We start from the raw sequence: 269,592 nt of genomic DNA on the forward strand, positions 1-269,592 counted from the left end.
GAAAGTAGAAGTCTCTGCTTAGTGTGTGTGCTCTTGGCATGTGTTTGGGAATAGGCTGAAATTCTGATGTGGGGAAAATGAAAACAGAAAAAGAGGGATACCTGCTGCTACTTGAGCTAGTGCTTCCTAAAAACAAAACCAAAGCATGCTTTTAATTTTTTTTTACTACACCCATCTTTTTGAAGTGTCTTGTGACTGCATGAGGGGGATGTTGCTCTAGATTTCAAGGAGGAGGGTATTTGCTTTCTTTTTCCTTACAAATCTGGTTTTTTATGGGCTTTCTTCTTTGGGCACGCATTCCAGTGTTACAGATGCACGCTGAAATTACAGGGGTGAGAAGGCAGCCAGGAATGAGTAACATGCAGCCATACACACAAAACAGAAAACATCCTCTTTGACTAGGTGATAATTAGAAAGGCTGCTGTATTGCCGTGTACACAAACAAAGCATGTCCCCATTGGGAATGTATTTTGCTTCCTCTGATGTGAAAAGAGTAATTTATTTATTTATTTATTTGTTTGTTTATTGTGGAGGACAGACTTTTTAACTGCTCACTGACCTATTTTTAAACAAAACTTCTGCCTGCGCCAACAGCTGCTTCCAGCTAGAGGCATATGACCACTGTCCAAATGGGTCTTGCTGGGATGTTGGAAGGCCGAACTAGTGTCTGATTAGAAATGGTTGATAACTTATCAGTGCTCCGTGTTACTTGACTAAAGCCAATTAAACATTGCTTGGAAATGAGCTGCTATCTCCTCATCTTCAGGAGAAACAGACATACTGATAACCCCATGGCCACAGCTGGTGACTGACAAACTAAGTCAACCTATAAACCACTGACTTTTTCTCCCATTGGAAGGATCATCTTCCCCTAACACATTTCTATTGTGTGAATCCAGAATGCAAGGTTTTGTCTCTGTATCTGACCAAATCTTTGCTTTTTCTTTCCACAGACTGACCATAACTCCATCAGTGTAGAATGATCTACCCAGAAAAGACATATGTCACAACAAAGACGGTAAAAGCATATTTTGAGAGCAATTGTGGTTACACAGTTAACAGATATGAATATGAAACTTTTGGATTAAACACATGGCAGGCTGAAACAGTTTGTTGTTGGATGCCTTGCAATAACAAATATGACACATCCATGTGTTTTTATAAGGGAAAGGAAGGAATACACTCTGAAAAGCAAGAAGGAAGGAAGGAAGGAAGGAAGGAAGGAAGGAAGGAAGGAAGGAAGGAAGGAAGGAAGGAAGGGAGGGAGGGAGGGAGGGAGGGAGGGAGGGAAGGGAAGTGCTGGGAAGGGAAGTGCTGGGAAGTGCTGGGAAGTGCTGGGAAGGGAAGGGAAGGGAAGGGAAGGGAAGGGAAGGGAAGGGAAGGGAAGGGAAGGGAAGGGAAGGGAAGGGAAGGGAAGGGAAGGGAAGGGAAGGGAAGGGAAGGGAAGGGAAGGGAAGGGAAGGGAAGGGAAGGGAAGGGAAGGGAAGGGAAAAGATATATTTAGTGTCTTAAGACAGCAAATTAAGTGAATAAGAGCTATAATCAAACTCAGAGCCAAGTCCTCTTGCCAGGACGCTGCACAGTACGGCTGATGGAATTGCCCCTCTCCAGATGACCCTAGTTACTGATCAGGTCTAAATGGTGGCAAAAATACCACAGCAACACTTAATGTGCCAGGGAAATTATATATAAATTAGGCTAAAAACCATGTTAAATAGTTGCCTTTCTTGCTGGTGGATAATTACTTCCAGTTCTGTGTTATATCCAGGAGAAGGGAGCTATGCGAGTTCAAAGTGTTGCTCATTAGGTGATACAAAGGTTAATTTAGTGGGGACAATATAAGGTCAAAGCTGAACCTCAGTTTACGTTATATGTTTTTAGTTTTCCTTGCTAAACATTCTACCTTGCATTTTACAGAGAAAAGGACAGAGCCTCGTAGAAGTCAACATGTCTTTTTAAGGTTGCTGTTACTTGCAGAGGGAAGAAGACGCCAGATAACATTTGTCTGAAAACACATCAGTTTCAGTATTTGGATATGATTTTGTATTCAACTAAACCAAAACAAAACAGATTATTTTATGAAAAGGTTCAACAGAATTTAAATGCAAATTTTATAAGAGCAAAAAATGCTTTCTACCTTCCATATAGAATGGTAGCAGTAAGCTAACATTGATTCATTTATGTGTATTCATAACATGTAATTTGCATTTTCCACCAAAAGTTCTAGATTATATACACACAACTCTCAGAAAGGGGCTTTTAAACTATTTATGTAAGATTCACAAAACATGCTTATGCACATGCCCAGCTTAAGAACTAAAAATTCCTGCACACAAATTCCCAAATGACTAAAACAGTATTCTGTAAAGCTCTAAATTACATTACATTTTAATTACATTGCACGTGAAAACACTCAGATAGGAATTCAGTTGGCCTCTTGCAAGGTTTTCCAAGAAGAGACGCAGGAGTCATCGGTATAATACAGATTCTGTATCTTTTAATGCAAATATATGCTGCAGAATTTAGAATTTCTGCAGTGGGCCACATCCAGCCATGATCAGGTCATGATTCTTCAACAAAACTTTTAATAATCTACCTGAGTGTTATTATTTAGCAGAACTTGTCAGTGCAAGGCTGCCTGCAATGCTGCCAAACTCAGTTCCTACTCCAGTTCCAGGCTGTTTTCAGATTTGTACCATCCCTGGTTGGCACGCAGCTATGCTGGAGAGGAGGGTGGGTTTTTCCATAAATCAACGGGAACAAAGGAAATAAAGCAGACGACTTCATCTTAATTACCACACACAATATAATAACGATATTTTTCATTTTAAAGGTGTGTAACAAATTCTTGGCTAAAACACTTGTGTGAAATAGAACTCCTCCCAGAATAATGCACCGTAGTAGCAATTTTAAGTCATAAAATTCCAAGGTCTTGCTAAAGTTTAAAAAAAAAAAATGTAGGGGCAAAGCGGTGTCAGTGGGCTGAAATTCCTTTGACAGATGTAAAGGTCTTGATGACAGTTATTTTCCAGGTCTGCAGCTCAGCAATCATGCCTCTGAATGGTTTCCCACGTGAAGTGTTTGAAGAAGCGGTCGACGTGTGACTGATCTCCAAGGCCCACCGCCTGGTCTTCTTTAAGGATGAGGCAGAGGCAGAAGGAAAGGTGATGCTGATAAGGGAATCTGAACCAAATGTTGTCACATTCTAGAGATGATTAGATGCCCTTGCTGTGACTTATTACACAACCTGAGACTGGAAAGAGAAAACCTGGGATGAAACGTAGCCGCAAGGGGGGGAAGACGCTTTTTCAGCAAAGAGCAAAAGCCAAGAGAGAAACTGTTATCGATGCCTAAGAGCGGGTTGGGTGTCAGAGCACTCTCTGTGCTGTGGGATGTATGGGAGGCAGCAGTAAATCATCCCCCTGACTCAGACCTACCGTGATCTAAATTTATATCTGCACAAGATGCTGATAATGTAAAAAAGCTTTGCTTTAATAAAGGACTGGACAATACATTTAAAATGCAATTTTGGTAGGTATGGGTTGTTTCAGATTTTGCTTTTTCCTTGTGTACATTAACAAATGAAGCTTTGAAGCCAAATACATATAATAGAATGAATAGACTTAAATTTGAAATCCTCTCTAAACTTCAAGTAATTGTTTCTGTATTTGCTTATAAGCAAAACTATTGCTTCCTATATTTCAGATGTGTAATACACAACTTAAAGAAAGTGCAGCGTTGCTCTTAAATCCTCATTTTCTTTTAAAAAGACAGTTACCTGTAACCATATGCCTAATCTTGGGATTAGATACATTTTCTACATGCTTTGACATCTATAATGAAATATTTAGCTTAACAGAAAAGGCAAAGGAATTTGGGATTCTGGAGGAGCTCTTTGGTCAGAACACTAGTTCACTTGAGAGTATTTTCACATCTGTAAAACACCCTTCTTAAAGCTATCAGAAAAAAAAATAAATACATAAAAATAAAAATAAAAATCTGTTGTTGTGGAAAATACTGATTTGTCACATTAAGCACAGGCTCCAGAGTGCAGTTTATACATGATGTGTTGTACACAACCATTGCTGCATGGCTCAATTTTCAGTACAAATGCAGAAGTTACATTAAGTTACATTTCTCAACACTCTTCCATCTAGTCTCTCATTTTCCTCACTGATTTCAGGACAGGCAGCATCTCCCCTTACATCCACCTCCCTGCAGATCCTAGGAGAGGACAGAGCAGAACCTCTTATTGTGTTACTTACTGTGTAGCTTTGAATAAGTATGAGTCAATTCTGTTTTGGAAAAGTAGTGTCATTCTTAACATTAGTCATGGTTTACACAATAATTAAAGTGTCCGCAAGTTTTTCAAAAACAGTTTTATTAAGTGTGAAGACCTTGAAACAAAGATTTCAGAATTTAATGAGTTATAATTGTGTTTATTGAGGTATGTATAGTTTGTAAATGTGCATTGTTCTATCTGTTGATACAGTGGCTCAGTGTGCAAGTGCAAGGGAAGTTTGCACACAAAACGTGCAACTTGTCCTAGTGCAAGGGAAAAGTTCACAGAATCACAGAATTTCTAGGTTGGAAGAGACCTCAAGGTCATCGAGTCCAACCTCCAACCTAACGCTAACAGCCCTCCACTAAACCATATCCCTAAGCTCTACATCTAAACGTCTTTTGAAGACTTCCAGGGATGGTGACTCCACCACTTCCCTGGGCAGCCTGTTCCAATGTCTAACAACCCTTTCAGTGAAGAAGTTCTTCCTAACATCTAACCTAAAACTCCCCTGGCTCAACTTAAGCCCATTCCCCCTCGTCCTGTCACCAGGCACGTGGGAGAACAGGCCAACCCCCACCTCGCTACAGCCTCCCTTGAGGTACCTAAAAAGAGCGATAAGGTCACCCCTGAGCCTCCTCCTCTCCAGGCTGAACAAGCCCAGCTCCCTCAGCCGCTCCTCGTAGGACTTGTTCTCCAGGCCCCTCACCAGCTTCGTTGCCCTTCTCTGCACCCGCTCAAGCACCTCGATGTCCTTCTTGTAGCGAGGGGCCCAAAACTGAACACAGTACTCGAGGTGCGGCCTCACCAGAGCTGAGTACAGGGGGACGATCACCTCCCTCGCCCTGCTGGTCACGCTGTTCCTGATACAAGCCAGGATGCCGTTGGCCTTCTTGGCCACCTGAGCACACTGCTGGCTCATATTCAGCCGACTATCCACCATCACTCCCAGGTCCTTCTCTGCCTGGCAGCTCTCCAACCATTCCTCTCCCAGTCTGTAGCTCTGCTTGGGGTTATTGCGCCCCAGGTGCAGGACCCGGCACTTGGCCTTGTTGAACTTCATGCAGTTGACCTCAGCCCATCGATGCACCCTATCCAGATCCTCCTGCAGAGCTTTCCTACCCTCGAGCAGATCGACACACGCACCTAACTTGGTGTCATCTGCGAACTTACTGAGGGTGCACTCGATGCCCTCGTCCAGATCATCGATGAAGATATTAAAGAGGAATATCATCGATGAAGATATTAAAGTTGTCAATCTTCTTCTTAAACAAGTGCCACACTTCTCTCCAGCCTCAATGTCTATCACACACAGCCTAGATTTGTTCAGCTTCTGAATGCCCAAGGGCTAGAAACAGTTCTCCAGCTTAATATTTAATTGTTGAACTCCTCACTGGGGATGATAGCTAAGATGCCGTACAGAATGACTGATCACTAATGCTAGCTGGTGGTGACACCCTACCTGTCAAAGGGCCCCTATCAAGCCTTTCAGAATCCTAAAGAAGGATGTGGTTTAAACCTGATTTTATGTCAGATACCCACTGCAACCCTGGGCAAGTCACTCCACCTGCTTTAGTTCCTCGTGTTCAAGACAGGTCTGGTACAACACACATATGCAAATATGTGGTGAGACATCTGGCTGCTGCTGAAGTTAGAGAGAAATCTGAGGAGCAGCCTGGGGCCAGGCAGACCTCACTAGTGACCCCAGTCCACCAGAAGCAGCCTTGGCATCTTTTTGCCCTTCTCTGAGGTGGCTGAATAGAAAATTGAAAGTCTGGCCTTTTATCAGGCCTGTGAATGACTGATAAATCCCAGAATGGTTGTAATGAACAGAAGATCCATAGTCTGGGAAAAATCAGTGTGGGCTCTACCTGCTGCTTCATTTTTATAGCTCTAGAGGAACCTTGATGAGACTGAGGTTTTACCACAATGTAAATTGTTGGTTTGGGTGTCCCAAGAATGCATGTCTCAAGGCAGCCAGGTGGTTAACACTGCTCTGCAAACAGCTGAGGCGAGTGCTGTGCGGAGCTTAGATGATTGGGATCAGCAGGAATTTGGGTCTGGAGCGTGCCTGTGACAGAGGGGATCTCTGGCTCAAAGTTTCCCATCCCTCTGCCTCAGGATCATGACTCACTGTGTCAAGGAAGAGGTCGTAAGACGGAAAAGGGCAATAAAGGGACAAGGAGGGAAAAAAAATCCAAATCCTTTCCCCTTGGTTTCTATCTCTGTCAGTATTTTATCTCAGGACTTTAAGACAAGTATCTTTTTTAAGTCCTTCCTCAAGCCTGAGGAATTTTAAAAACTATCCACATGCTATCTCTGTACCTTCCTTTGCTCTCATATTGCCTTCCTCACAAGGGTTTGCCCTCACCTTGCTCCAGGCAAGTTTGTAGCACAGGCACTGAAGATGAAGACAGATGCCTTCAGCACCCCCTCACTTCACCCCTGTGCTGCCCTTCCCCAGGCCCTCAACCCTACATGACCCCGTCCCTTTGCTGGCAGCCTTGTGGGAGTCTGAGCAGCTCATCCCTGACTTTAAGGCCAAAAGAAGTCAGTGGCAAAGTGAGGGAAACCTTAGGGCACTGCCTTTTATTTTATTTCTGTCCCACAAATAACCAGAAAGCTTTACAATACAGTGTAGCAGCACAGATACTTAGTTTGTAAACTCCTGCCCCATGTTGGTGCAGTGCCTGCCCATCAGGAGGTCCAGCCCATAATAACAACCATACTGAAACCCATATGAACATTGTAAAACATGCTTGCGTGCAGAGTGAGTATACTGGGGCTGTAGAAAATGTTACACTGCTTCAAGAGATGAGTTAGACAGCATCTGTAGCTCCTTGTAGGATGAGCAGAGTGGAGCTCCTGCCCAGACACCAGGAAGGTCTGCCTGAAGCCTGAGTTCAGCCAGCAGCAGCCAAGAAGGACACAGCAACACATGACAGCAGGACACTGCGAAAGCATGCTTTATAAATACACACAACAAATACTTTTTACCCTCTTCTTCACCACTGCCAGCTCTTCTTGGCATATTGCTTCTCTTTTAAATCAAGGCTTCAGCTTTTCTTTTGCAGGAAAGATGAGTTCAGCATTATTTTTCCCAAACATGCTATCCAGCTGTCTTTTTGTTATCCTTACACAGTCTTATTTCCACAGTCACTGCATTTATACAATCATAGGACACCCTGAGTTAGAAAGGACTCAAGAGGACCATCAACCCGAACTGGAGGTGATGCCTTACTGAAGGAGATATCACCCCCATTTTACAGGTGTGTATGTGAGGCACAGAGTACACTGAGTGACACAACCATGCCAAGAGTTTTCCTCAGTTTCACCATCAATCTGCTAGAAAGGTCTTCCTAAAAGGAAGCGGGATGCTAAACTTCAGAAGCAGTGGGTTCAGTGGCTTAGGGGGGGAAAGAGATAAGAGGAGAAGAAGAGAAATTGTGGCATAGACTGAATGCTGATTGCTTGCCAGTTTTGCTGTATGTTAGCTTTTATTTAGAGGAAACTACTGAGCTGTCAGCCCAGGCTGTCAGAAACTGAAGGAAAAACACAAATGATTATATACAGGGGGGACAAAAAATCAACCAACCAACCAACCAACCAAAATAAACTAACTCTGTAAATCACTGATGGAATCATCCCACTCTGCATCCTTTATCTTATACCATAAACTGATGCAACACTTATTTTCCCATGCATATCCCTTCAGCAGAGGCCATGGGCAGGGAAAGGGGGAACTTGCTCTCCTCTCTTTGTTTCCTGCAGCATTCCTCTCTTCCTTTCTTCCCCGCCCAGTCTGTGCAACAAGACTGTGCCCTTGCCTTACTAAATGATTAGACCCTGCTCTGCCCTTTCAGCTGCTGGTTCAGCCTTCACTTTTGGGGCACACGCTGTGCTGCAGCCTGGTTATAAACGGCTAGTTACAGACTTGTGGAGGAGAGTATTTTAGCTGCTGGGCATGCACAGTGAGAGTGTCAGCATCTCCTCTGACTGCTGCTGAAAGATGAATCTGAGCTGGTTGGCCCCAGTACATCAGATGCCAAGACTGCAGGGAGGAGCTGGGAAAGATGAAAGAAGATCAAAAGTGGGAGGGAGGACTTGCTGTTTCTGTGGAAACCAGGACGTTAGTCAAACTCAGGTTTTTGCATCACTGACCCCAAGATGACCTGCTGACCTCTCCTCCCAGGCTGGCTCCAGCACAGCTGTTTCTCCTGAAGGAAAGGAGCCAGGCTCACCTCCTGCTCCCTGCCTGACAGCGTGTCCAGGCAGACTCCCTCCTGCCAGCGTAAAGACAATTAAAAGAGCATCACGAACGGGATTCGGGCCACCTAATACTGAAGAGGTCATTGGGATAGGTACCCCAGAAAACCCCAGTGTGACAATGCCATTGCAGCAAGTAAATAACTGCACATGTGCTGCTCTTTCAAGTTTTCTGACTGCATAGATAAGAATCTTTGGATGTTGTTTGTTTCCCACACACGTGTACAAAATTCTGAAATGAAGATCTGAAGCAACCCATGAGGTTATGGAACCATATTCCAAAAGATGTTCACTAATCATTTTCCTATTCAAAAGGCCCTGATAATAATAAAAATAAAAATAAATAAATAAAAAGCTTTGACAGCATGCAGCATGAAGTTTAAACCAGCATGGAATGGCAAAGAAGCAGAAGCTTTATGGCTAGCTCCTGACAGGAGGAATTTATTTGAGAGGAAGAAGCAGTATTTAAAAATCAGTAGAGAAATAATCCAGTGCACAGCCAGGACAAAGCAAGTACAATTATGTGTGCTCACATTAGGAAGAAGCAGCGGTTCCATTGCTAAACTCCTTCCTCAGGCAAGAGATCAAAGCAAATTACACCCATAAGAAGAATTTCTACAATGCCTCACTAATTAAATCGCAGTTGGTTCGTATAATATTGAAATCAAAAAACATGTAAACAAACCTTGAGACAAGATTGAATATTTTCCATGCAGACATGCGCCTGAACAAACTCTATCTTGTGCTGTGCCTGAATTTTGGAGAAGTTTGAATCCAGAGATGGGTCCAATTTTTGTGCTCCAGATACATCTCCACTTACTATTAATGAAAGTCAAGTCCTCAGCAAAGAAAGCACAGAGGCTGGAAGTAACACTCAAAACACAACCAATGACAGATGGAAAAAATGTAAAACAAGTCTAACCTCTCTGATTTTCAAAACTAAAAAGGAGACTGACTGGTGTCCTATATATAAAAGGCAAGTAAGTGTAAGACATTAAGCGAATTTTATGTTCCTGTAGGTAAGGGCAGGAATGAGCGTTACAAATAACAAAACTAATATCAGTATTTTCTGAAATGACTGAGGCTAGTGGCAATGCAGCTGCAGAGAACAGCAGCATCCTTCTTTCACCCTCCTTCCTGAGTGAATTTACCTCCCAAAAAGTGGATGAGTGCTGCAAGGTATGTGGTGCTGGGCTGGTCAGAAAGCAACAATAAAATAGCTAGTGCTTACCACAGCTTTTTACAGCAACACTGATGAAAGCCTGTGTGGTTGCTTGACTCTGAGGGAGCTGGATCACAAAAATGAGCCCTGACTCTGTGACACCTACAAATCTCTCCTGTCTGAGAGAGTCAGAGACTGCGGTTTGAATGGGTTATCCCTGCAGCTGCATGTGCTCACCCAAATCAGAAAATGATACCTAAAAACAGGCAGCTGGCTATAGCTTGGCTCTTTTCCATTGCAAATCTGCAGTTGGAACTTGCATCATCTCTGCTGTCCATTAACTGTTTCTTCTCATTGATTTAGGAATTGTCTGTAATGCCTCCATCCATCAAAGGCACCTTAGGGAACACTGGGAGTGATTCCCCTCTTCTGTGTCAGAGATCTTACTTCTCTCAAATCATCTGCTCTGTGTGTGCCGGTGCTGCTCTGGCTATGCCTGATGCAGTAAACGCAGTGGGGCCAGGGAAGGGGCCTGAGTGCAGCCCCACATCTGCCTCTATCATCTGGCTGTCAGCAGGCTCCCAGGAGCAGCGCCGGCGGCTGCCTCCTGGCCTGCTCCCGGGCATCGCTCAGGCACAGTTTGCAAGTGCCAAGAACCATTTTGTCACACCAGGGGTAGCCCCCTCACCTCCCAACCCTCCCTCTCTGTGTGCCAGAGGACCATCCCACCTCATCCCCTCTACCCTGTTCCCCCAGCTCCCTGCCTGCTAACCCGGTTCTGCACACGCACACACACACACACACACTGCGTGTTACCACATCCCGCTGCTGTTCCTGTTTTTCTCTTTGAATCATAACCCTGGAGCCCTACACCTCCAGAGCGCCAAGTTTCTCTCAGAAAGGAGATTTACAAAATGAAATTTGCTTTCTCAAGAGCTCATCTGCTTAGTCCCCACCTGCATTCTTAATCCCGCTGGTGACATCAGGGGTAATGGGCAGACATTTGGATTTTGAGTAAAAGGCAGAAGTGATTGATCTCATATTCACTTTCCACATCCACTCCCATCTGCTCCCAAAAGAGAAAAATAAAAGAGGTTTTTGGAAAAGACAATAAGCCAGAAAACTCGCACCCCGAGGAATATGATGGAATGGCAGTATTCCTGCAGTGAACACTTCTGAGTTTCCCGTAACGACAAACTGTATCCACAGTTCAAGTACCCTTTGGAAGTACTAACTGTGAGCTGGAACAAGCAGCCAAATGTTCAGCAAGGATGTGGCCTCCTGCCAAGGGCAGCGTGGGGGATTCACAGGGGCGATGCTTTCTCCTTCCCCAGGCAGAGCGCCAGGAGAGCACAGCTCCCTCCCAGGGAGCCAGAGTGGCTGCAGAGCTGGCCCAGCTTCACAGGCAGCCCAAAAAAAATCCTCCTGTCCATTAGGTTTCCCCCCAAAAGACATTCCTTTCCCAGCTCACCTGTGCCAAGTGCTTCCCTCTTGGGGCAGCTCAAAACCCCACTACCTACCACAGACGTTTGCAGATGGCTCTTCTACAGACAGCCACTTCTAAGGGGCTTAACCTGTGCAGACTTCTGCTCTGCTGCAAAAGGGCATCACTCATAATTACACTTTTGCAAAGTCCTTGCACACACTCACACATAAATTGTTACATACGGGGAGGAAGGGAACCAGCTGTAGCCCAAGGACAGGTATATTCAGCACCAGCTTAATGCATATCTCTACTGCATCCCTATTTATCCCATTTATGAATAAATCTTTGCATAAAAAATGTCTTGGGAGGAGAAGCCACAGGGCTGTTATAGCTTTAACAGACCCCGAGTACTTATCTCAAGCTGAGAGAGTGATTTCATGGCAATAATTTGTTTAAAGTGTTGCTGATTGCTTCCTATTTCTTCCTAGCAAATGACTTTTACACCTTTCTACTGTTGCTTTTATATGAGCTGCTATGGCAATTACTCTGCAGGAGGCTGTGTAAACATCGTACAGACCCTTTTATCTGACTACTAAGGGCCTTAGAAGACACTTCGGAGACCTGATAAAAATGTTTTCATTCGTTTTTCCCCTTCCTTGGAAAAAAATATTGTTAGTATGTTTCTTTCAGAGTTTTCTCTGTTCTTACAGAGCACATTCAAGTGTACTTCCAACAGAGCCTGTCTGATCCCCGTAAATAGCCTGTTTGAAGGGAACTTTGAGAAAGTACAAAATGAAATTATTGAGAGCTTCTGTATGCAAGGAACAGCCCCTTCTCAGCTAAAAGAAGAATTTCAATGATAAAATAATTTCAAACCAAATTGAATCTTTCAGAAGAACCAGGGGTGATCACACAGTGATTAGGGCTATTGGGAGGGACCTATTTCTGATTCATCTTTTTATTCTCAAGGTATGAGAAATATCTATTCCTCCTACCCCTGTTAGGAATGGGTTGATGCAACAATGTTTGGAGCACAACCAAAGTTTTTTGGTGTATGACTGAGTCTCCAGCCCAAGGATTTGAGTTCAACCTGTGAAAGTTTTGTGCTTTAGCCCAGCTTCAAAGTGTCTGCGTTCTCCCTTCTTGTGTCTCTCAGAGATCGAAGCCCTGCCAGATCACCCATGAAACCCAAACTTTATCACACATCATCTCTGTCAGATTAACCAGAGCACACACCGTGGAGTCTATGCTGGTTTTGTGCTTTTCTACCAGTCGTATTCTGGCTCTAAGAGGACTTAAAACAGCAGAACCATCACAAACTTTGAACAACACAGGAGGACAATACAAGCTCTGGCATAAATCCTGCTGGTACAAAGTTGGGTTGTCAGTGTATTTTAGCAAATTTAGGCTGATGATATGAGTTCGTTCTTGAGCAGTGTTTTGTGTCATGTGAACACAGTGGGGCTTTTGGTTTGGTTTTGCATGTGGTTTGTTTTTGTTTTTGTTTTCTATGGAGTTCACTCTACTTGGTCAAATCATGATGTTATTCAACGAAGAAAGATACTCTGAGAGTAGAAACAGAATGATAATTAAACCTTATAGAATGATTAACTCATTGATAAATTATTGTAGTTAGGATTGTGATGCAGGTTCCTTTTTAATCCTTGATTTACAGGGGTTTGAGGAATTTGGTAATTTAACTATAACTTAAATAAAAAGAATGATTAAACTTTCACATATTCACCAGCAGATTATCTTCCTTTCCAAAATTTAATGCAACATAGTCTAGTATAAGTAGCATGCTATTTAATTCCCCAGTATTCTGAATGAATAAGACATTTCAAATATCTTATGGATGAAAGCACCAAAATTCAAAAAAGGAATTTGTAAGACTTCTACCTGTAGGCAAAATGGGGAAAACATTCTTTAGTGATGCTATCATAGATTCTTTATCATAATTTTCCATTTTGTGTGTAATTTGTATAATTATCCCATTTCATGAACTCTGAATTAATATTTAGTTTGGGTCAAGGTCAATTTGAAAGTAATCACATCAGTTTACTTCTGAAAGCTGCCATGTCCAATAACCCTGTCCCAGGGATAAAAGCAGATATACCTTGTCATGATACATCCATTTGTTTTCTTCAATTTTGATATGTTCACACAAAGTTTTCTGAATTGTAGATTGTGTTAGTCTTCTGGAACTTTTACTGTCATGCCAGCCCCTCTGCTGTTTACCCACCCCTACTGAAACACCATTAATGATGCACAATGACAACCCTTTATAGGAACCTGCCATGATATACTATGTGCATTTGGCTATGGTTTTTCTTTTTTTCTTTTTTTTTTTTTTTTCCCTCCAATATTTAAAATGTGTTATCAGTATTAGCAGAGAACAGGACTCCAGCAGGTACTGAATCCAATTCATACTCAATAAAGGCAATAGAGGATGTTAGGAGTACCTCTAGTTTCTACTTGCACTTCTGGGCAGTGACGTAGCACCCTGGGTTTAAGAGTAGAGCAGGTACTCATCAATAAACTCTGCTGCATCTGTTGAAAGAAGTGCTGTGTGCAGCATGATGTCAAACAGAGTGAGCATGAGCTTGTTAAGAAGTTATGAAAGGAGCTTCCTTGTTCCTTGGGCTGAAAGCCTGTTTCTGGCTCCAGGTGGCAAAAACATTAGAGAAGAATGGTTGTGAATTATTCTCACTGCTTATTTCACACAAGCACAAACTGGTCTGGTACAAGAACTGTCTGTCAAGTAAGTGAAATGAGATAAGCAGGACTAACACAGCATTATGCACTTAGCATAACAGTTCGCTCCTGTAACTTTATCTAGATGGCTACATAAATTGCTGTTAAGTACTCCAAGTGTTGTTACGTGCATTTTCTTCACAAACAGGCTTGGTAACATTGTTCTTCCCAGCCTTTGCACACCCACATACATGCTCCTTCAGCCCTTAGAAAGAGACAACTGTAACTGTAGGAAACAAAATCTGAAAAGATAATTCACAATAGAACTATCTAGCTGTAGTAAAAGTCTTCTGAGTATGTGCCTACAAAATAAGGTACAGATACATGAAAATGCAATGCAATACCGCCCTCTGCTAAAGGAACATTCATTTGCCCAGCATAAGCTGGGTAGTGGAAAATCCTGCTTCAAGTCCCAGCATTTGTGTGAGAATACTGCTTAGACCAAACAAAGAGGAAACAGTTGTACAGTATCTGATGTTCATCTGCAAGCCAACACAGAGCTAGCAAATTCATCACTGTTCCTTAACATTGTCAAACCGAATCCTAAAGCCTCACTTGGCGTGAGTGGTGGCACAATTCCACCACAAAAGCTTGTTTCAGATAATAATAATAAAAAAACACTCTACACACTGTCAGTGCCTAGTCAAAGCCACTCCCCAAATGCAATCGCCTTCAAACAATTTTAAACAACTGAGACTATTTCTGATTTGTTTAAGTGGAAAATTTATCATGTTCCCAGCTAGCTTTAGCAATTTAACTGTCATTTAGATGGGATTTACCATTCCTAGAAAGAGACCTGACCTTACCCACACCAGGTGCCCCTCAGCCTCTCCTTCCTTTCAAGGGGCTTTATAGAGAAGAAGATCCCCATGAGTGCTTGCCTGCACACAGATATGGAACCCTGCTGGTGCCCTGCAGGATGCTGAAGACACAGAGGGAGGTTGGCAGGTGGGTCCAGCAGCCAGGTGGCTCTCTGGACCAGCAAGAGGAGCACTCCGGATGGAGCTGGATCCCCATTCCCACAAAGGTGGTCATCTGCTCATGGGACCTTCCACCCCTGCACCCACCCTTCCTCAGCTGCTGTCCACCTTGCTGAAGCATTGTCTGAAACACTGCTGGTTTCAGCCAAGGTTAACAGAGCTGGCTGGGAGCAGCTGAAGAGAAGGCATTTCATCTGTCCTGCCATCCTCAAGGGAAGAGAAGTCCCTTCCAGCCTAAGAGTGGCCACAAGGAATTCTCATGGGACTTGGGTTCCTAAATCACCTCCATGAAACTTCATGCCAGATCTGAAGCATCCTGTATAGCCCCTCAGTACAACGTGAGGAGACTTAGTTTTCTTTGTTATTGGTGGTTTGACTTTAGTTCCTTGCTGAAACAAACATTTAACCAATTTGCCTCTAAAAGCATTTGCATTTATTAACTTATTATTGAATTTATTAATTTATTAATTTATAATGTTTGTTCCTAAAATGGCCTGTTGCAAGAAACACTTAATATTCCACATTCCTTTTATATCTGTTCATGCCTATAATTCTATTTTTTTAAGTTTCTTTCTCACTTTCATTTGTCCAGTACTGCTCAGATAGCAATGGCTGTAACCCATGATTTGAAAAACACATTATGAAGTGTAGAAGGCAACCAGTAGAGCCTACCATGTTGCTCTATGCATCCTTCTAGTCCATTCTCCTCTTCCATTTGAAAATAAGAAGCTGTTGTTCTTTTCTTGATAGATTATTTTGTTAGGTCTGCTCAATTGATGCTGTGATTACATATAGTCTATCTGCAAACGTTTTCCACTGAAACTTCAGGGACTATGTGGTCTCTAAATCAGCCATTCCAGGAGATACTTGTCTTATTTTCCATTTCTACAGCAGAGCTACAAACCTTAAAATAAAAAAGGCAATAATAAAGTATTTTCTTGTTTCCTGTTGTATTCAATGTGAGAAATTCTCTGATCTAAAAGCAGCTTCTTTTACATCACTTTCTATTAGGATCCTTTTCAAATTATTTACTGACTCCACTGTTAGACATCACTTTCAGATTAATAACAGAAACTTGCCTTGCCATATTTCTGTGTTTACTCACATTCTCTTGTCCCATTTTTCTCAGGGATGTAAAAATCTTCAATCTTCTGTCTAAATCTTGAACTATTAAGAATATCTGAAGTCATCACATGCTTTTAAACTGGACCACAGGCAAATGAAAGGTACCTGTTGCATAGAATGACCAAATTAGTGGCATTTTTGGGGATAATGATATTTCATTTTGCTTTTGGAAGATAAAATACATCAGTGTTCAATCTGTATATCAATTAAAATGACAGCACGATCCTTACCTGCATGTAAATGAAGAAACTCCCTAATTTTATATTCAGTATTGTTCCTCTACAACTTGGCAGTATGTCTGGCAGCAGACAACATAATACCCATTGTTCTTAAACCTCTTCAAAATATGAATGAAATCCAGTAGAAAATTAGAAACCAGGCTGACTTCACCCATCATTGGTGGTTTCATGTAACCAAGCAGTCAAAAGTATGAATCCCAGTCCTGGAAAGAAATACTGGTTACAAGTATACTACCTCCAGGCAATTCCACTCCTAGTAAAATACAAAGCTGTCCCGACTGCAATGATTGGAAAGGTCGCAGTGAGTAAATTATAGAGAACAGGTGAAGAAACTAACTCTTAACTTAAGGAGATGAGGTGAGAATAAAGAAACAAAGAGCAAGTGAAGATTTCTCTGCTACAAGTAGAAACTATGCAGGTGTGCTACTTTGTTATTTCATTGGAAAGAAGAGGCAGAGGGTGAGCTAGGAGAGTTCAGAATTGTATGTTAATAGTCAATGAGTTTTTGCCTAGACTGTAGAGAGTTTTGGCACACAATGAGCTTTATGTTACTGCTCCAGTCAGCTCAGATCATCTCTTGGGCTGCTCTAAATTATATCAGAAGCTGCAGCCTGTAAGGAAATGCTAAGTTTATGCAAAGCCTCCTAACTCCATGTTTACTCTTGACCTCATCAGCAATTCAGCTCAGTCTATATAAGCTTTTTTGTCTGCACCTACAGTGCCTCTGACATGTTCAAGCAGGAGATGACAGCCATCAGAGCAGCTTGTGCCATTTTGTGATGGAATACATGTTCACAGACCTTGGCAATTATATTATAGGCCCTCATCTGTTCAGTGTTTAATTTGTGAAGCATTGTTCAAATGCATAGACATATTACATGACTCATACCACATGATACAGGAACTTTAGCATCCTGCAGTAAGAGCTCCTCTGAGATGGTCCACAACATGTTGCCCAGAACATTTCCGAACCTGTCAATTCACTTGTAATTCACCGGTTCTGTATTCCATCACTGCCCCAATTTCTTTTGCCACTTTTTCCTTCTGTGTCTTATCTTCTTGGCAACCCAGGCCAGTAACATATAACTGAACCTTATATTCAGAGGAACCTTCAGTGACCTGTCTTTAAATCTGGACAGGCACAGAACTGATTAGCGATACAGTGCCAGTCACCCTGCCCTGCTGTTGTATGACCAGGGAAGAACAGGAAAGTTAACCTCTAACAGGATAACTCTGAGCCTTCTTTGCTGGAGTTTACCGGAGATGTGAGCTTTTGAAGTGTAAGAGTCAGCCTTTCACAGAAATGTGTGTTTTCCAAATTATTTGTATGCTAGGACAACATTTTCAAAAGGGGTTAATGACAAGTTACTTCTTGCAGGACCCTGAGCATAAGCTTTCTCTATGTTTCTGATTGCACAGCTCTGTTAATCAATTTTATGCAACTAATGTTCCTGATCTGCTACCCAAATGTGCCCTAGAAAGTTCATATGATCTGCTGTGAGTCTGATAGTATATTCCTTAAATTAGTTTGCCTTAGGGGGAAAAGATTAGGGCCCTGTATACCCTTGAGTACCTACTTTTAGGTCTTTGCCAGAAGACATCCCTCTTTTATCTCTCTTGCAGAGCAAATTCCTCTCAATTTGTGACACAGGAGGTAAAACTTCAAAGCTCTCCACTATAAAATGAACTACAGAAATTTGAATAGTATTTAGTTAATGGCAGGCCTGTTAGTGGCTCCGGGGAGGAGAACAAATTCTGGTAAAATCATGGTGCAGCTTCTCTTTGCACTAAATTTGGGTCCACCTCGAAGGATGTACTGAATTAGTTATTTCCACTCTTACTACTTTTGGCATGATGTGCAGCAAGTTTTATTTCCCAGAATGCTTAGTGTTTTATCTCTGCAATGAATTTTAAGTTTGCATGGAGAGGCAAAATATGAACGGTCACAGATATTTTCTATGGTCAATAAGTTGGAGAGAGCTAACCAGATAATGTGGTTTGTTCTGGAACTGATTGTCTCCTGCAGGATACCCCAAGCACTTTAAAGAAAAATTTCTCTAAAATTACAATACCAGAAGCAGAAGCAAAAGAGAAATGAACATTTGACTATTTTTGCATAACATTCCTCATTATCTGGTTTATTATCAGCTTAATAGGTAATTCTTCTGCAGAAAATAAAATATTTGTAATGCAATTTATATATTCCTTTACTTATTTTTTTCAAGACTTTTTTTCTAAAAATCTTTGTAGCTATCCTGTTCATGTAAGCCTCTATACAGGCACGTTGGAGAAAACAATGTCCTAAAAACAAAGAAAAAAAAAAAAAAAACTCAGACCAAAAACAGTTTTCTCTGTCTGCATGACTTGAAAAGTAGAAGAATTTATTCCAAATATAAAGCAGTCAAAACCACATCTATAGACTTAATTAACTAGCTGTGTTGTGTTGTTTACAAACTTACCAACTGTAGAATCCATAAACATCTGCTGCAGAAATAAATAAAATGCATGTAAAGCCATATTTATAACTGTTACAGAGTAAGGAAATAAATTAATTTGTGAAGGTTGATACCGAGTCCTGCTGGGGACTGAAGTCCCTGCTTCTAAGCTCTCGAAAAAGGTTGGTGGGAGAGATTTCAGGAGGACAATGAAACCAAAATAATTTTACTCTGTGCTATTGCAGATTATAAAATAACAATAATAATAATAATAATAACAACAACAACAACAACATTGCAAACTACACCAGAATATTTTACCTATTTATCTAATTTCTTCTCAGAAAGAGCGGTCAGGCATCAGAACGGGTTGCCCAGAGACGTGGTGAAGTCACCGTCCCTGGGGGTGTTAAAGGAAAGGCTGGACATGGTGCTTAGGGACATGGTTCAGTGGGTGACATTGGTGGTAGTGGGATGCTTTGACCGGGTGATCTTGGAGGTCTTTTCCAACCCTAATGATTCTATGACTCTATGATTTATGTTTAAAATGTTTCTGTTCACTAGCCATTGTCAAAAGTGGTTATGTCCTTCTATTTCTCATGTTTAGATTATATTATCGTTACAAAATGAAATATGCCTACATTCATTCAAAATGAAATATGCCTTCCAATGCCTATGCTTAATATCAGGAATTTAACAAAAATCAATATGTTTAAGCTCATATGAGATTTGATGCGGCAAAAGAATACTTCCAGGCTTAAAAGTTATTTCTTCTCAGATAATACTTTGTTTCCATCATAGATTTGTCTTATAGGCATACAAGATGGCTTTACTCTTATGTCTTAAACTTCTGTGTTTACTCTTATGTCTTAAACTTCTGTGTTGCTATTTATTTATTTATTTATTTATTTTATCCAGAATTATATGAAGATTTATGGTATGCAGTTGCAAGGTATGTATCCTCATAGATGCAGTTTTGTACATCTGGACCACAGAAAACATGAAAATTAAAGCAGTATTCACAACATGGAGTTTCTCTTAGTCCCAGTCAACAACACTTCATGTACTTATAAAATATAAATATAAATAAATACTTATAAAATAAACATTCCCTTTCAAAACCCCAAACAAAGCCATCAACTCAATACAAAGAAAGAATAAAATGAGATGAAAGAAAGAAAGAAAGAAAGAAAGAAAGAAAGAAAGAAAGAAAGAAAGAAAGAAAGAAAGAAAGAAAGAAAGAAAGAAAGAAAAGAAAGAAAGAAAGAAAGGAAGGAAGGAAGGAAGGAAGGAAGGAAGGAAGGAAGGAAGGAAGGAAGGAAGGAAGGAAGGAAGGAAGGAAGGAAGGAAGGGAGGGAGGGAGGGAGGGAGGGAGGGAGGGAGGGAGGGAGGGAGGGAGGGAGGGAGGGAGGGAGGGAGGGAGGGAGGGAAGATAAAAAAATACCTGTAACTTCGCTTTTTATTCCTTGTCTCCATGTCAAGTCCTCTAACACTGTCAGATCTTGCTTGCATTTCCCCAGTGGAACAGGCTTTGTTGTCTGCATCTATATCTACCCCAAATCCTCCATGTTGTCAATTTACAGATTTGCTAATTTTTTGGCCCCTTAGTCACAAAAGCTCTTTTACTATGGGTCTTGTTAGACTGACCCTTTAGTTCCTTCAGAGTCAGGGCAACCACCAAATAGTGGACATGGGGATGGGATGGATCCTTCTCTCATCCTGTCCAGTGCTGAATGACTTGCTGTTCTTTCTAACTTGGCTTATTACCATGGCATGTTTGGAAACTGCAGACATTTGTCCTGACTGTTCAGTTCTAATGCTGGCACTGGCATCAAACATCCTATTTTCAGTAATCCAAATACTGCGTTTTCTAGTGCCAATATCGCTTTGAAGACTACGTCTTATGGAAATCTTCACTGATAATCTAACCACTTGCACACATGCTGTCTTGCTACTAACTTTCAGGCTCTGCCCTGATGCATTTAATGCACCTTCCAATGAAGGCCCATAAGACTTTCCATGCTTCACCCTCATGTTTTCTTAAGGCTCTCTTCGAAACAAAAAGGTACCGGAACTTACTTCAGAATTTAAGATGACAGCCATGCCTCTTCCAATGTGCCCCAAGCTGGCTTTATTGAGAAGGCACCAGTAGGATATCCTTTCTAGTGAATTGAGAATGTGAAAAATATAAAGCTGGAGTATGATGTTTTATTCATATATGTTCTTATGCCACACTCATTAGTTTTTACTGACATATCTATACCTCAGAACAGTGCGTTTAATGTCAGTCATTCTGGACTGTTTATTTTCTCATCTTCTTCATCACATTCAGTGGCTTCTGAGGAAAAGGACTCAGAACTGGTTAAAAAACAACACTGGAGCTTCAGCCCCAGCTAAATTGCATACAGATCATCAAGGACAAGCTCCTCAGAGCACCAGAATAGTCTAAGGCAATGTGAGAAGAGCTGAGCTGAAGCATGGCAGAAGGCCAGCGTGTATGAGCGTGGTGATCCTGACTGAGCTCAGACATAAAAAGCAGGTGCACAGAAGTGAGAACAGGAACAGGGTACTTGGGAGGATATAGAGACGTTGCTTGTGTGTGTAAGGATGGAGTCAGGAAAGCCAAAACTCGGCTGGAGTTGAACCTAGCAAGGGAGGTGGAGGACAACAATTAAGGTTTCCTCTATGGGCACACTGGCACCAAGGGAAAGGCTAAAGTCTGGGCCCATTGCTTAGGGAGGTTGGGGACCTAGTCACAAGAATAGGTGTCCTGCAGCTTTTACCTTTTTTGCCTGTTATCACTGCTATTTGACCCCAGGCCTCAAAGGTCTCTGAGCCTGCTGGCAGAGTCTGAGAGAATGATCCCTCAGGGATCAGTACTGGTACCAATGCAGTTTAATGTCTTCATTAACAGTCGGGATGGTGGGACTGTGTGCTCTTGCAGTGAGGTTACGTGTGGGATTCAATATGCTGGAGGGCAGGGCTGCTATCTGAAGTGACATGAAGAGGCTGGAAAAATGGGGTGACAGGAACCTCATGAGGTTCAACCAAAGCAAGTGCAGAGCCTTGCATCTGGGATGGAATAACCACCCACACCAGTATGGGCTTGGGGATGACTGGGAGGCAGCTCAGTGAAGGCTTAGGTGTCAGGTCTCATGTTCAGCAAAAGACCCCAAGAGTTTTCTGAGATGTAGGTGGTAGATCAGTCAGGGTAGGAAAGCTGGCTTGAACATTTGAGATCCACCAGGACATTTGAGATCCACCAGGAGAATGTTTTTGGGTAGCATTCTTTATCAGGTATGTGTTCAGTGATCTCTCCCAAACATGTCTCTTTGTTCCCTTCCAGTCAGTGTTGCTAGAACCAGAACAGGACTTTCCCCTATAGAAAAACATGAAAGCTATATACTCTGGTCTTAAAGCTCATCCCACTTACCCAAGCCTACCTAAAATGTTAACAATAATTACAGAGTTTTCAAAAAAAAAAAAAAAAAAAAAAAAAACCAAGAAAGGTGCAGCTGGGACTGGGCCTACACTGTGCATGTGTCCCTCCCTCTGTAGGACCAGAGTGCATCCTCTGCCAGCTGGCACTGGAGTGATGAACACTTTAGTTCTCCTTTACCAAGTCCCTATTTCTAGCTAACCTACTCAGTTCCCCTTCTCAGTACAAAGCAAAGTGGAATGAGAAAAGCCTTTTTCTTGACTTTTTCTCTCATTATTACAAGGCATGTTTAACAGCTGTAATTCTCTGCATCTGTTAGAGTGTTCCCATAACTTTCTGGGTTTTGAGGTGTTTTTAAGATTATTTTAAAGACTTCTGCTGAGTAGAGGGAAGTTCCTTCTCATTGCTGTCCTCTGTGCAGTCTGCTGCCTTCCTTTCCAGAAGCTGTGCTCCGGTGGGAGAAACAAGGGAGAGTGGGAGGGAAATGAAACTGAAAGGAGGAAAAGAGAAATAAACAGTGAGAGGAAAAACAGTAAGGAGAAGAGCCTTGCATAAACTTTAGACTTGTTACAGCCAAAGCATGTTTTTTTTTTGTTGTTTTTTTTGTTTGTTTGTTTGTTTTGTTTTGTTTGTGTTTTTTTTTTTTTTTTTTTTTTTATGGTTGCAGGCTTACATGTCTTACTTGGCCCTATAGAAAATGCTCCCACAAGAAAGAGGTTGTAGCTGCTAAATAAATAAATAAATAAATAGTCTGTTTTTGTTATTGCTATTTATTGTTACATCTTGATTATTTCCAAGATTTCTGACAATATTCCACTTTCCAGAGAACCACAAAAGTACATATAAGAAACTAATAAAACACTTGTTGTTATGCCATTTGTTTCCTTTGATAAAAGAATCCATTAGCATCTTTCAGCTAAACAGCTTCCACCCAGTTCCTGCATATGAGAGCACACAGCAGCAGCACGTCCATGTGAGATTGATGCATTCACCAAAATCCCAAGGCAGGCACAGTGCACCATGGGCTGATAGGGCAGACCTCCAAGCCTACTTAGTAAAAGTTATTTTTCACATCTTGAACAGTAAGCATGCATTACAATACTGTTTATCAGTTAAGGGAAAAGACCTGATCCTATTCCCGTTCTCTCCCCAGATTAAAAATGACAGCTTTAAAATATATTTCTCCAGTGCTTGTGATCTGAAGACCTGTAACCTCCAGAAAGCCACTACATACACTGATACTTGCACAAGAAGTGGTTATAGCTCAACAATTCTATGACACAGTCTCTCGAAATCAACCTCTTTGCCTCTCTTTTTGTTCTGTCCCTCCTCTATGACATTAAATTACATCTATTTTTATAAGTAAAAATAAGAAAAATTTTTATAAGAAAAATTTTTCTATTTTTATAAGAAAAGCTATACTATTTTTCTGTTTTCTCCCTGCATACTTTCACCTTTTCTTTTTTTTTTTTTTTTTTTTTTTTTTGGTGTGGGGAGCAGATTGTGTGCTACAAGATTGAGAATATTTGGTATTTCTTGATCTAGACATTTAAGCTTAAGAGGGTGAAGCAGAAATGAGCTGGAAGACCTGGTGAGCAGAGATCACTTTATGTAGTCCATGTATTTGAAGAATAAAGCCACCACGAAGTTGAAGCTGGAGCGCAAATACAGTATGGCGTGTTCTCCCTGCCTACCCTATAATATCCCAGATTTACTAACAGCACAAAGACAAAGCATTACCGTATTATTTATAATGTCATTTCTCAAGAATGTAATGTCCCACCCTCTCCCGTTCTTAGCTTTAAACTTGTTTGATGAACACCAGTTTTCCAGTAAAGACAACATGATATTTGGCCAGGGTGGTGGAATAAGAAATATGATTCTTTTCATGTTGGACACTTGCATAATATTTTTCAACATCCAACATAAACCAACATAAAGTTGGGTTTATGCAGGATTACAGCAATCCTTATATTATTTATGTAAAATGACAACATGTCGTGTGATAATATTTAGGTTAGTCATCGTGCAACCTATTACAGCCTACATGGAGGGAAATATGAAATTTTAGTTAGCAAAGTGAAACCTTTAATTAATTTCATCTGTCCAACAGTTGCTTTTCTTTTTACCCAAGCAGTAAATATCTTCCAAGAGATGCACAGAACAGAGATTTGTCTTTCAGTGACAGCTTAAAAAAATGCTTATTAATGCTCTGAGCCTGCCATGTATGTCTGACACAGCCAGGTTTGTCACGCTGTTGATCCCAGATCTGCGTGAGAAGAACAGATTGCACACAACCCTTCTTAGCTTCTCCAGGCCTGTGAAGGCTGCGTGGTCTATTCTGGAGAATGACATTCTTTGGGAATGGGAAAGGAGAAAACTCTCCGCCCATCCCCACCATCTCTTCATACGTTCTTGCTGTCTTCTCTTGGATAGACATCCAAGAGAAGGAGGAAACAGCAGGCAAAACCACGCATGAGATCTGTTGAAATTAACATTTCCCAAAAGTCCCCAGCTGACCCTCTGGGTGCTAACAACAATGTGAGTTGTAGATGATTTTCTGAAGACAGCAACATGATTCATAGATGGTCCTTATTACAGTACACCCATAAATACTTAAATACAACAAAATAAATGAGTCTGTCAAAACCACCTGGCATCAAGTTAGGCCTACTAATCTGATCTGACTGCTAAAGTCAGCACACAGAAGCAAATCTCCATCTGTGAGCTTGCTGCCCAAGGTGTTCAGGGGGCATGTTGTGCATGCCCATGTCAGCTATCCAGAACAAAGATGCTGATCAGAAGCCCCCAGAGGACAGAGGAATGTGAAAGTCGGTACTTAATTGCTACCGCACATGCATATGTGCCGTAAGTGTAGCTGAAATGCACACTTTGTTTTTTACTTTTTTTTTTTTTGAGATAGGATAAAACACTTTGGGGAAAGCTAGGTCTCCAGTAAAAGCTTTTTATTGTACATACATACATGACTTTGTACTTACGTTAAATTTATTAATAGAATGTCTCCGGTTGTGTGAAAATTTACTCAGCCAGGAAGTTAAAACTACGGCCTTAACTCAGAGCCCTGAGCATTTATGAAATGTGACTTTCCCCCTCCTTTCATTGTGTTAAAGAAAAAAAAAAGGAAATAATCTGTAGCTGCCCAGAACACAGAAAAATGCTTCATAAAAACCTGGCATTTTTAGAAGATGACTATTGGCCACACATTGGTGATGTTATTAGTGTTTTCCCTTTAAGCCCAAACATTTAATCCAAGCATTATTAACACTTAAATTATTTGCCAAATTTTCTCCTTACTAAGGCTTTTTTTAAGATGAGCATCGGTTTGTTGCCTTCTAAGTTGTGTTCCAAGAGTGATTTTTAATGAAATTTCAATAAAAATCCCTCCTTACAATGTCAAACATATTTTCTGGAAAATATAAAATGGCTCTGAACAGAGACCTTGCAAACTCAAATCAGCCTCAGTGTTTCCTAGGCTGTATTTTCCCATTTTTGTCTCACTCTGTATTTTCATTGGATCTAAAAAAGAAGAAAAAAATGTATTTTTGGTGTGTGTGCACCCATATACACTTGTGTAAAAACACACACACAAATGCACACACACACATACGTACTGTCTGATCATGGGCATTTTGGGGGGAAAAAAAAAAAAAAAAGTGATGAATGTCTGGAGATGGGAAACTAATGGGAATAACTCTGTAGCTATAGTAGGCATCAGTGCTACCTGATTTTCCTCTCTCCAATTGTTTAGTGTTCTGGAGGGTGCAGAGCAGTGGTAGTTGTAAAATGTTAGACTGAGGTGATGACTCCTTGATAGCCTATTTCTGCTGTAAGGGAAAATATTTGCTTTTTTACTACGCAGTTGGATGGATTTTAGAGAGGATCCTCTATCCTGACACTAGTCCAGAGGTCCAGAACTAAAGCAGCTGGCAAGCCTTTCAATGCTAAGAGTTTTGTTGATGTTTACACACCTTTGTCTCCCTCTGTCTCTTCTGCACGAGGACAATGAAGAGAAGGGTTTGCTATCCTCGCACGTACTGATACAACATAAATATTTTGAACTTTATCTTGTAGATAAATGATCCAGTTTCCACCCCATTTTTTACATCCAATTTTGTGAAAAGCTGCTTTATTTGGGTATTTTGGGGCACACTACTTATAAAAAACATGTTTACCATGCTGACTGTTTATGCCTGAGTGGCATTAAAGCAAGACCAAAAACACACAGAGCTCGGAAAGCCGTGAACCTCCCCACCACATCTTTGCACTCATGGTCTTGGCTTCGGGCCCGGCGGCTGCGGGGAGGCCTCCATCCTCGCCTGCCGAGCTGCGGCCAGCAGCCAGCCTCACAGGAGTGCGAGCGGCCTGCGGCAGCTCGGCGGGGACGCCCGGCCGCCACGCAGCGCCGCGCGGAGAATGGCAGGAAGGCCTCTGTTATTGCAGGCCGCTCGCTCTGGAGCCCGTCTGCCCTGAGCTCGCTCCCCGGGATTTCCGAGTCACGGCCACGGCTCCTACTAACAGCCAAATATTTCACTCTCGAGACACGCCGCGCTTCCTGATATAGGATGCACTCGCATGTCTCCCGATGACCTTAAACACTAATAAAGGAGTCATAATATGACCTAGATGGGCCTTGAAAGCCGGTGGCAGCATGAGTGATGGAAGGGGAGGCTGATCGGGTGGGAGCACTTGTCTGCTCTTTGTTCAGCAGCTATCACCCCATGTTCCTTTTTTTGCGATTACGTAGAGGAAGAGAATTTAAAACACTCCTGTTGCCCTTTTGCCAGCAGCAGAAGTTAATCCATTATGCTAGAAGGGAAAATCCAAGTGCACTCTGAGTCAGGCTGATTGCCTTGCTCTTGGCTTCCTCATCTGCTCCCACTGAGGGAAACAGCCACCCCATGCAAGTGCACATCCTCTCAGACAGTCTGCCATTCTGCAGTTGTAAACCCGGAGATACCCAGCTCCTGACAAAACCACAGATTGAAGACATGGTGTGGTTCTTGATGTTGTGGGACCGTATTCTCACCTGGTGACAGCTGACTCACCTGCTCTCAGAGAAGCAGAGGACCTGGTCCCATTGGCATAAGGAAGAACAGGGGCTATCTTCTGCTGCTTCCTGCCCCATATTACGTCTTGAACTAACTTGGCCCTACAAGCAAAGCAAAAGTAAGCAAAAGGAAGGTAATTTGGGATCATGCTGGCAACCCAGCTATCCGCCATGAAGTGTGCTCAGACTTGCTAAGCAATGAGTGAATGATGACTTTGTTACCAGCAAAATGGCCAGCGTTACGGAGATCGAATGCAAGTGGAGGAGAAACAAGAGACCACCAGGAAATGAGACAGACTTTCTCATCAGCAGAGGACTGTTTTAACTGCTTTAGTAGCTCTAAAAATACTTAATTCAACCACAAATCTATGTTATTTAGTGTTATTTATTTGTAAAAGGAAGGATAACAGTCTGTCTTCAGCTCTGTATTACATAAGATCAGCTGACATTTGCTGTGATATCACAGACCAACAAAATGAAATAACTTGCAGAGAAAATATTGACTTTCTTTTTCTGAATTGAAGCCAGCAGACTGAAGGAGATGAATAATATGAAATAAGAGAAAATATTCAAGTAGTCATGCCCCGACTAAATTTAGATACAAGTGAGGAACAACCTAATTCAGGAAAGCTCAAGAAAAAGATCTTGGATATTATTATCATTAATATAAAAGCTTTGAGTTGCAGAAATCAATTCTTAGCAAATGAAACCCTGGAACAATGCAGTGAGGCAATTCTCACAAAAGATGAAAACAAAAAGTGCACCATGATCTCATCATATGCAGATACTTCCACATAATTCCCACTGATTTTGACAGGAGCTATGCACACATTTCAGAGGGAGGCCTTTAGTCACACAGAGAAAAGAGACAGAACCTGTAAGCATGGCAATTCTCAACATTTGTTGCCACTGCACACACCAGCAACTCAAAATGTCATAGATCTGCTCCCAGCTAAGACCCTATTCAAATAACCTTACACCCAACATCCCCTTGGAGTATCAGTTTGCCTTCAAGACTTGTTCCCAGGGTCTGAGTGACAAGGACAATTAATCAGGGCTGCACCCACTGTAGCCAACAATGTGACACCAGTACAAAGTTGGTGGGAAGTCAGCATCAGACCTCTTTCTCCATCAGCTTTATTCTTGACATGATGTTATTGCTCACTTACCACCTCATTTTTTAAAATGAATGTATGCTATTGAGAGTGTTCATAGGATATGTTTCTCAGATTGATTCAACCCAGTAGACTTTAACAGCAATTTCTACAAAATCCTATTCACTCATTCTCTTTCTTAACAAAGAGAATACAGTAACGATACCTCTGAATATTTCTCTCAGTCCCAGAGACCTCTCCGAACTTCCCTCTGTGCATTCAGAGTAGCTCTTCTAGGGTCTGATGTTCCCCCTTTGTTATACTAATTCACCATCATAACTATGGAAAATGGTTGTTCTGACATTTTCCCAAATTCTTAACTTTTAATCAAATATATCTAAATGACAACTCATTACCTCCCTCTGATACAAGAGCTAAAGGGGTTGAAATGCTCTCTCCCATGCAATCTAGGGTTCTAGAGGTTTTGAATGTTAATCTTTCTTTAATATTTATAGAAAACCATGAGTTCCAGTTGGCTCTTTGTGGTACCTCTTATGCATACAGCTCACTGTAGTCAGGTCACCTTGAAGGTTGCTGTGGGATTCATGAAGAATTTGAGCAGGGTAAGATTCAGCTGGTCAAAGATGCCATACCAACACCTGGAGTATTTTTGTGCTTAGACATCTCATTTAAATGACTTTGGAGACCTTGCCACTTCTTAGAACACCTTGGATTTATGCATTCTTTCTCTGTTTTAATATTATGGCATTTTATTAAGCAATATTTCCATCTCTGTTGCCCATTACCACACTTATGCAAGTATACATGCAATTGTCTAACATCCCACTCCAGCGCTACCAACCTCTCAATCTCTTTCCTTCTCCCCAATGGCCTTTTGTCTGTTGTTTCTGCCATATATTTCTGCACAGATGAGTGTACCACTCTTGAAGACTCAGCTGATCTCAATTTGTATGTCATACAAGAAAAAAAAAAGTCTGAAATACCATTTGTTTTTTTTTACTGTCTAAGACACACCATAAGTTCTCCTCACGTCATGTGCGTGCCTCCATTCCTTACATCAAATTTTCCATGGAAACTCACACCAATGTCATATACAATGCTACCTCCCTGCTCCTAGGCTGTCTGTGCGTGAGACAAGAGAGGGAAGGCTGGGAAGGTAAGTGTGACAGACAGACAAACGGCCTGCGGTTCTTCGGCACATGTGTTTCTTGAGCTTCAACCATGAGCTGACATGTTTACATTTCAAACCACTCGCAGACTGCAGTGGGTGCAAACAGGCATCTTCAATTATTTGTGTGGCCTCCTCCCCATAAATAAAATATTAAGAGAGAAAGAAAGCTGCCTTCCAGCCTGCTTACTGTCATCCCGTGTTGTTGTGTTCAAGTGGAGCAGTGATGAGAAACTCCTCGGCTGTTGTGGAAAAGAAAAGTTACAATGAGTATGTCAGGTCACATCACCCCACTCGGGACCAAGGGAAGGAGCCCAGGCAAAGAAATTCCGTTTCAGCAAGGGAAAAGACAGGTCCTGGCTGACACTCAGGCATGTGTCAGTGCATTGCCATCGATCTGCTGTCACCCAAAAAACACAGCCTTACACGCAGCAGGGAGCTGGGGGCTGCTCAGCCCTGCTTACCCTATCAATGAGGTGAGAAGCAGTGCCACAAGGGGTTCAGCACCCCTCAGCCTCCCTTGCTACTGTTGGCACTCCCAGCAGGCTAGGCAGATTGACAGTGCTATCTTTTAAAGCGCTTACTTGAATTATAAGCTAAGTGTCATTTTTCAAAGTGACCTTAGAGCCTACCTCCCTTCATCTCTCAGCCAGGCTGATGGGATGTCTCAGCTGGCTACAGCATTTCACATGAGGTATGGCTTCAAACTTCTTGATTCATAGATGTCATCCCCTCAAATGGTCTTCCTCGCTGGCATGTGGCAACACAGCCACAAACATGCAGTCAGGGGCTCCAAGCAGGGCAAAACATATCTTTGCCCAGTGCACAACTGAAAACAAGTTTTGGATCATTCTAGGCATATTAGCAAAGAGTGCAGGTTTTGCCAGTTTCTTTTAAATGTTTAACTTTTATAAACTACTAAAGAAGAAATTGATAGGAAAATAAACTAATGAAAGCAGAGAAAAGCCATACATTCAGGAAGATCACAGACTCCTGCAATAATCTGTGAACAGAATAGATCAATAATATTTTGATAGTTCTTTTGTTTGTTTGTTTGTTTTGTTTTGTTTTGTAGATACTTCTATAGTTTTTCTTTTCATTCCCCAAGAGCTGTATTCATCCTGCCTCCAGGAACTGGTGCCCCTGTTTAATCAGACTTATAATAAGCCTAATATTTAAGTTCTCAAGAACAATTTGAGATTTCCTTCCAGTGAACATTAGAAAATGATACTGTGATTAGCCATATCTCTCTGACTGGGACTGCTAAACAAAACAAGCAGTTGACACAATCATTTGATCTGGGACGAAAGAGAAGCAAGAGTAATGACAGCCAGTTTCCAGGGGTTTGTTAAAGGAAATGTTCTTGATACACAAGTCCCATCCTAGCTGATTTAATTTCACATACTAAATAACAAAAACTGTTTCTGAAACACAGAGAAGTTCAGAAAAGATTATTAAAAATATTTTTATAGTTGTCTCCTTACCTTTTTCTTTATGTAGCCCAAAATAGCTAAAGGAGTTATGACATAAAATATAACCAAAAAGTCAGTCCTGCCCAAAGACACAGCAGTCAGTTAAGACAATAGCAGATTTTTTCTCAGCTTTATTTTTTGATCATGAGGAGTTTGTTAACACAAAAAAAAAGACAACCCTATTTTTTTCTGAGGGATGAGATGGTCAGTAGTGCTCTTGAAGAATAAATGAAATCTTTTTCCTGAATTGTGCTACATGATCTTAGAAAAATAGAGAACTGACTTTATTCTCACATTTTTATCATAAATGATGTACAAGGCAGAAAAAAAAATGCTGAACAGATTTTGATATTTAAACTGAACTGGTAAAAGTTTAGAAAACTTGCAGATTTAACCACTATGACACTGAAAGAAGCAACAGAAAAAAGCTATGCAACTTTACATTTTTGTTTTCTGTGGTTAAGTTCAATCTCTCAAAAACAGAATAGATTTAGCATTGACTAAAGAGTTTTTTTTCCTTTTGCTTCAAGACACAGAAATACAGATTTCAAAGTGCTTTTGACTCTGGTCTGAAAGTGGTTTAAAAGTAAACATCTGTCTTTCATCTGCTGGATGGCAATTAAAGAAAATCTATCATTAACCCCCCAAGTACCTCTGCAGATTCTGGGTCACTGGGAGCAAGCGATGCTTGGAAGTCTCTCGGGTCCTTAAGGTGGGGAGGAATCCAGTGCAGCTCTACCTCTCCCTGTGAAGAACGTGATAGGCATCGAGTGCCTCTCTGCAGTGAAGTTGTGAGATAGGAAAAAAGGCAGAAATAGGTCCTAAAACAAAACATCCCCTACAGTATATGTCAGTTTCCACATATGTTCTCAATAGTGTCCTGAAAACAGACATATATATTTGTTTAAATAGAGAGAGAGAGAGAGAGAAAGCATAGCATCTACTATAACTGAACAAAAAATGCACTGCAAAAATACATTCAGTCCTTGCTCTCATTTGCCTTCTTTGGCACCCTGGGCTATCTACTGTTCTCTTCTGAAACAGCCTTACGAGTCTACTTTCTAGCAAATACCTAAGCACATTCAAAGCACAAGTACCTGGCATTTCAGGACACGATCCATCTGTTAAGCAGGAAGAAAATGCATTTCATCCTTTCTTTGCTGTGCTACCTAATATATGGGGCATATGAAATACAGAGCAGAGGAGTCAATTTGAAATCCCATGACTCACTCAGAGGCACATTTCTGTGTGTTTGGGATGAGCCAGGACACTGAGCTTTATCCCACCCCAAACTGGTTACCCCAGGACACGGAATATTTGAACTTGACAGCCTCAGGAAATCTAGATTATTACCTGCCAAATGACTGTGGACACCCTAGGACAGGAACGTGGTTCAGGTGTTGGTGTCCTCCATCCATTCTGGTGCTTTCAGATAGGAGACCAAGATCTCTTTGACCAGGGATTAAACCAAAAAGGTTGTTAGGATTGTGGAGGTGCAGGTACTGCAACCCACTGCTAGGGCATTATGTGTGCTCTATCCAGTATTTAATGCCATGTATAGGCATCCAGCATCCAGTGGACAAATATCTGAATATCTTTACTCTATTTTGTTAAATTGGAATTATTGTGCCCTGCATATTTCTGTAGAGTCTGAGTGGCACATTTCTGGTGGTGCACAAAGAGACCTATATCTAGACCTACTTTTAAAAATAAGGATTTCAGTTCCCAAGTAAACTATTTGTTTTTGAAAATGTTACTCTGTCAGACTAAGCCCTGAGGACTTCCCCAGGAGGAGCAGCTGGGATGCCTGGGACCTACCAGCACAGAAGCAGTTAATTTCTATGAAGACTCCGAGAAAGAAAAACAGTCTAAGAACAGCCTTGTGTTGGGAGGAGGGCTAGAAAACGAGGCTGTTGCTGTTGTTTTCATTGTGTGCACTCTAATCAGAGAGAGTAAGAACAATAATGCATGTAATGCTGATTTTGGACCGTTTCCATGCAGCTTTTCCCAGGCTAGGCAGCCTTGGGAACCACTGATAGTGTGGCACACCAGGGGCACAGCCTCAATCACCAAGCACAGGGCAGGGCAGCCTTTTCTGTGGATAAAATATGTGAGGGATGACAAGAATCTTCCCAGCATGGGAAGTGGCAATAACAAAAAAAAATATACAAGGGGCTGAAACCAAGTGTAACATCCACTGCAGAGTGTGCCTGCAGGCGACACTCAGATTTGAAAGGTAGACTGTTATTTTTCATTTCCTCCCCCATTTTGTGTTTGTTTGTTTGTTTGTTTGTTTGTTTTCCCTTCTTTCATTAGATGCCCCCTCCCCCTCTCAGCACCACTTTGAAGCTAAGATGAAAGAAATGCTGTGGCTGCTGGCATGGAGCACACACAGGGAGACTGACTGAAGTGTGCTTTAGTTTAAGATGCCATGGTGTAGGGTTTTTTTAGCTTTTTTTTTTTTTTTTTTTGCTAAGTAGGGGAGGGACAGTGGGAGAAGAGAAGAGGAGAAGAAAGTTATTCAGCTAAACACAATATATTACACTTCATTGAAAAGCATATTGTGCAGCTTGGATTGAAACATGGTCCTAATTTTTCAAAGCTTTCCCTTCAAGGACAGAGGGTTTGGGGTAGCTAAGATGTGGCATCCTCCCAGACAACAACTGCCCATATTTTATTCATAAAACCTGTCACATCAGTATATGATGAGAATTGACACAAGAAGCTGTAGCTTCGTGACCTGTTTTGAATAAGTCGGTCAAATCAATGATGCTTGACTCTTAGTAGCAGAAATTTATATAGCCACTGCAGAGTGGAAAAAAAGTCATTCGCCACCATTTTTGTTCTGAAAACAAAGGGATGTTCTTGAATAGTGACAATAAAAGGATCAACTTGTTTTCTTTTCTTTAGACAATTGATCTCTTTTGACATCTACTTTTATATATATATATATCCGTCAGGGGAAGGGGTAGAATTCACACACCTTTCCCTTGAAGATGTAATTATCTCTGAGTGGCTGAAGAATTCTGATGTTTGGGGAAATTCTGGTGTCAGTGACATCAGAAAGGTACGTGTCAGTGACTTCACCAAATCAAGGAATTCCTGTCCCATGTTCATCATGTGCCATCCATGCTTGCACTTCCACCAATCCAGACTTGCCCATGTGCTGGCAAAGTTGTGCAAAGAAGCTGCAAAATCCAGGGAAAAGGGAAGGTCGCAGTGGATGGTTGCAATACTTTCTCCTGCCTTCAGCTTCCAGCCCTTGCCCCTATAAAAATGTCATTCACCACTAGAATTTCATGCTTATTTAATATCTGTTAGTCACTGTTAAACTGCCAACAGCTAGCTAAATTCACACTAATGTTCTTTTAAATATGCAGCAGTTCTACCATTTACAACCATTATGGAATTAAACTGTAGAATTAAACTCTCAGGTCAAATACCTTCACATATATCTAAAACAGCATTAATTAGCATGTCCAAGGATTTTTGGAAGCCCTTGAAGAGAGCAATTACAGCAATTGGCGAACATCCTTTGAAGGGTGGATTGCATACAGCTTAGCAAGTTAGAACTTCTGACTATTAATTTATTTTGAACTAATTCTGACCCTGCTTCTGTCTGCTAACTGCACGCCAGTTTTCAAAGGCCAAGTATACTGGTGCATGAAGTTAGCCAAGTTTTCTGGAAAATAGAATGCAGTACGCCAGCTCTCAGATGGATGGAGCTGCTTCAGTTTCAGAGATGAGTGGAAAAACAAAAGAATCACAGAGTAGGTGTTATTGGGTCCTGTCACACAAGAAATAGTTTTATAGCAGCGTGTTTTGTCTGTGCAATGACCCAGAGTCCATGTTAGGAAACAGCACAGACACTTTTAGAGTTTCTTGTCACGCCAGTAACAGTATTTGTTTCAAAATAAGCAGTTTCCAAACAAGTAACAAGCAGGGGAACAGACCCAATACAGTTATGGCATCACAGGAGGATCATGAGCAGGCCCTTAAATTATGGAAGGATAACAGGATCTGAAGAGGTCTGACTTGACCTCAGGGAAGGCTTGGTCCTATCTAAACTGTTCCAAGCACATTTATGGAATCTCCTCTTTAAGATCCCGAAAGATGGAGTTCCTCAGTTCCCCAGGTAACATAGCTAAGCACATAGCTGGCTTTGCATTAAAAATAATTGCCCTAAGATCTGTCTCAATCTCTTTTATTCCTGTTTGGCATGCATGTATTACATTCTTTGGAGGGCAAAACATGCTACAGGTTAGTTTTCTCATTCGGGCTGCCTTTGTCCATACTGTTCAGAGGGCTGGTAAAGCCCGACATCCCTTCACATGGTGCTGGGATGGCACAAGGAAGGCTGTGGTGTGTTCCAGCACACAGTTCCCGTGTGTTCCTCACTTTTCTTGGTTTTGTCTAGCCAAATTCTAATTGTAAATCTCCCCCTTATGAGAACCATGACACATCCTATTGCCATTGTTTTAGAAATACAGGCCCTTCCAGAAGCTCAGGTAGGAGGGGATCACAGGAGGAAAGGTCCAACATTTAAATCAATTGCAGTAACTGGGTGCCAAGACATGGGGCGATGAGCTTTACATATCAGATGGCCACGTGGATCTCCCTCCAAGTCAACAGGTGAATACTATTCCAGAACTGACGTAATTTTAAGTGAAAGACAGAAACAAACAGAACAATCCTGCATAAGATTATTCTCCTGGCACTGCACAAAATCCTGTTACAAATCAAAAACAGCAGAGTAAGAAAATGCTAGGATTGATGAAGAGTCATTTTTCAATGTGGTGAGATTAGCAAAGGGTTCTCCAAAACTCGCTCTTCTTAAATCAGTGGGCTTGATGGGTTTTGGAGAATAATTGTTAAGTAGTGACAGAGGTAAGGCATTGCAAGCTGTAAGTTTTAGATAACATCCAAGAAATGCTCCAGTTATTGTAACCACCAGAAAGAAGCCTGGGTTACCTTCTGGAAGATCTCAGTAAAGCAAAAAATCTGCTCAGACTACCTCCAAGCCAGAAAACTCAGCAAATCATTAGAGTTTCTGAGAGAGTTAATGTTTGAAATAGAGGTTGGACAATTACATGAAGAATAAAGATATATGGAGTTATAAAAGATAATGCTGGGGAAAAAAAAAAAAAAAGAGAGAGAGAGAGAGAGAGAGAGAAAACACTAAACCTATTGTTTCAAGTTTCAAGATCTAGATAACTCTACATATTATTGGTAAGGAAGAGATGTCCTGAGAAGGAACAGAAATATGCCTGCCAGTGTAATATAAGGTTTTCTCACCAACTGCCTTGAGCTGACTGTTTTTTAGGGTACATATTGAACTGTATGAACCACGTACTGGTCCAATATGAGAACTACCACATTACTTACAAAAGAGATATTTTTAATTATTATGGAATCAACCTCATTGCAACATCTTTTCCATTTTAACCAGCATGCCTGGCACAGAAACATTTATGAGCTCTGGTCAGGGTTTAACCTTATTCACTAGCATATCCTTTCCACAGGCTGAGCTTGCAGTGTCAGCTGCATTCTAGTCCTGGCTTTAGGTTTGCAGTGACAGCACCCTACTGCCTCACCAGCCATGGGGGGCTTTTCCTGGCTCTTGCCTGACCTCATGAGTTCCTATGCTCAGAACCCCGTAGAAAAAAGCCTACATCACCTTCAGTGTAAGTTCCTGAATTATCCTACAGATACTGCAACCACAATGCCTACGAATCCTTGAGCTTTGCCTAGATGGTATGGCTTAATACACCAGATAACCAAATTCCATCAATTTCCCCTATTAGCCCTGTCAGTGAATACTGTGCTTCATCTGGTGCCCAGCAAACGGTTTTGGAAAGCCAGCCCTTGTCTCTGCAGCATAACAAGCAGTCTGAGGAGTTACACAGGGCCAGATGCAGCCTGCACGCATGTTCAGCACTCCCCTCTGGCTCTGTGAGGATCAGTCTTGCTAATGAATTCATGGGCAAATGTCTAACAACAGAGTATCGGAGATTTATTTATTTTTTTATTGAATACTTGATTTCTTTGTTAAGTAACTCAGAGATGCTAAAATACTAAGTTGATTTTCTATGCTTTATTGAATGCCTTTGACAGGCAGCAAGTTGTTTTGTCTACACGAATCACTGATGGCCTGCAATGCCGGGCAGAAGGCTATTTGGGAAGGTTACAGAAGAATCCTCGTATTGATTGCCAGATTTGTCCTCTCCTGGGTGTGACTGTTATGATTAAGAGGAGATATGTCATGGATTTCTTGTAAGAAGGAGGGAAGGTGTGTTTCAAAGTACAAATAAATCCCCCCCCCCCCCTTTGCAGTCTCTAAGCAGATCACAGCAGGCAGATACGATGTTTGCCTGTCAGCCACTCATGGGCTGCTCATAACAGGCCTAAAAACTTTTCCCCGCGACACTAGTCTAAAGCTAGGCACACTAGCCACAGCAAAAACAGCTGTGTTGCCATGGCCCACATCTTTTAAGGGAACAAAACAATTAGTATAGTTGTTTATAACTACTTTTGAAGAGTCTAAGTCATACAATGCGATTTTTCCTTTGTGTTTCTTATAAACAAAGTATCCCTTAAAATAATTGTGTTAAGAGTAAAGACACATGAGATATATGACTGTAACAAATAATGCTGTCTTGAAAAAAAATATGGGAGTTTGGTGTTTTTTTACATTCCTAGTGTAATAAAGAAGATCACGCCTTTTTTTATAAGAGTGTAATGACATCTGAGAGGAGGACATGAATTGCCACTGACATTTGAAACTCTCGGTCAATTATGTGTAGGCATAATTCACATTAACTGCTGCGCTGCCTCCGCTGACCCTGCCAGGAGCAAAGAGAAGCTGCGGGAGCTGCAGACCCCAATTCTCTGAAGCCAGGGCACGAGGGAAGTGTGGCAGGGGAGCGATGGGGAACAGGAAGAGTGGTGGTGCTGCTGTGCTCACGAGCTCAGATCCCTGCAACCTTGACCAGCTGCTCTCACCCAGTGAAACTTCTCTGCTCTGAGTAGGAGCTTGTGTTTTTCTGGTGTAGTTTGGTTAGACCCACTACACCGGTTGGAGTGCTTATCTAAATGAAGCTATTGTGCTTTCCGTCACACTGCTCTGCTTTATCTGGAGCTCCCACCAAAATCACCGTGTAACTCTGGAACAAATAAGAGGCCTAATAAAGAGAATAAATATCTGAAGGCAACAATATCATATCCGCATGGATGTTTTCAAGAAAGGACTGCAGGTTCAAAACTTAAATGAGAACTGTGTGAGCCCCATCTCTTGCTTCCTTAGGCATCAAGGGGTGGCACAGACATGGGAGTGTTGTGCAAGAGACCAGAGCAAGCTCTTTTCCACCAGCACTTAGAGCAAGGAATTACTGCAGCTGGAAGCAGGGCATTGCTGATATGCACCACAGTGCCCTGAGAAGTGAGGTGAGTATCACCACATCTCTGGCTGATTAAACACTTTGTTTTGGCTGCTTGGCCTTACTGAGGGAACAAGAGACAGGTACAAAGAGGTGGCTGGAGTACTTTCCACCTTGTCCCTCTAACAAAACCACAGATCTTGCCTTGGCTGGAGATGAAGATTCTCCTACGGAAGAGCCCCACCATATTCAAAGCAAGGAGTTTTGATTACTTTTTCCTTTCTTCACTAGGCGACAGCTATAGATGCCATCATGTTGTGAGCCAGAAATGCTTTTGTGGGTTCCAAAAGTTGGCAAATCCATCAGGCAAGGGAAAATGTGTAACATTCCTGCTGCTTGGAAGCCACCAAAGCAGAGATGTTCACTTTAAAAATCTGCCACAGATGTTACAGATTGCTAAACTGGGGACTTGGCTATGAAGTCCATTTTTCAGCTCATGGAAATAATTTAACTAAGTCTAGCACTACCCACCCTGCCTCTCCCCTCTTCTGGGTAAGGGCATAAGAGAGAAGCAGACTTGAGCATAAGGGCAGCAGGGTTTAATTTTCAGCTCTGTCACAGTCTCCTGGCCTGACTTTGGGGGTACCATTTGAGCATGTATCTGAACAGTGAGATGGGCTGCTCTGCTTAGACTACGTCCACAGTCCCTCCCATGCTCTCCTCCAGCCTCTCACGTGGAAGCAGTGGAGACAGCATGGACAGCAACAGGTCCTGCTCAGCTCACTGCTACTCTGAGAGCAAGCAATGCTCATCTATTTCTGTTACACCCTTTGACATAGTAGCCCTTGGACCAAAGATGTGGAGTGAATGCTGGAAACCTTGTTCATCTTTAAGCTGTAATGATTTGTATAAGGCAGTTTTGTTCTTCCTTAACCCTCAGTGTGGACAGTCTCAATTGCAGGGGGCATCCTCCCATGCTGATACACTGGCATGTGTTTAACTCCATCACTTTGGCATTCATTTGGCTTTGCTGCAAGCAAGATGCAGCGTAAGGAGAGACCATGATTGAAAGAAGAGGTTTTCTGATTCGGTGTCTCTGCCCCTTCCTTTGTCTGTGGCTATCACACAAGGATTGAGTTACAGCAGTACAAAGGAGGCTGTGGGAACATCTCTGACCATTTGACACAGAAACAGAGAGGCCCTGGCCAGAGCTGCAGCAGCGAAATAGGGCAGTACAGGAGCCCAGGTAGGCTCTGCAGCAGCTTTTGTACATGACACATCATCTACTCCCAGCATTCCTGCCTTCGTGACACTACTGCATACATTAAGGTTTCACCTTTTCCTCCAAAATCTGTTTTCCTGCATATCTCTTTCATAGGTGGCATGGCTTAAAATGACCCTCTGTTTGCCAGTGTCTCTGTTAAAACATACTAAACCAGCCTGATTTTCAAGGAAAAGGTGCTTGAAACTCTCTTTAAATCACCTTTTTCATTCATCCCTTCATCCCCATACAACAGAAACAAAAAGTCCTTAGCCAATACAAGGATCTTGCTTGGAGACAGCCAGGTGTTCCCACAGTCCTTCTACAAAGCCTATAGATACTGTGCAAAAAAACAGTGATTTTTGAAGTTCAAAAGCATGTGCTGTCTTCAACGAAGAAAGAAAAGCAATTCTCATGAACTGTTCTTTAATTTTTCAGGTGTAACTGGCAAGCTACCTAGTGTGACTTTGATGCTACAAGCTAGTACAGGTAGGGGCTACTACGTGATTCATACAGAGCTTCCTAACGTTAGGGTAATTAACTGGAGAAAATCTCATTACCTATGGTTCAGACACAACAAAAAGAAGTAGCTGAGTTCTGTAGCACTTATTTCAGTAAGCCTTGTTTTGCTGTGTTGATTTTCACCACTAACCAACATAAAGTCATGATTTTCAAATTAATACTTTGAAAACAGCTGTACACGTCCTATAATAATAATAATAATAATAATAATAATAATAATAATAATAATAATAATAATAATAATAATAATAATAATAATAATGATAATGATAATAATATATGTTGGCTTCATATAGCTTTTCCCCAGTCAATGTTGCTGTAATATTTGAATTCCTCACTGCCTCAATATAAGTATCATCACAACTAAAAGAAGAAATAGGTGTTCCATCATGTTAGCTTAGAGTAGCTCCCTCAAGCCTTGCTTGCCATCCTAGTCACCAAAATGATTTTTTTCTGTAAACTACACACACATATTCTGAACAAGTGTGCTGTAGGGATGATTATTTCAGTGCCTGAGACACAGTACATTTCAGCGATGAAAAAGTGGCACTCCTTTGTAACTCTGCATACATACATATGTGCGTGCATAGAAATCTGTGCTAAAACAGAAAACTCAGATACACTTTTTCTAATCTATCTCCAAATAATTTTACACTCCTTCCTCGCATCTGCTTTCTTTCTGATTTGCTGTGGCTCTTCAAGCTGGTGGGAACTTCTGACAGTTTCTGAGATCTTGATCCACAGATGAGCCAGCAGGATGGAGAGGTGCCATAAAGACTTTCAAAGGGCTGGCTGATGAGAACAGATTGGTGACAGACAAAGACGTGAAATTTGTGCAGTGGAAAGATCCCAAAGCTTTTCAAAGAGCTTTTGCTAAGGGATCTGCAGACTAAATACAGGGATTGCTCTTCTAGTTTCAGTCACTATGTCAAGAGTAAGTAAAATCAAGAGTGAATGCTAGCCTGGAACAAATATGTAGTGTAAACATCTAGCAGCAGAGTGTAACCACCCAGATCTGCAATATGGTCACAACACCAGATGCACATCTTCTAGATCTCCAATGGGCAGGCAGCCAAAATAGAATTTCTGTGAGCAAGGGGTGGCACAATGTCCACCAATGCTGAAAGAAATGGAAATCCTTATATCTGACCCAAACTCGGTGCTTCCTCCTGCTTGGTAAACAGTGCTAGAGTGTTGTTACTTTATACAGGGAGACAGCTGCAAGACTCCTAGACTTTATATCTGATATTTCTAGGTTTAAAATACCATTCATTCACTTTTTTTTATAAAACAAGCTAATTGAAAAAAAAAAAAAAAAAGGAAAAAAAAAAGTCAGTATTATAGAAACAAACAGATCTCAGAAACACTGTGATTTTATTTATTTTCCTGTGATGTAATGTCTGTTGGTCTTATCAACCTCCCTTAAGTGCACCAAATACCTCTTAATTCTCCAGTGCACTCTGCATCATCTTCCTTATGTCTTCTTCACCATCCATATCACATCTGAGGCCTGGTCTGAGATCTTCAACTGCAGAACTATGGCTGTACAAACCAGAGGAAAAAAAAAAATCTATTAGTTTAAAACTTTCCTCTCCATGGGAAGGGAAGGGAAGGGAAGGGAAGGGAAGGGAAGGGAAGGGAAGGGAAGGGAAGGGAAGGGAAGGGAAGGGAAGGGAAGGGAAGGGAAGGGAAGGGAAGGGAAGGGAAGGGAAGGGAAGGGAAGGGAAGGGAAGGGAAGGGAAGGGAAGGGAAGGGAAGGGAAGGGAAGGGAAGGGAGACAGTTCTTTAGGTACACCCCAGCAAACATTTTCTGGGATGTGCTTAACACTATCTGTATACATGTTATCAAAGGGAATTTCTCACAATGAACTTTGTACTAAAAAGAGAAAAAAAAATACAATTAAAAAAGAAAACTGTGGCATAATCCCAATGGGAAGACCATATCCAAGAGTGACATTCTTGAGGCTAATCTTCGCATATGTCCTCCCTAACAAGCACGGTAAGATATAATTGCAACCATTCCTGCTCCAGTTGTATATGCTGGCAAAAAAAAAAAAAAAAATCACCAAAAGAGCATTCTTTTGTACAAGTCCCTGAGTGCCTGAGCGAGGCTGTGAGGCAGCACTTACTCGCTCTCCACATTCCTGCTCCTGAGAGCGTGGCATTCAAGTGCAGAGCGGGCTGCGCTTTCTGGTATAGCGAGTAAAGGTGACTCTCACTGTTACTGTAAATTAACCTGTCAACACTAGCCAGGGAGCTGAAGCCAATAAAAATAATGGGCCTGCTAGTGAAGAGCTGTTGACATAGCATTTCAAAAAGACAAGTTCAGCACTTGGGGCTGCAAGAGCACCAAACATTTTTGTTTTGGTTTGTTTTTTTGTCCAAGTTTGCCTGTAAAATGCAGAAAAGCAGGGAACATGCAGCATCATTTCCAGGCTGTTAATGTAAGAGAGGGCGTGCATAGCCTGAGGATTTTCAGCCCCGGAGGCCACCTGAGTTTGTGTACTTAGCTTACATATCTGTATTGCACGTGCAAACCAGAAACCAAGTGGTTATATGTGGTGCTAAATCACCTTCATTCATGATGCTACTTAATGTAGGCAGAGGTCTTTAGATCTGATTATGGAAAATTGAGCCCCCAGAGATCTCAGCTACTGCAACGTTGTCATGTAAATTCATGCACTCTGCTTTGGGTATGGGAGGCACTCATATACTTCCATGTGGAGAGCACTGACATCTTCCTTCTCTCTTAAATGTTCACCTTGCTTGTTTCCTACCCTAAAAGTTTCATCCTCCCCTATGGTATCACAGCTTTTGGCTGCAGGATCAGAAGCACAGGTGGATGGGGAAGTGAAGAAGCATAAGCACTTCTTTTCAGAGTGTTTTTTGACTAGCCACTGGTCTCCAACGCTGTTTGTATTCCAGCCAGTAGCGTTACTGGCTGCTGTGAAGTGATTTTATAAGTATTGTTTCCAGTACTCAGGAACAATTCCCGCTGTGCTCCTCACCATCTCCAATTAAAGCAGTACATGCAGAGCTCATCCCGCCGGCTGGATCAGGGCAGTCCCCTAACCAAGTGGAGCAAGTACAAAGGGGCCAGTAAGCAAGCTGTGTGGCAGGGTGTGGGAGGGAAAGGAGCAATCCTCTCTGTCCACTGGGCTGGGACAGAGGTTGCCTGTGGAGTGATTGGGATTCGATTCAGTCATTCTGGCTCTTTTGATGCTTCCCTGAGCTGTTTGAACACACGGCTGCATGGTGCTTGATGTCCAAGAGTTTTAGGCTCAGTCACTGCCTCTGCTAGACAGTAACTGCAGCATCAGATGAACCAATAAGTCTTAACGTGAAGGAGGTGGCAGCTCTTCTGTCTTCCAAACCTGTATCTTGGCTGTGAGGCCTCAAGCCAGGACTGGCTCTCCCCCCGTGTTTATGCAGTGCCTGTTACACCTGGGCACCAGCACCACCAAGATCCTGTGTGGTAGCCCTGAATGATAAGCAGATAGATGGATGTCCACATACAGCTTCCGTTTTTTATCTTGTAACACCAGCTGCTACCGAGCTCAGCTTTATCACTCTGCACCACCACCCTCTCCAGATAACTTTGCTTAGTCTAAGATAGCAGTCTCCTGTCTCTTTTTCGTGCCTTCAGTTTCCTCCCCCATGTTTTGGCAGACTCTCCTTTACGGGCAGAAGCACTGATTGGTCCATAGGCCAGAAAACTCTTTTATAACAAATTAAGAGTAAGATTTTACAACTGTGTGACTGCAAAGGAGTTGTCTAATATCCCCACAGAGCTGCGGATCAGTGAGGTGTCATCTGTCCCATACAGAAATGCAATAATATGATTCCTCTATCAAAGAACCTGTTATCTAAACAGATAGTTCCTCAAACAGTGCTAATCCTGACCTATGTTAATTAGCAGTGCAGCTTCCAAAAAAAAAAATTTAAATTCAATGTTTGACTCCAAATTATTTTTATTCCAAATTATTTTTATTCCTGAACAGCTATTTAACTATGAAGATCTTTACCAAAAAAAAAAAAAAAATAATCAAAAATAAAGGTTAAAATTACCAGGTGCCTTTAAAACTTTGAGAAGGTGGTGTACCCTGATTCTACAGCCTTAGCCAGGAAAGTTCATTTGTTGCAGCATTTACCCAGAAGGCATAATCCGACCCTCTTTTCATGCTCTCTTCTGCAGAGAACATACTTGAGCTTGGGCCCTTTTCTTCTCAGGAGATTGTCTCAAAACTCAGAAAAATTGCCCTGGAGTGGAGATCTCCCAGTATGTCAAACTGAAGCTCCATCCTAATTTATAGAAAGTAATTAAAGTAATTAATTACCCACTCAGACAAGTGCTGTAGCCACTAAAGTATAAGAATGGGATGCAGGGAAGGGACATACAGCCATCTCTTTCTTCTCTGCATTGTGAAAGCCACAGAGTCGCCTCATGAATCAAACCTTCCAAAATTTGATGCTTCCTTCTGAAAATGTTGAAATGAACCAGTTGGGCATGTCCAGAACTTTATTTATTTGTCAGCTTATGCATCAACCAGAACTAGTTGTCCTGTGTGACCTAGCATCGCTCACAAACCTGAGCTTTATTTTATTTGCTGGATTTACTGGGGTTGAAAGAGAGAAAGAGAACAACTGCAAGGTCCTGGTCTGTGCCCTGTTCTTGTAAGGCAGGTCCCACAGCTGGGAAGCAGAGCCCTTGCTCTGTCCTGCCTGACATAAGGGGCAGCCTCTGACCGACAGCAGGAGGTTAGCTACTTGTGTGGCAGCATGTGGCATTTCTTCTTAATAAAAAAAGAAATCACCAAAGCAGAACCAGATGATAGAGAGTAGCCGTTGCTGAGATACTACAAATAAGTAAACAATCCTTGGGCTTTGTGCTGTTGCTATTTTTCTTTAATGAGGACTGTGGGTGGGAGGCCTTGGCGCCTCTTCAGTGTACCCAGCCTAGAAAAAGAGCTCTTCCCTACCCTGATCAGCTTGACAAAATGACAAGAGTGGTACCTCCTGAGCAACCCAGTTCACAGCTGGGGACTATTCCCCTGCTTTGAAGGTTTCTGCTGCTGACACCAGAATAAAATCTGAAAACCCAGCCTCTTCTCCTGGATCAAATTGTGCTGTGCAGCTCTGCTCCCACGAGAAGAAGCTGCTGTCAGGGACTTGGCAGGCTTCCCAAAGCTCGGTGGCTGAGTGACAAGGAGTAGGGAAGGGCACTATACCAGTGCTAGCAGTGATTTTTAGCCCATTATTAGGTATTAAAACTATAGGGAAGATGTCTTCACAGGCACAAATCATCTCTGTTTTCAGCTGACAGTATAGTGCATAAAAGCTCATTTTGAGGGTAGGCTAAAGTGTACCGCATCAATCATTGTCTTTTTGGGTACTTTTGTGAAATATTTTCCTGCACTCTTCAAACCTCAAATTTGTCTGCTCTGAGACAGCAATGGTGCTATGGTAATGATACCAGTAGGAAGGAGGTACAGGGGTGCCTGCTGAAACACCTTCAGGCTACAGCTTCCATGCCCAAGTATTGTCCTACTTCCAGAAGTCTCATTCTGAGTTTTGCCAACTACAATTGCACGTACACATGGGTTTAACAGTTTTGCAGTCTATGGACTGCCATGTCCACTTTGCAGAAGGCTGTCCTCATTTCTGGAAAGGAAAATCGATATGGTTGTTTCAGATTCCAGCTGGACACCAAAAGGGTTGTTCTCTGTGACACAAACCCACCCTCGTGGGAGCCCACAGAAAAGAGGTCAGCATTGTTTTTTCACTCCTGCTACATGCAGGGTTATTGCTGCTGCTTGCCAGTCTTTCTGCATATACAATGCAGAATACAATCCCTTATGGATTTTTTAAAACTGTCATTCCTGCTGCTTAAGCTTCCGTGGTGGGGAGATGGAGTATTTTGTGTCCAGTTCAGGAAAGGAACTGCACTGGGTAAGGGTTGATTTGCTTCCTAAAGATCAGTCAAAGCATGAAGCTCTGTAGCTGCTCCTTCGGGGTCCTGTATTGCTTGTGTAAATGGTTCCAGATACTTCTGTAAAACCTGTTGCTATTGCTGCCACTATTCCTTTCCTTACAAGTAAATGTGCAAAAAGTGCTAGCTGCAAACGCAGAGCTTTAATGAATGTACCTCTATGTTCAAAGGAAAAGCAAGAACAATGCAGGCTGACCAGACCAGCCGGCGGCTCACCACGAGCTGCTGCCAAACGAGGTGCAAGGGGGGAAAACCGAAGTGCCCGCCAAGTGCGTCACTCCGAGCGCCAGCTCACAGGGCACGTGGTTTCCCACAGACTCATGTTTCAAAGCTGGTGTCCAGAGGGGAGTAAAGTTTCTCCTTTGGAGAGCTCTGTCTCCAGTGGATTCTCAGGTGTCTACTAGGGTTGCGCTCCCTCCATAGCGTTTCTCTCAGCTGGGGTGATACAATAGGCCTGCGTGATTTCATGAACCTTGTGGGGATATCATTAATACCCCAGTGACCCCTACCAACTATAGCTGAAATTGGCCAGGCGGTTCAAAAGATATTGAGAGATGTGAATATGAGCACACTCATGTATACCACACTGGGTGGCCAATGTGGGAGCCATTTTTTCAAGTAAACCTAGCTACCAAACAAAAGAAAACCACAATTAATGCCGTTGGTGGCAGTGTCAGCAGTGCCCTTACCTGTCGTGGTACTAAAGGCACCCACAGGTCTTACTGTCCCTAACCAGCATCCCCTGGGGCCTAGCACGGCCCAGGAGCTAGCTCAGTAAATACCCTCTCCTAGAGGTGTAAAACCACATAAAGCACATTTATATAACCTCTTAGTACGTAATCCAGGGCTTGCAGATGGGGACTAATGTAGCAAGCTTTTGGGAGAGGAGGAAGAGGGCAAAAACGAGCAATGATATCTCTTCTAGTTAAGGATTTATCCTCTCATGTGTATAAAAAATACAAATACTTGAGATGACCTTAGCCAACAAGCAGATTTTCCTGGGGCATCTTCCTTGAGAAGGAATTACTGGAAAAAAAACATTTGATTTGTGGGGCAGGGAGGAGCCTTAACACTAGGAATTATTTCTTATGAAAAAGGCTAAATGGTTCACACGCAAAGTCACAACTCTGTATTTATACAAGTCTTATCAAACTAATTCATGAACAATGGCTTTTTAGCAGAAAAGCTTTAAATAATAAGTACAGCATTGTGGCATGTGTTAGCAAGGAAAATATAATATTAAATAACCCCTACAAGGCTTAAGGCCATGCAATAGTCACTGGAAGCTGAATAAGCTTCTCTGAAATGGAGGCATAACAAATATGTTCCTCCTGCTACAAACAAGGTCACAAATACTGAACTATTCCCAGGAGCTTGTTTATGGTTAGTTATCTACATGTTGCTTTGGCTCGGCTATCCAGAGCCATGGAGAAGTGGAAGAAGAGATGAGGTCTACAGCTAGGAGCAAAGAAAACGAGAAGCTAAAATCACAGAACCAGGCTCCAGGGAGTTTGAGGATGGGAGGCAAAATGCGCTCAAGGGTAGCACAAGGAAGCATCAAGTGCCAGTGGAGGGCTGTTTGTTATCTGAGCCCTGCTATGGGAGAATTTGCAAAGGGAGCTCTGGCAGGGATGTGCCTGAAACTCCCGTAAATACATAAGCTGAGGATGTTACCACCCTGAGAAACAAGCATGAGGGCTTTCACGAGAATAATGCAGTACTCTTTGGATGACCAGAAGCCAAAATGCATTGGGGTCCTGCAGTGCACTCATACTGCAGCACTGAAAGTGGAGAGTTAGCGTTGGGTTTTCTCAGTCTCTGTACAAACATTTGGCTTAACGTACTCTGTAGTGTTCTTGGATGCTTTATAAGCAGATCCTTCAACAGACCCTAGTTTTTGTCCTTTGTCAAATCCTGCATAAGACCTATCAAAGTTACCTGTAGGCCAAGCCCAGAGAATCATATCTTCCTCTGACAGCTTCATTCGTCATGGCAATGGAGCTGTTGAGATCTGCAAGCCCAACCCTTGCGCCTGTCTGGCAGGGGCTCCACACGCCTTCTGCTGCAGCACGTGCTCCTCAAAGGCAGCAGGACAACTCAGACCCAGAGTCTTTGAAAAGAAAATGTGGGAACACAGCGTGCTATTAATCTTCCATTCTCTTAGAGATCAGAATTAAAAACACACAGGAAAATTTCCCTCAATATAAAGTGATGAAGTAAAATGCAGAAATCTGTGTTTTTTGATATTTTTTTCAGAAGTTGTTTATTCAAAAAACATCATGATGAACACAGTAAAAGAAGACAGCAAATAACTGTCAGATTATTTTCAGAAACTCACAGCCAGATCCTGCTTTTCTTTTTGAAAATTTGTTGCTGCTGTCATTAACGATAGATGTTAATGTATAGCTGTTCATTTGTGTTTTTAACTGCAAGCCTAGGAAGAAAGGCAAAAACAAGTTGCTTTTTACTTACCTGACATAATGCAGAAAATAATAAAAGTTGATTAATTTTTATTATAAAGGAAGCAGGCATGCAGCTTGCACTTACAAACATCTGTATGTAACCAGACAGACACTTTGCAGTATAAGGCCTGATGGATCTAGTCTTTCACTCATTTTTTCTTTTAGTGATTTCAAGCTATAAGAGCCCAAATACTTCCTCCATGGAACAGGACTATAACCCAGGGAACAGACAGCCAAAACAGTGCCTGACATGTGAATACACTTCTCTGATCCTTTCTAGTGCTGAGTGGGATGGATAAGCTCAAAGCGCCCATGTTTTACACGCTGCAAAACCTTGATTACCATTGCTCTACTCACATCAACCCTTTCTTGTACATTTTTTTCTCTTTTTTCCAGCCAGAGCAAACTAGTAATGGCTTAAATCAGGCTCTCTATCTTCATTCTGAGCCTGGTATATTCTTCCAAATCAGCCTGCAAGGAAGATTAAATTAATTTGTGTGGCTGGAGCTGTGGCCACCTTCACCTTTAGTGCTTCTTTAAGTTGGTCATGTGTGTGTGTTTGAAAGTTTTCTGTGCAACATACAGACATAGGCACCATGCCTTCCAGCACTGCTTTAAGTAACCTGTAGCCTTGAGGCTGGGACCCTATAGGTATGACTGCAGTTCCCAGCTGAGGCTGGGAACAGCACTTAGGAGGGAGGAAATGTGATGATTGCTTTCAAACGTATGTACTGAAAGAAGCACACAGAGTAGCCAAAAAAGAATGCTTCAGTTTCTGTGCTTTCGCAGGCTTGAAGACCTCTGATCAGGAAAGCATTTATGGATGTGTTTAATTAGAAGCACATGCTGAAAATATGGACTTCAATTATACTAACTTCAATGCAACTTAATTGAAAATGTGCTTAAATATTTCCTGTTTGAGGCCTAAAAGAACAAGAACATAATCCTTCAAAATATAGGATGTTTCATTGTGTGGAATCTTAAAGTACTTTATGTGCTGCATATGCTGCCATTATTTATCCCTTAAAAGCTGTCGCTTCTAAGGTGGAACATTTTGTGTGTTATGAGAACAAACAGCGACACTGCAACAGTTACAGACAATGAGTATATCATGCCCAAATAAAACCACTGTAGGAAAACAGACAACCAGAACATAATTTCTCAGCTTGAAATTTAGAGGAGACACTAACTGCTACAAAGAGACTTACTGGAGCTTTAACAATGAGCATGGAGGTCTGGAGCCCTTAACTTCATGCCGGGACACTGATTCATTCCTTACTCCCAGGGAAAAATGACCGCATCCTTAATGAACATTATTTCTTGTACAGCGTTTGGGTTTCCTGCAAGGTGTCCCATCACAAAACCACGCTTAGCTTGCTAAAGTGTCACAGCTGGGTTGTCATGACTGTTGGGAAAAGGCTGCCTAGCAGTCTAGAAAATATCACATGCAGTTTTTTTATCATTGTCATTGTTGCCTTCCATGTAGGACATTTAATCCTTTGCATTTATTTCTGAAAACCACTTGGTGCCGTCACTTCTTCAACAGCACTTAAAAATTGATAGGGCAATCCGCTCCACAGCTACATGCTCTGCTTCACACATAACATCTGTCCTCTCTCAGCAAGCACACAGCAGCTGCGCACAGTGACAGGTTCACAGGGGCACAAGGGGCACGGAGAGTGCCAGGAGCACGCACTGCCCTTCCCGCACAGGAGCTGCAGTGCTTCAGCTGTTGCAGCACACTAAAACCTCTAGCACCCAGGTACAGCTCTAGCAGCCAGAGACAGATTTTTGGCAGTACAGCTCTCTCCTGCATGGCTAGGATATAACACCATCAGACACCTTTGTATAGTTTAGCTATATTTATGGCAGATCCTGTACAAGGACATTCGTGCTCTTTCTTTAAAATCACTTGGTTAACTACCACCATATTGCAGTCAAAAAAATTACGTGTCTTAAGTCTTTGGCTCAAAACAACCTGTTTGCCTGATTGCAGCAGAAATTTGTTCTGGAACATATATTCCAAACAGTGTCAATCTAGAAATATGAAATATATATATATATATATCAGTTAACACCATTTAAAGTGGAATCTCATTTCTTAGTTTTGCTCAGCTGTTCTTTTTCTTCTTCTAATACTTGATGCCCCCTTTGAGGAGTGATGCAAAAAAGACTTTTTAAATGGACATTTGCAGCAGATTAGTCCATGATGTGAATTAATCCCTGTCTGTAATCCTAAAACATTCAACATGTCAGAATTTAAAAGGCAGCCATACAGTAATCATCCAAGATAGATTACTGTGTAGCTAAAATTGTAATTCTGTTTTGAATGATTACTGTGTGGCTGAAATTGTAATTCTACAATATACACATTCATACCAGTAGATTTAAAGGATAACAAAGAAACATACTCTGATTACGTTAATTATAAGAGGAGGATGAGAGAAGAGCTGGACCACCATGTAATGTAAGAGGAATAACACCACTTGATCACACAGAGGAAGGCAAATATTAAAACTTTGCATCTGCCTTCACTACAAAGATCACCTGCAATGAGACAATGAGTTGCCATCAGAACTCAGCTCTCAGGCTAAGAGGGAAGTACAGAACATTTAGAAAAGCTAGCTTCTGGGTTTTATTTTTTTCTGAATCAGCTTCCTGTCTGATTTTTTTTCTGAATCTGCTTCCTGAAGCAGGAGCGTTTCGAGAGCTACCTGACTGTGTCTGGCTTCCAGCTGAACCCATGGAGGTCTGCAGGACTCAGACACAGAAGGGACATTCGTGCCTCCCAACGTGGATCACCAGAACATCAGGCATCTAGGCTAGTTTAATAACCCACCTTGCACAGTCATTGCAGGAAGACAAGCATCTTCCCCAGTAGATAATTTTCTCATCCTAAAATGGTTCCTAAAATGACTCTCTTGAGGTGCCATTTCTCTCTCATAATTACAGAAGGAGCCTTGATAACTTAAATATATAACTTAATTTAAATTATACATGCAGTGCTCACACATCTCATGTCAAGTAACCTGAATAGCACTCATATCTTCAGAAAACAGAGAAGCTATGGAGTTGTAGGGCAGTCACGTTACCTTTAACAGAGAACAAAGAGTCAAATAAACTCTTTCTGAGCAGCAGCAAGATAGCAAGGAAAGGAGTACAGTTAGCACAGATTTCTCAAGGTCTCTGCATTTCCAAGCTTCCTGGACAGCACCGTGGCTACTGGGTATCGACTGTTGTGGGTTTTCTCAGCCCATCCTGATCATTCATATTCCATAAAGTAAGAGGCTAAAAGCTATACTTCCCACATGCTGTAGCCAGGGAGCAGTTTGTGGAAGGATGGCAATAGCAGTGGGATGCACGGGGAACTGTTTTGGCACCCAGCGGCTCCCAGGGCCTGGTGGCTGCCCATGCAACCTGCCCTGTCACCGCAGTGCCACGCACCAAAGGCGAGGGGCAGTGAGAGCTGCGACCTGCTGGAGGCAGGATGGTGCCTGTCCTGCTAATGCTGCCGCAAAGTATCTGCTCTGGAGAGCAGGCGGCTCTGCTTTTCTCCTGTCATGGACTGTGGCTACAGAAACTTAACTCACTACTCAGCTGCTGTGAGAAACAGCTCTGGCACTGCAGGGGATGGGGCAAGGCCACTGGGGGTTGCAGTGTGATGGGAGATGGAGGCATCACAGGGGGAGAGAAAAGAGCGATGCTCTTGCCAGGGAAGGCTATGAAAGTAGTGTCAGATGGAAAACATTTTATACAGCAAGCACACTGTCTCTTATTCAGGCCTTCCCTGAGCAAGAGCTCTCAGGGAATGCCCGTAATTGTTCTCTTTTTCTCAGTGCTTTGATGTGGTACCGATCAAAGCCACCTCTTGTCGAGCAGCTGTTCCCTGGGCACGGCCCATGACCACGTCTTCCGGCAGGTCGGGTGCGGGAAGTTTGGCCTGCTGGGTGCATCTGCTGGGGAGGCACCACCGGGGCGGCCCACGGCTGTCCTGGCCAGCAGGGCCACGCACAGCTGGCCGTGCCCAGGGGCTGGGCAGAACTGCAGGCATCCGGGGAATGCTGTTGGTGGGAATGCAGATTCCTGGGGAAGGCAGGGGTTTTTTTGGACTTCAGCAGCCTCTGCATAGGAGTTCTGTGCACCTACGTTCCAAGCAGATGTCTTTACTTAGGTATCCCACACACAGTAAAAATGGGTAACTGTATGAGTGTTTCGAAGCCAAGTATAAAATTACCTACAAGCAGATGTGGTTGAAACACAATATGTACCTACAAATACCTGTGTTTTAACATACTGTCACATCGCTGCTCATCCCCTGTAGCATAATGTATTGCCAAAATAAATTTAGAGTCAGATCCTCGCCTGTTTGAGATCAGCTGGTTGCCTGATCCCTGATGCATTTTTGGTATAATTACTGTAATTGACGTTTTCTCAAGCTGCTTGACTTTGATTTCTGTGCCTTTGTGTCCCTGTGCCACAACCCTCACTGTGATGACTGAGGGGCATTTCTCAGCTCTGCAGCAGAGCACAGCACACAACACCCAGCATAGGAGTCCACCCAGCATGGTGTGCCCTCAGAACAGTAAGGCAGTCCCATGCAGTCTCCTCTGAATATGTTTGGAAGCAGTAATCTGTACAATTATATGGTTACTGGAATTGTGAAAATAATTATTTTCAGTTATGTCTTACGGGTACTGAATGACCATATGTGCACAGGTCTGCGCTCTGGGTCTCTGTAACTAAGAAGCTTCAGACCTGGCACTGGCTCTGCAGACCCAGCTTGGGAGTTTTCATTCCCACAAAGTGGATGATCCCTTAGCCTCTGTCTTTAGAAGAGGTATGACTAAAGAATTGAGAGCAGGAGAATATGCTGGCTAGCATACATGCAGCATTAACACAAATAGTAACAGGTAAAGAAGGTAACATGTCTTAGGCATGTCAGGTGGCTGATATGCAGCAGAAGACAATTCACCTTATGAAAGAAAACCGTACGTTTTGTGAAGGTATGCTGGTCCACATGAGGCTCAGACGTACAAGCACAGTGAGAACACTGGATCAGTTACCTCAGATGGGGGAACCATGCTGCCATTTACTGAAGCAAATGTTGTCATCCTCACTGACTCTGCTTGTCTTCCAGAAAGGCAAAATGCAGCTGATCAGATGCTCTTCGGTTAAGCAAGGGTTTCTAGCTCCACCCTCCCTTACGTTCCTTTTCCAGCTCTCTCAGTAACAAACAGGAAAGCAAAACCAAATCAGTAACAGCAATGACAACAAAATATGGAACTGTAATTTGCTTTTAACCAGCATCTCAAGAGTGTTGTGCTGGACATAGGGCTTGCTGGACAAGGTGTGATAGACCAGGAAACCAGGGATTATAGTGCACAGTCTGCAGAGAACACAAGCCTTCCTTCTCTTCATAGCTCTCACATTGGGCAGAAGGAAGTAGTGAGGAGAAAACAGATATTAGTTTTACAGAGATATCTAAATACAACATATACTGAAGTACTGTGTTATATAGGATTCTTGGTGTTTTCCCAGAGGAGGTAAATAAAACAATAACTTACAAGGTCCTGGCCATATTAAAATTACACTGATAGATTAAATCAGTTTCTGACTTTGCTTGAAGCTCTTATTTCCAGCACTAAGTTTGGTCCTGAACTATCTTTTCATTTTTTTTTTTACATCAGCTTTCCAGTTTCTTGTATTTTCAGTCATAAGGCTATACTTTGGCCACTCATGTTGCTCTGCAGTTCACAAAGTGCCAGAAGAAAACTCTCCAAGTACAGCAGAAGTGACCTGCTTCTGGGATGTTGTGCAGTTTCATTCCATGATTTTAGTTTTTCTTTTAGTTTTTCTGTAAACCAAGTAATTTTCCCACAAGGTGAAACAGATGTAATAAATTTTCAGCACTTGCCTTTGTGAAGGGATTTCACTCTCATAAATTCAGTGTAGTGTCAGGTCAAACATTCCCTGGAGAAAACAGGGCATAGATTACAATTAAAGCCATGAACGGCACACGCCGACCTATGGCTATACCTCCAGCATTCATTTTAAATGCGTGACACATTGAACTTCAAAGGACAGATAATTGCAATGGATACAAGAATGAACGGGGAGGGGGCAGTGAAATACAGCACTAACTTCTGCAGTTGTTAGGTACACAGCCAGCAGAGTTTTCCCACGTGATTAGAGAAACAAAGAAGGTTTTGTGAACTTAAAGGTGGCGGGGAAGCATAGTTGCATCTCATTATACACTGAAGAATGGGAAGGATACTTTTTTCCATTAGTGGTGAGTTTTTCATAGCAGAAACTGAACTTTCCTTTTCTTTTCTTCCCCAGAATGTGGACGATCTAAAACAAATATAGATTTGCGTATGTATAATTTTTTATATATCTTATACATAATTTAAGAGAAGCTATGCTTTAGCACCTTGGCATCACTGGGAAGCAGTGTAGTCTTGCATTCCTGACAAACTCTCTCAACATCTTCTCTTGTACTTTGACAGAGAAATCCAGTGCTTATAAAGGTGATGCACATTTGTATCTTGCTCACTGTGTTTCCTGCTCCCCAAACCTCTGGTGAAATCTGCAGTTCTAAAATGATTAGATCTCCAGAGTTCACTAATATCACCCATTCCTGAAGGTACTGCAGAAACTCATGGGTTTAAACAGAGATTAATAAAAGTTTTTAAATGTGTTTTTCCAGCTGTTGCTCAGTCCTCACAGAGAGGCAGTAGCTCAAGTGGATCATTGGCACAAGCCTTCAAAAAGACAACACTGTAAAGGTAGACGAAAAGTGACAACTAAAACTGACATAATGTGACCAGCATCGGGGATACACCAGTCAAACAAAAAGGTCTTTAGAAGTGTATTTTAAGCCTCTAGGGTTGATTTTGCAGAGACAAAGTTTACTGTAGTATGGCAAGCACTCTCAGCCCATGCAGGCACCAGAAAGCAGTCAGCTGGTCCCCTCTGAGATGAGCGGAAAGGCAGAAAGGGAGAGGAAATTTAAAAAAAAAAATAAAATAAAATAAAATAAAATAAAATAAAATAAAATAAAATAAAATAAAATAAAATAAAATAAAATAAAATAAAATAAAAAGAATTAAGTGTATTTTCCAGAATGCCATCTCTTTCCACTTCTGGTCTTTAGATAATTTGTGAAGTTTCCCCCCCACCCACCCACCCCTCCCCGAAGGACAAAAGGCTGCCCTGAGGCTGGTGTTGCCAATGCCTGATAAGCACTGGGAAGCTGTCCTGGAAATGCACTGCAGTGACCAGCCTGCAAAGGGAAAGGGCTGCCTGAACATACCCAAAAAGCCCTGCCACCAGCCAGGGGCTGGCCATCCTCTGCGTCCCATTCCACTTTTAGAAGTTAGAATCTATGTGTTTTGTTGTTGGTGGTGGTTGGTTGGTTTGTTTTTTATGATAAATACCAGAACAGGTTCAAGACTGATATCCTTCCCATTCTTGCTCAGCCTACTGTGGCAGCATCATCTCCTCAATCATTGTCCCAGCCTCTGGAAAACGGTGTGCTTCTGCCCTGTGTGCCACCTCCCCCTGCAGGACCATCCTCCCATTACCTGCACCAGCACTCAGTCCCTTGCAACAGAGGCCCCAGAAATGGGGACTTCTGTAGCTACCTTGAGCAGAAAGTCTTGACCACATGGAGAGATTTTTGCTACAAGGTAACACTTCTGCTGAACTCCCAAAGAGCAAGTGCCCGTATGACAAACTAAATCTTGAATTTCTGCAGGGCAACTGTGGGTAAATGACTTTTTGCAAATGAAGCTCTACACAATAGCACTTTAATGTATTATAAATAGATAAAACTTCTGGGCATGGCATGACAGGTACATTACTGACAAGAACACTACTGCAACCCCTAACACTGCAATCTAAAGAAAGGTGCTGCAGTCCCAATCAAATTGTTTTCTTATGCTGTGCACTGTGGCAATACTCTCATTCCTGGCTTCTTGTGAGCTATAACATTATGGTGATCACAAAGATCACAAAGCCAGAACTGAAACCTGTATCTCTGTGGAGGGAACTCAGTGTTCATAGAAGCAGTCAGATATGCTTAGCCCGTCATAAGCACTTCATGGAGCATGGGCCAATTTCTCCGTTATGGTAGCAGGGATATTTAAAAGCACTGAGCAGCTGAGGGAAAAAGAGAACTTAATTCCTGCCTTTACCCATTAGAAATGTGTGCCATCCTGCATTTAGCCCTAATAAGATGAAGCACTGAAAAAGAAGAAGGGGGAAAGGCTGAATTACATGTTGCTGTTGTACAGCCACACTTACAGCATCACTAAAAGACACTTGGGTATCTTTCACCATGAGTGATATACAAACATCTGTGTTAAACCAATGAGTGGATCCTGAGTCCGGGCAGCCAGGGATCCCTGTCTGTAGATTACCAGAAGCCTTTGTCACCAAGATCCTAATTCAATACCGTATACTGGTGAGATATTTCCGTAGCATAGCTCCAGAAGACAAGTAGTCCACACATGGTTTCTAAATCAGTGGAATAAGAAAATTGTTAGCTTCCTCAGTATTCACAGCTCTCACATTCTTTGTTTCTCAATCCCAGAAGTCTGAAGACAGAAACTCTGTGGGGCTATCCGCATTAAAAACAGTACCAGCAGATCTCCCTGTGCAGCCAGAAGAGTGGAATTCAGAAGAGATTCCACCCTTAATTGCGGCTGACTGCTCTGCACACACTTCGCTGTGAGACAGAGAAACACACCTGCACTCCTGCCAATGAAATGGGTGTTTCATTGCCTTACTGCTCACTTACACACACAACTATAATCTTATGCTTTTATACTTCTTTTTATCTATGTATCTTCCTTAAATTTCTAGGCTCCGACAAGATAATATTTTGGTCACAATTTGTTGTCTGCACTGTGGCCAGATATCATTTGAAATATGAGAGACCTGAAATCCATCCAAACTTCTTCTGACATTGTTTTTCCAAGCATGTCCCAAACTTTGCCATGACTCAATTGAAGTTTAAGGCATAGTGGCGCTGAACAAAAATAAAGTATCATCCAACAGTTTGCATAATGCAATTATATATGATATAGAGATGAAATAAGATATTGCAGGGATGGGTAAGGAAGATACATCCGTAGCCAAAGCTCCAAACAACTGACAAAGACCATCAGGATTTTGCAACAGAGAATAGCCATGTGTTTTTCAGTGATGTCAAAGATGAAAAAGATTATTATAATTTTCAGCTGTTACTAGTGGAAGCCATTTCACAAGCTCATTTCAGCCAAGGAAGGGACCCAAAAATGTACCGAACAATTCCATACAAAGCTTTCCATGTCGCCTGTACATTTACACATCTATCCCAAGCACAGCATCAGATTATCAGACAGACCTTAGCTGCATTTGCCACAGCATAGAAGACTGTGCAAATATGCTGCGTGTTTGGCCCATCCAGCCAAAGACTTTATTCTGAAGATTTTTCCATCACAGACAATAAGCAATTCTGATGACCTACTGCTTGGAGATGGGAATGGGAGGGGTAAACTCACACCAAAAGAAAAGACTGCCTTAAACTTCAAAGTAAAAACTTTCTTTAACTGTAGTAGGGAAAAACACTAAAGTTACAACATGTCAGGTGAAATCCTTGTACACTAATATTGCTGATTCTTTTTAATACTCATTGTTTGTTGTGTGTTTGTTTGTTTTTTTTGTCTTCATTACATGTGTCCTTGTTTTCTCCTACAAAGTCTCAGTAGCACAATCATATTTTGGTGGCTATTATAAAGTTGTCTTTGTCTTGATATTCCCAAGATGACTCCATCTTTGTAGCAAGCTTCTCTCTTGCTTACATTATCCACTGCTAATAGCTATCCAAACATCTCTTAGACTTCAAATATTTCTGAAAAATTGGAAGAGCATCTATGGCTCCATTCTGCAGTGGGAAGAACCACGGCACAGAGAGATAAAATCATCTGTCCTTGGCAGGAAGCCACTTACAGAATACTTGCTTTTTGTTTGTTTGTGTTTTTTTTTTTTTTCTCCCGCCTTTATATTCCAGATACTTCTTAGATATTTTTTTTCTTTCTCATTCTTGCTGGTGTTTGGTTTGATTTTTTTTTTCTCTTTGCCTTGTTTATTGAGGTGCCTGTATTTTTAATTACTCCTCCCTGCAGGCTATTTCATATGAGGAAACCTTCCCCTGCCTGCACAAAGCCCCTGAAGAAACATCCAGCAGGACCAGGATGAAGCGCACCTTCAGGTACTTTTGTATTTTCTATGTCCTTTGGATATGTTTATGCCTAGCTCTACCCATTTTGCGCTCAACTTCCAACCCTTCCCCCATTCCCTGCCGCCGCCTTTCTATTTTCTTTCTGTCTCTCTCTCCTCTTTTCCCACCAGCTGGACATAAAGGGACCAGGATTTGAAATACCAAACAATAGCTTTTCAGATCTTGGTATGTTTCCTAAGGACTTCACAGGACTGGAGTCTATGGGAGGGGGAGTAGCCTTTAAAAAAATAAGTAGATGTTCCTAATCATTGCCAGGAGATGCACTAAGGGGAGCCTAAAAGGACTCAGTCACAAGAAGGGAGTGGTATTTTCCTTGCCATGAGCCCAGTATTGCACTAGCCAACACTCTGAGTCACTGGGGGAAGCTTTGCTGCGAGAAGTCATTCCGGATGTTCAGTCCCAGAAATCAGTCACAGAAAAGTCACTACCCTGTTTTGCGGAGTATCAAGTATCAATCCAGAGCTTCAGGAAGGTTGTTCAAGGTAATATTCTTGCTACAGGGAAAAAGCCTGACCATCTCTCAGTGGCACAGTCCTCCTTGACAGTTTCTCTCCAGTATCTCTTATTACAGGCTCTGAATTGACATGGTCATTGTGACGCAGGGTCATCTGCTGAGCAAACACTGATGGCATATGTTCAAAGTGTCCCTATGTTGTTTTAAATAGTTCAGGAAATATTTCCCTGGCATCTATGCATTTTGGAGGTACAAAATGAGACCATAAGCCAGTCCTTGTCCACATACTCCTTTCCCAGCTTCCTGCAGGTTTTCTTATTCACGACCCCTCCCATCATCATTGCTTATTAATTTTTACAAAAGATTGCCTGAGAAAGATCAGTGCAACTGAAATGCCCAGAGATGTCCCTCCTTGTCCCACAGCCTGTGACATACTTAAAAGCCTGGGAAAAAAATGTTATTCTCAAAATGACCCTTTCAATAAGGATCATTAGATACAAGAGCGTAGGGATCAATAGATATACAGAAAGAAGAGGATAGTACAGAAAATGTTAGGAGGATTCTTAGCAAACTGGCACAGATTAAGAGAGAAATAAAAGATGCACTCTTGTCTCAGATGTCTGTGTGGATCTCAAATCAAGCATTAACTGTGATGTATCTGAATTGGAATTGATGTCCTACAGATATTTGAGACAAGTTCTTCACTGCAAGAAAAGCAGACAAATAAGAGGTAGCTTCCCAAAGACCACTTTGATTTATATTTGTCTATCTTGCATGGAAAATAGGATAATTTTGTGCAGAGGTACCATTTGTCACTTTGTAATTTAAAGTGCAATGTTTAAAGAAAGTCATAAAAGACTGACAAAACCGTGACATAGACCAGCTTGTTACCTATTGCTTAACATATATGCCCTTCTTCAGTCATATTGCTGGAACGTCACATTGACTAATCTTCAGGACATAACAAGAAGCAGCACTCTAATCTAGGGCATTTCTTCCTATGTCTCTGTAGTCATGGTGAGCCTGAAATCCACAAGTTGGTTTTCATCTATGTCATACATAATATGTATATATTAAGAATGAGGAGACCATATGCTTGGTCACATAAAGGGAAAATAACCTTGTATCAAACATGATGTTGATGAGTTTATTGCTTATCTGGCTTTATTTCTATATTATCTGGGGATAAGGTTTTCTAAATGCTGCCACCAGACCTACCACAGCTTTGGGCAAAACAGGTGTTTTCTCCGTGCTTCTGATGCTTCTCCCTTAAAATGAACTTTGCAAGCCTAAACTACCACAAGATGAATTAACGCTGCTCACAGGTGAGAGCCCAGATAGCACCGGGCTATGAGTATGCTGCGGGACCAGCTCCCAGGTCCAGGTCCGTGCCTGAGGCATGTCCAAACTCCTCACTTCACCAGTGGGGAAAGCTGCAACAAGATCCAGACATGGAGCTGTGCTCCCTCCCACCCTCCAGCCCGAGGGAAGGAAAGTCAGATGTGTTTGCCAGAGGCAGCCCCAGGGTTTTTCAACAGGTCCCAGGTCTGATGAACTAGCAGACTAGGGCAGTGAGGGGAGGGTACCTGACTCTGTAGTCAGGCTTCCCTCTCTTCAACAGAAATGTGAAAGAAACCACAAAAACATCCCTACAATAGCATGCAAAAAAGGCCTTGCCAACCCATGCAATGTAAGCTTACTGGGAGCACTGCTTTCCAAGCAGCTAATACTCATCTTCCCAGGTGTGTTTTGTACTACTAGCACGTGAGGTCGACACAGCTTTCTCAGAACTTTAATAGGAGGACCAGAAAGCAATGAAGCCAATATGACAAAATGTAGACTTAACAGATAGTATGGCCCTGGACAGAAAAGAGGAAGGAATTTGAAAACTTTGTGTGTAGAGAATGTTGTGTTCTTTTGAAATATCTCAAAGACAGCCTTGTGTAGGCTTTACAATTAGTGAGGAAAAGGGAGGATTGTGAAAAAAAAAAAAAAAAAGAAATGACGGAAATGGAAGTAGAACACGAAGAGCATTTTAAGAGGTTGGAGGCAAAACCCCCGCCACAGAGAGTGGGGAAAAAAAGGAGCTAAAAATAGGCAGCATGAGACAGAGCTATCCAAAAGAGAGTGGGAAGGACACTGTGTTCTGGAAACTGGTGCAACCAACAGCAGGCAAATGTGCCAAGGCTCTTGTACATTTTGTTGGCAGTTGCTCAAGGTTGGCACGCAATTTGTACCAGGAAAGGTATCACCAAGTAGGCAGTGCCCTTCGTGGGGACATGCATTGCCAGTACAAGCTCCTGAGGGCCAGGGGCAAGTGGCTCATCAGTCAGTGACAGAAAATGAGAAAATGAATATCTTCCTGGACTCTCCCTTATTGCTAGACGAATTGATGGAATCAAAGTTTTATGAACCGATCTAACGCCATCCAAAATGTTTTCTTCTACCTACTCACAGTCAGTTTATAGCCATTTGTTCTCATGCTTACATTGGCATTTAGTTTCTTTTAAAATTAGCTTTAGTTAGCTTATCTTCTCTCCACATGTGTTTATAAAGAGTAATCATATCCCCCCACTAGGTTAACCTGCCAGCCTCTGCTATTTTCCTCTTGTAAAATGCATCTTTGATTCCCCAGTCACTCTCTTTTCCCACCTCTGCACTACTCCGGTCCAAACTAGTTTCTCTTGAAGTGGGGAAAATGAAATTTCAAATGCAAGCTCACCAGCACCTGGCAAAATAGTACCTCTCTGCTCTAAGATGCCAGACCTGATAAAACATCTGAGGGTAAATAAGTCTTTTTCACTTCCAAATCACAGTTTTTTCAAAGTCCCTATTACCTCTTACAGAGCCCCAGTTTATAATAGATGTTCCAATCACCTCCTAAATGTAATTATTTGTACTATTACATCGCATCCCTTTTCAGTTGCGGTCATGTTCAAACTCATCAGCTCTTTATGTGATGGTCTGATCTTCACCTGTATTAACATGTTTTTCTTTCTATTTATCGCTGATCATGGTTTTCATCAGCTTATTCCTGCTTTCTATGCCTAGCTCATGAAACGAACATACAAAGTGGCACTGTTGCCAAGACAGGGTCTCAAGGCATGCCTCCTTCCAGCCTGAGAGGTTTCCTTTCACCAAAGCCTGTTTTTCCTTCCCTTTTGAGAGTAACTCATGTATCTACATATTAATCTCCAGCTTCTCCAACCTGACTGTTTCTCAAGTGGCACAATATCATATACTTCACTAGGAATATCGGACATACTATGCTTTCTTTAGCTAGAAAATCACTTATTTTTCTCAAAGAGATTTCATATGAGTCTGGAATGCCTCCTGCAACCAATGCTGTCCTCTTTTCTATTCACCTCCATTTCTTTATTTGTTTTGTATCTCAACATTGAGCTGAGCTAAAAATGCTTGCTGCTTGAACTACACTTTTCTGACTGGCTTCACAGAGATTGCCCTGTGGAGTGCATGGAGAAGGCACAGAAAGTATATGTTCCCCACTGTCTCTTCCACCCTACAGAGCAGGAGACAAGTTTGAAGACAACAAAAGGAGGTGATTCTTCAATCTAGCTGCAGACAACGTCTGGAATTTCTTTTCCTGAGATGTTGTGGATGGTTGAAGTTAGAAACAGATTGGGGACATGTGGATTAGTCAACAAAAGAAGAAGTGACCAAAGGCTAATAATTACAACGTTCTCCATTCTTACTCTGGTTCTTGAAATCCCCAGTCCACCAGTTGCTGGAGGCTTGGAGAGTACTCCTGCCTGGGAAATATGGTGAGATGAGCTTTCAGTCTCACGCAGTGAATAGACTATCATGTATATATATGTTATCTACCATATCTTATTCAAGCAGCTTATCTGAGTCTTATTTCTACTTCACACATTATAATGTACCTACTATCATTTACTTTTCTTCTTTTTACCTCAGGGCCATCACTATGATTTTCATGATCATCATTAGTGAAAGCTGAGACAAAGTGTTTAGCTTTTACATGATACTCAGATTATCTTTAAACCCTGTAATATCATTATGGCACAGCAGATACACTTCTTTTTCTCTTCTCTTGTATTATTTACTTTACCTGCTAACATTTGATATAATCCCTTTTATTTTTAAGTTAAGATATTGACTTCTGGAAATTCTCACTTTGTCCCTCCATTTCCTGAGATCCAGGATACAGTCTAATTTTTGATAAACACTTTTTCTATTCCTTATAGCCTACAACTTTGATTCATAGGTTCTTGTTCCACATAGCTATTCATTAGGCTATGCCTGGACCCCTTCTTGCAAGTTCTTCCATGACAATAATGAAAAGTCAAGGTAGATTTTGCACCTTTGGTTTGCACCTTCTGTTCTGCTGGTTCTCAGTTCTTGATGATCTCTAAGTAACAGAAGTGAGGTCGAGGGCTCAGAAGTGAATGGAAAGCAGATTCTGTCATCTGAAGCCCCTTCCAGGAGTCTAAGGTACTTACCTTCAACAATTACAGCCCTCTAGTGGGCAAATACCAGAAACAGTCACTAGTCAGTAAAAACGTAGTCTCTTGTTAACTTGCAATTGTTCACTTCCTGAGTGGATTGGTATTTCATGGCCAACCCAATCAATATGAAAAACACATTCACAAGATACCTTTACCATAGGCTTGTATTACAGGGCAGCTGCCCTGGTCACTGCCCAGGACCTTAGGAATGAGTACACCTTGCTACCATCAAACATCACACCACAAGGAATCACTTGGGCATACAAATTTATTCTCTGCACTTCAAATACAACAACAACAACAACAAAAGTAGTGACTTTACTAGTGCTGCCATGAACACATAACCAGAATAGCTCCTGCAGGGGGCGACACAACTGACTCATTTGGTTGCTGGACAAATGAGTGTGGAGTCAGATTTGCATACTTCAGGGATTTCACGTAAAACTATGATTCCCGGCCTGTGTTACACCTAGATTATTGATGCACTGGCCACTCTATGAAGGGAAACACCAGCAGCCGTGAATTACCCCTAGTGTAAATGCTTGTCACCATGGTAGGTGGCTCCATATAGATAATTACTACTTTCGTGCACTCATTTAACTCAAACAGCCAGGTAATGGCAGCACAACAGCAACTGCTTTTTGGTGTATGGGAAGTATGGAAGGAAAATAGACCAGCCGATGTGCATTTGCTAGAGCAGAGAGTGCAAAGTTGTAGGAAAAGGAAGAAATGAACACAAACATCTCTTGACCTATCAAGAGCCAGTGATGGAACCAGAAATTGGTATGGCTGCTATTGCTGCTGTCAGTGACATTTACCTCTTTTAGCATCAGCTGTGGTGGTAACCAGACAATCTGTGGTTGCAAAATGCTTTGCTGAAGGTTTGTTTCTTTTTCTTTTTTTTTTTTTTTTTTTTTTAATTTGTTTTTGTTTTTAATGCAGCCATATCAGTCATAATTTGTACATAATATAAACTAATGTGCTTCCTTTAGAGTGACTTTCATTGTTTTCTTAAATGGCCATGTTACCAGAGTGAACAACAGCCAGAATTCTTGTATGTCAAAAAAGTACACACTTGGCAGCATCAGTATGACAACCTGCTTCTTTGTCTGCCAAAAGTCATCTTTCAAAATGCTTCTACTTGAGTGCAAGGCATGACTTTTCCATTTTGTCAGCTAGGAACTTGCCACAATTTTGTTGCTATACTGCTGAAAAAATGTTTCTAAAATTACTGAAGGAATGACTTGTTGGAAGCATAATCAGTTCAGTTTTGTTTTAAGTAATACCACAAAACTTACCTGAACTCTAGTGGTTATTGCAAAGATAAAAGACATACGCTTATAAAACAGTTTGCTAAAAAATAAGCCCAGAGCAGCTAACTGATTTACTAAGCAGATGCAATGCAAAAGCCTAGCTTTTTCACATTCTGCACCAGCATATTAGATATTACAGGTGCTTTTGGGTGTCTTATCATTGTCGGTGTATGCTTGTATATTTCTGGTCTTTTGTAATTAATCCTTTAAATAACCATTTTCCAGTGATGTTCTGTCCTTGTGCTTCTGTGAGATCTCTGTTATGAAGCCTGTCATGAAAAGAATGGACACGATAGGAGAGGACCAGCTCAACATATATGACAAAGAAGGTCAGAAACACTTATCCACTGCAGCTTCCCTTTCTATGCCCACCATGGTTTCCCTCTGTTTCTCTTCATTCAGCTCCCATTTTCCCTTGTCCAAGTGCCTGAACTGATGCACAGAATTTTGTCCATTCTCTGCTCTTCCATCTCCCATCAAAGTGTCACAGACAGGCACTCACAGGTGCCTCTGCTTTTCCTGGAGCAGCAGGTATCTGTCTCCAGATCACAAAGGCTGACTACTCACAGGGATATCTCCAGCGTTTCACACTTCACGGGCAGGGCAGCTTCTATTAGTAAGCAGAAGCGGGTCCCTTTAGCTGTGAGGATGCTGCAGCATCTGACAGTGCCCAATAAAAGCAGGAAGTGTGAGCCAGAGGATACACCAGGTTCTATACAGATGTCCACTGCATTCAGCACTGCTTCTGCAGCTCCTGGAGCTTGCCACCATTTGGACATTAGGGTAACTGCCTGGCAGATTCAACAGCAGAGTTAAATAGCATGTTTGTAGCCAACAAGATAGCAAACAGAGTCATTTTTCCCATTCATAAAATGTTTTTAAGCAGTGCATTTTACAATTTTGTTTCACTTGTAAGAAATCAACTGTAACTGTTTACTGAACTCTGTGCTTTTCATGTTATACCCAACTCACATGACATTATTTCTATCGCCAGATCAGCTCACTGGAAACTTTTATCAGTAAGCACTGGAAATAAAACTGTCACTTCAAGTTGGATCTTTGAGCAAAGACAGACTTATATATACAAAAAAAAAAAAAAATGAAAAAAGGATCAAATTTTTGCTTGTGTACATGGCTTGGGTCAGCAGTTTTTGGTATTGAAACCCAATGGTTCACAAGAGATAGGAAAGCAGATGTGCTGTGAAGTTGTCAGCACTAGCAGAGCATCCTCATCTACACGTTCCAGTGATCAGCCCACCCCAAGAGGGCTGACATCAAACTGATGTATTTATATCGCGTTGCAGAATAGCATCAATAAATCTAAATTATGAAGGTCTACGCTGGACTTTAGTGCCTTGCAGTTATCCGTCATCCACAGTCTCTCTCGAAACATACTCAGTCCCTGCAATATTTTCGTATATTGCCTTTTGGCAGGATTAGTGGACTGGACATCCCCTGAGAAAGCCATAGGAAACACATATTGGTCTTGTGGTTAATTTAACAAAGCTCTTGATGTCATTATTATTTAGTGGAAATGCAGTCAAACACTTACTGGGCAGCCAAAATTTAAATAAAATCCCATGTTCTTAAGTGGTCATTTTGAATGTTTGACATAAAATGTACATCTCTGTTTAAGACACATGGCATACACAGATGAACTTACACACCACTGTGGGTTTTAACATGCTGAAACAATTTGCAACCCTTCTTTAAAGTTGCTGGCTTCCAAAACCAATGGTGATAAGTAAAGTGAGATCTGGAACAAATTAATATATTTCCCAATAACCTGCGGGTTTTTTTGGGACTGCTCATAGTACTTACAGAGCTTCCCATAACAATAACAAAACGTAAAAGAAGAAAAAACCCTATGAATATTGATACTGTGCAAAGTCACGCACTTAAAATTTAGGAAGTGTAAAAATCAGGTTCCCTGCATGACGTTAATTTGAGACCCTCATATACATTTTTTACAGCACAAACCTGATATTCAGCTTTTTTCATCAGGATTCTCCCGCGGCCGGGCAGACAGGGCAGCAGGAGGCAGAAACATGGAGCTGCTCTCCAAGTAGGACACAGCTGGCTGCCAGCAAATGCCACGGCAATGCCAGCTTCTCTGCCTAGGCGCTAGAGAGGAGCTGGAGGAGTTACCAGGGGTGAGACTGACCGAGGTATTTGTGACCAAACGCTGGATGTGGAAAAAAAAAAAAAAAAAAAAAAAGTTAATTTTTATATTTCCCACCTTTCCCAGGGAGCTCATAAGAGAAGCTGTAATCCAGCTGGGCTGCCATGGAGGGGAAGCCTGACCTGCTGCAGGGAAAGAGAGGGCACTCAGAAACAGGCGTCTGGAGTTGTCATGGGAAGGCACAGGTTTCCTTGGCTGGTATTCTTCAGACCTGGGATCTGTGGGAAGCACTCGGATGCATACCTGGGACGGAAGAGCTCTGCTTCTCCAGGCATAAGGCCACCTTGCCATTCCTTTCCTTCTCTTTGTTATTCTCTATATGGCTGTTATGTATTGGCCCCTTTTATTACAGCAATTTAAATTGAAAAGACTTTACAATTTGCACCCATTTTATTCTTTTCTTTTTTCTTCTTCTTTCAAAAAAAAAAAAAAAAAAAGATAAATACAATGACCAGCTCTGCCATTCAGCTTGTCCAATTTTGGACCCAGGCACTACAATGGTTCACATTAATGGCTGTAATATTTTTTATAGGAGGTAACTGGAAGTTCAGAGACACTGAGTGACCTCTCCAGGCAGGAAGGAACAAAAGCCTTTCTTTCCAGCTTCCTCTTCTAATGACAAAGCTTCTCTCCCTCCCACAGTTTACTGAAAATTATTCCTTCTGTGTAAAATGTTTATTCCAAAACACCACAATTGTGTCTCAGGTTCCCGCAAAGCTCAGTGAGCGCAGTAACTGCAGTTACCTGAGGTGCAGCTCCACAGATCCCAAATCTGCCACTCGTTTCACCTCCTGACTTGTTATGGGAAGGCTTCATAACAGGGTAGCTCCTGGCAGTCTGTTACAGAGGTGGAGAGACACAACAGCTAGTCTCCTTTACACAACCCTTTACCAGTTACCATTTAAAGCAGTAATTTCAGTGATAGCCCCAGGCAAGCTCAGTGGCTTCAGTGGGGACTGGCAATGTCCATGGCATCTGCTGAGCACCTACATGGAGCCCAAGCCCAAGTTTCCAAAAGCCCTTCATGGGTAACTGCGAGTGCATGGTGTTACATCTAGGAGGGACTCAGTGTGGAGGTGTGTGTAACCCCAAACCCAGCAATGGGAATGCTGCAACGTGCATGGTCTGGATGTATGTTGCACTCTTTCCCTTCCTCCCCAGAGGCCTTTTAATCTGCCTGTCTGTGGACAAGGTGGCCAAGAGGGTTGTGATTATGTGTGTTTAGCAAGCCAGGGCAGATGGAAAGGCACATCTACTTTCCCCCTCTGAGTGTTTATACACAGGGACTGCCTGTTTCAAAGACCTCTGGCTACTGGTAAGCAAGCTGCCTGTTTCCTTCTTTCCTTTCTCTGTTCTGCATAGTGTTCAGATTAAACATGTGCTAAGAGCTCTGGGTTGGTTTAGCCACCTCTTTCAGCGAATCTGCAGATGGTATTGTTTCAGCATGTCTCAACTTTCCATAACAATTTAGGATGAAATGAGGAAACACTTCATGAAAACTGCAAACTCAACCAACTTTTCCTTGTTGTGGATGTCACTTGGCTGTCCATCATCCCTCTACGACACACCATCACGTGGGAAAGCAGGAAGGAACGTACTTTCAGGGGTTTCAGATGTTGACCGCTAGTCCCCTCCTTGACACTGGGAGGGAGAACCTGATGCTCCCCAGGGGAATAACAAGCAAAGTTAGTCCATTTCTTTTGTTAAATGTGTGACTGCTCCTGCTGCTGCACCAGGAAACTCAGGTTTCCAGGATCACCAGAAATTATTAGATGAATCATCAGATATGTATGGATCCACAGCTGCTTCTGAACAATAGTGCCCTTCATGTACGGTGTACATGGGGAACTTCTCCTTGAGAGCCTTGTGCAAGACTCCCAGTCATAGGCTCTTAGAATCACAAAATGGTTTGGGTTGGAAGGGACCTTAAAGACCATCCAGTTCCAACCCCCTGCCATGGGCAGGGACACCTCCCAGCAGATCAGGTTGCCCAAAGCCCCATCCAGCCTGGCCTTGGACACCTCCAGGGATGGGGCATCCACAGCTTCTCTGGGCAACCTATGCCAGGGCCTCACCACCCTCTGAGTGAAGAATTTCCTCCTAACCACTAATCTAAATCTCACCTCTTTTAGTTTAAAGCCATTCACCCTTGTCCTGTCATTATCTGCCTGAGCAAAAAAATTCTCTCCATCTTTTTTATAAACATCCTTCAGGTACTGAAAAGCTGCAATAAGACCCCAGAGCCTTCTCTTCTTCAAGCCGAACATCCCCAGCTCTCTCAGCCTTTCTTCAGAGGAGAAGAAAGAAGATATCCTCGTGTCCCTCCTCTGGACCTGCTCTAACAGCCCCACATCCTTCTTGTGCTGGGGGCCCCAGACCTGGATGCAGTACTCCAAGTGGGGCCTCACAAGGGCAGAGCAGAGAGGCACAATCACCTCCCTCGTCATGTTGGCCACTCCTCTGTTGATGCAGCCCAGGATGCAGTTGGCCTTCTGGGCTGCAAGCATGCACTATTTGCTCATGTCAAGCTTTTCACCCACCAGAACCCACAGGTCCTTCTCTGCAGGGCTGCAGTTTGCTTCCCAGTCTGTGCTCATGTCCAGGATTGCCCCAACCCTAGTGCAGCACCTTGCACTTGGACTTGTTGAACCTTATTCCAACCTCAGTCCTTTGCTCCTGTTACAGTTTTCATGATGTTAAAGATTAAGTTATGCATAGCACTAATACAAGAAAATGTTTATTATTCTGAGCTGAACTAATGTTTAACTGTGCTTCCCCCTTATTGACAACAAATTTAATCTGCTGCCTGCTTAAAGCAAGCCATAGGCTGAAGTAGCTTGCTGAATACAAGCCAAAGGGAAGAGACATTGAAAAAAGGTCAGGTGCTTGTAAATGGTTGCCTATAGTTTTCAAACAAACTTTAAAATTATTTTCCTTTTAATTCTGATGCCTTACTGTTCCTTAATAGGTACTGCTTTCCCAGTGCAGCTTATTTTCTTTCCTATTTATATAGGAAAGAAAGATAACTGAGTAGTGGCTTGCAAGGCAAAATCATAGTTTTTCATTTAAATGAGAACCAGTTTTTAATGGTTGGGGTGAGGTCCAATCACAGAGTTTCTCAGACAGACAGCTCTTTATCTGCAACTTTACAAAGCTTTGAGCTGCTCTGCAAACATTTAATCTTACATTAATTAAATGAGAATCAATCATTTCAATATAATTTCAAATGATACACAGAGCACACGGGGGTCTTGTAAACACAGCAAAACATTACAACATCTGTTATTATGAACGCTCTTTACTTTCTGCCAAGTTTATCCATGGTCCTGTCAAGAAAGGAAATCCCTCCTTGCTGGTGCTAGACTCAGATGCTCAGAGCCCGGCTCACCAGGGAAGAGGAGACACAGCGATTCTGATGCATTTCAGGGCAGTGTAAAGTACATGTTCATACTCTTCTCACAGAGAACTGAAGGAGCTTTTGCCTCCAAATATGACTTGAAAGAGTGAGTGCCATAATTATCTCCTTTTTACCAATGTGTTGTGATCTCCAAAGCAATCTAAATTTTGGTGGAATTAACAAGGTGCAGTGAAGATTCATAATTCACTTCCAATGACTTGTAAAGGGCAACACTCCATTACCCATGTTCTGTTTGTCCAACATGCCATGATTACATATACATGTACATGTATTTAGACCAGAGACAGCAGTGTTCAAGCACCTCTGTAGCTATGTTTCAGGCAAGAAAAGTATTTTTAATGCCAAAAATTAGTAAAGACTGACTAATATTAATAGTGTAAAATAATGTGGATGAGATGCGATCAGCACGTTATTTGCATGTCAATATACAGAAAGCTGAGCTGTAGCACGCCGTGCTTACATCTGGAGAAATGAACTGCAAAGTTTGAGCCGCTTGCTTCTGAAGGCTCAAAAATGTTTTCTGTGACATTGATACAGATTAGGGAAAAAAAAATCTCCTCAACTGAAATCTCCAGGAAAAAATACATTCAATATAAATAATGATTTCCCGCAATCTGAATTAGCTGAGACTTATCCCAGAGGGAGCTGCTCATCCTTTCTGCTTATTTCCACCCCATTTCTTTTATGCCATCTCTTTCTAATACAACTGGGGAAACTGATCAAACACATTCTATACATACCACCCAGCCCACAGTCTCAGCATCCCAGCTGTATTCCTAACCTCACGAATTCACAGTGAAACCATCTCTAGGGTTTCAAAAGCATAACAGCTTTCATGAAGGGGGGCAGTGGGAGCTCTCTTAATTAACCCAGCTTCTTTGTGCATTTCTAGACATGTCTCCCTCTTTGTTCACCTTCAAGAGTTCACCAGGGTAGAAAAAGATTTCTCTTCCATGAAGTAGCATCAGAGTATACATTCTCTCAGGTCTTCATTTTTTCCTAGCTAAGTTTTAACCAGTCTGCAGGTTTATTGAATACTAACAGAGGAAAATCTGGAAGCCCAGCCACTTAGGTGAGCATTTCATTACCAGGAAGTCCTTCGCGTGTTGCCCTTGCAACTCTGGCAGGGAAAATTCAGCCGCAAAAGCATCATTAAAGTAACTCAACCCTTTCTGGAATTACAACAAAATGAAATTCAATCTCAATAGCTTCAGTCTTTTAATTTTTCCTCTTGAGACATAACTTACTGACCTGACATCATTTTCTAGAAGATGGATGCAGGGAAGGCAGCAGGACTGTGGACTTTTTCACCAGTTCTTTAAAGAGCAGGTCTATACAGAGAAAAGTGTTGTGAATAAAATCATGGTAGGGTAGATTCCAGCTGTATTGTGCTCCTGATTTCATTATCAAAAGTGTGCTGTTTGCAACAAGAAAATCACATGATCCCCCAACACTTTCAACCTGGCCTCAGAGGTCTCAAGACAACAAACCACGCAAGGATTTGCCTAATCTACGCACAGCAAATTTTTCTAAGGAGATCCCATGCAGATCAAGTTAGAGAATAATTGAAAATGTCATTACAATTTTTCTCTGGCTACTAATAATAAGGCTTGTAAACTGAGATTCAACATTAAAACATGTACGATTTCCAAAATTGAAGTAGTATGTGCCTGGATAAGAGGCAGCAGTCAACTTAAGTTTGTAGCTTTTGAGAGTTGGACTGTCTTATAGGCTGCAATATTTCTATTGGAGAACAGAAATAAAAAGTTTACATCCTGGGTTTTCATTTATTTTTAATATTATGCATTTCCATGATGCTTTAAACGAAAGACGAAAACATGAATGGAGAATTTTAAAGACCTGCAAAAGTGGAACTTTTCCTGAAGGTAAGGCAGCTATGTACACCAACATCCCTAAAAGTTCTTTCATCTCTATGAAGAGGCTGTCTTCCTTATTAAGTAAGCTATGTTTTAAAAATGTCTTGCAAAGGCTCTGCAATATGAAGGAATGTAAACCCATTGTGTTCTCTACCTCAGCTCTACCTCCCTTTGAACACCCTCCTGGACAGGTATTGACAGACTGTTCTGTTCTACCTCATCTATGTCCTCACTTCATCAGTTTTCTCTTTAAAACCCTTGCACAATTCTCTTGATGACACACCTCTCCTGCAAGAAGGAAGGTAATGATTTAATTAAAGGTCATTTGCTTTTCAGTACATTTGCATAAGTCTTACTGCATTTGTATTCCTGTGTATCCCATCTCCTTTCTCAGAAAAAGCATAGTTTAAAGGGGTGGGTGTTACCTAGAAATATATCAACATTGTTTTACAAACCTATAGTAATGAACTAAATCAATGTGTGAAACAGTTGCGCAACTCCCACTGTAAGACTTTTATCTTTTACTTTTCCTGTATACAATCAGGTCTCATTTTTACATAAAGAGATTGAACAAGACTTATATGTGTATTAAATTTGGCATATTGTATACAGTGCTACTGGCTTATAAGGTACTGTTCAAAAAGTGACTTTTTGGCCATTTGGAGTTTTAACATCAGTGAACCAGTACAACTACATCTATATATAGCTAATGTACAAAGTGAAACAGATATAGTATAGTCACACTCATGGAGCTCAAGGGGTAAGGAGTGCAAATCAGCATCTTTACCCACATTTTAAGTTAATTGTAGGTAATATCTAGCTCTTATGCTGTATGCTTCAGGAAAGGGGCTGAGAAAAAGTCCAAAGGAATATCTGAAGTCAAGATCTGACAACAAATTCTTTCTGTTTCTTCTGGACTCTGCTGTTAATGTTAAGTTAACATAGTCCCAAGCCTCATCTCTCAACCATTTTGTTGAGCAAAGGTCATAGATTTTATGTTCACCATGGAAAGAAGAGGTTCAATTGACTATTTTGGCCAGCTATTCATCCTCATTTCTTTTCAATGTAAAATCTAACATGTTGATGCTATTAACGAAAATTGAATTCATTAACACATTAGTCAATGTGATACAAATATTGTTCAATGATTAACTCCTCATTCTGTTTCTCAGGCATAAAGTGATCAAACTAAATCTCAGATGTATTTTTTCTTGTCACTTTACTGTCTCAGCTGTGGGATTTGCTGTTATTGTTTTTAACTATTTTCTGTAGATGATTGTGCAAAAGAAGATGTTTCTGCAATTGTGTTTTTGGAAGGTCTCTTTTACACATTCTTATAAAAGTGTTTTGTTTCTTTGAAGGGACCACGGCAGACCCTTCTATTGAAGGATAATGCTCTAAGAAAACAATGGAAAACACAATCCTACAAACATCATACACAGACTTCTCTTTGTTTGTCTGAATAGGGTTTGGGCTGCAGGATCTTGGAGGATAACTTTTTGGCTTTTTGACACAGCTTCAGTGTCCTGCCTAAGCACAGAAGACTGTGCTTAACAGCTCAGTTACATCTGTGAGGACAAAGGCTCTACTCCTGCTTCTGATGTAGTCACCAAGAATTTTGCCATGAACTCATATTACTGTAATTCAGATGTGCTACTGAAATAAATGTGATGTATATTTTCCATGATATGATTACTGGACTCAGTTCTGGTCAATTAGAGCAGCCTGCCCAGGGCTATCAACAGGGTAGTGATTAATGTCAATAAGCAACCCTTCCTGGCATCTGCTGGCTGCCTGTAAAAATAAAAATTAAAAAAGTAGCAGTCTCATCAGTTTGCTGTCTGCAGCCTCATGTGGACTAAGAATGCTCAACTGCATGGAGCTGAAGCTGTGTATTATGCCCAACAAGAAACTGAAAGAGTGAGCATGTGTTACTAGGAGCATGTGGGACCAGCCATGAATGTGTTCAAGCTGGAGTTGGGCTGTAGCATTGTGCACATCACCTGCAGAAAACCATCCAGCAGCACACTGCAAGTGCCTTACAAGACCCAAGCCCACAGCACAGTGGGAAAAGGCACAAAACACAAGAGTGTTTGTGTGTGTGAGCATTTGAATTGGCACAGTGCAATGTTATAACAAAAGCAGCCCACGTGCCAGGGCTTTGGTGTGTGATGGGCAGCCCATGTGCAAGCCCTGCTGAAGGAATCATGAGAGCAGACTCCAAGCAGCCACCTGGGCCAGGGTCCTGCCATGGAGCAAGAACTTCAGAAGAGCAAAATTCCTCCTGATTAGTTTCTAGTGCACCCACAATGACCCTCAATGTTTCAGCAAGTGAGACATCTGGTTTTCCCCTCTAGCTGGGCCTTCCAAATCAAGCGAAGGGTTGCATCTTCCAAGCAAAGACACTTCCTTGCACTCCAGTGACCCTATTCTACCTCATTCTCCCCAGGTTTTGATACCACCCTAGAGAGACTGTGCTAAACTCATCTCTGCACCATAGGGAGTAAAGATGGGCATCTCTCATTCTTCATTGTTTCAAAGCAGGAAATGGATGCAGAAAAGAGTCTTCTCAAAGTGCCCAGGCTGATGACATGGGACTGGTGGGATCCCTTCTGGTCAGAACATAACCCTCACTGGAACAATCAGCAATTTGGACATCCGAAAATTATTTTATTAAACAGCAGTTGTTAATCAGTAGGAGGTCTTTTTCCACAGCCATTCTTTAAAGCCCAAATATTTCCATGTTTCCTGTAATACTTGTGCTTAGTCACACATTGACAAATACAAGGAAAAAAACTCAGATCTGTATGACAGATTTTTGGAACTACCAAAATAATCGCTTTGAATTTTGCAGTCACTCAACAGCAGGAGACCAGGAGGAGAGTGTTGAAAACAACAACTTGTAGTTTTTCACTGGAGTTTTTACTCTATTTCTCTCCCAGAAAAGGACACGTATATTATTCTGCTACAAATACTTTATCAAGTAAGACCCCATTATGTTTTAAAAGTAGCCCAGTCCACTTTTGCTACCCAGCCTATAAGTCTGTCAAAGAGAAAGGATGATCCTTTGCAATTCAGCCAAAATTTAACATGCTTCAGGTACGGAGACCAAAGGCTCTGTCACAGGACATTGTGTGAAGAGCATCCTGCCATCTCACAACCCACACACCTGTATGAGCAAAAAGTCTGCAGCTGTCTGGCATCCCCTGCTGTAATACATCCCAGGAAAAGACATCCCTAGGTCAGAATACCCAAGTATCTGGGTACTCAAGAAGTATTAAGTATTGTAAATAAAAATTGTTAGTGCCTTTCTCTAAATACTTGAAGAAGAGTAGTTGTGCTGGTTAGGTACAAGGCTGTATGTCATTAGTCCACAAATCTTTCCTCCTCTATGCCAGGCTGTCAGGAGACTGGCAGCAGGTCTTGTTCACGGTACTGTCCATGCAAAAAGCATAATGTTGAGGAACAGCAGGTCCATGCATTTATTTCCTATGGCCATCCCAAAATGCCACGACTTCAACAGAAGTAGTTCATACCCATTCAATCTTTTAGGCATAGAAGAAGCAAGCACTGTACCTCTAGGTAGATTTTGAGAGAAAGAGGTAAGTCTGGCTGTTTTTCAAAGGTCTGGCTTAGCACAGGGCTGGGACTGGAAACAGGCAGCCACGGAGGGCCACAGCCTGCTGAGGACAGCAGCCCTCTGCTCTGCTCTGCTGGTGGCACAAGCCTGAGAAGCTGGGTTTGCTGCTTGGCCTTGCTTGACCATCTCCTGCTAGTGAGATCTTCCTTCCTTTCACCAGGCATGCACCCTCTAGCATGAGCAGCAGGCAGGACTCTCCTCCAACTCTGCCACAGATTTACCATTTCCTTCTCCCCCTTCTCTTCTTTACTGCAACTCCAGTCTCTTTACCCTTCACCTCCGACTAGGCTTAGCCCATCTGAATAAAACAAATAATGTTTTTCATCAGATAAAACATTTCTGCAGCTCAAATGAGTACAGTGAATATAAAACACATTTGAGTCCACAGAGTGCTTAAAGAATTATTTCTTTGTGTCTTTGGGGTCATTTCACTGTGATGGAGCAGTACATGCTGTAAGGAAAGAAGTACTCCTGCTCACCCCCTTCACAACGTACTCTGATGTGGCCTTTGTGAATGAAATGAAAAAATAAGACTCTCCAACAAATATGGATTCAGGATTAATAACATCACAAACAGTCTCTCACAATAAAGACAGCATATATGCTAGAAACTGTTTCTTAAGTTTACTTGACCAGATGAATACAGCAATGACCATTATGGGATAAAGCCACAGGAAGAAGTCTCACAGAGACGAAAACTTGGCAGCTGGGTGTGCACAATGGAGGTATCACCAGGCCTTCATAGACCTCAGCAGAAGTAAGTAGACCCAGCATTTCCATGTAGCAGAGAACATTTTTTTTTTCACTTTGCAGCTTTCTCCTGAGGTTCCCAGGAGAGCAATGCGTCTTTTTTTCCAGACTTTTTTCCATCTGGTGTAGAGATTCCCCCCAAATGCCTGTAACTCCTGCCTTATCAACACAAGAAAGGAAGAAAACATAAAGTGTTCAGAGTGACTGGCTCAACCATTTTTCTTCTTAACTAAAAACATGGGAAACCTATGGTGGTAGGAGAGAGAGAGGTGAAAACACACCAGCACAGCGACGGGCCATGTCTTTGCAAGTTTCCTGCCTCTTTCTCCCCTTCTACAGACACGACCAGTCATGAACAGGAGTGCAACAGGAGTGGCTGTGGCAGACCCCCTGGCTTGCTTCATTATGTCTTCTAGGCTTTGATCAGTGATACAGGGCAGATAACATGTGAGCTGATATGATAGCTGGTTGCAGGACGAAGCCTGTTTGGCTTCTGCCTGCCAGTGCCACATGCCATGTCCGTGGGGCTACTGAAGCTGCATAAGAGCAGCCATGCTGAGCTCTCACGATGCACAACACCCATGTACTGAATTTTCCCTCTTTGCCTCTAGCCATCCCTGTTCTGCTCTTTGCTAAGTCAATTAATATCTACCATACTAGCAGTAAAGGGCCCTTGGGAAAAAGGAAACCAGGGAGTAGGCTGGTTGTTCCCGATCTAGGCTCATCCTGTGCCAATACAGCATATTTTCTAGAGTGTTTTTTACAATTCAGTTTAAATGACTCAACTGAGGGGTTTTGTATAACTTCTGACCACAGCCTAACAGTTCTCACAGGAGGTAATATTTCCTAGTGTTTGGCATGAGCTTTCCTCCTTTTCATCTTAGCACTTGTGCTCCTTCAGCAATCCTTACCCACTTTTTTCCTTTCTTCATGCTTGCAGCCTACAACTTTGTAAGTGGTTACTGGATCCCCTCAGCTTCCACTGAGTCTTTCACCATGCAGCACAATATATCACATTCATTACTGTTATGCAAGCACCTAGACAGACAGGCTTTATCTAGCTGTTTTAATCTTTCCCATAAACCAGTCCTTAAAGTCCAACAACGGTCTGAGTTATTTTATGTGAATTGCCTCCAGTTTGTCAACATCAATCTGCAATACTCTGATCTTTGAATAACTGGATCATCACTGTACTGACAAGGTACAACTATTTTCTTTTCAGTAAGTAACCAACTCCTTATTTGTTGCATTTTACTAATTACACTTAATTCTACCTCTGTTTTTTGTTTTTTGTTTTTTTTTTTTTTTGCAGTTCCATTATACTCCCAGCGTTATACTTTGTGGTAAGCAGCACCAGACACAGTTGGATTCCTTAGTCTATGAGCAACAAAGGTAATCACCATAAATATTTAAAACACTGCAAACTCTGATGTATGAAACAACTAACACCCTTTCAAAAGTATCTTCTCTCTACACCATCCTCCTGGCAAACTGAATAAAAATGGCAACAAAGCAATCAAATCAAAACCTTGTCTTTCATTTCTACTGATGTGAAATATTCCCCCCTCTCTGCTCTACACTCTCGTTCCTCACAGAGTGATTAGATGTTTGATTAGGTACAGATTTAAACACAAAAAGATTTTCCAAGCCTTGGTTCCAAGTTCCAAGCAATTATCCATTTGCTGGGTGTAACTCACTGCAGGGTCGCCCAACTGGAGAGCAGAACAGAGGAGGCCCTTTACAAAGGAAAAAATATTCCAAGTGTTTCACCTCACAAGGAATTCTTGAAAAATGTGCTTCCCCCCAGGAGACCTGGCGTTGTTTGTCTCATTCAAGGGCTGTTTTCCTCTCGCTGGCAGACTGGCAAAGAGGTCGCAGGCTCATGCTGCTGGATGAGTGAAGAGCTGCCCCAAGCTGATGCTGGATTTGCACAGGAGCTCCTGAGGGCTCCTGTTGTGCCACCTAGTAGTGCTGTCTACCACCTACTGGGCCCTTGCATTTGATCTCGGATAGAAGGATCCTTTCTGCCCTCCAGCAGTGCTGGCAGCAAAATAACTTCACAATCAGGGCAAAAAATCTCAAGACTCATGCATGCTTACGTCTGCCCCAAAGCAGCTATTCTACAACAGATTGCAGTTGTTAAGGTTGGTGGTCTTCCAACGTCTCTCCAGTGCTGCCTCTGAGGAGCTCACATTGAGAGAACGAGAGCTAATGGTCTCCAAGGTCTCTGTTAATCAAGATTAAATTTGAGTTTCCTAGCACTAAAACCAAGCCTAGAACAAGAAGCTAGCTAACTAGCTCTGACTAGATGACACCAAGTGGTCATTGCAAAATTTACATTTATTATTACTGGATCACTTTGCAAAAGTTTCACCCTTTGAACTGCAGTTTTGCAGCTTTGCCATTTGAACAAATTTATACTTTTTTTTATGTGGGAGCCACTAAGTCTGAGTATTTGAAGCCTAAGAAGTGTGGTCAAACTGTTAAAAAAAATACAAGCAAAATTTTTCAACATAAATTTCTGCCATACTCAAAAACTGGCCTATTGTATATTAAAAAGATGCAGATTTTAAACACTAGTTATGAATTTAATTAATTAATGGTAAATGGAAATATTAATAACTAGGCTATGCAGGCGTACTTATACAGAAGTCAATGAAAAGAATCCTGTTACTAAAATGTGGATAAGGCATTGCAGGGACTAATCTGACTTCCTGAACTATAAAGTAACATCAGAACAGTTACACCATTTTTTGAGAACAAGTGTTTATCACTCCTTGTGCTCTTAGGGTTATAATGGCTCTTACAAAAGATATTTGAACATCTCTTTACTGGACAATATATTTAATGATTTACAAAAAGAGATGTCAGTGGTATGTTTTCTGTTATGATTTTGTGTACGATGTAGACCAATATGCAGAAATATCAAAACGTATTTTTAAAAGTTAGTCATCTGCTGGAATGTGTTCTGTTAGGATGTTTTCTTTTCTTCCTTAGATGACTCTGTGAAATACTTCCTTGGTCACTTTGCCAGTAACCATGAAACCCCAGCAAAACATCAGAAGTTCAGCCAACCCAAAACTGCAAAACTGACTACACTAAAAATTAACAGGTCCTTCCATTGATTTTGAAGGGCTTAAATTCTCCACCCAGGAGTTTAAATTCTCCACCCACCAAACAGACTGAATCTACATGAACACATGTGAAAGGAAATGCTCTCTATGTCCACAGGGAAAAAACAAGAAGCAGTTAACAAAACGATGTGTGGACTTGTCCTCTTTGCACGACCACTGCTCACAGCAATGAAACTCCACTCTCTACACAGAGTTCCCCTCTCAAAGTGTTTCCCGTTTTGAATCTGATCCCTGAAACAAGCAATAGTTTGAAACAAAAACCTGTGACTTTAAAGAGGAGGAGAGAACAACATGAAACACAATAGAAGGCAATCTGCACTGTTCTCTTTCTTTTTGATGTGACATTGAGTGGATGCACCACGAGGATTTATTCCCCTGGTATCTGCACAGGCCTGCCCCAAGGTGCACAGCCATTTGACCCACTGAGCTGCACCAGCCACTTTATATGTTTGCCACGTGAGTAATATTCCATGGCCCTCTGACTGCCAGAATGTGCCTCCCGCTTCTCATGTCTCACTTTTTACCTCTGTCTGTTTCACCAGGTACTGTTCTGTATTGTCTCACAGTTTAACCTGAGCTTTCCAGGTTCCTTTCTGTCTTGTCCATGTCCTCACTGCTACTGCAAAGGCTTATAAATTATAAATAATCTTATATGCTCTCTTTAGCATCTCTACAGTAGTCTGCTTACTTGCCATTTAAGATCAATGCAGAAGAAATCAATGGCCCAAACACCAGTTCATTCAGGAACTTCTCATTAGACCATAACACATTGCTAACATTTCCTCATTGCATCCAGTTTGTTAGCTGTTTTTCTCTTTATAGCTGTGATTTTATCTGAGATCATTTAAACTCGCAGAAAGTTAAGATTCCTGGAGAGACCCGATTTGGAAGAGTGGTGCTGAAAGTCTAAACACATATTATTTTATGTTATTTTACATTCTGCTGTATGGAACAATTGAAGTACTGGTCTGTTAATAACAAAAGGGCTCCAGGTGGGCTACTCTAGGTGAGTCTGTGGAGTCACGGAGCATGAGAGCTCTGGCATTTATGAAACCACAGCAAAAGCAGCACAGTAGATGGACCTGAGCACTGCTGGGGACCTGGCTTTGGAAGCATGGCATCCAAGTGGTTTGTGCCCATCACATGGGTACTAATTTACTTCAGGTAGGCACAACACTGGCTGCGAGTGACAATCCCATCTCCACAGTGAATACCAGCAAGATATTCCTTTGTCTTCACTACCACCAGGCTGCCTCAGAGCAGGAAGGTCTCCAGCCAAGCTCCTCAGCACAGTCTGTGTAGGAAACTCTGTGTCTGTGTAGTGAAGACTGTGAAGTCTGTGTAGGAAAGCCTCTGCTTGCTCTCCCCTTCCCCACCAGTGGCAGGGAGGTCTCTGGAGCCCATCCTTCTCATCTCTCTCCTCCCTGAGAGACGTGGGGCTGCAGCTGGTGGTTGTAAGCCCCCTATCAAGAGAGAGAAGTCCCCACTGATTGTGTCAACCTAAGTCACCTGCAGAGGTGGACAACTGATCGAGTCCCAGCACTGCTGCTCTGAGGGGTCACCTCACAGGAAAACCATGTGTGATGAAGTATCTTGGTGTGGGGGTCCTGGCCACCAGAATCTCCAAGGCTGAGGGAAAATTTGCCATCTTATGGATACAGACACACCTAATAGCCATGGGAACACCCGGGTTTTGTAGCGGCTATTGTTAGGCACGGAAACAATATGCAGGTAATACAAGAGATAAACTAACAGCGAGGCAGGGAGGGCAGATAGGTCTGGCTTCTGCTGACCAGAGGACTAAGGGAGGCCAGAGTGAGGTAAGGGAAAAGATAGGGGTGAGGAGGCTCCCTGGCTGGGAGGGCCGAGGTGGGGAAGGCAGGGTGTTTGGGGGTAGCAGCAGGAGTGATGTGGCTGGAGCTATTAACCGGAAGGGTGGAACTTCAGCTTTCTGACTGTCCTGAGGCAGATATGGGAGATGTATTTTGGGAGCCAGACAGAAGCCTCGACATAGTTTTGTCTATTTAGCAGAAAAGTCAGATTACTCCCTGCTCTTAAAGGAAGACACGATAGCCGTATTTGGACACAGCATTCCTGTCCAGCCAAACACAAGGACAGAGAGGGCACCTGCATTATAAGCCATTCTCACCAAGACTAGAAGAATGTATGCTGTCAGCCATGTCTGAGGAAGCTAAGGAGAAAAGACATATAAGGAGGAGAAACTCAACACTGGCTGTGTAAAGGCCAAAGATAGGAGAAGGAGAGGGGGAGAGGGAGAGGCTACCAAGTAAAGATGCAGTGCAACATACATGTAGCTGGGGAAAAATTATTACTAGAAAGCAAGTTCTCAGTTGCTGCCCCCAGGATGTCCTCAGGCCTGACCCAAAGATGGATGTGGGGAGAAGGAAGGGACCAAAGCTGAAGGTAGGAGCATGCCCCACGAAGAGCAGTGGAATATTAAGGGATAATCAAAAGCAGAAAAACAAGCTAAGGAGCAGGTCCTACAGACACTCAGTGAGGCCAGCTTTCTACATTGGAGTGATGGCCTGAAAGAAGCAGACAAAAGAGAAAATTTCAGAGACCTGACGTGTTTCAGAAAAAGCAGCTAAAATCTTCAGTAAAAATGCATTCCATGGTGAAAAACAAAGCAACAGCAACTAAAGTGGGTGCTAAGTGGAAGAAACATGGAATATGAGCTTCTATTATACCCCCAACACCAGGAGAAAACCAGCTGTGGGCCTCATGGTGTGGTGGAAGTGCTTGTCTGCGGCGTTTCCAGCACAGCCATGGGGCTGGGGAGGAGGTGGCTCCTGTCACTGAGCCCCAAAACAGGAACACTCTGGGTCCCAGCATGGAGCCTCGGCACGTTTTGAAGGCAGCACCAGCAACCAGGTGAGCACCAAAACCAGCGTGTTCTCTCACAGGAATTTTACGTGTCCCTCGGTTAACATCTGCCACAAAAATAAAACACATGAGGAAACAACTTGCCAAGCAAAAGAAAGCATTTAGCATTTTGGAAAGCCTTCAGTCTGCACAGATTTTTTCATCTCTTGCACCACAAAGAACAGTGAACAGTTTTAAAGTCACCAACAATTAGTCTGATGTGTCCTCAGAGCTTCAGTGAGAGAGAGAGAGCTTTCCACTCAGAGAGAAAGTTTTATCTCTTTTCCTGCAATATAAATTACATGTTTATTTTCAACCCTGAGTATACAACAAAGATATATGGAATAAACTTAATCAGAAAGATGTTAAACTAAAATACTACCAAAGCAACATAAGATTTTGAAGGAGAGAAAAATGCTTGTCTCCATAAATCAAATATACCTTGACAGTATCCTTTTATTTTAGAAGCGAGAAGAAAATTGGAATTAGGCCCAGCACTTACAGAAAGCTCTTCAATTTCTTTATTCAAGCAAAAGCCATATTTGGTCAACACAGGTTTTCCTGATTAAGCTCAGCAGGATCAAACGCAATATTAACTTAAGAATCACAGAAATTCTTGTTTCAGTGCAGGCAGTTGTAAGACACAAGGCTGAGCACAACCAAGGCAGCGGCAATTTCTCTCCCTCAGACAACGTGAGTGATTGACAAGAGGGAACTATCTGCAGCTTAAGATAGCTGTTCTCTTCACAGACACACATTCGTGCCAGCATTTAAAACTTTCAGTTTGTGGAAAAACAGGTTACCTTTTGTTACCTTTTTGGCCTAAGATCCTGATCCAAATTCTTTGGTGGTAGAAGAGTCTGATTCTTTAATGGGTTTATGCCTGCTTATCTGGGGGACAATTTTTACCAGCCGAGGATTTATTTTGTTCTTACACGTTTTAGAGCAGAAATTTAGAAAATGTTTTCATTAAAAATTTTGTTTTGTCAGACATCATAGCTTCTTCCACTGACAAGCAGAAGTTTAGTGTGTCCTTTTATTTGCCTAGCTTTACAGGGATCTGTATTTTCACAGTCACTTCCAGGTGCCAACAATGCCTACTGTTACTGAGGAAGTGAAATAAAATACCGCAGATCTTGCCAGAATATCTAGGGTTGCTTATTTTTATTATATGCCTATTCTATATACAGGAGTATTTTTAGGACATTAGGTGATGTGCTTTATTATTAACAGCTAGATTTGAAGCCTAAAGATGATATACAATTTTCTCTCGTGAAGAAAAGCTCAGCTAAAGCCACTGCTGTTTCCTTAGCACTCTCTGAAAATTGGTTCCTTCCTAACTCTCTGGAAAACATCTTGGTTTTTATTTTAAAAGAACAACCAACAACAAAACTCAAGTAATGACAATTCTTCAGTTTTTGGCAACTGAAAAGCACAAAAGAAGTCCCATTTGGAGTGAAAACATTCAAGAAAGGAAAATGGTGAAGAAAGCGGGGGGCAGGGGGCGGGGGGGTGTTGAATTAAAGAATTTCTTTAGTCCAAAAGCCACCAAGCTTTGATTAAAAAAAAATAGAAGTTCCCCATTTTTGTGCAGGATGTGTTCATCTAGCCTTTCCATAGTTGTGTGTCATGGGCTAATCAAACTATGCCACACCGCTGTGAAAATGTGTTTAGACAGAAATGACTTTCAGTAAGAGTGCTATACTTATGTGCTCATGTTAACAATAAGTATTTTATGTCTGTTATGAATATATAATCTTATCCTTGCTACAGCTATATCAATTTTAGTAGAACTCTCCCTAAAGTAAAGCTCGTAATTCAGGTTGTGCAGAAAACAGTGAGATTAAGCTCTGTATATTTTTGTTAGGTAATTAAGTGACCTGATTTCCATTAATAAAGAAAGTGCCCCAGTTCCCATTAACACCACTGAGGCCGTTCATTAAGATGACAAAAGTTAGAGAGCTCTCAAATCTTGGCCCATAGTGTCTGAAGAAAACACAGAGCCAAAGCCAAGGAGATGTTCGGTGAGTTCGAAACGCAGAGCAAAGCCCTCACTCCCCACTGCTCTATGTCTTGTGTGGCCGTGCACAGCTGTGTACAGAGCCCGTGATATACTGCCAGGCAAGAATTGTGCACATATGTAGAAAATCAAGACCTGGCTTTTGAGGAACGTACACCCTGAGTATAAGGTAAAATGCAGCAGTTGCCCGGAGTTTTCGATACAGTGAGTTTAAAATGTTAGCAGGTGATTGCTATTTCAATTTTACTGATAGGAGACTAAAACAGAGAGAAAAAGCAAGCTAAACAAGATGGAAATGCCCAGGAAAATTAATAGAGTTAATTTTTAAAATGGATTAGTTAAACCACAAACTATTCTATGTAGACATCCATTCAAAATTAAAACTGCTGTTATTCTATTCAATGTTATTTTATTCCGAAAGTGAATTAATTTAAATCAAATTGCAGCCACTTTTGTTGTGAATAAGACCATGCAAATTGAGGTTCAATGCAGTTCACAGCCACTTTTAATTTACACCCTTTGCTAATGGAATTAATTGTTCAGACTGCCTGAGCTCACATAGGAAGCATGCAAAGGTGTGAGGAGTAAAGGGTGATGCTCTCATCTGTAGGCTTTTTAACCTGCCAGCAGCCCAGCCTCCTTGGGGTGCTGCTCCACTGTCCTCATTACCACCAGATGGCACAGCCCTGGGTGCTCGGTTCTGCCTGAGCGGGAGGAGGTGTTCCTGTCTTTCCCCGTCACCTATGAAGCAGTGACAGCTCAAGCATTTCATGCATTTAACGGGAGGACCGCACAGACATGCAGCACATATCGACGAGGGGCCAGGAGGAAGCACTCGACCCAGGAGAGTGCATTCATTGACCTCTGTAGGCACTGACAGCAGGGAAGTGCACATCACAGGGCACACGGACCTGTGTTTTCAGTGGACAGCGTAAAACCTGATAGTCTGCTTCACTGTTTCACCATGATCAGATTGGTGGAGGTGTAACTGAATAAGAACCATTGAAAGATGTCACTGCGAAGGAGCTATAAATAACCGCTGTATTTCCCTTCCTTGATCCTTGATACCTTTTTATTTTATTATTTTTTTTTTTTAACTTATAACAGGCTCTAAATAATAGCTTGTAATTGCAAATCTCCATGCAATTTTTATACCTCCCAGCACTGAAGTGAAATGAAGGGAAGTATGCGGGGCAGTGCACTTCCCTCGTGCTCAGCCCCTTCCCTGACCCATCAGCTGGAGGCCTACAACCTCCAAACACCCCACCAAATCCCCTTCCCTGATGCCAAAACACCTGGAATGCTGCCTGTTGGGCACAGACATGTGCCTGATGGTCTCTTCACCGTTTTTTGAGCATTATTTCCCTTGGATTTATAGCACAGGGTTTCTGCAGTTCTCTGCTCCTTCTGTCGCTACCGCCTTGGTATGAATATGGCTAGAAGTCATCTCAAGCTTTTAGTTACATTCAGATTGGGGAGGGGAGAGAAGAGGGCGAGAAATCTTTTTCTCGTTTTTCAGCATTCTCTGGAAGTCAATGACGAGTCTGTCAAGAAGAAAATACAGCCTTGCTGTCGATCGCAATGCTGTTTTGTCTTTCTTTACTACTCTTAAAGCTTCCTAAAAAGAGAAAGCAAATTAAAAGCAGCATAATTGTTACCCGTAAGGGGCTGCTTACTGGGGGAAGGAAATGGGGTGTAAGTATTTGTTTAAAATTGAGATAGTAAAGTATAAAAACAGCTCTAGGACTAAAAGTTTACGTGCCGTTTGCATCCAGAAAAGCAGCTGGGGAGAGCCTTGGGGCCCCTGGAAAAGAGCAGCTGGGTGAAAGCAGCCACTCAGTCAGGAGCCCACGCTCATTTTTCGGATGTCCTTTAGAGCTGCCGCCTCCGGCACCTCCGGCACCTCCAGCACCCCGCTGCCGCCTGCAAGGGACATCCCCGACACCTCGGGCAGATCCTCCTGGGGGGAGCAGGGGGCCAGAAGAGCGGTCCCCGACGGGGGGCGGCTCAGGGGAGGCAGGGAGAGGTGCCCCGATTTCCTCCTTTCCCAAACCCCCTCCAGCAGCGCCGCAGCGGCTCCCGGCGGGCAGGATGCGACCCCGGCTCACCCGCGGCGGTGAGCCCGCAGCCGCCAACGCACCGCGGTTCTCGAGAGGAAAAACAGCACAAAATGGGGAAAAAAAAAAAATAGAAGAAGCAAAGCAAAAGCCGGAGAGTCGCAGGGCACCGTCCCCCCGACGGCGGCGGGGCCGGGGGTCGCTGTCGGTCCTGTGGTCCTGTAGGGCTGCCTGGCCTGCCGGGGGAGATTCCGGGGACTGGGATCCGGGGCTCCCAGTGGGGGCAGCCCGGCTCTTACCGTCGGGGTACGAGCGCCGGGGAAGGCCGGGGGATGCTCTCGCCCGGCATCTCAGAGCAGCGAGCTGCGGGCTGCGTGCTGCTGGCGGGGCGGGCGGCTCCTCCGCAGCAAGCAGCCCCAGGGCCCCGCTGCGGGGCACCGGGATGGGAAGGGCAGCGCGGCTCTCACCCCGCACAGCAGCAGTCCTAGCGGGGCTTCATATCGCGACGGCGGCTCCCTGGGAGCTGAGATCCCGCAGCTCCTGCCCGGCCCCGCCGCTGCTGCTACTGACCCCGGGGGAGAGGAGCCCCTCAGAGCCCCCTTGGGTGCCACGCACCTGCCGCCGGGAGAGCCCCGGGCCGGGCGGGGGGCTGGCAGGGAGCCCGAGGGCCTGCCTTCCCCGCTGCCTCCCGGAAAAGCCCAGGAGTCCTCCCCCGAGGAGAAGGTAGGGAGAAAAAGCAAAAGAGGAAGAAGAAAAAAAGAGAGAGAGAAAAAGAAAGAGAAAGAAAAAGGAAATGGAAAAATAAAGAGAAACAGAAAAAGAAACAAGGAGAAAGAGAGGGAAGAAGGGGAAAAGGAAAAAAAAATAGAAGAAGAAGAAAAGAAAAAGAAAAGGGGAAAAAAGGAAAGAGAAGAAGAAAAAAAGAAAAAGAAAAAAAAAGAAAAGAAAAAAAGAAAAAGAGAAAGAATGAAAAAGAAAAAAGAAAAGAAAAAAGAAAAGGAAAAGGAAAAGGAAAAGGAAAAAGAAAAAGAAAAAGAAAAAGAAAAAGAAAAAGAAAAAGAAAAAGAAAAAGAAAAAGAAAAAGAAAAAGAAAAAGAAAGGAGGAAACGATGAAAGGATGAAAGGAGAAAAGGAGTAAAGGAGAAAAGAAGAAAAGGAGAAAAGGAGAAAAGGAAAAGAAAGTTAATCTGGTTAAAATGGAAATAGTAGTTGCCTGTTAACATTAGGAGTTTCCCGGAGGAGGGATTTCAGCAAGGTTGTCAGGAGGATTTAGCGGCCGGATCCACGACAACCAAGGCTGACATAAGCCCTGCCTGGGGAAGTAAACACAGGAGAGCTCAGGTTTCTGTAAGACACAGGCACGGGAGGCTTGTGCCCCGGGGGGGAAGAAAAAATAAAAAATCGTAAGGCAGAAGGGAGCTACTTCCAGAGCGAGCAGAAATTACAGATCTAGCGGCACGTTCAAGATTCCCGTGTAAAACCCCGAGAGCTCGGGGTGGCCGCAATATTCTGGGGGGATTCAAGATTGTCCCGTCCCCCGCCGGCCGCAGCCCGTTTCCCCGGCCGCCGTCCCGGCCCGCGCAGGCCCCCCGAGCCTTTAGGAGCAGAAAAAGCAGGCAATTTTTGGTATTTACGTTTTTATTGATTTGTTTCATCCCGGAGAGCTGCCGGCGGCCAGTACACGCTGAGGCTGCTCCCGGGCTGTGCTGCAAGTCGGAGCCGCACGCCGCAGGCTGCTCCTGCTGGAGCAGGACTTTTCCTCCCCAAAGGTCCCCATCCTCTTCTGCTTTGGTTTGCCGTTGGGTTTTGGGGTGGGTTTTTTTGGCCAGATACCGTCAAAAGGGACCAATGCGGGGATGTGCCCTGAGTCCCCGGGAGCTGCCCCTGCCCGTAATGCTCTCGGGGACTGCGAGCACGACGAGGATGTCCCGCAGGGCGACGGGGCACGAAATCCCCTGCTCCTTACAGAGCAGCGACACCCGCCCGAAACACCAAAACAGCCGGCGTGCCACCAAAACGCAACCGCATGCACGGAGGGCGGGAGGGCACGGCAGAGCCGGCCCTGCCTCCTCCTTCAGCATCGCCCCTCGCCGCCCGCAAGCCACCCCAGCCACCTGTACCTCCAGCGGGGGGAGCCGGCCGGGAACACGGCCTCGCCGGCTCCAGCAGAGGCCGAACACGAGCTGCCTTCCAGTTTCCGTCGCCCTCCGGCAGGTGCTCGCCCTCTCCGGGGCCGGGCAGCCTCAGCCTCAGCTTCAGCTTCAGCCTCAGCCTCAAGCCTCAGATCTCAGCCCCAGCCCCAGCTTCAATCTCAGCCCCAGCCTCAGCCCGGCGCCGCCTCGTCCCCGTCCCCCCGCTCCCCCCGGGGTCACCCCCGGCTCCCCCGGTCCGGGACGAGGCTCCCAGGCAGGCGGCGAAGGGCTCGGGGGAGCCGGGGGGGGGCCGGGAGGGAGGCAGTGAACACGGCGCCCCGAGCGGGCTCTGTCAGGGAGCCGGGATTAAGAAAACGCAAGGCAAACAAACAGTGGGGGAAAGAAAATAAATCCCAGAGCGAAGCAGGATAAAAGCCGGCAGCTGCGGATCCTCCGGCGAGCCGAGCATCCCCCGGCCCGCTCCTAGCAGGATTGTTCCCAGGCTCGGCTCCCCCCTCCAGGTGCCCGGGGGGGGCTTCGCAGGACGGGGCGGGCCGGATCCCCCAAATGCCAGTGGGAAAATGCCCCCCCCCCCAACCCCATCTCCCCCGCGCCCCATCCCCGCCTTACCTCTCCCCTCGCCCCCCGCCCTCCGGGGCCGGGGTCCGGTCCCCGCCGTGCCCTCGCCCCCCCGGTGGGCGGCCCCCTCCTTTCGTCCCCGTGCCCCCCGACGGGGCGGGCCTCGCCGGGGGCGGGCCGTCGGGCTTGAGGCTGTGCCGCGGCGTGGGAAAGCGCCTCACAGAGGGTTTGCTCTGCTGGCGGTGCGGAGCCGTGCCGAGCCGTGCCGAGCCGAGCCGGAGCCGTTCTTCCTCCCCCCCCCCCCAAATCCCCCCCTCCACGGCCCGAAGCTCCCGGATTTATTTATCTCTGCCCCCGGCCCGGCTCCGAGCTGCGTCCCCTTCCCGCCATGAAGCGACCTTGCGAGGAAACTACCTCAGACAGCGACATGGACGAGACTATAGACGTGGGGAGCGAGAACAACTACTCCGGGTGAGTGCTCCGGGGGGCAGGGGGCTGAGCCCCCCCGATGGGCTCAACGCGGGGCCGCCCCGTCGGGGCCGCCCCCGAGCCCCCCGTCCCGCTGCCCTGCAGCCGGGAGCTTGGGGTCCGAGGCTGGAAATAAGGCGAGCCCGAGGTGCCCGGGGCCGGGGTGCTCGCTGCCATGGGGCCGGGGGGAGCTGCGCGGGGCTGGGGTTGCTGTGGCCACCTCGGAGGCACCCCACCGGTGCCGTCTTGTCCGCATCGGGGGATGAATGACAGCCAGATGGCCACCGCGCTTGTTGCTCCCTCGTGGAGAAGGAAAAACCTTTCCATACTTGTGGGCAGTGCAGTTTTAAAAGCGGGTTTTGCATCCTGCTCCTGGTGCTGGGCCAGCCGTGGCCTTGGGCAGGGATCCCGGCTTCCTGCGCAGGCACCCATGGACATCGAGGTGATGGACGGGAGCGACAAAACGTGGCTGGCCGGGGGGAGCTGTGACATTGCATGCACCTACTGCTGCCAGCACGGGCGGATAATACCCGTGTTTTCCTTTGGACTCGGTTCTCCAGACTGTATTTTATAGGCATGGCTATATACAGTGAAGACGAAATGGGCTGAGCTGGACAGCGAGCTGTCTTCAGACAGGGACTTTATTTCCAGCGGAGGTTCTGGCAGTGGAGCAAGCAAAACTGCAATGTCTCTTTCTGCAACAGCACCGTGCGGTGCAAAGCCTCTCCTCCCAGCATTTAAAACAGCCGAGAGGGGACTGGGAACGCTTAATGTGGTGACGAAAAGTATCTCCAAAGAGCGGTGGCAAGCCGTGCAGCACCTGACATGCTTTTCTTGTTCTGCAGGCAAAGCAATAGTTCTGTGATCCGATCGAACTCCCCAACAACAACGTCTCAGATCATGGCCCGAAAGAAAAGAAGAGGGGTATGTTTTGCTTCATTCTTTTCCCGTGCGACAATTTGCATGTGTGCTGTGAGATTTTGCCCTTCAACGTATTTATAAACTTAACGTGTTTTGTTTTTGGGACTAGATTATAGAGAAAAGGCGCCGTGATCGTATAAATAACAGTTTATCTGAGCTGAGGCGGCTTGTGCCAACTGCTTTTGAAAAACAAGTAAGCCCTTTTTTTTTTTTTTATTCTGTATCTCATCTGGCAATGTTAGTTCTCTTGTAAAGCTCATTAAAATAATATTGTATGTGTCCTGATCTGGCACAAAGCAGGCATTTCAATAAAATGCTTTGTTGTGGCGAAACTATTAGGAACATAATTCATCATAAAGCTGAAAAACATTTCCATTCTTTGGCTTGTTTTCCCTTAAGGGTAACAGTGTTCGTGTTGCCTCTGTTCTTTCGATGAATTCCAGTAGTGGTTTTGTTAAAAATGCACTTTACTTCATAGTAAAAGAAAAAAAAAGAAAAAAAAAAAAAACAAAACACAACAACAACAACAAGAAGCAAGCCCTCCAAACCTGTATGTTGATTAGCTTTCCTTATAAATCTCTAGCCTCCTTTGTCCCTTCGTTAGGGAGCCTTCATTTTTAATCTGCAATTTCAGTGGCAAACTAATGGGTCTGGTTTCCCAAGAAGTGAACAGGCTGTTTGGATGATTCAGGTTTTAAAACGGCTGGTTAGAACCAGTGCCTTAGGACCAGGCCCAGGCAGTGTGAGCAGGGGAAGTCAGCGGTATTTGCGAGGACTTTTGGTGAGAAAGCGTTCAATGGGACGGCTGGAAGGATGCAGCTGACTTCGGTGAACTTGGGTTCAGCTCCTAGGTTGTGAAGTTGCAGGCCCAAAGCTTAGAATACAATCAGTGCTGCAAAAAGTGAACTTTTATTCTGCCATTCAAATTAAATTATTTAGTTACTTTTTCATATCTTGATTTCTTTATTCTGGGGGGGTCTTGGTTCAGTATTTAACATTGTTCCCGTTTTATGGATTATATCAGATCTGTGGATCTGTGCAAGTGACACTGAGCCTCAGCAAGAGGCACCAGCTGAGAATAACGAGGCTGACTTCCTCGTAATCAAAGATAAAAAACAGAAAGTAAACTTTGAGACCAGGCCCGTAGGGCGCTGAATTTCTGGAGTAGCTAAGAGCAGCTAGCACCCCCCTGTACGAGGCCTGTTACATTTCTTCTTACAAGAACAAAAGACAGCTAGAAAGAAATTTGGAGTATTGCAATGATAGTGAGAGCATCCCTTGTGTCACCTGCAATATGTTTTTAATAACTTGCAGTGGTAGCCGAGCCCTTCTGTAGGCTCTGGCAAAATGGAGCGACAGAGGCATTTCCAGCTAGATAAACAGGGGCAAGAGACAACAGTTGTTTGTCCCATTTTATTGTTTACTTCTTGAAAACCACAAACATTATAAAACAAGTCCTACAGAGCCTTTGGAAATTACCCAGCAACATGCAGTTTTTAGCTATTAGTCACTCTCACTGAGACGGCTTGTACTGTGTCTATGGAAAAGATGAAGTCTGAGAAAAGCACAGGATGTAGCCGCATGTAAAATGCCGAATTCTGGTCAAAAATTCACCAGTGCACCAAAATTTTATAAGGAAATGCCGAAAGCAGGAAGAGAATCTTAAAAAAAAAAACAAACATGGATGGGGGTAAAAATAAGCGTGCGACGCGTTTTGTTCAGAAACCCCTGCCATTCCTCTGCGATATGCCAAGGACAAAGTCATCGGCCCTTTGTCAGCTCCTTGACATTCAGCTCACTGAAGTGTCCGAGCGGGGGCTGCTTCGCTTCCGCCTGCCCTCTCTGCCTGCCTCCTGCCCGGCTCCCGGCCCGCTGCGAGCCCCGCGGCCGAGCTCCCTGCCCGTGCTGCAGGGTCATGCTCCAGATATTCCAGGGAAATGTATTTATTTATTTATTTGGTAGATTAATGTATTAACACTACCTTTGGGTTTGCGTCTTAGACTTTTCCAGCACCCATAGCAGTGCGAGCCATCCCCAGTAACAGGAAAGTTCCACTGACAGAGGAGCTGAGCTCTTTCTTTTTCGTGGCACTCAGCTTCATGTCCCCGCAAATGAGGCCTCTCAATAACTTTAAAAGCCGTGGGCTGTGTGATTGTTTCTTTTTTCAGTAGAGAATGAGAATAGAATATCCAGCAGCCAAATGACATGTCAAAAATTAATAGGCTATTAAGGAAGAGGAATACTTTTCGGTGTGTGTCCACAGGGACACCTACTGGTAAAAGCAGAAAAAAAAAATGCTACAGCAGGGTCCTCATCACTAACTCTGCAGACCTGTTCTAATGGGTTTCCATTCATTTTGGGGGGTTGTTTGGTTAAAGAGAACATGCTGGAAGTAGTGTGCTGCTCTCGTTTCATGAAGATGTTATCTCTGCACCAGCTTCAAGGCCAGTTACACTGAGCTGTAGCTTCAGTAAAGCCAAGTTGTGCTGGTGCTGATGGTTGTATCGCTAGGCAGGAGACAGCATTAGTCCTCAGACCATGTCTGGGATGCAGATGCTCATGAAAGAATTAAGCTGAGAATGTCCTAGTGATAGGGGAAATTGAAACCGTAAGGCTGAGCTCAGTGGAAAGTATATCAAATTCAAGTTTCTAGTGCTCGTAAGCCTTTATTTACACGAGTCTCTTATCTCAAAGGGATCTGCCAAATTAGAAAAAGCGGAAATACTGCAAATGACAGTGGATCATCTGAAGATGCTTCAGGCGACCGGAGGTAAAGGTAAGGAGAGGACAGTTTCTTTTCTGATACTTGGGGAAATCTCAGCAAAAAGCGCTTTGACGAGCTGTGATAGGCGTTTCCAGATTAAAGGAGTGGAAATCAATGCTAATGGCAGGATTGAACTCGTGGGAAAGAACTACTGGGACAAAAGAAGCACTTGACCCTGGGCTTGTGTTTGCTTTCATAACACTGTGGGAGTAAAGGCTTCATTCACAGGCAGCCCAGTCAGAGATTTGTTTGGGGTTTCCAAAGAGCACTGAAATCTGCACAGGGAGACAAAACAAATACACAAACACCAAACATAAACAGGAGGTTTGTGGCAACAATTGTGGAGCGCAAAACCAATGTTAAGGCTCATTATACAGCAGCTATACCAAAGGAAGTGGATGGAGAGGAGCTTTCGTTATTGTTGGTGCATTTGCTTTGTTCTGGAGAGACTTGTAAAATGCGAGGTTAGACAGCCTCATCCCCCAGAACAAAATCCAGCCTCAGGATACGCAGTTCTAGGTATCAGACGGGCCGGCGGGCAGACTGATAGTGGTGCTATCTGCACTCCTATTTACGTGCTCTATTTGTTTGTCAGAGGTCTGGGTAGTTCCTCCTCAGCCAGGGCTGGCGTGACGCAGGGGCCGCACTGGCTGACCCGTTCGATCAGCCGGCTGCCGTGAGCCGAGCGCGCCTCGCTTGTGCAAGCTGACAGTCCCGAGGCTGGAGGCCAAGCGATTTCAGCCACCCACAAGGTACTCTCCGGAGCCGTGATTTTGGAAGTTACTGGGAGCAGAAAACTTGCTTGCCTTCTGCAAGCACCGTCTCACGTGCCATTAGTCGTGGTTATGGTTCAAACTGCTGTGATGCAAACCAGACAATTTTTCATTGACCCATTGTGCCGTGTAGGTACCGGCTACAAAAGAGGCTACCGCTTCTGCTTTCTCCTTTTTTTTTTTTTTCTTTTTAATTAAACTAAAAATTTTTTAGTACGGGATTGGGTTACTGCATCTCTCTGTACCTTCTTGCAGTGATTACAGGAGTCAACTTAAAGTCAGCACGTGCATGACAACAAATGGTTTCCTACAGGAAAGCCTGTTGGAGGCTGGTGTTCTGTTATTTGTTAAAAATTAACACCGAGCTGATATATGTATTTTCTAGGTGTTAAGAGACTTTTGTTAGGAGTTCATCTAAGCTTAAAATTTAAGGATAGCACATTCTGTTAGAGGTGAAAGGGATTTTATTGCCCTTCATATAACAGACACACCCCATGATATTCTAGGCAAATGTGCAAAATAAACCCTAACAAAAATGTTAATTTTATGTCACTGCATGCAGGGAAAAATGTCCTCTAAAGGCCACTATTTAGTTGGCAAAGCGACGCTCTTAAAAGTTACGAAACACCAGAATTTATCGTGCTTATGCAATTTGAATCCAGATCGTCTCGTGTGCCGACGTGGTGGTGCAGCCTTTAATTACATGATTGCACGCTGCTGCTCCACAAGGTCCGTCTCGTTTGGTGCCCAGAGTGAGCAAGGCTCATATGCCGAGGGCAGCGGTTGTTGCTTCGTTGCATCCTCCCCGTGCAACACGGAGCCTGGCTGTTGCAGCCTGACCTGTGCATCATGCTGCACCATTCCTCGTAAAAGCTGCAGCAGTTTCCCCCCTCCAGAATCTGTACCGACAGCGGTAGGGCCAGGAGGTGAACCCCATGGGATTTAACGGGAGCCCTCCTTCGCTGCCTCCCCACCCAAAGCAAGCAGTGTGGGCGGCTGTTTTATAACCAAGTCAGGTTGGGTGGCCCAGATAATATGTCAGGGGTGGAGGTGCTGGGGTGGAGGTGCTGTGGATGGGAGCTGTCAGGCAGAGAGTGAGGGCTGTCAGGGTGCAGGGAGAGGTGCCTGCTTAAGCCCACTGCCACCCATGGGCAACCAAAGCCGCCTCCGAAGCGTGGCGGAGCCTTCCTTGCTGCCCCGGGGCCCATAGTGGGTGGCATGTTGGTCTAACACTTAGCTGTTTCACAAATGCTGTGGCTTTATCTTCTCCTTCTGACCCAGAGATAAGGGTAATCTCACTGCGCAGATTAACAAACTTTAAGAAAAGAGGTCTGCAAGTTAGTACCGGGCAAAGTTTAAGCCTATGTTTCCTGCTCGCTTAATGTTTTACTTTGCACCCTAAGTAACAGCTTTAAATACAATTTCTTGGGGTGTTTTTAAGGCTGACATTTGTTTAATTTGCAAGTGTAGCTATTCCCACTTCATAACTCATCTTCTGAGCCAGAAACTTCCTTGGATCAGAAAAAAACATGAGTTCCATCATTTTGTCTATGGACAAAAGCTGTTATCGGCAGGGGGGGAGAAATGGGTGCTGGTACCCTTACGCTGCCCTGAGTTGAGAGCTGGGGACAGCCTGTTCTCCTCTTCCTGGCACACAAACTGAGGATGCCCGAGGCTGGGTGGTGCTGGCAGCTGCTCAGCATGCTAAATCTGAGGTGGGCACGGCAGCAGAAAGGCTGATGTGGCCTTGGCTTTTTGGAGCCTCTGCAGCAGGCAGGGAGGGAGGCAGGGAGTAAGGCAGGGAGCTGCTGCTTCTGCAGCCCTGCGTGGACTCGGTGTGTTTTGACGCAGGTGCAGGTGATGGTCTCGTGGTCGTGTCGAGTTGTTGCTTGGCCCAGGGCCAGCGCTTTTTGCTGACAGCACAAGCAAGCAAAGGGGAAGAGCAATTAGCCAACAGCAAGTAGCTGGCTGGGACCTTGGTGTCGTTTTATTGCAGCTTCAGTGCAAATTGATCTCAGGTGACTGACACCTGGGTCGGAGCCGTTGGTGGCTGTGCAGGACGGGTGCATGTCTCTGCCCCGTCACTCGAGTGCCTGAAGCCCCGTCCCCTTGTGGGCTGGGGGTGCCGAGTCACTTGGCTGGTGTCCTCCCATTCCCATGTCTTGGCCACCTCGTAGGAGACTGACAAGGAGCTGGCACGGCCAGGGCTCATCACAGAGCCAGCTCAGGCTTGGGGGGAGCTGGGGACAGCCACGTCCCTCATGTCTGCAGTCCAGAGGGAGGGAAGCCTTGGGGCCTGTGGCGCGGAGGCAGTCCCCAAGCCAAGCTGCTGGCCACCAGGCAGGCACCCACTAGCTCACCCACTGCCTGCCTGCCTGTTGTTTTTTTGTCAAAAGTGCACTGAAATCGCTGTGTTTTCAGATTGTTTGGTTGTGACGGAGGAGTCTGTGTCCTGACAAAAATCTCCAACCTGTTGTACTCACCAATCTGCTAGTTGGCGAGGGTTTTTCTGGGGTCTTGTACAGCGTCAGGTGGACAAAGTAGCCTGAGTCAAAAGCACCGCTGAAATTTGGTGGTGTATAGTAGGCTGGGGATTAGGGCTGCCATCTGTAAATGTGCCTGCGTTCGTTCTACGATGTGGATGTGCAGCCACAGAAAGGCTTTTCTCTAGCCTGAAAGTTGGCAAAAGTGAAAGCAGCCATCTAAGTGGCTTGAATTTTTTAGAAATACATAGATTATTTCATGCCAGAGTGTGCGAGGTATTGCTGCCAGTGTCCTCCGTAATAAGGGCATTTGATCTTTCTATACTAACACACATCACAGTCACATATACCTAAAAAGTTTCACTGAAAGCAAGAGGAAAAAAACACCATGGTAGCTTGAGAGTGGATAGGATTTTATTTTCCCAAGGAGAATAACTTTAAACTGAAGCAGAGTTGTTTTCTGTAGTTGAAGGGGTGCAGCTTAACCACTGGATTTGATACTAAACCCTTTAGAAAGGGAGTATCTTCTCATGTGCATTTAATAAAACATTTTTTTTTCAAACGCTTTTTGTCCCAAGCTTGTGGAGCTCCAGTTGCTGTTTGCTGAAATGCCTCATGGGCCATATGACCGTCAGTCTTCCATCTCCAAATTAGCAATGGCATTACATAAAACGTTTTCTCAGTAAAGCTTTTTATTGTGTGTGTGCAGAGTCATGACAAGATGTTTTTAGTTTGTAGTTAAATAACACCGTATGCCACATTGTCCTAATGACTCTGTGAAGTAGATGGGACCCCAGCAGCAGTCACAAGTATCTCACAACATCAAGAAATAGCTCAAGAGCGTTGATGTGAATGTGGGTGTAGGGAAGAAAAGGCAGCACAGTGCTCACGAGCTGTCTGATCGTCTTTGTGCGTAGAAATGTCTCCCTCACTCACATGTGGGGTCAGCACCACACTGCAGAGGCTTCCTGAGGTATTGCAGGAGGGGCATCGTGTATCTTCTCAAGAGCCACGAGTACTTATGGTCTTAATTCTTTCCATTTATACAGAATGCAAAAAAAAAAAAAAAAAAAACAAAAAAAAAACAAGCCGTAGCCTATTGCATTACAGGAATGGTCACACAAATCATTTACAGACCGGAGAACACACTTTTCTCCTTGCTGACCTTAACCCGTTGTGTGGCAAGCCCAGGGGCTGAGGGAAGTTAGGCATGCCGCCCGACGTCGGCTGGGAGCTCGGCTTGGCACTCAGCGCATCTTTTGCCCTCCCCTTGCAGGTTATTTCGATGCTCACTCCCTGGCCATGGATTTCATGAGCATCGGCTTCCGGGAGTGCTTGACCGAAGTCGCCAGGTACCTGACGTCTGTGGAAGGCCTCGACACCTCCGACCCACTGCGCGTCAGGCTGGTGTCCCACCTCAGCACCTGCGCCTCGCAGAGGGAAGCCGCCGCCATGACCTCCTCCATGGCCCACCACCACCACCCCCTGCACCCCCACCACTGGGCAGCCGCCTTCCACCACCTCCCGGCCGCCCTGCTGCAGCCCAATGGACTCCACGCCCCCGAGGCCGCCCCGTGCAGACTCTCCTCGGACGTGCCTCCCCACGGCTCCGCGCTGCTCACCGCCACCTTCGCCCACGCCGACGCCGCCCTCAGGGTCCCCTCCGCGGGAAGCGTGGCTCCCTGCGTCCCCCCGCTCTCTACCTCTCTCCTCTCCCTCTCAGCCACCGTTCACGCCGCCGCCGCCGCTGCCACCGCTGCTGCCCAGAGCTTCCCCCTCTCCTTCACCGGCGCCTTCCCCATGCTGCCCCCGAGCGCGGCCGCCGCCGCCGTGGCGGCAGCTACGGCCATCACCCCGCCATTGGCTGTATCAGCCTCTGCCAGCCCCCAGCAGGCTGGCAGTGCGGGGAGCAGCAAGCCCTACCGGCCCTGGGGGACGGAGGTGGGAGCCTTTTAAGCGCCCCCTCTCCTTTCCGCAGCCTGCTCCCTCCTCTCCCTGCGCACACACACACATGCACACGCGTGCGTGCACACGTGCACACTCATGAGGCTCCTGCGGTGGCCTGTCCTCGCTGAGGGCTGAGGGGATGCCATCACCCCGGGGGCATGGCAGCAGCGCTGCCCTTGCCACAGGTGCTAGAGGGGACATGGGGCGCCCTGCTCCTCCCAGCGGGTCTCGCCAAGGGCACCTCGAGGCAGCGGCTTTTGGAAACGTCGCGACTGCCTCGGCACGCGGATGTTTCCTGGGAGATGCGTAGGCACTAGGACTAAGAATAATCCTGCGGCTATGCCTCCGTGTTTGGCGGAGAGGCGAGGGATCGTACCTATCAGGTCTCCTGGGGCTCGAAAACGAGTTCAACTTTCCTAAGTGCCTGACATTTAAATGATAATAAAAAGAAAATTTTATATATATATATATATGTGTGTTCTGCTAAAACAAATAACATTGCACAGGTATGGGAATGGTCTGGGAGAGAGGGAGAGTCCTGCGTGCGGCTTCAGGACGTTGGTATCTTTCCAGGAAGGAGTGTGCTCTTTTAGCAGCCAGGTTCACTTATCCCAAAGACTGCCAAGAGAGAACGTTCAGTCTGACAGGCCTGGTTTTCGCTTGCTTAGTCTCCTTCCTTTGTACAGACTTGCCAAATTGTGACATCTAGCATAGCGTCGGTAAGAGCGATTATCTTATCAGTGCTTGGATTAATGAACGTTTCAGCACTGCCTGTGAGCCTTGAGGCACCCTTTTTTATGGCTTAAATACGGTGCTAGCTCATATCTGCACAAACAGCGCGTCTGTCATGCACCCAGGAGTAACCACCTACTTACAGCGTGCACACTTCCATATGGCCGGCTCATGTCAATGCGAGAGACTCGGTGCTGTGAGAGTTGAAATTAACTTATTTAGCTGCAATGGGACATTTACTGTCAGCCGACTCTGTGCAAGATCCCTCTTCTTTTCACTATCAACTTCTGGGATAACGATCGCTCTGGGTATGAATGAAGTTACGGTAGGGACAATTCTTAAATTGGCTATTAACATGCCAACATTGTAATGTGGGTTTGATTCCAAACCAAAATGAATGTATTAAAGGGGATGGCAGTAAATTATTTTGTCAATACCCAGACAACTAGTGCTGCATAAAATGTTTTGCTTTCATTTTTTATTACAGTGACTTAAAATAACCTAAGTATTTTAATACATCGAGTCAAAAACTAGAGATTTTATGTAAAAAAAAAAAAGTAAAAATAAAACACAGCATGTATTATTATGCACTTGATTTCTCTGCTGTGTGGAGAAAGCAGTAAGCATTGAGAATGTTAAACATTATGCAAAATATACTTTAAAATATTTGTTTTAAAAATACTGTACCTAGTCGGTCTTTTATGCATTACTTTGTTAACCTTTTTTTCTATGCAAAAGTCTTTACATATCACTAATTAAACGAAGTCCTTTTTGACTGCGTTTTATGGATGATTTGTTGCAGATTTTGTTTGCTCTTCAGGAATACTCGTGAACTCTATTGCTCGAAACGTGTCTGTCAGCTGCTCCCCCCTCTCCTGCTCCTCTCTCATTCAGAAAGCCCATCTCTTATGGGATGTTTTGAAATAGGCAGAAAAACAAACAAGCAAACAGTCAGTAAAACAGCATCGATTTTTAGGCTTGTAAACTGGTTCTGCACTGGTGGGGCACTTAATGAAACGGACACATCTGTCCATCCTGGAGAGCTCCTCAAAGCATTGGGGTTTCTAGATCCAGCTTTCATTCAGATCCTCACTAAAGGCCTGTGTTCAGAAGGGGAAAATGTTAACACAATGACATCCTTTATCATCTAGATGAGAGAGGGCAGTTTTTACCCCCTGTCCAGGTCTTCTAATTTACCAGTTCTCCCTGAGACAAGAGTTTTTGTTTCATTTTAGGTCTGCAAAGAACATCAGTAGAAGGTGTGTAAAGCTCTGGCCATAAGGATAAGCACTACTCAAAGGTGTATTACACCCACACAACAGGTGACAAGACTGAGGCGCAGAAATGGAGTGACAACCCTACAGCCTGCCAGAGACAGCATCTGTTGCCAAAATGCAGCCTCAGCCTCGCCCCCATCATCCCTGTCTCCCAAATATTAAACATGTAGCTGATCCCCGCCTGCATAAACTGGTCTCCAGCGCTTGGGCAAGGAGGAGCTTATATTTGCCTGCCCCGTGAAGAAAACAGACAAAAGATGGGGAGGAAGGGGTCTCTACCCCAGTGCCATAAATCATGCCTGATGAAAACTTACATGAAGTTTTGTTGTTTCTGGGGGAATTTTACATTTTTTGTTTGGGGACATAAATGCTGTGTGGCTCTACTGGCATGTCGAGCAGCATCCAGTTGAGTTATTCTTTTTCTCTATGAGCAGCTTCAAAAAGAAAGATCACATTAATGAACTGGCAAGTAGATAAAAAGTGGGCTTTATTTACATGAAAAAGGGCAGATTGCAACCCTACTTGACTTTAAGCTGTTAACTATTAACCTGCTCTCTAAGAGCCTGGTAGGAGGTCTCCCCTGCTTCATACCACAGAAAAATTGGGCAGCCACTAACTTGGTTCCAGCTAAGAGCTGCAATCTATTTGGTGTGCCCCAAATCATTACAATTTGTTGCCCCAATCACAGGTGGATTTGTGCAGCCTTTTTATCTGGGGTTATCCTGTTCTCACTCCATTTATCCAGTCCAAGTTCTTGTACACTGAGTTGCTGATGTCCCCTTTTTTTTTTTTTTAATCTGATTCATCCAAAAGGACCAGCACTAGGCAATGCAGGAGCTCAGCCTTCACGCCCATTTAGTTCTGAGCCCCTGTTGGGGATGTCACTCCTGTAATGGTGGATGAAGATTTCCCAAGTGAGAAATCAGTGGAGAAAAAGCATATTATACACGTGCTCTTGGAAAGACACCAGAGGGTAATAGCTTTGGATGATTGGGGCTGTAGCTGTTCTAACAGGTCAGAGCTGAAGGACTCCATGTGAGTGTTAAAACAGAGCAAGGGAAAGCTGGTCACTTGGCATACATATAAGTGAGCTCTAAAAGGTACAATATGAGGTTGTGCACACATGCTTACTTCAGCCCTTTTCTATCTTTATTCCATGTTCAGTTGAAGAATGGACCTGGAGAAGGAGGAAGAGAACCTGTAATTTATATAATATAAGGCTAGGTCACAGCACATGGCACAAGAAAGCCAATGAGACTGCTTACTCCACATTATATCTGGCTTTGACTAAATTTTCCATGTGTGGGTTTGCAACCTTAAATTTCAGTTATCAAGAGGTTCAAAGGAGGTTATGCAATTTCCTGGGATGTTTTTCTTAAGAGGAAAAAGCTAAAAAACAATTCTGTCACTCAGCATTAGGAGCCTGGAAACCTTAGCCCTCAGCACCACAAATAAAAGGCACTTTGGGTGCCATAGCGCTGGGGCTCACTATGTCACATGGCACCAGGAGAAAATTATTACCCTGGAGAGGAGATGCTGCCTGCTGTCCCTCTGCTCTAATTGCAAGTGGAGGAAAACCTGCATTAGGTGTTGCCACAGAAGAAAAACTGGCTGCTGTGGCTGAGGGCCGAGCATGTGTCTTCAGAGCAGAATAATCATATCCTGGCTGTGACTACATCTGCCCGAGCAGCAGCCAGGGGTCGTGCTGCTGCCTCCTTGGTGGCATCCTTCAAAATGCTCGTTCGCAGCTGCTCTGAAAAATGGGCCCTCCCTCGGTCAGGCTGTCATGAGGTCAGTAAAGGGCATTGACCAAAGCTCAGGACATACTGGCAAATTCTTAAAGCTACTGTAAATGAGAAATTTCTTCCTCATAACAGCAAAAGGTCAAGAGCATCTTTTCATCAGGAGATACTACATCAGAAATTACTACTGAAGTTTAAAGCGGACAGTTACCAACCAGCTCTGTAGTCACCAGTGTCCTCAGTCATCCAGTTCTGTAGGCACAGATAGCCTGAGATTACACAAATGAGGATGTAAATTACAGGTAACTTACTGTAATAGTTACAGGTACTTTGTCCAACTTCAAGAAAAGGGTTTTCATTCTGCACACTGGAAGCCACGGGTCTCCCTCGTGTCCCATCACCTCCGGCAGCCCCAGGCAGATGCCTGGGAAGCCCCTGGCTGCTCGAGCAGCACTAATTGCATAAGCCAGGCAACCAGTTTCTCCTTTTGTATCTTGCATCACCTGTGAAGAGATAGGATTTGAATCTTAACAGTATTTTCAAATGCAATCTATTTTTTTTCCAAAGATTCAGCTGCCTTGTTGCCTACTGAAGATATAACAGCTTATCAAAACCATTAGATGATAACGTGAGGTTGCTGATCTTGCAATGAGCTCATTCAGTGCAAACTTCTGAACTTCTCCTAGTGCTCTGGCTGCAGCGGTGGCGCTGATTACAAGGTGATCTCAACACGATTTCTTTTAAAGGGATGTTTTTCTGCATTCATGCTGGCAGTGCAATGCTGGGCAACACAAGGTAGTGTGGAACCCTAGAAGATCAAAATCAGAAGGAAAAGGAAATGAATGTGGGAAATAAAAGGAAATGTGCCTGCTTAAATGAGCTTGAAGCTCTGGAGAGGCAGGCTCTTTTTTTTACAGCTACAGCTGCCAATACTGAATTTAAGCAACACTAAATGCTTTAGACTGTGCTTATCTGAACAGTGCTGATACCTATTCTACAGGAAAGTCCTTTTGGGCTGTTTCATTCTGCTTTCCACGTAGTCCATATTCAGCATTTCTCTCTTCTACAAAGGAAAGTCTCCAGGACAGAAAAAATACCTTGATGCAACACTGAAATTGTGGTTGCGATCATCAGCGGTTTGGAAATTTCTAACCCTGCCCACGTCTTCATACAAATTACACTACAAGACCTCCTTCTATTAAATCAGCACCCTGCTCCAGGAAGCAGTAAGTCACTGGTAAGTGTAAAGAAAAGTGTTTTACCTGCAAAGAATACCCATAAATAGCATTCTGTATTACTGTGTGGTATGTGAAAATCTAATAAATGACTACAAGGCAATCCATAAACCTCAGGAGGCAGGGTTACAATTACTGAACACCCTACGCTTTTTTCTTTTTTCTCAGTTTTGATTTAACTCTGAATACTGTTTTCTTTTTCTCTCTCTCTCTCTTTTTTTTTTTTTTTTTTTTTTTTAATATACTGGAGAGCCAAGTAATTTTATTTTGCTTTAGGAGAAGGACTCTCCCTCAGGGATTTTAAAACAAAGAGTTATGCATTCAAGGTATGCTTTTGCAACTGGCTTAACAAGATGACATCTATTGTGTGCGGATAGTTCAAATAGTTTTTAATGACACTTCCCAGCACAACACTTGGGTTTAATATACAAGCCTTAAAATAAAACAACATCGTTCCTCTCCTCACACTATCTCCCTCTTTTGGAGGTATTTTGGTGAGGGAGGAGGGAGTGTATTTTGTTTGGGTTTGCTTGGTTTTGTTGTTCTGCAGAGGCACCATGCAGAGCAACAGCAGTCAGGCCAGCGGCTCTTCGTCTGCACAGGGAGCATCGCTTTCAGCTGGGCAAAGCAAAATCCTTTTCTCTCCTTCTCACCCTCCCCTGACTCCTTTCTGGGCAGCCATCCCACAGGATAGCCCCCTCCCTTCCCTCCCAACAAAAAGGAAAGGCAAATGGGGTGAAACAACAGTAAAATGGCCCTGCCAACCAGCCTTCTAACGAATAGCTGGAGGCAAGCACCTTCAGCACAGCGGCAGCTTCACGGGGCTGCTCCAGGTCTCTACTCACTTTTACTCCACTGATCTCAAAGGCTGGAGTGTGTGCTTTTTATTAATTACCTCGATACTCAGCTGTGATCTGCCATCCTCAGTGCCTGCCTCCTTGCCTCCCCGTGTTACGAAGAGTCTGACACCTGCTCAGCTGTGATTTTCCCCCTTCAGCTCATTGCCCCGTGCAGTTAGCAGATAAAACTGCTTGAAACAGGACTCTGAAAATGCTCTAAACTGGAATCTGAAAATGAAATAAATACACACATTTCTGCCAAATGATACCGCTGAAAAATGACCTTTATGTGCTGCCCTGTCCTCCTCCAAGGCCCGCTAAACCCACAAGAAAGATTCCCATTAGTAAATCACTATTGGATCATTAAACCTTTTTAAGGCACTATGTGCTTTACCGAGAGAATGAGGATTACGACACAGCCGTGCCTGCTGCCCACTGACAATCATGGGAACCGACCTCAGTAATAAATCCATGAATTATCTGGCTCACTTTGACCGGTTCTCACGCCAGAGCAGCTCCTTTGATGTGACCGTCAAAATCCAAGGATGCCCAATAGCGGTAGCCACCAATGAAACAATGGAGAAGCAATAATTCAATATAAATATGTAAAACCTGGTTCCCCATATGCCCAGCTTTTGCAGTGGGGTACTTCTGTGCCTGTGGTTGCAATGGGAGGGAAAAAAAAAAAAAAAAAAAAAAAAGAGAACGAGAAATAAATTCCCCCCCCCCCTTTTTTCTGTATATAACCCTTTAAAGGAAGAAAAGCTGGGTGTTTCACAGAGACAACTTCAGCTACCACAGATGTGCATGACTTTTTTAGCTGAGGGGGGCCCCTGATGCTTTTCAAAAGCAGTCTGATATTCAGAACCAATACACACTTAAGGACTGATCCTGCAGAGGAAATTAGGACGTAAGTAGCCCCACTCAGAGGAACTATTCCACTTCAACGGGACTATTCATATAAATAAAGTTAGTTGTGCTTTTAAGCCCTTGCAGGACCAAAACTTTAGGGGATGCATTCTCATTTGTCTAATTTGCAAAAATATTTAGGTTCCAAGCTCCTTTTGAATGTTTAAACATGTCAGAAATGCAACTGTTTGTCTGCTTCCTGGCTGCCCTGCGGTACAGTAGGGATAATGTTATTTAGTTTCTTGTCCTTGATCTTGTCAAATTAGATGTCAGACTCCAGCGAAGAGATTTCCTTCAAACCCATGTTCATAGCGTCAGCACCCCTAACTGGAGCTTCTGGCCCTCACTGCAAGCCTTCTGTTAACAGAAGACCATAGCTGTCCTAGAGCCAAGCTGCTTGTGAGGGAGGCAAATTTCTGATGATACAAGGGATGACATGGAAGAAAAATCTCCTTGAAATCACAAGACCAGAAGAGAAGCAGAATTTATTAAAAATTTTTAACCATTGATTTATTATTATTATTTTTCAGTCTTAAAGCAAGATCAGCAAACTGTGTTAGACTGTAGGTGCTAAGGAAGTTAAGATACTTGGTTTTCAAAAGTGCAGACTACCCACACCTGCATGCAGCCACCAAGAAAACAGCCAGTGTGCACAGCTGGAGCCAGCAGCAGCTCCATCCATGCTTTGCTCTTCAAAACACGACCTTGGGCAGGTCACGGTGGGGTGCCCATGCATGAGCCCTTCCAAGCTGGGGTTTGCATGCATGCAGGCACTCTGCGACCTCACAGCAGGCGGAGGACTGACGGTGGTATGAGCTTGTTATCAGCACACGTGCTTCACACTCAGCCTCAGCCCGCTTCCTTACCAGGAGATGCACGTGGTATGTCTGGGGGCATGGAAACCACCTGGCAGGATGCAGCAGGATGCTCCACTTCCATTGAGCCAAGACCCTTGTCCAAACAAACTGGGAGCTGGGACTTTCTGCCCAGCTCGGGGCAGAGGACGATCAAATGGAAGATTATGCAAAACTTCACCCTGCTCTAATTTGCCAGGCAGTCTCTTCTCTGAACAGAAGGAAACTCATCCCCATTTCTTTCATTTATTTTGCCAGACCACTTGTGCAGAACCGCAGCTTATGCAGTACAACTCACACAGTTTCTGCAACGCGGAGTTGTCGTCTCTGACAAAAAGTCCCTTGCACAGGACGTGGGGCCAGCCTGGGCGTTCGGCCTCTCGGTGGCGGAGCTGCAGAAGGCTCCCTGCCGTGGCCACGCTCCGCCAGCCCTGCCAGCCTTGCCTGGGTCACTGCTATCCCCTGTCCCACGCAGCAGGCAGCAGCTCAGGGCAGAGCATGTGTTGCAATATCAATTTATAGCCTGTTATTATTTTCCAGCTTTCGGGGGAAGCTGGCACCTCCCAGCTCTGTTTTCCTGCCAGCTAGACAAAGATTAGGCTCAGCACAATACGTTGTCAATACAGTTTACTAAACTGTGATTAATCAAAAGACCACATGGGAAACAAAGCATGGAAAAGCAGAAGGTAATGATTGACTGTAGCCACAAGGCAGTCATAAAACAGGTCTAGAAAGCAGATTTTCAGTGAGCAACTGAAAAAGTTCAGGCATTTAAAAGGGTCAGAGCTTTCATAATTTCATGATCAGAGCACTTCTTAATAGGACATGGCAATTGCTCCTGTGAAAACACTTCTTGGAAAATGGCCCTTGGATAGCATTATCTAGAGCTGCCTGCGGTAATTAAATCTGCATTGGACTTTCATTAACATCACCTTAAATAAGACACCTTCTTTTGGATAAAACCATTTATTTTAAGTTATGATTCAGAGTAGGTTTTCCAACTGTAGTTCTGCAGTGACAATCATAGTAGTATTTGAAATGAGATTGCTGTGCTTTTTTAGTTAATCTTACTGACCAGGAAGTGTTACATATCAGATCTGTATCTAGGAGAGAGATTTACACTTGCAAGTCAGTAGTATATTACAGAAATTATATTGTGAGGGAAAAAAAAAAAAAAAAAGTCTGGAAAAGAGGTTGTGTGCCTGACAACATCTTTTGTGTTTTTCTTTTTTTCTCTTCCTTCCATCTCCAGCAGCTTATCTAATAAGCACTTTGCCTTGTTTGTGTCCGTTGACTGCCATGGTGACAACAGCACTTGTGTCACAGCACAGCCAGCTCCATGGTATCCTGGACTGGTGGATCAGTGCAAAAGGAACCGAACCAGACCCAGACCCTCCTCATCTCCCCAGGCAGCTGATCACGATGCTCACCGACCCAGGATGCAGAAATGCTGGTTCCCTCCTCTGCCTTGGCGCAGACTTTCTGCACACCCTTCTGTTCCAAATCTCCAGGTAGAAAGACGCGATGGAAAGAACCTGGAAGAGGACTGTGTTGCTTAGGATTTCACTTAATGACAGCTTCACCTGCACATGAAGTTGCTTTATCAGCAGATACAAAGCCTTCATTACCTCACAGCTTACTACAATTGAATGGGTGTATCGTTAACTTACGAAATTGTTTGAAATCTGAACTGCAGCTGTGTTGGGAGGCTGGGTGGGAGACGTGGAAGACATGCGACTAGGGTGCCACCTCGTGGCATATTAAAAGGAGGTTTTTATCAATAAGCAGAGGATCGTTTCCCTTAAGAGCGCAGCGTGACATTTTACTTCACCGTTTATTTCCACACGAAAAAAAAAAGGGGATAAGTTGCCACTGAATGTCATGGGAACAGAATAAACCCAATAAGTATATGACCATGAATCCTTCAAACAAAAGTGCAATATGAGGACAAGTAGAAAACACGCCTTTAGAAAAAAACTGGGACCTTTCATTTTCTAAATAGTCAGTTGTGCAAAGTTATATGCTCAACACAGGCAAAATATTTAATGTAAGATTGAAAAAACTTAAGCTGAATTAATATAGTGCTATAACTTAAAATAGGTAGGCAAAAAGAAAAGTTAATGTCAGAGATAAAAGATCAAGTCTGGATCTGAAAACTATTTTTCAAATTTTCTAGTAAGATATAAAAACTAAGAGGTGAGAGTCTTAACTAGGTACTCAACTGTTGGTTAAAATGATCTATACTTAAGGTATTGTTCTCCTTATCTTCCTTATTTCTACTGTCGTGTTGTGCCGGTGACCTTTGCTGCAAGATAGAAAGTAATTGGTCAAGCTTTTGAGGAAGAAAATAAGTGAAAGCTAAAACACTTGAGATCCAGTATCTCAGAATGTATCACAGTTGGGAGCAAATTCAGCTACACTTTGAGAATGTGACAGTTCAAATAATAATAAAACAACAACAACAAAAACACATATTGATCTTGTATTTTGAAACACCAGTTTGTTAGCCTCTGCAGATACATGCCAGATTGCTCCTGTAATGTGTCTTTCATTGCACTGCCTGCCCTCTGCAAAAGAGTCCACTTTCTCTGGGAATTCTGCATTCCAGTGTCATGAATTACCTGTTATTTAGAAAAACAGCAACAAAGAACATAAGAAAGATTCTTCTTCCATCTCTTAAAACGAGTACCCCTCTCCTTCTCTCTATCATGTTAATCTGAAGCACATGAAACAGGGAGACAATCCTAAAACCCCCATAACTGTGTCAAAGAATATCAATAATTCAAGTGTGTAATAACGCAAGTATCAAAGAATATCAATAATCCAAGTGTGTAATAATGCAAGTGCAATTTAAGACAGATCAGACAGAAGCTTTATGAACTATGACCATAGTGAGATCACACCCGGGCAGCATCTCCCCTCTCTACTCCCCTATTCTCTACTCAGGGATTACATAGATCTGATCTCTATTCTTCTTCAGGGAAAAAAAAAAAAAAAAAAAAAAAAAAAAAGACAGAAAGAAAATAAAAGATGATGAAAAACAACTGTTCCAATGTTAGCAAGGCCAAGCACTCATCCCTAGGAGTAGTTAGGACGGGATGAAGCAGTGAAGATGTGGTGGTGTGGCGTACGGCGAGACAGCTCTTGGAGGAAGGAGCCTGTTGGAGTGGCACAGCCAGTGCTAGCTCATCTTAGAAGTGGGGCCTGGAAATGATCACAGGCTTCCAGCTGAAAGGAATATTCTCTTAGTTAGGGCAAACATCTTGGCCAGACCTCTCAAATCTTAAAAATTTATGATTTTACCACCACAACAGTTTGGCCCGTGATGGGGATGAACACTTATCTTGGAGTCTTTTCAATTCAAACCCAAAGCATTAGGAAACCAGAAAGAGGACTGGTTTCCACTTGTTGCAAGGTGGATGTTCATCCTCTGACGTTCAGTGGCAAGTTTCAGGTCTGGCACTGGACTGAAAAGGCTTTGGAAAAGTTATGTTTCCATTTATAGTAAAACACTGGAAACTGTACTCTTTCTTTGTCTGCAAGAGCTATTTTGGTGATTTTTTCCAAGTGTCTAAAATCTTGCATATGATTAACCTTTCTCAAATTACTTTAAAGCAGGGCTCACGCTGCTAAGAGCATTCAAACATACCACTACAAAAACTGAGGTAAAAGCAAATGAATGATTTTTTTGTAATTACTCTGTAAAACCATGCCTATACCTTTTCTGGAAGATAGTCATTACCTGAAATTCACTTTACCTGCTTCTAAAGTGGCCTATAATTTTCTGAAACAGAAAACAGCAACTTCTTCCACCAACTTGGTAACACATTTCACTGAGACCAAAGAGGAAGAAGACTAAGAGCTCCCACATGGATATCTCAGAGCAATTCAAGTAAACTGTTATTTATTGAGGAAAGTCCAAGATGAAATAATAAAACTGAGGCCTCAGGAGACCCACTGAGCCTGTGAAAGACCCTTGATGAGGTGCTCACAGAGCATGCTCTTAACAGCCTCCAGTCATGGGGATGATATAATTCCTTAGTTTATATCCTTCAGTCCCAGTGCTTAACTATTGATGAATGTGTTGATGAATGGCTGAGGTTGGAAGGGCCCTCTGGAGGCCGTCTTGTCCAACCCCCTGCCAAGAAGGGGCACCCAGAGCAGGGTGCCCAGGACCATGTCCAGGCAGCTTTTGAAGATTGCCAAGGAGGGTGGCTCCACAGCCTCTCTGGGCAACCCACGCCAGTGTTCCATCACCCACAAACAGTGCTCCATCACCCACACTATTATTAGACAGCTTTTCTTAACATCAAGAGGGTGAGGATAGCCCTTTTGACTGTTTGCTTTCTTCCTTAAAGCAAAGGAGAGCCCATAACATTGCACCTCCTTGGAGCTCCTCTGTCGTTAAAAATAGAGTGGAAGAGCTCAATGTTCCTCATGAGGTGCTACCATCCGGACTGGAGGGTGGCCCAGCCTGCAGCACTCCTCCAGGACACCTGGGCAAAGGCAGCCAAAGCCATTATTTCCAGGAGTGCCTTCACATCAGAGCAAAGTCCTGCAGCATACAGCACGGGCTGCAAACACAGAGGAGTTATCTGGGTGATGCGAGGCCTGAGGCATGCTCCTGGCAGTGGGGAGGATCCTGCCAGGCGTGCTAGCCTCTGCTCTGCAGCCCAAGATAACATTTAATATCTTACCTGCGACAGGCACTGCCCCAACACAACCGAAGATGTCCTGCCCCTTTTTTACCCTGCATGCCTGTTCTTCAGGCATGAGGCAGCAGGGAGAGGCATGGCCAGCAGAGGAGCAGGGGACAAAGCTCCTCCAAAACACAAGGCCTGTGCACGACGGGGATAGCCATGGGGTCAGCGCCCCATGTTTCAGTTGCCACAGCCCATGATGGCACCAAGTGACCACTCACCTGAGTGGGTGCGGGAGCACCCTTAGGTGCCAGAGCAGGCAAAAATAAAGGAAAATACTGTATTTGTACGTGCTGGCCGACAGCACTGCCCATTGGGTACTAGAAACTCTGCATGTGGGAATATCGTATAGTATCGCAGAGACTTTTTTGTGAAGGCAGGACTAGATGTTCCTTGAACTGTGAAAGCAAAAATAAAGGTATATGGAGAACTTTAAGAATTAATAACATGACATTGAAAAACATCTCTTCCCTGACCGGGAATCGAACCCGGGCCGCGGCGGTGAGAGCGCCGAATCCTAACCACTAGACCACCAGGGAGCTCTGCAAGCAGGTTTCTACTTCTTTACTAAGACCTTACTCGCAAGACTACGCCTGCCTTACTAAGATCTCCCCTGTTCCCCCCCTTCTGGACCGTACCAAGGCCCGGCGGCCGCTGTGCACAAGGCAGGGACGTTCCACTGCACCCTGCGGGAGGGGGTGCGGGGAGGGCGCTCGGCGGGGCGGGGCGGGATGGCGGCGGCCCCAGGGCGCTGTGGGGGGGCCCCGTTCCCCCCCCCTCCCGGCAGCGTTTGAGGGAGGAGGGAGCGGTGGGCAGGGCCTCCTCCTCCTCCTCCTCTTCCTCCTCCTCTTCTTCCTTCTCTTCTTCCTCCTCTGTCTAGGGGAACACGTCACAAGAGTATTTGTTAAAAATATGTTTAACAATAAAAATAAAAAGGCTTCAGCATACCTTGTGCAAAGTGCATCACTGTTCATGTTTCCTTACTTCGTGTTGCCTACTCGTGCCCCTCCCAAAAAGACGAGGGAAGGCATCATCAGCAGAGTGCCCTGGGCCTCAGATCTGGACCCGAGGTGGGGGAGAAAGGAGATGTGCTGTCCTCTGTGCTATTTCAGGACACCCCGATGTGATAGATAAGAACGGGTGACTCCTCTGGTTTTGGTAATATTTCCATGAGATGAGTGAAAACTCGGCCATAGATGCAGACTGCATCTGCTTCTCCCTCAGAAGTGGTGATTTCATAAGCAACGCAGAGCTGTAAGCTATAATAACAAAGTAGTTTCCTCTACGCAAACCGTGTCCATAATACGAGAGGGTTTGCTCTGTACGAGCAAATTGCTAGTTCTCAAACCCTCTGCCTCTGAAATTCATTATACTAGAAACCTTTCCCACATTAAGAGAGATAAGCTTCAGACTTTACGCTTGTGGATTCTGCAAATATGCCTTAGCTTATCTCTAACAGCCTCAGAGTCAGAAAGCAAACGTGGAGGACTCCCGCGTCCTTGGGGTGTGCTCAGGGGCTTGGGGTGTTTGGTTTCTGCCTTACCAAGTCCCAGCAGAGTCGATGGTTCGTTTCAGCCCAAACCAAACCTCTCTCAGTTAGCAGGCTTGAACACAGTGTGCATTTGGATTGAGATGGAGCTTGCTTTTGTCCAAACTGATTGATTTTAGTATGCAATGTTGTAAGTAACTTATAAAACTGTAACGGTAGGATTAGGCCCCGTTGGACAGAGTCAGTTACCTTACACACTGCAAGAACTGCAGTTCACGTGCGTATGTTGATAGCAGCTTCTTTGGTAAGACCAAGGCATTTTCATCCTTGAGGGGACAATGCTGAGGAGTGCTGGAGGCAGAGACCGAGGTGCCACTGTGGCCTGAAATATATATAAAGACAGAGACGTGGCAAGGTGATAAAGTCCCTGGTCCCAGCAGGTCACCAGTGCCCCTTGTTGAAGAGAAAGACCATGTGGGACCTGGTTTCACGCCAGTGTGAGCCAAGGGTAAATGTGCCATTGTAAACACAGTGAGTATTTTGATCCCAGAGCCTGCCAGGAACACCAACTAAATATTAAGGTAGTTCTGAACCACAGGAACCGAGCTGGTTTGAATGCATCTGTGTGCTTAACCAGCTCCATGGTGTCTGTTAGCAGCACAGCCTCCTCCACCCTGAGCACTTACCTTCACCCCAAAAGAGGCTTTTGGAGGGGTATGGGATTCAGAGCTACAGAGTGGCTATGACACTAACAGCACTCAGGGCAGACACTTTAAAACTAGGGTAGGTCCACATGAATGTGCAATAACATGATGAAATTTATATTTACCAGTGAAAGAATCCTTGATTGCAGCTGTAACATTACTGAAAACTCGAATGTACGTACAAGAGAAGCTTCACCGAAATAAGAAGTCTTTTCCAGGGTGTGAACCCAGGCTGTAGTGGTGAGGGGACAGACCCCATGACCACCAGGAAAATAACAAGGAGAGTCACAGGGTACGTGGTTATTTTTAGAAAAAGCTTTCTTTTCCGTACAAGTCATGTGCACTGACAAAAGATTGTGCCTCTCCTCTGGCTCCCTACATGCGATAGAGAAACCCATCGGTGAAGCTGTCAGCGATTCAGCCTCCTGCCCGCACAGCAGCAGCCGCTGCCTGTGCCTGCGTCCCTGTGATGCCAGCTGGAGAAGAATGATCGTCCTGAGAGCCCCAGGGGAGGGATGTCAGAGACCGATGCTCCTCGTCACCTAACACGACGGGATGGCTGTGTGTCTGTAATGCGAAGTGAGTAGCACTGTGGCAGAGGCGCCGTACCCCAGCCTTCAGAGTTGGGTATTTAAAGATGAAAAATCAGAGCCCTTACTGTACCTGCAAGCGGTAAAGCAGCATGCGATTAATTTGTCTGTTCCATATGAATATATTACGCATTGTTATTGCTATAATTTGCCTTGTTAATTGATGCATGACAGCAGGCTTACTAGGTAAAAAATGAGTAAGAATGACATCAAAGTAATGTGTTAATTTACTAAAAGTCTTTTATTTGCATATGCTTCTGCTATACAATGGTAAGTACAAATTGTCTTTAGTACCTGGGGTACCCACTTCAGTAGCAGGGAAAATCCTTGATGTGCACAGGCACTGTAAACATTATTTATAATTATGTGTAATGTGTGTGTTTATCACTCCTCTCTTTCCCCAGCTGTATATTTGATCTGGAAAGTCTTGGCATCAGTTTTTCTTCTTTAAGTTATCCTGGCTTCAAATGTGCAGTTTTAGGGAGATGAAGAGGAGAGTGAAGGAAAAATGCTGTACTGTCTTTTGCTATTTTATGCTTAATTCTATGTATGTTCAGAATGGTTACCTAACTGATAGATCATAAACATATTCTGGGGGAAAAAAATGCCATTGTAGTTTGGGTTTCTTATAGCTATTTTCATCATAATATTTTTTTATGGAATGAATCTAAGGAGAATCTTGAAAGAAGTTTTACAAATTTTACATCAATTCTGATATTCCTAGCTCCAAGATCATTTTAGAAGCTCTAAGGTGACTTGCTCTATCTTCTTGCAGTTTAATTTCAACAGAGGTAGGGGGCAGTATGTGAGAATTTGCAGTGTCATGTCTTAATACTGTGTGGACTAGTTATTTACTATTTACAGAAAACATTTTAAAGACTGAAGAAAAATAGAGAAGTAACTCACCAACAATATTTTTCTAAATATTTTTTCAAGTTCTCCTTCTGCCTCCCTTGATGTTCCATTCTTCCTCTGACACCGTTCTTGATCCAGGGAGATCTGTGTCAGCTTTTCCTCGTAGCCTGTGTTATAATGTATGTGATCCTGGGGTCTGGGATCAGGTATGGCAGTGGGGTGCTTCATCAAGTGTTCTCACTGAGCTCAACAAATTACCTTAGCTGAAACAAATAAGACTTTTATTATCTCTTCGTGTATGTGAACAAATCATTTTTCTTTCTCAGTCTCTTCTGGGGAACATTTTGGAATCATCTGCTGGTTTGCTCTACTAGACAGTAGAAACTGGTGAACAGCATCAGTTACTTGGGGAGAACTTCTCACAGATTTTCAAGCTCTGGTCTTTCTCTGTTTCACTTTTGTGAAAGTTGTAAAAAAAAAAAAAAAAAAAAAAAAAAAGATCAACACCCCTGTCTGTTAAATTGTTTTAAATCTAGGCAACTGGTTCAAAACTACAGGGTTAGCTAGGGAGACTTGCAAAATTCCTCTTTGCATCAACTGAAACCAAGCTAAATATAGCAAGTTGTTGTTACGGAAGTCGGCCCCCAGTGCATGGTAGTATCAAGCAGAACCTCAATTAGGCATAAAAGTTTTCCTGTATGAAACCAATTTTGTGACTATTTCATAGTGAAAGATTATAAGAATTATCAGGAAAGACCAGGATTAATGGGAACAGAAAACATCCGTCTACATTTATTTTTATACCTTTTCAAAACAGAGCTGTTAATGGTATTCAGGCTCATCGGCGTAATTCTTTACTGCAGGTTATCTTCCTTAAACAAATGAGCTAACAGATGCAGATGTTGAAAAAAAGAGGACATGAACCATGCATGAGCAATTGCTTCTTTTTTCTGATACTGGCTAAGCTGATCTGAGAGCAGGCCACAAACTTACTGTTAGTATCTGTGGTGTTTTTATTCTCTGTAGTGTGTGCAGTTCTATCGATATACGCTGCTGTGGGTATTCAGTGGGAGATCGAAATCCATTCAGATATTGTACTGAAATATCCCACATCTATTCTGTCTTCCACGTGTTATTATGCATGTGAGTTTGTGTAAGAAAGCTTTTCCTGGGGTAAAAATTCTCAATTTGGAAGTGATTAAAAAGCAAACTTGCATTTTCATTGCCTTCAGAGTAGCGCAATCAGTGATAAAACAAATTTGTCTGATCCTGAAATGAATGAGCAACCCGAATTTAAGGTTTTCTTGGGGTAAGGATATTCTAAATTTTAATATCACAAAGACCATGAATTAAGCAATATTAGATAATTTTTATTCAAAGTAATTGCCACAGGGACATATTACCATGGGAGAGAGCAAATCATTCAGACTGTCTTCTATCATCTGTGCTATACAGAGATCAAAACTAAATTTTGTTCCAAAGGTGATGTGTATTTGTATTTCTACCTATATCTATGTATCATGTTCATCATTGTAACAGGTAGTCAGACACTACCGCTTACTTCCAGACTCAGTAAAATTAAATGGTGTGTTAGATCCAGTCACGCAGTTTCTTCTAATGACACACACTTTCTGCCTTGAACCCCAGGCGATATCCCACAGTGCTGTAACCAGAACTTGTGACATGCTTCTGTTCCAGCCTCAGCATGCTCATTCTGCTGCTGTGACAGGAGCTTGAGTGATTTCTTCCGAATACCTGTAGCTGAAATATACATTTAAAATGCTTGGGGCAATGTAAATACCGAAAAGAAATGTGTAGTTACTTTGTCTGCTGTATGGAATCTAAGCATCACTCTCACAGAGTCTCCTACACAAGACAATACAGCTGATGTGCTTGGAATGATGATGGACAGGACAGAGACAACTTTTCCTGCAGCTAAAATAAGGTGTTAGTCACTGTCATTGTCATTTAAGTTCAGCTAGGAGATTAAGTAGGCTTTCCCCAACTTTGATGCTTAGGGCTGCGTATCTGCTATTGCTATATTCAGCAAACGCAAAAGAAGTCAGGTTAGTGGTACTATTTTAGGCCTGCAGTTTTATTTCTCTTTTTCTCTCTCTCTTTTTTTTTTTTTTCTCCCAAATTTTGTTATCTACACAGTACCTGAGGGGTACCTGGGAGCACAGGCCCATTCTCCTATGTTGTGTTAGAGAGCACTTTGTGTTCTTAGCTGATGTAACTTTGGGATTGGCCATCTTTTGCCTGGGTAATAATGCAGGTATAAGATGTAGTAAGTTCAGTATGCTATGAAGACATATCCTCTAAGGCAGAGACTGTGTGTTAAAGAAAATCTGTGTCTTGCAAAACGTTTCAGGGAAAAGAAAAGAACACAACAGGTACAAACTTCAATTTTAGCTGAAAATACAGCAGCAAAGTTAGTATTTTTGACCCAGCATTGACACTGAGCAGTAGAAAGCCTATGCTATGAGTAGGGTGGTGGTAGTGGGGGGAGATGGCTGTGTCTCCGTATCAGTGTTGCATTCACACCTGGAATCAACACACATGGTTTTGAGAGGGGTCTTTAAGCAAGTTTGATTAAAAATAGGCCTGTGACAAATTCCTCTCTTATATATCCAACAAGTTTTAATATTAACACCGTAACTACTAAGGACAATGATCTTTCAGATGGGTGCACAGCACAGCAGTTGTTTTCCAGACCCGTGCCCAGCGCTTGCAGTTTTATTGTTGCATGCCTTTTTATTGTCTGTATACCATCAGGGCTGCTTTACATGTTGACGATTGCCTGTCTGGTAGAATTTGGGATTTACCCGTGCTGTAACACTCAGGGCCCTTCCCTGGGCTTCCCAGCCCTTCAGGCTGCTTCCTGACGGAGGGAGGGGAAGGGAAGGGAAGGGCCGGGCCGGGCCGGGCCGAGCCGAGCCGAGCCGCGCCGCCATGCCGCCGCCCTGCAGGTGCTGGGGGCGGCCGGAGGAGGAGACACGGGGCGGGCAGGGCCGGGCCGGGCGGAGCGGAGCGGAGGGGAGGGGAGGGCCGGGCCGGGCCGGGCCGGGCCGGGCAGGGAGCCGGGCCTGCGGCGTGCCCCTGCCGCCAGCCGCGCTGCGAGCCCCGCGCGCCTTGCTGGAAGGTTCCGCGCTCGCCCTCGGTCCCCTCCCGGCCCGGCCGCGGTGCTGCGGGGGGCGGCGGGGGCCGGGGCATGGTGCGGGTGAGCGGGGTGCGGGGTGCTGCCGCCCCGGCCGGGTGATGCTCGGAGCGCCTGTGGGAGAGCCCCTGCAGCCCGTTGTGTCAGCAGGTATTTACGCGGGGTGGGTGCCGCGCCGTGCAGGTGCTGGTTTTTGGGGTGCGTGGGTGCGAGGCTGCGTGCGTGCGCCCGCAGGGTCTGAGAAACCGGTGGGGAAGGCAGTAGGGAAAGCCAAGGAAACGCACGCGCCCCTACGGCTTCCGAATGAAAGCGACTTTATCGGGAGTAGCTGTCTGTAAGCCGAAGTCGTGGCTAAAATTATGCGTGTTTCGTGGGGTGTAGGCTGTGCTCCCTTTCATCCTTTTACCCGGGCGATGGCCGTAAATATAAACCAACGGCTGTGAGGATCTGAGCCCCTAAGTGGCTTGGGTCCTGTGGAGAGCTGCACTGAAGCTGGTGGGACTGCCTGCAGACACAAAATGCTTCCTAATGGCTTTCCTTAGTTATTTACTTATTTATTTTAAGTGAAGCGAAATCTTGAGTTTGAAGGAAATTCTGTACTTCAGTTAAATTCAGTACTGTTGTTGTTGCATGTTATGCTATAAAAAGGCACGCTTCCAGAAAAGCCTGATTTATCCAAGTTGTAGAGTCAGGCCTGCGAGGCTCAGGCCTTGCCTTTGCCCAGTGGGCTGCTCTCTCCTGCTTTCACTGTATCCGCAGCCATGTCCTGGCTTTTATTTACCACATCTACTGCCGAAATGATAAATGATTCCCTTTGGAGCTGAAGTGACTCAGGATTGATTGGACCGGTCCGTGTCCTCTTGGGTAGGAGCACTGCTTTGTTGTTCTGTGTATCTGGGATTTTAGAAGGGAAGACTCAGGTTGGCTGGGGATTGCTTCTGTAAATATTTGCCTAGCTCAGGATCCTGGCTTCTCTTCAGTGGACGACTTGCAAATGTTTTACAGTATTAGGGAATACGTCTCTCTGCTCGCTTAAATAAAGTTGAAATCTTTGGAAAGTAGTTTGTCTTGGAGAATAACGCTTCTTTAAAAAGGTTACGAATAAAGCTGTGAGCATCCTATAGATAGGTATGGCAGCTGCAGGGGCTCTGTGCAGTCACCAATCTGGGTGAGCGTGCCAAAGGTAGAAATTAGCGTAATCCTCTGGAGCACAATCTGATGCAAGGAACTGCTGCTCCAGGCAGCTGGAGATTTTTACAGAAGGCAGCTATGATTTAGGTGGAAGATGAAGGGTCTCGTTTGCCCTGTGTTTTCTAGGAGGCAGCGCAGGAAAGTTGGAATATAACCACCACCAGCAACAGAAGTGGTAAAACTCCTTATCCCGCACCTGGCTTGTGCCCTTCACATCGAGGGGCTGTTCAGCAGTCGGTTGTGTTGCCTCGGCTCTGCAGGCTGAGTGAATCTGCTGTGGCTGTCCAAGGAGTGACAGAGGGGCAAATCTCTTCCTCCCCACAGTCAATAACCCAAACACGTCTGAGGCTTTACCGGCTCAGCTCTTATTTTGACGGAGCATCTGCCTGCTGGTACAATGCTAAGGGTGCCAGCCGACCTCTGAGCTCCTTGTTTCTTGCTCCCTGCTGTGTGGGAGCTCAGCCTCGGGGTCAGCTCTGTCGTGGAAGAGGAAAACACACAAATCCTGCTGCTGCTTCAGGGACTCCGTGTGGGTTAGTATTATTCTTCTTAAAAGAGGAAACAACTCTACAGCTGAGGAGTGAAGTCAGCACTGAGAGAACTCACTTAGGAGATCCATTGACAAGGAAGAAAATATAAGGGTAGGAGAACCAAGTTTTCAGATTTTTCATGCTTTGAAATCTGACTTGTTTACTTATCCCCGAGTCATTTCTCCCTAGCCTGATTCATGAAACAATGAGGCAGTGACGAGGTTCACAGCAGACCAGAGGGATTATATTCCCGCTACAAACACATTGTATCAGATAGATACATTAAACACATCTATGGAGGTATTTTTCCCCCTTGTCTTTGCAAACTCTTCTGATTGTGGGTGGAAAGCCATACTTCTTTGTTCTTGATCAAAGTACCAAGCAGGTGTAAGCAGCAGAGCTGCAGCCGAAAGATGCTGATGAGGAACTGTTTGTTCTGTTGTGAAGTCGGCAGCACTCTGCGGCGGTCCAGGGGCCCTTAGTTATGAATCTGCAATTTCTGTTCTTGACTGTAGGACGGTGTGCAGGCAGGCTTTGTAGGGTGTGCCAGGGCTTCGTGATGGGCCGCAGTACAGAAGCTGGTAGAAGGGTGCTGGGAAGGGTGAGTTACTTGAGCGGTGCTCTGCTCTCACACCTGTGCTGCTCCCAGTCTCTGACCAAGCTTGCAGAGCTCGTACCAGTGTTTCAGCTCGGTACCACATTGTGAGCTAGCAACGAGCTTATGCTCACTCACGACTTAAGCTAAGATTTCTTGACAAGTTTTTATCTTCTAGGAAGAATTTTGGCTTGGACTTTTGGACTTGGGCTTTTAATGGATGCAGTATACATCACAATCCTAACGAACCTTTCTGATCATCACTTATCTTGCTTTTAAAACATGTGCTGAGCTTTCAGTTGCATGCCTCAGACTCTGTGTCTTGTGTAGTCCTGTGACCTTGTCAGCTGGATGAAGCTGTTCCCAGCTTTCCGTTGTTCTGTTTCCTGTAGCACGTGTTGTGATTGAGCATCAGGCCTCCTGTTTGATAAGCTAAACGTAGTTCCTTCTGAGAACCAACCAAGTTCACAAGAACAGAAAGCATCAGAATATATCTCTATGCAGGCAAGATTTGTGTTTACCTTCCTCTTTACAGGATCAAATTCGGATTGTTTGTTTGATTCCCTCTCTATTTAGCAGGTTTTAAAAGCCTTTTATTAATAGGAATTATACATTTCTAGAAAGCAAGTTTTCTTACAGTAGTTTCACCTATTAGTGACTGATTTGGGGAATCTCCCTTCAGTGTTTCTGTAGATACCTGAGAGCAGTTTCCCCAAAATCTAAGACTTAGGGCAGACAAGGAGCTGTCCCAGTGCACCAGTTAGAGGAAATCACAGCTTTGTTTTACAGAAATTCACAGTGACAGCAACTACTACCTTGAACTCACATGTGTCTTAAGAAAAGGTAATTTATTCCCTGAGTCATTTTTCAAGTAATTTAACCTTTCTAACAGTGCTCCTTCTCTGCAGCTACACTTGTCTGTTGTTTTTTCTCTCCTTTTTTTTCTGTTTTCTGTCCCACATGCCATCTGTCTGGTTTTCTGTTTTGTTTTCTTTGTAACACCACAAATAGAAAAGAAATATGCATGTTTGTGAACCATCACTTTTGCGGGGAAGAGGTGTGGATGGCCTCCTGCCAGCTCAGGTGATTCTGTGATTTCAGAAACTAGTTGGGATCTGCCTGGATTGTGGCTTGTATGGGATGTTACATGGGATGATTCAGTATCAGCAGCTCAGCAGTGCTTGCATGTTGTGTCAGCTGTCAGTGTGCAAAATGTAAGTTAAAGAACATAGTAGGTAGTATTAGTGTATTGTAATTGAGAGTCTCTTGGTCAAGTAATGCCCCAATTTGATGGCAGGGGCTTTATTTTACCATCAGCTTAAAAAGTGGCATTTCTATAATGCTTTTCAATAGCTGTAGCAATTCCAAATAAATTCAGAGTTATTCTGGTAAAGCTGAGTGTGATACTGCATGCAGGTTTTGGTAGCTGCACCAAACACGGTGAAGCTTGGTAGGCTGGAAAATGGCTTGAGTTTCTCTTGATAGTTCCTCACGATAGTTTGTATGTTATTTAGAATATATTTATATTCTAAAATATATTCTAAAAGTTATAAATATAACTTTTCTTGTAATCTACAAGCAATGTTTGACTTTCCATACTCCCTTTTTTTCCATCCTGGTTTCTTACCAAGCCTTTTGTTTTTTTGGTTTGGTGAAGCTGCTGAAGACTGATGGCTAAAGGTAGCAGCTCTGATAACGCATGCCATAAAATCCAGCCAGTCCCATCTGTCCCAGCTCGTAGGGCTTCCAGCCTGCAGGAGTTGTCCAGTAGGCGTGTGGTGCGAGTGGTGACATCCTGGTGACAGTGGGTGGCAAACCAAGTGGACAAATCTTGGACTTCTACTTTGTTATGGGGCAGCGTGTCCTGTGTGCTGAAGCACATCCAGGTGCGTGGTGAAAGATTGACTTTGCCTGCAGTAAGCCAGTCACTTGTGCAGATACGGGTCGAATGTTTAACAGCTGTGTGACAGCTGACGGGCACGGGAGGCCCCCGTGCTGCCCAAGTACCAGGGGTCAAGTAGCACGCAGCCCGAGCAGTCATCTGAGAGGCTAAGAGATGAGCTGTGAGTTGCAAAGGAACTACAAGGGTGGCTTTCTCTGTTCTCCAGCCCTTGTGCTTAGGGATCAGCTGAGGAAATTCTGTTTGATTTACCATTATTTTTTTTTTTTAAGGATATGATGCTGAGCTCTGTTGGGTAGGCATAGCTTCTTATTGCTAGGGGTGAATAAATGGTGAGAGGGGGCTGCCATCATTATATCATTGTGCAGGAGCCTGCGGTGTCATCTGTGTTTGTGTCCTGCTGCAGTCACACAGGACTGAAAACGAAATCTCTCATGTGGAGCTAATGCCGTGTGGTTGTTTGCTGGGGCATATTTGTTTCCTTAAACACAAGCATTCTGTGTTCCTTCAAATGGAGCCCTGCTGCGAACTGATCAGTCAGTGGATACATTTAAAAGTGGGTTATTTGTTTTGAAAATCGCAGTGTATCGCGTGGTTTCTCTTGGTACAAGTAGCACATTGTCATGAAAAGAGATTAAGGAGCCAGAGATTAGTTTACTTGTGAGTTTCCCACTCAGATGACACTGTGTCAAGTGGCAAGTTTCAGTGTTTTGTCAACTGGTAGTGTCCTTTCCTGAATACAGTTGTGGTAGCTCTCAGTCCCTGGCAGATAACATCAGCTTTTACAACTTAGATGCTCTCAGTGGGTGCTCTCTCCTGGAAATCTACTGGGATAATAAATACAAGAAATCCAGATACTTCTACGAAGGGTATGGGTAGCAAGGAAACTACCAGACTGATGCAGTGATGGATGTTGGTGAGCTGCTTTTAGGCAGTGAATAGTGAGTTATGGAGAAAATATGTTGCCCAGGAGAATTGGTCCTAGTCCTTATAGTCTGTGAAGCACGTTTCAGATTATGAGAAAAGAAAGAAAGGTGCATCATGTTCCTTGTTCTCACTTCTGGGAAGGAAATGCCCAGACTCTGTTGAGCAGGAGTGCTCTGCTCCTTGCAGAATCCAGCCCAGCTCCATCAGGAGCGAGGCTCAGAAGTGCTGTGGGCAATCTGTGTAAATGGTATCAGAAAGCCAATGAGGTTTGCAGGCTGTCAGAGCTGAAGAGGCCACCTATAGCAATAAATGTGATTTCAGGGTGCTTCTGATGAAGAGGGTTTTTCTCTGTGCTTGTTAACTGTAATGTGGTTGTTTTGTTATGTGGACCAGGATAGGATTTCTGGATGCTATTTTTCATTTCCCTTCTGTGAGGGTTTCAATTTAGAAAATATGTTTCATAGGCAAAATGTTTGTCATCCCTTCATAAAAGGTAATTGGCTTTGAAAAGTGTCTCTTCTGCCTGTGAGCATCTTTCTGTCTCTGTCCACCCAAATTTCCGTGGATGTCATTGAAATCTGGACTTTACCTTCAGTGCTGAGCACAGTATTCAACCCTTAACTGCTTTGCAGTAAACATTTTATTGCACTTAGAACACTGTACCATGTGAAACTTTTATAACTGATGTTTAAGTTTTGTTTTTTTTTTTCTTCATCCCACATGCTGTTTGTTTGGCATTCGGTGATGAAAGAGCTGCAGATGATTATCATCTCACTGGAAGGCTTTAGGATGACAGCATACTGTGTTATAAATTGAAATTTACTTTATCTGGCCCTGAAATGTATCTTTCTTCCTGTTTCTCTTCACTTTTTATCTTTCTGCTTCACTGAATTCAGCAAGCAGATAGCTCAGAAAAGCTGTGTTGACCTGTGGAAAGCTCGTGGCACGTACCGCCTGCTCATTAGGTTAACCCAGCAGTGCTCTCTAGGCTTGGAGTGTACGTTTTAATCCCAAGTCTTGTAGTGGTTATTGATAAGAACACGTATCTAGCTCTGGGATAATGGGCTTCCTACGGGTAATGTGTCAGTGCTTTTCAACTACAGATTACTCACATACCCAGATGGGGTAGGTGTAAGCTGCATTTTCCTTTTTTTTTTTTTTTTTTTTTTTTTTTAAAGGTGTATGTTTCTACCCAGTTTGGACAGATTTCCAGAGGGCCCGCCGTGAAAACGTCTGAATTGTGGTTTGCCAAATCTTATGTTTTTGACACCAAAACTGAATGGATTATAGATCCTCAAAAAAAAAAAAATAAATGTCTTTAACACGGAGAAAAAAAATGTTACCTGTTCTGGCTGACTTCTACTAGAGCTAGGCCAAGCAATTACTTCGATGTCGCTGTAAACAAGTGAAGAAGCAAGTAGCTAATCAGAGAGGCTGTCTAATTAATTAGGTGGGTAAATGTGAGCGTGTTGTTAAATACCAAGGTGAATTTGGTTTCATATAGAAGTTTTTGTCTTGTATGTGAGTGCAAGCTGGCTCTCAGTACAAGGCCAGAAGCTAAGTCTCTGCAGTGTTGTGTAGGAGCTGGAGGAAGGGAAAACAGAAAGATGATAAAGGTTTTGAGGATATTTCAGAAGAGCAAGAGAACTAAATCGTTCTTTGTTATGCAATACCTGAAGGAATTCAGCAAGAAATAAGGAAATAATTAGAAACAGTGCTGCGTTTAACCGTGTGGCAGTAGGGGTGTGAGGGGCTGTGGGAGCGCTGTGACAGGAACGCGCCCTGGGCCGCGGCCTGCGTGCCGGCATGCTTGGCCGCACTCACAGCCCTATAGTGCAGTAAATGTTGGGGGCTGAGCAGCTCAGAAATAACCAATCAAGGTTTTCAGCCTTAATCTTGTGTGTTACAAACACACAGGATTTTCTGTCACAATTAAATCCTTCAGTATGTTACTTAATATACAGCGTATGCGGTGTGACAGAGTTGGGGTTGCTATGGAGACCTGGCTTTTTGGTTCTGTTATCCGTGTTTCAGATCGGAAAACATTTCCATTGCACTAGGCTGAGACTCCCTTTTCCCTCCAGCTCCTCCTCTCAGCCCCGTCTGCTTCTTGGCTGGGAGGTAGGTGAGGTAGGAACGGCCGTGACCTAGGATGTGCACGGGTCCTTGGAGCAGGCTTGACTGGAAAAGGGATGCTGAGGGGGAGCTTGGAAATGAGCCTTTCCCTTTTGAGTACCTCTTCTGTCTTGTTTTGTAAGTGTTTGAATATTTAAATGCTGATCTTTAATATTGTAGTGTCACTAGGCTGTTAAAATTTGATATTTTTTTTCCTGAAAACTTGAAAATAACAGGGACTTTCTAAATAAAAGTTTATAGTATTTTTCACAGCACAATTATTAATTTTGTGGGAAATGTACCTGGCTGATTGCAACACTTCCCATTAACCTGATGGATTTCTGCATATTTTTATACTTTCTTGTTTCTTGGCCTTGTTCTGCAGAGCACCGAGAACATGCTAACCAAGTCTCACTGAATACAGCAGGGCTATTTGTAAATAGAAACCTAATGTTATGCTTAAGCGTTTTGGGACCTGAAGTAATTAGAAGGGAATTTACAGTACGTGTATTTGTGCCAAGTATTGAGCTGCATCTTTGTTTTTCTTGATGTGACTCTTCAAAGTAAGAACATTGGTCGCTTTCAAACCTACCTCTACTTGATTTATCTTCGGTATAATCCTTTATTGGGTTGGTGGGGCAGGAACTGAGAAGAGAGTAAATTTGTGAAACTGTGAGTATGTGTTTATCTCTTGTAGGCTGTGCCTCTCACCTTGAGCTTGCTGGCTGTAGGCTTCATCAGCAGCACTCCTCTTCCCAGGTGTCAAACAGTACGTTCACCATGCTGGGTGACTGCACCAGAGTTACATCTACAGACATCTGTCCCAGCTTTCTGCTGCAGTTCTGTCTTTTATGGCAGAGTCGGCAGAAAAAAAACACGTCCATGTGTGCAGTTTATCTGTGTGGTGCAAAGCCTGGTTCTGCTTTCCGTAGGTCAGCCCGTGGAAATAGGTGTGAGCTGGTATGGCAGGAGATAACTGAGCTGCAGATACAGTCTCTTCCGATGACTGTTACACACAGGTAATTGGTCTGGTAACTTCTGGAGTAAGAGTGATAAAGAGTTGCAGTAGGTGAAAGGGAGAAAGGCGAAGGGCAGCAGTACTTCAAGTCGTGGGAACTGCTTGCTGCAGGGTGTGTTTTAATGGCTTCAGAAAGCCCAATTTCTTTGGCTCGGCACTTTTGCTGGCCGAGGTCCACTCAATTGGTAAAGGACATTTGCTGTACTTCTCAGCAGTGGTGCTGCTGTGTCAGGAACTCTGCATTTTTTGCCAATGCAAATCCCACTTGAGTGCTACAGGAGCAGCTGTGAGCTGTGGCCAGGCCTAGGGTATGTGATGCTGTGATCCAGTGTCCCTTAACAGCATCCTGCATATGGGACTGTTCTGATGGCTCAGCTGGCTCAGAGGTGGCACCAGGCAGCTGGATGATTTTCAGAGAATCACAGAATGGGTTGGGTTAGAAGGGACCTTAAAGATTATCTAGTTCAACCTCCCTGCCAAGCTAGATTAGATTGTTCAAAGCCCCTTTGCAACCTCATGCTGGCTTGTAACACTGCGCTGCTTAGGGGCTCCTTCTGTCCCTTTGCTTGGTTCACTGCAGGGCATTGAGGGAGGACTTGGTCACATCTGTTTGTTTGTTTGTTTGTTTGTTTTTAAAAAAAAAGAGCAGAGAACCTGTAAGTCATCTGCTCTGGGAGTGGCATTGATTTGTGTATGCGTGTGTCAAAACCTTGTCAAAACATACCTGTGCAGGCTTTCCTTTAAATGTTTATAAACAGGTCATAAATCTAGCAGTTGTTACAAGCAAGGAACCTGCTGGTGTCAACTGTCAAATAGCAAAGTAATCCCAAGGGAGTTTTCTGAATGTGGGGTGATGTGTCTATAGTGTTCGTGAATTTTTGTTTTTTATAAAACTAGAAGCACTTAGTTTTTTAGTTGTATGCTGCTGTGTACATACCTACAAGCCCTTTGTGTATGTGCCCTGCATGCTCTAGGGAAAGGTAAGAAACAAGTACATCTGTCTTCTCATCTCTGGATATGGTATACCGCATCCTCCTATTGTTCAGAAGTGGTGGAACTGTTGCCATACATCAGGCATCTAGGATCTGACTCAGAAATGCCATATAAACAGTGGTAGAAATACCTCAGTACGTGGTGTAAGCACAGGCTTCGTTTCATTCAAAAGGCGTCCTGGGAAAGAAAGGCACAATGGACAAGGCATTTTGTTTGCAGTTAAAGGAGCTGTGGTTTTGTAATAACTTTGCAGAATGACCACAACATCCTTCTGGATCTCAGCCTCTTGCCTGTGAACTGAAAGCAATGTTTTTGACAAAGAATGTTGAGAGGCTTAGTTTATTTCATAAGGTTTCTAAAAATTACTGGACTCTTACAAATAACTGGAACCAGTACCCTGCAAATTCTTGGGTGCTTCTATTCTTCATGTGTATGAGGTTGTCTGTGCTTTAGTGGCTATGGAGTTAATTCTCCTTATCCAAATGCTGATGTTTTTCCTGCTGCCTTTTATCTTTTGTTACAGTATTTGGTGGGAAGACACCAGTGTTTTCTGTCAACACTCCATAAAGTATGCAGGACTTGCGGTGTTGTCTCAGTGTACCGTGTATGCCTGTACAATGTGAGCGTGAAAGGTGGCTGGGTTCAGAGGGCTTGGCCTTGATGTTTACTTGAACAGGGGTGAGTTAATACAGGGGATACAAGAAAAGGAAGGGGTTAATTCTTTTAAAACTCCAGTGGGCAATGAATTCTGTAGGAACTTTATTGGTGATTTAAAAATGAAAGAAGTGGCTCTATTTCAAACAGTGCTGCACTTTTACGTTCAGTGTGGCATAGCAGTCTGCTTGTCACTGGCTTACATTGTGTTTTGTTTCATTTCACAGCTAAAGTGTGTAGTAGAATGCGTTGGTCCTTACAGAAAATGCATCTGGTGATGTTCAGCTGCCAGTCAGGGAAGATAACATCTGGATGATTTTCTCTCGACAGCTCTCACTCATGGGCTGGGCTTTCTGGCAACTCCTTTGCTTCCCTTATTCTGTGTGAAATGTGATAGCCTGAGTTAGTGGTAAAATTCTCCTCCCAAGTAGGCTAGGAATGATTCAGCTGGAAAGTCCATTGGAACTGAATCAAGTCTTTGTTATCGTTCTGCTTCTGCATCAGACGTGTCTGTTGTATTGACCTGTTGAGTTTATTTTATTTGAACTCTTTGTTTGGACGGGCTCTTGAAGACCCAGTTGGCAAGTTGAAGGTGATCTAAGCATAGCCTGCTTCTATTGCATTAGTACGGAATGAAAATGGTCAGCTTATTTTAGCTTGTTACTCCTCTGCCGTGGGGATAACCACCTCCTAAGCCACTGCAGCCAGTTCCTTATGAGCAGGTGTGTTTTTGTTTTGTGTATCTCATCTCCAGATCTCATCTTTACTGTCCTGGGCTTCTGAATGTGCTGTTATGGGTCTATGGGGTACAACAACCACATCAAATCACTGTCGGGCTCTCCATTTGGAGAAATCATGATACCGGTCTGTGTTCAACCTGAGCAGGGACTATAGAAATTGTTTCTGCGTACGAATTCATTTTCAGTCTTTTAATTCTTGCATTTGGGGCTTCTGAGAGTGCAGCCTCGTTCCAAGGAACATGACAGGCTGAACACTTTTAAAGGTCAGTGGAGTTGCATACATAAATAAGGCTTTTACTCCTTAGCAGGAGTTGTGTGATCAGCCCTAACTTCACTGAAGCGAGGAAGCTCTCCTAGTTTAGTTTGGTACCCTTCAATTAAATATAATGGACTGGTGGTACTTCATGAGGATAGAGTTTATTAATGTTTTAGAAGTAACATTATATTTTACATGGTAATTGTAGTAAAACTTGTATTTATTTTAAGATAGTTTTAAAATTAACTTCCTTTTTTTTTTTGTTTGCTCTGCTGAATCTTAATTAACGTAACTAGTCTCTGCTGTGTTTTGCTGGTGTGTGCTAGCACTTTCCTGAAAACTTCCAGTCTCGTTTTAGCAAAGTCATTCTGCCTGAAGCAAAGACTAAAAAAACTGTGGCTACTTTCATCTTTGTTGGCTGTGCATTTCTGTTATTCTTTCATCTTAAGATGTGGTAGTGTTTATTCTGAAGCCTTTATCTTTATGATAACACCAAGTGAAATGCCTTAGCAGAATATAAAAGCAGTAAAACTCAACCTGGTTAGTTCAATCAGTGAGACGTTAATGAAATACTGCGAAGTTTAGCACGTCTTCTAAGGTGCTAATGTGCTTTCCCCTTCCTGCGTATGAAAATGCGATGTATGCTGGAATTAATGTTGATACTAGTTGATATTGGATTATTAGATTGAGCTGACGTTAGTGCTTTGGCTGGTGAATCTTAATCGTGTGCATTATATATGGCCTGGTAGCAAATGGGGATGTCGCCTGTCCTGTGATACCCTGTTTCCACTGCCATATACTCCAGTGGGTTGTGTGTGACCCTATGCTGTAGCTGTGTTAGCATGCATCTGCAGAGTGCCCTGGTAACTGCTTTGGGCTGACCAGAGGTGCAAACAGCAACCCCAGGCATTCAGTTTGAAAGCTAACACTAAAATACTTCCCTCTACCTGTGGTTTGTTGTACAATATTTTACTCTGTCAGCTTGATGGAAGTTTTTAATATTGCACTTAAAGTACTTCATATATATCTTTCATTTTTTTGGTCTTAAAACTGACCTGTTGGTGTAATCCTCATCACCTCTCATGGTGCACTCTTTTAGGGGCCAGAAGGGCCACCTGTACCCAGAAGTGATAAGAAGATGCTGTGCTGTGGGGCTGGGCAGAGTTGTCAGTGATGGTTCGTGCCCCAGACTGACGGGAGGCAGCGCTGGGATGTTTGTGTGGCAGCAGACCACAGTAAGGAAACGTGTAGTTGCCTGAGTGGCTGCGTGCTGTTTGCCTGTAGTCTCAGGGTCAGAGGTAAAGCAAGAAAGCAGAAATAAGAAGCAGGTTCTGCGAGGGACGCAGCAGCAGAGAGCAGGTGTGGGCTGCGGTGCGTGCCCGTGGGACACGTGCTGCTCCTCTGCACAGCGGGCTGTCCTTGCTATGTCCTCAGCCTGACGGGAGCTTTCTGCCATATCAGCTCTGCTTTTCTGGTGATGGAAAACCTGTGCTTAGGCCTCTCGCCGCCTCTGTCATCTTTTCACGGTGTGATTGCTGCCATCACTCTTGCCGTGTGGAGCCCCTGCTAAGGTACAGGACGCTACCTGCCTTTGATTTGGTTTTTGTAAATTCGGTTCAATTCTACCTGAAGGAGTTAGGAGAACCATTTGAACCTAGATCCACAGAGGAACTTGGGCTTTTTACTTCCTCCTGTGGACCTGAGCTGTAGTTGCCACAGAGCCAAATAAAGATGAGACTGTGCTATGGGTTTCTGTAGTTTGTCAGTTCAATTTTTATGGTGACAATAATAGCTGATTCCTTGTCAGGTTGGTCTCCTCCTTTGTGCTCGTTGCTGTTTGTTACCGGGGCTGCTCAGATTAAAGGTGCTGGGAGGATACTTGTGCACATTGCTCTTCTGGGCTCGTGTGAGTGTGTAGAGGGTACTTCTTGTATCTCAGTTCTCCATTTGCAGAATAGGGAACTGCTGCGTTTTGTCACCTGGTAAAAGGTTGAGAGAGACTGGCACAGCAGGGTCAGAGAGAGAGACAGAAAGAGACTTGCATGATCTTACAGTACAGAATATCCTGAGTTGGAAGGGACCACAAGGATCCCAACTCCTGGCACTCAGGACCACCCAAAAATCAGACCATGTGTCTGAGTGTTGTCCAAACACCTGTGAACTCCAGTGGGCTTGGTGCTGTGACTGCTGCCCTGGGGAGCCTGTCCCAGTGCCCAACCCCCCTCTGGGTGCAGACCCTTTCCCTAACCCCCAGCCTGACCCTCCCCTGTCCCAGCTCCATGCCATTCCCTCAGGTCCTGTCGCTGTCCCCAGAGAGCAGAGCTCAGCGCCTGCCCCTCCGCTCCCCTCGTGAGGGAGCTGCAGGCCACCATGAGGCCTCCCCTCAGCCTGCTCTGCTCTGGGCTGAACAAACCAAGGGACCTCAGCTGCTCCTCATACATCTTGCTCTCTAGAGCCTTCACCATCTTCATAGCCCTCCTTTGGGCACTCTCTAATAGTTTTATGCTTTCCTTTTTTTCCTCTGTGCATCTTTCCAGGACTTGCAGTCGACACAGATGGCCAACAATGTGCTATCAGGTCCATTGAATGTTCTCAAATTAATCAGATACTTCATTGGCTCCTGCGTTGCTGGTGCTGCGGAATGTGCTGTGGTTCATGTGCGTGGTTTTGGAAAATAATGCTCACAATTGCAGGACTGGCGATTGCTGCTTCAGAGCCAGCAAACAGGAGTTCTGGGCTCTTAACCCCTGAGCAGAGCAAGCGGCATCCTCAGCAGAGCCCTAGCAGCATGCCTAAACAGGCAAAGGAGCAAGGATCCAAAAATACGCTAATTTAAACGAGAAAGTCCAAAGCACTAGAACTAATGGCAAAACATAGTGTATTTTTAAGTGTTTTGTTCTTTTCTTCCTGTAATTGTTAGGTGAGATGTTACCTGACTGCTGAATTTGGAGAGCAGTAGATTTCTAACAGGATACTTACATAAATACATTGTGCTTCAGGAATATCTTTCCTTTTGAAGTTATCTAGTAAAAGAATTAGTATTGCTGTAGACACATAAAATAAAGTAGTCACTACCTATTTCTGCTTCAGTGTAGAAAGGGTTAAAGGGAGCCTGAAATTTCCATAAAATCAGCTTTGTCATCATTTGGGCTTGGACTGTACTCACGATCTATGAGTAACATGGCTGTCTCCCAGCGTAGAAACATTCCCCAAATATATACATGTTTAATAGTCTGCCCAATTCCATCTTCATCTCTAACACAGAACAGCTACTAGGAAGCCAAGATTCATTTTAATCGTGTATCCATAATAACATTTTAAGCAGTTAATATCAATAAAGAATACCCGTGTTGTGTTTTTTTTTTTTTTTCTTTTTTAATTGGGAGATTATGAAGGACAGGTAGGGGTGAAGCATGGAATTGGTTTGCTTTTTCTGATTAACTTTAAAATACCACTGAAAACCTACAAAGTAGATGCTGCTTTTGTACTCCTACTTAACTAAAAATTGAAAAGGGCATTTCAAAAACACTGCTTTTAGTAGCAATCACTGCATGCTACTCTGTGGTCCTCCTTGCTTTCATTTTTTTTTTTTCCTTGAAGCTAACTAGTACATGAAAGGTTACAAAGAACAAAAATAAGCTCAGAGGTCATGAAGGCTGTACAAATCGTTTTGCTTTTCCTGGTACTGAAAGAAAACATTTCCAAAGTATAATTTTCAACTTTAAATAGATCTTCCTAGAATAATTCCTTTGTTTCTTTTAAGAAGGTAAGCTAAATAAGTTTTAAGTCAACGGAGTGGGACTGATGTTAAATTATTTTATTGTGAGAATTTCTAGTAACTGATTACAGGATACAAGATCCCTGTGTATTTTTATTTCCAAAGGAAATAAATAAGTCCCAAAATAAGCCATTTTCCCCTGAATTCCTTTGTTCCCTCAGGTCCATGGACAAGGCTCCTGTTTGCTGAGCGCCCTGCTCTGATCTGTTCTGAGTTCAGCAGACCTCACGGTGGGCAGGTTGCTTTGTGCTGGCACCTGCTGCAGCTCCAGGCAGAAACCCTCCCAGCAACTGCCCCTCTCCTCGCCCCACCTTGCAGCAGGGGGTGCTGCTCCTGCACTGGCAGGGCAGGGCTGGGGGCAGGCAGGGTTTTCTCCTCCTGGCAGCCTGGTCAGTGATGCTCCCTTCATCTGGAAGCGACATGTTGGAGCAGATATTCTGCGGGGTGGGATCAGTAAACCATGGGAGAGGAAGAGAAGGGATGGATGGAGTGTGCCTCCACCTCTTGCACAGGGTGAGGCCCCAGGGAGAGATCTGGCATCCCGCCATTCATGCGGTGCTTTCCAGCTGTCCTGTTTGAGGGACCCTTGACACTTCCCTGTTCCCATCCCCATGGGTCCCTCTGTGCTCCTTCTGTTTGTGGTATCAGTCCTGTCTCACTGCTCTGGTCATTTGGTAGTTCTTGATAACAACGTGAGACTCTGACATGACCACTCAGTGCTCCTGTGCACACACAGCGTGTCGTAGAGGGAGGGTAGGAGAAAGGGAAAATCTGTTGCTTTCTTTGAGCTTCATGTAGTTTGCCATGGAGGTGGCAATTGTGTGCTTTTGGAAGATTTTTGTAACTCACCATGCAGTGCTAACAGAAATGGTTTTTGACGCTCTGAAGGCCTGAGAGCCTACCTCTCTCTCACCAGGGAGGGTGGGGATGTGCCTAAATTCTGGGGAGGTGTGCGATGCCCTTACGTAGGCTGGCCAGCGGAGCAGGCTGCTGTCTGCTAGACGTCTGCATTCTGCTGGAGCCCGCACCATGCATTAACTTGTGGAGATAAAGGAATCTTCTATTTATAAACCAAAGATGTCATAGGCAAATTTGCCATGCAAAGAGTGCTGTCACATACTGACCATTAGAATAAGGCCCTGCCTGATGCACAGAGATCAGAGAAATCAGATTCCTTATGGTCTCCTGGCTGTGTGCAAAATTAATGAGTGAGGGATGCGCGTTTTGAAGCAATGGACTTTAATTGCCGTGGTCTGAGGCTCCATAAATGTGGAGAAAATGTTGTGGCAAGTATTTCTGAAAGAATGTAGCACGATATGCTCTTTGGGTTTTCAAATAGATTAATCCACTGTTACTATGTGATCTCTGTTGTTGACATCTGGTAGCTTGTAGCTTGTGGTCTTCTAATGCAGGGAAAAAAATAATGGGAGCTGATTAGGTCTGGAGGAATTGTTCTTCTGTGAATCATCAGTTATGTGATCTCCATTTCTTTGTTATACAGTCCATTAGACTCAAATGTTCAGTAGTAACTTCTGGTTTAAACTTTAATCTGGGGTACTGATTAAAAAAATAATAACTTTGAAGAAGTTAACTTAAGGTGTGCATGTGTACAAGCCATCAGGGTGGCCTGAATGTATATTGGGGAGGGGAAGGGGATGAACCTTGCTGGCAGGACTGTCTGAAAGCAGTTGCTGTGGCATGTCACTAACTGCAGGCAGCGCCGAGCCGTTCTACAACTCCCACCTCCTGGTGCACAGGTCTGACAGCGCTTCTGCAATTTCTCTGCAGAGCAGGAGGTCGGTCCCTTGCCTTCTCCCTGTATGCCTGTTTGAACGTGTGTCTTGTTGCCAACAATAAAACCAGTGTAAAGAAGCTCGGTTACTTTTTTCTTTTCTCCTCTCCTTTGTTCTTAAACCTGATCTTTTGCCGTTTTAAAGAACTATTACAAAGTCTGGTTTTACTGTTTCTATGGGATGTTTTTGAGCAGTCTCAGTCTTCCTACACAGAAGATGTTTTGGTGTAAACTTGCAGAAGACTTGTATCGTTCCAGGGTTTTACAACTTGCTGCGGCTCTTTGGATTACCTGCTTTGTAGTATGCCTCCTTCTGTGCTGGGGAAACTGGCCTGAGTGCATTTATTGTATTTTGTCTTACTGTGTACTGAATTGATGCTGCATGACAAGCATTGACTAGTTAAAGTTTTACTTTACTTTGTCGCTGTGTCAGGTGTTGTTGACGTGGTGATTTATGAACTTCCTGTTTGTAAATGTTATATACAGGGAGCTCTACCGGGATATGAGGTACTGAGGGGAAGAAGAGCATCACGCCCGGCCGCTCACCTTGCCCATTTGAGTGCACATAATGGAGACCAAGGAAGAGAAGAAGGAACGAAGACAAGGCTATTTCGCTCGGTAAGGTTATGGGTTTTATTTCAGTGCTGATTAAAATATTAAACTCCACGCTCTGCCTTTTTCACAAGGCTTTACAATTTTAAAATCATACATAAAAATAAACCCCGAGCTGCGTTATGTGTCCAAAGAGCGCTTTCTTGCCCTGTCCCTACTGTTGGAGTGGTGATTTGTTCTCTTTGGGTAGTGAAGACAAACTTGAATTATAATTGTTATTTATAACAGAAAACTGTCCCTGGGTACTCAGTTGCACAGTGCACAGAAGTTGAGCTTCCAGCATTGCATTCTGGAGAGTGTTTGTAAAAATAAACACATCTAAAACAAAAATGTCTAAACCTAAAGCTTATCTGACTCAAATAAAGCACAGATTAAGTAGTATTATCTTGTAGGTTAAGGTGAGCTAAGAAAAGGTAGCTATATGCTGATGGGTTAAGCTGCCTGGACTTTATCATCTATATGAATACAAGCTACATTTTTTCAGTCATTCCTTTTTTATCATTTGGAATTGATTGTTCAAACAAAGTGACATAAATTTCCTGATAACTTTTACTTGATAATTTAGTATGTCTGTAGTAATCTCTGAGCTCTGATGTAAAAGAAGAACCAAAGCTCATTTACTTCTGTAGGGATAGGAGGAGGGATAAAATCAGTATAAAAAACATCTTTGATTCTGAGGAACCTCCTGCACCACTGAAATGGAAAAGCCTGTACTCTTTCTACTCTGTGTTAAACAACTGTTACTGAAACTGTGCTAAAACACCAGCCTAAGTATGTTACAGACACCTAGAGACATCTCTGTCACACCACCTTGAAGAAGTAGTGTGAAGAAAAGTTGCAGTATTGATTAAATTGCTCTTCGTGTGGCATGTAATCATAACTAAAGACTTTAGAAGGTTTTGTGGTGAAGGATACCTGTTAAGGTCAGGTAGCTTGCTTTTCATTTGGAGAAATGCAATTATGTCGATATTGTCAGAAAGGAATGTTGTGATTTATGATTCTGAGAAGTGGAAATAAACAGTGGCAGCTGTAGGCAGAAGATATATCAAATAGGGGAAAACATATCTGAAGAGATTTCATAAAGGAAAAAGTAACTTGTTAAGGAAGACATGATCTTCAAGAGGTGTCTGAGTAGGGAGCTGTAGCATTGAAGAGAATGTTCTGAGTCCTTTCTGAATGCTGTCTGCTAAACAAATTGCAACTGCCATGAGAAGCTTTCAGCCAAGTCCTCCTTGACATTTTATTTAATTTGTTTTGCAGCTTTTCTATGTCACCTGTGGCTATTCTCTTACAAGTGCTCACGGGGGCAGCGTTTCCTAAATGGGCACAGGACATTAAGTAAGGGTCAAAAAGACCTGAAATCAGTTTGGAGCTGTAGCACTTACCTGCTGTGTAGCAATGGGGAGGTCATCTATCTTTTTGCCTCCTGGCTTGCATCCTTTTCCTTTGTGTAGGTCTTAGGTCCTTAAGTGGAAGTTCCACTCTAAGCAAACCACGTATCGTTTCTACGCGGATGCTATCACAGACCCTTTGGTCATGTTTAATAGACACTGACACAGGTCAGAAGGTGTTGTGCCCAGCTCACATTCACATGCATCGTCTGGGTGAGCAGTCAGGGACAGAAGCAGAACAGAATTTACATGCCCACAGTTTTAGTCTGGCGTGCTTCCTCCAGCAAGCAGCTGCCAGAGTATCTCGCAGATAAATACTCTGACATTTATGACATGATACACGATGGCCCATGGAAGTGTCACAGAAGTACCTGAACAGTTAGCTGGTTTGTATTGCCTTTAGTGCAGAGGCAGTCCTAGCAAGGCCAGTAACTGTTTGTTGGTTTGTTTTTGGTTTTGTTTGTTTGATTTTTAAAGTGTTAGTTTTAACTTAAGTTGGAAACTTTTGTCTACATTATGTGCCCAGTATTTGCACGCCTAGATAATTTACTCAGGCGGGTACTTTGTTGCTCTCAGTTTTGGTTTAGTACAATAGACTGCAGACACCTGCTCTGTCCTTGTATTTGAGCACCTAAGTTTAATAGTTTTGGCCCTAGATTCAGATTGGTTTGTGTTCTACGTGAAATATCCTGCTTTTCCTGCTAGCTTGAGCTCATGCTTATTAGGCCAAGAGCAACTTCGGGTGATACCCCAACACATGCATCCCTCTACTTCTGTTACTACTACTTCCATTACTGTGTTTTGTTTTTTTTCCTTGCCTCTTTTGTTTTGTGAGCCTAGGGTAATAATAGTATTTGCAAAAAGTAATTATATGTACGGTGGGTATATGTACAGTAAACATTCTTATGGGGCAAGGACTGCCCTCCCCCCATTTACTGTAATCTTGTTATGTCTGCATGAGATCAAATATTCAAGGGAGAGGACTCTACCACTTGCCAAAGCAGAGAATGGAAAACACATTAGACCCTCTGCCATCTAAAGGAAAAACTGTGCTCCATGCCTGGAGGGTGGGGGAAAGGGCTTTGCTCTACTGTGGGCTGAGGAGAAGGGTTCTGCTTAGAAAGGAAAGAACTTATATATGCGGTGCTGCTGAAATAAAATGTTTCACAGCAGGCTTGTGGGCTCTATGCATGAAAATATATGGATTTAAACAGAAAAGTTCACTTGCTAATACAAGGGGAAAGGTTGTTATGGTATTAACAAGGACAAAAGCACTAGCTAAAAAGGGGAGATGTTTGCATCTTAGGGAATTTTACTTTAAACCAGTATCAGTCTTAAATGCCTGCTACCTGAAACCTGGGCTCTGTGTTGGCAGCGCGAGGCAGCGTGAGGCAACGTGTGGGCATGAGCAGCAGAGCAAGCACTTGCCTCATGGCCCTGCCAGCACCCCAAAGGGTCTGACTTCCCACCAGGAGGCAGCTTCTTGTCTACATGCTCGTGTAGTCCTGGCCCCTCCTGGAAGTGTGCTGGCAAACCAGCTCCTGCATTGCTAGGGGGATGTGAGGTTAACAAGAACCAACTGTCTGCATCTCTCTGCCCCACATCGGTGTTTCAAGTAAGCTGGTTTCAACATAAATCCTATAAAATATGTAAACTTCATGTACTGAAGAGATGTACTCAGCCATTGCATCTTTGTTCAGCAGGTCTTCATGCTCATCAGTGCTGCAGTTTTTCCCTGCTGACAAACTGCACTTATAATAGGTTCCTACCCCTTCTCATGTGAAGTGAAGCTAATACAAAGCTCTCCCCATCCATTGCTTCTGCTTACCAAGTGCTCCTTTCACCCAGCATGTGTTGTGGTAAAGGACTTGGTTGTCAAGAACTGTAACAAGTCACTTTTTCAAGTGAAATAGAAATCGCTAGGAAACTTCTCAAAGATCAATTTAGATTCCTTATGCAGATAAGATGTTACAGCTCGTGGGAGTTTAACAGGCAAGAAGTAGAAGAGTAACATGCATGCATAGATTTCTCTTAAGCAATGGGTCCTTATTTAACACTGCTACTCCTACTTAAAGACTGTCCTGCATAGTTAGGTTTCCTTGCCTTTTTTTTTAACTGTGTTTCCAGGCTTTTCTGTTTACTTCTGTGCCGATAGCTCCCAAATGGACCAATGTCACTTCAGCTCTTGAACAGAGCTCTGTCTCCTCTTGCCTTGAAGGCTCTCCTGGTATCCAGCCAGTCAGAAATAAATGGTACAATGTGATATGGATGAACAATGGTACATCTGTGTGTATTGGGTCTGTGCTCTGCTGTTGCTTGCCTGTGACATTTGGTTCTTTTTACTGTGGTTATGGGCTCTTGAGTCCTGATACAACGTGCAGTTTTCCTCTGTGCTGTGCTTCCTTTGCCTTCCCTCTGCTCTTGCAGAAAGCCTCTCAGTTTTCCTCTGCCAGCTGCATATGATCGAGTACAGAGTTATTTCACTCACTTATGGTATTTGCATGTGATACAAATGCATAAACTTCAGATAATCCAAATTTTGTTGTGCTGAGATGCAGTCTGAAAGCAGTAAGTTAACAAAGTAGCTGTTACAGTACCAAGACTATTCTCTCATGCCCCCAGGAAGGGAATATTTCCATTAGTACAAAGAGCAGATACCCCCACCCTGGCTAACTTGGTGTCTCTTGGTATATTCATTATCATTGTTGCTTGTAGAAACCTAGTTCCATTTCTCTCAAGAATAGTTTTTAAGACAATTATAAAATGAATAGCTATTACAAATTTCACTAAATTTCACAAAGAAACTATTGAAATGAGTGACACATGTCATGAAAAGAATTGAGTATAAGTTGATAATCTGGAAGACTGAATGTGCAGCTCGAAGCTGGAGTTGCTTTGCAAAGTGCCGTGTTACTGGATATATTTGGACAAGAAGTTCTAGGAGATGGCAAATCACAAGGGAAGAATTTGAGCAGCTCTCTGAACAAGTGACAAAATAGGCTTTTTAGTTTTAAGTTTTCTGTATTTCTTAGCTCTCGTTGCTGTGAACTAGCCTTTTCCATGCCTTACATGATCTGTCATTGCTACGTGAAGAAACTTTCAACTATTTCCTTAGCAGAGAACAACAAATACATCCTTTATTTGGGGAGAAAAAAAAAAAAAGAAAGGTGTTTTTCAACAACTAGAACGAGTTGCTTACGTTAATCTTATTAATAGTTGTCTCTAATCTGTAATGATCCTAATCTGAAGAATGCTTTATAAAGATGTACCTTAAGACTGATATTTACTTTGAATGATTTTATTTTATTTTTTGTATAGTTTCCAAGGGACCCATGAATTTTATTTCCCAATTTCTTGGTCACTACTGAGAGTTTTCTGAAGTCAAAGATGAAGTACTTCTATTAGGGAAAACGTCCTCATGGGGAATTGGGTGCCTTTGTGTTTGTTGAGTTTACAGTTGTCTTGTTAGCATCATTCTTCTGGAAAAAAAAAAACCCTATGTAAATGTCTGGGACATGCTCCAAAGCCCATCTGAGTAGGCAGAGGCTCCGTTTAGCTCCAGATTGCTAATACGCAGTCAGAGGCTGAAGCCAGTTGTACAGCCTGATACTCACCTCATGTTGCCTTGTGATGTGAATATTTAAGGAAAGTGATGAAATTCACAACTTGTTTTAATTTTGTTTAGATTCTTGGTTTAGATAGCTAAATTTGCATCCATGCAGATTGAGATTTGCACATTCAAACCAAGGCTTACAAAGATTATGTGTGTGAGTGTTAAGTACAGTTATCGTTTACTTGTTACTTGGCTCTAATTTGCAGCTCTTCTCTTTGATAAATTATTTTTAATAGCTAAAAAGAAGTAATACAGTAAATCATACACTGCGTTGCAGTAACGTTAGCTGTTTACAACCTAACTTTACCCTAACCTGTAAACATTTGCAGTTGGTTGCAGTAGGAGTCAGCAGTACCTAGCTGAGGAGCTCTCAACAGCTGGAGTCTGAAGAGGAGTGGGCGAAGGAGCCGCCCGCAGCCATCTCGCTGCTGTGCTCCTTCCCTGCCCCTGACACACGGCTGCTGCTGGAGGCAGGGGGCTGGCTCACGCAGACCCTTGCTCTGGGGCAGCACCATCACTCCTTGGGTCAGCTTGCTGCATGTTACAAACCAGTAAGGCTGTAAGCGGACCCATTTGGAATCTTTCTGGGTTTATTCTCTCTTATTGCCTCGTTCGGTACTTGTATGCTTCATATTTTTCATTCCTGTGGCTATTAAGACATAGGAGAATGGTGAAATGAGAAAAATGTGATGAGCACAGAGGGAATGCGTGGAATGAGAGGGTATCAGTGGTGGCTAGGAAGGAGGGAATCCCAGATAAGTAATAAATACACCAACATACTTCCCTGGGAGCATCTCCTATACATGAGACTTGATCATAAATCTTTATTTCAGGTGCTTTTCTTGTTGGCCAGGCTCATTACATCCACACGGCATCTTCAGACGTTGAGTGCTCCTTGCATTACAGTTTCGCCAGCAGTTGTCTCTTCGCAATTGTTCTTGCTCTGCTGAGCCAAAGTGCTGATGTTTATGCAGGTTTCCTGTAGCACCCATGGTTTATTTTTTGCTTTCAGAAGGAAAAGTTTCCACACATTGTTTTTAAAACAAACCGTCGTGGAGGTTTATCTTGGGTGTGAAGAATATTCAAGCCAAGGTCCTGGAGATGCATAATTTTTTTTTTAAATGACTTGAGGAAATAATACTTCATTTCAGCTCATCTGTATAATGGAAGTTCCTTAGCTCTGCTTCCAGACGCATAAACATTACCTCATAGTGCTGTTATTGGAACTGAAAATGGTTTTGCAGTTTATTCCCATTGTTTTGACCAACAATGTGTATGCCTGAGGCGTTCTATTTTCTAAGAAAAGGCTGCAGATATCAGTCTGTCAGATTTATAGGTGCAAGCACATTATTTGCTCTGTTATTTAGGTGTGTATGCACGGGATCAATTTGATACATTGGCTGCTGAGAGAAGCCATAAAAACGACTTTCTGAAGCATGCAGCGTTGCTATTTGGCTTCCACTTACTTAAAATGGAAGGGTTTCAATGTTTTTAGCAGACTTTCTGCCTGCTGCTGTGTAGGTTAGTATTTCAGCTGTCTTCTGCAGCTGCTCTAGTTTTCAGGCATTAAAAACTATCTAGAATTTCACAGACAGCAGCATAGGAAGATTTTGAATAGAGCTTTTTTGGGAGGGTGGTGAGATCCCTTCAATGCTTGAGAGACATTTGCTGTACGTTGCTCATATAATTACTGTTGTGTATGTATATAAAAAATGAGAGCTTTCTTTTTATGATAGATGTAAAACCTGAAAAAGGAGGGTTGGGGGGAAATTGCACCTGCTGTTTCTGAAGCGTGTTGTAGATGTGATGTTTTGCAGCAGAATGTTAGATTGCTGCTTAGGAACTGTTTCCTCATCTCACACTGCTGCTGTTGTTTTGTATTAGCAGTCTTGTAATCCTGTGATGCCAGGTGAGAGCGGAAGAGCAGCCTGAATTATCACCCTCTACTTAGCCCGTGAATTATTCTCGATTTCAATGCTTCCTCTGGGAAATACAAACAAGACAGTGGCTTGTGCAGTGCCGGTCCTGGGCAGTGCTTTGTCCTCAAGAGTAGTGGAATCACCTATGGTTGAAGGAGAATGCTGTTACTGGGTAACAGAGTTCAGTGAAAGGATGGAATAGGGCCCTGAGACGGGGTTTTCTGAAATTTTCTAATACCATAAATGGTATTTATGGAAATTCAGAGCTGCGTAAGGCTGGTTACATGGTTAATCTCCTCACCCGTTCTTTTCTTCCTCTCTGCATGTGATGGGACTCGGTAACAGTGTGGGTTCTGTATAAAGGGGTGTGGTAGTGTGTGGGTTTTTGTTTCCTTATTTTTAGGAAGGAGAAGAAAGGGAGAGTTCCATTATGCTCCTGATTTCCTTGAGGGCCATATCACAGAACATGCAGAGAAAAGAGATCCGCTTTTTTCAGTCTTAAAGCGTGCTGTCTTACACCAGCAATTTCAGAATCTTCACTGGTTAACTTGCAAGATCGGTGCCCAGCGGGTTTGTTAGGCAGCAAGTGTACGGTGACCTTATATCTGCTTTTCCCAGAGGGACCTTCGGGTGTCTCTTATCAGCTTTTAAAAAGAAACTGTAAGAAAAGAAACCGATTTAGCCTCCTCTTTTCTCGAACATAAATAGTTACACCATAGGCCTTTTGATGTAGGAGTCTGTGCGGTGTCGATAAGACTTGCTGCTCACGTAGCCAAATGTATTTTGTCTTCCTCTCCTCTTCTCCCCACGCTGCCTGCAGCCAGGTCTGCTTCAGGCACAGCCTGCAACTTCTCTCTGTGCTCTCAGAGAGATTTAAAGACATTGCATCTCAAAGACTGTAAAAACGTGGGAGCTTCAAAGGATGGCCTTCTGCATAGGTGAGACTTACAGTTACCTTTATGGACGGCGCTGCGTTGCTGTAGTGCCCACGGGTCAGCCTCCCAGCAGTTTTCTCTTCTGCTCTTAGGACTATGTACAGTTCTCCCTGTTCCCAGCAACTAAGCCTGCTTAAATTAAAGCTGGTGGAGATCTAGCACTAATGCCTGGCAGATCTGTGCTGTATGCTGATGCTGAGAGAATGCAGCTAACACAAGAAGTGGTCCCACACAGACTTAGTTTTGCCAGGTCTCCTGTGGGCAGCAGTGCTGCTGGCTGGGAGCTGCTGGGAGCAGGGGCCCCTTTCAGGAGCAGCCACGCTGATGCTCGCACCTAAGGAGACGCCTGGCAGGGCTGATTTCTGCCATGGTGCTGTTGATCATCCCTTGTTTGTGCTCCAGGAAATCCTGGCTGTCCCAACACCTTGTGACAGCAGCCCCGCTGAGCTCTCATGTGCCTTGTGCCTCGTGGCTGGTGGGGCACAGAGTATTTTGAGAAGGAGCAGAGTCAGCGTCTGGAGGTCTGTCACAATTTGCTTGGGAGAATCCCTGGTTCGATAAGGCGCTAAGCATCCACCTTCAGGAAAAGTTGCTGGCATTTTTGGCCCGCAGATGAAGTCTGCTCCTGTGACTGAGGGCTCCTGCCCTTTTGTTTCTGCTGTGTGCCATGTTGTCTGTGCTGGCTTGGCTGGTGAGAGGGTCTGCTTCTGATAATGGTGCTGCACGTCTGGAGTGGAAGGTGGTGTACCCAGTGAATGATGCCTGCAGGAGTGTGCTTTTGGAGAGAGGCAGGCTTTTTATTTTTCCTCTTCTATGGGGCTTTGGAGGAATTGGAGCAGCGTAGGAGCCTGTGCTGCAATTCTTCATGGCATTAGGCTCTCTGTGGTGCCAGGCTGGTGTGTTCCCATGCCCTCAGCATTAACCCAGCCTCCAGATTGGATTTGGGAGCAATTCCTCCAAGCCCTGTCTTGCTCCTGCCAATCCGGTTACAAGGAGTGTGTTCTAAGTGTAGGTTTGTAGTTTTTTTCTGCCTTACGCTGTAGTTTGGGCAGGGCCTGTTGCCTAGGATCAGCTGAAATTTGAGGACGTATGTTAACTGTGCTCTGAGTCTGTGATGCTCCACTACTGAGGTCTGTGGGATTTTTCTTGTTGATTTGTGTGGGAGGAAATCCCAGGGAGAGCAGCAAAATTGGTTAGGAATTCAGGGGGTAGGAAGAGAATTGCCCTTTGTCATGCAAATGAGCCATAAATCAGGCAGCTGGCTCTGAGTGTCTTAATGCACTGAGCACTTTCCTGTCGGGCAGCAGTCTCTTTGGCATGGAGAATGTGACTTGTGTAGCACTTCATCTACTGGTAATAAATTCAGGCTTTTACCTATTTTTTTTTTTTTTTTTTTTTTTCTGGAGTGCCTGTATTTAATTCAGTAGGCTTAGACTTAGCATCTAGCCAATCGCATAGGCACTGAACTTAGCTTGTATTTGATGGTTTTGATTTAACATCATGTTTCTGTGTTGTCAGCTGCTGGATTTTTGCTTTTGGTAATGCTTCTATAAATACATGGCTTCAAGGTGTCTGTCGCATGTTTAAATCAGATGATCTCTCACACTTAAATCTTCTGAAGCCGAGGTTTGTGGGAGCCACGTGTAGGAACAGAGCTGTGACCAGGGCGGTGGATCATGTCCAGCCAAGACATGCAGAGGAGCAGTTAAATTCAGGAGCACTTTAACCTTCTCTTTTCCCCAAGCTGTTACTCTGGCCCTCTGGGCTCCTGGAGTCCAGAGAACATGGAGGAGGAGCAGAACCACTCGTGTCCCCTTTTCCTTCGTGCTGCCAGTGGTCAGGATCTGCTTTCTGCTGTTGCTTTCCCCCTGTGGTAAATCCCAACCATTTTTCACTTAAAAGTGAAAGCACAGTAATTTATTATTGTGATAGAAGAACCACAGAGAAATTGTAAACGTAACGGAGCACCTGCCCCACTGGCATAGTGCTGTGGCTACTGAGCAGCGGCAGGCCATGCCACATCCCTTCACAATAAGGTATGTCCATACAACAAGCTGCACTGACACGCATGCTGTGTACATGTAACTGCCCTGTGTAGGCAAGCCCTGCCCTGTCCTCTCATCTTAGTACTTATGGTTAGTGACCTTTTGATCCAGGTGGTGCCTTGCTATTTGGTATAGAAGCGTGGATACAAATGCTTCCTGCGGGGGATTATTGTTCTCAGGTATGAAATACCCATTGTATGAAACAACATCACGCATTATCCAAACACAAAAGCTGCAGCTTCTTCTTTTCCCCCAGCCATTATCAGCATTGCTGGGTGTTTCTCTGAACTTTAAGCCAAATCACAGGATCTTCCACATACGTGCGTGTTTCTTCTCCTGTGCTGAGTGTCACTTAATTGGAGCTCTTTTCAGAAGCCAATTAAACTGCTCAGCCTGCTAAATAGCCCGTAGGTTGTTTGGGAGCAATGAATGCAAACGTAGAACTGAGACACACGGTGAGCTGGAGAGCTGAGACACATAGTGAGACGTGTTTTTAATAACTCCTCTGAAATGCTTTAAATAGAAGTTTTTTCCGCTTGTGTCACGGTGCTTCGTGCTGTAAATTTGTTCCTGAACAGATGAGTTTGCAGCCAGCTTGTAGGCATGTGCACCGTATCCCTTATGAGCCCCAGATGTGATCAGCAGAACCGCAGGGAAATGCTGGTGGCAGCTGGATAGCTCCAGTGCCGCCTGGCGTCCTGGCGCTGCGCTGCCTTGGCGGGCGGGCCGTGCAGAATGGTGCAGCAGTGCAGGTAGCCCTGACATTTGAATGGCAATTTTCAAAGTAACTTCTTAAATAAAAGCAAAAGCTAATGCACAGATCAGTGATCTCGGTCTCAGTCCCCTCCCTTCCTTAGGATGTCTCTTTTAAGGTTCATTTAAATAAAGAAATAATGAAACTTTAGCCATCGTTACTTTCTAATTCCCCTTACCTTGGTGGCAAAGTCAGCCAGATGACTTAATTTATCAAGTTAAGGATCTACTTTAAGAAGAAAAACGTGTTTTCTTCTCTTCCCTACTGCTGTTGGGGAAGCAGTGCCACTGTTTCCCTCCTTTCTGCAGTAGGGAGAGCTACACTCCTCCCAGCTCTCACAACTCAAACCCTACTGAAACGTTTCCATCATTAAAGTGCCTTTTCTGGACAAGTGGGAAGAAGATCCCACAATTACTTCAGTGCTCCTGTCCAAAGGTTGGGTGGGCACCGTGTAGCCCGTGTCTGGTTTGGCTTCCTGGCTTCCTCTTTTTGAGGATCTCAGCCTGATAGTGCGAAGAAGGCTGTAGTTTGACCAGCCCTGCAGTCTCAGCAAAGTGCCTTTGAACTGGCACCGCTGCGTGAAGGCGCAGTCACAACGAATGTTCACGGCTGCTTTTTGTATCTGTTGATGTCTTTAGCAAACACAGCATGCCTAAGCTATTTATTTTTAGCTGCTTATCACTTTGTCTGGCAGTATTACATGAAACAATTTATCGTTATGACCCCAATACGCGTTGTAGGTACAATACTGAAATACCATTCCCTAGGTTTTTCTTTTGGAGGTGGGTCCCAGCAACATTATTGCTGCATGATGCGTGTTGCTTTCCCCTGGATTTTGCTTTGGCCATTGAATTTCATTTGCTATTTTATTGCTTCACTGTAAATGTTTATTGCTATTTTAGTCACTGAGCATTAAACTTCCTTCTGACTTTTTGGTTTAATCAAAACTAAAACTGAGTATATTTTCAAGAAAATATGGCTCTTATCTGAGAAAGTGGGTGAGTAGTGCTGACTGCATTGAGCAATACACATTCCTGTAGGTCTACTAATATCCTGTATGCTTCTCTCTTTTTTTTTTTTTTTCTGAAGTTCTCAATTCTTGCATTTATTTCCCTATTTAATCAATTAGTAATCTAAAAGATCCTTCCTTTTGGTCTCATGGAAGTTGAATTTATTGAAGAACCCGTAACTGAGGCGAAGAAGGAGGAATTGATGAAACTTCTGGGGATCAAACATACTTCAGCAAGCCTGATGACCACGTGCTTGTTGTCTTCATCAAACAATCTTCGCAGTTCAGTACAGCGTGACTGTCCTGTGCAGAAGCCGTGCAGCCTCCCTGTACTGTCCAGCTCAGCCGTGTGAGCACAGCTGCGGTTTCTGTGGTTTCTGCGGCTCCAACACGTGGCTGTCAGCGGGAGCAGAGCTTCAGCAAGTGGGGAGCAGATGGAGCGGCGTGCACCAGCCGGAGGGGACCAGTCAAGGCCGTTCCTCCCCAGCAAGAGGCTCCAGTGGAGCAAAAGTGTCTCACTGAGCCAGTCTGGGAGGAATTCACTGCGTGTGTAGGAGAGGGTTTGGGATGATTCATGAGCACTATGGTATGAGAAGTGTCTGGCGTTGTTAGCAAAGGAGAAGAGGGGGAGCAGGATGGGATTATGATAAAAGTCAGGTTGGTATTTGCGGCGAGATAGATTTGTGGTGTGGATTTAATCGAACAATGCTGTTCAATGAATTTAAGGCAAAGTTAAAGGAGTAACTCTTAAGGGAGAGATCTCTTCGTTTTACATTCTGTCTAAAGCTCCTCTTCAAGAGCATGCAGTAACTGAGGCTATAAAAGATGGAATTAAATAGATGTCTAAATCAGACTAAAACAGCTTTCCAAAATCCTGTCCCTATGGAAAGGTTTTCATTAAGTTGTTGTCATGGCAATGGAGTGCTGAATGCTTCATAACCTCTTTCGCTAAGTAAACAGAAAAGATGGGGATACTTCATGCCTTGGAAAACAGAGTTTATTTGCGGGAGCACTGTATTCCTAAATTTAAGAAAATAAAACCTTTTGGAGAGCTCAAAACTCCCTTGAGTTTTACCCTGGGAAACTGTGAACCACCCCCCATCTAAAATTAACATAAGAGAGAGCTTAAGTAGATTATTTAAGATTCAGTACAAGACTTGGGGGAAAAAAATAACATTTTCTCATCTAATCTCAGAACAGTTTTCTATCAGAAGGCACAGCCTTTCTTGGATTCCGGAATAGCATGGCTACAAATCATTTCCTCCATGTTACAGATGATGAAACAAAGGTAAAGGGAAAGGTAAAGGGACATGAGAATGTAAGTTACTGGCAATATCAGGAAGAAATGGACATACCTGAACTGTCAGTACAGCCCTTTACTCCCTGAAGCATGGTTCCTTTCTTGAGCATTGCTGATGGCTGACCATGTGTAAAACCCAGAGCTGGTATTTGCTGTCAATTAGTAACAGGAGTTCCAATAAAGGTAGAATTTTCCAGCTTTGACCTGTGGTACCAATACCAGAGGTTTCTGTAGGCTGCGTGCGTTGTCATTGGGATGAACTGGCAGAGTATGGCCAGAGCGTGGGCACTTCTCAGTTCATTGCAGCCATGTGTGATGTCCTTGATAGCTTATTCAGAGTTACTTTTATCATAGGTTTTTCCCCCCTCCAGTTAATTACTGAAATTAACAAAAATGCGTGCCTTCCCTTATTTTTCCCCTACCAGTCTGTTTCATTTGTAAACATACAGCCTTGTGGCTTGCTCATTTCCAGAACAGGATGCACACCAGCCTGAGGCGGCGGCTGTTTGCTGGAGTGTGCTTTCTTGCAGGGTGGCCACTATTTACCGAGATCTCTCACTGGGGATGAACACTTCTCCGTGCTGTTGTGAAGTGAAAGTAGCTGCACTGAGGAAGTCGGGAGAAGGCGTTACAGTCTGGCAAGCAGGCTGACTTCCTTTGGCTCTGCAAGCAGTAATGGTTTGCCTTGCCTGAGATCACTTATTCATCAGGCTACATCAGATCGGATCACAGCACAGTCATGCTGCAAGGTTTCTGTACGTAATTGTTGAACACAATGAATTTGATTTATTCAGCTGTTCTGGATGGGTGGAGAAAGGCATGTAGCATACAAAGAAATTAGTACAGCTATTGAGTGAAGAGTTGTAAAATGTAGATGAGAATGATTAATTCTGAAGGAAAAAAATGTGTATATGATTTTGTGCACAGGGCAAATTTACAGGAATCTTGATGGGAACAAAGGGGATTAAAATAGTTGAAGAGTTTCACAATTTCTGTTTAACCTTATTGCATGTATGCACAAATAATGAATTAAAAGAAACGTGTTTGTGGAACCTGATCTGTTTGTGCTCTGCAGGGTGTTATGCTGATGGTATGCCAGATACACACACAAAAACCAGCCTTGTCTTAATAACCTGGGAGGTTTTTAGGACAACCATCGATGGGGACCTCGTGCTCTTTATCTGTGATTATGTATTGAATACACACAAAATGAGTTCCAATTCAATTACTAATTGGGCCTTTCAGATGAATAAGTGTGAATTGAAACCAAATGCGTTTTCTAGAATAAAAAAAAAAAGTTATCTTACTGTTAGATTTATTTCTTTATTTTCTCATATCAGGGATGCATTGTTTTCTTGATTGCTTGTAGTCTTCTAGTGAAAGTTTTGCAGATCACATCACCTCTCCTTTGTCTGATCAGTTTGCTTTTTACACTAATGACCTATCTTGGTGATATGGGAAACTCCATCCGTTTTATTCTAAAAATGCGTATTTATTTGCTTCTTGTAGGCAATCAAATAGACTTTGATCTGGAAGATGAACTAGGTAATTTCTTAATGTTTCCTGGCTCTTTTCCTGTAAGTCAGTGCCCAGACTCTTTTTTTTCTAAATCAGTTGCAAATTAATTTAAGCAAGCCCTGCTGACATTGTACTTTTACCTGCCCACTCTGAAATGCTGTGCCTTTCAGCTCACTAGTCTTTATTAAATCATATGAGAACGGTCTTTGTGTTGCAAAATGCTCTTGTTCCATGTTCAGCCTAAAGAGCAGGTGCCAGAAATCTCTGCAGCCAGCTCCCAGTGTCCATTAGAAACTAGTTCCCCCTGAATTTCATGGGATTTGGTAGTAAAACTCCCATGCCATCCATTTTTCATGGTAATAGACTGAAAGCTTTTACTGGAAAACCATATTTGGACAAATTTAGAAAATGGAGTATCAGTTGTTGCTCAGAAAATGCTTTGAGGAGCACTAAAACGATGCCTCTGTGTAAACACCGAAGACGTGCTTTGCCTGTCAGAACCAATTAGCATGAAAAGCTCTATCTGTTGTCTAAATGAAATTGCAGATGTGTAAGACTCTTCAGAAACAGCAGTGGTTTTGCAGATAAGCTGTCTCCAGCACTCCCTTTTTCTCTCCCCCTCTTCCTTCCTCAGCAACTTCCCTGGTGAAACACGGCATATTCCTCGACTGTGATACTGAAAAACAAACATCATCTGCAGTAATACTTTGTCCAGATGCACATTGTTTTGTCTGAAAGGCTGTTTTAATTGCAACACCTGACATTGTTGTCAAACTGAGGGGCTTTATTTACTTATGTGGCCTTCAGCTCTGTTTGGCTCTTGTAAGGTAAAAAATAGTTCGGCTGGAAGGGGCCTTCAGAGATCATCCACTCCGACTGCCCAACCTCTTTAGGGCTAGCCCAAAGGTAAAGCACGTTAATGAGGGCAGTATCCAAATCCCTCCTGAACACCTACAGGCATGGGGCATCAGCCACCTCTCTCAGAAGCAACAACGCTTTTGTTCAGAACAAAACCACTAGATATCTTCCAAAGCAGTCAAAAAAGGAATAGTTTGACAAATGATGTTCTTAAATAGATTTTCCATGACCATTCTTGCCAGGAAGGGTAGGAAATAACAGAGAGCTGGGAGAAGAGCAGCGGGTGAGACCCTCAGTATCCAACTTGTTCAAGAGAGGAAGGGTTTAAAACCTTACCATGAGCAGGATTGCTCGTGTGCCTTGCTGCGATGTGGACCTGCTGCTCCTTGCCTGTGGTCAATTATTGAGCAATACACAGTTCCCATTTGACCGTCTGTTGGGCATTTCAGTTGAGTCAGTGCTAAACAGCCTTCCTGGGGTTGCCGGCTTGTGTGGGAGATGCTGAAGGGGTGCCCAAGGGGATGGAGTTTTGTTTAATATGCAGTGGCTCTCCTGCCATGGTGCCTACAGCCCAATCTCTGCAGCGCTCTGCCAGTGCATGTTGGTAATGAATTGCCTGGTGCACGTACAGGACTTCAGTTTTGCTGTTCTAAGAGGGTGTACTTAATAAAGGCAAAACATGTAGTGAATATGAGGCTGGTTTTACAGGGTTAAATGGTGTTGAAGGCTTGTTTTTGGTTCCTTAGGGAATTACAGCTGAGGTCTTTGAAGAGTGAGTAAATTGGGGGGTAATTTTGGCCAGGCTTTAGAAACCTTAAAAAGCAGCATCTTGTCAGCACAGATCGTAACCCCAGGCACAGCTGCAGTGACTCCTGCTCCTGTGGTGAACATCACAGGTACTCAGTCCTCATCCAGTGCTTTTTCAGGGTCACTGCTCTGGGAGTTGGGTGGTCATTGCCTTGAAACAGAGGAGTGGGCAGGACAAGCAGGCTCAGCATTAGCTGAAAATCTGGCGTACGTCTTGAAGACAGGATAGGAGTTATGGGCACCCCTGCCCATCTGCAGCAGCAGTGGTGTGCTGGGGCTGCTGGAGGGTGAGTGGTATGCGCAGTGTGGGGTCGGCACATGCATGCAGGATGGTCATTGTGGCACCGGAGTAAAAACTCAGGGGCATGTCTCATTTACAAGGCAGCAACCAAGTTCAGCCACGAGGTAAGGATGTGTCATTTTAGTGGAGCAGGCTGCTCTGTAGAGACTTCTACCAGGGCTAATTATAGACATTGTATAAGCAATGAGACTGCAGTGTTTTGCAGTTGTTAGAGCAGCCTTTGATCGGGTTTGTGCCTTATTAGTCGAAGATAAGCTTCCTTTGCATACCCAAATTTTCTCTAATCTAAACAAAGCATTTCATCTGATACATAGATGTATTCACTTTTATCTTTCAGAAGTCTCTGTAGGCTGTTTTCATATGTAGTCAGGACCTGGTCTGTAGAATTTCACACATACAGAACCTGTTTTGCTGTGCAGAGCGTGAGCTTCTACTGCCTGCCTCCCAGATCTGTGGTTTGAGCAATTAGGAAACCTCTGCGCAAGTAGGACCCGTCCCTACTGAGTTGGCTGCAGGTAGTGGAAAGCATTTAAGAAATGTGCATAGAGATGTGTGAGACAGACACTGCTTTTGTGAGACTGTCTTTTGGAATGCTTCGCTGGGAAACGCTGGTTACGTGTGGCCTGTCAGACTGACCCTGCTTGGCAGTCTCAAACTTGGGAACTGGATTTAATGGTTTTAAAAACAAACAAACAACAAAAAATCACCAAAAAGTAAACAAAAGTGTTTTGTAGCCTAAAATGTCTTAATACAATTTTCACTGTTCTGTGTATTTATTTTTATATAGTAGCCTGAAACAAATATATTGTTAGAGTATGTAAGTGGTGGAAAGAACCGTCTCTCAGATTAACCATTAAGTTTTTCCATACTTCCCTAAACTGCTCCTGGAGGTCACGTAACCTTTCCATATTTGTGGTGAATCCTTGGATGTCTGTATTTTCTGTCTGTATCTCTTACTGTGCATGTAGCTGATTTTTTTAGCCTCAACAAGCTTCATTTACTACTTCTTCCCTTAGGTACCTTGTAACTAAGAAGTGAATGTGTTAGAGAGAAGCATTAGGTTTTTGTTCCATGTGGAATGCATCAGTGGTTCTTACACAAGTGGTAACTGAAGGTACTTTAGTGATCCTGACCCTCAGCCCAAAAAGTAAGCATTGTTCTTCCTGAAAGTCCATGGCAAAGACGATGAATTAGCAGAAAATGGTTTTAGGATTCCTGAAGCATCTTTCTCGCTTGAGCTTGTGTTTTAAGGCTTCTTCTAAAAAGGGAATGTTCTTCTTGGTGGTAATTTGTCAGATTTATTGGCAGGGCATTAACATTTTTCTCAAAAGAGATCAAATGTCCAGAAAATGTTCATGCGCAAATCATTTGCGACCACATGGGTTGCGCTGCTGAATGAGCTGCTGGTGACACTCGGGATGCCAGGTGACATGAGCTGTGCAAGAGCACATGTCGGTTAGCGTGGGTGGCCACTGGTAGATAACCTTGGACAAAATAGAAATAAATAACAAGTTTACATCAAAACAAGCAGCTTTCTATAAAGCAGGAGCAGTTGACCATGAAATTACTGTTAGGTGTTGTATTATTATACATTAGGATCTGAAGTTTTATTTTAAGTTTCACCCTGAAAACATGGTTCTGTTTTCTAAAGGTAGATGTATTTGCTTAAAAACAATTTTTTGACTGTTCTTTGTTTCTTTTACTAGGGAAGAGGAACAGGGGAAACAACAGTAAAAGCATTATTATTATTATTATTATTTTTTAATTGTTCTTGAAAAGATAACCTAGATGTGGTGATACGGTGATTGAAGAGCATGCCCTAGAATAATACGAGATACACATGCAAAGTCTGGCTTTCACAAAGTTACAAGCAATTTTGATGTTCAATTCATTTTAAAAATCAAGCTAGCAAGTGAGTTAATTTGTTTGCAGAGGTTAGCTATGTCTTCATCTTGTGTTTTTTTTCTTCTTTTTATGCACAGTTTGAAAAAGAAGAGGCAAGCCAAGCAAAACGCTGAGACTGTCTCTGCCAATTCACCTGGATCTCCTGTTTCCAAAACTCCTGCTGAGAAAGATGATGGAAGTAAAGTTATTTTGGACCAAATCAGTTCCTCTGAAGACAACTGTAAATTTTCTGGGGAAAAGGAAACTGCTCCAGACAAAGAAAAGAAAAAGAAAAAATACAATCAACTGAAAGACATCAGGCGCACAGAACTTAAAAGATACTATAGTACTGGTGAGTTATCAGTAGAGTAATTTTAAATGCGTTTGCTTTGATAGCTTGTTAATGTATTTTTCTCTTATTTTATGGTCTTTCCTTCAAAGGTTAGTTGACTCTGGATATCTTGTCTGTAAAACCAAACAAAATTGTGTTCTACGTATCCTCTATTTTTAACTTTACCCTTCCAGTTCTTAAAGAAAAAGCATTTCTTGTTTCTCAGTTCTAAAATACAGTGTTACAGGCAACAGTTAAGTCTATTATTGCAATTGTTTTTCTAGACTTTCTCCAATGTTTTATGAAATTGGAGTTCATTTTTTTCCATTGGGTTGTTTCTTAAATTATGTACATTATTATAAGACTTCAGTCTTAATTCATCCCAGTTTGTCCGTTGAAGTGTGAACAAGTAAGGAAATTAACTACATGTTTTTAAACAAAATGTCAAAAGTTTCATGTGCTGAAATACACATCATGTTCTCTTCCTTCCCTCCCACTGTATTGTCAGTACCTCAGTCAGTCATAAATACATTTCTTTACATTTATTCTTGCAATTAATTCAGAGAAAATAAAGTTTGTGCATAAATATATGTGATATGAAGAATTTACAGATGTTTGCAGTTCTGGATTGCAATTTGTGAAGTACTCAAAGTATTTCATAAATTCTATCTAAAATTACTTACCGAGGGGGAATTGGAAAGGATATTTTATAGGAATGAACTCTTAGCTTAAGAGAGCTCTTTTTTTCTTTCTCTTTAAAGAAGAAAGGCAACAAAATACTGCAGATATTGTGCAAACAGACTTCTTTCCTGCTCACGCAGTGTGCGCAGACAGCTGATTCCTGAGGAGGATTCCTCGCTAGGAGAAGGAAATGAATCAGCAGTAAAAGTGCTGTTACGCATTGACTGCCACGTGCAGACTAGGCTGCATCTAAAGATTTTTTTATGAGGCTATATGGGCCTTCCCAAAAATAAGGTAAATCGTGGAGCAATGTTTCCTAGCAAGCAGAGAAGTTTGCAGTGATGTATTGACTGTAAGTTTTGGCAGGTTTGAATCTAATAAGTTCAGTGATTTGGAAACTAAAAGAAAAGTTGCTTCAGTGTTGTCTTAAGAAGTTCTTACCATGCTGTTCTTGAAATAAAACAAGTAGAAGGAAAACTGAATAATTATTAAGGAATGAATCTGCACTGTTTTGTTAGAATGCTGGTTTTAGACACAAAGCCCACAACACACACCCCGAAGTGTGAAGTCCTGTTGTATTGCTAACAAAGCGCTTCTCCTAAGGCGTCAATTTATTGTTGGTTTGTACCTAAAGGAATTCAGGGCTGTGTGAGGTAGCTGGGGTTTGTTTCTCTAGTGTGTCAGGAGTCTTGTGAGAAGCTTTGCGCCAGTTGGTGCTTGCTATAGAGAGATGGGGGATGGCGTGCCTCTGTCACGGGTCCTTCTGGCTGACGTGGGAGAATAGAAAGCTCTCCAGGTCTTCCTTGGCTAATGATCCAGCAGTCAATACAAAATCAGGTTTTACTAATGTTTGATAAGCACGCTGGTGTTTTGTGTGGACTGCTGTTGTTGTGGGGGTGACTCGTCACACTGCTCGCTGTCAGGCAGATGTGCAAGGTTCTGCAGTTCACTGAGAAATACAAGAATTCAATTTTACTGTTGACCTGAGCACAGACCCTGCTGACAAAACCCATAGAGAAACCCCTTTGTTATATAAACTCATGCTTTTGGTCCTGAGAAATAAAGATTTTTACCCAACTGGAGCATCAAAGTTGTAGAAGCGAAAGCTTAGAGAGAGGTGGAAAATGGTTGATTGTGAAATAAATATAATAGCTCTGTGTTCCTTATGCAAGTCTCAAAATGCAGTAATTTCAGGTGAGACATCAGTTGCTGCAGTATTAGCCTGCCTGTGTTACACCGGCCTTCTTCCCCTGCAGCTGTACCTGTTAACGTGGTTACTGTGCTCAGCCACTTGTCACTGCAGCCCTCCTGAAAGTCTTTTTTTTTTCCCATGTGATTTCTTCTGAATTTTCCCTTCACTGATATTTCTGAGATTGAAGTGATCTCCCTCTCATTCCTATGGTTAACCATTTTTCTGGGTTTGCTTGCCCAAAGGTGTTTGTTTTTTTTTTTTTTGGTGTTATTTTCTAATTATCCAGCTTTAACTTAATTGCCACATTAGATTTCCTGAAAGTTCTAAGCATTACTAATATTTTTTCCTATTTTTTTCTGCACTTTACCAAAATGCCTAATTTTGCTAGTCTAAAGAAAATGCATTAGATGCAGCAACAGTTGTGTAGTTTGTCAGATCTGCGTGTTGATACGATGATGCGTGCATAATTTATTTTGTGGCTTCATGGAGGTCCTGCCATAAGCTGCTCTGAGCCCAGCAAGGTCGTGTCTCTCCATCTAAACAAATGAAGACCTCAGCCGTCTGAATAATCTCCCTTTCATATTTTGCAGGACCACAAATGCTTTGTTATTGTTGTTAGAGAAACGGGGAAGTGGCATCTGACTATAATTTGTTCCTCACGCACTGTGTCCCTTCCTTAGAAGCTGGTGAACATTTGCCTTTATAAACTTGCAAATGCTGGTGGTGGCAACCTTACTTTTTCCACTTTGAATTTTTCCTTATAATTGGTTTATGCAAGAGCTGTTAATATTTGAGAAGGATTCTGTTGATTAGATCAGTCCCTCTCCAGTAGGGTGACTGCAGTGCAGCTTCTGAAGGCTGCGGAGAGCTGGAGGTGGTGGTGCTCCCTGCCACATTTTGTAGAAAACAGAATGTTTAAAGGCTTATTCTCTGAAGCAGACGGTGTGCAGCTGTGGGGTGAGAAGCTTCTGGCCAAGAGCCGTGGTGTGGTGCTGTCCGCAGCCGGTGGGTGGCATCGCAGAGCCGGGGAGAAGGAGTTCAGCACCCTGCAGAAAGGAGCCCTCCAGCATCCATCTCCCCATCCAGGATTGTTCTGCGCAGCATGGCTTTTGGCACTGTGGTGGCACCGTCACAAGTAACCTAGGGGTACTGCACTACCCATAACCTCTCTTGAGACACTGCTGAATCCCACCACCAAGTTTCTCCTGTGTAACCTCATGCTTTCGGTCTCTATTAGCACTTGTGTTATTTAGTGGCTTTGTATTGGTTCTGCAATATGCTTGTACTATTCAGTCTCCAAATCTCACACTGTAAGACATTGCTTTGCAGATATAGCCCTTGTTTTCTTACCTTAAAATGACAGAGGCACCAGTACTGCTGCTCTTTCTTTTCTGAGGACCAATGGAAACAACATTTTCCTTATTTTTTTACCTTGTCTCTTAGCTTATGTGACAATTGGCTTTTTAACTTCATCTCATATTTTCTGGTATTATTGCTGCAGTAATCTTCTGTCAGACTTCTACGGAAGTATTTGTTCAGCGCAATGCACTTTCTGCTTCGGCACCCCAGCTGCTATCCCTAGTGCCCAGGATGCTCTGCCCTTCCTGGGATAACCCAGGTGACCTGCTTCTGCAGCTTGGCTGCTTAGTTCAGACACACTTTCTGTGGGAAGCCTGTTTTGTTGGAAGGTGTTGACTTCCCGAGCTTCAAGATATATGTGTAATATATATCTGAATATATGCATGTATGTGTATATGTATATAAATTATCTTTCCTTTGTTTTGCTTTTTTTTGTAAATGTCACAGGCTCTAAAACACTCCCACAAATATGAGGGTGAGTTGCAGGATCCCAGTGCTGGAGCTGTAACAGCCTGGAGGCAGCAGTTCAGTGTCTCTAGGGCAGAGTCCACATCTCTGGGACAAACTACACGGGTGGGATGCTGTGAGACTGGGAAACCAGCATTTCTGTCAGGAATTGCTAAAGCAGATGAAGGTGATGGTGCTTTGCCACTGAAGACTGAAAACAATATGGCATTCTGAAAGCAGTGTGGTAATGCTGTAAATTGGGGCTGAGGGCAGCCTTCTGAATTTCATTTGTATATTTACTCCAAAACAATATCATGTGACATGTTGATATTGTCATGTGACAATATCAAGATGTGCAGCATATTCCCAGGTTATACCGATTTTGCTTGAAATTGTCATCAGCATATGTGAGGAATTAGTCACCATTAAAGAAAGCATCATGAAGAAAAGCTTGGTATAGGTTACTTGCCCCACATCACACAGGTTTATCAGCAAAACAAAGTCTAGTTTGCTAGCTTATTATCCTGCCCTCTACTCATAAAGCCATTCTTTCTTTTCGTGCAGCCTCCTGTTCTCACTCAATGCACACCATTCAATTTCTGCAGCGAGTGGGAGGTCACACTAATAGATCTTCATCTTGTTGTGTGTCTGATTTCTGTCCAAAGCAAGCAGGAGTCCTCAATACTGTGACAGGAGTCCCGAGAAGGAAAAATGGTCTGTGCTCACATAATCAGACAAGATAGCACACGTTGAGCAGGGGGTGCCAAAGCAGGTCCCCAGAGGCGGGCAGTGGATTCCTTTATGGTTTGTTCTCCCTGACATGATTTGGGCAGGGGTGGTACGGGAGCAGCATGGCATGCGTGCAGTTACAGAGCCTCTGAACCTTCTGGATAGCTGGCCAAGAGCAGTTGTTGGTCAATAAAACAGAGAGGATGTAGCAATTTTAAGCACTTGCAGTGTGGTCAGATTTGCCCTGATTGGCACCAAATCAGCAGAGGAGCTCCCCTCATACAGCTAAACTTACTGCCACTTCCAAAGCTGATGGCTGCTTGCAATGAAGTGACAATTATTGTAGAGTTTAAATTAATTAAAACACAGGACACTTACTGAGCCTACTTTTCATGGTGATTTCTAATCGTCAGGCCATTTATTAAATAGGCTCAAAATTAAAGCAGCAGAGAAATAACTTATTTTTTGTTTTGTTATAATTGCCTGTGTAGAATAACAAGGAGTTTGGGATAATTTATGAGTGTGAACTGAACACGGCTGGCAGTGGGCTGGATGGGAAGCTTCACACAGCTGATATATTACATTACTTGTTGAAACCATGTAGAAAGAACGAGGTGGACAAATGACTGAAAGCAGGTTTCAGAGCACTTGTTTGGGAATAGAGAACAAATGATCCCGAATCCCAGGGGATGGGTGTTAAGACTAACAGGTTATGTTCGAGCTGAGTTGTTAATTGGTGTTTACAAGAAGCTGTCACCCGCAGAAGGAATGCCTTTTCTGCAGGCAGCTGAATTTGGCTGGAGGGGTAGGCACCTGAAATAATGCTGCTAGCACTAAATTTCCAACAAAATCAGATGGAAACATCTAAGGTTTCTTGAGTTCTCTATGTATGGAATCCTCTTTTAATCCTCACCTTGATGGGTAAGTTCCTGCTTATTGTAAAGCTGAGTAAAAGATACACAAGGGAAACTTGTTGCTATGAATGTAATCCTTAGGTATTGCCTGTCAGCATGCTACAAGCTGCCTCAAAAGCTGTAGTTCAGACAGAAGGTTGATCTGCTTGAAAGGCTGCTGTTACATGGAAGCAAAGCTTTATGAATATATAAAAACAAAGCGTAAAATAGGCTGTTGATAGTAATGAAACTACTGTAAATTTTAAGTGAGAAGTGGGGGAATTGAAATGGGAAAGTAAAGAACAGAACATGAAAAATGTGTCCAGTAGCATAAAATAGAGATTTCTTAACCGTGTTAAGAGGAAAAAAGAAACTAGTTATAATTGTGGCTCATTCTGTGATGCTGGTGGTTGAATTTTCAATAATTTTCTGGTCTGCATCTGGGAAACAAGGAGGAAGAAGAGAAATGGAAGGAAAATTGATGTGTTTTTGTATCCTTTGGTATGATTCTCTTCACTCGGGCACTTAGAAATTACAGCAAAATGTAACTTAAACGATGCATTTTTTTTTAATTGGCAGAGCTTCTTTCTATGTAGGAGTCATAAGAGTCTATTAATAAAGAACCTTCCTGTTCACAGATACTAAAAAAATATATATATAAATAAATGTAAGTGTTTAAAAAGGGTTGTTATAACATTTTGATATTCCTTTCTTTAGTTTTCAGTCAAGGCCAGTTGTGTTTATAAGAGTTATGTTGCTGATGTTACATACCAGTGTTTTGTGAGGTCTTTGAGCTTAAATTCTGGAACATCACAAGTTTCCAACTTGGAGAATATCTCACTTTGGTAGGAAGACTGAACACATGAAGGTATCTGTTGCTTGCTGTGTGTGTTTTACACTTCTTGTAGGTGGAAAAAAATGCAATTGTCAAATTTGTCCAAGGTTGCATGAGTTATAACAAAGCAAGTTACCAGTGCTGAGTTGTGTGAATTGTTTTGTGATTTGAGCACAAGCAAATTGTGTTCTAAGAGTAGGTTTAGAACAAATTTCCAGAACAGATTTCCAGAAACAGGGGTCTGAAAAATTACTGGGGCATGTAATGTGCATATTTCAGTGTAAGCTTGCAGAGGGTCACTTGGAAGAAATGAACAGTAACAGTGCTTGGAAGTTTTATGCACAGGAATAATGGGAATTGTGGTGTGACTGCTGTTGAACCACAATGTCCAAGCTTGGTGTCCATGATTCTAGGATGAAGAAGTGCTAGCGGGGTTGTAGCAATGGCCATGCTTCTGCAGACCAAGACCCATTCAGCTCAGCATTTGTTCTCCCACAGAGGCCACACCTGGGTGTCTGGGGAAGATGAAGAGCTCAGTGAATTTTGTATAATTATTTCCTCTGTGTTCTCCCATCCTCTGGCCATTTTCAGCAGGTGGGGGCCTGTGAACGTCAATCTCTACTCACCATCCCCAAGCCTCCTATGATTTAGTAGCCTTCTCTTTCTAAAATACCTCTCCTCCATCATATCCTTTCCAGCCTGAAGAATTTGGGCAGTCCTTACATGTGAAATCCTCCATGGCTTTGCTCATCTTCATCATCCCTCTCCAAACCTCCATGACCAGGGTGCTGGGGCAGGGGCTGTTTTTGCTTTTAACTCAGATTTGCTGACTTGACTTACTGGGTACTGTCCAGCCCAGCTGGGGGAGGAAGCGAACATTTGGGGGAAAGGAGGGGGTTTTAAGATAATCCTTTGGTTATAACCCTCCTTGGGGAGGAGGGAAGCAGAGCCTTAACCCAAATTTCCTTTGTATGTAATTGAAATGTCATAGCAAAGAGCTTTGGCAGGCCAAGCAGGCTCAGAGATGGAGAGAGATGTGCAGATCAGAAATCTGGCATGCCCTTCAAACAGCGGTGGTCATTACTGAGGAAATTTGAACGGTTGCAGTGGAATTTCCATCACTGGAGGGGAAATACCAGGATTTGGTACTTTCTAAAGATTACATTCTCCTACAGCGGTTACTCAAAGCAAGATTTAGCACAGTGAAGTCTTGTGACATGCCCCACAAAGGTCAGATCACAGTATGGCTAGCGTTAAATCAGCTAAACCTGGTCTCATGGCTGAAGGAACCAGGCACACCTCCAAGGGCTGCCTACTTACCCTGGGCCAGCGTTTTCAAGAGGAGTCAGCACTTGCATTCTGGAGTGCTTCTGCATTTAAAAGCAATTAACTTCGCTGAAAATCAGCCCCTGGAGGATGGGAGGAAAGCTGTGCGGCAACTGGGCATGCTGCGTGCTGTGGGGCTGCGGCAGCTGGACGTGTGTTGGAACGGGGAGCGTGTTGGGAGAGTTAATGAACGGGGCTGTTGTATTTCTGGCAGGGATAATGAAGGGAGGGAGACACCTGCGTGGTTAGCAAGGCCTTTGCTGTCAGGGTGTATGGGTTAGTGGTGTGAGCACAGCCAGCAGGGTGCCTGTGGGGCAGCCTGAGCCCCAGGAGTGCTCTGGGTGAGTGTGCCCTGTGCTGCTGCTGGGCTGGGCATCCTTTTAGTCTGGTTCTGGGGGGAAGATCCACACTTCCCATTTTTTTCCATCAGTCCTGGAACAGCAGGCATTCCTGGAGGTGCTTTCAGGCTTCTTACTCTTCACGGGTGTTTCTGGCTGCCGGGAAGCCTGGGTGTGCGGTGCCTGGTGAGTGAGCTCCTTACAGCCTTCAGGCAGGTGTGAGGGGCCATGCTTGGAAGCTCTACGTAATGTAAGTTTTGTATTCTCAGGTCTTCTAAAATGCCCATCTTCTGGGGGGAGTGCCTGTGCATGTTCCCTCAGCCCTGTTCTTCTGGCAGACTAATTCTCCTCACATATTTTCTTTGGGCCCCGATACAACAGTTAGAAATTTTATGCACGCTTTTGACAACAGCTTCATCATCGATCGCTTTAAACTGCTTGTGGAGCTGTGCCCAAATCCAATAGTGCTCCGAAGTGACTGATCTTAGATCTCCTTTCAGGGAGCAGCTGTGCAGTCGTGTGCATTAAGCCTCTGTCATTGCCAAGGTAAATACATTAAAGAAATTAAAGTCAATTTATGTGAAAGGGTTTGTTCTTAATCATTGCTTAGTCTGAAAAGTGTATTAGGTGTTAAAAAAACCCACCTTACTGACTTGCAGTTTCAATTGTATGTTGCGATTTATTTATTTATTTATTTTTTAGAGTAAGGTATGTACATGGAGAGTGTTTCTTAATGGAAGTCTCTGCCTTTTCTGATTCCTAGTGTTTTGTTTCTTAACTTAACCTGAATGAACTCATCCAGTGGTGGCCAGACATGGCAGTATGAAATCTTTCCTTCCTGTACCAATCAGGGTTTTCTTCAGTAACAGAAAACAGGATGTAAAATTTGCATAAGAACTGGGTCCCTAGCCATATAGATACCAACTGTGGAGCTGCTCAGTTAAGTGAGAGAAAGTGAGAACGGCCTGATCTGTTTGATCTAAGGATGTGTGGAGCTTTCTTCTTGGGGTTGCCAGTAACACAGTGTGTATATTTCTGTAGTGTGTTCAGAGACTGACACGCTTAGTCTGCTCTGTGCAGTTTGCTCTGATACCACAGAGCTCTGCAGGGAGTGTGCATCTGCAGGTGACCAACTTTGCCAGAAAAGCTCTTTAATGTGCCATGAATAAAGGGGAAAAAGGTGCCTAAGAGCGCCTGCTATCCAGGGCAACGCTCACCAGACACTTTGTTACTGCCTTTATTAAACTGAAAACATAGAGGATTTTTCCCTGACTTTCAGAAAAGTTAGAACTTGCATGCAGAAAAAGTGTTTTAATCATAGTCTTTTTTTTTTTTTTTTTTTTAATATGATTGACCTGGCTAATTTTTGGGTACAGGCTTCTCCTTTAAGCCTGGGGTTACAGTTGCATTACAGTAAGACAGCTGATACCCTTCTGTCTGCTAAATTGTGCAAAGCACAAAATTAAATTTGTCCCGCAGCTCTGCCTGTCTGTATCAGTGCATCCAAGAGGGCCTTTTTTCCTACACAAATATGAGAGCAGCGTGTTTTAAAGGCAGTGTCAAACACAGGGATCTTGGGTTGAATGGTCTTGAACTAGGAGCTGGAAGAAGTGATGACAGAAGATGTGAACAGGTTATAGTCTTGAGTCTGTACATTTCTTTTATGTCGGTAAAACTGAACTTTGGGTGGGGAGGAGGCTTCTGGATGCTGAGTTTGCAAGCATCATGCAAGTCAATATTTCAGTGGAAGGTTGATTTAACATTGTGTATAGTATAATGCTGATGTTGCTAGTGGGGAACCTGACCTTGCTGCTGCCAAACGGTCCTGAGGATATAATAATGTGGTAGTGGGGTTCCTGCCGTGTGCGTGCCCAGCATAACCAGCAAGCCTGCAGCAGCCCATGCTGAACTTTTTATTGCTGTATCTTTGCTTTGCCTGTTATTCACACCTCTAGGTTGAAGATAACGTGTGTACCTGTACACCACGTAGTTCTACACCTGGTGGCTGTAGAGCTGCAGACAGTAGCTGTTTAACCTGCCCTTAGGTGGTGGACATCCACTGCTCACGGGCTGTGGATTTCCCTGGATTTCCTTTTGAATGGTCACACTTAAAGATTTCTGTAAAAAGATCATCTTTTATTTCACCACTGCTTCCTCTATATGCAGGAATGCACAGCAAGACATCTGGCAGTGGAATGGGAGGCTAAAATTAGTGTGCTTTCATGTATCCAGACAGCATCAGTTTGAACTAAAGACAAGCTTCAGGAAAAAAATATAACAATCTATATATATCAGATATAGGAGTGATAATGAAGAAAGAAAGCTATTAATTGTCATTTTCCAAAGGAAATAACAGAGGTAGGAACTGGCGGTATTGTCCTATAGGAAAGCTGAGGAGGGACTGTTTATCAGGGAGCATAGTGATAGGACAAGAGGGAATGGCTTTAGACTAAAAGAAGGGTAGGTTTAGATTAGATATTGGGAATAAATTCTTTACTCTGAGTGTGGTGAGGCTCTGGTGCTGGCTGCCCAGAGGAGCTGTGGATGCCCCATCCCTGGAGGTGTCCAAGGCCAGGCTGGATGGGGCTTTGGGCAACTGGTCTGGTGGGAGGTGTCCCTGCCCATGGCAGGGGGTTGGGACTGGATGGGCTTTAAGGTCCCTTGCAACACAAACCACTCTGTGATTCTGTGATCCAAGTGCTTCAGCTGTGGTAGGGCTGTTGTATTTTCAGATATTCCTGTCCTCCCCATTCCCACGCCTCTGTTCTCTCCCCACTCTTTCCCTCCGCCATCCTCAGAGGTGACACCACGCTTGTTTAAATGCCACCTTGCCCTGGAAGGATTAGACAGGTTGGGATGCAGTAAGAACTAATTGATTGGCATAGGATGAGCAGAAACTAACACTAGGAAACTATTTACATTTTTTAAAGCATAATCCAAAAAAATAAGCTCCCTAAGAGAGGAACTGAAAACTTGTTTTATACAATAGTGTGGGTATCTCAAATTTGTACAGGGTTGCATTTTGAAATAGTGTTCCTCATACTAAAATCTCAAATAAGACTGTGACTCATGGTTTAGAGCACTCCATAAAATATAAGGAAAGGTAATAAGAGCGAGATTGATTCTGCCATCTTATGTTGATGGATTGGCTCTGCATCGTATATTAGCAGGATATTAGCAGCGTGTATTAGCTTGTGCCAGCAGTTTATTCATGGTATTCGAGGAGCTGCTCGCTCTTTGCTATAGTAACTGTCACTTAGCTCCGCAGAGATAGCAATTCTCATTAACTCCTCATAGAGACCGAATTGCGCAAACACAATTTTGAAACTAAGGAGGGCTTCTTTCCCTCGTGAAATCTGTTACTCCTTACTGCTGTTACTGCTTTCAGCCATCTATTTGCTGCTAAAACTTGCTGATTTTATGCCATCCAATTCTTTCTGGCTGTTCCTCAGTCTTTAAGAGCAATAAACAAGTTTCATAGGTGCAAATTGGTTTTCTCTTTAAAAATTCTTTTAAAAGTGGTTCAGGATAGATTTAGACAAGCTCCATACGCCTGGTGACTACAGTTTTCATAGGCAATGGTTTCATAAGTACAGATAAGTGATACAAACAGCCTGATGTTTGTGCATGAATTAACGCCTTGCTGTGACTGAGAAGGGAGGCCTTGTGCTTCCTGCCCCTGCTCCATCTGATCATAAGGTAAGGTGAGTCAATTCACTTCGCCAACAAAAAATATTGAGTTAGTTTTTTGTTTTAATCAGTTGAATTGGCTCTTTTTGGGATCAGGTGAGAGCCAGAGTCCAAGGTAAAAGCATGCAAGGAGAAAACAGCTCTCCCCTAAGAAGCCATTGTTTTGTCTTACGGGCAGATTCTTCTGGAGGAGAATTGAGTGTCACTGCTAAATAATGTGAGACTGAAGGAATCCAGAGCAGAAGTCATATACTTCTCTGTGGTTAAACTTTATATAAATCCTCTGAAACTTCAGTCCTGTGTAGCTTTATATAATTGTACTGTGTTCCACAAACGCTTTTTTGCCTCATGTTTAAGTAACATATTGAAGCGATCATCTAGGCCGCTGTACCCTTGCTGAGATCAGTTTGGTAGCTGTGTGGATTTTGCTTCTGTTACATTCCCTTAATGCAATTCAAGTGGCTCTTGATGTGTGAGTCTTTCCTTTTCTGTATGGTATTTTGTGTGTAGAGGGGTGCATATTACCGTTCATCCCGTAAATGCTTTTCTCTATGTAAGCAGTGTTGACTTTGCCTTGGGCTGAGGGTGTTGTATAGTAATTTCTACAGTTTACATGCTCTAAATGCCGTATAGTTTAAGAGCTATTTTCGTTTTTTTCTTTGGTGTGTTCTCCAAAGTATTCACCTTTTTTGTAGAAAAAAATTACTTCACCCAGTTTTGATTTTTAATCCCTCTACCATTTTTATTTCTGCCCTTCATATGTTTAGCTGCAATATACCATTCACAGATTTTTATTTGTTCATCTCCTAAACATTTAAAAATACTAACTTGATTTATACTGTGAAGACTTCCTCTGCAGAGAACTCTTGTCCTGTTACCAACCTGCAGTCTTGGACAAGCCATGGAGGCCTACAGATGGACAGCTGGGGTTCAATTTTAGGCACCTGAGAGGTCCCTCTTGTTTCTGACACTGCTCTTTGCCTGCGTTTTGCGACCTGGCAAATATTTTCCATTATGGTAGTGTGAACTGCCACTTCCAAGAATTAAGAAAAAGTTCAAGATGCCCCAGTATAAAAGCTTCATGAGGGATGCAGTTACTTCAGAGCCCCAAATTGCTCTTGGAAAACTTGATCCAGACACTTAGGCAAATCCTACCCAAAATGAAGCAGTGATTAGTACCTCAGTATCAGTTACATCTCCAAGAGCAAGGCTGAATATGGTTTAAAAACACTGTTCACAACTGTTAGTTTTTTCCTCAGCCTCAGCACATATTTCAGCCTTGTATAAGGAGGTACTTAATGTCTGCAAGAACTTTGCTAATGGAGGTGTTCCCCTTGTGGCATTCATGCTTGGTTTAAAAAGAAATTATGAACTGTTACCCAAAACATGATGGGCAGAAATGAGATTTTTCTTTTACCTGAACCCTTCCTTTATCTTCAGCCGGTGCCCAGAGCGCCAGCAGCCCTCCGCCACCCCTGCCTTTGGTGGACATCCTCTGCACGTCCTTGCTGCTCATGCTACTGCACAGCCTCTCTTTTAAGCTTCCCTTCTGACTGTAATGTTCGATATAAAGACTCTTCTAGTCAGCACTCTGACATGTTTTTCAGGCTCAGCACATTTCAGCTACTGCCCTGTTGTTTTCCAGGTGAGGTTTAAAGCTGGAGCACCGGACTGCTGGCTGCCTCTCAACGTTTCTTTACAACAATGTGCTAAATAATTCTCTTGGCAGTTGCACTGCATGAACTGCCTCCCTCTGAAATACTTTTTTTTTTATTTTTTTCCCTCCACCTAAAATTCAGTGCCCTTTTTAACTAGATCATTGCTCCTCCTCTCACTTTTCTAACAGATGCTAGTAAAGGAAACTTTGACTGCTGTGGTGTGCATCTTGCCATCTTAACCTTCAGAGCCGCTTAGTTGCAGGATGCATGGTAAGCTGTGGGAGGCTCTCGTGCCCCTCACACTTTCCTTGTAGGGTTTGCATCTCCTGCTGTGCCCCATCCATCCTGCCTGATATGTGTGTGCCAGCAAAAGAGTGACAATGATGCTGCCCTGTGCCACATCTCCTTTTGCTTTGCATTTTAGCACAGCATGTTTGGATTGTAATAACCTGTTAAAAGTGTAACATACAGCATTGCTTTGTGCCTCTGCAGATTAAACTAGAGCACCTAAAAACTCAGTTTGTGAAGGAAGGAGTCGATGACTAGATCGAAAAGGAGTTTAAGTTCCTTGACAATATTTCCAGTTTTCCATGTAGAAGCTGCAGTATATGAATATTGCATGAGTCTCGTGTCCAAATTCTTATTTAAATATGCCTTAAAATACCGTCTTCATTTATTGCAGAAGGAGGTACTGCCTTTGCTATATCAGTTCCTGGAACTGTTGTGACTTTGTTTTGGGGCTGTGTATTTTCAGGTGATCTCTTCACTCCTTTAAAAGACATGCCTTGAAAGTAGCTAGTGCACAACCATGATCAATTGCTAATGAAAACAGAGAAAAATCATTTTCAGGCTGTAGATATTTCAGAATTGATGTGGCAGGATTTGTTATTGGTCTGGGAGTTGTTATTCCCCTATGGCAGAAGTTTCACTGATTGATAAGCACACAGGAGCTCATGGAGGGTGACAGCTGACTTGTTGTTCCAGTGATTTGAGAAGAAAAGGAACCTGAATGATGAAATGATTCAGTCAAGGAAAAATAGAAGTAAAGGCGAGGGCTTGGCAGGAGGGTGTTAGAGAAGTCAGGAGCAGAACTGAAGAACAGACACTAAAGGTGGTGTGTGGGGGTCATTGGTGTGTTGTCTTTTAAATTCTCTTCATGTGGCATGGTCGCAGTCCACTACCCAAATCTGAGCTGAGAATTTTTTCCATCCACCTTGCTGCCTTTGAAAAGTGCTTGTGGAGGCAAAACTAAATCATCCTGTACTCAACTGCTCTGTGTATGTGGCACTTCTGAAAGTTATTAAAACGTCAGTCTAAAAAGCAGAGATGGAAAAAATTGTTCAGATAAACTGATTCATCTTTCTCCTCCTTCCTCGCCCTGCCCGAGGAGGGCTTTTGTGTTCTTGAAGTCTATCTATAATGACTTAAGTGACACTTACTGCGCTACATCTCTGCCAAGATAGTTGGTGTTGGGCCTCGTTTGCTGATAAGGGAGCTATCCTCAGGAAGCCTTGTCTGCGTAATTTCTTATCAGCACTCTGATTAGGTTACTCCAAGTGATAACTGTCCTCTGAATGCATTGCCATTTAGATTATTCACTCCTTGACTCTGGTGCTTGTTTAGGCTGTAACTAGTATACTTCTATTTCTTCTAACAAATCCATCATAGAGATGTCGGTCTGGAGTGTCCCGAAACAGCGGTTAAGTTCTCACTGACATCTTACAGTTCTAAGGAAATCCTCGTTGTGTTATTGTATCAGTTAATAGCTCTTTTGCATCTTGAAAACAGCATGTGGTTTTCCTTGCTCTATCTCAAAAAAAAGCATATTAGAAAAAGAAGTAGTAAAGAGAAGCGCAGCCTGTGTGATGAGAGGAATAGGAAGGTTTACAGGGCACTAGTATTAGTCGACCTGAAAAAATGATATGACTGAGGGAAAATGTAGAGAAATCTGTGACAACATACACGGTATGCAGAAGGTGAATAAGGATTGTTTATTTGTTTAGCCTTAAGGTGATATCAAATAGGATGCTCAGTGAACTTAACCAAGTTTTAAACTTTAAGTAGAAGAAAGGAGGCAATGGTTTATATAGTGCATAATGGTATTGTGGGGTTCACTGTCATAGGACTAGCGTGGGGATCTTGGGAGTGCAAAGGGACTGGGCTGCTGTCCAGTGGCTTCTGCTGTCTTCTACCTGGCAAAATCCATTATATCTAGCTGCTCTGGGGGCTACTCAGGGAAAAGATTGTGCTGTTTGCATGCTGCCTAAGGATTTGTTAAGACACAGATTAATGAGTAAAATGGACTTTTGGTCTAACTATGCTATTGCCTCTGTTCTCTTAGGCTACTGAGTTTATTTACGTGGTGTGGGAAGTGATCAGTCCTTCAGCCCCTTGTTTACTTCTGCATTCCTGACAGCATCACTGGTCATCAGCCGAGCTGTCAGGCCAGTTCAGCTCTCATTGCTGGTGCTAAAAAGCCTCGTGCTGATTTCAGCCAGTAGCAGGTTGGTCTGTAACGGGGGTGGTGACGATATCGCCTTGCTCTGGCACGTCACGCACCAGTGTGAGCAGCCCAGGGTTCTGCTGATGCTGCTTGACCTATTCTATCTATTTGTACAGCTATTTACATAGTTGCAGAAGTGTAATTCTCCTATCATGTGTCAACATCTTCTGGATGGTAAACTGACCTCTTTGTCTTACCCCTTCAGGAGTTGCTTTCTGAATTACTGCTTTTTTGCAATGTTTCCCACAGAACTGCAAAATTAAGTACAAGCAGTCTGCTAGGAAAATGAACTAGGTATTAATATATCAAGGGCAGAAAAATTTCCATTTTAAACCTGTCAGTTTTAATAGGTCTGTATTTTCTTGCCTGTTCTCAATCAGCATTCTTTTTCTCATTGCTCATGAGTTTTACTATTTTTACACAGTTCCTATTTTACAAGTTTCCTGAAATGGCAGAGAGGTGCAGTCCACCCACTCCACCCTTTTCCTTCAAGTGCAATGTGATTTCACTTGTGTTAACACGCAGCCAGCGCTCACATTTGTACGATGCTGCATTCAGTGTACGTGCAGTGCAGGAACACTTGGGAGGCAGAACAGATTCACTACTCCACTAAGGGTACTTCCAAGTTCAAAAAGTAGCCAGTGGCTTTTATTTAATGCCTGTGAAGAGGTGCATCTCTTCCATCCAGTTCTGGCTGAAAGAAATGTGGTTACTGACAGTCAGCCTGAATAGCTTCTATCGCGCCTTCATGTGCTGTGGATGCCTGTGGGACTACTGCCGTCGGATAACGTCAGAAAACATTTGGCTTCCTGAAGACGAAATGAGAGAGGATAAGAGCACTGGAAAAATAGTGTATTGTTGTTCTGCTTTCTTTGCCAGTCGTGTTCCCCCCTCCCACCCTGCTATATTGATTCATTGCAGAATACAGTTTGTCACCTCGGCCTAGCTATGTGTATAAGGGGAGTGAGCAGTACCTGTCAGATTTAATGGATTCATTGGAATTATTTCTTCTAAAGGGCTGATATTTATTTATTTATTTATCATTACAAAGCTTTGGATTCAAAATCAAAACCACAGACAACAATGAAGACTTTTCATTGGTGAGAATTATATGATGGGGTTCGGAATTGCCGAAGTCTGTCAAGTGGTTAGGGCTAGTGTAAGAATGGTATCTGGAATCCTTGTTGCAGGAGACTTTGTAAATAAAAATATAAAATCTGAACAAGAAGTCTCAGATTTTGGTTTTGAAAGGCAGGTGGATACACAGACTCTGGCTTCTTTTAGCCTATGCATGGTAGAGTCTGTAGGGAGTTTCCTGAGAGAGCAGCAGCTGCAGGCATCCTGCCTTCAGGTGTTTAAGGTACTTAAGAGATCTTTTCATGAGAGGGGAAGGGTGGAAAGGAGCAGCTTTTACTACTACTTTTGAGACAAAGCATGTCTCTCAGTAGCATGAACCTTGGCATGAAGCTGTAGAGGAGAAAGTTAACTGTGTTGGTGTAGTGTTTTGTATTCCCCTGATGCTACAGAGACACAGTCAGTTCTCTGTCACCTCTCCCACCTTCCAGAGACAAAGTCTTGGAACTAAAACTGGTTAGCTAATGGCATATAGCACAAGCTCCACAGGGAAACTGCTGCTGCTGTGTATTGCTATTCTTCTCATTCACATACAAAATCAACTTCATGTTCAACAGGTATAAATTCTCCCTCCCTTCCCACAACTATCTGGCCTGCTTTATTTTTCCCCCTATGGTCTTACTGACACATGTCCTGTTAATGTAATATTTTTTCTTAATAAACGCGTGCTGTTTCAAGCTAGGAAAGACTTAATCTATTTGAAAATTTCTCTACTTTTCCTGCTATACCAAATGATTTAACAGAAGATCTAGTTTACCTGTAAACCTTTCCTTGCCTGTACTGATAGGTTGCAGGCAGCTTATACAGTTTGCCTTCACGTTTGTGTTATGTAATTTTAATTATCCTGAAGTAATTGAAGTGGTGTCTCCTGAGTAACAAGAAAGAGTGGGATTGAGCTTATTGTTAGTTGGGGGAATTTCTTCAGACAAGATCGTGCCATATTGGCAGTTGTACTTAAATACTGGTTATGGGGAGTATTCACTGTTTGCCGCTTCTGTCCATCCTTCACCATTGACTTTGATCTGATTGAGACAGTGACAATGATGAAAATGCAAATGGTCAGAAAAAGGCAGCAGGAGTGCTTATTCTGAAAGTTTCACTGTGGGTCTCCAGTCTCAGAGATGAAATTGCTGAGATAATTGAGGGATGTTCTGCTCCAAAATGCTCTCTGCCTGCGTGTGCCAGCTGGGCATGCCATGAGGTGCTCGTGTTGGCCTCTGGTGGCTGAGGGAGAGGGTCCCAGTGTGTGTGGGTTCAGTCCTCAGAAAGCACTGGGTTAGTTCCCAGCATTAGTGTCACTGTGGAAACCAGTGGGCAGAAGGGCCAGGTGTGACACGTTGTGGGCCCCTCCTTTCTTTTTGTGTACATTACAGTCTGTATACGAGTCCTCGCCCTCCTTTTTACTATCTGCCTCTCGCTCTGTGGAAATAGCAAAGGTTGCGGTGCAGCCTGAACGCGAGCCAGGTGCCTCGCCTCGCCGTTCCCCAGCCTCCCTTCCCGGGTGTCCCCCTGGTCCTGTTGCCGGGCGTGCTGGGCCTGTCCCTGCCTTTTCACCGCTCCCACCCGTGCCCAGGCCCTGGGGCACACGGGGCAGCCATGCGCGGCCTCTCTGCACCCCGGCCCCGCTCCTGGAGCTGGGGCTGCCCGCCGCCCTCGCCCCCACCACCAGCAGCAGGTAGGCGAGCGTGGGCTTGGGTGTGGGGTGAGCCTGTGGGGCTGGGACGGCCGCAGGCAGCAGGATGGATGGGCAGCAGGCAGCTTCCCTCGTCCTTGGCTTTGCTGCCCCTCTGCCGGGGTAAAGGGGAAGAGGAGCCGCCCTGCTATGGCTGCATGGGCCTCACTGGTGCTTGGGCAGGTGCAGCCCTTTCATCGTGCTGGTGGAAAATGTCTTCTGAACAAGCTTTGTGCTTATGCTGCCTTGTGCTGTCTTACACTGCTGTGTGCACACTTGTTGCGCAGGGCTGTTGGCATACTTCAAGCCTCAGAGTCTAAAATAGCATTTAAGTATGAGGTACTGGTGATGAAATGGTGTTGAACCAGTATTTGCCGTGGTCATAACGATGCAGTAGCAGTGAATATATTCTCAGCCTTGATAGCAGCTCGTCACACAAGTGCTCATATCCAGCAGCTGAATTGTGTGGTAATCATGGAGAAAAGCATGGGAGCGGCTCCGTATTGATACGGTATCATGTACGTTATTCTTCCAGAGTTCCTGAAGGATTACTAAACCTGCTGTACTTGAAGTGTTGCCTGCCTTGCAATGCCTAGTAATTAATAGATAAATCAGTGTCTTGTTCCTGTTGGTAGCTTCAGTCTACACTTCTTTCGAGTCTATTCGGAAACATGTTGATAATGAAACATGTTGATAACAAATGATACACAAAAACCAATGACAATCTCTGCTGTTTCCTCTTTAGATGACAATCAAAACAAAACCAATGAAAAGAAAGAGAAGAAGATGGTTTCTCAGAAACCCCTTGGTACTGTAGAATATACTGTAAGTATTACTGTGTGGTTTGCTCACGTCTGCTTTTTGAAAGCGGAGTTATTGAGATTGACAGTGAGCCAGTGACACAAAACAGAAAGCAGGGAATGAATGCTAACTGATAATGTTTGCTTGTATGTCAGGAGGGTTTGTTCCAATTACTGTTGTGTGGGGGGAGCCGGGCTCACATCCAGAGCTGCTGTTCAGCCCAGGTGCTCTGCCTCTCCCTCACAGCTGCCAGTCCTGTTTTTACTTCTGCAACATGACCCTTTAATAGAATAATCAGTTTTGTTATTCTGAAAAATACTTCCACAGTGTTTCTCAGGGATTGCAAGCCTCTGCTTGGTCCTGAGATGACTGTGTGACCTTTCTCTAATCTGGAGCACTGAGAAAACATACTGCTGCCACTACAGCTCAGAGGACTGGCTCTGTACAGAAGGCCCCTGTGTTGTTCAGGGACCCTGGATAGAAGTTGCACCCAACCCTCCCACACCCAATGTGCCTGTAGAAGGCCAGTATTCTAGCTGGGAACAGAACAAGTGTCTGACTTCATGGGACTGCTGAAGGGATCATGAACTTTCCAGTGTGTGTCCCTTTTCCCCACTTGCCATACCACATCTGATTAAGGTGCTGCTGCTTTAAAGTTTATGACAAAATGAGAGGGATATTTGTAACTCATCTACCATTTTATCTACTGAATAGTGTGAGAGAATATTTTTTTTTCTTTGTATTGACATTGGCTTATCACATAAGCTGTTAAACAGGGGGTGTGTTGGATCATCAAATCTATTCCGTGCAAACAGTCTGCTAGATGGTTATAGTTCAGCTGTTATGCTGTATGTGATCACCACAATATTTTAAGCTTTAAATTTTTCTTCAGGCTGGAAATCAGGACACCATAAACAGCATAGCATTAAAATTTAACATCACCCCAAACAAGCTTGTGGAACTCAATAAGCTTTTCACGCAGACAATTGTTCCAGGCCAGGTAAACCTTTTTGTATTCTATTCCTGAAACATGATTATTTGCTATGTATTTAGAGGTTTTTTACTGCTTTCACATATCTTTTGGGTACGTGGATGCAAGGATAATGGATGGTAATCTAAATCTCCTCAAAGGTCAACTTAAGAGATCATTACATGGAGGTGTGTGGGGGGCAGTTTTGTAATTGCCATATCTGACTTCTGTTACTTATTTGCTGTCAATAAAGCTTGAGCTCTGAAGCTCAAGAGGGGAATGGAGCTGATGTAAGAGAGTAAAATTCTTGGAAAACTTACGTGAATTTTCTCTATAATACATTAAAGAATTAGAGAATTAGATACAGTAATTGAAATGGCTCTTTGCCATTATTTTGGAGATGAGTCAGTTTTGGAGACTGGTTTTAGGGGAGTCACGTAATGGAAATGGAAATATGAAGGCTGACACCTGGTTCATGAAGAGCAGATCTCTATTCCTGCTTTACAGACATGAAACTGAAGTGTCCTGCTTTGCACGTAGGAAAACGGAGGCACAGAGATAGCATTAGCAAGCAGACAAAAGCTAAATTGCTTTACATTTCTCAGCATGCTTAGTTTAAAACTAAACTTCAAAATTTTTTAGCTTTAGAAATATCTTCCTTTGCTCCAACATTTGCAACAAATGAGTATGTTTTTATTTGGGGTGGAGGACCAAAGCCATACTGCAATTCTCAAATTGTGAGAGAATGTAGAAATTCAAAGGATTACATTTTTACGTACACTTGTGTTAGTGTAAAGCTTTTCTTCTCTTTTAAATGCAGTGCATGTTGCTAAAATGCTGGGTCATATGAAGACTATTTTCTTAAATTTGGAGGTACGAGTATGTTTTCTGAAACAGGCAGCCTCGAGTGATGTGTTATGAATTTCTAGCACTAAAAATCCCAAATCTTCCACAATGACCTTCTTTTTGGGCTAGAGTTTGCCATTACAAGTTAACTGCTAATAGTCATTTTACAGTTACTAATTTTGTAGCTGTGGTAGTTGCAAGAGAAATTGGTATTGCAGCTTGGGGGGGGGGGGGGAGAAGGGTCTCCTTGTGTGGAAAATGTGTTATTTTCTTGCCTGTTCTGGGGGGAAAAAAAAACAAACACATAGAAATAGATTCTGTAATTAGACCTGCACATACCCCACCATCACCATTAATGAAGATGGATTCTAGAATAAGTAGTAGTTAAGGACTGCGTTGCAATCACAAGCAATCAATATTGGTTTGTCTTTCTAGTAGAAAGTAGTATTTGTAGCAAATAACTTTTTAAAAACTTTTTCCTAACGTTTTGACATGTTTTTGTATTTAGATTCTCTTTGTGCCAGAAACAAGTGCTGCCAGGCTGTCATCTTTCAGTCCTGGTGCTCCCGTTTCTCCTTCATCATCAGATGCTGAATACGATAAACTCCCTGTAAGTCAAACGCTGTTTCACTGATCTTGTGCTCACAAAACTATTTCTGATTCTGAAGCTGAGATTCAGGCCTGTGTAAATAGATTGGTTTTGAAGTTGCACTTCAGGCCTCATGTATAGTGCTGAGTAACATTAATTTTAATTTGTTGTACTACAAGTATTTCTACCACTTAAAATAATCCAAATCAAGGGTTCTGTCTGAGCAGAGAAGCCCCATAAAAGATCAGTTGGGCCCAGAGTATATCAGAGCAATTGGAAATAGTGTAGTGTGTGGTTTCTAAAGAATAGAAAGTTAGAACTGAAGAAGTATTTACTTTTTCACCATGGAGATTTCTATGCTTTTTGTGCAGGTTTTTTTCTGCTGCTCTTCAGCCCTGATCCTGCATGGGGATGCCTTAGCATGGGAATATTAGTTTGTCTGAGCAGCCAGTATGTTTCTAGCAAGTGTACTATGGTTGTACCCAAGACTGCTGGATTTAATCTTTGTGAAACGCACTGACATAGTTCAACTTTCATTTTACTCAGAAGAGTGGTTGTAGGTAGCATTTTCAGGGAGTTTAGCTGCCCATCTGCTGATATCAAAGCAGTTAGACATTTCAAATCCATAACTAATTAAGAGAGAGAATGGAGAGAAGCCTGGAGTGAATTACTGGATTTAACCTTAGTACTACTCCTCTGTGCCACCTGCATGGGAATCAACACCAGTGCCAGTGAGGCCGCACTGTGTGTGGATGGGGCAGCAGGACTGGCCCTCTCTTAATGAGACTACCTCACTGAAATACTGTGAGCTGCATGCAGAGCTTGACATTTCTGAATTTCTTGCCTGTTATTTGTATGGAGGGATTTTTTGTAATGTTATGAGGTTTTTCTTCCTTAGAGCATACTGTGTTAAATGTACATACGTACCTACGCATTCATGGCCATCATTTTTCTTCCTTAACCAACTACCTTCTTTTTTGCTTAAACTTGCTTTTTTAGTTGCCCAAAGTCTAGAAGTAGATTGTTCTGGTTCTGTTGCTTTGCACTGAGCTTTTTCTTGTTTAAGGATGCTGATTTGGCAAGAAAGGCCTTCAAACCAGTTGAGAGAGTCCTGTCTTCCACCTCCGAAGAGGATGAGCCCGTGGTTGTCAAATTTTTAAAAATGAATTGTCGTTACTTCACAGATGGTAAGGTAGGTGGAACTTCGGCTTTTTCGGCATTGTCTAAGATACTTTAAAAGCAAAATCTGTGTGGATAACGTGAGAAATGAGCACTGTGGGAGCCAGGCGTATTCTGTGTTTGTAAAGAACATGAATGTTGTGGCTTTATCTGTCACTGCTATGTTTATTGCTGCCATGGTGACATGCAGTATGATTTTGGTTTTTATTTTTTTAATGTTACGATAACTGCTTTATGGAGGAACAGCTCTTCTAACCACCTTCATTCCCTTACCATGACTTAACCAGAAATATCTGCTTCAGAGTTTGTTTGACACAGAAAACTGCACTTCAGAGTTCAGACAATTCAGGATTAGTTGTCTAGTTGCATCAAGTTGTGCAACAGCTTTATAAGATGAACACATCCCTATCTATTTCATTTATGGCTTTAAGCTAAAAATTAACTCATTTAACTCTTTCCAGATTGTTTCCAAATATGTTCGTATTAGTTGTGCATTTTCTAATGAATGTCACACAAGAAACTCCAAGATATAAATATTGCATGAGAAGACCTTTTCTTTCTTTTCCTTAGAAGCATTCTTGTGACATACATGTTCCCGGTAGGAATGCAACCTTAAATTTTACAGCAGCAGTTTTAGAAGTGAAGGCACAAACACTTATGCAGTATCTTGACCCTATTCTCTTCTCAAGGTTGCAATACTTCATGTTCTTGAACTGTCTGCTTTCATATACCTGCTCTTCAACACGTGTTCTCTTGTTGACTCTGTTTTTAGTTAGATGTCTGCATGTTTGGGCTTTTTTGTTCTCTGGAATGTATAGCAATGGACATACTAACCACTGTGGTTTAAAGATATATTTTCCACCTTAATCCTGTGAATTCCATACGATGGATGTGTTTAGAGTTTTTGGTTTATTTTTGCACATGGAATGGATGAGGACAGCATTGAACTGCTTTGCGATTTCCATAGACTCTTATTTTGTAGGAAGTAATGGAGGGGCTACTTGATGCCTTGCATGTAGGTTAGGGCAACACGATTGCTTTGTTACATGCTGCTAGAGGTAGAGAATGCAGATTGCCTTTTTTTTTTTTTTTTTTTTTCTTTTTTGCTCCAGGGCTGAAAAAGTAATTTGTTTGCAGTCAAAGCAGTGGAATGTGGGACACCATCTTTGTCAGTGTAACTAGAATCCCTTGTTGCCTTGCTTCCTGAAGTGAGTGGGGGGCAGTACAGCCTACTGGTGTGTTGCTCATCTGGACAGATAGAGTACATACCTGGGGAAGAAGCTTCTGCACTTGATTTTGATTCTTTCATCCAAAGACAAATGTGTGTACCCCGTGTACTTGTCATGTAGGAGAAGCATATGGGGGAGACTTACAGACCCTGCTTTACAAGGGAGCAGGCACACATGCACTCATTTGCCAGTGCCAAGCCATCAACTTTGTCTCCCCAGTTAAAAACAAAACAAAAACAAACAAAACACACACACCAAACAAATAAACACAAACTGTGGTTCTTTACCTGCCTATTTGTTCATCTTCCCTGGCCTGCTTTGCAGATGACCTCGAATAATTGGTATTATGCACAGTGTTGGTCATTCCTGTTAAACTGTGGTTCCTATTTGTCATATGTGATGATTCGAGCACAGCACAAAAAGAGTTGGTCTGGTGAAGTTTGTAGCTTGTCTGGAAGAGAGGGTGCGGGACCAAAACAATAGAAATCTCCTTTGTAAACCTTGAAATATGGTCAGATGTCACAGGTTAAATGATGGCTGATGCAGTCTTTTATTGAGTAGATGGCTAGATCATGTTTCTGTGAATTAAATGCATCTTCTACAGCTGTGCAAAATATGCTTGAATCAGAGGTACCAACCAGGAAAAACTGCTTCGTATTAGGTACTATATATAAAAGCTTTTTGTGTGTACCACTTGGAATTCCAAATCAAGAGGATTTTGAATTTAGCTTAGCATGATAACCTTGGCATTTCCATGACGAAGACTACCTTCAGGTATGCTAGTTGCGTATAAATTCATATATTGTGTGAGGGTGGCTGTATCTAGGATAAATTTGCTTGTTTGTTTTTTAAATCCACTACCCAATTTTGTCTGAGGTCGCTTATCAGTCTGCAGCTCTAGCTTGTAGCAGCCAACACTGAAAGCTGAGTAGTTCAGCTGTTCCTCCTTACTAGCCAGAAACTTGGATGTCTTTTTCTTTACTGTCCTTACAATGTCTGACTTGATGCAATTGGAAAAAATGTTTTGTTACTAAGCATTGTGTGATGGAGATTTGAAAAGGCAGGTGAGAGTTTGGTGGTTTTATTTTTTATTTTTAGTCTAGTAGCTTAAATGCTAATAAGTTAATTGCATGTGATATGTTAACTCTTTCCTTCTTCTGTTGCAGGGTGTAGTTGGAGGAGTGATGATAGTAACTCCAAATAACATCATGTTTGACCCGCATAAATCTGATCCTCTGGTGATTGAGAATGGCTGTGAAGAATATGGATTAATCTGCCCCATGGAGGAGGTTGTCTCTATAGCTCTCTACAATGACATCTCTCACATGAAGATTAAAGATGCATTGCCATCGTAAGGAGTGTTCTTGTGTTCTTTCCTGAACTTATGTTTACATATTTTCCCTGAGGGTCATGGATATGGAGGGACGTGGTGGGGAAAGGGCTTTAATCACTGAATGCAGTAGAATATAAGAAATCAGGGGATGAAAATGCCAACTAAGGAATGATTCAGTGGAATGATGTTGTTCTTTTGCTTAATGCTTAGAGGAATTCGGTGTCAGAGAGAAATGGGTCATGAATATGGGAATTGCAGTGCAAAGGAGACCAGTAAAAAAAAATAAAAAAATACCAATGACAAGCCTTGGTTGGGCTCTTGTACTATCTGGTCTCTAATGTTATTGCAGTGGAAGTGAAGGCGGTTTCTTCTGAATGCATTTGCTGTTTCCAGGACCATTCTGAGAGTATTATTTAAAACCTTTGAAGATAAGACCATAACTGCTGTCTTCACGACTTACAAAAATATCATTTTGTAGAATACTTCCAATTCAGAACCAGAGAAGCTTTGGTAGTTAGAATTTGTAATATTTAATGGTCTTGGGGAGTGGGAGAGAGCTTAGTTTTATTTAAGTGTAGCATGAGTATGTTTAAGTGTAGTGTAAGCTTAATTTGTTCTAAGCAAGATGGAAACTCATCTACTTTGCACCATTTTCTTATTTCAAGAAAAATATTCTAGATACTTGTGTTACGCTCGTCACTGGAGTGTCTAGTAACTTGTCAGTAACTCCTAAGTGTTGAAAGTCTTGCATTCTTATTCACCTCAGACTTTTCAGCAGTAAGAAGGAGCTTACACAGTTTGCTGTGTGCTGTTAAGTTTTTAAGAATTTTCCTTTTAAAAATGTTTCATGATTATCTTGCATTAAAAATAAATCTTTGTGGAAGTCTGCATTAAGTAGTAGGTTTTAGTGTTGGATAAAAGCAAAAGGAAAAAAGATGTGTTGACAGTTACCACTTTGCAGTAAACATGTTTAAACAGGGTACAGCTTCTCTCTGATTTGCTTTCTTCTCAAAAATGCATTTTTACTGACTAGGAAGGCATGAAAAAAACATTGAACTACCAATCAGTATAGCCTGACACGTTGTCAGGTGTGGGAAGTAACAATATTAATGTGATATGAATTAAATTCCAGCAGCTAAATACATGTCCCGTGTTTTCTTTTGGTCACTGAACTTCTGATGACTTGCACATTCTTATGACATCTGTACCATTTCTTCACCTGTGTCTCATAGTCTGTAAAGTAATTTACTCGTTTTATTTTGGTATTATCCTTTCCACATTTTCCTGTTTTCTTTAAAGTCATTTATTTCCACTGATGTATGTTTCTTTTGGAGAAAGTAATTTTGAGTTGAGTTTCAGACTTTAAGTTGCTATATTATTCATTTTTTTTTCCATTTTTTTTGTTTCCATTTTGTTTTTAACATCCTATGTACATCCGCCATTTCCCCTGGCAGTGACATACCAAAGGATCTTTGTCCTCTGTACAGGCCAGGAGAATGGGAAGACCTTTCCTCTGAGAAAGATATCAATCCTTTCAGCAAATTCAAATCCCTTAGCAAGGAAAGGAGGCAACAGAATGGGGATTCATCCATTGTGCCAGGTGCCAAACAGATAAAACCTTCAGATAAGGAAAAGTCTGCTGATTTTGAAGTTCTTCAGTCATCTGAGAGTACAGGTTCAATCAAATCAAAGTCACTGGAGTTTGCCAACAATATCACTGCCACTGAGCATTTGGAAAAGTTTGCTGTGGATCCACACACCAAGGAGCCTTCTGGAGAAAAAAACGTTTCAGACATCAGAACCAAAGACAACTCCCTTTTGGGAGGAGGAGGGGATGATTTTGTAGAACTGGAAAAGACATCATCTCGTGTGGATAGAGGGTTGGACAGGAAAATCTCAGTAATGGAAGGCTTGCTGGCTGACCCCAAGGACTTGGGGAGAACTAAGCAGCAGGTAACCAAACCCACTACAGAAGTCCAGGAGCACTTGACTGTTGATTCCTTGGAAAAAAAGGACAGTGTTGAACCTAAAGCTGACTTAGACTTAGAGCTGTGTGAAAAGCAAGATGTTATTCCAGAAGTAAACAAATGTGTCAGTTCCCCGACAGGTAAGGTGGAGACTGCATTGGACACTAAGAAAGAGCTAGAGAAAGATAAACTTATTGAATTTTACCTCAATAAAGATGGGAATGGGTCTCAGTCATCTGAAGACTTACACAAGGCTGAAATCCAGAAAGGTGAAAACAATAAAGCAATTGGCATAGACCTTACACTTAGCTGTTCAAAGTCCCAAGCTAATGAAGTCCATACAGTTAAAAGTATGGAGCTTGATTCCTGCTGCATTGAGAGGAAAGCACCTTCATTAGAAATCAGCTCAGCAGCAGCAGAGGAAAAGGATCTGAAAGAGTCTGTGGACTCTTCATTAGTACCAGCTGTAGACAAGACCTGTCAAGAAACACAGTTAGACAATCAATCAGAGATCAGACTGTGGCTGCTGCAGAAAATTCAAGTGCCAATTGAAGGTAGGTCTCTGGTTATCCTTGTTTCCTCTGAGACTTGGACAGCATTATGACGGTAACCTTTTGAATTGATATCCTTCTGCTCTGAATTTCCTCTTTCGATGTATAGTACTGGTCTTTTTTGTTGTTTTTAATCTTGTATATTATAATTTAATATATATATATTTATATTTACAAGGAAAAAAACACACCTTTAAACTCCCTAAACTTCTAGTTTAATAAGTAGCTTGCATGCTCTCTCCGTATTCAGTGATCACTGTTTATATAAACTTCACCTCATATAAACCTCACTGCTGGTTACCGGCTTTAAGAAGGACAATAAAATGTCACCCAGCTGGCATATTGACAGGGACGCGTCATGACATAGGAAGTGTCACTCTGTATTCATAACTTTTTTCTTCAGTGATGTCGGTCAGCGTATTTCTGATAGAATCCATCACGGTGTGCGTAGCAGCGCTTTGCTGTGAAGCAGCTCCTTTAGTATTCTTGTCACCGCCTCCTTCTGGTGTCTTTGATGCTACGGAAATGCCTAAAGAAGTGGTAAATAGGAGTATATGTAGAGTCTTCTGCAGATAGTTTAGTTTTGATTAGTCATTGATTTATTGTAAATAAAATTCAGGAAGTTACTGGAAAGCATGTAACAACGTGAAATCTCACTTCAGGTAGCACATTCACATACTGCTGTTTCTGCTACCACCCGGGACATGTGAGCACTAGTCCTTCCCAGAGCATTAGCCTAGTGAGCTTAATGGGCAAACCCCTGATCCACATCAGGTGGTGGAGGGCAATTAGAGTGGAGATCTTCATTTTAAAAACACTTTTTCTTAACATAATTTTACCTTTCTTTTGGAAGGGTTTAGGTCTTGCTAGTTGCGTTTGTTGATTGGTCTCATTGGAAAACAATAGCAAAACCAGAAGATGGCTGTATGTGTACTCCTATAACTTCTGTAGCAAATTCAGTGCGATTGAGGTTATGTTTTAATAAACATTTTTTCTGTCAAACTGGCAATTTAAGGTACTTAAACCAATCTTATGCTTTACCCTGTACAGACAAAAGGTGTTGGTATAGCTGTTTGACTACAGTATAGGAGCTGATTGGGCTTGGTGTGTGCTCACAGTCGCTCTTTAGCTGGGTCAGTTTCCTGGACCCGCTCCTACACTGAGTAGGAATGAAGGGACAGCAGTGGCATTACCCTTTGCCGTGGGGGTTTGTTGAGCTGGCTGTGATGACCGAGGTAGTCAAGGTCTTCCCTTCTGCTGTCCCCCTTCCTTGCCTGCTTCATGTTGCTGTTTGCACCCAGCCCGATCGTCTTAGTGATCTGAGTTACAGTGCTATTGTGTACACTGCTGTACAGCTGAGGGGGGATACAGCCGTGATGAAATGGGAATACATAGCCACAGTTTAGACTGAGCAAGGATTTCTTAAATCATTTTTGCTATTTAATGACATCAGGTTTAATTCCGTGTATGATAATTCGAGTCTTCTGTGCCAGTATTTTATCAGTTGCCATAGTTGTACTGTCCTGTAAACAGTCCGTTTCTTCTGTCTCTTGTTCAGATATGCTTCCTTCAAAAGAGGAGAAGAGCAAAACTCCTCCAATGTTTCTGTGCATTAAAGTAGGCAAACCCATGAGAAAGTCCTTTGTGTCTCAGAGCACCACCATGTCTCAACAGTACAGTAAAAAGATAAAGCAACCAGAGTACTGGTTTGCTGTTCCTCGGGAAAGGTAAGCTACAGCACTTAATTTTGTAAACGTGTAGTGCTTTCTAGAGCTGAGTGTGTCTTCCCCTGTGTGGTCCGAGGTGTCACATGCAAAAAGGATGCTGAGATGAGGAGAGGGTTGCCCTCGTTTTATTGCATGCCAGAGAAAAAGGAATGTTTGTTGCTGGTCCAGTTACAGTTTCCAGAGGGAAGGAAGAAGTCAGTAAGTGTCACACAGAAGACGAAAAGGATGATACACCTGTTGCTAGCTTATGGTAAAAGCACTGGGGAATCATCACGGTTTTGGCCATGGTGTAGGAGGTGAGGGAAAGGTAAAGCAGTTGCAGAAGTCCCAGGGAATCCACGAAGGTGCCAGTGTTAAAAACGGGTACCTCACGTGAGCAAAGGACAAGAAGTGGAAAAGGGAGACTCTTCTAACTGAATGGGTGTGGCTGCTTCTGACTTCGTGCACATGAAAACAAACAAAAAAAACCCACACATCCCTTTGTGATAAAAATCCACTTAAATGGTCTGTGCCCTTATGTATATATGTATAAAGAGTAGTACTATAGGAAAAAAAAAAAAAAAAAATAAGGCCTGTAATTTTTCCACATAAATCACCCAGGATTTTTCCCTGGCTGTGAGGAATCACATCCCTGGTCTTTCTCTTGCTAGAAGGCAGCAAGAGCAACTCTCATCTCTGCTGATGAACCAAAATAGGGAAATTAGTGATAACACTTCCAGTGAATAGATACTAAGAAGAAAGAATCTGAATCTGTGATAAATTTCAGTGGTGTGTCTTTAAGATGCAGTTAGTTTATATCTTTTCACATATTTTTTCAGAGTATTTAATTTTATTTTCAAACTTGTAGTATATGCGTTAAGTTAGTGTTTATTTCATATATTTTAGAAACAAATGTTTTAAGCAGACCAGTAGCGTGGAAGTTGCTGACACGGGAGGAGGGGGAGAGGTTTAATCCAGCTGGAATGTGGCCATCGGGAGTGTAGCTGGAGGTAGCTTTTGGTTTGTGTGTTATCTGCTGAACCCGGTCCTTGGCTTCTCAGGGATTGCAAAAGTGTGGGTTCAGAAAATTCTGGCTTGGCGTGCGAGTAAAGGCTTCAAGGGGTTAGAGCGATGCTGCAACACAACGCAAGGTCGCTTATTGCTTTGGAGATAGCGTGCCTGGTGTTGAATAAAGCTACTGGGACTGAGACTGTCTCTGATCATTGTTCCGTGTAACAGCTGAATCTGCTAAAGAAAGTGGGAAAGTAGCTTCTGTACGTCTTGTTTTAAAAGCAGAAAATTTATTCTTAGTGGGGGGATCACACTAATACACAAACTTATGCATTGACAATTGGTTTATACTTCAGTTTTTAGAACAGTAAAATTAATTTCTGAAGTGAGCTATTGCAGTGTTTGGTCATGTTTGTTGACAAGGCAAATCTTGGCCATCCCATCTGCTGTTTGGATCTTTATCAAAATAGTGGTGAATGTTGCAAGATTGGGTCATTCCGGTGCTGTTCACACACGCCTGTTTAAATAACACGTAGGTGTGTAAAAGGTTGCACAGAACCTGGGGCAAAAATTAAACTTGAGACCCACTCCATCATTTTAATGCAAGATATTTGCCCAATAAGTCAGTGTTTTCTTTAAAGCGTCAGACGTGTGAAAGCAAACGGTGTAGTTTCCTGCTCACTGATGGAATTATTTGTTACCAGTATTACAAAGTATGTGATTACTGGTTTTGCATCTTGAGAGGGTCACGGACAATACGCTATTTGGGATAGTTCTGTGATGTATTTTTGATGCCACCTATCAAAATAAATATACTCTGCTTTCAAAACATTTTTAAATTTAGTAAGTTATGTTTGAAAATTTCAGAAATACCTCTCTTGTCCCATTGGCTGTAAAGCAGCATAAATAAAACACTGTCTCTGTAGCTTGTACAGCATCTTCATGTTTCCTAACAATAAAAAAAAAAAAGTGAGACTGAAGAAATTAGCATACATGTCTATAATCACTGTATAAGTTAAATCACAGAATCACGGAATGGTTTGGGTTGGTAGGGACCTCAAAGACCACCTAATTCCACCCCTCCTGCCATGGGCAGGGACACCTCCCACCAGACCAGGTTGCCCAAAGCCCCATCCAGCCTGGCCTTGAACACCTCCAGGGATGGGGCATCCACAGCTCCTCTGGGTGACCTATGCCAGTGCCTCACCACTCTCAGAGTAAAGAATTTCTTCCGTATGTGTAATCTAAATCTCCCCTCTTTTAGTTTTAGTCCATTGCTCCTTGTCCTGCCACCACACTCCCTGAAAAAGTCCCTCCCCAGCTTCCCTGCAGGCCCCCTTCAGGCACTGGAAGGCCTCTATAAGGTCATTTAACTGTATTTTTCTGTGATTTATTACTGTTTGGTGTTGAAACAGCTTAGGTAACCGATAGCCAAAATGACTCCATTTTCACCCTGAGCCCTGTGATCTGCTGCTTATACATGACTTCACAGGGTGCTGCGGGTGGCCCAGCGTCACTGCTGATCCTGAGCAGCGCAGCTGAGTTAATCAGCAACTCTGGTGTAGCTTTGCTTAATCCCAGAGGCATTTGTCTTAGCACGTAATGGGGGAGATGGACATCTCTGTCGTCCTATATGAGGATCTCACAGTCTCAGGCAGCTTCTCATCAGGGTAACTGTCTGAGCAGAGAGGCACTCAAGGTTTTGGACAGTAATGAAAAGATCGAGTCTTTTCCTGAGAAGCCTTGCAATGGGTGTAGCTTACAGTATCAGAGGGTGAGTCTGTGTGCTCTGTGGTTTTATGCTTAAGGATATTGAAATGTGATGTAGATTTTTTCTAACTTTGTGGATTTTGAGTAGCAGTAGGTGAGTAATTCTGTCACTCGCAGACTTCCTCAGGCTGTTGCAGAGGAGGATGTCTTGTGCTGGGACAGAGATACTAATGCATAATTTTTCTTTACAAATGTGTATCCTAGCAAATAATTTCCTCATTTTGCATTGACAAGTTCCTCAGTCAAGAAGTAAATTTGGTGGTTGTCTATAATAGAAATTCAGCAGACAGATTTGGTTAATGAATATATATATTTTGTGTTGCTTTAAAATGCATCGCATTAAAATCATGCTGCTGGGAGGGCATCCTCTTTCTTGGAGGTTACTTTTTGTGAGAGCAGGCAGGATTCTCAGAGGAAAAATAGCAGGGTTTGAGCCTTGCTTTGTTTTTTTTTTTCAGTCTTAGCCTCCTCCCCACTGATTTTTGGTTTGGTTTTGGGGAGTCAGATGAGGTTTTTGTTTGTTTTTAATATTTCTATTTCTTTTGGTAGAGCATGGTTTTGCTTTGTTGTGACTCTTCTTCATATCTAGTGCATAAAACATTGAATTTAATAGGGTTGGAATTGAGATCTTGAAGAACTTACAGCGTAACTACCTACAGTCAATACTTGTGTGATGCTCTCTGTCCATTTATGCAGAGATTTGCATAAAGAGATAATGATTAAAAAGATCCTGATGGTGAAGTAACTCTTCTGTGCCCTTGTTAATGGAGAGGAATAGGTAACATAAAGCTTAGATTTAGACTCCTTTTGAATTATCCTTGTATGAGTATAGTAGTACTCTTTCATACCTTATAGTCTACGACGAAGTAGTACTTTGATGTCTTATTTATCAGGAGTCTAACAGATGGCCTCCAGGGGTCCCTTCCAACCTCAGCTATTCTGTGTTTTGAGGCCAGGAGCTGTGAGTGGACTTGGAGCCCTTGTACATGTGTCATCAGGATACACAACCCTTCTCACCCATGGTCAACATGAAATCATTCATTTTGGGGAAACTTCTTTGCCTCTACCCCAGAGAAGTCATATGTTGTCATATTATGGTGGTGATGTCACTTTGAAAGTCCTGAATTGAAGCACAGCTTTTAGAAGAAAAATCATTTACAGTTCCCTCTCAGGAATCAACAGTAGCTTGACAAGTTGATTAATGTTTTATTGAAAATTGCCTTTGCCATTTAAAGAAGTTCTTTTTCAGTGCTCTGCATACCTATTTCTTCTGGCTTCTGGTTCCTGGATGTGGTTGTAGCTATTACCAGGATTCAGTTCCTCTTAATGTGGGCTATCACCAGGGTATTGCTCCTGTAAACTAAGTGACTCTTTTTGCTCTTGGTTTTGTGGCTCTTTATCTAGGCCACGATACCTGCAGTTGAGTACCGTGGGCACAGTATTCCAGCACTTCTCACCCAAGTGTCAGAAACCCAACCACCAGTGCTTTGTTTGTATATTCAAGGATTGCACCAAGTATTGCCATCAGTGTGTTAATGCAGAGCTCCGGCTCCAAAATTCAGAACCGTTATCCCAGATCTTTAGGGTCATTCTGCTAAATATAAAGCACCCATCCTGCAAGCATGCCCTCTGCTTTTGGTTATTAAATACATCCTCCTGTACTTGACTGTGTTGACATCCATACCTGATTGTGCCCAGTTTACTGAACAGTGCAGTGGCATAAATACTCCACCAAGCTTTTGTCTTATACTGATTTTATCAGCAATAATTGTATTGTTTCTGCCAGACTTTTTTTTCAGGGAGAATATTTTTCTGATTGAAGAATATTGAGCTGTTTACGCTTTCTTTTGGTAAGAAACAAATTGAATTTTGTTTTGTTTTGTTTTGGACTGCAGTTCCAGCAGTAGGGAAAACAATCTGTTCTGATGTGAAATGTCTCTGTATAGAAGTCTTCTTGATTTATTTAGAATGGCTACAGTGCCATTTCTGAGCTACCTGTTACATGAAAATGATATAAAATTAATTTAATAAAAATGCTGGTCTTGATTTTTATTATATATTTTGGTCCTTCTACTAGTAAGGCTACTGAAGCACTGAAGTAGATCACATTAGGAGTCCTTCCCTGGGAGCTCCCCACAGCTCAGGCATGTTACGCTGCTGGCTCTGGTGCTCTGTGGCATCGCCTGATCAGCACAGGAGAGAAACAAAGCAGAGAACGAGTTTGCTGAGTGCTACAAAGTTCTGGTAGGGGTGTGCCCCTTTGTGCCCAAAGGAAAAGCCCTTCATATAACAGAGGCTGTCAGTCTCCACAACTGGAGATTTTTTTAAAACAATTTAGGCACTTACCTGTAATGATCCCAGATGTTCATCTGGGGATGAAGAAAATGGGCTTGTGTGATCTAAACACACACCCACTGCTGGAAATCTTTGTCAGCAGCACTTGTGATTTACTTGAAGTCACTAACTTCTATTTCCCACATTGTTCTACTTCTATGGATTAAATCATCTTGTGATGTCATATCAGATACTGCATGGAAGCCTAAGCACATGGTATTGCTAAGTGTCAGATCTCTGTCAGCAAAACAAGGATCTCATTTAAACAATTAGTTCTTGAATTAGTTTTGAGATTCCTGTTCTGTTTAATCAAGGGATATCTCAGCTATTCCATGATAATTAGCGCATTATGATTGCAATAGTTATCTCTTTCGTTACTGTTGTTCTTGCACAGTGTTTACCCAATGCTAGTTGTCTCCCAAACTTTTAGAGCTGCCCCAGTATTTTTAGTTTTATCAAAAATCAGCATCACCTACCTAGACTTGATTCCCAGCTCTCTTAAAACTTTTAAACATAGACTACACGCATAGGGATAGTTGTGTTTTTTTTTTTTTTTTTTTTTTTAAAAGCAATATCTTCTCTTTACTCTTTAATATAGTTTGTAGCTACTATAGGAACATGAAGTATTTCATCATCACCGTTATTGAGAAATTTCATGTGGTGGTTGCTCAAATATAAAATCAAAATATTTATTGAGAAATTTGTCTCTTGCAGATGACTGTTGGTAACGTGCTCTTTTATTAATGAGCATTGAGCATGGCAAATACAATTTTTAGGATTCAGGTTGCTCACAAAGTGCTTAAAAATAATAACTCTGACTTTGCTGTCATGGTTTTTAAGTTATGTTCTTTACTCTCCTGAATGAGTTTTCTACTGAATTTATAACCTTCACCATAAACTTGCTTCATGTTTGTTTTGTCCCCTCTGTGTGTACATTACTATGGGTATATTTGGAAGCACCTTTACTTTGATACTCAACTGTCTGCAGCAAGTATGTTTCCCCCCCCCCTTTTTTCTCTTTCTTTAAACAATATCCCATCTTTCAGTTTTGATTTGCATCTCCTAGGTATTTATTTGAATGTTTCTCATTATCATCTTTTGCTTTTGAATAATTTCTTTCTCGAGTGATTAACTTCAGGTTTCTGATCTTGGGCCTTTCCGAGCATTTTTTTTTATTGTTTTTTCTTGTTAGTACATGACACGCTCATACACATGTGATCACCAGAACAGCTACTGAGATCTATGATACATTTCTTTGCAGCTCTCAGGTTGGCTGTAAGAGTTTCTCAAGCAGTGGCTTTTTTATTTTATTTTTTATTTTTTAGCCATTTGGTAGCTTGGAAATACCAGCCTAACATAATGTCAGAGTTTTATTAACATGGAAGGGATGCTCTGCATCCCATTTCAGAACGACCTCCCTTCTCCAATGACCTGTTTCTCATTTTGTGTTGCTGCTTCTTAAATCTGGAGAGTCTGGATTTATTTACCATCTGCCAATGGTAGAGGAAAACTGAGTTACAGACTACTTAGAGAAACTGAGCATGCACAGGTCCATGGGCCCTGACAGGAAATCTTCTGAGTGTACTGAGGCAGATGGCTGACGTTATTGCAGGGCTGCTTTCTGTCTTACTCTGAAAGGTAATGATAATTGGGAGAGGGCCTTAATAAGTAGGAAGATGAATGCTGCAACCATCTTCTGAAAAATCAAGAACCTGCGGGAACACAGGCCAGTTGTCTCACTTCAGCCACTGGGAAGATTATGGAGCAAGTCCTTGTGGAAGCTGTTCCCAGGCACAGGGAGGGCAAGGTACGGCTGTCATAGATTTACCAAGGGCAAATTGTGCTTTCCTAAACAGACAGCTGTTTTCATGAAATGGCGAGCTCTGAAAACAAGGAAAGAGCAAAGGGTGGTGTTAGTGAAATTAGTCATCTAGAGTATTCTCATAGCCAAATTTGAAAAAAAAAAAAAAAAAAAAAGTCTGGACATGTGGGCAACAATGTGGATGAAAAACTGGACTGTGGGGCTTGGAAACTCAATAGGTAATCAAAGTGGCAGCCAGGTGCAAGTGGTTTTCCTTCGGGATTGATACTGTTCAATGTCTTCATCTAGGGTGTGGACAATGGGATAGAGCACATCCTTGTCATTCGGGTGGATGACACTAAATCTGGGATGTGTTCATACGCTGGAGAGCAGGGCTGCCAGTCAGAGGGACCTCAACGAGGAGGCAGAATGTGGTGACTCCACATCAGAAGTCAGGAAATTCAGAGAAGGCAAATGCAAAGCTACACACCTGGGGTGGGGCAGCCCCTGCAGTGTCTGGGGACGGATGGCCTGGGAGCATCTCTCTAGAAAAGGAGCTGGGGAAGTTGAGAGTAACCTCAACATCAGTCATTGTGGCTCTTTGCATTAATGAAGGCTGGCTCACGTAAGGAAGAGCACAGTAAGCAGCTTGGGGAAAGTGGCTATGCCCCTCTTCTTTTGGGTACCTGCTTTAAAATTTAAACATAAAATAAAAATGAGCTAGACCTTCTGCGGATGCTGCCTGCATCAGGGGAAATTCTGATTAGATGTAAAAGGAAGCAAAAAACAATATGGTATTGGTTATGCATGGAGCAGGTTGCAGAGAGAGGCTGTGTAAACTCTGTCGGAGATTTTCAAAGATGCAGATGGACAAAATTGAGCAAGCTGCTCTATCTTGGAAGTTAGTTCTGCTCTGAGCAGAAGTTGGAGTAGATGCTCTCCAGAGGTGCCTTACTGCCTAAATTTGTTCTGTGATTCTGGGATGGGAGAATGAATGCTGCTCTCCTGTGACCACCTGTGTGAGCGAGCATGCTTTCCAAACGGTCTTAGCAAGGCAACAGCAGCCACTAGTTTTACTGCCCTCGTGTTAGGGTTTGTAGGAATTAAGTAACTAACTTTCCGGAGTAGGATTACCACACGTGGAATACACAGTGCTCAAGTTAATGCCTTTCTCAGTTAAAACTCAAATTAGTGAGAAGATTGTCATCCTGCTCTTCCTGAAGCTTCTGCAGAACACGCAAAGAGGAATGGGGCATGCTGTGTCAGCTATGGACGTGGGAAAACTGCGATGAGAGGAAAAGATCTTAACTAAAATTAGATGATACAGCTTTCAGAAATGTTCCACTTTCCACTAATGTTAGATCTATGCGAGTCTGCAAGCAGCCACACGGCTTCTTACAAAGCGGGGGAACCCTGGACAGTGGGGAGCGAGACCCTCCTTCAGCCTCTTCCAGGCAGTTACCGGCTGGAGTGATCCAGAAGGCTGATTGCTTGTGCGTTGCTGCCTTGAGCACTCTCATATCTGGGAGTTGTGCAGAGTTATGAACAGCAGCTGAAATTTTGGCTTTGTATCCCAGCACTAGGCATGTTGCTTGTTCTTGGTGAAGGGAGGCTCTTGATGCCTGAGGAGCTAGTACTGGGTGTTCACATACTGCAGCTGTGTGTGCTTGAGTGTCTTACAAGTGTTTCACGGGTACAGTTCTTATTTGATAACAAAAATGTAAATTCATCTGGGACATCTAGTAGCCAGGTACCACAGAAGCATTTGTGAATGTGCAAAGGAGAAGAGAAAAAGCTGATGGCAATGCTGATTTGTTCCTTTTTTTTCTTTTGTGGTTAGGAGGACATGAGGCAGCAAAGTCAATCTTTTATTCTTTGAGGGTAGTGGAAATGGGCATAAAATCTCCCAAGGCCAAAGTGAATTAAGCCCCCAGATATCACTTTTACTAGGAATTAACGTAGCCATCCTGAGCCGGCAACAATTTTAGGACTATCACTTCTGCAGTTAGAACTGACGTCAGACTTTAGCCCTTACAGCTAGGAGTGTAGAACAAAACCCATAGACATAATTGTAAAAATACCTGAAATTATATTTGTGAACAGAATCCAACAGTTTTGAAACGGTGTTTTAAGATTACTCGTATTAAGTTTGTTTGTGCATACACTATAAATCCAAGTAACATGAAATGTTGTTAAATTACTTTATAATGTGTTCACCATTCGTTGTGGATTTTGTCAGAGAACATCTCTTTAAAGAAAGCAACTGAGACCTGACTACATTTATGAAAATGCATTCGCTGCTGGCCTTATGTCGTTAACCAAGCTGTCAGTAGTGGCTCGTTTTCCTTATGATAGCAGAATGAAGAATGGTGGTGTGGTTAGCCTCTGTAAGTTTTAGAGGGCAGCTAGAAATGTGGTGTAGACTTCATTGATGATACTTTATGGCTCGTTTTATGTGGGAGGTGACACTATTAAAGTGATTTTTTTTTTCTGGATTTAACTTTTGTGATCATGATCTAACACTGAACCAGTGGGCTTCTTAATATGAGTTGTAGGGGACTGGCTTACTCTTAGTTAGTTAGTCTTTCCATGCTGCTTTGGATTTGTGTATAGCAAAAGAAAGAAAAATATTTTGTAGGGAGAGAAAGCAGAGAAACCTTCAAGTGCTTCAGGCTGTTAGGTAGAAGGAGCTATTGCTTTGTGTGGTTTGTGAGGGTGGAACTGTGTGGGTATCCTGTGTGTGTCTGGCTGTCCCCTTTTGTCCTTTGGTGACATCTCAGTACTACGTGATAGTACGTTGTTTATGGATCACTGAAAAATGGATGTTTTCTCCTTTTCTGTTTATAGGGTGGATCACCTGTACACGTTTTTTGTTCAGTGGTCACCAGAAATATATGGGAAGGATGCCAAAGAGCAAGGTTTTGTTGTGGTAGAAAAGGAAGAGCTTGATATGATAGACAACTTCTTCAGTGAGCCCACTACTAAAAGCTGGGAGGTGAGTGCTTTCTACCACTTCGTGAAGCGTGTTTGCATCAAGTGTGCATCCTGTTACAAATCTTAGCACTTGCTCTCTTAATGATTTTATGATGTTTCTTTATCAGAAGCAACAAACATTATAGAAGTCTTCTCCAGGCAGCTGTCTCACAAATGTACTCATCTTCCTTCAGTACTCCTTTCTTTTCTCCCCAGAAATGGCAGGCAAACAGCTAACAGTTTTCTGGCTTGCAACTAGTACAAGTTATGTAAATATTTTGGTTATGTTATGTTAGCCATTTGCAAAGCTGAACAGGCATATGTTGTCGGTGTTGCTAAATTCATACAGTATTTATATGCTACTGATAAATTGTCCAAAAAGCATACATGTATGTGTGAACACCAGCAACTTTGTGCTCATTGAAATGGATTGGTGTGTGATGTTGTTATACCAGACCCTTACTTCTTAGGTGCACACAGAAGTTTACATGTTAGCTGTAAGAGGGATAGGTTTTATACTCAGACTTTTTGGCTTTTTCATCTGGGAGCTTTTGCTGTCTTAATAACTTGGTGTGCACGTGTTTGCTACCTGTCTGTTTGTCATGCATATAAAATCTAGTTTCTAGGGAAAATAAGCTTGTGTGTGTTTTTCTAATGATATTTATGAACCCTGAAGCAGTTTCTGTGCTGCAGTTATGTGATAAATTTTATATATATATATATATATATATATACACACACACATATGCATATATATATATATATATATATATATATAATTTCCTAAATGGGAAGTAGCTTAATGGTGATTTTTAAAGTTATCTGATTACTAGTCTTGAACTGGTTCAAAAAATTCTACTGCCCTGCTTTTTAAGCATTTCTATTTTCAAAGTATGCTAAAAAACAGAACTGAGGAATGGAGCTTGTCATTTGAAATGTAGCAGCAGCACCTCTGATCCTAAATAGCTTTTATTTTTACAGTTTTGTGGTTTCTTGATGGTGCTTTGTGAACTGCAGGATGGAGGAAAAAAAAAGTCTTCAGTCCTTGCTTTGTTCAGAGCTGAGTGCAGTCATACATTACATTTGATTTCACTCATCAGTTGCTATTTGTATGCCTTAAATTCAAAATGAAGGAGGAGGACCAATGATCCAAAGAACAAATGTGGGAGGGATCCAGCTGCACCGGGAGCCTGTCCCTTATTGTTTTATTTAAATATGTAGTGGGGGAAGAATTGGCTGGAAATCGTTTTAAGGTGTGTCTCTTTTGTTTGCAATATATTCAGGCTTCACAAATTTAACGTAGGACTGCCAGGAAATCCCTGGTGGAAGCCCAAATTTGGGCGTGATTACTGTGATACTTTCACTCTCCCTTGTGGGGAAACAGAAAGTGTAATTGTAGAGAAGCATATAAGCAATTTTATCAAAGCGTGTCATGGGCAGTTGCTGTCTGTCATACTCGTGGGCAGGAGCTCTTGCTGCTGGAGCGCAGAAGTACAGTAGATACTCAAAATAAACTGGTAGATGATGAAAAAGCAACAAATGTTATTGAATATTCAAATTCTTTACTGTGCTAGACCTGACCAGGAGGAACCCTCAGTGAAGGTATGTTGAACTATGTCCCTATTTAAACAGCATGGATCTGCTCCAGCACTTCTATCCTAGTAAAACACATACGCTGTTTTCAGATGAACTTTACACAGACTATTTCTGCCTTAGGTAGCTTGCTTTCTCCTTCCCATAAAATCTTTAAAAGATGCTGTCAATCCAGTTTCTGTAGTTGTTGATTCTTTTAATTTGCTTTTGTGTGGTCTGTAAATACCTGATTTTGCATCTCACTCTTTTTGCAATTCTTTAGTGTGAAGTTGCTTCAAATGTGTGCTTCAGTTAAGTGAAAAGAGCTGCATTTAGAGACTAAACAGGCATCTGCAGGGAAGAGGGAGCTTTGTGTGTACTTGGAGCTGGTTTTCAGTTTACAGCTGAGTAGTTCTGTGGTTGCCAGTATCCGTAAGGTTGGTTATGTTGTCCCCCAGGTACCTGTTGCTGTTGATTTACTGTGATGCTCCACCCCCCAGCCACCGGGAAGCCTAGAGAACAGTCTTTGTAAGAGGAGTTTAGGTACTTCTGATTTAAAATGAAAAAAAATATATATATTCAATTTAAAAATATGAATGGCCTGGGAGATTAGGAGGGAAGATAAAACATTCAGGAGGTGGAGAAAGAATAGGAATAAAAGCAGAAAGACCCATGTTCCTTTAACAGTTTGGGGGGGGGGGTTGTTTTGTGGTAGTTTGTTTGTTTCTTTGCTTGTTTGTTTGAAGTTGGCCTAATTTTACAGTGCAAGCCTTCGGTGAAATTGACCATGTGAGAAATGCTCTAACAGAGGGTTTCCTCTTGTATCTGAAGGGCCCAGGACTGGCTGAGCCTGGGCTGGAGGTCAGGGTGCAGCTGCACGGCTCTTCCAGCACCCCGGGCAGCAATACCAGTACTGCCTGCCTTCACTGGGGCATGTAACTTTAATCATGCAGGCTGGGTTTTGTCCTCTTTTACGAACCCCTGATGTGGATGTTGGGGCACCGGTGCCCCCGCTCAGGGGAGGCACCGGTGGACGAGTGCAGGCTGGATGGAGCGAGCGCAGCGGAGGTGTCGCTCCCGTCCCAGTGGAGCTGCTCGGCGTGACTGGCAGAACCAGGGCTTTGTCCTCCCCACAGCGAGCTCCTCGCAAGTCCTGCTCCTACTGCAAAGCCCCCTCTGTGCTTTGTGGTGTGGCTAACCCTGCACCCGGGGTTTCTTGGGTACATTTCCTTCCCTCCTGCCATGGGGCAGGCGTGCGTAGGGCCTCGGGGCGTTTTTGGCAGTTGGCAGCTCCTGCAAGTTCCAGCAGTGGTGGCGGAGGCGTAGGGGGACTGTGCAAGCTCAATCCTCAGGTGCAGCTCAAGGTGTTTAGAAACGGGGTTAGTAGGGAGGTGTGGGGAAGCTCCGCTGAGTGCTCCGCAGCCACATTTTGAAGTTCCTATTCCGAGATAACTGCTGTGGTAATAAGCTCGCCGAAGCAGGGTGATTTAAGGGTTCCCGGTTGTTTTGTAGCTGAGACTCCTTCCTTCCCCTTTTCTTCCTCATCAGCCCCATCTCAGCCCTTGCTGCTGCTTCCTGTTTGCCATGGTGGCACCGGGCCCTAAGCCTAGCCAAAACCCCACGGCTGTGTGCAGCACACCTTGTCTCACCTTGCCTGGAGCCCCGTGAGGTGCGCTGGGGGACCAGCAGCTTTCCCTCCTGCCTCAGGACCCATTTTGGCACCTGCGGCCTGCCCAGGCTGCACGTGGCTCAGAGCGTGTCCCCGTCTCTCAGCACGTTGTAGGCTGCTGCATACTGCTACAGACGGGGGTTAGGTGTATGGGCTTGCCTTCTCGTTTTGTTTTCAGCTTTATAGGGAAAGGTTGCGTGTGGCCTAACTCTAGCTGTGGGACAGAAGCCTGTGCCTCTGTCTCACAAGTATTTGGATTCACACCTGACTGAGAAGCGTAAATATTGACTCACCTTTTAAAGTATTATTGTGTGTTCTCCACATAAATTCTTAAGAAAAATGAGTAAATAGAAGTTTTCTAAAAGTTGTAAAACTTGCAAAAACTGGATGCTCGTATTCTTACTCAATACATTTTCGATGTGATATAACCGCAAAATATCTGTTAAAGTTGATTTATGTTTGTATTTCTTTGTGATATTGCTTCTGTTTGGGCTTGTATATACAAAAGGGGGAAAAAAAAAAAAAAAAAAACACAGGAAAAAGCTGGTGGTTTGGAAAAAAGGGAAGTGAAATTTTAAACTTTTTCATATTCTCATGCATTAACACCTGAGAAAATAATCCATATTTTCAAGTAGCTGTGCGAGAGAAAACAAAGAAGCTTGCGTCCTCATGTAGATTCCCACAAGGAGAAGATGTGTGCAGTGTGCCTTGGAAGTCGGCGTGCTTTAGCCTCTCCTGACTCGGGGCCAAGTATGTCTGAGACTGACCACATGCTGCCACCTGCTCACCTCCGTGTTTATTAATCCCAAAGGACCCTACAGCAGTGGGCGGTCCCTGGGGTGCGAGGACATTCTGACCATGCTAGCCATGCTGTCCTGTACCCTGCCATTTGAGAAGTTCCTTACTAAGGCTGCCTGTGCTGGATGTAACCATGCTATACAGTGGTTTTGCTTCACGCAGTGTGACAGAAAAGGAGTATTAATTAATTAATTTGCTTCAGTGGAGGACTGACAGAATAAGAGCTGTTTTTCAGTCTGGACACTTGTTCTTTCACCTCAGATCATTACTGTAGAAGAAGCAAAACGGCGCAAGAGTGTTTGCAGCTACTATGAAGAAGAAGAAGATGATACTTTACCTGTCTTAAAGCATCACAGTGCACTCCTGGAGAATATGCACATAGAGCAGGTATGGCTGGAAAAGAAAAGCAGGTTTCCTTACTAGTCTGCTAGGTCTGGTGCTGTCCGTGCTGTGTGTGGGTCATTCTACTTTCTGGAGGTAGTATCGATGCTTTTTAAGAGTTTGGAAGATTTGTGCAAGGTCCTGCTTGCTGCAGCACTGGCTCACCTAAAAAGACTTATGTGGAGTTTGAGTTGTGATACTGAGGGCTGGTAGCTTTTTGAGTGCTTGGAGAGGGGGTGCCAGTTCTGAAAACTTTCACAAGTGATATGAGTGCAGTCAGCTGAGCTTGGAGTACAAGGCCACATGCATGTGGTGGAGGTGTTAACCTGATGGCATCAGCTGCTACCTCGGCAGCAATTTTTCTGGTTCAGAAGCCACAGCAGAGAGGGAATTATCTGTAAGACACTACCCATGACCTAACCTGTTAAATACGTAACCATTTCTCCCTGTTCACTGCCCAGCTTGCCCAGCGCTTGCCTGCAAGAGTGCAGGGATATCCCTGGCGGCTTGCATATAGCACACTGGAGCATGGGACTAGCCTGAAGACTCTGTACCGTAAATCAGCATCTCTTGACAGTCCAGTTCTCCTTGTCATCAAGGACATGGATAACCAGGTAAGGAGTGCTTGTGGTGCAGGGGTTGGACTGAAAGGGCAACATTGTTTAAAACAAAGCATGATGAGGTGCTAACCATGCTGTGTTACTGAAATAAGGTCATACTGCAGGAAGGCCTTGGTGTTTTCTTTTATTCTATTTATATTTTCTACTGCTTATACTAAACTTCCAGGCAGGAATCAGCACTAATATAAATAAAACTCTGTAGTTTCATAACTACAAGTGCTCCTTTTAATAGTGCCCATGGAAGTATCTTCCCTAGGTAACTCTGTTAACAAGCTCTCACAAATAACGCCTCTGTGGAGGTCTAGTACTTCACTAGCTCCTAGAGTTATTGTTCCTCTTGCAATGTGTCTTTTAAACTGAAGGATACAGAAGATTTCCAGGACTACTTGCTCAGTTGGTGTATTGCAGTAGTTGGTTCTTTCAACATGAAACACCAGCTCAGAATGAAATACCAGGAAGCATTTTGAATTTTTTTCTTGAATTTTGCAGTTCTCAAAAACAGTTTAATCCTTTTATTCTGACAGATTTTTGGAGCATATGCTACACATCCCTTCAGGTTTAGTGACCACTACTATGGCACTGGTGAAACATTCCTCTACACATTCAGTCCAACTTTCAAGGTAAGTGGTGTTCAATTTCTCAAATTATTTTGTTGGATTCTACATCTGAAACATTTATGAGAAAATTTTATGAAGACAGCATATTTGAGTTTAGAAGATGTGACAGCTGTTGATGAATGCAGCTAATCATTCATTGTCTCAGTGCAATCCTTTAAACAAAAATGGATGTAATTATCTGAAGTGCTGAGAGGACAGTCTGTGAGGGTGAGCAGAGGGCTTCAAGTTGATTGAGGGGCTGAAGTAGGGAGAAGTAAGGAGTCAAAGACTCACCTTGGAAGGCAGTGATATCAAGAGCAGCATATAATTTCATGCATGCTTAGGATCACAGTGATGACAAGCTAGAGATAAGAGTGCCACTGAAATACCCCTTCACGTCCGTAGCTTGTATTTTTCAGTATTGAATACATTGGCTCTTTTCAACAGAATGCCTGTTGCTCTAAAGATGCAAGTAGAATTTTAAAAATTACCAGGGTAATTGTTCCTAATTTAAATACCTGTTGTTCCTTTTCTTCCTACCTCTTCTTTCTCCCCCATCAAAAAGAAAAGAATTTTTTTTTTTTTAAATACCTGCTAAGAAGTCAGCACTCAGTAGTTTTAGAGTGCCAGTATCCTCACAATTCAAGTATATTTGTTTCTTCCCATCCCCAGGTATTCAAATGGAGCGGGGAGAATACCTACTTCATCAATGGAGACATGACCTCCCTGGAACTTGGAGGTGGAGGGTGAGCAAAAGTTTGGTTTTCAAATTGCATAGCTAGCTTTATTTTATCTTCTAATGAGAACAGAGACAACGGTAGTTGCAGGAAAAACTAATGAGTAAAATGGCTGAACTTAATTCTAGTAAACTGTTTAGGACAGATATCTCAGCAATGTGATTTCTGTTACAGACTTAGGACAATCTCCATTGCTTAGAGAGCAACTGATGTTGGGCAAGTAATCTTGGGGAGGAGGGAGGTTGACAAAACCAGATGTTTTGGATAGATAACACTGCTCATTGCTGAAGAGGTTTGCCTCTGGAAGATAATTTGTAATGGCAATTTTGCCATAAACTTCTAGGGTTTCTCACATGGTCCTTGTTAAATGGTTGTTACTCCGTTGCTCCATAGAACAAGGATGCAGACAGTGATCAACCAGGTCCTAAATTTCAGAAGTCAATGGGTATGAAATCAAGGACTAAGGCTGTGCTTAGAAGCTGCCACCAGACTGCACCATGCGACATCTGGCCATGGTTTGCATTGGGGATGCATAAACACCTCTCCTCCTGAACTAGGAAGGAGCCACATCCACAGCCAAGGTGCCAGGGAAGTGTGCCTGATGCCTGCGCCCTGGGACAGTTGGGCCCCGGCCGTGCCCAAGAGGCTGCTCACCAGCAGCAGCCAGAGCCGGTGGCGCCGAAGGTGTGCGCTCAAGGCTCTGTTCTGCTGCGATAGCTGGTATGAACAAAAACAAGCTTGCTTGCAAGTCTTTGCTAGGGTTAAGCCCCTCATACTCAGTCGCAGAGGTTTTCAGAATTGCCTTGGTTCCTCCGTATCGCTCTTCTGTAGCTTCCAGTTGTCTGTAACTGTGACGTATGACCTGAAACCTGATGTGTGCTTCCTTTCTAGTGGCCGCTTTGGCTTATGGTTAGACGCAGATTTGTATCATGGGCGAAGCAACTCCTGCAGCACCTTCAATAATGACATCTTATCTAAGAAAGAAGATTTCATAATACAGGATGTAGAAGTATGGACATTTGAATGAAGTACTTACTGACTGCCTTAAGGACTGGATCCATTAGGCACTTAAAAAATAGAAGGTGCGGGCTGCCTCACGTTACACGCTTTTTTCTCAAGTTGTACCAGAGCATGATTACGCAAAAAATAACCAAGGAAAAACAGAGCTGGTTCTGAGAGGCAGTAGGAGACAGAACATTAAAAGACCAGAGGCGTTTTTTACTCCCTCCTCCAACATTCCTCCATCAGAGATGTGATGCTTATGATAACGTTCATGGTGTATAAATTGAAAACTTCTGTAACTGTGAAAAAGATACTGTGGGAAAACTATAAGTGTCTAGTACATTCCATGTGTATTTATGTTCAGTGTACAAAAGCTAACCAAAAATAAAAGGTTACTTCACCAAAATCTACAGCATACTGTTTGCCATGGAAAAGAATCAGAAGTAGGTGTACACAGCACTTAAGGGAACATGTTTTTAAAGTCTTTTTTATTTATTGTTGTTGTATAGCAGATTTTTTTTTTTTTTTGTAAATGTATTGGGTATGTTTTTTTCTTTAATGTTTCAGACCAAAATTTAATAAATAATTTCTATTCAGGTAGGTTTCTTAGGCATTGGCATTTATTCTGAATCAATTTATTTGACTTCTGGAGTTAATTTTTATATTTTTATTTTGTACATGAGATTCAGTTTTCATTTTACCCTAATAAGAGGGTTTGTTTTCTGGCAGAAACACTTGAGTGCATAATTCTGGATTTCTCGGAGATGAGGGAGAAGGTGGTTAGTGCTTCTCATTAACTCTGCTGCCATGTTCCTGTTAACAGATCACTGTTTTGGCAGCGTATGGAGACGTTGGGCAAACTGCCACCTAGTAGAGACTGTATCAGCTCTGGTGCAGTCAACAGAATTGGGACAGCATGCTCTGAGCATCTGTCCTAGTGCTATGTGACTGTTCATGAAGGACGTTTCTAAGAGAGAATTGTTTTTCTGTATCACCACCAAATGATTCAAAATAAACCACCCACTGTGCTTTTTTTTTTTTTTTTTTTTTTTTTGATCATTTCTTTACAAATTGAATAACTGCTTTGTAAAGGAGAAAATGCAATCTTAAGATTTAGAGAACAATGATACTTCCCTAACAGGCCAGGTCATGTTAGTATAATAGTTGTTTTCTTAGTAATTAATATATGACTTCCGACCTGAAAAAGACTTGAAGAAACTATCTGGCTTAGGATTTGACATGCAAAGAAATTGTTGTCTTTGTTTCCATGAAATAATTGGATGATTTTCTTCTTTCTCCCGTCAACACCAAAAAGACTCTGTGTTACAAAATTAGGCTAAACTCTAAAAAGGTCGGTACTACTAAAATTTTGGCAAGTAGGGAAAGTATGACAGAGGACTGGCCATCTTCACTGCTTTCTAAAGAATTCTGCTTTCCAGTTAAGCTGTGCTTTTATTTACACAATCCAAATCTGACCGAAACAGACTTTGTGGCTACACTAGAACACTCTCCTGCCGTTAGTCTCGAATGCGGGGTTGTCTGGAGAAAGGCAGGTTTTAGAAGTGGTAGCGTGCTTCTGTGCATTAAACAGTACAGCCTAATTCTAGAATATCGTTAATGAAGTAATACAACTCTAGTTACTGCTCTCCCTTTTTTTTAAATGTATTTAAAAAAGAAAAAGCCAGTGGTTTTCTTTCAAGAGCGTTAACAAATCTTAACTCTGCACAGAAATTTCACAGCCTACAACCAATGCTAGATACAGCAAGTCTGTACCACACTGCACGCGAGCTTTTCACAGTTCCCATCTACGTGGTCTACTACAGCTGTAAATCAACGTACTGGTGATGCTGTAAAATATTTTCCAAGTTGCTAGTAGCATAATGCTTTGAAGATACCAGAAATATCTAATAGTTTGCTCTTTTTATGGTGGCAGACCACTTACTAGTTTAAACAAAACAAAACACAGAAAACAACAACAACAACAAAATAAAACCCCAACAACCCCTTGCCCAAGTTGAACATTTGCCATACATTTCACTATTGCTCCTCCAATGTACTCCATTATATTATACTTGTCAGAGCATATCTAGATGCTGTGTTCTGTATTCAAAGCAGTGTTGTTCAATCGGAATTCTGTGACCCTTGAAGCTATGAATATTGAATATATGTAATGCAGTGCTATCACAATATTTTCAATAAAGGAATTTATGCATTCAGAAACGCGTGGCAGGCCCTTTCCTTTATTGATCCTTTCCTTTATTCACAGCCCTGAGTACGTTTTAAAGATGAAAGGATCTAGCTTAAGTTACAGGGTGTGCTGACGAATATTGAAGCCTCTCCCCTCAGAAAAAGCATTCAGCAATATCCTATTTCAGAAATGTGGCAAGAAGCTTTTGTGTTCTTTTTTTGTTTGTTTTTCTGTTGGGTGGCACCTCCTCGGATGGGGCTGTGTTGCGTGTTCCCTCAGGGGCAGGCTGTAGGGAGAGGTGCGGGTGCCCAGAGTCCTGGTGGCTCTCAGCTGGGGCGACTGAGCCTCTCCTCTTCCTCCTGACCACCCTGTGAGCAGAAATCGGAGCTCTGCACGCACTGTTGTACATTTTCCTACGTGCCCTTTTTATACTGCCCCAGTGCTTGTGTATTTTCCTTCCGGGCCAGACCCAGGCCCAAAGCTGCCTGAGCGCACCGCGTGCCCGCCAGGGGGAGGCCGCGGGCCCTGCGGGGAGGCCCCGCCTCGGCCGTGGGGAGGCGCCCGGCGGCGGCCGAGCAGCCATGGCGGGGGAGGAGGCCGCGGCCGGGGCCGGGGCCGGGCAGCTCGGGGCCGAGGGGAAGGAGCCGGGCGGCGGCGGCGCCGAGGGGCAGCAGTGCATCTTCTGCAGGATCGCCCGGCGGGAGGAGCCGGGCACCGCGCTGCTGCCCTGCCAGGTGGGTCCCCGGGGCGGGGGGGGGATCGCCCTGGTGGCCGTGCCCGCGGGGAGAGCCGGGGTGCGAGGGAGGTCGTGCCTGGGCACGGGCTGGGGGCAGCGGTGCTGCTGTGCGGGCGGCCCTGAAGCGCTGGTCGCAGGGGCGAGCCCCGCGTTTGCACGCGGTGGTGGCAGAGGTGGGTGTCTGAAACCAGGCACCGGTGTCCCTGCTGCCGGGTGTTGAGAAATCCTGGCCGCAGAAAGCCAGCTGGGGGAGCAGAGCGTGCCTGTGAGCCTCCCTGCGGGCAGGCTCCCGAGGTACTTTGATGTAGATGTGGAAAAAAATATAAATGTATCCCTCACGTTCCTGCCAGGTGTTTCAAACATAATACTGAATGTCACAGCGCCAAGGGGAAGGTCGCCTGTGTTACCCAGTGTCCGCATCCCGATCGGCCTCACCTGTGCGTGTTCTCTTTCAGTACGAAGACCTCGTGTGCTTCAGAGACATCAGGCCCGGGGCCCCCCACCACTACCTGGTGGTGCCCGTGGAGCACATGGGGAACTGCAAGACGCTCAAGTCCGAGCACATCCCTATCGGTAAGGCTGCTGCGTGTAACTTGGGGGAACATGGTTTTCCACAGGCTTAGGCGGTGTGCTGTGGCTGTGAAACACCAAAACAGGTGGTGCTTCACAGTGAGCGTGGGTAGGGACGTGCCCTTGCTGGCACCTGGCACGGCGCTGGCTGTGCTGTTCCAGAGTAACACAGCGCCAGTGCACGAAGCCTCTGCTGTCCGTGTGCATGCAGAGCAGGTGCCTCTGCGCTTTGTGGGAAACGCCACTCTGCTTTTTACATTATTAATGTGCTGCTCCGTTGCGTTTTCCTCAGTACGTATGTGGTTTTAAATTATATGGAGAAGAAAGAGAATTCTGTGAAATACGTATTTTATAACGTGCTACATCATTTTTCAGGAAAAGGGATAGCGAAGAAAGAACCGGTGTTACAATAAACTTCCATCATTTTTAATAGGCAAGATTCTAAAATATTAGAACTTTGTGTTGAGAGGCTATTTAAACAAACAAACAAACAAAATGTTATTACCGATGATGCAAAAAAATCATTATATTTGCATGCTGCACATTTTGAATCATTGTATTTGTCTTCTAAATGTAGGGTAGTTTTTCTCCAGAAACAGCTTCTATATGTGTTTGGCTTCAAGGAAATTCTAAAGAATTTTTGCCTTTGAAGTTGCTGTATTAGGATTTTATTTTTTTTTTTACAGTGATGAAAGCTTTGTCCCAGTAATACGTAGGACTGAGTGTTTGATTTTATTTTTAAATCTTGTTTTATCTCTGAAACTTTTGCTGTGTAGAGACATAACGTGGGAATTAGTCCGCGTCATTCTAACAAGTCTCAGTGTTTGGTGGTAGTGCTTTGGTTTTGGTGGTGGTGGTTTTTGTTTTTTTTTTTTTAATAAAAATATGGTGATACCATGGCTTTGGCCAAAGTTGTTAGAATAGTACCACACTTAAAGTTGTTGTTAATCTGGAAATGAGTACAGTAGTGATTTTTCATACCAAACTTTGCATGACACTATCTTAGACAATCTTTGTTTGTGCATGAGTTGAGTTTTAGTATTTATTCTTTGGGGGGAAAAAAACCACAAACACAAGTTTGTGATCTCAATGTAATCGTTGTTGAAGTTAGTTTTTGTTTGTGAAAAATACCTGCTTCAAATTACTTGACTCAAAGATACATAACGTGTAAAATATTACTTAAATATTAAATTAAATATATTTGTATTTCATAGTGAAGAGAATGATGGAAGTTGGAAAATCTGTCCTCCAGAAAAATAATTTTAATGACTTAAATGATATAAGGTACGTAATGGAAGCCTTCTGTGTTTGTTGAATATGTTCTTGACTCTTCAAAATGCTGGTTTAGAGATAGTGTTAATGACTGCAGTATGATTTATTGGAGAAACTGGGGTTGCACTGACTTACCACATGACTTGTCAAGTCACATGTGCTGGCACTGAATGTTGACTTCTTTCTGATCAATGCCTGGCGCAGATTGCATTCCACCTCAGATTCTCCCTTCCTTGTGGGATAGGGAGGGCACTTCATACCACTTATCTAAAGGTCTGCTTCTCCATTACGTGCTGAGCATATTCTCTAATTTCAGCTTCCAGGAGAGGTAAACTTTGTCCTTTTAATCAGGGCACTGCAGCACTGTGTTTCAGTCGTACCTGCACTCACTTAATTTCAGTGCTGCTGCCTTTGCTATAAGCCAATGTGTTTGATTGCCAAAATGAAGTGAAATGTAACGCAGTTTAAATAGTGTAGAGTAGAGGCAGATGGGTCTTCCTGTTTAAAATAGGTAGAAACTACAATAATCTAGTGGCAGTTGACTTTCCAGATGAAAACTAGATATGACACGTCTAAGGAATAGCCCGTTTCCTACTCTTCTTTTTAACACAGTGCATCTGAAATAGAGAGATGTGAAAGAAGAGGTTAATGATCTTCTGAAAAAAACACCTTGAGAGCATAATGAAAGGAAAGGACGTATCTTTTGTTCATGCTTTTATGTAAAACGGTTTGAGTTAATTTCTTAATTCAGTTGATCTTGTTAAAAAACTTAATATGTTCCACTTTCTGACTTAACATCACCAGTGTTTCTAACCTGTTTTCCTTTTCTGAAGAATGGGTTTTCACTGGCCTCCCTTCTGCTCAATATCACACTTGCATCTTCATGTCCTGGCCCCAGCCAGTCAGCTAGGATTCTTATCCAGACTGATTTACAGAATCAACTCTTACTGGTTTATCACGGTGAGTGTAATGCACGTGAACTTTTCATTAGGTTTTCAATTGCAAGCTGAAAATGTGATGTCTTTCCAACACTTTAACTGTGCCTAAAAAGTCTTTGAGTAATAATTGTAGCAATGACAGAAATAACTGATTAAATTTTGCATTAACTTTTTGAGAGAATACAATAGTAAAATTTAATATTAATGTTTATGATTAATAGGGGAAATAGAGCAACAATAACATTAACAGCAAACAAAACAGTAGTTCTGGATTTAATGCATCACTTAGGTTGATGTGATGTGCCTCTGACTAGACTTTGTAGGTATTTATTCTTTTATGTGAAAGGGTTATATTAGAATGTGAGGGGCTGTGTATTGTACATGCCTTGGTTTATCCAGCGTAGGTGCAAAACATGGCCACCTAATGGCTGCTTTTGTCAGTTCATATATTTTCTTCTTATTTTGTTCATTATTAGTTTCTTAGACTGAAACAAGTGTCTGCTTACACAACTAGTCTTTGTACTGACCTCTGTCGGTAGAGATCAGGAATGAGATGGAACTGGCATTGACTAAATCTGCTTGAAAATCTCTCTGGAGGACTAATGCGAACTCACTCAGCTTTGACTCATCAGGAAACTATCCCTGTAGTGTAGCTTCAGCATCCCAGAGTCATTGGACAACCCCAAAGCAAAGTTGCTGAGAAAAGTCTCTCTTCTAAAGAAGAATATAAAAAGCCTCTTAAAGAGAAAAACTTGGCTGGGGCTCTTGGCTGTCTCAAAACAAGCAGATTGCTCTGCTGTGTAGCAGAGCATCACGGAGATATTTGGGCCTCAAAAAACTTGTAGCTGTCTAGTTATACTGCTTACTGGTTTGGATTAGCTCAGAGGTACCCATACCAAGTTTAGCTATCTGATACAGATGCAATTCAAAACGTATTTTGCCCTGTTGTCAAGTTGGAAAATGTTTTTTTTTTTTTTTTAGTTATAAGGACTTGAACGTGATATATATTTAAGAATGTAAAACACGATTCAGATAACTTCATTTTCAGTTACTCCATGCTTATCTAGCTTTATTTGCAAAGGAAAACATGTAGTAGCTACTTAACACCTATTAAGTTGTTGCCATCTGAAGTAGCTGATGGCATATTTACTGTGTGTATTAAAACATACTGGCTTTTCACCTTTTAACTTGGTTCCTTTGGAGATCTTAGTAAGACCTCGAGCACACGTTCAAATTAAAAGATGAATCCAGTGGGGACTGGTGTTTAAATAAATAAAAAATGCCCAAAACAAAACAAACAAAAAAGTGACAGTAATGTAAAGTGATTTCAGAAGTGCCCAAGTGAGTCTCCACATCCTTAATGTGGCCTGCTAGAACAAGGGTGGCAGACCTCCTTCTACCCCATTCCTTTCCGAGGGCTGGTGCTGTCACACACAGAAAATATCGCTGCCCCAGCTGTGTGGTAGATGTGTAAATATGGCCATATGGAGAGAAAAGTATGTGTGAGCATAGTGACCTAACCGAAGAATGAATACTTGCCTAATGACACGAGCAGCATGTGAGTGCTCTCCATCTCTCAGTCGTGTACGACTGGCGTGCGGTTTGTGGGTGATGAGAGGCCACAAGATGCTGCTCTGGAGCGTCTCCCGGAGAATTCCCTTCCTCAGAGCCTGGTTGTTCTGAGCACAGCTGTCTTCCAAGGTCCTTAAAACATGCTGCTGCCAATGCTGTTTCTTCGCTCAAACATCCTCTGACTGGCAGAGTTTCTTTTTCCTTTTCTGATCACTTAATGGGTGATGCAAATGTGAAAAAGCCTGCTGTTTAAAACAATCGTATTTTACTCCTGCTGTTGTATGCTTTATCCGTAGAAGTGAAAAGTATATGCTGTATTCGTCAGCATCACACTGTTGCTGTTTATAAAATGTTTTGGCTTTTTTTTTTCAGTAAACAGAAGGTTCACTGCATAGTTAATGCATTGCTTTCTCTCTTTCATAGGCTGAACAACTGATTGAGCGACTGCAAACTGAAAACACTGCCAGTTGAAAGCTCTCCTAGCCTCAGATGACTAACTAGCCCGTTTGTTCTTTGGTTTTGAACTCTGATTTCAGGTTGCACAGTTCGTTGCCAACAATATTCCTGGGTAAGAAGGCTTAGTTCCTGATGAGGAAATACAGAATTCATAGCTGTCAACCTAATCCTCACGTTTGGGTACTCCAGAAGTCTGTGTACTGCTCTGACAATAAGGCAGTGTATTTTAATGCTAATTTTAGGTATGTGTATGCATATATAATAGACACATACATTATACATAGACACATCCACGTATGCAAACAAGTTCTCCCAGTAGAATGCAGGGTATAGCAGCAGAATGTATCCTAACTGCATCCTGTCCTAAGGAAATAAGTTAGTAGTAACAGCATGCACGTGGTACCAAAGGTAATATTTGTTGTGGAATCTAGCTTTTGTTTTAAAGCTCCATTGTTCTGGAATTGCAAGGGACATCCAAAACATTTCAGTTTCCATCTGTACTTGTATGATATATTACCTATGCCTAGTTAGTAGTAGGTACATTGCAGAAAGTACACTACTAACTTTTCTGGTGCTAAACCACTTTAATATATTACCTGTCTTACTTGCATGACAGTGACATAGTACATGTTAATACAATATGTGCCCAAGATGTGATCATGCTATAAAACATAGAATATAGTTTAATTGTATGTGTAAGTGATTGTATGTTGGACTGGAAGATTGTTTCCCTCTTACGTGCACAATATTTTTAATTAGTTATTATATGTTTACAAAAACGTGAAGAGTTCAGAAGAATTGACTTAGCATGCTGCTGTTCTGCATCATGGTAGAAAAGACACGTTTTGAGATTATTCTGATACTGTTCTCACATGAAGCCATTTGGAGATTACTAATGCCTTGGCTAAACTTGATTTCTAAATGAGGTCATGAGAGAAGTGGGTCTTTAGTGCAGTATGTGGCAGGCTTGCATAACAGCAGCCTGATTTGGATTTGGAAGAGCGGGGACTCAGCCCAAAATTGGAACATGCAGGGATTGTGTTCGGAATTGGTTATGGACCCTGCTGAACACTTGCCTTCACCGTGTGACTCTAATCAGTAATGTTAGAGCTCTGTTTTTCAATACCATGTTAAGGCAGACTGTCTGGGAAGTTCACACTCCCGAAACCACGGAGTGGATTTTCCTTGTTCCCCGACTTGGTGCTTAACTAATCAAGTGTCCTTGGCTGGTGCACTTGGATGCAGCTGAGGCGGTGATGGTGTGTTGTGCCTGCAAGATTCCCCGAGCATAATCTTCTCAATGTTTTCCACTGATCCAGCACCTCTTGCCTTAGCGGGACAATGCATTGTAATATTCTTACAGCAGGCTACACATCGTACTTGAGAAGATTCACACCCTTCTAAACAAGTGTTTTCTACCCAGAAGTGGTACCATCAGTCTCTTCTGCAAGAGCTTGTTCCTAATGTCACGTTATTCTTACTACCGGGCACTCACGTACTTTGCAGTTTTAATTTGTAGCGTTAGTTAGGAGGAGTATGAATTAAAGGCACTGAACTTTGGTTAATTCTGTGCAATAGATTAGGAGGCTTGAGTTGGTTCCTAACCGTATGAAATATTTGAACGTTAAGATTTTTCAAGAGTTAATACTCTGCGTGATCTGATTTGTAATTAATCTATGTAACTACATCTAACTGTAATATTTAAAGTACCAACATATGAACTGTTGTCAAAAGGGATTAATAAATGGAACAAATGCTAATTGTGGAGTGATCTAATGGTGCAGCCAAGGAGTTGTGCTGACTACGGTCAGCAGCAGAGCGCTCGCTCCTTGCCCCTGCTCCCAGCAGGATGGGGCAGAGAATGGGTCAAGATAAACACGTTTTTTCCTCTTCTTTTCTTCAGGTATTAAAATAAGACAAGTAATGTAAAGATCATTGCTCACCACCTCCCATGAGCAGCCTAGTAGCAGTGGCTGCCTCAGCCCCCCAGAAATCCTCCCTGTGGTTCTTACTGCTGAGCACGACGTCTGGCAGGGAATAGCCTGGCAGGTCAGTGTGTGCCAGCTGTGCAGGCTCTGTCCCCCCAGCTGCTTGGTTTTGTGCAATAGGCAGAAGATTGGTGTGTTAACAGCGCTGCTTTAGCCACAGATCCCAAACAGCACCGTGTCAGCTACTATGATGAGAATGAGCGCCATCCCAGCAAGACCCAATGTACTGTCAAATGCACGCAGCAGGAAACATGAAGATCTGCTTTTATGTCTTATATTTGAGGAGGGTCACAGGAATGGCAGTTCCTCACACAAGGTGTATAAATGGAGGCCCATTCGTTACCAAGAGGAATGCTCAGTGTCTCCGTAGTGTTTTTCAGCACAGACCTGTGTGTGGTCCATTTTCCTTCTGTATGGATGAACATTGTTCTCAGGCTTGGCAGATGTTTTTTAATCGGGTTGAGAAATACTTTCTTAAGTGTGTCCCTGCCCACGGCAGGGGAGCTGGAATTAGATGATCTCTATGTCCCTCCAACCCAAACCATTCTGTGATTTTCTGAGAAGTCTGTTCTAATGCTTTGGCTATGTTTCAGGAGCGCTGGCTACCCTCTGGAAAGGCAGCAGGCAGGCCCCATTCGTTGTGTCACCCTCTTCAACAGCAGCATTGTAACACCATTTTCCAACTTACCCAGTCGTCTGACTCCAGGGAGCAAAGATAGCTGCAAAGCTCTTGGAGGGAGAACTTGGCAGCTTTTACTCCTCAGTGTACAAGGCCCAAAGGAAAGTTGTTTACCCGCTGCTCCTGGCTCTGTTGTTCTTTGATCCAGTATTAGACGTCCCGAGAAAAGCTGCTTTTTTGACTACTTCTTTAGGAACAACAAAGCTTTATTTGTACTTTTTTGCTCAATTGATTTACATAAACTCCCAACCTAATGCGAGCCCAGAGAATAATACTGCTATGCTGAAGTACTAATTGCCCCCTTCAGAAGGGGTGAAACACGCACATACAATGCTGTTCAAGGTGGAATAAGGAAAAAAAAAAGTTTCAGGTGTTTTGACTAAGGACAGCATTTTCAATGTGATTACATTGGTAATAGCTCTTCAAGGTATGCTGAGGTATTAAGCGTGAGTTGAAATTAAATATATAAAAATGGGAGCAAACTGGTAAAAATCATACCTGAAATTTTACAAACTTGGAAACAGTAAAAAATCTACACAAAATCTCACTTGCTGTCATTTCAACTATTGTGCATTATTTATTGAAGTGCTGAGAGTGCTTTCAGTGTTTGACAAGAGAAGATACAGATATTTCCTGTAAAATGAACACTCTCAAACAGGTGCAAAATTCACACGCTTCAACCAGAAGAAAAGGAAGGATTACAGAGGGAGCTGAGAGGCTTGCTACAAAAAAAAAAAAAAAAAAAAAAAAGTGAAGTTCTAGGAGAGATTGGAAGAGCTCAAATTTGCTTGGTAGGACAAGAGCACCTTTCAGAAGGTCAGAGTGCACTTAAGTACTTAAGTATTTGCAGTATATTTGCAAATACTTAAACCTCACATCCTACATTTTTGTGAAAATAACACTAAATTTGTTCCATTGCTCCATTTATACTAACGGGAGCCTGTTGCATTGAAAAAAAGGTTTTAAAAACTTTCATCTGTAGATGTTCATTGAAACTCTACGTTGCAGATGAGGAAACAGAATTTTATAGCACTTGTAAACTAGTAGCTACATTCAGTCATGTCCATGAGACACGGTGCAGTCCTGTCTGTACAGAGTTCAGGCCTAATTTTTTATTCTTGAGTGTATCAGTGGACAAACTGACCAACTGTATTGTCTCTTAGACTTCTTTTGAAATTCTGGCTATTGCTGAAAGCAGGAAATGAGATTTGACAACCCGTGTGCTGGCCCAGTTTGGCAGCTTTCTGGTGTTGGTAACCATTGCATGGGCACATAAAACAGAAGGATGTGTCACTCTTGAGAGAGAATGTTCATCTAAACATGGCAGGCAGGAAATTTGGCCCTATAAATGGTTAAGAAAAAAAAAAAAATCCATCCCTCTATAAATTATGTTTTAAATAACAATCCTTGGTTTTGTTCAAAATTGACGGGACATATTTTTCATAGTCACAAAGTTGGAAGGCCCATTTCATTAGGGCTTACTCTGCTTCTGTCTGATTTGGTCAGAAGTACGCTCAGAGCTTTTGCAGATGTACTCCAGTGACACCTACACCAGCCAGCAGCAGCAGGAGTGCAACTAAGGCCATGTTATTATCTGACACTAACTACATGGCTGTGGAAGCCTCTGTTCTCGTTTAACTACCTGCCCCAGTCTTAATTAAGAGCGTGTGAGTCTGCACGAGCTGGACCTGCACCTTAGGGTGCTCAGGTTACGCACTGCCCCAGCTCTGTGTCTTTGGAGAGTCCTGTATTATTTTTCCTGGTACCCTGTTAGTCAGCTGGCAATATCTGAATAGCCCAATCCTGCCTCCTAGAAGTTACCAACTATTGCTACTGCTGAATCAATTGGATATACAAATTGTTAGAATTAAGCAGACCACAGGCCACGGCTGTATTACAAGAAGTTTGATGCATTCTGAAATCAAAATGTATCCCCAGGCTTTACCTAAAGGCAGCTGAATCCTTCAATGTGTGCTCATGTCATCTCTCAAGGAATGCTTTTCCAACAGGCAAAGCATCTTAAGCGTGCTATAATGACAAGTTATGTGTCTTGTTTTAAAGTGCAAGCCATAAACAATTTTACAGAGGAGTGGTTTTGAGAGCTATGGGAACACCAACCAGCAGTGTGTGGCACAGCACATATTCCCCAGCTTCCAACATGGTAAAATTGAACACACAGTGATTGAAACTCATCCTTTATTTCCCCCTCGATGCTGCACCTGCATCTGGCTGTCCTGTTCTACAAAATACTTCACCACATTCATTTCATCCTTCCCCCCCCATCCTATTTTCACTGTCTTTTCATTAGGATGCTATTGAAAAGTGCATTTTTGCATGCTCTGTCAAAAGAGTTATTTTGATGCAAATCCCCATTAGGTGAAAACGTCAAACAAAAATCATTCTTTTCTTATACTCTCTGAAAAACAAACAACATATAAATAGCATAAAATAATTATCATTTAAATCAAGTTAATAATTTATAATAAGCCTCAATTTCCTTTTGAGGCAGAAGAATATTCTTATATTAAAGACTCAACAAGTAATGTAGTTAACAGGACATAAAAGCTTTTGTTTGCCCTGGTAAAAAGTAGAATTTTTTGTTCCCAATGTATATAGTTTTCTTGCTGGGAAGTATTGTAAGCAGTTATAACAGCTGTCGTGTATAACCAACTCTGAGCACTGAAAAAGTTCCTCCAGAAGAACCATGACGAAAATCCTTATCACTCATCTCTCAGTCCCTAGTTTTAACTAGCAGATCATTTTTTTTCCCAGTTTGGAGAACTCACAACGGTGCTCTGAAAGCACAGCTCAGTGAGGCATGTGAGTGCACCACTACACTTGTATTTATGCATTTGGCACTGCAGGATCTCAACTCTCTGTTGTAAACAGCATTGCTACACTCTGCTGAAAGAAGTAAAAGAGGCTTTTTTTTTCTTCATTTTATATATGCACAGTGTCACAGTGTGCAGGTCCTGCTGTCTTTCATGTCTTTATGCTGTAGCACACTGCTTGCTATGAAGGGGTATGGTTAGGCTCACCAAAAAGGCTGCAGAACTTTGTGACCTGGAGTATGATGTAGCATCAGAAGAAAGAACAGGTGAAAATGGTGTGAGATACAGAGAGGAAAAGGACAAGACACACAGATGGTTTGGAGAACAGACTATTAAACACCAGGACTAGTGCAGCTCTCCAGAATACACGCAACATGCAACATATTTAGGAATCATGAAACATCCTTGCTGTATGTACCATAAACCATTAAGCAAGTGGTACTTCTGTATACTTGGGTATTTGCATATACTTCATGAAAGTCAACGTAACTTCCACCTAGTTATTTTCACCACGTGAAAATAACCTCAACTTTTGCTACATACCAAGCTCCTGTTTGAAGCAGTATATGAATTCCCAAAGAAGTTTTCAATTCCGTGTGTTGCAAACCAAAATCCCCCCCACGGTGAGTCTTTCACAACCTGTAAGAATCAGCGTTGTATGGCAGCAAGTTAGCAATTTGCTTTCAGCAGCCTAAAGCCCTAAGTCAGCAGGGATGCTGGAAGAGCCGCAGGACATTGTAGTGATGATGACAATGAGGGGACAATCCAATGGCAACGTGATGGATGAGCTGATTATCTGCGATTTCTGTCCAGAACAGCTATTGTTTTTACGAAAGCTGTATTTTACAATCCTCCTCACCTGTTTTCTCCCCTGCGAGCGTCCCGCTAACTTGCCGAGCTGAAGTTCCGCGGCGAAAACCTCTTCCCAGGCGGCGTCCAGGCGCTTTTCCAGGTGGAGGCGGGCAGCACCACCGCCGCTTCGGCTCTCATTCCAGCAGCGTGATGACCACGTCGTCGTCTTTTCCTTGCCAGAGCATCTCGCCCTCGAAGCGGACCAGGCCGTGCTTCCTGGCCCTCAGCAGGATGCCCACCACCTTGTTGGAGATGGTCACGTAGGTCTCGAAGAGCTGCCCGAAGGTCACGCTCACGCGCCCGTCGTCCCCCCTGCGCCCCGTGCTCCTGATCACCAGGCACAGCTCCTCCACCTCCCGCCCCACGTGCGAGTGGGCATCCTTGCCCCGCTGCTCCGTCCTGGAGCCCTCGGGGGGCCTCCCGTAGGCCGGGTCCCCCCTGGGAGCCAGCGCGGGCCTGCCGGGCAGCCCGCCCTCGCTGCTGAACGGGTTCCTCCTCTGGTACTCGCCGTGGCCCTCCGCCCAGCTCTGCCAGCTCCGCCGCAGCTCGCCCACCGCCCCGCCGCTCTCCTCGCCCTGCCCCTCGCCCACACCGGGCTCCATCCCCCGCGGCGGGCCCCGACGGCCCTGCGGGACCCCTGCGGGACGCGGCTGGGGCCGGGCTGCCGAGGAGGAGCCGCTGAAACAGCCCCGGGGGCTCAGCCCCAGCCCCGCGGTGCCGCCCCGCAGCGCCCGCCCCCCCCGTGGATCCTCCCACTGGCTGCGGCGCTGAGCCGGGCACCGGGGGGGCAGCACCGGGAGCGTCTCCTCGTCTTCACACCGGCTGCAGCGTGAGTGCTGCAGGCTGAGAAGCGCCCGCAGGAGGCTATGGGCACGCACCAAGACCGCAGCCCGTGCCTGTAAGCAGCAGGGCACGGGCAGAGCCTTGCCCTGAGGCGCAGAGAAAATGCCGTCCAGAAACCCTCGCAGAGCACGCAGGGGGGCCGGGACATGGGGCGGCTGCCGGGCAGGGCTGCTCCTGCCAGAGGCTCGCTGAAGGCTGGGTGCGCCGGGCCTGCCAGCTCAGATGTTAAAATATAACAAAGGATAACTGAGAACACAGAAATCATTGTTTATTATTCTCCACGTAGCCGTATCTCTGCCCCTTTCCTGACGGTCTGTTAGGAACTCTGCTTCTACACCCATGTCACAAGGAAAAAAAAAAAATAATAATAATAAATAAATAAAACACGAGCAGGCAATTAGGCGCACGTTTAATTAGTCACCAATTACACACGGAAACCGCAGAAGGCTGAGGCGAAGCCGGGACAAACGCCGCTCACCCCTTACCTAGCGGGGCAGCTCCGGCAGGCAGGGACCGGGACCGGGCACAAACCACCACAAACACCACCACCACCACCTCAGGGCCCTGGCGGGGGACCGAGGGGCAGCTCCCAGCCCTTCCCTTCCCTTCCCGGGCCGTGCCGAGCCGTGCCGGCCATGCCCGCCCGGCGGCGCATGCGGGGCGGGGAGGCGGGCGCCGTCCCGAGATGGCGGCGGCGCGGCGGGTGCCGGCGGGGAGGTTCCTGCTGCTGCTGGCGCAGGAGCACCTGGAGTTCCGCCTGCCGGTGAGCGCCTCGCGGCCGGGGACGGGACAGGACGGGACGGGAGGGGGGTGCTGCCCTCGGGGGCTCCCCCCGGGGGCAGCCGGGGACGGCCCGGGGGCAGGCGGCGTGTCCCAGCCCCAGCCCCGGCCCCTTCCTCTTCCTCCAGGGCCTGGAGGGGGAGGCTGGGACGCTGGGGGGAGAGGGAGCGCTGCAGGCGCCTCGCTGCCCTGCCTCTGGAACGGCTGTGCCCGGCGCGCTGCCCAGCGCCTCTGCATCGAGCCCCGGCACCGCCTGCCTGCAGCGCGGCAGCCCCGGCACATGCAGAGTCTGCCCTCGCAGGCCGTGCTTTCTGCGCCTTGCAGCTTGCCTTCAGGCACTGAAAAATGAGTGCAAGAATGGAAAACGCTGGGATTTCCGTACTGAAGTCTTGCCTTTGATCCTACTGTACCCTACGATGTACGGCTTTTCATAACCTGTCAGTAACTCGAGTTGTGACGATCAACTACTTTTACAGCAGAAGGGTCTATGTTTTCATCTCATAATTACTACATACAAGCTGAATTTAACTCTAAACCTCTGCCCTAGCCACGCAGTTGCGTTAAGAGTTTTTCATTGTTGCTTCTCACAATAAATCCTTAGTAAATGCCATTCTTTCCTCTATTGTAAGTTTTTGTTTGTAATCCCTGTGGAGGTCACAGTCTGCATTAAAACTTATAATACGCTGTTCTGTCTCTGATACATACATATATATATATAAGTTTAACGCATTGGTGAATGCTCACAAAGCCTGACCTTTTTATTTTCCCTTTAGGAAATAACATCGTTGCTCTCGCTCTATGGTGGACAATTTAGCAATCAACAGGAAATTTGTGTAAATGTAAGTGAGGACCAAATATTTTCCTTGAGTGCATGTATGATATACAAATATGTCCTTTACGATATTTTTATTTAAAGCGTGTAACTGAATACATTTTGAAGTTTCTTAGGAAAATAAGTTGTCTTCCAAAAATGAGCAATTCTCAATTTCAGCTCAGATTTTGGGTTTAGGAAAAGATGCACAAAAAGCACATCAGGATGTCTTCATTTAGCTATATAGAAAGAAATTGTGCCATCTACTGGGAGGCTTGTTTCCTTTCAGAACAGCTGAACCATGAAAACATTTTAGTAGGCTGTGTGAATTTAGTGTTTACCTCTAATTTGATGAGACACTATATCCAAAAAAGTGAAGCTGGCAAGCTGTATAATTCTGGTCTCAATGCTTAGTCAGAAAACATCACTAGCCTTTTGTTACTAGTTTTGTATAAGTAGGTGTTATGATTCCTTAGCGGATGAATAATCTAGAGAATTATAAACAAACAAATAATATTTTATCAAATCAAAGATAGGGCAGGAAAATGGAATTTGTAGTAAAGGTTCTTGGCTGTTCAACCAAGAATTAATTTTACCTTAAATTAAATGTTTTATCTTCACGTTTTCTGTACTGTTAACATGTTTTTTTCTTCAGCATGCATGTTCTGTTTTGATACAACAGAATTGTGTAATTGTGTAATACGCGTAACATCCTCCAGGTAGACATTCGCATCACTCATCTTCTTTCTATTTCAGTCTCCGTTTTGGATTCTCAATATTCCTTCAGAAGAGATGGCAAGGGGAATAATGAAACGGACAGTATGTGCAAAGTAAGAGGTGAAAAATCTTCAAAATGATAAAGTAGGCTGTAAAAAGCTTTCACTATAAGAAGGAAAATATTAATTTTGAATAGAGTCTTAAGATTTATGGAGTCCTAAGTCACTGCTTACCCCTAGAAATGAGGAAGTATTGTTGGACCCTATAGGACTGATTACATATCATGCCTGTCCTTCTTACTTAATTTACAGTCAGCACCAGGTCTTGAAGCACTGTTTTTCACTGTAGAGCCAGTGCTCATCTTGTAGTGTCAGTGACTTCCCAGTTGACTTGAGTACTGTTTAGGTAGTGGCTCATTTTAAAACACACATAGAATTAAAATATAAGAACAATGAAAGGTAAAAACTGAAAATCAAGTTTAGAAGGGAATGATACGAGAAGATACATATTCCTTGTCATATGTGACGTGAATTAAAGCACAACAGAACAGCCTACAGGTGTTCTATATGGCATGCTCTTTCAAACAATACATACAACTCTCATATAGAAAGCATGACTTGCCCACTGTTTTTTCCTGCCCTTTTATCTCCTATGGGGAGTTACGTTAGCATAAGATTGCTGGAGCATCTCAATTGCACTGCTAATGAAAATTAAAAGCTCTGAAGCATATACTTACCTAAATAAACTCTCAGCAGAATTTTTTTTTTTTTTTTTGTTAGATAATTAAGTGTAAAGGTAAGAAGTGAGTCTGAATTGCTTCTCCAACAGCAAAATAAAACTCAAAGACGAGTATTTGGTTGTCCCTAGTACAGCCTATGTTATTAGCTTTTCCATAGGTCCATCTATAAATACAGATTAAATCCTTAAAGTAAATAGAAACAGATGCTTTAAGAAGAAATGACACACCGTTAAAATTTACTCTTTTTTCAGGGTAAATGCAGGTTAGACGTGTAGCCCTAAATATTTTTCAGGAAAGGAATACTGCAACTAAATGGCCTACCACTGACCTTTGTCACTTAGTAAAGTGTAGTTCTCTTACATTTGTGTGAGTGAGCTAAACCTTTGAACTCTGGCAAGTTTTTCCTTAGGGAGTCAACTACCATCCTTGTAAAAGTACTGCATGCCACTGCTGATCTTTAAAGATTGTCTTTGTGTATGGTGTGTTACAAATACGCATAGGAATGTCTAACAATGTGCAGTACCACAAGGGTTCCTGTTGTAGGATTTTTTTCTTTGATATGGCTAGGGCACTTTTGGGATATCTAAATGCTGGAGGGAAGGTCTGTGATGTGGTGTGTGGTGGTGTGCCTTCTGCACACACACTGCAGGAGCATCAGTTCTGTCATCTTCCAAGGCAATGCTCTCATTGAAGCCAGCAATATGGAAACAACAACAAAAGTGTGGGAAACAGTGTAGTGCTTAAAAATCTTAAAATGTCAAACATCTTAGCCAAATCTTCAAATGGGATAGAACCACTGATTATATCTCCGGCTACGTAAGACAGAAAAAACAAAAAAGCGTCTTTGATACATCAGTTTAAGATAAAAGAAAAAGTATTTCCCTGTTCAGAACAAAACTTAAATGTGTGCTAAGACATAAACAACATCCTCCTATACCCTATGAAGCCTAAGCATGTTGGCCAAGAAGGATTGGTGAGAAGGAGTGTCTGTAAGGCATTTCCCTCTTCCCTTCACCTTCGCCATTTCTATCTTACTGCGCTCTAAAAATATTGGTATTTTCAGGTCTATATTTGAACTGTGGGGTCATGGCAGATCTGCAGAGGAGCTCTACGCGTCTTTGAAGAACTACCCAGTGGACAGGATGGTATGCATGTGAAGAATTTAAAACTGTTTTCTTCATCACAGTAGTTAACACTGCAGCTGTACTAATGAGAATCTTTGCCATTTTTTCAGCTTCCGTATCTACAGCCTGACTCTACATACAAAATACGTATTCATACTTTTAATAAAACACTGACCCAAGCACAGAAAATAAAAAAGATAGATGTAAGTAGATGTTTAAGATACCATCAACATTTATTTTTATCTATTTACGTTGTTCTTATTCAATGCTATCAGTGTTTTCTAAGATATGTTGAATTTGGGGTTTCCTGAATATCTTAAAACAGTTTACAGCTTATGTCTTGTCAACTGTAAATGAGATCTTTCTGTCTGACTTAATGTACCCCGTGAATTCCTGCCTCTGTGGTTTTCTTTTCCTAAGCAGATCGCGTAAGGCATATACAAAGATAAACAACGATCACAGTGCTGATTTCGTAGATGCAGAACTTTAGGCTTATGGCCTAGAACTATAAGTTTCATATAGAGTAGATGTCATTTTAAGAAAATGTCTTATCTCCATATTAGACATCAATTGTTGGAGTATGTGGAACAGCCAGTCCACTGACTTTAGTTGCAAGCTGTGGATTGTTTGCCAATTTTCTGTTCTGTCCTTATGTTTCTGTCTGTGCTTGTGTTCTCCTGCTAATTATATCACTATTTTAATTAAGATTTTTTTCTAAGTTACTGCTTTTGCTTATTTAATTATGCTCTATTTTTAGTCGCTGTTGATTCTGTAGATTTTTAGGGGGGTTAGGTTTTCTTTTCTGGGGGGGGGGACACGTATTTTAAAAACTTGACCTAGAATGTGTAGACTGTTTTTCTTTTTTGTGTAGGCTCTTGAATTTCTGCCATTCAATGGAAAAGTAAATTTAAAGAATCCAGAACATGTATTCTGGATTTTGGAAGATTATGGAATGGACCCTAATAATGTTCCAGAAGAGCCCTTTGATCTGTATTTTGGTAGATGGGTGCGTAAGTACCGTTGCTTCAGTTTTTGAGCTTGTATATTCAGAACTGTTCTTCAATTTAAAATGTAAAAGTTGTCTTGAGCTTTAATGGAAGCATACAGTATAACTATGACTGAATATATCACTGCATAAAACAGTGATACAAGTCTTGAAAATCCGTACTGTGACTAAGAAAAAGCAGTTTACCTTAGCAATTTAAAAACAGGTGGAAAAAAACTGGTGTTAAACAGCACCAATGTCTGCACAGCTGTGGTATTATAAATCCAGGTGAAGCTAAAAGCACCAGCAGCTTGTTTCAAACATGAAGAAACATTTACAGGAACAATAGATGGTTTGCTACCATGGTGACTTGCATCAGCCCTGCTGGAGCATTCTGCACGTGCTTCAGGCGTCCTGATGAGCACCTCAGTAGAAAGGTATGGACTGAGCCTTTGACTCAGTAGTTATCCTGTAGCTGTGAGTTATCATGGACTGAGACTTTGGACCACAGTGGGTCCAGCCCACAAATGGATGTGTGAGTGAGAGGACACTGACAGTGCTGTGCTGCTCACACACAGTAAGGGTCATTTTCAAAAACTGTCCAGAGCTTGTCATCTGAGGTACTTATTGCAAATGTTCTCATCTGTTGGGTGTATGCACTCCAAACCTGCTGCATGATTGGGATATATTGAGGAAATTGGATCTGGTCTTTTATATCTTGTGAGGGAAAAGTGGGTCCCCAGAGGACGTCTTACAGAATGACACCAGTGACTGATTGAAAACTGTGTTCTGGAATGCCCTGGGTCAAGAGCAGTTTAGAAGGGAGGAGAATCCCTGTTGAGAATGCACAGCTGTGGTCAGGGGTTTTATAACGATAACTACCTGGGAAGTTAGAGGCCTGCATTACCTGTTAGTGCCTCTGAATACTCTCCATGCCTGTGATTAACTTGATAACAGCCTGTGTTGTGGCAATACTGCAAAATGGTGCAGCTGTTGTCCCACCTCTGCTGGCTTCCTGAAGTGTTCAAAGACAGGGAAAACAACCTGGAAAGCATAGACAAATGTGTTTTATTTACCCAGTAAAACTGGTGGTGGTCAGAGTCAGAGAATTGTGTTGGAAGAGCTTTTGGACATGCTTAATTCTGGACTTTTCTGGTCATCTTCAGTATATTTTGGAAGTCTGATGGAAAAAAAAGCATTTGGGCCTTGTCTGCTTTACCAGTAAATTTTAATTTGTCAGTGCTATCCTAAATTTAGATTTTGAGCATGACAGAAAAGCTGGTGAAGATCAAACTTCTGTGTGACCTTAACCTGTGCACATGCACTTGTTTACATGTACTTTATTTATTAATGTTTTGAAGTTCTTCTGACTCTAAATTGCCAGGAATTGTTATTCTGACACCTAGAATAATAGCAAAGTTGCTCTAATATTTATTTATTTATTTAGAACAATTTTCACTACAAATTGTTCGTATATTTTTGATCTCTCTCTTGAAGTATTTATCTATGTATTGCATAGATATTGCACCTGTTGCTTAGAAAGAAGTCTTTCATACCTGCAGAAGGCAAAATGATGCATTATGGAATGATGAGTTTGCTGTTTGTTGGATAGTGTCACTTAAACAAGTCTGTCACTCTGCTTATCTCTTGTATCTAAGACCTGACAGTGATTTCAAATCTTTCAACAGATTGCAGATGGCCAAAGAGAACTCATTGAGTCCTACAGTGTAAAAAAGAGACACTTTATTGGAAATACCAGCATGGATGCCTGCCTGTCTTTCATTATGGCAAATCATGGAAGAGTGAAACCCAACGATATTGTATATGACCCCTTTGTTGGAACAGGTATATTCCTTTCTACTGGAGGGAAAAACTGGGGGATTGTGTTACTGTGGTGTTACGCCACCCTTCTGCCTGATACAGTGGCTTCAGGTGCTGAACTGACATTTGAGATTGTACCAAAAGCAAAATGGGGATCATAAAATGATTCTTGAAAGGGATTTTAGGGGAAGGAGACCAATTTCAGAAGATGCAAACAGACTTCTCAGAACTGTAAAATAATCTTATATAGTTTTATTTATTTATATGTAGCATGGTTTAAACACCAGTTCACGTGTATTGCGGACCACTTAGGATCCAAAGTCACTAAGAACTGAAATTTGGTTGCAACATTCCCTGCAGCAACTTTCAGAATGTTGTATGGAGTAGCATCTCTGGAGGTGGCTCTTTTGAGAAGTGTTGAGGGCACTTTTGACCCTGTAACACACTGTAGCAATTATTAGGTTATAGCATTCAACAGTGATGGGCTCCTTGTGCTGTTGCATCCTTAGGACAGCGCAGTTCACAGTATGTATTCACTCCAGTTACGGTTTGTCTTAGTTAAACCAGGAGGGGGAGCTTTTATTCCACATATTAATCTGCATGCAATAGAAGTACCTTGTACCTGAGGGAAACTCAACTTTTTTGTAGTTGAAAAAGAAGATCCATGGTGTCAGGTTGTAGCATTTAATCATACAAGAGTATATTGCATTAAGCCACCTTTAGCCTTTATTAGTTTATTGAAAAGAAAAGCAAAGGCTTTATTGCTGACCTGGATTTCGCTGAAGTTTGACCATGTGTTAAGAGCACGTGAGCCACATGAAATTAAAAATCCTTATTAGGAGGGTGAAGAGAATTCACTACAGAAATTATTACAAAGATGCTAGGGAGAGTGAAGGCAACACTACAGCAATCAGTAGCAGGACGAATTTTTATTAGCATGTGGATTCTCTGTAACACAGAAAATACATCAGGAATATCGTATTTTCAGAAACACAGGACTTCAGTAAACCATGTTTCTGTTTTCAATATTTGTATTCATATACGACCTGATTTTTTGCATGCATAATAATCTCTTAATGACATTTACTAATCCTCCTTGTGTTTGGGGAGTAACCTTTGAAAGGGTGATAAAATTCCTCTAGTTCATCTGTAAGCAGTTATGCTTTGGTGTTAGTAGTTTTGTTTCTTTATCTGCTAAACCTACAGTACAAAAAGTTCTCTGAAAGCAATTATTTTCTTGGGAGTGAAAATGAAGAAAAAAATGAAGGGTTAAAGACAGAATGAGGAAAAATTGCATAGAGATGGTGAAGCTATGGAAATTAATGATGAATGTTAAGACTTAAGTGATTCAGTTCAAAAGTATAACGTACACAAAATTCTCCCCAAACTGCCCAGTGATTTGAATTAAAAATTTTATGGCTTTATTGCACTAAACATCTGTAATGTGCAGACTTGAGATTAACGGTACACAGGGGCATGAGAGATGCTGGGTAAGGCAGTCAGAAAACTGCATTTATAACCGAACAGTGTCTTTTCTTTTGCACCTACTCTTGGTGAATAGCACCCAGGAATTTTTAATAGTTTAATGAGGTCCTTTATAGGATTTTCAACGTTGTCAGGTGCAGTAGTGAGCTATCACGTACTTTTGGAAGGTAGTTTAGAGTTGAGAGTAAAGCAGTAAATTTGAGCGTGTGAATTTGGAAAGAATGTACCTTTGGTACTTGAGGAGTACTTTGAGGAAAACATAGTTCAGATTTCTTCACTGATGCAGCTTGAATACCTGGATTGATTTTTTTTTTTTTTTTTTTTTTTTTAATTTAATGCTCTATTTACTAGGCTAGAACAGCCTTGCAAAATGGTGCTTGCTTTCTGGAAGCAATCTGTTTTTGCTACGTGAGCCAAACAAGCCTTCCAGATCAGTGTAGTAGTGGACAAGGGGAATTTGTCCTTGGAATGAAAAGTGCTTTTGACTAGGCTGATTTAAGACCCACCGGAGATTTCTGGAGGAAGAAATCAAGTCTTTTAGCTGAATATTTTGTATTGTCCTGTTTGACAATTTGTTCTTGATACTCCAGTAAGCCTATTGCTTGTACTTCAGGAAGATGTTTGTCCCTACTTTCCCTTTGGCAATTCATGATGCTGTATAATTGCAAGTAACACAATTTTGTTCCTTGACATCGTGGAGGACAGTGATACGACTAGACCCTCATCTGTGCTCAAGAGTTAGGAAAAACAGACACTATCCAATAGAAAGGCATGAAGTGCTGTGCCATTGTCATTTGGTTAATAGCTGTCAGTGGACCCAATGATTATCTGATTAACCCTTAACATACATCTGTTTAATTTAGGGTAGGTCAAAGGGATGGCCCAGTTAGGATATTTAAGTATCTATGTAGGTTTCTGTGAACAAAATTGAACTAGTATCAGCTGAGATTTAAAAGCTCTAAGTTCATGCTTTCCTATCTTATTTTTTTATGTGATTAAAAATACTCTTAGACGGGCAAAGTACTTTCTTACTTTTTTTTATAGGACTGGGTGGTATGCCATACTTGGGGTCAGGGATAGCTAAGTTTGTCTTGACCCTCTGGAGGTACCGCCCATCTGTTCTGAGGGATTACAGCCGAGAAGGGAAATGGGTGACTCCTATGGGGTGAGTAACCTTGCTTTTCCCTGATCCATTTCACAAGGAAAAAAAAAAAAAGATATATATTTTTTTTTCTCCCTCACCTTCAATTTTGGTAGTTTATTAGCATACAGTGCAGGAATTTTCTAGTGCCCCATGTAGGACCTTTAGCCTGTACATGCAGAATGTGTTGCAGATTTGCTGGTGCTGAGTGGTTGGTGTGGGGCAATGCAGCTGCCTGAGATGCTCCTTTTCAGGCTGCCAGTGAATGCAAGAATTGGCATCATCCACGCAGGCAGCTTGTGTGCTCCTGGTGCTGGTGAGCTCTTGTCTTGCAGCAGTTGTCCCCCTCATTTTAGTGGGATTGCTTCTACCTATAAGCAGTTGGCATCAGTAATGTGGGGTTCACAGCCAAGTTCTTGGTTACGGTACAGTTTTAAACTGTTCTGTTAGCTGTATACTCTCTGATGAACAGCACAATTCATTGATAGTCTTCTGCCATCCATCATTTTTTCATTTGGAAGTTGTTAAAGACTTAGTGGAGGTGCTCTTTTTTTGTGGGCTATTCTGCTGTTGCCCAGTTTCAAGGGAAAATCACACATGCTTTTTTTTTTTTTTTTTAGCAGTTTTTTAATTAGAAATGCAGATCGCAGTAGTAAATAACAAAAATAGTAAATAAATTTAGTTTTATTGCTGGATTAGTAAACTAACAAATGTGTTGACAAAATAGCAGCATACACAAAAGAAGACATCTGTATATAGCTCTCAACTAGCAAAACAATTAAGGAAACTTCTTTGATACTGACATTTATAATGGGGATATTTATATTTGTGAGGTTCTTGACCGTTGCTTCCTAATAAGGGACTGAATGCCCAACAAGTTTAATTTTTGACATAGTTAAGGAGACTAACTTTGAGAATAGGCACTATAAAATTGCCTTTTTTTTTTTTTTTCCGGTAATTTCTTAGATTGTTTGCCAGAAGTGCTTACTAAAGAATTAACAGTTCTGATTCTTGTAATGCTCAGAGGTTCTAATTGCTTTAAATACAGAAAACTACAAACAAACTCCTCAGAAAGTCTCCAGAGATGAGTGGCATAGGAAGTTCACGTATAAGAGAGAAGGGATTTAGTATTAACATCTCTGATTATAATTGTGTAGAGATTTTAACTGTTTTATAGTTGTATTTTATTTTTTTTTTTATTGGGTTTAGCTTTGAGTCTAGTGTTCTGCTTCTGTAAACTCCTGACACTCCTGAGGAAAAAATCCTAACACAGATGACGTTCATAACAACAATTTAAACCTTTCCCCTTTTTTGCCCTTTGTAGGTGGCCTCCTTATCTCCTCGGCACACTTTGGAGCATATGTATGTGGTACTGATATAGACTACAACACAATCCATGGATTAGGTATGTTACATGTTTCTAAGCCATTGAAATCTTACTCTTTGGAATTTACAAATTCTGTTGATAGAAGGTAGTGCATTTTAAAGCAATGTTAATTTTCACAGAATTAATTAGTTCATGTGTAATTTCATTGATTGATTTATGCGTGTCTTAGCTGAGTTATTCTTTTAATTTTTAAGCATTAAATATTTAAGAAAAGGAACAATGAAAACCAAAACATAATTCAAAATAGTAATGTCAATAGCTATGTGCTTTCTGATTCTGTGCTGTAGGAACATTTTTATATAACCAAACCCAGCAAGCCTAGTCCCTTTCTTACTTCTCTGAAAAACTGCTGTGCAAATTAGAACAGATTTTCTGCATAGGATTATGACTGATGGATAGTGCTTCTCCAAAGTTAACATCTAATAAACTAACGTTTTAAAAAAATGTGTTCTGTATATATATATGTTCCCTATACAGATGGTACAGTGGGACTATTTTTCATCTGTTTTCATTATGTATTGTTAGTTACAAAGCTTATTTTATCACAAATACTTCTGTTGGTGAGTAGAATAAGGCAGGAGATAAACTATTGTTTTGTGTGACATTTATATGAAAGGTTTTGCTGTTGAGGATGCATTTTTTTCCTTTCTCTCTCAGGCAAGGCAAGCAGAAAGAACCAGAAGTGGAGAGGGCCAGATGAAAATATCAGAGCTAATCTCCGACAGTATGGTTTAGAGAAGTATTACCTTGATGCCCTAGTTTCTGATTCTTCACGACCAGTATGGCGAAAAGGGATGCTGTTTGATGCAATCATCACAGATCGTAAGTTTGTTAACACTTTCTGTTGCCCAATTACAATGACTAAAATATTATTGCCTAGGTATATGCATATGTATATTGATTTAATGTCTCAATGAGTGCTCAGATCTGCAGTTTCCATATTACAAAAAATGACCTTTGAGTTCAACACTGTGGAAACTGGATCTGCATTATGACATCTCTGCGTTTATTTTAAGGATAGTTATAAATGTGTAACAAAGCTGGAGATAATGCTGCCTTCCATGGAGACAACATTATGACTGACAGTGAAAATCAATATGGCTGAAAATTATCCTTTGAAGGTGTCTCATTCAGTAAAGGTATAATGTTACTGATGCGTGGAGCCTTCTTACCAGAATGGTCTGTGTTGCTTTTAGGACTTGATCTGCAGCACACTGGAGTCTGATGGACTCTGAAGACTTATGTTAAGTACTTATTGGAGTGCTTCCAAAGAGAGAGTTTAATGCATTTATGATACACTTAACTGTTGGAAGCACCAAGAGTTTGAAAGGATCCTCTGCTCTTCTAGAAACCTGTGTGCTTAACACCATTTGTCTTGCCTGAGAGGAGTAGAGGCTAAAGAAATAAACAGAAGACTTTGATACAGTAATTCCTGATGTCTAGTACTGGCTCATACTATGATACATTCATATTAGTTAAGAACAGGGAGGGTGCCTTTTCTCTGTGAGGTGCTCCTTGATTTGTATTTGGCCTGTTTGAAAATAAGACAATGCAGTACATTACTTAGAACTGAGTTTAAAAGTTGTGTTGAAACTTCTGTATTTACAACGTGGTGACGTTAGTGCTTCCATGCTGAAATACTGACATGAGTCTTACAAAAACAAATGTGTTGAACGTGAAATAAGCATGTTATGCTATTATATGTTTCTGCAAATTTCTAAGAAAAGTGAACTCTGACTGCTCTATCTGTATAAGAATTACCATTTGCAGAATGTGCTGGCAAGAAATTCCAATTATACAATGCCATTTTGGAAAAAAAATTTTCGAGAGGCAGGAGACCTTTTCTCCATTAACACTAGTGACAGGACCCGCGGGAACGGGGTTAAGCTGAGGCAGGGGAAATTTAGGCTGGACGTCAGGAGGGGGTTCTTCACAGAGAGGGTGGTTGCACACTGGAACAGGCTCCCCAGGGAAGTGGTCACTGCACCGAGCCTGGCTGAATTTAAGAAGAGATTGGACTGTGCACTTAGTCACATGGTCTGAACTTTTGGGTAGACCTGTGCGGTGTCAAGAGTTGGACTTGATGATCCTTAAGGGTCCCTTCCAACTCAGGATATTCTATGATTCTATGATTCTATGAAAAGATCAGCTAAGTGCTATAGCAGAGGTGTTTGTTTCTATCAAACAAGAGGATGGGATTATTTGTCACGTGTTGAAAATGTAAGGCTTATTTTTTTATGAACAAATCTGTTAACAAAACAGAAAAGCATTTTCTGTATTGTAGCAAACATCTAGTATGCTAGAAGCCTCTTACAGCTGAAAGGCTTTCTTTGAAACAGTTAGCAATTATTTGGATCTTATTCTTACCAAGTTTCTTTGTAATTTTTTTCTCAAAACTTTGTATAAGCCATAGATTATGCACTGTTTTATATGTATAACATAATTGTATAATGTTATGTGCTCAAAGAGTGAACTTCTCACCTCTGCACTATGCTTTTGCTTTGTATAGCACCATACGGTATCAGAGAAGCTACTCGCAGAACAGGTTCACCGAAGGAATCAGTTAAGTCAGCTGAAGGAAGGTAAGCAAGCTGTTTTGTCTGCCGTAGAATATAAATGTTTTAATGGGAAGCCAGTTACAGTTTTAGAATCTTTATTTTTTCTTGGTTGACTGTCAGCTCTTTAAAAAAGTTAATAATTAAAGAAGAAAAGACCCTTTTGTTCTGTTTGCAAAACCAATGTGTCACTTCCTGAAATCCTTTTGGTTTTTCTCTATCTGCTTATAACTTGCATGTGTCCGGATTTCAAATCCTTCATCTCACCTCTGTGAATCAGCAGTACCTTGTTTCCTATTCTCAATGTTCTATTCAAGCCCTGCAAGTTGCAGAGTAAGTTTAAAATGGAGTACCTCTGTTTCAGCTTAACTTTCCCTCTTGGTTTTCCACTGCTTCTTTCTCTTCACAGATAACACACGGCTTTTGCACTTGCATGGCCTTCCTTGTCTTCTGTCTTTTACTATAAGTTGCCCTTAGGGAAGATGCTGTGCAAAACAATTACATCCAACATGCTTGTGTTTCGGTGACTTTCAGAAGTACTAAAGATGAATGTAAATAGCCAGTAAGGGAATTTGGGAAGTCTTATTCCTCAAAGTAGAAGTTGCACGTCTGAATTTACCTAGGCAGTTTTGCAAATATCAAGTAGTGCTACTCTTATAGTGAAAAAATGCAAGGTTTACTTGTGCTTTTATGTTTACACTTCTGATTTTTTTGTTTAGCACAGAAAATCCCGTCTTCATTTCATCCAGCTACCATCTGAGCGACATCTTTTTTGACCTTTTGAAGTTTGCGGCAGAATATCTGGTGATGGGAGGAAGATTAGTTTACTGGCTGCCGATATACAGGCCTGAGTATGTATCCTTGATTTCTGGTATGTAGCATGTCAGAATGAACGCAAAATTCTAACTGTGATTGTTTGGGCACAATACAGCTGGAACTTCCATAGCGCTAGCACTGAAAAGTAATGCTCAGGCGTCGTATTGTTAGAACTTTGTATGAGGGCAAGTGGATTCCAAAATAAGGTTTTTGAATGGAGATGATTCCAACTTACCAAAAAGAAAAAAGCTGTCACGCCTCCTTGTAAATGCATGTCTAATGGCTTGAGATTTAAGCTTAGAAAATTAGGCTTTTAAGGTGCAGATAGATTCCTAAGGTAGTAGTAGAAAGGCAAAACACTAATACGTGTTTGTATTAGAGTAGTTGGTAGATGTGTATGACAGGGTCCGGTAAGTGAACGTTCTTGGATGTTTGGGGTTTGGCACCACTAATTTAGCTTTCTTCTGGGAAATGGAAAGTCAAGTGGCCGAGAGATGGCAGTGAGAGGCAAGAAGTACGCTTCTTGCAGTACAGAGAAGCAGCCCTGTTAAGGACGAGAGAGGCCAGCAGAGACTGCAGGATGCTGTCTGCTCAGGAGTGCAGCTTTGGATTGAGTTTAAAAGAAAAGACATCTGCTTGTATACCTGAGTTAAGCATCTCTTAGGTAAGGTTTTGGGCTTTTTTTGCTGTTGTTGTTTTTCCTGAAAACTGTTCTATAGTAAAGTGGGGAGATGATGTACAGTAACTGTTTCTGAGCATCTCCCAGATGTAGGTGTGTACTGAATGCAGCTTCTACACTGTCATATGTTCCTATGTATGGCCAAGCTATACCAATAAATGAAGTGGGTGTTGTCCCTAACTTCACCATGCAAAAAAGCCATGTAACAGTCCTCTGTGTAATTATCACATGCCGTTTTGAAAATTTGGAAAATGAAAAAAGCCAATTCTATTACATCAGATTTCTGTGTGCTCTTTAGTAACAGAAGAGTGTGCTTAATAGCTTGTGGGGTTTTTGTTTGTTTTTTAATGCTATGATTGATATTTTAGGCCCTTTTTTATACTACTGTTCACAGGCAAAGCAAAGAATGCCATTAACAGTATTATACTCCTTGCTCAAAATGTCTTTCTATACACACTTTTAACCCTGATAGAATTCACAAGTACACAGGGTCTTAGATTTCCATGTCAATGAACTCTTTTTGGAATTACTGTGTTTTTTCTGTTTTAACAGAGCTTTTTGTCTAGTCTTTGAACATTGGTAAAAGCATGCATCCTCTGTACAGCAGAATACAGTGTTTAGATAACTATGAGCTACACATTCTCGTTCTACTTCAGCTCCTGTTTTGGGACGTTGGCTCTCAAACTCTAGTTGTATTGCCTCTTAAACAGTACATTTGTACAGATGAGTATGAGTTGACTTCATGCAATGAAGTTTGAAATATGGAAGTTAGTGTATCAGCACAGTATCATCTCTTTGTTGTAATTTCAGTTGTAAAGATGAACACAAGAGAAGTTTTTTTTTGTTAAAAAAACAGGAGTGTAGAGGAAAGATAAGCTGCTGGCTACTAATTTATTGTGCTATCAACTATGCTTAGGCAACACCTGCCATCAGGTTCATGTGGTATTTGAGATCCTTGTGTATTACCTTAAATTAAAAGCAGAACTAAATTAAAATGGGTTTCTGTTAAAAGCACTGCTACTGTATTACTCTTTTGATAATGTTCTGAGTTTTACCTGAGTGCAGAAAGATACATATGCATTAATGCTAACAGACAAGGTTTTTTAACAAGCCGATAATGATCTCTTACTCTGCAAGATAGCATCTCACTCCAAAGTTTAATCTTTCAATCTGACATTGAAATCATTATTGAGTCTGAATTCTTTTAATTCCTCTGCAGCCAGGCTTTATTATGGATATGAAGAGAAACTTTTAGGATACTGTGGCGGAGTGCCTACCTTTGTAAGAGTGACAGGCAGGTTGGTGGTAGTGGATGCATCAAAAGTCTTGTGTAGTAGAAAAAACAACTGAGAATTCATTTGATTCTCCCTTGTCAAAAGCATGTTCTGACTTCACCTAGCAGGTTATGCCTTGATTTTGGACACAAGAAGGGACTGAAAGCTTGTTTGGCTATCTGGAAATTTTGGAATGATGCAGAGATGCGGTACTGTTAGTTTTTTTTTTTTTTTTTTTTAATGTATGTACAAGTCTGCATTTGGTATTGTCTTACTAATTTAACAGCTCGCTATTGTCTTTAAATTAAGAAATGTCAAGATTTCCCTCAGCTCTTCGAGGGATGCTTTTATCAGCTTGTGCTTTGTGAATTTGCAAGGCTGCTCAAGCTTCAGAACTAATGTTTTTATTCTCTTAAGTGAAAAGTTCGTGGCAGGATTTTGTGAAGAATGACTTTTTTTTTCTTCTTTTCTACAAATACTTTGTCAACAACTGAGCATCTGAAATTAGTGTTAAGTAATTGTAATACTAGAGCTTGCATGAAACTTATTCTACCAAATGCTGGGTTAGCATGGTTGTCCAATGAGTTCTTCTTTTTCCACCAGCTACTGTTAGTGAACACAAAACTATGGTCCAGAGAAGTTCCTATCACCGTCCTGTCTTGTCAGTAGGGCTAGATAAATGGAATTTGATTTTTATACTGCTTTTTTTTTTGTTGTTCTTTGGCATGGTCTTTTCAATGCATCTCTGGTTTGTGTGTCTTAATAGGCTTTCAGGTCTGTCAGTTTGGGACTTGCCTGCTGTCATGCACAAGCCTATGCCATACATACAGGACAACCCATTTTTAGTTGTGTTGGATTTGACTTCTCTTTCACCTATAACAATACATCTACTTGGTAAAGTGCAGAAAATCCACTTCTTTAGAAGAAAAATACTAAGCTCCTCTATTGTATCTTTTAAGTTCCAGGGACTGGTTCCAAAATTGTTCAGTTCTGATTTTTAATGTCTTACTTCTGTTGACCCCCAACCACAGGGGAATCATGAGAGCAAGCATTTTATATAAATCCTAGTCACTGACAATACCCCATATACCATTTTCTGTATTATGTTACAGTAACTGTTATAGGAGAGCTTATTACAAAAATGAGGACTACATGGCTGATTTATACTCCAGTATATCGGAATCATGTCACATCTCATTTTATATTATTAAGCTAGGTTAATGCTCCAGTCTCATGCAAAGCTCTTAAATTTTAAATTCCTCTTTTCAGCATTTGGAGAAATAGGAGGAGGGAAATTCCCTTTTTCCACGGGGAAATAGTATGCTTATGAGATGGAAGGCATGTAAAACACCTACTTGGCTCTATAGACGAGGTTTTATTGTAAGCCGTGTTGCTACCATCTGATGTTAAAAGCTAGTTGATTTTTCTCCATTTAGAAAAATCTTCCATCATTTGACAAGACAACTACAATGTGATACATCTGCAGCATCTTCTTCTGAACTCCAGGAATATCATTGCTATAGGAGCTAGTTTAGTATCAGTCGGAATTCAAGTGTAATGGTCTCCTTTTGGGGAGCTAGAGTTAAGTCTCTTGTTGCTGTATCTTTATTTATGTTGACTGTGGAATACTTTTTTTTTTTTTTTTTTAATCACAGCTCCTGATTGGATAGGTTATTACTTCTGATTGGGCAAGATGTTTTCCCTTTGAAATGATATAGGCATGCGTACATTAACGTAGTACAAATACATGTATAAAATATGGGTGCGGACCTCTTTACGGTAACATTTCCATTTCTTCTACACATTTAATGTCACAAGATGGTTGGAATGTATCATTGGGAGAACTCTGAGCACCAATACCTGAGCTTCTGGTAACTTAATTTAAAATTCATAGCAACTTTCTAGTGTGAGCCATTTTGTGAAAATCTGTATGAATTTTGTTTCAGATGCAAGCGTTGCAGTTCATGAGCTTACAACTCTGAATGTTTATTTCTTCCAGATATACAGAAGAGATCATTCCCCGCCACCCATGCCTGAAACTTATTAGCAACTGCGAGCAGATGCTTTCCAGCCACACGTCAAGGCGCCTGATAACCATGGAAAAGGTGAAAGAATTCAAGGTAAGCTTGAATTCTTGATTAGATTGTGTAAAGTGGTAGTTGTTACATTCAGGTTTGTGCTGTTCAGCATTTGATCTTCATTTCTCTCATGCTTGAGTTTTTTATGAGAGCTTTTGTAAAATTGTCACACATTTCTTCAAAGTAAATTGAGTAGCGATTTAAGGGACTCTACTGGTTTTGTTGTTTTCCTTGTTCTCCTCAGCTTCTGATAAACTTTTTGTCCCGAGCAAGCCCCTTAATAGCATGAAACTGTGCTTGCTTGTGGAAATTGCATACTCTTTTCTTAGAAAACTGAACTCTGTGAATCAGATCCACATAGAAGTTCAGATGCCTAAATTCCCATTGATCCCAAAGTGTAATTTGGTGCCCAAGTACATACTAAATGCCAGATACTTTGTGTATCTGCCAGTACTAGTAAACAATACTCAATTTTTAGAGTGATCTTTAAACCCACAAGGGACTAAACAATATAGCTTTTGGAAATAATATTGTGTCCGTTACATAATTACAATGAAGCAAGGATTTATTTATTTTTTTGCTTAAATTTATTCTTGAGGGGGGACACACTAAGTTCCTTTCCTGAGTCACTGAGACTGGCAAATAATACATTCAGGTCTCCTTTCTGTTCTTGCTGCTTCTCTTACCTGCAAAGACTGTTTAAAAAGATGCTAAACCAGTGTGAAGCAAACTCTTAATGAAAACACAAGCAAGAGGTGAGCAAGTGTCTTAGGTATATTCCTTTTCAGCTGGAAGAGATATTTAAAATGACAGGAGATGCTGCCAGACTGCTGTGTCTGCATGGTGCTTACAGAAATAACAAAGCAGGATTTCAGCGCTGCATTCATAATGCTAATGATGACTGAAATTTTCAATGATGACTGAATTTTTGTAAAACACTGTATGTGGAGTTCAGAGCCAGAGCTGCCAACTTTGTCAGTAGCAAACCACAAGGGTAAATTTTGACACTTCTTGGCATGCATGTCTCAGGGTGTCCACAGAGGTTTTCTGCAGAATTTTTTTTTATATGCCAGCTGGTATGCGGCTGCCAGTGCTGTAGGATAAGATGTCCTAATTTTGAAAATATGTTCACCCTCCTACGAATAGACTTTCATCATTTGTTATTCTTGTTTTGTGCATCACGTATTCTTCAGGACGTGCTTTGACAGGTTCACGTCTGGAAGCACTTAGCTTTGAGCACCTGATGCTACTTGGCAGGCTTACTGCCTAGGTAAAACTGTGCAGGTGCTTCTGTTGTGGACTCCAGATGTCTTCTTAGGTAACTTAAAGATGCTAAGCCCTGTGTATTGTTTGTAATAACGCAAAAACTTGTACAAATAACAGTACACAGATTGACACCTTAACTAGTACCTCCTTGATTTGGGGTCTTGTTTGGCATCTAACTACTGAAGATCTTCCCACCCCAGTTCTACCAGACACAGTTCATATTCTCTTGGCAATCTGGGACATGTTTTTTCCTGTCCTAATGTCTCAAAAATCCTTTTGAGTTGGATGCTTATGACTCACCAGATAGGATCAGTATTTGGAGCTTTGGCAGTTTTTCTTTTTCCCCATATAAAAGTGAGTTATTCTGAATATACAGGCATTTACATCTCCAGACAGTTCCCGTTTTCTTTAATAAACTGGTTTGTAATGGGAACTTACACATTGCTTTAGTTCAGCTTAGTGGAGTACTCGCAAGTGACTAAGAAATTCTACGTATTATGTAGTGCTGCTATGCAGTCCATCAGTTTTCCCAGTATTTGCCACCAATAGTGAATTGCAAATTTCACAGCAAATTCAATTCCATTATTAACACTCTAACTTCTTAACTGAAGACAAATTTGATCAGTTACAGAGCTGGAGAAACAAGGAACGAGTGGAATGGGAGAGGAGCAAAATGGAAGCGGTATGAGATAAGACCTCACTAGCCTGATCTGCCACTTTTTTTTTATAAATATAAGTGGCCTTTCTGCTCGTATTAAACAGACATGGATCACCTAAATATCTTTCTAAACCTGAAATAAAGCTTCCTAATTGGTACTACAGTGGCCAGGACTGTGAGTCAAACCTTATCAAACTATCGAGAGAGGTTTTTCGGAGCAGTAAAAACATAAATTCCACTCTCCAAAGACTGAACCATTCACATATAAGAACTGAAATACAGTGGTAGTGGAAGAACGAGAACCTGTTGTGTTGGCTGAGTAGATTTGTGTTGTAATGTCTGTTGACTCTAATCTTCTAGGAGTCCAGTCTTCTGCTTTAGGTCAGAGGGGGTTTGAACTAATTCTTCCACACTGAGTCAAGTGAAAATATATCTTCTGCTGTCCTGGTTTATTTTTCAAAAACCTTTAAAAATATATGCATATAAGACTGAAAGATCTTCATGTCTACTATCTATATTTGAATTGTTTCTCTTTTTTTTTTTTTTTTTTTTTTTTAAATTTAAAAGTCAAGTAACTGGTAAATAGTTAATCAGTAGGAAAATTGGAATACAACAACTTACAACTTAAGAACAAGCATTATTATCACAAGAGTTCTTGGGAGTCTGTATCTGGTGATCAACCAACTATCTCAGAAGGGGATGGATTTATGAATGGTGTTTAACTGTAGGGTGGCTTGGTGTTCCCCTTCTTTGCTACAGTGTGTCTAGCTTTCTGTCTTCAGAGGCTTGTTGATTTCCCTATGTTTGTTTCAGCCATTGCAGAATTGTTTGTGTTTGTTTCATTCCTTGGCTGGCTGTCTTAAAGAAATAGACCACATCTATTTGGCTAGTAAACGCTACTTAGTTTTAATGTTTCTCATTAGTACTTCTTAAATATATACATCGATATTATATATAGATATATATGTGTATATGTATAAAAGGAGAGATCTGCAGTTGTCAAGGGTTAAGAGAGACACCTAGAAATTACAGGGAGAGATGAAACAGAAAACTTGACTTAAGAATGACCTCTGAGCGTATGACTACCCATGAAAAGGCCCTGGAGCATTGGGTGTGCAAATCCACAACACTGAATGTGTCCAGCATTTCCATGTCATGGGGTCACTCCAGAGTCTTTACTAGCATAGAACTTTTCCTTCTGAATTTAGCTGTGTCCCTGGATATGACCCTGCATCTGTGATTTGGGAACTGCTCGGTGCTGTTTATAGCTGTATAACATTAGTGTAAGTGGTTTCTGTAGCTACCGTTCAGCACCAGATGTAGAGTGGTAGGAAGCTGTGATAAGGCTAGGAAGATCTTTTAAACAAAAAGTGAATGTGGGTTATTACCCCAAGGCTGAAATGAGATGTGCCAGATTCATAAAAATCTGTAAACTTGCACATAGTGTCTGCAAAAACATAAAGACACAGCTTTCTTGTTACCTTCAAGCCCCCTCCTCTTTCTTCCACCTCTCATTATTTATCAGGGACATGATACCTTTATTTTTTGTTGTTGTCTTTAGAACAATTCAGTGTTAAGTTAAAAACACAAATTAGCAAAAGCAGTTCGGTAGCATCTACTTTGCAAGAGCTTTGTTGGTTTTCAGTTGTCACAGAAGTCATCGTAAAACATTTGAGAGCAGAAGTTTTATGTGATAACTGCTGTTTGCAATTAGTCTGCTGTTTTGAGAACTTGAATAATTCAAAGTGAGAACCAAGGAGGATTTAAAAAGAATGAGCAGTGGCTAATCAACATCTTCAGTCCTACAAATAAAAGAAGAAGGCTTTGTCTTGGTGGTAGGACCAGTAGACTGGGGAAGGAGCTGGCTTACTGCCAAGTGGGCTGATCATTGCTGATCAATCTTGGCACGTGGCCTAAGGAAATGCTTTCTCGGGAAGTCTCAGTAGGCCGTGCCAAATAACCAATTACAGACTCTATGCCTTGAAAACTATGCATACTTTTTTTTTTTCTTTTTTTTTTTTTTTTTTTCCTCCAAAACAAATGTGGCAAAAGCTATTCATCCCTGGGTGCAGCGTTGTATCACAAGTAGTACTCCTGATTCTTCCAGTGTGTCATGTTAAGAGGAGGAGAGGAACTATGTGTGTTAAAACACAATGGTTCAACTCTATTCCCCAAATTTAAACTTTAACATAAAAGGGGGGATTGGAGATGGGGGCGAGTGAAAGGAGAAACATGTATGCTAACTGGGCTGGACTGTTAATGCATTCCAGGGAGAGCTGACAGATCAATGACTGAAACAATTCCCAGGATTTGGTCCAGTGCTTTCTTCATTACTGTGTCCCATCCACCCTCTGTAAGATCTTCTCTAACTGCATAGCATTCCTGCCAGAACTTCAGGGTGCGTGTTCGACTGGTTTGTACTACTCAAACTAGAGCTCACCTGAGGATGTTTGGCTGGTTTCCTTACTGAAATGAACTGGTGCTCGATGCCTAGGTGAATTCCAATCCAGATAGTCAGAATGCTTTTCTGAAGATGATTTTGATGTGTTTTTATCTTTGTGGAGCTAAATGCAGACTTTTCCTAGTGCTCAGGAAAACTATACCTGTTTGGCTCCCTGTGTAGATAGAAAATACCCTAATTTAGAATTTATTCAGAAATCCTTAATCTCTGAAATCTATGACATTCTTTTAGTTTGTTCAGCTCTCATATTCCCTGTAAAACTATTTTGATTAGTAAATGTCAACAGTGAGTGGCATCTGCAGATAATTTAGGGTTTCTTATTTTCTTTTCGTTTTTTAAGTCATTCCCAATCCGTTCTTTTTCTTTAAAGCCATTAACATCTTTACTGGGCAGTCGTGTCTGTGTAGGGAAGAGATAGGGAGTGGAAGCTCTTAAGCTGGAGTTATGATGTGGGCCAGGAGCTTTCTTAGTAAGCTGTTCCAAGAAACCAGTGCCTGACTGCAGGTCTCCTCCCATCTAGCAAGCAAAGATTTGCGTAGCTTTTGATGAAGCCTGGATTTACAAAATGGATTGTGCTTTGGTGTGAAGCACCAAGCCTGTTTCCATCTGATGAATGCGGATGCTCCTTTTGAAGTTTCTTCTCTGAGATATATCTTCTCTTTGTCCTCGCCAGCTTGGGGGTAGAGGGAGTGAGTTCATTTCTTCCTCCTTCCCTTCAGCCTGAATTAGCAATTTGTTACTTAAGAAATCAAGATGAATGGAGTACAGGTGTGTGACCTTTTAGAGGTTATAGGGATTCATTTTTATGTCAAAAATACTGTTGACCCATATATCATTATCTTTCAGGGTCGAATATCCCATCCATTTTTTAAAATAATTTCCTAAAATAAGTGAATTAAGTAAAATCATCATTAAAACACTTCCCAGAGTCATGAAAATATGTTACACGCTGTGGTCAAAGAGGGTTTACTGGCCTGTAAATTCAGGTGAAAAACAAGTGCTCCTTTCCTCAGCATGGTACTGTATGGGAGACCTGGACAAGTGGCTATGGGCTGACTGTAAAATGAAAGTGTCTTAAGTCCTCCTTTTTTCCTGTCTCCCAGTAGTAATTTTTTTTTTTTTCATGGCCATGTTAAAAGGCGTTGATTATGACCCTGAGGACGGTCTTAGAAATGCCTGTCTCTCACAGATGACCACAAGACAATAGTACAGTGTCTGGAGTGGCTTTACTGAGGTCATTTTTCTCCTGCTATTTTTCAACATCGCAATATTTTAAAAGAACTAACTGGATGCTGATGGTAGATGTGCTTTAAGTGTTAGATATGCACATATATGCATATGAACATTTAAGAAGTTAATTTAAACCAGTGGCATTCCACTGGTATCTGCTAGGATAGCAGCTGGGAATTGCTTCGTAGGAGTAGCTCATTGTGTCCAGAAGAGGGCACTTGTACATGCCACAAATGTCTTGTAGTGTTGAAAAACCTTTGTCTTGCAGCTTCAGAATGCATATTAGGATATTCAAAGCAAGATGTGGCATTGATCCTGCTAGGTGAAAGCCCAGAAGGGCCACAAAATAGCTGAAGAGGGGAATGTCTACTAGAATTTAGTTCATTTAGTGTTGGTAGCATTTGGTAACATATGAAAATACTGACTTCAATCTACTGCCATCTTACTAAGGCATTCTAGAGTAATTTTATTTTCAAATGTGAACAAATAACCTGAACTGTATACTGAAGTAATGAACCAATCTGTATGCTGAAGAATTGCTTAAAAAATTTACAGTAAACTGTGAGGATGCATTAAGAAGAAACATTTAGTAGAAGAGAAGTTTAGTTCTGTTGTGTGCTTGTTTTTATTTTCTCTTTGCACGCTTCAGTTGTGCGTGTGAGGCTGTTTAGCTCAGTTTCATCTTGGCATTGTGATAAACTGCCATCAACCATAAGTGTTAAACTGTTTTGCAAGTTGCCATCGTTTTTTAGCGCTCAGAAAAAAAGTTGGTGTATTGTTTATTTTAGAGTATTGATACAATCAGTTGACAAGTATCTTAATTGAGTAAAGCCACAGTACGTGATGAACTAAACATTTATATGTAGTGGCCCATATAATGGGCCAATTTTCTAAACTATTTTCTTGGCTAATGTCATGTGTAGGGATTTACTATGTCAATTTTAATTTTCAGAAGTACATGAATTCTGCACAAGAAAAAAAATCCTTTGATAGCACTTCAGTTTCTGCATGAATTCGCTTTAATCATTCGTATTCCCCTTCTGTTTCTATCTGCTTTCCGCAAAATGAGTGATTGAATTCTCCAGGTGGTATTTCTTCTGGAAACTCATCTTTATATTTCCATTTATAAAAAAGTGTGTGTGGCATAGTACTCTGCTCTCATTCATTCATGCGAGGGTTGAGTTCTGGTGATGTTAGCTGAGATACTTCCAGTGATTCCGCACAGTTCAAGCTTCGAATGTCTGGTATTGACAACTTGCCTCAGTTTGCTATACAGAATACAATAATGAAAACTTAAATGAGTGCATTTAAAAACAAACAAACAAAAAAAACAAACACACCACAAAACAAAAACTTGTTTGCTTACAGCTTGTTTTTGATCAATGCCAATGTTAAATGTAGGATGTGTGTGTTCTCGTTAATCTGAACGAAAACTTTAGCGTTGTATTTTTTTTTGCGTTGTTTTACGATTTAAATGGTTGCCATTACATTTTAAATAATACTTTACTCTTGCTTGTAATCATCTGAAAAAGTCTGAAGGAAAAACAATGGCAATGCACACTGAACAGACTGCCATAAAACCTAACACTTGCATTTTGATGCCATGCAGGATCAAGATCAGAATTCTTACTTGGATGATCAATACATGCCGTACAGGGGACACAATTCTTTTCGTGAGAAGTATTTCAGCGGAGTGACAAAGAGAATTGCCAAGGAAGAAAAAGACAACCAGAAGTAAAATACAATATAAACAGATTAAAAAATGAGGAAAGAATGAAGATTGTGTTTCTTTGTAAGGACATCTGGATATGAACATTCATTTGGATGCTTCAGAAAAATAAATACTGCTTTTAATTTTAAAGCAAGATGAAGCCCACAACACAGGTTGAGAGCAGTTCTTTTTAATTAGCTTTGTTTATAGCAGATTTTATTGTACAAGTTTTTTTTGAGTCTTATTTAATTTATATTTGTACTTTCAAGTTATAATGATGATTGACTAAAACCATTATTATTGTTCTTTCACCATTAACGTTTACAAAAAGTAGTAGTATTATTTGGCTTCTTAAACTGTGAACATCTGGCTCTTTTAGGAACACGTGGTGGTGATCAAGGATTGCTTATTGTGAAGATCATTTTTTTCTAAATGATATACAAACAGTAAAACAGAAAAGTTTTTAGTGAGTTTTTATTTTTAATTGTTGTATGCAGTGACTGTTCATATGTACTCTGATTTGTTCTGGCTGAGGCCAGCAGTGTTTAAAAAAAAGAAAAAACAACACAATCCACAAAGAAACAGATGTGTGTGCATGTGCACGCGCGTGTGCACACACAGGCACACAAGCCTCTGTGACCTGACAAACTCTGGAGAGCCTATTAAACCCTGTGAAGCCTGTCCACATCTGAAGCTCATCTGTACCTTGGATTTGCTCTTGCATTCCTAAACCTTGACTCTTGGTCAAGCCAACTGTCTGCAATTTTTGGTTCAGAAACTGATAGTTAAAGCAGTAACAACAACAGCATAAAATCAGTAATGGTTCCCTAATGGTATTAAGCCTAATCAAATCTTTGAAATTGAAGATGTATTTGTTAAAGGGAAAACTTTGCTGAATCTGTACCATGTCCATCATGAAAATACCTCATTTGAAAACCACTAAGCACATTAATTCAGGATGTTAATGGTTCTTCTCCTTTTGGTGGTCAAATATGGCCAGATACTCTTCAGCAGGGCGTTGGTGAATGTATCTGCTAGCTCCAGCCAGGGAAAGCCTCACTTCTTAATTTGCTGCAAGCTACTGACTGTGGTCACATTGCGATCTTTGTAGATTTTTAAGAGTTTCTCCAAAAAACCAGTCATACCTAGGCAAGTATGAATCGTTGTGTATCTGGTTGAGCTCATTAATTCAATTTGCTCTTCTCTGTGTTGTGGTCCTCAGCTGCAACAGGGAGAGCTCAAATATTCGATGACAACTTTGTCTGACCTTCTGGATCTAATCTGTGGTGTCTTAGGTAGTTCTGAAACAGTGATTTATTTTCTCTGTTTCCATTATAAATCACTTCGTTTTGAGACTCTTAATGTCAGCCATCTAAGAGTTGTTCTGGGCTAAAATTGGAGCAAGATCAAAGCTCAGAAAATTTTTCAAAAGCAGAATTTGAATTGATCGTTTTCAAATATTACATCAAAAAATAACTGCTTCTGAAAACCTGTCTTCATATAACTTCTGACTTCAATTTTAGCATTACAATTTGGCATTCAGTCTTTATTACTTTACAAATTAAAATTACTTTCTGTTCTTCAGAGTCAAGGAATTTTTGTAGATGGATTTATTATACATTTATAACTTCACTTTTGTAAATGTTACCCTACATAGACATGATCTAAATGGTTATACAAGATGTAAGGTAGTGGCAAATCTGGCCCTGTCTATTAAAAGAGAATGATTTAGTTTATTTCTCCTCTTCTTGGTCCAATTTTTAGTCCAGTCAGCAGTGGTGGTGCGGCCTCTGTGTAGCAGTTCATACATAACAGCTCTATCACTACTGAAGAATACCCTTTTGAACAGGAGCTGGGACTGTGTTTGGGGTACTCCATAAACACCCACTAATCAAAAAGAGCTTAGAATTGAAATCAGATGTTCCAGCTCTGCTGATCCCCAACATTAAAGCCATCAATGGGAAATATTTCTGATCCCTGAACTCCTCCTCATTTCGCGTGCGTGCTCCAGACAATTGTGCGTGCAGGCTTGCCGAGCAGAGGCGTTTACAGCTGCAGAGCCGTGACACAGCCCTCGCACTGCATCTAGCAGAGGGCTGACAAGCGGGTGAGTTATCCTTTCGACAGGACTTGGCCACCGGTGGCCGCGGTTCCTGGCGCCTGCCCTCGATCCGGTTCCATTCAGTCTCTTTCCGTGAAGTTCCAGCTTCCTGTCCCTGGCAGGGAGGGTCAGTTCGGGAGCCCGCGCTGAACTCATTCCGTTGTCATTCTCTCCTTTGGGGTGGTTTGATGCCATTTTCCAGTTTTGAAAAATAAACGTTATTTTTGGAGCGCCTTGTTGCGCTGCAGCAAATGGAGGGAGGGAGGGAGGAGCTGAAAGCGGCTGAGAGGTCATGTGGGGAGAGGCCCTCTCCTGCTGGGGGGAGCGTATGTGGAGTCAGCAAAGGGAAGGGGTCCCCGTCCCGTTGCAGAGTCCCATTGCTTGGAGGTGGTGCTTCTGGCTGCAACGCCTCCATGTATCTACAGGAAAAGTAGCAGAAGAGCAGCGGAAATAGATTTCCTCCGTGTTAATTGTGTGCCCTGCCTGCTTATCTCTCTCTGATAATCTTTGTTAATTCCTGGCCAGTTTGAACAGGTTTGACAGAAGATCAAGGTTTGAATGGGGTCTTGCAGATGACAAGAATCTACTTTTTTTTTTTTTTTTTTTTAAATGAGCAGAAGTGTTGAAGAAAAAGACCTAGTTAGTTATCTCTTCCAAGAAGAAAGGCTGTAATGAGAGTTCAGCTCTCGTTCAACATCAGAGAACTCAGGTGGAAACGAGACCTTGAGACAAAAATGCCAACAACCATTTTTGTTCCTGCTGCCACAATTGGTGCTGGTCCTGCTGCTACTTGAACGTCTCCTTAAAACTAAAAGGCCCAAATAAAAGCATACAAAGGGCGTTTTTGGGGGGGAATATGGAGGCCTACTCATGCTATGACATGACACCACCTTGCAAAGGCTGCGGCTCAGTGGTTTCCCATCATCGGTCTGCTGAAAGGAGTCAAGCAGATGTGCCATCTTGCTGAACATTTCAGTGAAGGTGCAGTCCTCCCTTTAAACCACCCCAAGAAACCTGTGTCTGTTGCTGGGACATCTAGAGCTCGGTCTCTGCTAACAGAGCAAGCTTCTTGTTTCCACAGGACGTGCACTGGACGTTGTGCTGGTACCACGTGCTACAGCAACGTCCACTCACTGGGTAGGGGCACTTGAGCTCTTGAAGGCAGCTTTTGGTGGAGCCTTCCTTCCTCTTTTTCAAGAGGGCAGCTAGGCTGTGTTGGAAGTCCTTAATTGCTTGGCCTCTCTTCTCCTTTTTTCACCAGCCTTAAGTGCAGTATTTTAGCTCAGAGCTGTGACTTTCAGAGGGTCATTTGTACCCGTACATGTGGAAGTTGGCAGAAGACAGTTAAATTTTTTTGAGTTCTCAGTTAAATCTCACCTGTCCAAAAATACTGAAAAACACTACTAAGAAGATAAGTACAGGCTTTCTCTCAGGCTGTTCTGATACACCAGTTAACTACAGAGCTGTTAACGGGCTGAAGCACCTTAATAATTCTGAACCTTCTCTTCCTTCAGTACTTTTTAAGGTCTCTTTGTTAATGGTTACTTCCACCATCCCCAGAAGAGCTTCACAGCCTCAGGGCCACCATTCAGAGAAGGTGACCCTGTGACTTTGCACTGTCCTCCGGCCACCAGTCCTCCAGAGACGAAGATGTCCTCTGGGAGAGGGCAAGACCTGACGGAGCAGATGACCCGCAGGGGTTACCAGTTTCCCCGTCAGAGCACAAGCGGCTCTGGGGTTAGCTGCCGGGAGACTGATAAAGGCTCCAAAAAGCAAAGGCTGGCTCAGCTCCCGTCACCACCACGTTTCTCATTTCGGACTCTTCTTTCCACCCCTTCACCGAAGCTGAGAAGAAAATTTAAAAACATTCTTTCTTTGCTGTTTAGTTTGGTCTGCAGTCTAAACTGAGGTCCAGAGTTGAACAAGGCTGTCTTTTCAGTTTGGAAATTCCTTCCTCGCTCCTAAAAAGAACAGAGTTTTGGGTAATCAGGAGAAGGAAGGGGCCAGCATCCCTTTCTCCTTTGTCTGCTATTTGGAAAAAATATTTTTTTTAACCGCGTTTGCGTATGCTGCTGATTTTGGTCATCGCATCATTTAAAACAACTAAATGTATATCACCTGCTTCTATGCTGCCTTTTAAAATGCATTTCTCTGCTGTTCTTTTATTAGCCTCTTGGTTTGTAAAAATCTCTGTTTATGTATGTATGCTCACAACCGTTTTCATCATGGGTTTCTATCATTGCTGCTGCTATTCAGTACAGTGTCTCTAATCAGTTACAGCTTTCCTGAGCCTACAGATGTGGAGGATACTTCTCAAAAGAGATGTCAGCTCTCTTTCAGCTAAAAGTCTAATCAAACTCAAGGTCCTGGAGAAATGACAAGCTGCCTGGCTAGGCTAAAGGTATTGGACCTCAAGACAAGTTTGCCAAGTTAGATCTTTTTAAATTCCTGTAGGTCAATTAAAATGAGGTAGGCAGCCAAAAATCCAATCCATTGATGGTAGATCTTATTGTCTTCATTGCCACTGTTGTGATTTTACTTATGTCTCAGTAAGATGCCTGGGAGATACATTACAGATTTCTGACAAACCGCAGCAGACCTAGGCACAGGAGGCTTCCTGCATGTCAAGTTTGACAAGGAGTATTTTGGGTATGAATGGTTGGGAACAGGACATTTTGTTTTATTTAAAATTCCACAAAAGTTATTTTTTAATTCAGTTTTGGGGTGCGGGATGAGGAGATTATTTTGTAAAAGGAAATATTGATTGCCAATAATCATCTAGGAATCTAATTGAAAATGTCTGTTGCATTAAATAAAATGGTTAAAATAAACAGTCTTCCCTTCTAATAATATCAAAGCAATGTTGTATTTTTAATTTTAATTCTTTTTGTTTTAATTTTTTCTTTTCTGGTTTAATTCTTTCCAAAACTAAGTTTTATTTAAAAATATTTTTTCAAGCTTTTATTTCAATGTAAATGCCATTTGCGGTATAAAATTTTAATTTAAAGTTTGTTCTTCATGGATTCGTTCTAATAAATTTCACTAGTGTCCAGTGCAAAATAACTGGTCATGTTACTTTATGTTATGGGATTATTAATAAATTCTAAATAAACACACAACTCTTAATCTCATCTGCACAAAGAGATACCATTTGCAAACTTGTTATATTGCAATTAATCATAATACTTCCTTCTATAAAAGTCTGCCCCAAAAGATGTGATGTCTCTGAGTGATGACTCAGGATGGATATTTAATGCCAGGACTAGACATCTGGCAAGTCTGCTTGCTTTATCCTGAGACTGATACCAGAGATTTCCACCATACTGCATTTTGGAGCAAGACGAATCCTTTTTTTTTTTTTTTTTTTTTTTTTTTTCCTGTTGTGTGCAGCACAAGGAGAAATGCAAGCGCATAATTTCAGTACAGGATAAATTTAGGTGTGAAATTTCTTAAAAACCGATTGGGAAGATTCATTTAAAATACTGTTTTATTTTTTTATTTTTAATTTTTAGCTAGAAGTGAAACATAACTTTTGTTTATGAGGACAAAATCTGTTGAGCAGTTGGATTATTGGAAAGATAGGTTCTTCTGCACAGGCAGTGTTCTTCACAGAGCTGTGGTCCTGCTCTCTGGGCGGCTGTGTGTGACAGGGCAGGATGATGCCTCTTTGGCTGCAGTTCATGTTTTAGTTGTTGTCGCAGAGGTGTATCAGCACCTGTGGGCTGGCAGTGGTTGCTGGAAAGCAGCTTATTCAGCAATAAGATGAATGTCCTCAGCCCCATAACTTCAAGGGGCTGGTGCAGACAGTGTTTGGTGTCTGGGTTTTGTTTGCCTGAATGATGGCACCGTACAGCAGTGGGTGAATATCCACAAGCTCCCAAATACTCCATACGTTTGCTCTGCCTCGTATTTCTGGTGCTCCCTGGGGCAACGTGACCAGCTGCAGCTTGAACTTGATAAACTGCTGCTGTTTGCTGCAGGGACCTGCCAAAAACCTGCAGAGGCCCCGTGCCCATGGGGCGAGGGAGGTGGGACCTCCAGGCAGACTTTCCTCCTTGTAAAGCAAGGCAAATGTTCATAAAAAAATCTTCATAAAAATAAATTATATAATAATCACAGAATAGCATTTCTAGTCTTATGTAAAGATGGCAAAGACAACAAAGGTATGGCATTTTTCTTAATTAAATACGGATTTCTTTTTATTAATGTTTTTACTCTAAAAGCAAACCAAAACATGTTTGTGCCAAGAACTTTTACACCCCTCCCCCCTTTCTCTCTCTCTCCCTCTCTCTTTTTTTTTTTTTTTTTTAATTGTATTTTTATATGCTTGGCAGAATTAATGATGAAAATCTTTCCAGCTGTGACTTTGCCAGAATCCTTTTCTGAAGCTCCTACTAATTTGGATTAAAACTGGATGGATGAAAGCCTCAAACAGCAAATCCTGGCAGTCGATCTGCTGAGGCCCCACAGCATAGACCTCTCCAACTGTTCTTATCTTCTGAGGCAAAAAAAAAAAAAAAAAAAAAAAAAAAAAAAAAAAAAAAGGAAAAACAAGCAAGCATAATTTTGCAATTACACAGTTGTTAGCGCTCCCTGTGCCTTCCCCTTTGGGGGCTGCAGGGCTCTGCGGCAAGGCCCTCCGCAAGGCTGGGCTCTGAGGTTGTGAGGGCAGGGTGGAGGTGGAGGCCATTGGGTGGAGGTGGAGGAGGCTGTCGGGTGAAGGTGGAGGCCATCAGGGCTCTCCTGTGCCAACTGCCCCAGGCCGCGACGCCCAGCCTGCATTTCAGGAGGCTCGCCGTGCTGAGGGCTGCCTGTCTGCCCCACTGGAGCTGGCACTGCGTTTTTGCTCCGTCCAGGCCTTCTGCCTGTGCAGGCAGCAGCTGCAAGATCTCCTCCTGCAACAAGAGATTAAATTAATTTCTTCAAATTGGACAGATCAATCTCTGGCGCACAGCCCATGCTCCTTCCCCTCCTGCTTCTCTCCAGGAGAGCTTTCTGGAACCCTGTGTGCTTACCAAGACCTTGCTTGCTGTGTTTCTCTCTCCATGGCCACGCAAGAGACAAGGCAGTGCCCTAAATCCAGGCCCTGCGACAACAGCAGCCTGTTCTGGTGGCTTTGTAAGAGGGTGCCCACTCCACCTTTCTGCTATTATGAGAGAGTCATTCAGGATAAATTATCCTCCTAACAAAATCCATATGAAGCTGCTACCTTCAGACTGTGTCCCTGAAAAATTCTGCCATGGTTCCCCTGTTTACAGTCTTAGTGCATAAACAAGGCATGAATTTGGACACCCTTTATTTTAAAGATGCCTTATTTAATCATCTTCTAATTATCAACAATCAGCAAGTGTGGAATCCCACTTTTGAAATAAAAATGCATATTTTAACAATTTGCTCTGTTTTTCCATCAGATTCTGACTCTTAGGCTGGCGCATTAGAAGCGAAGAGCACACAACGTAAGCTACAAGGAGCACACATTTTTGTGTGAACAATTCCTACTGAATTCAGTGGTAATAATGCTTACCTATCAGAGAAGAGAATTTAGGTAAAAGATAGTATAGAAGTTCCTTGATGACGTTAAGGTCTATGTGAACCTTACAGTGATAACAGATTGAAATGAAATACGTGAAAAAGCTTTTAACAAGATAACCTAATTAATTAAGGTTTTTATACAACTTCAGTTGAATGTTACTAAAGTTTTTAACTCATTCAATCCTGCAAGAACAACAAGAGAAGGAAGACTTTTGAATCCTACCTCTGAATTTTCATCTCATTAAATCATTTGAATTGATTAGGCATGATTTGGATCACACCTTAGGAATGTATACCTAATTAAAAGAGCTGGCCATTTAATTCACTACCAATGAACTGGACAAAATTATTCGCTGTTTCCTGTGATACTTCATTTGATCTTGATTTATGGAAACCATGTTTTGGGAATGAAACTTCCAAAATTTTCATTGTTTAAACCAACCATAGAGTGCCGTGATTTTTTAGAATTTCCAATAGCAGGCTTTCAGGAATTGCATCGTGCCAAAAAAAGCAACTAGTAAGCTTCTCGGAAGTGCAAGCATGTTAATCATGGAAGACTTAACTAGATTTAGGGTCCTAGCTCTTGAAAGACATTTGGAAAATCTTATTAGGAACTTCTCCATGCCTTCAAGTAACTACTAATAGTTTTCTCAAAAATTTAAGCATAGTTTTTCATCTAGCTTCAGCAGGGCAATTTGTTATCTAAGGCGTTAATCTGTTGATGTTAGATATGGAGTGGACTGCTGTGGGTGTCTGGTTTGCCCTTGTACACGGTGCTTGCCACAGGATTTCCCTGCTTTAATTCCTGCTTTAAGTGCAACAACTCTGGCTGTGCTAAGGAGGTTGTTTTTGTTTGTATTTCTACCACCGGCACTTGCTGTCTCCAGTGGAATGCTTCTTTTCTGGGTGTGTGAACCATGTGCTGCTCAGTAAAAGGTCAAGTAGCAGAGGAACAAGAGTTAATGCCTGTGGGATTACATACATAGAAGCATACTGATTTCTTATTCATGATTGTGCTTTATGCCTTCTCTTTAAGGCTTTTTTTTTTTTCCCAGCTTGTTTTTCCATTGCTCTTAATACAGATTATGCAATATCTCACGTCAAGTGCTTTCCTGAGAAATCTTTTATCACCAGTATCGAATCTTGCAGTGCTAGTTTGTTAAAGCTTGCTTTCCAGATACTGATTTTGACTGGTGCTAATTGTTTTAATATTCTTGTTTTCTTGTTGTTAATTGGATCTTATGCCAAGGTTGGTACCACCAAGTTGGCAAGCCAGTACTTTGTCTTTTATGAGATGAGCTCAACATGAGCTTTATTCCAAACATCTCAAGTTTCTGCATCCTATTGACAGTCAGTGTTTAGACTAAGCTTTGACCCAGTCTACAGATGCTGAGTCAGCATCATCTAAAAGAGTTTTGTTAGCCTCCTTCTAGTCAATGGAGAGGAATAAGTCCAGAGCACTTGTCAGTCTGCTCTTTTAGAGCTCTTGGATATGCATGACTTGTTTAAGAACATCTCTAGTTGGTAATGTCAATCTTTAATTCAGACTCTTTCTTTACAGTGAGGCCAGTTAATTTACCTTCATTCCATAGATGCACATCAGCTGCTTATTCTATAATGACGGATAAGAATATTTATGAAGTAGTTCTGCTTCTTCATTTTCTCCTACTTGTCCATCCAAAAGTGAACCAGTGTTGTTCTTGACATACAGCAAGAAAACAAGAGTCCAACCAACCAACCAGCCAACTAACCAAGCAAAGAAAGAAAGAAACATGCAAACAAGAAACAACAAACCACCAGAACGCAAACACCCAAATATCAAAATCCTTTCTTAGTCACATCACAGAATTTATTATCCTTTATCCATTTGCCTGCCTTACCAGTTTTCTGGTTTATCATTTCTAGGAGTTGTTGTGTACTTTTCCTTTTTTCGCTAGTAATCTAAATATTTATTTTTAACAGCAGATTTTACTTCCCCTTCACTCGCCTGTTTCTTAATACATAGGATGCTTTCGGGAGATGGTGGGTGAGATATGAATTCTGCTTGGGAGTGCCAGATTATATTTCATGAAGGGTTCTGCAGATGAGTTATTACTCCGTAACAAGTCCTCAGCCTGCGGTTACACAAGCAGGGGAGCTAATGTGACAGTTCAATGTTGCTGAAAGGATTTTTGTGCCTTTCCCCTGTTCCCCATTCCTGGCTTTTCTCACACTGTGCTCAGGAAAGTTGCCTGCTCGTGCAGCAGCTCTGTTTTTTATTGGACACAGTCTTGGATCATTTTGACTTACAAAGCCAGCAGAAAACTGCTTTTGATGAAAAAAGATTATGACCAGGAAGCGTCTTTTCTTCCATCAGAGGTGAGCTGTTGGATCAGCAGACTGTGCTCATGAAGCTGTGGTCTCTGCCACATCACTCTTAGGCCAGAGGCTAACTGCAGAGACCATGCAGCTCCTTGCTCAATCATCCAAGGACGTCCTGCCAGGAAAAGGAAAGCAACTGATGGGTTTTGGTGTCATAGTGGGCTTTGTTGAAATGTAACAGAATAGAAAGTAGAAAAAATCATTAGCTGCCTTTCTAAACATAGATTGACCATGTCTTTGAGAAATGGAAAGAGAAGGAGAATCCTTTGAGAAGGACTGCATCTGGGGGTTATTTCCTCACTTGTGAGTTACGCTTTATTGTGTTTTTCTTCTCAGTGAAGAGCTATGTTTTGGCTGTGGACAGCTTTATTTTCTGTTGTGGTCTGGGGACAGGGTGTGCTGAAGTTAACCAAGAGGAACCATGAGCATGAACAGTGAAGCCACAGTTGAGCTTTTGGTCCATGGGCACCTCGGAGGGGCATGAAGAGATTTGCAGCCCAGGGTCACTGGCAGCCTCTCTTCAGATTCTGGAGGCTTTTAAGGTGTAGAAAAGTTTAGAGGCATAGTGTGTGTCACAGCAGCAAATTCTTCCTTTTTGGGGGGTGATTATGGCTCCACTGCTCTCTTTTTTTTGGTGGGACAGTCCTGGTCTGTGATGGTCTGAGGGTCAGGATATAGATCAGACTTGACGTGGGAAAGCATTGACTCGTTAATCCCACCAGGAAAAGTACAGGGGAACAGTGGTGTTGTGTAGCTTGTTAAGTCAGTTACCAGACAAACTGCAGTGCCCAGAGGAGTTTTGAGTGCTGTTTGGAATGAGACATTCTGTGTGTACTTTTGGGGATGTTTGTACCCCACACGCTGAGATGATGAAGTGGTGGAAGAGTAACAGAGCAGCAGTTGTGACTGCAGTGGGTACCCCAGATTTTATATCTTGCCCGAAACCTGAAGGGATTTTCTATCTGAAATGCAAGTGGGCTCTCGTTGCTGAGGCTGAAAACATCTTTCCCCGTGGAACACTTGCCTTCGAGGATTCAAGCTGAAGACTCTACCCAGGACTGAACCATTCCTTCTACAGATGTATGGGAACCTAGGACTCCTTGCACTGCAAAGCTTCCAGCCACAGCTCTTGCACAATTATTCTATGCATTTATATAAACCGTACAACTATAATGTTTGACCATCTCCCATTTTTGAATGCATTTGTCTGCACAAGATCTTTACGAAAGAGATACTATTCCCATCTTTTCCCAAGGTCACATATGACGCCTGTGGTAGAGCAGGAAAATGAAGATCTTCCAAGTTGCAGGCTAGCTCCCAAACCACTCCATCTTTTCTGCTAAGATTGACCACAACCAGCTCACAATGCGGTACGTTGACTGGGTTATTTTTCCATGCTGGGAGATAGAGGAAGCAAAATGTTCTGGATCTGTAGATCTAAATATGGATCCAGCTGTGAAGCTAGTCATTTTGTAGTGTTCTGTTGTAGCATTTAATATTTTAATGCTTGTGGGCAACATTGACATTCATTTTCTTTTTAACTGAAGAGAACCTATGATCCTTAAGGGTGTATTGAAAATACATGAAATGTTTTTTAAATTAGAGGGGAAATTCATGAGGAATTATAAAATAATTACTCGCAATGTACTGCACATTCTGTTCAACAAAATACATTGGACAGGTTATGTAAACTGGTACCATTAACAACAAGTCAAGCAGATTTGTAAATGATTGGTTGTTAAATTTTTCTGTCAGTTAGTGTACTCTTCAAGAAAAACTTCAAAGGTTGTAATCTGCACAAATGGTATTGTTCACTTTAATCTGTCATTTGCAAGGAAAATACTCTTTATTTTATACTGGATTACAGCAAACAGATTGAGACCTAAGAAACTAAGAGAGACTTCATTGTAGTGGTTACTTTCAAAGCCTACCTGCAAGACTTTTTCCAAAAGAGACCCCCATGTGCTAGGTTTTCCAAAGGAAAAACTGTGTTTGTGATTGCTAATGTCAAGAAAGAGTAACTCATCTATGGAGCACTGCTAGTCTCTGAGCTCCGGTAGTGGTGGGACTAAAATGTACTCATGGAATTTCATTTAAACTGGTAAGTCATTGGTGCTTATCACTCCACGTCTGAAATAAAAAAGTAACTGCTTTATTTAACTCGGCATCATGCTGAAACACTCAGTATGAGAGACACAAGAATAACATTTAATTTTTAAGAAAGCTTTGTCTTATTAATGGCAGATCTTCACAGGAGTCATATGAGAACGGAGATGTCATTTAAAACTTACTGTTCTTCCAAGTCACCTTCAGGCACATTTTGCCAGATCTGAAATCTAGAGCAGTGTTGACACTATTCTCTCACTCCAGAGACAATAGACCCTTCAAATCCTCTTCCATCACTCAGCAGAGCAGTGACAAGGCGAAGAGAAAAACATGACAACATTTCAGAGAGTCTGGCTTAGCCTTCTTCACAGGATGCTACACATCAGCACAAAAAGAGAGGAGAGGGTGGTGAGGTATCTCCAGCATATGCCTAGAAGATTATTTTCAAAGTTTTTTTGTTCGTTCTTCTATAAATGAATTCCCATTCCATGATGATGGATAGTTTCAGTCTTAAAGGTAAAAGGCTGGACTATCAGATTACTGGCTATCAGATATGGACAACTGATCACATTGGCTGTTCCAGCAGCCTGTGTTTTTATGTCTGTGCTTAGCTCTACCTTTCTAGCTGCACTGCTACAGATGGATACTGCATTGCTATTCCTAGATGAATTTACAATAATAGACCTTTGAGATGGAAAAATACCTAATGGCCCATTCCCCTATAGCTGCCAAATAGACTTCATTAAAAAAAAAAAAAAAATAGTTCAGGCTAATATCCTCCATGGCAATCTTTTACCATGAAATATTACATCCTTTTTATAGTCTGGGCAGAGAGCAGAGGGAGCAGGAAACCTAACCGCTTCTTGGCTTAAGATTTTGCCAGTCTGTACGCTTGGTACCCAAAGACTTTATTTTGGTACCAGTTGCCTTTTCCTCTGTAGGTTTGGAGTGTCTGGAAAGTTGGACATGGCTGTTTCTACAGTGCCCAATGCATCTGTTGTGTCAGTACCCACAGTTCTGAAAAGGGGGTAAAGAAGATTTGTTGAATTGCAGACACTAAGCACCTGGTTGCTTTATTTTTAGCTCAAAGCCCAAGTGCTGTAATTTTGTAGTAAACTCTGCTGTAACTCTAGGACGCCTTTGTTGTTACAATGGCTTTGTGTACTTCACTTCGACTCACCACCAGAAATATAACTGTTCTGAGTGGGACAAAAAGCTGTATTTCTTCCAAGTGATCACTATCTGCTGGCTGTCCTGTCAGATACATAACTGGACTCTTGCTTCTGAGTTCTTTCAGAACTAATCTTAATGTGATTTTATAAACCAGGCTTTTCTTTTCTTTTCTTTTCTTTTCTTTTCTTTTCTTTTCTTTTCTTTTCTTTTCTTTTCTTTTCTTTTCTTTTCTTTTCTTTTCTTTTCTTTTCTTTTCTTTTCTTTTCTTTTCTTTTCTTTTCTTTTCTTTTCTTTTCTTTTTTCTTTTCTTTTCTTTTCTTTTCTTTTCTTTTCTTTTCTTTTCTTTTCTTTTCTTTTCTTTTCTTTTCTTTTCTTTTCTTTTCTTTTCTTTTCTTTTCTTTTCTTTTTTTTTCTTTTCTTTTCTTTTCTTTTCTTTTCTTTTCTTTTCTTTTCTTTTCTTTTCTTTTCTTTTCTTTTCTTTTCTTTTCTTTTCTTTTCTTTTCTTTCTCTTCTCTTCTCTTCTCTTCTCTTCTCTTCTCTTCTCTTCTCTTCTCTTCTCTTCTCTTCTCTTCTCTTCTCTTCTCTTCTCTTCTCTTCTCTTCTCTTCTCTTCTCTTCTCTTCTCTTCTCTTCTCTTCTCTTCTCAACTGGATTCTGCAGAAGTAACTAAAATGCCTCATTTAGGCTATTGAACCTGTAATGGAAAAAAAAAAAGAAAAAAGCCTGCAGACACTGTAACAGTTTAGTTGGTATTCAATTGCTTGTGCTTTTTCAGTCTTTTAAATAAAAATATCAAAGAATGAACTATAAAACCAGATGTATATCTCCAGAGATTTAAATTGTCCAGTTTCCAGGGACATGCTTTAATTCTCCTCCCACTTAGTAATTTTACATTGGCACAAGTCCTTTGGATAAGAAAGGGCAACTGACCCCCAAAAAATTGCTGTTCTTACATTGAGCTGGAAAATATGCGATCTCACAAAATCTATAATCTCATTAATTGTAATCATATATATATATATATATTTATTTGTATTTTAGTTCTGGATACTCTAATTAGTGTCTTGGAAGTGATCCAGAGGAAGGCTTCAGTGTATGCAGTTTTGCACATGCTTATGTGCTTAGCTAGGTTCAGAAATTATTATAGGTAAGGAACTACTGATGACCAAGCTTTTCCACTCCTTTCCCCATTCATCCCCCTCTACCTCACACCCATCATTATTTAGTTCAGGTGCCTATTGCATAAATGTCTGCCTGGAAAAAAAGAAAAAGAAAAAGAAAAAGAAAAAGAAAGAAAAAGAAAAAGAAAAAGAAAAAGAAAAAAGAAAAAGAAAGAAAGAAAGAAAGAAAGAAAGAAAGAAAGAAAGAAAGAAAGAAAGAAAGAAAGAAAGAAAGAAAGAAAGAAAGAAAGAAAGAAAGAAAGAAAGAAAGAAAGAAAGAAAGAAAGAAAGAAAAAAGATAAAGGAAACCCTGGCTTTGTGTTCTGAATGTCCCAAGGCTTTGGTTCTGCTGGTCCTTATGAAAAAGGGGTTTTTGATGTGGCCAGCCCCTGCCAATGTGAAGAATCAGCAGCCTGGAAGGGGTGATGGGCATAGCACTGCCTAGACAGGCTGGTAAAGAGGAAAGGAGTCTTTGCCTGGGTGTTGCAAGACAAAAAAGACACCTATTCTCTGGCAGGACAGCCAGTGTTGGTGTGCTGAGTGGCTTTGTTTTGTGCTGTTGGTACCTTTTCTGTTGAAGTATTGCTTTGTGCCTGGGGGCACGGGGCTTAGAGGACTAAAATGTGCCATGCACTTGGGCTCCAACGTGGCTGCTTCATCCTGGTGGAAGAGCCCACCAGTTTGCAGGTGGCACACCAGGCAACCTCATGGGATTGCAGTTCTTCTGGGATTGTATTGTGGTAACTCAATGAGTTCAATGGTTGGGACCTCTATTTATAATGTTCAATAGAGTGGGGTGGGGATTTAAATCACAAAGGAAATACTGTGTTTATACAAATTGGAAGAGAGTTTGAAATACCAAGGTATTTTCTTGTTCTCATTCTTTTTTGGGTTCGCCTATCTCTTTCTTATGCATTACTTGTGACAGAACAAAGTTTTTGAAGACCTTTCTTTTTCCTGACTCCTGTCCCAGAAGCAGAAACTCAGGATGAGGTAGGATCTACGCCAGCCTCAGTTCCTTGTCAATTCTCCATCAGTTACCATCTGAACATTAACTACATCAATACATATGCAATAACATATATATTGGAGAAACAGACACAAAGTATGGTTTCTACTAAAAATGATCACTTTATTTATTATGGAAACCATGGTCTTGCCTGTTATCATTGGTTTAAAATATGACTAATTGTTTGGACAGGGCAGCATTATAGTTGGATGGTTGGCTAAAGAGTGTAAGTTGTTTAAGAGTGAAGTAGTTGATTTTGATGATAAAATATGCTCAAATATTATTACAGTTGTGTGTTTGCCTGAAAGTTGAGAGGAAAAAGGATTTTTTTGTCTTTTTTTTGGCTGAATTTTTGGTTTTCTTGGCCAAGGAAATTGTTCTGTGTCAATCTGATTTGCAAATAAATTGTTCAGTGGCAACCTGTAACTGTTTATTAGAGCTGTTGGGCTAATGCTGGGATTGGGGACCTTTTGTTAAAGATGGAGAACAGCAATTGGTTCCCTGAGAGAGTCTGAGGTGTAGAATGAACCTAAACTTATTATTAATTGTGCTTGCAGTAGAAGAAAACAGAGGAAAAAAAAAAAAGGGGGGGGGGTCGCTCATATGGAAATTTCCAACTCTATTTCTATTGCAACTCAGAATTTGGGAGAGGTTGATCTGCCTATTCTAAGGTTATACTTTTCCCTTCTTAATCTAGCTTTGAAAAACATGTGGCAAAGAGCAGAGGGATTCGATTTGACTATTTTGAATAAGGCTAGTATTTCTCAACTTTTCTTATTTGAAGAAGGATGTAGCCTTATAAAAACCTATGAACCTTTTTGTGTCCCACTATTTGTGGAATAAAAGGGTCAGTAGTAAGTAAGAAAATTCATAGGATCATAGAATCTACAGCATCTGGGCTAAAAATTTGGCATATTTGTAATTTGATCTTGTAGTCAAACATTTTGATTAGAAATGTTGACAATAAAAATGCCTTTACATCTGCCAGGAGGGGCTGCCAGCCTGTAGAACCTGATGGCTGGGTGACTGGCTCCCACTGTTTTCTCCATCAGGCAGTGACACTTCTCTGCAAACCACCTTGGAGACTGCGGGTGTGTTTAAAGCAAGGTATGGTCATTTTAACAACCACATCTTCCTGGTGGTCTGTGGACCTCAAGCTGAGCAGCAAAAGTGAGAGAGCAGAGCTGTGGCTCCTAGCAGGCACTTTTCCTTCATTCCTCTGTTTTATAAAATTTCTGCTTTTGTCCAGCTGGACAACAGGGGGATTCATTACAATTACTTCTTCACCAGGAACTATGAAGCAAATATAGCATTTCTCAAAGGAAAGAAGGAGACCACCTCCAGAGCAGGAAAAGTCTCTTCTCCTGTATTTTGTCTGGTGGGGTGATGGACCCGAGCCTATGTAAGTGGATGGAGAATCCTTTCGTGTTACATCTTGAAGCAGAGAGAAGGTGTTGAGAGGCACTTAACATGCTGTTGTCCTTTGGCAGTGGCTAGCTTAATGGGTCTGGTTTGCAATATGTGCACAAAGTGATAAATCCACAGACATGGAAACAATGCAGATTGACATATTCTACAAAACAAAGATTTTCAGGCTGATTATAGTAAAAATCCAAGGCTTTTTTTATGTAATTGCAGCAGTACATTTGGCATAAACTCTAGGAAATCAGAGTTTATAGAACTGTATTCAGAGGTGATGTGTCAATTGCATCATCTTCCACAGACCTTTTTTTCCAGCCTTGAGCTACATCAGATTAGATGAGTTACTTTCTGTGACTCTTCTAGTTGTAGAATGAAGTCTAAGTAATTGCCTCTACCGTGCTATAGACCTAGGAAGTAGAACTGGAACTTTGAATGTGCATTTCTACCCGCTTCCTGAACACGCAGAGATGCTAGTCCTGCAAAGGAAACTCACTGCTGGCTTAGTGACTGAGTGGGGTTAAAAAGGAGACATTACAGTAACCTACTATTTAGAGTCTGGCACTCTGAGTATACTCATCATTTCTTAATCTGTCCCTGGGTCTGGTTATAATTTGCATCTTGAGCAATCGTATTGCATTCTGCATTTGCAGTTGTGTTTTCTTTTTCTATTGTTAAACCTGTTTTCATCTCACACATTTTTCATTCTTCTGCAACCCGTAGCCAGTGATAGATGAGGAGGTTCAAATGCAGAAGGTCAGTTAGATCATCCAGTGTCCAATGCTGCCAGCACAGGATTATTGTTTGCATGGTCTATTTGCTATTGTTTTGTCCAGTCGATTGCTAAATAGGTTCTGTTTATTGGACAAAGCTATGCCACCAATAATACCCCACATAACCTTAATTATAACAATGGTGTAGTCTGGGCTATTGTTGAGAGGTGGGAGATGGCCTTGTATGGTCAGAAAAATTATCTGTTTTTTGACTCTTCTTACTAAGACTAGACTCAGACTACATTTTCTGTAGCACAATTCATTAACTGGTCAAATAAAACATCTACACCAAGAGCACTGTTCAAGTCCTGCTGATCTCTATCCTTTTAGTCTAGAATATTCTCTTAGCAGAAAACAGGTTGGATATTGGCATGCATCGACATTAACCCAAGGGCTCTGTCATTTATTCAAGAGCATGTTTACTTGTACATTTACATTTGGTCTGAGCAAAAGGGTTTTCAGTTGGCTTTACCGTGGTTTCATATTGCTATGGTTTATCTAGCAGGGAAGCCTATCTTAAAGAGCTCAAAAAGACACTATTGAATTATCTTATTTTTATTTTTTGCCTATAGAAGGAAATAAGAATTTCACTGGCAGCCATAGAGACAGAAATCCATGGAATCGAAGACTGGGAATGGTGCCATAGTGCAAACATCTTTGTGAAAATTACTTAGTGCACATTTCAGTAAGCTTAAATTTAATAAAGTCTGCAATACAAGTCTGAAGCATATATAACACACACAGATTTTAGAATAATGTTCCTAGACAAGACTTTCAAGAATATTATTATATATTCAAGAATATAGGACAATGAGAAATGTACAGTTAATCATTTTAAAACAGTTTCATCATTACCTTAAGGTACAGTAACCTACTGAAATCAATGGAGAGGTTCCCAGCAAGCAATATGCAGCTGTGCATGTTATAGCATTGTGTAAATAGATTCTGTGAAGGCAAATCTGTAGCATTTTACTGTTAGCTGAATGCAAACATGTAAATATTCTTTGGGATAGTTGTCTTTTGAATGTATAACTCTCAGCTGATTTCACATAAATATTACTGTTATACACTTAACAAGGAAGCCTAAGGAGAAGTGAAAATTTTGGCAGGGTTCAACAGATACTGCATCCAATATAAAAGAAATACACAGCTGCACTCCTCTTCCTCAGGGAGAGCAGAACCTTCTTTCACAAGGTAGCATGAAGGAGGGAAGATAACAAAAGTCTGTCCATTGGCAGTGAGAAAATGCTGACGAAGAGCTGGCTGTGAAATCCTTCTACATTAAGCTTTTGCAAAGTTCATCTGCATCTTCACATTGAGTAATATAGGCAGCTATGGGTATGTGAGTATCAGAGGGGTATCACCTCCAGGCACATACAACTTGATTTCTTGGCACAACTGAAAGCCCTTGCTGTCTGCCCAAACCTCTGCCTCTTGTCAAGCCTGCCACAGCTTTGGTATGGCTGATATTTTGTGAGCCCCACTTGCCCCTGGGTCCTTGCATTGATTCTCAAGTGCATCAAGTCTTCTCTTGCCACACCTCTAGGATGGTCTTCATGATTCTTCTCGAACCATGTCCTGCTTTTGCGAGTAGCCACCAATCAGACTTTTAAGGATGGGGCAGACAGATGTAGTAGTAGATAGATGTAGTAGCAGACAGGTGTAGTAGACAGAAGGCTGACCCGGGAAGTGGGGTATTTTTGAAAACTCACACTCTCCAGTTCATTTTGAACAAATATTTGAATGCCATACCCTTGTATCCTCTGTCATCATGCTGCTTACTGCTTCACCTGGTGTTTTATGATGACCCTCTCCCAGTTTCTCTTTTTGAAGATATTTTACCTCACATAGTTGCTGCGGGGACAGCGGGTGAGCAGGACTGATGTGCGTGCTCATGAGTGGTGTGCTGGACTTGAGCACATCCTCGCCACAGGTCAGGCTGCACGAAGGTTTGAAGCAGGTTTCCCTCTGCGGGGAGTGATGTAGCTACTGCACTAGTGCAGTGGGAGGAAGAAAAGAGTGCAGTGTCTTTTTGTGACAAAGGGTTAACGGGGCTTGAACACCTACCTCCAGGAGCAGACTGAGCACAGAGGGTCCTGCTGTCTCTGACTGTGGTCCTGCTCCTTCCTCCTGTGGTTTCTCCAGGCCAATGTGAATAACTTCACGCTCAGTGTGCTGGTTTCTAGGAATACTATTCAAAACTACCTAATTCTCCCTGGGAATTGTATCCTGACTGTCTAATTCCTGGCCGAGGAGTCTGCTAGGCAACAGGAAATCTACAAATTAAAACATTGCAACATCTAAGTCCCTGGCTGTACCCCAGCTTTGCTGGTGGACCAGTTTTCATCTGTTTGCCTATGAAAAATAGACTCAGATATACATCCTTTCTCTTGCATCACTCAAATGGTTCCTCATTCTTCCCACCAGCTATTACTTTTATTGCCCATGTGCAGTCACTTTGCTGCTCATTTAGTTCACTGTAACTCAGCCAGTAGCACTCTTGTTTCTTGATCCCCCAAAATGTGTGGTATAAGGGCCTACATTAGCAAAAGTTGGTGAAAGTTAAGAAGGCTTAGACCTTCAGCTTCTGATACGTTGTGGTAGGAGCTGGACCAGGTCATTTGCCCATTGCAGAGATGGACTCTCCATCCTGAGTCACTGGGCTGGACAGCTTCTCCTTTTCCTCAGCCCTGTTTTCCTTCCAAATAAAGAGGCTGGAAGGGACTGTGCTCAGAGGTGCTTGCTGATAGCAGTCGGTACGGCACTACTTGTCCTCATTTCTGCCTGCCATTTACTGACCTCTCCAGTGCCATCTCTATGAACTCCAGAGTTACTCTGTGGAGAGGCAGCCCACAGCTCATAAGCAGCAATGCCAGCTGGGAGTCAAGAGGCAGCTCCCCTGCTAGCAGACTTGTTTTTGAGGTGACAGTTTGTCTCCACAGAAAGAGAGATCTGAATGTTCAAGGAAATTTGTGGGCATTGATACTTGGGAGATTTTGAACTCCTTGGGGACTTCCAGGTTGCAATTGCCAGGTAGACTGCATCTACTACTCTCCAGGCCCTTTTTGGTAGAGAAGTTTTTCTTTCCTTGGCCAACAGGAGAGGAAGGTGCTTTGCCTCTGACTGATGACCAAAGGCAGCCTTTGGAAGAAAGCATAAAACAGCAGAAATGTCTAATGAATTGCAGTATTCATTCCTACGGTTATATTTTAGTGTGTCCAGAAGTGTGTGTGCCCTCTCCTGTTTGATTTCTGTGTCCTTCCGTAATAGTATTATACTCAGCATTTAATAAGCTTCTCTTTCAGATGACCTGCCTGCAGAAATATGAACTGGTGATGTTCTCTCTGGGTTAGTGATGTTAACACCATAACACACATTGTTCTGGGGATCTTTCATCAGCCTTCTACACTTGTATTCTAAAAAATAATGAAAATCTTACCGGAAAATCAATGCTGATATTCAGGATTTCTTAGCAATGGCCTATTGACATCCTGCATCTGGGAGAAGAGCACCTCTGCGTGAAGGCATACAGTCATCAGCTGTATTCAAAGAATGTCTGGCTCACTGCTTACCTCTAATGGAAACACAAGACAGACACCAAAACCACTTCCAGATTGGTTTTGGCTCTTCCAGCTTTAGCTGCTCACCTGGTTTGTGGGGCTCCCAGTGTGAGACCCTGCCTTTGCGATGAGTATCCAGGGCTGTTTGTCCCACCTTGTAGGAGAAAATGGTTAAAAGGTGAGGCACCCAGTCTCCCTGTCCAAGCCGTCATGTTTGCATGGAAGGATGTAATTTTCACATTCACAGGAAACACCAGAAGAAACTGGGATCACTCAGCAGTCACTTAGACCTATCTGGAGACTGTATAGAACTGGTTCCCACTCTCCCACTGTACCAAGTCTTTCAGGTGCAGCCAAAAACCCACTTCTATGACTGCTCCTCAGCAAATACTTTAGTTCCCATTAAGCAAAAGAGATTTCTTAAGGAAACAGGAAGGCTCCATTTCCCTCTTGGGAAAAGCAAGTGAACGAGGGGCTCAGCATCTTGCAAGAAGATGAATCACACCTTTTAACAGTAAAAAATACATGCAACCAGTGCAATGCTCAGTTTCAGTTGTGCCTGTGAAGCTGGACCTCTGATCTGTGTAGCGGGGAGACAAATAAATTCTGGACTTGGAAGGACTCCTCGTGAGCCACAGGAATAAAAACTTGTTTACAGTGCACAAGGTAAGATTTACTGAGCACTGTCATTATTAATTGCATGAGCCTACGTAACAACTCACTCCTTTCTAGCTGACAGTTCCCTGGCCCAAGCTCAGACTCCTGGACTGTCATCAAGGACATTGTTATGCATAACATATTAACAGGATTGCTTCAGATTATATTATTTCTGATTATATCTCTCTCTTTTTTCCTTCCCAGTTTCTTTTTTTATTTTTTTTTCCCATGTGTGCTCATGTCCATGCTGCTTCTTCTCCTTCTCTTCTGGCTGTTCAGCTGCCAAATCTTTACTCGTATATCCGTGCTGAGCTCCTCACCTCTGATCCACGAGCACCACAAGCAAGCTTACTTTTAGTGCTTCCTCTACAAGTGTCCCATGGAAGCTGGTGCTGCCTGCTGGCTTTGAGAAGCACCTTGTCATCACCCCAGCAGAGAGCCTGGACATCCCTGGGGAAAAGGGACCGTGGTCATGCTCTGCAGGCTTCACATGCAGGAGCTCAGACCCCTGGTGGAGGTGGCATTGCATTGCCAGCTAGCGGGAGTTGGTCCCAAAACTGAGGAACCTGTATGTAGGACACACACCAGCTGGGCATCTGCTACAGAAAATAGGCCAGATTTAAGGCTATGGAAATTCTTTAGTTATTGGAATTCCCCAAACTTTAGCAGTCGGCAGGTTTTGTGTACAATTAATATTTGTGACAACAGGGAGCCTGCGTGGGGATTAAATTAAGGCTGGAGGTGGAATTGACTCTAATTCCTGGCTCTCGCTAGTTACAGACAGAGGTGCACTATTACAGATTTCACCTTGTGTATTTAAGAATCGTTACACTAGAACTAGAAGCAATGGGAACAGTCCTGCTACTAACATTGTCCCATAAATTCAGCTGCATAAACCAGGAGTTCAAGCTGCATAATTAGATTTAATCTAACCTATAATTTACAAAGTGGTGTGTAAAGCGCATTAGAAGAAATTGATTTATTTATAATAACATGTGATCTAAAGCATCTGATTTTAATAATTGGACAAGTGGTGAGCCAAAGGCCTAAATTTTCTGTCTATCAGCAAATTTTGCTGCTTCATATGCAAATGTGATAATATAATGAGTGTTGGAGCCTGGCTTGTCCTTGAGCGTACGTGCAGTTGTGGTGGGCCCCAAGGGCAGGAACAGGATATATGTCTCCAAAGGCATACGGGGGCCTCTTCATTTGCTCAACATAAATCTCGGTCTTTAATGACTTAAGGGAGAATGTTCAAATACTTAAATGAACATTATTCTTGAACGTGAAGTTTTAATAGTGCACATTTTAAGTTTATCATCAACCTGTATAAATTTATAGCAGATGAGAGACTGCACATTGTGCGTTTCTGCTTCAAAACGATCGCCTCTTCCGTGGCTGTGGAGTCAACCCTCTTGCCCAGAGGAGCGAACTCCTTGGCTTATAGTGTGCTGGGAGGAACAAATGGTGAGCAGTGCAGGTGAAATGATTTCCACTACACCTACATGTGGTTTGGGAGCAGAGGCTGCAGCTGCCACGGTAATTCTGCTTTTAGCTTTCAGTCAGTGTAATGAGGAGAGAAAAGCTGGAGTGCCGTCTCTTAACTTTTTAGGCCGCATGCTAGTTGCGTGTCAAGGCTGAAGTCTTTGTAGGTGGAAGTGATATATTTACTGGACACGTCTGAAAGCCTTAAAATTGAAAGCAACACCAAAACAGTTTAAAAGTGTATTTAGTCAAATACACTTCCAATAGCGTGAAATATGTAGCACAGCCCTTTTGTTTTGATTACAAAATAGCCAGCCTTTGTTTTCTCTCTGAAACCATACACCGGTAGAGCTCGATAACTTTCTCATGGGGCAGGATGGAAAGGAGCCACCAAAGTGAAAAAGCTCCTCGCAGTCTCTTATGAAATAGCTGATAGAGAAAACCCAGATGATTTTAGGTGATTCTGCAGGCGGTGCTGGCACGAGCGGCACCTGCGGGGCCAGCCGAGCCCAGGAGCCAGGGACATGTCCCTGGCAGTGCCTGTCTCTGAGTCGCTGCAGCAGCTGGACTCGGGCTAAATTGGAAACAGAAATACCAATTGTCATGTCACCCGGATGCTCTGCTTTCAGCCAAATAGTAGATGGAAAAAAAACATTACCAGATGTTCTTGTGTTATTAATATTGTTATTATTATTATTATAAATAATATTCCTCACTGGCTGGGTCTCACTCTGGGCACATCTGGAGCACACATGCTTGGGATGGGAGCACTGGCTGCACGTTGCTCCCCTGTTTTCCTCCACACCTGTAAAAGGGGGACCCTGCTCCTTGCACTCAGGGGCATGGGTGCTGACTTGACATGGGGTCCCCACCACCCTGCTTCCTCTTTGGGACAGGTCCCTTCATCCACAGCCCTGTTTTTAAAGCTTCGTGGCCCTGTGTAGCCCTGCTTTGGGCACACAGGGTGTGTATGATGGGGGCAAGCGCTGCTGATGCTGTTCTCACTGGCTGTGTCTCTGCTGCTGGAGATGCTGATGTGGTCTGCTCATGGTCTGAAGCATCTCCAGCATCTCCAGCAAAGCAGGACCCTACGTGCCACTTCAGTGGAAATTTGCTGCCTAAACCTCTCTATCTAATGTTAGAGTAGAAACTCTCCAAAAATGTGTCTGTACAGTTGTTCCCACTCCATTTCACTAAGAAATGGACTAGTTTGGGAGGTGAAAATGGAGAGTGTGGCATGTGGCCAGCATGGCTCTCACCATAAACGACAGCAAACTCTGTGTCCTAAGGGTGCGCCAGCTACCAGATACTGATATTAGCGCCAAACCATTGCTGGAGTGGAAATTATCCTGTTATTCCCAACTTAGGCCAACTGTCTAGGAATACAGGAACAAGAATAAAAAAAAAAAAAATACTAGAGGAGGTGATGACAGTGGTTCATTAAAAAAATAATAAAATGCTAGGATGCTATTAACCATGGTGTACCAGTATTTGTATATCTGTGAGCTGAGCAAACATAGCTCCAGTACAAATAGGTGGAGCTTTATGAATGGACTTCTGCAGCCACACCAACAGTGCAATAAGGCAGTGGTTTTTTGATTATTACATTGTGGTGGCATGCAGAACAGGTAAAGTACTTTCCGTGGAGGTGGGAAGATGCTGTGCCTGCTGCTAGAAGTTTGCAACTGTGAAAAATCAAAGAACCTTCCTCTGAGGTTAACCCTGGGGTGCCTGCTCCTTCCTCTTCCTCATGATGGAGACGAGCTCATCCATACCAGGAGAGCTGCTGCCCATGCAGCTGAGAGCCCCATGAGCCCCATCCGGGAAAGCACAGAGCCAGATGAGGTCCTTGTGTTCCTGGCAGGATATGGACGAGGTGCCTGCCCCAGCTGCTGAGGAAGGGCAGTGCCTCCTGCAGCTGGAGAGCTTCTTCCCAAAGGCAACACTGGGCAAAGGAAACCCTGGACAAAACAGCCTTTCTCTCAGAAATCTCAGCTGTGCCATACACATTAGCTGACTCTGTTCAAAGCAGAACCATCACCCCATCTGACTGTAGTTGCTGTGGGTGTGCATTGGAGAAATTCCTTTGCCATTGGCTTCAATAATAATATTTTTTTTATTTTTTTCATCCATACTCTGAGCAAGAGTTACCCTATACAACCAGATTTCCACACAACCAAGTTTCTGGAGCATGTCTCCTTTTCTAGCTGGAGAAGAGCAGGCAGAATTTCAGACATTTTGCACCCTGGTTAAGGTTTTTCAGTGTGGACTCTGTGAGGATGTTAGGGCTTCTGGAAATGCAGGAGCTCGAGGGAAAGGGCTCAGGTCATGGAGAGCCTGGTGCACACTGGCGGCCTCTGGGCAGGTCGCACATGTACTGCTGGCTGGAAACCCTCCTGGGAACAGGGGGCCCTGATTGCAGACTGAGGAGTTTGTTTCTGTAGGAAATACCAGCCTTGAATTTCTTCTTTTTTATTTTCTCCTTTTCCTTCTGCACCTCTTGAGAACAGAATCAAAAAAGTATATGTTGGTGGAAGGGGTTCTGTGGACATCTCACATTGCCCCAGCACGCTGCTGGCAAACAAAACCTGTGTTGGTCTGAAACTATACAGAAACATTAGAATTTTTTTATCTGTATTAAATATATGAGGGATTGCCATCAATGTGAATAAGACAGAGGCTTCATGCTTGATACCCAAGAGGCATTCACTCAACCAATGGAAAAGAAAGGGACAACTAGGCTAAGAAGAGACAGAAGTGTGTTCCTCTCCCCTTTTTCCGTCTGTTTTAGAACCCAGTAGTTTACTGCTCCATGTGGAAAATAAGGCTCATCTCTGTGTTCAGCCTTGTTTTTTTGTTAGATGCTTATAAATCTTGCTAATTAGCTGTAGAAATCATAAAAGTTCAGCATCATGTTTTAATCATAATCTCCTCGGGCCACTGATGTTCATGACGTCCCCTGGATCCTCATTTCCATGTACAAATTACTGAGCCCATAACACTTTGGCAGCTCATCTCTCATGCCAATGCTATTTCCAGCAGAATTATTATTTCAGTAACTAAGCCACAAACATAAACCTGCAAAAAATAAAAATAAGAGAATAACACAGCAGTGGAAGGTCCCCCCTCCTTGTACTAGTGGAATATTAAAGATTCTTCAAAGGAATTAAACACAGATTTCAAGTATTAAGCCTGGCTGGCAGATCAGTAAAACCATTTTCTCTTCCTGAGAAGCTGAAGGAAATCTCCCCAACCAGCAGATGAGGAAACTGTAAGCACTGCTCTTGGACACCAGTGCTAACATGAGGGGAGTTTCTGGGGCAGTCCAGCAGGTCCAAGACATTATGGACACAGCTGTGAAGTCAAACCTCAGCTGAATTTGCATCCCAATCATCACAAATGGGGTCAGCATCTGCTAAGACACTGGATAATAATAGCTTGCTTAATTATACATTTCGTCTGTAATTTAGTCCAGACCAACTTTCCTAGTGGCAGTGGAGGAGGGTATTTTCCAGTTCTTTTATGTTCCTGTGATTAGTGGATAATGCCCTCAGTATATATGCATGCATCTAATTTTCACTTTAAACTTTAATGCAATTTAACATTGTCAAAATAAATATTATTCTTCACTTTTCCAAATTTTGTTTCAGCACGTATAAAGTAAATATTTTGCTTAAGAATGTGGGAAGTCTGTGCCTTCTTAATGGTGCTGCCTCAGAGGGGGAGCAGGAGCCAGTCCCTCTATCACGGTGGCTTGGGATTGTGTGGGAGCCAATGCTGCCTTCGGGGAGGACCAGACCTCCTTAACTGTGGCAGAGGAGCAGCCTGGACAGCAGGGGTACCTGCCCGGGACATTTCTGCAAAGTTTGCCTTTACAGTTGAAATAATAAAGGAGGACTGGGATAATATGATTCAAGTTTCTTTCTTTCTTTCTTTCTTTCTTTCTTTCTTTCTTTCTTTCTTTCTTTCTTTCTTTCTTTCTTTCTTTCTTTCTTTCTTTCTTTCTTTCTTTCTTTCTTTCTTTCTTTCTTTCTTTCTTTCTTTCTTTCTTTCTTTCTTTCTTTCTTTCTTCTTCTTCTGTTCCTTTACATACCTTGTTCTGCCACTTCCTTTTTTTTTTTTTTTTTTTTTTTTTTTTTTTTTTTTTTAACTTGCAGAGAAAATACAGCAGGTACTCCACCTATTCCATTACTGTCTGCCAGAAGGTGATGCCTGCCACACTTCTGAGGGCACTGTGAGGAAGAGCTCAGAGCTCCCTTGCTGAACAATGGAAATGGAGCTGTGCTGAGCCAAGCTGGACCACTTGGCTTCACCTCACTTCAGCAGTGGCATGGACAAAGTGTCACTGGCAGAGGTTGCTCAGAGAGGCTTCTCTTGGAGACCTCCAAAAGCTGCTGGGACATGGTCCTAAGCAAGCTGCTCTAGGCGGCCCTGCTTGAGCTGGGGGTTGGAGCAGGTGACTTCCAGAGTCCATCACCTGTGGCACAGAGGACTTGGCCTACCCCAAGTGTGCATCTCCAGCCCACTCTGAGAGAGGCTTAGGTATCTACAGAGAAGCTTGCTGTAGCTGTTTCCTTGGTCAGACAAAGGCTCCCTTCAAGACAGATAGCTTACAATTGCTAAAAAATTGGATTAAAAAGTCACCAATCATGAGTTTCTGGTTAGGTCTTATTTTCTGAGCTGTTTTCAAGCAAAAGTGAAAATTGAAAGCTGGAAAACTTACAAGATCAATAGGGTTTACTTAAAATGACTTACCAATTAGCAT

General features: G+C 42.6%; 4 protein-coding genes across 5 annotated transcripts; all 4 read left to right on the forward strand.

The window, feature by feature from the left end:
- Window positions 1–90,140: 90,140 nt before the first annotated feature.
- Window positions 90,141–99,117, forward strand: HEY2 (hes related family bHLH transcription factor with YRPW motif 2; the record flags this gene model as incomplete). Its single annotated transcript, XM_084285164.1, has 5 exons — window positions 90,141–90,223; window positions 91,066–91,144; window positions 91,251–91,334; window positions 93,836–93,917; window positions 98,438–99,117. 5 exons carry the CDS (start codon window positions 90,141–90,143, stop codon window positions 99,115–99,117), a joined length of 1,008 nt encoding a protein of 335 aa, XP_084141290.1.
- A 19,091-nt stretch (window positions 99,118–118,208) lies between these two features.
- Window positions 118,209–200,928, forward strand: NCOA7 (nuclear receptor coactivator 7). Of its 2 annotated transcripts, XM_084284993.1 has the most exons (16): window positions 118,209–118,341; window positions 135,167–135,298; window positions 153,725–153,978; window positions 173,160–173,239; window positions 174,108–174,215; window positions 175,540–175,641; window positions 176,687–176,812; window positions 179,195–179,379; window positions 180,816–181,882; window positions 183,438–183,606; window positions 193,349–193,496; window positions 197,775–197,900; window positions 198,356–198,508; window positions 199,039–199,134; window positions 199,783–199,856; window positions 200,739–200,928. In XM_084284993.1, the coding sequence occupies exons 2-16, from the start codon at window positions 135,249–135,251 to the stop codon at window positions 200,872–200,874; spliced, it is 2,874 nt and encodes a 957-aa protein (XP_084141119.1). In that variant the 5' UTR covers window positions 118,209–118,341; window positions 135,167–135,248; the 3' UTR covers window positions 200,875–200,928. The 2 variants fall into 2 exon arrangements, with proteins under 2 accessions (XP_084141119.1, XP_084141120.1); XM_084284994.1 differs by lacking the exons at window positions 118,209–118,341; window positions 135,167–135,298; window positions 153,725–153,978; ... (6 more) ...; window positions 183,438–183,606; window positions 193,349–193,496 and adding an exon at window positions 194,920–195,076.
- Window positions 200,929–203,587: 2,659 nt separating this feature from the next.
- On the forward strand, window positions 203,588–210,341 carry HINT3 (histidine triad nucleotide binding protein 3). The gene is made up of 5 exons (XM_084283617.1): window positions 203,588–203,771; window positions 204,229–204,346; window positions 205,558–205,627; window positions 206,449–206,575; window positions 208,549–210,341. The coding sequence occupies exons 1-5, from the start codon at window positions 203,619–203,621 to the stop codon at window positions 208,594–208,596; spliced, it is 516 nt and encodes a 171-aa protein (XP_084139743.1). The 5' UTR covers window positions 203,588–203,618; the 3' UTR covers window positions 208,597–210,341.
- A 6,110-nt stretch (window positions 210,342–216,451) lies between these two features.
- On the forward strand, window positions 216,452–242,173 carry TRMT11 (tRNA methyltransferase 11 homolog). Its single transcript, XM_084283608.1, has 13 exons — window positions 216,452–216,537; window positions 217,328–217,393; window positions 218,122–218,195; window positions 219,885–219,966; window positions 220,056–220,148; window positions 220,817–220,951; window positions 222,619–222,775; window positions 226,702–226,782; window positions 227,422–227,586; window positions 229,274–229,346; window positions 230,039–230,170; window positions 234,088–234,208; window positions 241,391–242,173. The coding sequence occupies exons 1-13, from the start codon at window positions 216,460–216,462 to the stop codon at window positions 241,517–241,519; spliced, it is 1,386 nt and encodes a 461-aa protein (XP_084139734.1). The 5' UTR covers window positions 216,452–216,459; the 3' UTR covers window positions 241,520–242,173.
- Window positions 242,174–269,592: the final 27,419 nt, after the last annotated feature.

Source organism: Netta rufina (genome assembly GCF_964035555.1).
Source record: "Netta rufina genome assembly, chromosome: 3".
NCBI lineage: Eukaryota > Metazoa > Chordata > Aves > Anseriformes > Anatidae > Netta > Netta rufina.

What these genes read in the sequence shown, in the direction of transcription:
- HINT3 (XM_084283617.1), top strand. Translation starts at nt 203,619, where the DNA reads ATGGCGGGGGAGGAGGCCGCGGCCGGGGCCGGGGCCGGGCAGCTCGGG. An exon ending in AATGACTTAAATGATATAAG is followed by an intron (nt 205,628 to 206,448) that starts GTACGTAATGGA and finishes CCTTTTCTGAAG; the next exon opens with AATGGGTTTTCACTGGCCTC. An exon ending in ACTCTTACTGGTTTATCACG is followed by an intron (nt 206,576 to 208,548) that starts GTGAGTGTAATG and finishes TCTCTTTCATAG; the next exon opens with GCTGAACAACTGATTGAGCG.
- NCOA7 (XM_084284993.1), top strand. Translation starts at nt 135,249, where the DNA reads ATGGAGACCAAGGAAGAGAAGAAGGAACGAAGACAAGGCTATTTCGCT. An exon ending in AGACAATTGTTCCAGGCCAG is followed by an intron (nt 174,216 to 175,539) that starts GTAAACCTTTTT and finishes TTTTGTATTTAG; the next exon opens with ATTCTCTTTGTGCCAGAAAC. An exon ending in AATTCAAGTGCCAATTGAAG is followed by an intron (nt 181,883 to 183,437) that starts GTAGGTCTCTGG and finishes TCTCTTGTTCAG; the next exon opens with ATATGCTTCCTTCAAAAGAG.
- TRMT11 (XM_084283608.1), top strand. Translation starts at nt 216,460, where the DNA reads ATGGCGGCGGCGCGGCGGGTGCCGGCGGGGAGGTTCCTGCTGCTGCTG. An exon ending in AGAAAATAAAAAAGATAGAT is followed by an intron (nt 220,149 to 220,816) that starts GTAAGTAGATGT and finishes TTTTTTGTGTAG; the next exon opens with GCTCTTGAATTTCTGCCATT. An exon ending in AAAAGGTGAAAGAATTCAAG is followed by an intron (nt 234,209 to 241,390) that starts GTAAGCTTGAAT and finishes GATGCCATGCAG; the next exon opens with GATCAAGATCAGAATTCTTA.